At 37.7% G+C, this 276,622-nt stretch overlaps 1 protein-coding gene across 1 annotated transcript; it reads right to left on the bottom strand.

Moving 5' to 3' along the window:
- Nucleotides 1-57,147: 57,147 nt before the first annotated feature.
- On the bottom strand, nt 57,148-232,994 carry PTCHD4 (patched domain containing 4). The gene is made up of 3 exons (XM_047734241.1): nt 232,569-232,994; nt 180,208-180,688; nt 57,148-58,978 (listed from the first exon to the last, which is right to left on the bottom strand). Exons 1-3 carry the CDS (start codon nt 232,992-232,994, stop codon nt 57,345-57,347), a joined length of 2,541 nt encoding a protein of 846 aa, XP_047590197.1. The 3' UTR covers nt 57,148-57,344.
- Between the last annotated feature and the right edge of the window lie 43,628 nt (nt 232,995-276,622).

Here is a 276,622-nt window from a genome sequence, read left to right as displayed (position 1 = left end):
TATTTTAAGTGGGAGATCTTGACAGTTGATTGGATGGGAGGTGGAGGAACCAAGGACGACAGGGAGGCATCTGCTTAGGAAACAGTGAGGTTAGTGGTGTCTGCAAAGGGGCAGTGTGCAGGAGGGGAGAGGGATGGGGGCAGACGACAAATCATATTTGTGTTATTTGTCCACAAGACAGATGAAGAAATTTAAAATAATAGGTAAACATAATCTAAAATTGTACCTGATGTGTGGGGATTAGAATTTGCAAGTTAAGCAGGTAGGAAAAGAATGAACATTAAAGGATAAATTGCTGGTTTCTAAGACCTCAAGAAAATGAAGAATGTTTTGTTCTGTTTTTGAAGGAATAATTATGGAAGTGAATGATGGAGGGAAGTAGAAAAGAACATTCAGATTAGTATCTAGAAAGTACAATTTGACACTGACATTGTACAGAGGTCCCTGAAAGTAGAACACCTCCTGTCATTCATTGACTGTTTAACTAGGGTGTGGTCTTTTACACAGCTGGGAAAAGGATGTACAAGAAAGGATTAGTATAGTCGTGGGGGGCAGAGGGAAGAGTGTAAACACTAGGAGCTTTGGGGGAAGATCTGAAAATTGACTTCTGCTTCCATTTGAAAAATATGATTTAAAAAGTGATTCTACACGCTCTGGTTCTACATCTTTTGAGTGACACTTTGGGAGCTGGGAGACACCAGAATTATTACCAGTATTGATAGGGAAGGAGAAAGGTAGTCCTTAGGGTAGAATGGAGAAGAAAAAGAATGAGCTCTTGAGGGTTGGCTTGAATATACCAGGCTGTTGGTGGATAATTGCCCCTTCCCCTGGGGATTCCAGTGATTTGAGAAAGCTCTATGTAGTCCCCAAACACTTCTACAAATTCAATTTAAGCTTACTTTAGCTTAGAAAAAAGACATATCACATTTTGTGCTGGTGAGGCTGTATGTAAGAAACTCTGAAACCTTGAGCATACACAATGCCTTGTCTCCTTTAGGTCTATAATGATCCGGTGCCTGCCATGGGAAGGGCCCTGGGAAACTGAATGGTGGAAATCAAATCAAAAGAGTAGCTCTCAGGTTTGAATCGGGAGAGATGTGGGAGTATGGAATAGAGTACCTTATCTAGAGTGAAAAATTCTAGATCCTTAATTTATGCTTTATTTTAAATTCACTTGCTTTTTTAGCTTAGAATTGGAATTATTAATGACTCACTAATAAATGAATAAATAAATGATTGTGAAATGGGGATTAAGAATAGAAATGCCCAATTACCTTCAAAGGTTGGATTTCAATAATCATAATTAAATTCAAAAATATTTTGATTCTTTTTCCAAGTAGAGTGAGGGAATAGGAATATATTATACAGCAAAACCCAATTATTTAACTCTCAAGAAATGCAGTTGTTTCAAGAATCAAGACTTATACTTATTTAGAACTGAAATGGTAACTAGAATTTTTGTCTCATTTATGCTATCCTGGAAAAACACAGTATCATCTTTAATGATTTTTAGTAATATGATCCCCAAATCTGCCAATGGGAGTGCTTCTCCATTTAAGTTAGTGCAAATGAGGAAGGAACAAGAAGGGGGAGGGAGAGAAGAAGAGGTGGAGAGTGAATGGGATATTGAAGGGATTGCTGATGCTTGCAGAATAAAATGTCTTAAATTCTGCTGAAATGTCAGAGGATGATTTATCCAGGGTGAGGATATATGCCATTATCGAAAAAAGGTTAGTGAAGGGAGCATGAGCTTTTGATAATAACTAATTTTGTAGAAAGCGAAGCAGGCCTGTTGCCCAGAAGGCCAAAGGATTGACTTTTCTGCACTCCATTTGTGAAAAGGAGCAAATGGCAAGAAATATAAGGGCTGTAAGGGATTTGGTAAGAAAACATTGGCAGGATGCCCAGTGTCAAGCCATAAGCCCACATAGCAAAGCCACCAGTCACCACTGTGACCTTGAATGATTTTTCAAAGATTTTACAACTTTCAATATTCATTAGGTTGTGGAACTCTCAGGAAGATATACTTGAAATAATTTTATCCAAGAGATTTAAATCAGAGTAAGCATTGGCTTTTAAAGTACTTTTCTTGATTGCTTTGAACCTGGTTTTCTTAACCATGCCAGAGAGATGAGATGCTATAGTCATTGTAATTAGGGACCTTTCCAATTTGGTCATAGACTATATATATATATATGTATGTATATATATATATATATATATATATATGCACATGTGCACAAACATGTATGTACACTCTCACATGTACCAAAGGCTCTAGAAAAGACAAACACACATTATATACATTACATGAAACATATTTGAGAGCAAAAATTATTCTAAATTATATATTTGCATTATTATTGCTTTTGCTCTAAATACTGTATTTACTTATTCAGCTTTGAATTCTGGAAGCTTTTATTAAGTGTCTGCAATGTACACAGTCTTGAATGTTTTGAGAGATACAAAAGAAGGGGAGGATGTGTTTTTTAAGAATTTGGAGGTTTGGCAAAGTCTTGACTTCTATTTATATTGCAAATGATTTTAACAGTAATAATTTTTATTTTTATTTATTTTTTCACTATATCATTTTAATCCCAGATCCAGCTTTGCCATGAAAATCTCACTTATTAAAGCAACTAAATTTCAGTTTTTGCTTAAGCTAGTTTGAGTTGTCTCCTGCAACACAGTTTTGACCAACAACTGTACTATATTTGTGGAGGAATAAATATAGATGGGAATCCATAGACACCAATAGGTTTCATTTTGATGGGATACTTTGAGAAACTGTAAAATGTCAGGACAAATCCTGGGAACTGATTTGTATATATGCCTCTGTGCCCTGGTTGAGGAGAGAAATATGGAGCTTCCCAAGTCCTCCAGATACAAATTCATTCATTGCTGGGTCAAGGATCTCCTGTAATCTCTAGGAGTTTGAATGATTGGTTTGAGCAAAGGGAAAGTTCACAAATCTATTTTCTTTCCAGAATACAACAAAATTGGGCTGGCCGGGTGATTTGGTACACAGAGAGTTGTACATTTGCTCTCAAAGACTAGAACATCAGAGAGAGCACATTATGTAGAAGTACAATATAGTCACAGAGTTAGTTAGGCCTGATCTCAAACTCAGGGTCTGTCATTTACCTGCTGTGTGGACATGGGCAAATCCCTTGATCTCTCAGTGTCTTCAATCGCCCAAGCTGTAAAATAAGGACAGTCTTACCCTAATTAGGATTTGTTGTGAGTAAATTGAATAAAGTCTGTAAGATTCTTAGGATAGTTTTGACCCATTGATGGAAACTATTATTATCAGCACCAATAGAAGAACCATATAAGTATTCCTAGTGAGTTCTGTAGTGATAGCCGTAAACTCTTTTCTAAAGGTAATACAAATGTGTTCTTCAACATGTCTGGTCACTGTAGATGTGGGAGATGTTTAAGCTATTTGAGAAAGTGAGAAACATGACACCAAGATTCTGTGGGAGGGGCCACTGGTATCTCTGATACAGGGAGATGCTAATGTTAAGAATTGTCATCTTGGAAAGATGCTGGCCTGTCTGAGCCATGGTTGGGGGCAGCAGGTAGTGGTTTAGACCAAGAGAGTAGAGGTTTGCTCTATTCCAGTGGGAGTCCTCTTGGAATAAGGGAGCCAGAGTACCTCTCATGGAAGGATCAAGATGATTAGACTCTTGTAGACACTTCACTGAGGTGAGAACACTATAATTTTCCACTGTGTTTCTTTGTGGGAAAGAGTCAGGGTCAGAAATTCTGGGGTTTGAGCTAGTTATAGAAATTCTCAAATAGTTACCAGACCCCTGGTTTCTAGCTGGAGAGCGTATTTGAAAGCTTACTTAGGATTTTTAACCTACTAATATCTATGTATTATTTGTATATAGTGTGGTCTAAATCCTTGTTGCCCAGAGTGTAGTTTTCAGACCCAGAGCCTGAGTATTTTTGGGAGGCTGGTTAGATACACAAAACTTAGGCCTAAACCCTAATCTATGGAGTCAGAATCTGCGATTTAACAAGGTGATTTGCATGTCCATTAAAGTTGAAGTCAGTGTTAAGGTTAAGACTAACAATGTAGTTATGAGTCTTTCCCCACTGTACATGGTAACAATTAGAACTTGACAGCCAATGGGCAGCTGGTGTGAGAGCAGGGAACTGGGATCTTGAAAGTATCCCTGGACACTGGGGTTAGGAATCTTCTGTGAGAAGGACATGCTTTAATCTGTGTTCTATCCCCAGAATAAGGGTATAATATAGCACCAGGTGTGTTGGAGGGAGAAATCTAAGACAACAGCCCTCTGTGGAATGCTGAGTACAAGGCTCCCATTCTCCTCCCCAAGAAACCAGGGGAGGGGAATAATAGGCTGTTGTGTGAGTCAGCATATTTCTCACATACAGCAGTATTAGTAGGGATTAGCTACCCAGAGCTAACTTGTTCACAGAGAAGGATATTTTTTTCTTAATACCAGGAGTTACACTTTGGTATTTTCTATTTTGAAAGAGTCATCCACTTGTAACACTCACCCTTCCCACATACACACACACCCAAATGAACAAAATCTAATTTTGTTAGAGGAAAAGAAAAGCATCTGATCCACTTGAAAAATGAGCCAAATTTGGCAGCAAGCATGTGGGATTTATCCAAACTGCCTAGAATTATATTTGAATCTACAAATCTTGACACTCCATCCATGTAGAAGCAAAGCCATGCATGAGCCCAGACTGACAAAAAGCTTTAAAGCATTGGAAGTGAGGAATAATAGTATTAAAGCAGCAAGTCACTCTAAATACTCCCAGTGAGTGGAGAAACTGGCACCCTTCTCTAAATATAGGACCAGGCCTGGAGATTATACAAGTGCAACCAAACTAGTGTTTTGCAGGAACTTTCTGCCAGAGGGGAACTGGCAGGGCAACCATCCAAAAGATAATCCAATTTTGCAGTTAAGTCTGAACGTGGGGGCATATGTGAAGTCCTTGACTCAGGATGGGGATGAAACCAGGCACTCTCCAAAGATGATACCTCTCTGAAGGAGAAGATGGTTCAGTGTAAGAGAAAAGACCCCAGCCACCTCTTTAGCCTTTTAGTGCTATTGTTAGCCAAGGTAGCTGGGCATGCACCAATGAAGAGCCTGCAGTGGAAGTGGGTGGGCTGGTAGCATGACAGTTCTGGAAGTCAGTAGTCAGGTTAGCCTGGAAGCCAGAAGACTTGGTAGGCACCTCAGTAAGAAGCAACTGGCTCAAAGTTGTTTGTGGCAAGACTCAAAGCCCCTGAAGTGTGATGGGTTGAGTGGGAAAGACAGAAATGAGAGGGAGAGAGTGGAGGTACTCTGAGAGAGTGGATCAGAAGGGGAATTTCCTATCTCAGGACTTGTAGGTGGACACAACCCCTTAGAAGATCTAATTAGCTGATGACTATGTGGGCACAGAGCAACAACTTATAGGCAAACTCTACAAAACATTTGCTTGCAAAAGTTGATATAGAAAGGAGGCAGATGTGGCTTCTTTAAATTCATAAATTCATTTTTTAAAAAAGATTTCATTTATTTGACAGAGAGAGATCACAAGTAGACAGAGAGGCAGGCAGAGAGGTGGGGGGGAAGAAGGCTCCCTGCCCAGCAGAGAGCCCGATGCGGGGCTTGATCCCAGGACCCTGAGATCTTGACCTGAGCCGAAGGGACAGGCTTTAACCCATTGAGCCACCCAGGCGCCCCTTTAAATTCATTGTTTTTCTTTTTTCTTTTTTTATTTTTAGCTCCTAAAGAAAATATCAGATGTGTTAAATCACCAGTTAATCACTGTATTCACAATTTAGTTACACAAGCCTCCAACTAGAACATCTCCTGTTGGCCTCACCTTTTGGGTATTCTACATATTCTAGGTAGTGGCATCAATGCCATGGCTTGCTATTTGGAAATAATTGAATAAATCTGAAGGTTAGGGACATGTATATTTTTGGCACTGTAAGTATAAATGTGATACTGGAGTGCAGAAAGGGAGTTATATTTTCCATATTCAATGAGTCTTGATTTAATTTAGTGCAACTATTAATTAAAATAGTTTATCACTCAATATAAGTGATTTCCAAATGAGCAAAATCACTCACATCTGTCAGGCTGCTACTATTGCTGCATGTTTCCTGTTATAGGGTCTTATGAGTTTTTCTCAAATTACGTTCTGTGTTTCAGAATGGTTGAAATTGCAGGGGCAGCTATATTCTTCCAGAAAATACTCTTCTGGTTCTTTTTTTCTTATTGACCAATACAAATGAGTAGTGGTGGGAAATCATCGAGGCTTGTGAGTCTCAGGTGGCATACATTTTGTGTTGATTCCAATTAATACAAATAGATGAAATGTGTATTCATTATAGTGGGAGTTACACAATTAAGGGTCATATAAAAGGTTAAAATTCAAGTTATTTACCAGGAAGTAAATTTCTCCAAAGGAAATAATAACAGCCAAAATATCATTAAGTTTAACATGTCACAAGCATTGCTCTAGTGCAAAGGTCAGCAAACTACAGCCCTCATGTCAAATCTGGCCCACTGCCTATTTTTGTAAATAAAGTTTTATTGGAACTCAACCACTCATTTGTTTACATATTGTTTATAGTTGCTTCCCATTTTGGGGTGTTGAGAGATGTCTTGAAGAGCCTACGATATGAAAAAATCTACTTCACAGAAAAAATCTACCCAAATCTGCTTTACTGTTCTACATGTCTTAAAAACTCCAGGGAATGTTCTTTGTTCCCTATGAGGAAACTGATGTGTAGAGAATTTTAGCAACCTGCTCAAAATCACACAGTCGGTGGAAGAGATGGGATTCCAGCTCTCTCAGGCTGCCTCCAGAACTGTTTCTCTTACTGCTTAGGGGCTGACAGAGATTTTTCTGTGTTTAAAATTTCTCTTTCCGTCTTGCTTGCTTTAAAATCCTACTCTAGGTTTTTTTATAATAATTTTACTTCCTTGCTCAATTTACAAAAGTAATGGGGAATTAAAAAACAATTTCCATTCCATTCCCTCAACCAATTCCTATTCCTTTTCCATTCTATTCCTTTTTATAGAGTCAGGATGTCCCAGAACAAGTGCAAGTCATGACTATGTTTATATTATAAGGGAATCAGTGGTATGTGGGTGCGGTAAGGTGATAACAGGTGAGGACAAACTCAAGGAAACATTATTTGATGAGCATTTACTACCTAGGAAGCTATGCAAAAAGAATGCATGCTCTTTTATGAAAAGAGGTCATGATCTGGGGGAAAAACAGATGAGTAAAGGATGATTGCCTTATAGGGAGTACAGTGAGAGAGGCAGCACAGTGAGCTTAGGAGGGCTCTCCTAATTCAGATTAGTGTGGGAAGGGATGAGACCTGTCCTGGAAGGGGAAAATTCTGACAGGAGTTGGTCAGAAGAAATTGCTGGATTCTGCCAAAACTTGACAGAACTTTGTGAGGAAAAGTACACTCTATGTAAAATTGTGATATATTGCAGCGGCTCTAAGAAATTGGGTAGAGATAGGGAAGGGGTTGTAAAGTCATGACATCAAGGATGATAGCTTCTTTTTTTTCCAGTTGACTGTGGGAAACTTGTGTTTTTAGTACATGACGGTTGTTTTCAGAGTTCCATTTTGGACCATGTACTTTGAGGTCAATGTGGTCTTTGTTCTCTTCAAAACCCAGCAGTTGGAGTACCTGTATCAGAGTTGCCTTGGATGCTTGTTTAAAATGTAAATCACCTGGCCCTACTCCATACCTCCCACACCAGAATCTCTATGGGATGGTACCTATTTAAAACTGTACAATGTTTAGATGGAGTGGTGTTTATTTAAATGCAAATTAAAATAAATTCACCCCCCCGGTGAATTTTATATACTCCACAGTTTGAGAAGCATTGAAGGATGGTTTTAAGAAGGAGTAGGGGGAAAATTAATCTAGTTGAGGGCTGAAGAGGGTCTGAGTAGTTGTACCTGGGTTGCAAAGAAACGGATGGATTTTAGAAGTATTTTGAAATTGAAAAATAGCAAGTGTTGCTAATAAATTGGATGTGGATAATAGGTGGCAAAGGCAAAGGAAATGTCCTTCCTGATTAAAAAATTCTGACTTAAGTAATTAAAATGAGACAGAGAATATTTTTCTCCCACCTAAATTTGCACCTCCTTCTGCCTTTTCTTCCAAGTCAATTCTGATACTTGCTTAGCAGCTTCACTCTTTTTCACTCTGAAAATGAGCCAGAATGTCTGGATATGAGCACTCAGTTTAATTTCCCCAAACACAAAACTATGTCCTGAGTAGTTAGTTGTATGTGTATTTATTAGAATGGAGATTCAATAATTGGGTTATTGGAATAATAATAATCCAATGTTGGATTATTGGAAGTTGGGATGTCTATTTATCGGAATGGAGATCCTGATACATAATATGTTTTATTTTTTGTAGTTGTCATGCTAATGTGAAGGATGTGGAGCCTGACAAGGAGAGCTGTTTAATTAAATTAAGGAGTCTGATCTGTGGGCAGATTGGCCCCAAGAGAACTAGTGAAGGCTTGTTTATAAACTAACATTATACTAGTTTCTTTCTTTTTTTTTTTTTTGAGAAAATTTTGATTGATGGTGTTTATCACCCCACACTTCGATTGATCAGATACTCCAAATGAAATTCTCAAACTTCACAAATCCACAAGCTGATCTCCCATAGATAATCCAGAAGTGATATAAGAAATCTCCCCTATGACTGGAAGAGATTATGCTGAGTGAAATAAGTCAAGCAGAGAGAGTCAATTATCATATGGTTTCACTTATTTGTGGAGCATAACAAATAGCATGGAGGACAAGGGGAGATGGAGAGGAGAAGGGAGTTGAGGGAAATTGGAAGGGGAGGTGAACCATGAGAGACTATGGACTCTGAAAAACGATCTGAGAATTTTGAAGGGGTGGGGGGTGGGAGCTTGGGGGCACCAGGTGGTGGATATTGTAGAGGGCACGGATTGTATGGAGAACTGGGTGTGGTGCAAAAATAATGAATACTGTTATGCTGAAAAAAAAAAAAAAAAAAAAAGAATAGTTATCCTTAAGTTCAAAGGTAACTCTTAGGTAAGGAGGAAAGTCATTATGCCTGACCAGAGGAAGAGCGGAAACAGGAAATTTAGAGGATAGAAACAAATTTAAGCACCTTATAAATTTTGAGTGGACTGTAAACACAGAAGAGATGAATAAAAAGGCCTGCCAGGAGGCTGTGAAATGGTCTAGTTGGGAAATGACTAATGCATGAACACAAATCTTGGTGACAGGTGGGGCAGCTCTCTGTGGACTCTCTAAAGGTTAAATGAACAATAATAGGATTTTGTTAATGCCCCAAAGTGAACTTGAACCATTAACTGCATGATGCAAATATTCAAGTAACTTTAATTGAACATGACTAAAAATAATGGGGTAGGTTTAAAATAATGACATTTAGAACAAGAGAGCAATTAGGGAAAATTTGTCTCAAAAGCCAAAAAAAGTGATAGTTGCTTAGTGGTTTCATTGTTATCAGTAGAGATAATTATCTTAATATAAAAAACTGGGCACTTTGGCAAGTGAAACAGGTGCTAGGCCAACTCTTAGTCCCTTGAAATTCCCTGGCAGCTAAAACCTTGGTATTCCCAAAAGACAGCTTTTGTGAAAATGAGAGATGCTCATGAGTCTATAAGTCAAGCCTATGAATGATTGCACCAGGTCAATTGAATGTTTGACATATTCAATTCTCTGTCATCTGGGGGCTGATTCTAGCACTTCTGGTAGGCATACGAGAGTAAAAATTAAGCTAGCTAGATTCCCCTGACTCCTGTCACCATAGGTGACCTCTCTGAATTGTATCAGGTACATGAAGAGCTTCAACTCCAAGTAAGTGAGAGAAGCAAAGAACTTACTTTTGCTTGAGTGAATCTGTGAACCTCAGAAGATTAACCATTCCTCTTAGACTTTGTGTATGTATATACATATTTTGAAGGGATTGCTTAATAGCTTTTCAAAAATTTTATGGAATTTTTCATACATAGATGGAAGAGAAAGAATAGTATTGATCAACTATGTATCCATCTCCCCCATTTTCAATACTGATCAGTACATGGCTCATCTTGTATCACGTACACCCATATCCACTTCCTTCCCTTCCCCTCTCTGCTTGGAGCAACTAACACCCTGGGATTTCACCACAATTTTATGAGTATCTGATTTGTGAGAACAAAATTTCCCAAGATATGATCTATAAAAATCCTGTCCTGCATACATTAACACAGTAATTGTTCTAAGAAGTTTGCATGTTAGAACTCATTTAAGCCAGTATCTTCCAAACTTGTTTGAGTCTGGAACTCTATTTCCGGCAGATCCTATTTACATCATATGGAAGAAATGTTAAGAGATAATATTTACATTTCTTAGACACTTGCTATGTGCCAAGTTTTCTGTAAAATATTTTTATATGCATTCCCTTATTTAATCTTTATAATAATCCTTTGAAATAAGATTTGTAGCTGAATATATTACCCCATTTTCAGTCAAAGAAATTAAAGCTCAGAAATATAAAATAACTTGACAGTGGTCACACAGTAAGGAAGAGATGGGGCTGAATTTACTCCTAGTTCTGTGTGACCCCTGGAACCTGAGCTCTCAACCCCTGTGTTACATATACACTTGAAGAAGAAGTGTCAGTTACGACTGATGATGGGAACATCCTCTAGTAGCATTGATATGTTCCTGTTCTCTTGTAGTGACAAGGGAAACAAAAGTATGGGAAAATGCATTTGGTCAGAATCACTAGGCTAAGGATGTTATTTAATATTTTCTATTTCCATTGTGCTTTGTACTTTTAGATTATTCACACATCTGTTGTCCTATAAAAACTTCCCAATACCTTGCAAAAAGGGTAGTATTAGTATTATTCCTCTTCAGCCAATGAAGCACAGAGAAGGTCCATGTATTGGCCAATGTTGCAGATTCATTACAGAGTTGGAATTAGATCCTAGATATTATGTCCCGGACATTTTATTTTGACTGCGTCACAAATACTGCATTGACACTTGGAGTATGTATGACCCTGACTCCTGGCTTATTCTAGTTGGTTTAAACTGTGGAGGCAAATGAGTGGGGTACCTGGGGAGACTGCCTCAATCCAGAAATACTTGAGGGAGAAGAGTGAACTAGTGATAATGCTCTTTTCAAAATACTCTACAGGCAAGGTCTGGTGCTTTCCTCAGTATCTAGATCATAGTTTTCATGTTTTAGAGTAGGGAAGGAGGAATCTAAAGATTTAGTTTTCCTAGGAAAACCTATGACTATCAAAACCCTTTGCTCCTTTAGAATGGGGAGAACTCCACCAGTGCTCCTTGTGATACCCTCACTCCTCTGACCCCAGCCTGTTTTGGAAACTCTGGCCAATGTCTTGTCAGTGATGGGAGAGACTCTTTGGAACCATAACATTTCCTTCACAGAGGTGTCCACAATATAGCTGGTAGAGCAGCTACTTATCATTGATCTCACTTTCCTCATCAAGATCAAAGTATTGTCTTCTAGAGTATATGTTTTGTATATTCTTCCCTGAGTACAAAATTATGCAGAGAAATTTAAAAATTATGTGATTGTTTTCAAATGTATCATGGGAAATAGGACAGTTGTGTAATGGTTACACAGAATTAAGCACCAACATTATTTGAGCTTTACTGAGATAAACTAGAACACTCTGATTATCTGGACATTTATTCTGGCTAAGACATACCTATATGGAGGTAGGGAATTTGGATGTGTGGTTGCTAATACTGAACATTATCACTTCATTAAAGTAGGTCGAGCAAATGTGAGAGGTTTTTCTCCCATGCTATAATTACCAAGGATGATTCAGTACATTTTAGTCCTGTCTCTAGACTACAAAATAACAAACAATCATTCATTGCAGGTAATTAAAATATATGTCTCTGGACAGATTAAAAAGGGAGAGATACAGAGTAAAGAACCATGATCTCATTGTCCATTATATTCCCCTCTCATGATTAAGGAAGGTGTAAATTTAAAATATGGAGACATCATGATTTAACAACAACAACAAAAAAGCTTTGGTCCCTGGATTAGACAACCAACGTTAAAGAATCAATTCTTTGACAATAAGGCCTTAGGAAAATCATTTCATTTGTTTGAGTCTTGGTTGCTTATTTGAAAATGAAGATAATAATAAACTCTTAACATGTTTTTCTTGGGACCAAATACTATGATATATAGACCTACAAATTCTGAAACTAATTACTAATAATAATAATGGTTAAAAAATGGAGCAATAAAGCCAGAAGAGAAAGGCAGCAGAAAATGACAACAGAGCCCCCTGTAAAAGGGGTATGCAAGCAGGAGACCCACTCTTCTGAAACCGGAGCCCATTAGGCTGCCTCCAATTTCATCAGTGAAAGGAAGGTCAGCCAGTCCTAGAGCGATAAGCCAGAGACTAACAGAAGATCCAATCACATAGTACCAACCTACAAGAAGTAGTAAGTATTGACTTTGGGATCTGTGATACAAAGACGATAGAAAGCTGCTTTTTTTTTTTTTTTTCCTGTCCTGACTATCTTGTTCCTGGTTCCAAGAATGCGTAGCAGTAGTCAGTGGTTATTGTGATGTGAGAGTATAAATCTTATTTATTTTCTGGTTGGTTTAATTAGGTTGCAATAATCTGGAATGAAAACTCTCCATCCTGTGCTCTTAGGGAGTTCCCTGCTAACACCAAACTTTCAAATCAGTGCATGTTTAAAGCACCCAGTTGCCCTCAAAGTCAGCCATCCATCCATGCTTCACTCCTGGAGCCGCTGAGACTCAGAGAGCCCCAGAGATTACTTTGAAGGCACAGGAAGCTAGTGATAGAGCTAGAAAAGCCTTTGTGAATCAGGGTTCTTCCACCGGCTTTACCTATTGGAAGTTAAATGTGTGTTTTGTACAATATCCTGAGCATGGCGGTTACTTTGCAAAAATAATATTGTTAAAGAAAAGAGACCTTAAAACATCGCAAGCATGTGTACAAGTGTCTGGGATATGCTGAGAGTAACTTTCCAAGGGATTTGTGGAGCTTTGGTAAAAGAAATGAGAAAATCTGTAGGATCTGAATCCTAGATAAGAAGGTCGTGTATATCATCTTTCCAAATTAAAAAGGAGTGGAGTATCGTTGGAAGTCCCAGGGAGCACATGAGGTTAGCAGTGGGAGAGTGCATCTTATCATCTGAGCCTGGAGAGGAATGGCTGCCTCAATTCCAGACATGTAGCTACCTATGCCTAGTGATTTGACACAGGGAAGTGCTGGAATGAAAACTAATTTCTCATGCAGAGATAAATTTTAATCTGAATCCAATGGAGTATAATTCCATTATGCCTGAGTTATTTGGGGCTTTTGACTTACAATGTGCTATCCAAATTGTGAGATGAAAAATACCATTAAAGCTACAAAATGTATCTGTCTACTCCATGGTAGAGTTTGAGGAAACAACCTTTCTCTTCCTCCTCCCTTTTTTCTTTCTTCCTTTCTTCCCTCTCTTTCCTTCCTACCTTCCTTTCTTCCTTCCTCCTTTTCATTCATCTATTTATATAACCCTATGTATGTATATACAACTTTATATACAAATAGGTACACCTGCATCCAATAAGCCTATCTCTCATCCAAATTTTTTTGTAAGGACATTGTGGTGAGCAATAATTGCATTATTTCTGGATTTCTTTGAAATGGAAAAGTTGCATATTTCTTAGAATTGTGACAATTGGTTTTATTTACAGAAAATTTAACAGTCCTTTCTATCTTAAAACTTCTACACATTTGTTAGTGGGACACAATACAATAGGCTATTCTGGCTATAAATTCAATGGGGTTCAGAAATTACCCTTGGAGATGTATTTCTCTCTCCTGTTGGGGTTTCATCCTCAGGACCTACCTAAATTTACCTAGGCAGGCATTAAATGTGCTGGTTTGTAAAATATCAAACAACACACCATCTTTACCCCAGTGTTCATTGCTGAGATGTATGTAAATAAATAGATAAACAAGATTCTGGCCTCAGAAAGTATGGCTCAGGTACTATGGTGTCCATATTGTTCTGTCCTCTGTGAATAGACATGGAAATCTCTTGAATAGATGATAAAATTGATGGATTCATTGCATCTCAAAAATGTTTTCATCCTCTAAACAGAGCAGGTACAAATTTACTAGTACTTGTGATCTTGAGGGAAGGAGTCATGGTAATAATAATGACTGTGACAAGAAACAGGAAGCTATGTTCTGAGACCAAAGTAGCTTACACCTGTTCACCAGAGTTTCAGGAAGAATATCAAGTTCTAATATATGTTTTTTTGAAATTCTAAAAAGTATTTAGTGTGTTATTTGCATTTATTTTAAAGCTTGAGATAATACATGGCACATGCCAACTGAAGTGTTGTTCCAGAAGTTGAATCATCAGTATGTATCGTATATTGTTACATGCTCACTCTTCAATATCCAGAGATGACGAAAAAATAATGACACAAGGGGGAAAGGACATTCTAAGGAATGGGAAGGCAATGGGTAACTTAAGCTTTTCATTCATTGTGACAGCAGTTGAGCTTCTTGATGCATTTATTATTGTAAAGATGTCCTTGAAACCACCAATTATTTCTTCCTTTAGATGGTTAGAAATCTGAATATTATCTGGAATATTCTAGAAGCATAATCTGTCAAGTCAACTTGTACAAAGCATTTGTAAGTGCTCTCTGTGAGAATATTCAGAAGATATTTTAGTTTCTGATTCATTATCTCTAACCCAGTTGTGTGTTGAATTGAAGAGCACTCTTGGCTCCTGCACTAAAAAAAAAAAAAAAAATGGGTTAATTCTTCTCATCTCTGTCATTTTATCTTTATCCATACATTTAAAATAATTTCTCTCTTTTCTTTTTAAGCCACAGCTGTGTTAGTCAAGTGTATTTTTTTCAATAAAGAAAATATATTGCACTGACACTCTGAATCATTTTGGTTTTATTGGTATTGTTTATTTTAAATCTAAAGATTCAGTAGCACAGTAGGTAACAATTGAGAGGCTTTGACAGAACTGAAATAAAGTTACCTCACCTTAAAGGGACCAGCTGAATTGGACTGTTCGGTAACTTTCTATGTGTCCTTTATGGTGATTTGTGTGAACTTTTCTAAAACTACAAAATTTAAGTAAAAATGCTCACTGGTTAGGAATTTTTCTAAACATTTGGTAGCACTGGCAGTTATCTAAGCAACTTAGATTTTTTCTGGGAATTATATCAGTGATTTCCTCACCTAAACAAAAGTAAATCCTCCAAGATCATCCTCTTAAAATTGGAACAATGAATAAATATACTGTTGTAACTTTTCTGCCTTTGTCTTGGGAAGCAGCATTGTCTAGTTTAGAAAAGCTGGTTCTCCCACTGACAAGAAGTAGAGAGGTGATTGCATATTGCAAGAGGGGTCCCTGAAGTTTGGAAAGACATACTATCCAATAAACTCAATACTATAGCAAACATCTCAGTACTATGTTATGGCTATTTAAGAAAGAAACAAAAAACATGGGAAAGAATATTGAAGAAAAGGAAAAAAGAGCAGATGCATGAGAGAGAGAGAGAAAGGGTATAGAGTCTAGGGGACAGAAAGATGTGTACACAAATAAGAGGGATTAACACAGACATTAATCAGCTCTTATGTAGTGACAGCCCCATTTTAAAATCTTCGAAAGTATTGCTGCTAAGTTTTATTAAAACAAAACCTATGCTATGTCCTAGTAATGGCACACATGAACAAACCCAAACAAAGCAAAAAAACCCCCAAACACCCCCCCATCCCACCTCAGTAGTTTAACATAATACACATTCATTTCATGGCACAACTCAGGGCCAATGGGCAGAGGGACCCTGCTCCACACAGTCCTTCAGAGTCAGGCTCCTTCCATTTGGTGACATCTCCATCTTCAGGGGCAGTCTCCAACGTCACTGCAAAAGGAGGAAGTGAGAGTGGAAACTCAAGTGGTGAGATGTTATATGGGTCATGCCAGGAAGTGTTATACATCACTTCCCCCCACTTTCCATTGACCAAAATGGAGTTGTGTGGACTCAGTAGTTTCTGAGAGACCCGACCTTTTCAGTACCACAGCCAGTGAAGGGAATTAGCAGTTGTCACTTCTAGGAATGTTTGAGTTCTCATCAATGTTTATGTCTTTTTAAAAAATCTCTTGTTAGACCGTAAGAGACTCTTAATCTCAGGAAACAAACTGAGGGTTGCTGGAGGGGAGGGGAGTGGGAAGGATGGGTGATGGACATTGGGGAGGGTATGTGTTATGGTGAGCGCTGTGAATTGTGTAAGACTGATGAATCACAGACCTGTACCCCTGAAGCAAATAATACATTATATGTTAATTTAAAAAAATCTCTTGTTCGTTAAAGTAGAAAAGTACATCATCTCTTGCATTTATACTGTATTCCAAAGTAGTTCGTGTCATTTAAGCCTACCCCTACTCTTCACTACAAGCCCCGCCCCCTGACCCCACAATCTAGGAGACAGGGCATTTTCCTCTCCCAACCTGACTTTGAGCTTCATTCCTAAAAATCCTTATCAGATAGGGAACTATAGTGCACTCCCTTCTCTGAAAGGAGGAAATTGTCTCAGTTCCAGGACTAGATGGTCATTAGTCACAGACCCTGAAGCAAAGGTCCCCTGTTGTGTGTAAACATGTGTGTGTGTGGCGGTGGAGGGAGGGGAGTTTTGTGGGGGCATTTGCGTATTTTGAAAAATGTCACCAACACAGTTTCTGACACACTGTTCTAACACTGCCTGGTTTAAACATGATGGATTTTGAAAGAGCTTCCAGGGTGTATCTGATGTTTATTCTTCAAGTCCAAGGTGTCAATCCAACACACACACACACACACACACACACACACACACAGACACTACATATAAAATAGTTTGAAGCCCTGCCACAGACTAAGGAGGTTGCTAAACATTTCCACATAATGGAAACTCAAGCCAAGATGAAAATTTGTTAGAAGACTGAATTAGGTTCCTATTGCTGGTGTAATTAATTACCACAAACCTAGTGCTTTAAAACAGCACAAAGTTATTATTTCATAATTCCAGAGGTTGACAGTCTGAAATGGGTCTCATTGGGCTAAAATCAAGATGTCACCTAGGCTGCATTACTTTCTAGAAGCTGTAGGGGAAAATTTGTTTTCTTGCCTTTTCCAACTTCCAGTACTGACCACAGTCCTTGGCTCTTGGACCTTGTCTTCCATCTTCAAAGCCAGCAATGGATGGTTGAATATTTCTCATGATGCCCTCTCTCTAGTTCTGACCTTTTTGTCTCCCTCTCCTCCATTTAATCTCCATGTTATTATATTGGGGTCATATGGTTCATTTGGGATAATTACCTTAAGGTCTGCTGATTCACAAGCTTAATTCCATCTGTAATATTAGTTCTCCCTTGCTATATAATGTGTCATATGCATAGGTTCCAAGACATGGACATCTTTAGGGGCCATGATTCTGCCTATCACAGATACCAGGAGTTGGGGAGAGAGAACTGGCAGGGGATAGCATTTTTAAGTTAAGTATTAGATATGAAGTTATTTAGTTCATTCACACATTTATTTATTTAGGAAATATATATTGTGAGCCTGTTGTGTATTTGGGGTTGAGCCAGTGTCCAAGGATAAATGTCTGGAAAATAAAACAAACAACCCGGTTTCTTTTTCTTATGGGCCTTCGACTCTACTGGGGGAAACAGTGAGCAAGTCTGCAGCAACACAGGCCAGAATCTACTGCTTCAGGGGCACGAATGAGCAGCCTCAAACCCAGGAGTGTGGAGAGTGCACAGCGAGAGCAGCTGGGTGGGGGATGGGAGTCTGGGGTGGAAAACCCAAGATGTATCAAGGAGAGAGAAGATAAGTGATTTGCTGCTCCATATATGTGAATAATTAAAAATAACATTCAGAATTGTGGGAGATAGGGATAGAATCTGGGAGATGGGAAAATTAGGAGCTGGAGCTGGAACATGAGGAGGCCAGACTAGGTGCTTTGTAAGTGATTTTGAGGCATTGGCCCTTATATTGTTGGTGTTGGGGTACTAGAGGCTCAGAGGGGCAGAGTTGTCTTGTATAAAAGTCATTGTGTAGAGCCACATGAGGAGAAGGGTGATGGTACTGGAAAAGGAAGAGAAGGGTATGTGTGGGACATATTTAAAAACATAGGAGAGATTATCTTTGTGTACGGTGTAAGAGAATGGTCGAGTTTCATTCTTCTACATATAGCTGCCCAGTTTTCCCAGCACCATTTATTGAAGAGACTGTCTTTTTTCCACTGTATTTTTTTTTCCTGTTTTGTCGAAGATTAACTGACCATAGAGTTGAGGGTCCATATCTGGGCTCTCTACTCTGTTCCACTGGTCTATGTGTTTTTATGCCAGTACCATGCTGTCTTGGTGATCACAGCTTTGTAGTAAGGCTTGAAATCAGGTAACATGATGCCCCCAGTTTTATTTTTGTTTTTCAACATTTCCTTAGCGATTTGGGGTCTCTTCTGGTTCCATACAAATTTTTGGATTATTTGCTCCAGCTCTTCAAAGAATACCGGTGGAATTTTGATTCGAATGGCATTAAAAGTATAGATTGCTCTAGGCAGTATAGACATTTTAACAATGTTTATTCTTCCAATCCAAGAGCATGGAATGGTCTTCCATCTTTTTGTGTCTTCTTCAATTTCTTTCATGAGTGTTCTGTAGTTCCTCGAGTACAGATCCTTTACCTCTTTGGTTAGGTTTATTCCCAGGTATCTTATGGTTCTTGATGCTATAGCAACGTGAGACAGGAATCCATCAGAATCCTAGAGGAGAACATAGGCAGTAATCTCTTCGATATCAGCCACAGCAACGTCTTTCAAGATATGTCTCCAAAGGCAAAGGAAACAAAAGCCAAAATAAACTTTTGGGACTTCATCAAAATCGCAAGCTTCTGCACAGCAAAGGAAACAGTCAAGAAAACAAAGAGGCAACGCACGGAATGGGAGAAGATATTTGCAAATGACAGTACAGACAAAAGATTGATATCCAGGATCTATTAAGAACTCCTCAAACTCAACACACACAAAACAGATAATCATATCAAAAAATGGGCAGAAGATATGAACAGACACTTCTCCAATGAAGACATACAAATGCCTATCAGACACATGAAAAAATGTTCATCATCACTAGCCATCAGGGAGATTCAAATTAAAACCACATTGAGATATCACCTTACACCAGTTAGAATGGCCAAAATTAGCAAGACAGGAAACAACATGTGTTGGAGGGGATGTGGAGAAAGGGGAACCCTCTTACACTATTGGTGGGAATGCAAGTTGGTGCAGCCACTTTGGAGAACAGTGTGGAGATTCCTCAAGAAATTAAAAATAGAACTTCTCTATGACCCTGCAATTGCACTCCTGGGTATTTACCTCAAAGATACAGATGTAGTGAAAAGAAGGGCCATCTGTACCCCAATGTTTATAGCAGCAATGGCCACGGTTGCCAAACTGTGGAAAGAACCAAGATGCCCTTCAATGGATGAATGGATAAGGACGATGTGGTCCATATACATGAATAACTTTTGTAGCAACATGGACGGGACTGGAAGAGATTATGCTGAGTGAAATAAGTCAAGCAGAGAGAGTCAATTATCATATGGTTTCACTTATTTGTGGAGCATAACAAATAGCATGGAGGACATGGGGAGTTAGGAGAAGGGAGTTGGGGGAAATTGGAAGGGGAGGTGAACAATGAGAGACTATGGACTCTGAAAAACAGTCTGAAGGGTTTGAAGAAGTGGGGGGGGTGGGAGGTTGGGGGATCCAGGTGGTGGGTATTAGAGAGGGCACGGATTGCATGGAGCACTGGGTGTGGTACAAAAAACAATGAATACTGTTATGCTGAAAACAAATTTAAAAAATGATTAAAAAAAAAAAACATAGGAGAGAGGGTGCCTGGGTGGCTCAGTGGGTTGGGCCTCTGCCTTAGGCTCAGGTAGTGATCTCGGGGTCCTGGGATCAAGTTCCCCGTCGGGCTTTCTGCTCGGCAGGAAGCCTGCTTCCTCCTCTCTCTCTTTCTCCCTGCCTCTCTGCCTACTTGTGATCTCTATCTGTCAAATAAATAAAACCTTAAAAAAAAAAAACAATAAAAACATAGGAGAGGACCAGGGACTGGCTGGAAATGCTGACTAAAGATGACTTTAAACTCAATGACACTGAGATGTTGAACTTGGTGACAAAGCAAAAAGAAGGCGAATTTGAAGTGGGGTTGATATGTGTGAAATGTGGGGGATTCTGAAAGATAATCAGAAACATATAGCTCTCCACAGAGGGAGTTTTGATAGAGTTTGGCAAATATCAAATGAAAATATTGGTTTAAAAATATAGAACTGTCTGTAGTCAATAAAATTGCCACCTCCTTATTTTTTTATTATAAAATGTAGGTAATATGGATTTCACATAATTTGAAGATCAAGTTGAAGGTGAAATATAACAAGCTTCCCTTATAAAAAAGATCCGAGCATTTTCTCTTTTTCTATGTCCAATCTAAAGATTCAGTGATGGGAAATTACTTCATCTCACTAGGAGAAGTGACAGGGGATGTCTTATGAAAATCTATTTACAGTAGTACATCTTCAGCCCCATAACAGTAAAGCAGCAGCACACCTCTGGAGGATTTTACACTTTAGTAATTCATTATGTCACAGGTTTCTCTTGGTGTGAAATTATTCTGATTAAGAAGAGCTGACAGAGGCAGGAGAATGAAGTGATTCTTTTCTCCTCCCCTCTAAACAAGTCATCCTCAATATTTCTTCAAGGTCAAGTTCAACTGAAAATAGGACAGGGTGATAGCTCCTTAGATTTGTACTAATAACTGGGTGTTCTCAGCAGAAGCCTTTTGGCAGGAGAGCAAAGTTAACTTATCAAAATGCTTAAGAAAGCAAAATTGCCTGCCAAGTAGGAGATCCAAAAGTTTCAGGGCCCGTCATGGCTAGATTTCTCTTTCTTTCCCACTAACAAGAATGAGACTGATGCACGAAGAATAATGCCTTGGAGAGTATGATCTCAGAGGCAGAGCAAAATTGTTCTTCCTAGGATTCTGTAATTTTATTTTAGGTGTTACTTTCCAAATGGCTTTAGAATATATTAGCAAAATTATGAGAGAGGCCAGTGCTCTTCAGCTGGTGACAGTTGCTGAGCGACACCTTATAGCATATATTCAAAAGCCCAAGGGGCTCCTCCATCAACTTTCCTCAACTAACCCTTCAATCATCCCAGTCCCCTGTTGTGATCTATTAGTCAAAGCCTGGAAGATCTGGAAAATTGATCTGGACTGCCTTAGTTCCCCAAGCATGTTCATGCATTCACCTTCACTCATAAGTGTCAGGCAGGCACTTGCATTTTCACAACTGGCACTGATTCTCAAACCATACAGTGTGGTTAAGAGGATAGGCTCAGTCATCAGCCCTGGGTTCGAGAATCAGCTCCAAACGTTTCCAGCTGTGTGACCGTGGAAAAGTTACTTAACTTCTGTGAACCTCAATTTCTTGACCAGGAAAATGAGAGTAAGAGTGGTATTTACTTGGTGACTTGTTTGTGGAGATTAAATGAGATGGGATGTGGAAAGCATTTCACCCAGTGCCTGGCACAGGGTGAGATTGAAAGAGAGAGCCAGTTACTTTAATTTAATCATGAGCTCCAAAGAGAGCAAGATGAAAAGAGATTCTCAAGTTTTAGAAAGAAATATTTGCAGATTTTGGGGGGCTTTTATAGCCTCTGATTGTTTTAGAATTTGAAACCAAGTGTCCATCTGTAATAAGTACAGCACCAAACCCTATTAATGCATGAATAGAAAATGTATATCTAAAAAGAAATAAATGAAAAGAGGGGCTATGGATAAAAAGAATGATGTGTGAGAAAGAACTTTCTTGGTAGATGTTCGGATGTTCAAAGAGAGCACAGAGAAAAGCCTTTTTGGTTTTGAAGTGCTGAACTAATTAGATCTGAAGATTAGATGTAGAGAAAAGGTGGAAATCATAAAAGAGAGCATCATCCCAAGGCACTCAGATGAAAGAACAGCATGTAAGAGGGCTCAGAAGTTCATCATTAGTTCTCAAAAAGTGAGTAGCAAAGAGAATAAAGACATTTGCAGATTAGTTTACAGGTAATGTTCTTTCTTCTCTCTCTCTATACTAATCTCTCCCTGTTTTCTGGCCCTGGGTCAGTTTTTACCTCATGTGGGAACCATCACCATCAGAAGACACCAAAGCTCTTCTTGCCTTCTCTTTTCTCTGAAGGTCCTTGGCCCTTGGATAGTGTTGTTGAATTTGAAACTTGATTCTTTTTTTTTTTTTTAAAGATTTATTTATTTATTTATTCGACAGAGAGAGATCACAAGTAGACGGAGAGGCAGGCAGAGAGAGAGAGGGGGGGGAAACAGGCTCCCCGCTGAGCAGAGAGCCCGATGTGGGACTCGATCCCAGGACCCTGAGGTCATGACCTGAGCCAAAGGCAGCGGCTTAACCCACTGAGCCACCCAGGCGCCCTGAAACTTGATTCTATCTTAACATTTGTCTCAAATAGTTTTGATTTGGGTGATTAGGGTGCCCATATTTGCTTCTATGCTACCCCTCATGGAAGTGTCATTTAATTTTCACATCTGCATGTGTAATGGAGTGCATATATACATTCCACTTTCCCTGAGCCTGAATTACAGAAGTAATTCAGGCTCAGGGAGTTTAAGTGGTCTGGGGAGGTCATGCCCTCATGTCTTCTCTGTCATCAGTTATCGACTGGATGCTCATCTCCTGCTACTCTCTTCAGCCCCAAAACTGATCCTACCTTCAGCCTCCTCTCTTCACTGGTCTGTGACTTGCTGATTTCTCTTATATTCAGATTGTTCTCTGAATGCTCCTTCCACATCCCTGCTTTTTCCCTAACCTGGCTTTTCTGTGATCACAGGGTTTCTCCTGTGGCACTCTCAAATAAAGACTCCACTTCTCTCTCACATCCTACCTTAAGGCCAGAAAATGGTGTAGATGTATCCCTGACTGCTGCTTCCAAGCCACATCTCTTCTTTCTTTCCTCAGAAGAAACTAACAATACCCCCCACCCCAAACCAAAAACCTAGTTCCTTTGAAATTGAGTGTATTCAACATTCTATCTCCTTTCTTATCCTTGCTGCTGACTACTGGCTCCCTGTCTCTCCTCTCTTCCCATGTAACCTTCAATTCCTCATTTTTATCTTATCCTGTCAATACTTATGATAACATGAGATCCATATAAATGAACCAGTCACACCCTGAGCTATCACTTCTTTAGTGTCCACACACCCAGTGATCATTTCTTCCATCCTACCTCCCAATCCTTGGCATCAACACTCTTAAAATCCTCACCTCCAGCTGCAGAATAATTCTATGCTTCATGTTGGGAGAAAGTTAGTTAATGATGATCCGGCCATGAAAGAGCTTTTTAGCTAGAGGTCTGGGACAATGTTATAGTGATTTGTGTGAACTCAACACTTAAAAACAGAAATAGAAACATCTTGGTGGATGCCAGAATGGTTTCCATTACTATTCACACCCCTCATGCTCCCTCACTATTTAAATCCCAGCCCATCTGAGAAATTTAATTCACATCCCTCATGCCCCCTCACTATTGAAATCCCAGCCCATCTGAGAAACCAAATGTAAGCATCAGGAAGAGTAAGAACCAGAACTAATAGTGAGGTCCAGTCACCTAGTGGAGTGGGGTCCTAGGTCAGAGATTAAATTCCATTGCAGAAGATTATAGGAAGTTGCATTTCCTCTACAACAGTGCGTTGAGATGAGAGTTGTACCCATGTTATTCACTTCTCCACTTTTTAAAAATGACAGTTTCATATTTTCTTCTCCTCGAACTTTCCATTTCTCCTCTTCTCTTTCTGTACATTCTTCACAGAGGAAATGTGAACCAAAAGAGAAACTTCCTTATATTTCAAGCCAGGTCTACACTTACATATTTCTGTGCACATATTCTTAGTTGTTCCTTCAATTTTACAATGTGTGGAATGCCTCTGTGTCTATTTTCTTCTCAATGATACGTCATTGGAGTTGTACTCACTCTTCTTGAGCATCATCACCTTCTCCCTCTCTACTGGAAATTCCCCACCAGCAAGAAATTTGGCACTTATATGTCCTTCTTCCCAGAATTCACCCCACCTGGAGCTGCTGCCTCGTTTCTCTGCTCTTTGTTACAGTCAAAGATTTTGAAAGGCTTGTCTCCCTTGATTGCTGCCACTTCCTTACTTCCCAGTCACTGGTCAAGTCCAGTGCCGTCTGGTTGCTTCCCCCCAGTCCACTCAAGGAGCTGTTTTCATATCTTCCAGTGACTTTGCTTTTGCCAAATCTTGCAATAAACATGTTTCTGTCTTCATTCCATTCAAGATTTTTGACTGCATTACACCCAAAAAGAAATTCTCTTTCTTCCCTTGGCTTTGTCTTTGGGCACCTTGCTCTTTTCACTTTCCACACATTTCCTGGACTATCCCTTTACATTTTCCTTTTCTGGCAACTCCTCCTTTGCCCAGTTATTTAATATTTTTTAAAAAGGAGTATGTTAATCATCAACATAAAACTTGTCGGTGGATTTCTACAGTATTTAGAAGAATAATATCCACGTTCCTTATGGTATCTGCTTCCCCAACATTCCTGAATTCCTGAGACTCCAGCAACCCTGGTGTCTTTTCTGGCATTTTCCTCCCCCACAGCCTTTGCCTCTGCTCTACTCTTTGCCTGCAACTCTCTTCCCTAATATTTTGTGAGACTGGTTCCCTCAGGGGCCAGGTCAATTGTCATCTTTACAAAGAGGACTTTCCCAGTTCCTAAATTCCTCTCTCACACCACTCAATTTCCATTATGATGATTATGATGATTAATTTTATAAAAATACATTTCCTCACTTATTGTCTCTCTCTCTCTCTCTTTGAGTCTAAGCTTGATGAAGGGAGGGACCTCGTCTACCTTTTCACTGCTACATCCCAAGTGTCTGGCACAGTACCTGACACATAGTAGGTACTCATTAAATGTTTACGAGCAAATGAATGAAGAAGTAGGTGGTATCAGAGCTGACATTAAAACTAGTTTTAAGGATTCCAACCTCCATGCTTGCTTTGAAATACAAAACTATAATAATTTTAATAATGTAATTCTTGGATCCTCTGATCTGACTCTTTCTGATCTGCAGGAGAAGTTGTTAGCATTTTTTGGAGTAGGGATAGTAAAAAATAATTAGATTAGAGGTCTCAAACTTGGTGTTTTTGCTTTCCAGTCCTACCGCTTTCCTACTAATTTGTGGTGGATGCATCAGTGTCTGTGTGAGAGCTACAGAGTTGGGGATTAATGAGCAGCTCTCATCTGTGCAAATGGATGCAGTAGAAGTTTGATAAATCATTTTACCAAATGATTCAAGCTAGTATCTTGAAACACTACAAAATCAAAAGCCTGGGGATTGTGTCTTGTACATCTAACTTATTTGTTTTTTTTTTTCCATACCACAGAAGAGTGTCAGATAGGTCTTGGGAGGGTGTCCCACAAGGATACTTCATCCTTCCCTCTCTCTGTGTTCTTCCCAGTCCTGATGGCTTCCTTACAGTTCTTTCTTTTATCCCTGTTCCCACCTTCCCATTTCTTCCTACCTCCCATAGCCTTCCATCCCACAAGACCAAAAACCTTTCAATCTGGTCTGGGGTCTGCAGACTCAGGTCTTACTGGTTTCAGCTCCAGCTGGCCCCATGCTGGGGGAAAGGAAGCACTAGGCTACTGAAGAATGACTGGGTATGGATGACTAGCTCAACTTTCATTTTTGACCCACTCACAACACCAGCTTGCATTATTTGCTTCTTCAATCCTTAAACTGTCTGGAGTTCCATGGCAAAAATCAGTGTGCTTCCTCTTAGTGGTCTTCCTTACAGTCTTGGTTTCCCATCTTACTGTGTCTCCTAAATCAGCTATCGAATTTCCATCTGTTTTTAAGCTTCCAAAATTTTGTTGACATTCTTATCTGTTATTGTTATCTGTCTGGTCCTACTTGCCCTTATGGATATATGCCTTTTTTATATCTTAAATGTCTTCTTCATTTGCTTTAAGGTTTTTAGGTTTCATGAAGAATAATTTATAAGTCAGTATAAACCAGTATAAACCACATGTTTTGCTTATTCTGAAGTGTGATCTTTCATTGTATCTGATCTTTTTTTTTTTTTTTCTTTTGGAGAGAGTGCATGTGTGTGCTCATGTACAAGGATCATGACCTGTGCTGAAATCAAGAGTTGGATGCTTAACTAACTGAGCCACCCAGCCCATCCCTGATCTTTTTTGAGTTCATGTCTCACTATAAAGCAGAATACATTGACTCAATAAGTCAGCCTTTTATGACTGATGTAGCCTATTGGGGTCAAATGTCTAGTAATTTAAATGTAACTCCTTATCAGTGAGATTTGAAAAATCTCTTTGGGATCATTTGGTTTCTTTTGGTTAAATGTTCAGTGTTGAGTGTTTCTTTCTCTTTCCTGGCAATGTGGCCTCAGAATATATGATGAGAGAGAGGACTGTGGACTCATACAGCAACCTTGGATCTTCTTGAATCCTTGCTAGTTGCAGTTGGTCTGGTTTGGCTCTTGGACTAGTGACTGGTGTGGTGCAAGTTGTCCCATCTGATACCAATTGCTGAAGGCTGTGGTCCTGGCCATTTGCTATAAATAGTGAATTCTCTAGTTATTTGGACCTAGTTGGTTCCATCAGACCATCAGTTTCCATCAGACTACTACTGGTTCTTTCAATGGCTCCTTCCTCCATCCTCAAGATAATCAAGAGCTTCACTGTCTCCACATGCCCTGTGCAGGCTGTGGGAAACAAGGAATATATTTCTCTAGTCATTTCCCTGAGGTGCTCTGTTGTGCTATAGTGCCTCATATTGGCTTTGAGTCAATCATCCCTGCAAACTCTTCCCAACGTTTCAAAGTAGAACAGAAAAAACTCCTCTGCTTTCAGTTTTCCCTAAGCCTATATAAAATGCTTTCCCCAACTGGGATACTGCTACAAAGAAGGGAAGTTGAGATACATATTTCTATGACCTTCCTTAACTTTTGCTTCTCTTCACACTTCAATTAGCCTAGAAATAGCAGGATTTCCCTGCTTCTCACTTTCTGGCAGGGTGTTTTCCCTTTGTCATAATTCTTTCTTGGGAACATTAAGCTTCACGGCTTTGCCTTAAGGATGAAAAAGTATTGACTTGAAACTATGTGAAAATAACTTCTGCCAGTTTTGGCTTTATTATAGGTGGTACAGAACAGGTTGTAGCTTTGGATCACTGAGGTTAAAAAAAGAAAACCCAAATATGTATATAATGAATGTTTTCCCTTTTACAAATGTTTAACTAGAATCAAAACATACCTTGAATTATTTTAGGAAGGAGATATTAAATAAGTGAAAACCATTCCAGAATACCAGAGGGGAAAAGAGTGGAGATAGCCAAAGAAAAGGTCCTAAATCATGGAAAGGAAATAAAAATTGTATGTTCTAATTGAGTAATTTCTATTGTCTTAACAATAGGCAAGTCACTCAATTTCTTTGGGCCTAGTAATTCTATTTCTAAAAAGCAAAAGTCTACCCAGATAGCTTCCAGAGTGTTTTTCAATACTGGTATTCTGCCTTATATGATTTTAGATATTATAGTATAATGGTGTGCTGGTTATTTATTACTGCATAGCAACCAGTCCAAAACTTAGTGGTTTAAAAAACAATAATTTTTTTTTTTCTCCTCAGGAATCTGCCATCTGGGCTTGCATCCATGGAGAAAGCTAATTTTTGGCTCCAGCTGCATTATCTGGGCTGGCTCAATAGGTGTAATGAAAAGATGAAGTTGAAAGAAAGGAAAATTCAGAGTGACCTTTTGGGATTACTTAAATCATTACCCATCACATGAATTGATAAAATATTTTATTTCCTGATAATTAATGGACAATAAAATCAGTCAGTCTGTAGTATAATCAATGAGATACTTCAACTCCCATATCTCCACAACACAGTGATATTTGGATTTTGGCTTATGACTTCAAGGTACTGAAGAAAAATCACTCTATAATTAGTGGAGCATTGATATTAAATGAAGGTCATAATCTCCTAATTCTGAAAATATGAGTTAACAAATTCAAGAAGTCATAAAGTTCAATATACGTGGTTTTCTCAAGATTGAGCCTGGGATGAACAGAAGAGGAAAAACAGAAGGCAAATTGATTGAGTGAATACAAGTTCAAAGATCAACAAGAATGGATTTTCAAAGTAATGGAAATTTTTATAAACCCTATAGTAATAACGACAATGGCTTATTCAACAGTTATATGATAAACTCTGTATTAAAACTTTTGCATTAATTTTGCCAAATAAACTTATGAATATCAGTAAGCATATATGGAATACATTGTTGGTGAGTTAGTGAAAAAACAAATAGTAGATATTAATCTCTTAATATATATTTGTTGAAATAATGCATTTGCATTTTAAGAGACTAGGAAACCAAAGCAGAGGAGGTTAAATATCTCTCCCAAGATTACACTCAAGTAGGTGAGTGGCTGATGCAAGATTTGAAATGAATCCAGATAGAGGTATGTCCACTTTGTGAGTGTTCGTGTTATGCCACTTGCTTTTTTTTTTTTTTCCCTTTATGCCACTTCACTTTTATGAAAGACTTAAAATAGTACCTGTTTTCACTACCTGAAAGAAAAAACAGGACTTTTGTTTCTACAAAAAAGTGCAGAAAGTGAAAATGGTATTCAGCATTGGTTTTGCATTAAGCCTTTGTAGAGGCAGTGTGTACCCCAAGTGGTGGGAATGGCACCACAAAGCTCCTTCTCCAGGAACCACACTCAGCATCTCAGCATCAAGGCACCATAGCTTTGGACTGTGTCTGGGAACGTCCTTGCGTTATTTCCATTTATTTTGTGCAGCCTTTAGCAAGGTGTGTCCTAAAGCATCAGAGAAACCCAAGAGATGTTATTTTTGGGGTCTGAGAATGCTAAAAGAATTTTCCATACACATTAATGGTGATTGCTTCTTTACTTTACACCATTTTGGCTTCTGAAAGCTTTCAAAGGAATGTTCTACTTCCAGATAGCAGGGGAAACCTGTATTTCAAATTCTTAACTTCATATACCTAATCATATGCCTCAGAGAGACATACTGCAGTGGTGTAAGAAGGGTAAATATTGGAAATATGGAAATGAGAAATGCTGAAAAAAGAAACTTCCATCAGACAAATTTTCAGTGTTATTCAGCAGCATACAATAAAGGAAACATATTTCTTGCGAATGTTATTTATAACTAGTAGTTATATTTATTTATAACTACCTCCTTCTGAGGTAGGTAGGCCCAGGTAGCCAAGAGGTTCCTTATGGGTCCATGCTTGAGTGAGAGCAGGTGAATTTGGAGGACATGGCATAGAAATAAATCATTGCTCTCTGAAAAAAGAAGCAAAGGGTTGAAAAGCCCTGAGAGAAGACCACAATTTGGGAGGGGGCTCCTTAGGGAATGGCTGAGGAAAAAACTCCAGGTGAACAGCATAAATATTGCTCAGAGCATCACAGGGTCCTGTGCTATGGTGGTTTGAGTGTAAAAAAATCTTCATCCCCTTTTCTAAATCTCCCCTCGATCCTACTACTCACTAATGTTTTAGATGTGAGCAGATTTTGTTTCTTCTGAGGAATGGAAAGATGTGCCGGTCCTACTTGGGACTTGGTCTGAGAGAGAACAAAGGACACATGCAGGGGCGGCTGACATCCAGGTAGTACTCGGTTCTATGTTGAGTGGCAGATGATGGCCAACTAGATTTTGTCATAACCTGAGGGAAATATCCCTCAGGTCACATAATTTCCTTACCTCTGTATCCAAACTTACCAAAGAAAACTTGTTTTCTGGAGGTATCCCTTGCCAAGGGGCAAGGTGGTGAGGGTTGAGAGTAGGATTGGTGTCAGTAGCTACAGAAGGGTTATTCTAACTAAAGCCTGACATTAGAAAATTTCCCAGATTCTCCTTATGAAAAGATTTGCAAACTCCGTGTCTTCTGGTAAGCCTCTTTTTCTCTTTCCTTAGAACTTTGCCTGGAACTGTAGAAAAAATCTATGTCTCAATCTTCTCAGGTACCTGAAAGTTCTGCTAGGTTCCAGGGAGAAAATAGCAAATGGGACAAATAGATCTCTCTCCTCAGAATATATGGTCTAGTCCAGAATAATTTTCTATGAAGTCCTTGTCATACCCCACTTCCAATCGGGTAGAACTGAACATTTTTTCCTTAGTACTTTTCCATAGTTTTGTGCAGACTTCAACCAAAAAATAAATTATTCCTTTTAGCACATTAGACTCCTCCTGCTAACATGTATGCTACTTAGGGCAGAGTCTTCATATCTTTGGTGCTTATGCCAGAACCTATGATGAAGTAGGTGCTCAATTAATGACTGGTGAGTGTAATGGCTGGATAGAAGATTAAACAAACATTTTGGTATGGTAGCTCCATGGACCAAGGGAAGAAGTTGGCCTACTGATGGTTGTAGGGTTTCTACACACACCCTACAGCCCTGCCATGTTCAGGAGAAGCTGCAGCAGGGTTGTGATGGGAATGTTTGAAAGTGAGATATTGTGTCTTTAGGTTATGAAGCCCATAATGAGGTAGGTACATCACCTGGTTAAACTTCACTGAGAAAGAAAATTCCAGGTAGCAGAAAGGAAGAAAGAAGTCAAAGAATACTGAGTTCTAGGGAGCCTGGGTGGCTCAGTGGGTTAAGCCGCTGCCTTCAGCTCAGGTCATGATCTCAGGGTCCTGGGATCGAGTCCCGCATCGGGTTCTCTGCTCAGCAGAGATCCTGCTTCCCTCTCTCTCTCTGCCTGCCTCTCCATCTACTTGTGATCTCTCTCTGTCAAATAAATAAATAAAATCTTAAAAAAAAAAAAAAGAATACTGAGTTCTAGGTATGTAATTATTAAAAACCAATTTTTATGTGTGAAGTAAAAGAAATTCAGAGAGATTAGGCAACTTGCCATCTATCCCATGACTTGCAAATTATAGAGTTAAGATATGCCCCAAGGTCTGGGGGAATCAGAAGGCCAATACCTTCCAGAAAGCTGACACCATTATGAAAAAAGTCTATAATGAGAAGCTTTTCACATATGAGATAGGAAATGACTTCTTTCAGTATCTCATAACAAATACTTCAGAACCTACCTTTTATGTTTTAGATGCAGCAGGCATGATATGTAATGACTATTCCCATTAACAAGATAGCAAGGGGAACATATAGTCCTGTTTTACAGAGAACTGGTTGGATGTACTGTGATTTTATAAACATACAATAGAAACAGAAGGTGGGACTTTTCTAGTGCTCATTTTCTTCTATATAGAAATTATGAAAGCATTTGTTCAAATCAGGAATTAACACTCCAAATGTGGAACGTGGGTAGGGATGTCCAATAAATGTTGGCTGCCTCAATAAATGAATGACTCACTCCTGATAGAGCTGTGGGCACTGCAACTGCTCTGAGCTGAATCTTTGAAGGACGTTACATAGGCTCTGAGTCAGGGAAGCTGGCAGGGAATAGTTTCTCTCCTGTGGCTGGAGTTGGTTTCTCCAGAAATTAGGAGCTCACCACAGCATGGCCACCCAGGGCTTTCCCTGTCCCATTTCCTAACAGTAAATCACAGAGGAGTGGGTTCCCAGAATCTAATTAGTAAGGAGGTCACTGAAGAGCTTTGAGAAGTAATAGTGCTCTGCTCATATGATAAGGTGCCATGCCTGTGCCAATAGTGTGGTGTGGCTGCTGAGGCAGCTAATGTAACCTTTGGCTGCATGCATGAGGTAATATATGGCCCCTTTTACCGTGTAATAAATGGTCTCTTACACTGCAGCTGAATTCTGTGTCCAGTTACAGATGAGCAAGGACATGTTCAAATAAGGAAGCTACCATGTGGCAAATCATGTCATAAGAGCAGTACTTGAAAGGGCTGGGTATTTCGTCTTATTTTTCTGGAAGGTGAGAGTCCCTAGGGGGAACAAAGACGATCTCTCCAAATATTTGAGGATCTGTTATATGAGAGATTGGCTGGGTTTATTCTGATTGGGCCAAAAGGTGGACACAGATAACAGATCAATGTAAAGAGAAGCTTTCTAATAATTATCTAAAGATAGAAGGTATTGGCTTACAAGGGAGCCATTATAAGAATTGTGTGAACAAAGGCTAGATGTTTGTAGAAAGGATTGTTAAGTTTGTGTAGGAAGTCAAACAATAGAGAGTGTAGAGTGGCTAGTGCAGAGTGCAGGTTGAAGAAAAATGTCTCTGTTTTTGGCATAGTTCAGTCAGTAAGAGTTAAGGTAGAATATGATGATTTCCATTTGCCAAATGTGCAGAGCCCATACCTGTAGGGACATAAAATGGAAGGAGCCCTAGATAACATTAATGTAATGCACCCCCTTTGTAGATGAGGCTAGAGCTCATGACCACATGTTGTCTTGACCACATGAGGCAGAGCTAAAGGAAGGTCTCTGTGTTTTCATCTAGCCATGGCCTTCAAAGTTTTTCCAGTAGACTTGAGGGCTTAGAAGCAGAGTAGAATGTGTGCCAGGCTCCTGGCTTCAGAGCTGCTCTACTCATCTGCTCTAGGAATGTGGTGTTTGCACTGATCTTGAAGAGAGTATTCCACAACTAAAAATTCAGAAACCTTGGTTGTTGCCAAATAGTGTCTTCTTTCTCCCCCAGTTCTCATAGTAGAGATAATAAAATCACTCTCTGCCTTTAGAAACACCATCAGTTGCTTTTTTAAGCAACCGTCACCATGAGAACTGCCCAAGAGTGAACAAGTGGGACATATTTTGGGCTTACTGGCTCAGATCTATTATTTTCCTCCCAATTTCCATCACCACTGTGTGTCACTGCTGTATTTTTCCTGAGCCATAGCTTATTTTGGTAAGTGTTCCTCTAAGTGCTTCCAATCTTTCCTCTTACTACTGATCCTTCCAATTGGTCCTAATCATTTTTGGGATTGAAAATGGCCAATCCTCCCATTTCAGTGGTATATAAAAACTATTTTCATCTCTCAATTTCATACTGTCATTTCAAATAGCACTGGCCTATTTATTTATTTATTTATTTATTTATTTATTTATTTTATAAATACAACACATGTAGTCTCATTTTGCTTTCTCATACCTGTGTTGATTTATCTCTGTTGGTTTCTCTCTCTCTCTCTTTTTAATGTTTCTCCAAACCCACCTCCAAACCCAAGTTTCTGGTGAATTTCCCTGTGTGTTTCTCCACTAAATTCATTTGAGCTCTTTAATGATTGTATCTTTAGCATCTTTATGCCTCTATTTCTTGACTTTCTTCCCTCATGAGATTCAGGAACACTGACTGCTTTATCATCAGTTGCAGATTCGGTTTATCAGTTGTTCTGAATCAATAATGAAGATGTATAACAATGCTTGACTCTAGGGGCTGCAGATGATACCTCCCTTCAGCAAGATTCATTTCTGTTCATTTGTTGACGATGTCAGGCTTCCAACCATGGGAATGTGCCGAGCCCAAGCAATTTGCAAGTAAGATTTGGGGAATGTTATCTAAAATGTTTTCTGCACGTCTGACTATAGGGGCACATTGCTTATACATTCATTTTCTCTTTCATCCTGATTTTAATCATTTTTATCAATGCGTGGTCCCCACAGCTTACCATTTTATTATTAATTAATTAATATTGAAATGTAGTTGGCACACAGTGTTATATTACCTTCAGTTGCACAACATAATGGTTTGACAATCTATGTGTATGCTATGCTCACAAGTGTAGCTCCCATCAGTCACCATACATGCTATTACAATACCATTGACTATATTCCCCATGCTGTGCCTTTTATTCCCATGACTTATGCAATCCATAACTGTAAGCTTGTGCCGCTCACTCTCCCTTACCCCTTTAGACCATCCCCCTGACCCCTCATGGTTCTTTTTTGAGATAGCTTAGATATTCATTAATTTTCTCTTTACTACTAGATTTATATTTCACCAAGCTTTAATAGCTACTTTACCAAATAGCAATTACCAAGATCTTTTTTCACCAATAAGTCCATTTTTCCCCTGTGCTACCAGCTCTCCAAGGAGGAATTCCATTGGTCCTGAATAGAGATTATAGTAAGCCCAGTTTAGCCTAACTAAGCATTCACTGCTGGTGATGCATGGGCTGTTTAGTGTATAAGGGATGATGTATGGACCTAAAGGTTATACACTGAGAATAGAAGTCTGGAAGAACAACTCAGTTTTTATGTAAGGTAGGTAGTAGTCGGCTAATAGCTTGAGTAGTGTTTTCTGTATTCAAATAATTACCTTGTGGACCACTGTGGCATATAATCAAGCAGACCTGGTTATTTGAGACAGATAACTTGTGTTGAAAATATAATTAATTGACTTAAAAAAAAAAAGGAATTCCAGACTTTGGTAAACAAAAGAGAGAGGTGAAATGTAACTCTCCTTAAATTTTCTTTTTCTTCCAGTTAGAACTGTAACACCTCATCCCTCAAATATTAAAAAAAAAAAAAAAAAGGAACTCCCACTTTTGCTGACCCTTGCTAAGGTGCTAATGAGTAAAGGGATAACCAAGCTGTTATTGTAGATCATTACTGAGCTACAATATCACCGTCTCCAGAGACTTTCGCATGGGGAACTCCTAAAGTGGTAAGTTTTCAAGATGAAAGGTCAAAGGTGTGAAATTACAATGGTACCTGGTCCTGAAATTGATAATTTTGGAGACAGTTTTCTTGGTTGTCTGCCCTATGACTTATCTCATACAATTTGCTCCCAACAACTCAGTAAGGCACACTCCTTGGAGAAGAAAGGTTTCAACTGAAAGTTCTATCTGATAATATTTTCCTTTTTAGTTATCTGTTTCATGGGAAGTTTGGCAATGGCAATGCTGATGTGTGTGATGTCATGCTTCTTTTCTTACAGTTTAGTTGCTCTTATTATTTCTTGGACTAACAGGGATTTGAGATGCAGTAATTGTATTTCCAATTACAGTGGATTTCTTCATTTGGGGTTGGGAATGGAATAATTAAGGCTTACAAATGTAGAAATTTGCCCATTTTGTTTGAGGGAAGGGTGATAATGTTTAAGACAACGTGTTAGCTCTTTCTCCAAGCTGGAAGTAGATAGGAAAAAGTGACTTGTAAGTTAATGTGGTCAGGCCTTGGATAGGATTGCCTTTGAATTACATGGACTTCCCGGTTTTAGCTTTTTCTGATGGTATTCGGATATGCATGAGAGTATTTTGGTTTGTTTTTCCCTGTAATGGGAATTTAAAATAGTTTAAGCTGGGTGTGTTGGCTGCATACAGTTTCATTTGCATACCACACCGAGGAGGAGAGAAACCTGGACAATATTTTTGGCATTTTAATAATATGCCTCCAAAGAAGGAAGAGCCATACAATTCATTTTCTTTGACAAAACTTTAATTAGAAAACCAGACTCCTCTGATTATAAAAATTACACAAGCTGATAAATCTTGGTAAGTTATAGAGAGAATAATTTTATGAACATTTTATACCTAATAAAAAAGTTAAAATAATTAACAGCATTCATCTGATTAATTTTGTTTTCACATGGTTTTCTAATATAAAAAAGCATATAGTCATCAACCTTTATATAAATCCATACATGTTTGTAATAGTTTTTTCATAATGAGAAGGGACAATATTCATATTTAAATAATGATCTTAGTAATCAGTGATGAATCAAAACTGCCAAAAGCTGAAGCATGACAAAATTTATGATCAAAGTTGCTTAGGGAAATTTTGAGTCTTCTGGATCCAGCAAAAATGACCTTTTGGAGAAAACCTAGACACAAGAATTTGTATGATTGTAGTATTGTCCCACCTGAAAAAAAATCCCATATGATCAGTGTTATTTCATCTGTTTCCAGAACAATAACTTTTTCTCTTCTTTCAATAGTTTTGTACCAGAGTGGTGCTAACCAGGTGCTGGTGTATTGTGCTGCCTACAGGAAATGGGATGTGATCAACAGGAAACTGTAAATCTTTTTTTCTCCCCCAGACTAGTAAGAACAGAAACACGTTGACAATACAGTTTTACCTGAACGTGAAGTTCCTGTGAGGGCTAACCTGTGTCCTGCAATACTACATCGTTTAAAAATACCTTACTTCTTAAAACTTCTGTCCTTGAGCAAGACAGCATCACATTGACTTCTGATTGCCTTTTGGCAAGATAAAAGAATAGTTCTCGTGTCCAAACAATAAACGAGGAGTCTGGGTAGCGTGAAGTAGTTGCATGTGAAATCTACATTTCTTTATTGCCTTCTAATTTTTTCAATATTGCATGGCAATGTTGATCCAATTTCACACCATCATCAAACCACGTATCAGTGAAATGTGCTTCTGTGTCTCTTCAATAGTGTCCAAATATAAGAGCTGTAAACTGTTAACAAATGACTTAGTTTCATTTAGAGAATGGCAAAGAAAACGTGAAGTAAATCTTCTAGGAAAGATGGCACTGTGTTGAGCACGCAGATATTCAACACACTAATAGTTGTCATTAAGTATTCTTTTACAAGCTGGTACTTTAACACATCCCAAAGTTAATTTAATTATACTAGTTTTGCAGCAAACTGTAATTAGAAACAATTTGGTATCAGTCCCTTGAGGACCGAAGATGATACCTTTAAGAATGCCATTTGTTTCACATCTTGTACTCAAATCCAAGCATGGAGATTTTTGAAACATTTTAGGTCATCTAGCTCGTGAGCTAATGAGAGGCAGAACAGACTGTCTATGGACATTTAAACTTGAGTGTTGTCCATGCACTCTCTCTTTGCTTCCCTAGAAAGTTTTTGCTGGAAGTTATCCTAAGTGAGAGCCCTGAACGAATGCCCCATAAATTATAGGAGAGGAAAGATCTTCAGATAGAAATAGACTCAATTTTGTGGTAGGCATTCCCAATTTTAGATTGAGAGGCAGAAATAAGAAGAAAACCTGATTTTAGTTTCTAATATTCATAACCTTCCTTTGTAAATCATTTCGTCCTGGAGGACAAAGTGTCTTGAAATCAAATTGGGTATATTCAGCTTACCTCAACTTCAAGTTCAAGTGGATAAGAATATAAGTAGCAAGTTCAGCTGAGAACAAGGCAGAGATGAAAGCAGTAATGAAAATAAAAGAGCTATCACATCTCACATGCAACAAGCATTTACAAAACTCAAAGAAAACTTTGCAGATGCTGAAACCTATGTGGTGTAATTAATAAAGCATTTTCTGGCCCAAATACTGAAATGGTGCTTCACCAACATAAAGTATGTTATTTTGGGAAACCCTAATAAGGATAAACTAAGTCACAAAGAAAAAGCAGTAAGAAATGTGGACAAGCAACAAGCCATCTGAGTCAGAATTTCTGTGGTTGGGACGGCACAATAAATCTGCTTATGTTAAAGAAACTAAAACAAGTTCTATACTAACGAAATTCAAGAGGTGAGAGATTTCTACCAGAAAGGAAAACAAAACAGCAAATATCACAATTGTACAGAAAATGCTTCCTATATTCCTTCCTGAATTGATCAGTGTAAACTACAAAATTCCTTCTGAATTCTTTCAGCTATTAGAGGACTAGTTAATGTTCTTACAGAACCTGTGACTTAATGATGAGCATCTGTTTTCAAGACTAATCAATGAATCATTAATGTGAGCTCGGAAACAGCAGGTAGAATACCAATAAATTATTCATTTTGGGAGAAGAATGAAATGTTCTTTTCCAGGCATCAGATGATATATTTTACTTGTGTTCATGTCAGGTTGGCTTTGGGTGCTTGTGTAATCCTAAAGTTCCCACTGAAAATAGCTTGGGGCAATGTCTTTGAGTTTCTTAGCCAGGAAGAAATAGCACAGCAATTGTCCCCACTCAAATTTGTGGTTGCCAGGATGGTCTTTCATGTTTTCAGCTGTATCCTTCCTCCCTTCCTTCTTTCTTCCCTCCCTTCCTTCTTCTGTACCCCTCTTCCTTCCCATCCTTCTCTTCTTTTCCTTTTCCTCCCTCCCTCCCTTCCCTCCTCTCTCTCTTTCTTTCTATTGACAAGTAAGGACAAGCTATGACAGTCTTTGCTGAGTCAAAGGAAATCATGGTTTTTAAACTATTTAAACTACAGGTAAATAATTTTAAAAAAATCAAAAGCTAGATGTTAATATTACCTGGTAAGACATTCACAGGCAGGGAACTTTTAATTTGTAAGTTTACCCTGAATTGCTCACTGGACATGAGATACATCCAATGGCTTCAACTTTACAATTGAAATGCGTGAAGCTTTCAGGATTCTCCTGGAACTGGCCCACACTTTGATCTTATTTCTTCCATTGCTTCCCCAGCATTTACTGAATGCCTAATATGTGCCAGGCACTATTCTAGACTATGGGGTTTTAGTAGTTTAAAGATCAACCATAAAAAAATCTCTGTCCTCACAGAGTTTTCAATCTACCGAGGACGGACAGACAATAAATACCATTGTAAGGAAGGGAGGAGGGTAGGAGGCTTTCTGTACGGTTATAGAAGTATTTCTAATGATCTGACAATTAAGAAGAAATATCATGAAAAGAAGTGAAGAAGAATAATGGCTATTGGTGGGGGGGTTAGGGAGAAGAACTTTCAGGGTGATAAGAGCAGCAAGTGCAGGAGGACAAAGGGGACTGTGGCAGGAGAGGAAATAATAAGGAGACAGGGGGACAGATTTGCTAGGGTTTCCCTTTATCACATGTCTATCACAGAGGTAATGACTGTAGAGAGCTGGATCCTTCACTCGAACAGATCCAATGCATTCTTCAAGGACTATGTGAAGTTGCATTTCCTTCCTGCAGTGTTCCCCTGATATCCAGATTTTCTTAACTCTTAAGTATGAACCATGCAAATTATCATCAACAATTTTCTGCATTTTATCACCTATGATTTTTTCCTCTGTTAGCTTCTTCAAATAGATCCCAAGGAACTAAATGGTAGAAACCACATATTACATTTTCTCCACCCCATACAGTGCATAACGCTGAGTTCTTGGTAATTAAATTAAATAGATAAAATTATGTTACTTAAGAAAAAAACAAAGAAATCCACAACTCAAAAATAAATTCAAGGACTTTTGAGAATGTTGCCATGAAAACAAAAACAACAACAATATGTTAGAACTCAGTGTATAATACACATTATCTTCTGATTTGTCTGTTGATTTATGTCATTGTTCATCTTAATTTAGAGATCATCTCTGTATATTTGTAGACTCCTTCTTCCTGTCCTGCAGAAAATGGGGACTCTATCTATGTAGGCTTCTTTTTTATTTTCTTACGATAGTACTACTACGCACTCCCCTTCATGTCTGCCTTCATTCATGAGCTTTCTCTCTGATTTTATGTCTCCATTTTCCCAGCATATTATTACCTAGTAGGGTCAGGACTATGTGTGAAGTGACAGGTTATAAATATATCAGAGACATAAAATACAAGGTAAACCACTAGGCCACTCATTTATTGGAACCATTTGTTTGAGGTCACCTAGTGAAGAAGTGCTCATGGATGGACCATAGTGATAGAACACTTTCATAAAAATTATTTCTCCTGGGGTAAGATCTTTATAATGTTTAGACTAGAAATAATCTTTACACATTGTTTATTGGTTCTCTGCAGAAGACAGTACAGTCCAACTAAAGAATAAATGTTGATGGGCTCCATGCTAAATGGAACAAACAAGAACAGAAGATGCCACTTGATGCCTCTCCAATTGTTATTTTAGTGAAAGATGTCCATTTCAGGCCATTGGGTGAGATCTCACAATTCCTACAGTGCTATACTTCACACTGGACAAACCCTTGGGACCCTAATGTAAAGAAGGAGCAAGTTTGTATTCTTCCATCCATAGGATGACTCTTTTTCTTTTCCAAATTAGTCATGATTTTTCCTTCCTTTAAGCCAACCTTTTGAATATGCCTTAGTCACTGCCATGCTAAATAAAAGTGAGAGGAGGAGGCAACTGGCAGGAAATGACTGCTTATTAGCATTCTTTACTGACGTTCTTTCATAAAATGATTTTTCCTCCCTCCCACCCCATGATCGGTCTCAATCCTAGCCTGAATGGTTTATTAATCAGTATTTCTTCCCTTGGGTCAAATGATGAGTTTTGGCACTTGCTTATACTTGTAGTCACTAACTTGTTTTAGAGTATTAGTATCAAGCAAAATGATTTCCACCCTTAAGGTTTTATCTTCTGCATTATTAGTAACACTAATCAATTGATCACCTGCTCTTCCTTCCTACCTTACCATTTTGTTCAAAACACACCTAGTACTCATTAGGACCCATTTCCAGCAAACAAAAAAATTAATAGAGTAGCTGTTATTTATTATAACAAAAATATTAATTAAAAACTTAGAACAGTTTTTAGATTAGGTTAAAAGCTGGCAAATAATAACGCTAGTCTTGCCAATGTTTCATAACATAATTGTTTCAGTTAAAGCACATAATTACTTCCATCTTTTTATACAGTTCCTCTGAATTATTTGAACATTGCTGTGTTTCAAGTATAATACTTGGTCCATTACTTGGCACATTATAAGTGCTTAATAAATGGTGGAGTGATGGATTAGGGAAGGAATGATATGGCTGGTTTCTTATGCCATTTTGCCTTCCCAGTTCCTTAGGTAAGTGCCCATATTTTTAGTTGAAAAATTTCTCCCAATCAAAATTATTCTCTACATTGTCAACCTTTAGTTGGGGGTTCTTATTACTGAAAAAAACTGGGTGCTCTAAGTATTTAGATATAACACATAAAGAAAAACAATCGGAATATTTGGTAAGAGATCTGTGACCCCTAGAGGCATTTTGTGTGTGACTCTAATATAAGTTTTAGTAGTCCCTTATTCTTTATAGAACAAGGTGGCCTTTTGGGGATCTGGTGGTGAATTTTATTTTATCAAATTATGGTTTCATCAACCATTGCTTTTGCCAGACTCTGCTTTGCTTTTGTTTTTGTTTTGTTTTGTTTTGTTTTAAACAATGTCTTCAGTCTGGCATACATCACAGTGTGATAGCTGGGATACTGAGAATAGAGATGGCTTACAACCATTTTCAACACATACTACTTTTTTTTTTTTTTTTGGTTGATAACTTTTCCCTTTCTTTACTTTATGCAGTTTTTAAGAAATAACTTTCACATTTTATTTACACCCAAATTTTCCAGTTATGCTAGAATGCTATATTGCAACTTTCAAAAGGCTAAAAAAAATAAAATAACCCATTCTTCTAAGCCATTTTGGTAAAGTTTTTCCTTTATATTTCCCTCTTTTCAGTCTTTTTCAACTTAGTTTCCATATATTTACTTTGACTTCTCTGAATTTCTACTAAAACCGAAGGGTATTGTTTTAACTAAAACCCAGGCTCTGAATACATTGCCCATGTAGATGAGTCATTTTCCTGAAGTATTCTACTCTTCTGTGAGGACATAAATCACTTGATTATCTAGAAAACAGTAATATTATTTAGGAAATAAGAACTGGTTTCTATACAGGCCTATGAATTCTGCTTCTTTTAGAATTTTAATGACTATTCATCTGCACACTGCTAACACATATGAACTTCTCTAACAGGATATTTTCCAAAGTTTGCTCCATGGAACTCAAGTTGTTAACGGTGCTCCATGAGCATAGAGTCACATGGTCAAATATATTTGGGAAATCTCCTGTTGTCTCTACCCCACCGGGAAATTGGTTGCACACATCTGGGTAGTTGAAAAGTAGGCTTCACATTTGCCAGCATTGAAGCCATTTGGACTTTGGCTAGCCCCTTTTGAAAAGATGGAACAAAAACCTCCAAACAGTCTGGACTTTGATTGTACTTGGTATTTTCACCTTAGAGTTAATATTTGCCACCATCCTTCTGTTTTATTTGATATTGTGATAGTCCCACATGCAGAGGCAGATCCATATTTTGCGAGGCCTGAAGTGTATACAGTTTTGGAGTCCTTTGTAAGTAAAAGAATAGAAAATTGTCCTACTTTTCCAAACTTTTTATAAACCTATGACAATGTGAATTCACTGCTGGGGACTGTCCCAGGGACTTGGAAAGTCTTGTGCAAGCAAAGGGCCCTGAAATTTAAGCTTCATTTAGTTATGTGCTAAATCTGCATCATCCCACATGGAAAACAATATTATATTTCATGATATTGTTTCAGCCTTACTCCATTCAGTCCTTCTGACAACCTGACATACATCTTACATTCTCAGATTTGACAGATTTAACAAATAAAAATATGGGATGACCACTTATATTTGAATTTCAGATAAATCATAAATTTTTAAGTATAAATATAGCTCAAATGTTGCATGGGACATACTTATACTAAAAAATTGTTTATTGTTCATCTGAAATTGAAACTTAAATGATATCCTATATTTTTTCTGGCAACCTACGCCTTCTAATCAAAACACTCTATATTAGGACTTTCTGAAAATGATACAGTCTTTCTATGACTATGACTTAGTTCAATGTTTCTTAAAGTTTCTTCATGAGAAGGCCCTCGTGGGGCAACGGTTACAAACATAGATTCCTAAACCCGATTCCTAAAGAGTTTAAAAATCTTCCCAGGTGAGTCTCATCAACAGTCAAACTTGGCAAACATGGCCTTAATTCAGGTATTTTGATTTCCTCAGCCTGGGATGTTCTTGCCCACTCTAATCATCCAGATTTCCAGCCCTGCGGGTAAAATGCTGTCCCTCATCGTTACCCTCTTCCCTGGGCAGACTTAATCCAGCTACTCTCAGAATGCCTACTGTTGTTTACAGACTTCTACTGTAGCACTTTTCAAAGTGAAACCATAGTTCCCCACACCAGTAGCATCAGCATCACCTGGGAACTTGTAAGAAACAAAAATTCAGGCCTCATTCCAAACCTACCAAATCAGAAAACACAATTGGTGGTTTTTTTTGTGTGTGTGTGTGATTAAAAAAAAATTAACATATAATGTATAATTTGCCCCAGGGGTACAGGTCTATGAATCATGAGGCTTACATATTTCACAGCACTCACCACAGCACATACCCTCTCCAATGTCCATAAGCCAGCCACCCTATCCCTACACAATGGGTGTTTTCACAAGCCTTCCAAAGTGACTTTGATGTATCCTTAAGTTTGAGAATAATTACTCTTTGTTAACACCCATCACTTTTGTTATAGGTAACTATAGCTGTCATATCTCTAGTTCGTTGGTCTAAATTCCTTAATGGGTGGTAGCTGCTTGGATTTCTCTTTGTATTCATTCTCAGTGCCTAGTGCATAGAGAGTATTTAAAATTTTTGTTGAATGAAAGATTTGGTGAGTAAATGAGTCAATGGATAATTATGGTTATTTTTCCTGTTTCTTTCCTTTCCTTTCCTTTCCTTCCCTTCCCTCTCTTCTCCTTTCCTTTTTTTCCTTCCTTCCCTCTTCTCTCTTTCTTTCTTTCTTTCTTTCTTTCTTTTTTTCTTCCTTCCTTCCTCCTTCCTTTCTTTCTTTCTTAAATTGATGTTTCCATCTGTAGATTGATCTAGATATTGTTGTGGATTCTTTAGGTATGATGCACACATACTGATAAATATCATATACTTGAACATCCAGCAACCTAACATAAAGAAAAGCACAAAAGATCAGATATACCTATTTATTTTCCTAAAATTTTTGTTTTTTCTTCTTTGACACATCTTTTATTTACTGTACTTAAATTCTGTGAATAAGGTGGACCAATTAAATTTTTTTGCATGCCAGAAATGTGGAGAACAAAATCAACCATTCTGTAAAGACTGATTTCCTGGGGAACCTGGATGGATCAGTGGGTTGAGACTCTGCCTTCCGCTCAGGTCATGATCTCAGCATCCTGGGATCGAGCCCCACGTTGGGTTCTTTGCTCAGTAGGGAGCCTGCTTCCCCCTCTCTCTCTGCCTGCCTCTCTGCCTACTTGTGATCTCTGTCTGTCAAATGAATAAATAAAATCTTTAAAAAAAAGAATGCTTAAAAGACTGATTTCCTGATATTTTGTGGTAACAACGGCTAATTCTGTATATAAAAACCACAGGGATATGATTATTAAAATATGAATTAGAGTGTTAGAATTAATAGATCATGCAAAGAATGAATGACTGGCTACTGCAATATTTTCTCAAACCCACTAAATATAGGGTACCATTTGCTGGTGCTTGGGAAACTCAAAAGTTTCTTGGGTGTCCAGGCTACACTATGGATTCAGATTTGTGTGCTACAGAATTAATTGCATTCATTTAAAAAAATTAAAAATTGAATTCATTTCTTCCTTTTTTGTCTTCAGTGCTACAATCCTATTTTATGTCATTGTTACCTTTATCCGTGGTGACTATATCATCCTCTTAATACTTCTTTTGGTCCAGGTTTCTCATCTCCAATCTATCCTATACTTACATCATTGCAGACTAATATTTCTAAATCCTGACTATAATAATAAGAATAATCCAAAAGTCTATCAAATTAAATATGAATTCTCCAGGATGACATTCGTGGGTTCCTCTACTAAACTTTCTGCTTGTACAAATTCAGATCCTGTCCTGGAAATGTGCACTCAAGCTAAATTGAGTTCATTGATCCAGGAACACAGTCTGTGCTTTTGTTTTTTAATGGCTTTGTTTAGGCTGTTCACACCTCATGGATGCTCAGGCTAAAATCTAACCCCACCTTAAGTGCCATTTTTTTTTAAAGATGTTATTTATTTATTTGACAGAGAGAGAGAGACAGCGAGAGAGGGAACACAGGCAGTGGGAGTGGGAGAGGGAGAAGCAGGCCCCCTGCCGAGCAGGGAGCCCAATGTGGGGCTCAATCCCAGGATCTGGGATCATGACCCGAGCCGAAGGCAGACGCTTAATGACTGAGCCACCCAGGTGCCCTGGTGCTGTCTTAAAAAGAATGTATTTCCACCAGGTTTGGCTCTACTAAAAATAATCTCTCTAAGTATTCTCTGTGGGACTCTATAAAAGTTCTTTCTTATATCCTAGTTATGACTGTCATACATGCCTTTGTCTTGGGACTTTTTTAATCTTCACTCAATTTAAGAGCTCTATCAGCATTTATTTTATTAAATTTGTTGACTTGGTGGTCTAAGCCACTGCCTTTTAAATTTAGCTATACACTGAAATAACCTGAGTCCCACTTGAAGAGATACTGATACAATTTAGCAAGTGGTCTAGGCATTGAAATTTAAAAAAAACCAAACAAACCCAAAAAACCAAAAACAAACAAAAAAACTCTAGGTCACTCTATTATGCAGCAAATTTGAGGACCAATGACTCTGTTAATCCTGGAAATACCCAAAATGTCTTTTGGAATGTGTGTGTGCCACAGTCTCTGATGGCTACTCCGTTGGTAGATTTATGTCCATCTCAACTCTGTGAACAGATGAGTTCTTCAATCAGCTCCAAAATGTGGCTTCCCCAGACCAACACCAACCTTATCTTTAACTCTAAGCAATATTATTAGGAAATGCTTATTTCAGGTTTAAAAGTTAAAATATATTCCTCCAAACTTTCTTATAATCTCACTTACTAATTTGGGGGGGAGTATCAATCATTATTATAATTAAGACAATTAATTTTAATTATTTAAGATAATTTTTTATAATTATCAAAAAGAAAAGGCTAGTATATAAATTGATCAGTTTAAAACTATGTACACATATTTCACTTTACTTTTTACGCCTGATTTAGGATGAAAAGATGATATCTTGTACTGGAGGACATAGTACTTCTTTATCAATTGTTTTTCTTAAAATAATCTAAAAAATCTTAAAATAATCTATAAAATAATCTTAATCTATAAAAATCTATAATCTACAAACAGGGGTAACAATACTTATCTTATTAAGCAACTATTTGAATTGTGAGTAAAACTAATAATTCTGACAGAGATGGTTAGTTTGAGTGTGTTAGTTTGAGTTGTTTTTCTGGAAGGTTTGGATCCCAACTGATCCATGTCCCTCTCACTCTTGCACACTGAAGGACTCCTGAAGTTTCTCAGGTGACCTGGGGGCCAGGGCATCTATGACAGAATATGGATAGTGTTCTACCATCAGGAGAATCAAACTCATGCCCTACACTGACTCTTGCAAGCTCTATATTCTGAGCAACAAAGATGAGAAATGTGCATATTCATGCTGAATTTTTGGATTTGACTTCAATAGGTAAAACACAGAAAAGGGGACTGTGGTGTTCATACTGTGTAAAAGTTTCATTGTTTTCAAACCCGAGGATATATCTCAGGACAAGTTACTCTTCATAAACCCACTTCCAAATGCAATTCTGGTTTCTTGCTTTCTAATAGCCAGCCACTAGATAGAGTAACCACTCTCCTCTGGGTTTCAATGATCTCATCTACAGTAGTCTTCACCCAGACAACCTGCTTTGTGGTCTGTGTGTCCTTGTGTATTCCATATTTGCCCAGATAGACTCTCTATCTCTATCTATTAGAATCGTATCCAAGCTTCAGTGTGGATTTTTGCATGATGCCTTCCTTGAACATCCCAGGCAGAAATTTCTTCAACAGATTATAGATGCCTCAAAGGCAAGGGTATGGACATTGGTATTTTTCTCTGAGCCTAGCACAGAGACTGAGATAGGTGCTCCTAAGTAGTTGCTGAATATGGGAATACAATCCCAGGCAACCTAGAGCCTACTGTGGATAGGCTCCAGAAACCTATCCACAGTAAAGCTTGATCCTGAAACACAAACAATTTTCTGATTCTATTTCTTTAAGGGTTGCAGCCAACAAACTTTTGGACATTTACCTACGTTAACATTTTTCTGGCCTCTTTCAATGTGTTTATTATTAAAAAAATGCAAAATAACTAAACAAACTAACAAAAACCAATAAAACCAAGAACTTTTAGTTCAGTTGTTTATTCTCCTTTGCAAAAATTTTGCATTTGGGGGTGCCTGGGTGGCTTAGTCAGTTAAGTGTCCAACTCTTCATTTCAGGTCAGGTCACAATCTCAGGACTGTGAGATTGAGCCTCATGTCAAGCTCTGCCATCACTGGAGAGTCTCCTTGAGGATTCTCTCTCCCTCTGCCCCTCCCCCCATTCATGCATGCACTGTCTTGCTCTTTCTAAAAAATAAAATCCTTAAAAAAAAAGTTTTGCATTTTTTTTGTTTTGTTTTTCTTACTGACTTTTTTTTCTTTTTAAAGTCATCCCTGCCCTTTGGTATTTTTTCCATGTCAAATCACATTCCTTCTTATTTCACCGTCAAGATGTACGTAGTTCTAGGTTCTAACATTTCAGCTTATTGGAAGGGATATTAGCTTCAATAAAAATTATTATTATTATTATTATTATTATTATTTTGTATATGGGACCTTATTCCTGTGAAACTGGTTATAAAAAAGAACTCCAGAAAATAAGATAAAAGAAAACAACAAAAACATCCAAATATAGGTCTCACTGATTGAGATTGTGAAATGACTAATTTTTCATTAGGTCACAAGCACACAAGTCAGAGGCAGGAGGATTCTTTCATTTATTTCATTGAATAGCTATTTATGAGTGTCTGCTCAGCAAAAGGACCTATACTATATACTGCTTGCCATGTCAGTTGCCATTATTAAAAGCAGTAGGGAATTCCAGCTTGCTGTTCATGTAAATGAGTAATACTTTCCCCAAATTTAAGTGTTGTAAATTTCTTCACCCTTTTAGCTTAATTTTGCCAGGCATTATTTCACCCCTTCCTAGCCATGCTCATTCTTACCTGAAGGAAAAATATGTTTTAGTTACTCTAAAAAATTATTTTAAAAGTGAGGAAGAGTGAACATATTTGAGCAAAGGAATAAAACAAAATAAATTAATGACTCTAAACTTAAATTTAGATAGGAAAATGGCTATCGAGTAAACTCAAACATTTCTATACAAAATTCTGGACACTTTTCTTTTAAAAAAACATAATAAACTATAATAAAATATATTAGAGTTCTTTATTTAGTCATGCAAATAATGTCAATAAAGAAGTCTGAAATGACAGGTTTCTAAAGTAGATTGTGGATTATTAAATTGTTTCTGTATAATTTTGGTATCAGGTGTACTTAAATCTTGTGACTTCTGGTCATCTATGTATTTCTTGTAATCATGCCACATTATTTGTCAGAATAGATAGTGAACTTGGGTATTCAACGATTTAACATTCTTGGTTTTAGTGACTTAGAGTGGTGCTGACAGCTCATGAATAATTTTGCTTGGACTTGAAACTGTATCATGGGCATACAGGGTGAGGGATGTGCTTTGTGAGTGAGCCTGTGGGCTGCTCAAGAGCCACCAACCTATTCTTTATTGTCTTCATCCCTGTAGCTCTCACAGGATTAAAAAAATTTGTTGGTTCAAGCACCTTTACAATTTATGTTCTTACAGTCATACAATGTAATGCAGTGAGAAGTTAAGCAGAAATTTTTTTGAACTGATTATAAATTGCCTTAGACACGAGTTAATACAATTATTAGATGTCCTAAAGGGATACCTACATATTTCAGTTACACAATAATTTGTATGTTATAAATATTTGTGAGCTTAGAGTTTCAAAAAACTATGCCTCAGAAATGCCAAGGTATTTTGTTTGCTTCAGAATGTCTTATCTGAAATAGTTGGTATATATTATCATGGTATTTCTAAAATGCATGTAGTCATGGATTTTAAAGGATAAAATTAATAATTTTTAGAACTTGTGATTCAATGAAGGACTGAAGAAATATAGGTTGTTATGTTACATTGTGATGTCATGAGATATTAGGATTAAGAAGTTTAATTGTAGTTTAGAAGAATCTTTCCCTAAGGAATAGAAAGCCCAAAGATCCCACTGACATTAGATCAAGAAGTCATGTATTATGATATTCCATGGGGCATTTAATATTAATAGGAAACTACAGGGCATCTATGAATAACTTAGCCTACAGCATTTGGGATTGCAATCTAGAAAGAACTAGCAGTCAACTGACCTTAGAAACTAAAGAGTAACCACCAGTGTCACCTCTCACTATTTTAATACGCTGTTCCTTATTATGACTAATGGACATAGATTTTTGTTGTGGTTATTAAAATAAAAGGTCAACATAGCCAGAAATATTTTAAGTAATTTTGACTAGTGGCATTATAGTAAATATAACTGAGATGACATTTCTGCAAACAGCTAAGATTTTATTGTTAGTTTTCTTTAGGTTTTTACCTTTAGGCTTTAGATCATAAATTTCTTTAACAATGTAATCCTGAGGAATTTAACTAAAATTATTATATCTTCATGTATCCAAAGTATGAAAAGAATAATGAAATTAACAAGGAAGTATTTGCAATGTAATTTTCCTTGAATAGGTTATGAGATTAATTATAAAATGTATGTTTACATGGGAAAATCTATGGGAAATAATTTGTTAGGTCTTTATTTTTATTATAGTTAGAAAAGCCTAGTTTTTAATTTTTTTTTTTTTTTTTTACTTACAGAGAAGAGAGTCAAATTTTGATAATGCGCCAAATTTGGGTAATTTGGACATTTCTGAAGGACTCATATAAGAACATTTGCTTCTTAGTAAGATCTGAAAGAGCACTCAGGCAGTTCTCTCCTTTGAAGGTATCTTGGGATGAAAATATTACTTAGGTAAATTTTTTCTTGATATTGACATTTTTGTTCAAAATTCTTTTCCAAGTGTTCCTCAATAAGTAGCTTTAATGTTAGAGCACAAGGTACCAAATCACAGAGCAGAGATTTACATGGTGTATAGTGTATTTGCACTATTTTATGAGTAAGAAATGAGGCTCTTTTCATGAACGAGTTGAGGTAAGAAACTCTCTGTCATAGAATATTAGAAGAAAGAATGTTTTTATGGAGAAAGACAGCTGAAAGTGGTGGTTTGCTATGAGATTTGTATTGATAAGACTCTGGGTCTCATAATATTGTACTTTTCGTCATTCCTCTTTGTTATAGAAATTAGTATTCTGCTTAGCAGGAGAATAAGTGGGCTTTTGTTTTAGGAAAGAAAAGGAAGTAAAGTGCTCAGCTTCTACTTTCATTTCCAACTTGTCTATGCATGGGTGAAGTTTCTTTCCTCCCAGCAGTTTTCTTCTCACTGATTCTAACGTTTCCAAAAGGTGACCTGTGTTTTAGGATCCTAATTTAGGCAAAAATAATAGTGATGGTATCCAGTGGAAAAGAAGACCTAAGTAAAATGCCAAATACCAATAACTTTGTCTCTTTCTCTTTCTATTTGCTTAGGGTAAATGAACAAACAAACAAACTGAATTTTCCTTCCATGGATGAGAAGTGCACTTGAATTTTTACTGAGTTACTCACAGATTATTTGACCGTGTACCTCCCTAGGTAGACCACTGCCTCAAAGTCAGTGTCAGGGTATTCTCTTTCTGAACCAACTTCCATGTTCTGGAATGTCTGTAGAGAAACAACCAAACAATAGCCCTGAGAGATTTCACATTAAGAACATTGTAATAACCAGAATGCACAAGTAGGACTGCACATGGGAATATTCCCTTTACATTTAGAGGGACTAAACTTGGAAAGTGAAAGAGCATCAGGGAGAAGTGATAAGTAATACCGCTTTGTGGCTTTAATATATTGCCATTTAATTAAAGGCTGCATGCCATTTTGTCTTTAAATACCCTTATGAGGTAGCTTGGACAGATCTCTGCCCTTTTCAAACTGTGAGATTTCCTATTTAAGAGCAAGAAAGTCTGTTGCTGGAAAAAAACACATAGTCACCATGAAAGTATAATAAAAGTTGTTGATTAAACTCTGCTAAAACTTTGGGATAATTGCATTGATGAGGTTAAGGTCTAATTTATCAGTACCTAGCACTTGTATGTTTGAGGAGAAAAGATACCAGAATTTCCTGATTCTGCCTCAAAATAGATGTTGCACACTGTGTCAGGGCATGAGGGAATAGGACAGTTTGGTCTTTTTCTAGCTCTCTCACTGTGGCTACCAAATGACCAGTGAATCAACCAAATAGAATGATGGAAGGTATTTCAGTTTCTAGGTGGAGATCCTACTGACTATCTTAAGTTAGATCACTTAAATGCTCCCCACAACATAGTGTAGGCTGTCTCTGCCCAAATCCATGTGAATAGATCTTTATAAGACTGGAAAGCTACACACTCATAGTAAACACCACTTGTCTTTTATCCATGGCAGTCTCTCCTCCTTACTCCTAGAGTTCTTATTTCTCCTCTGGTTTGACAGATCCCTGTGGGTAATGTGGTGGTCTAATAACTATGGAAGCAGAAGGAAAGGAAACCATACCATTCTTCTATATGGCCATGCCATTAGCCATGAGCAAAACCAGAACACAATTACAAATAATTTCTAAAAACCCCAGATTGGATAAGTACAAACATGTGACATGGAGCAGGAACCCACATACCTGGTAGATGTTCTCACTCCTCTGTTTCTAAAGTTTCTTTCTGATTTTTAAGACTTCATAATTAGCATGACCTGTGAACATTTTCTTAAGGAAAATTTCAACTGGGAAAAATAGTAGGGACTGACTTGCTATAATTTATAAAAGTGCAAAATTACAATGATTTTTTAATAAATATTTTATTATATTAAAAAATATCTACCTTATAGAGGTTCTTGGTTTAGGATATAAACCCATTTAACTTTTATAACATCTTTAGAGGTGCAGAAGAGATATGCTTATCCACAGACTAGTCATCCGTACTATTCTAGTATATGATTTTTGACTGTATATATTTCTTTCTTTGAATAGTTTTCCATTTTATAAAAAAAGCAAGTGACTTTTCTGTCAGTAACAGAGAGGTCCTCATTAAATACAGAAAAAACATCAAAAAATTACCTGTGATGTCTCAAAGATGCACACAACAAAAGAATGCTAGCAGCCATCTCTGGGAATGAATAATGCTTTTCTGGGTGCTTATTTGAAGTTTCTTTTGAAGGAGTCTCCCTAGTATCCCACTTTCATCCACAAAATGATCTATGGCTCTGGTTTATGCATGGAAATTCAGGAGCACTTTCCTTGCAAAGATCAGGTTATGAATTTGACATCTGAGAAGACAATCTTCAAGTGAAATATATTTGCATATGATCAATTTTCCTAGCAGTTTAAGAATCTGTAGTTTGAGGCACCATGCAATTCTCTGTCCTGTATCCTAAACTCTAAATATGTGGAATTATCCCACCTAGTCTATCACACCTACTTACAGACAGCTTTATTTCTAAGCATGTGGGCTCGTTTCTCAGGATTCTTTCAAACTTATTTCAAATGTCATCTGAGCCAACTACACAAAGCTTTAAACACAGAATACCACCACTTCCCCTTCTAACTAAAACATGATGGTGGGTCAACCCTTGGCCATTTAGTTTAGAAATCAAAGAAATTTACTGCTATTAAACCTACAGATAGTTCTTCCCATGGTTGACCTGATGCACAGAGGCTTTGTTGTTTCATTTGTGATTTTGCAGCTTTCACTTGGATAAATACATTTGCAGTCATGATTTTGGAGACAACACAGTAAGAAAAAAATTAGCTCATTTCCGCTATACAATGTATTGGCAGATCATTGCTTAAAAGTGTTGGTGTAAATGCCTGCATCGCAGTGATGATGCTGAATTTTATTTTCAGTTCAAGATGGGGAGATTCCAAGGGCATACCAATTCAGCTATAGACAGGTTTTGAGTCAGTGTCATAAAATTTGTCCCAAAATTATTTTGTAACACATGAAAAGCAAGACATATTTTTTGTTCGTTTTTCTTTTAACGGGAATAAGAGTGCTTCTAAATCTCTCTTGGGAAAAAATGACAATTTTCAGGTTCACATTTGAAAGGATTATCAATACCATTGGCAAACACCAACAGAACAGGGATATCTCTCTAGGAAAAGGTTGAGCAAATCATTAAGTTCTCTAATCCACAGGAGACAAGATCCAAATTCCAGTCTCAAGGTATTATATTCTCTTGTTCATTGTGAGACCAGCAAACACAAGACATTAAAGTGTGGGTGATTACTGACTAACACAGAATCTGCTGTCATTTACCTGGAAACCAGATTTAGCCTCTAGGATTTTCCAGAGGACATTCTAGAAGAGGTTGCTGCCATCGACACCCAGGGAAGTCAATTTTTAAATTGTTCCTCTTGGGATGGAACTTTCTGTGGACTTTAGGCCTTTGGGACCAAAACCTACAAGGCATTTATGAATAGTTGATATGAGAATTTTAATAAAAGTTGCAATAACCATGAAAATAGTGTTTTTAAAAAATCTATGTACTATTAGTAACAATGCATGCAGAGTGCCAGGCATTCATAACTATTTGGTTATAAAAATATGTGACTGTAATTATGGTATTTACAGTCAACTTATAAAAATATGTGTAATTCTGAATGGCAATAGTTAATCCCTAGCTCTAACCACAAGCCTGAAAGGATTAGAGGATTATTATGGGAAAGTGCATGGATAATTACAAAATGGACAAAGCTCTCACTGTCTCAAATTCAACATTCAAGAATGGCTATTCTAGCATCATAGGAGCTTCATTTGTCAGAATTCTTCTAACCTCACAAGGTAAAACTGAAATTCCGTGGAAATAAGTAGGGATCAAATGGGAAAGGAACATTTACATGACACAACCTTTGTGAAGAATAATTCTTTCATAGAATAGTCATGCACAACTGTCAGAGAGGTTCACTATCCCTGGAAGAATTCATGGGATGACATTTAAGCACACCTTTCATTAAAAAAAAGTTAGGCATGGTCTGAATTAACCAAATCTTTCCATAATTTAGGTGAATAACTCTTTGGAGCTTATTAACCATCATGGAGAGTGGAGTTCTTATGACACTTTCTACTTCAAATTTGTATTCCGATGGAAGGAAACAAATCCACATTGCAGTTTAAATTCAGAAAAGTTGGTTTTTTGTTTTTTGTTTTTTACAAACTTCTAAAATCTCTCTCTTTAAGGGAAAAACACATTTCAGCAAAATACAATATTCTACATAGATGAGATACTTCCCACAGGTTCTTTTCTTCTAGGAGATGATCAGTCATCTTCCAGCAGTAGGTAGGTTCTCAGTTTGAACCCTATCAGTATTTCACAAAAGGACAAAATGATGGCAGTGAACTTGAAAAACTAGGGTGAGTTGCCCATAAGCTACACAAAAAAGCAGAGGTCGGGCATTACCTGCAAATCATGATCTCATATGTTAAGATGTATCTTGGCATTTAGTAATTGGGTTTTTGGAGATATCTGCTGCACAGTGAGGTTGGGAGGTTAGATGATGCTTAGTTAGATTCCTTTCAGGCTTAAATTACTTCCTAGGACTGAGCTGGGGCATTTTGGATGATAAATTAACTCTTCCAGAACAAGAAATTCCATTTCAATGAATTATTGCTACAATTTACTAGAGTACCATGGTGTCCTGGAAAAGATAACATCCCTTCCAAAATTCCACCCCTCTAGTCACTCAGATAATGGGAAATTCACATTTATTTTTACTCACTTTGATCCTTGAAGTCAGAACCTAACAAAGAACCATTTTCCCTCATCTAAAAAGAGACTGTCTAGTTGGAGGTACGGTATTGGAACTGCTGTGGTGGTTTGGCAATCTATGCCACCATCCTCACATGTATTTGGCAACTGGCATGCTTGATTCTTTCATTATAAATAAGCCTGCCACTCTTCTTTGCATGTGGAATTGTCTAAAGTAATAATGAAAAAAATGACCCAAATAAGCAAGCTTTTTAAAACTTGATAAATGAATGGAGAATGGCATACCTCAGAAAGAAATGGAGCAATAGTTAATGGAATGTCTCAGCTGATTACCACCATCTTTTGAAAGCAATATAAAACAAATCTTCACAAATGGTAAGTAAACTACGAGAGAAGAATCCTCCTCCCTCCCCACAAAACCCAACTCTTCAGAAATTTCTACGTCAGATATGAGATCATGGTCTGCAGGTCTACCAGTGTCAAATACCATTTCATTCTAGCAGAGCCCTTCAGGAGGCAAAAGGCTAGGGTTATCTAATGTATGAACAATATGATAATATTATATTAACAAATAATGAATAAACAATAACTATATGTTTATCACAATTGTATTCCATACTTGATCAACTGATACTCAGTCTACATGAATACAACTGAAAAGACAAGAATCATTTCTAATAGAAACTCAGTAACCTCAAGGTAGGACAAAACAAACTTTATTTGATAAAATAAAATTTGGTTAAATGGTTTTCATTTTAGAGACCATTCTTTCCCTTAATATCGTGGTGAACTCCTTATTTGGAAAAGTACACTTGTCTTGTTGTTTTGTCACTTCATTAATCTATCAATGTCATTTCCAAAAACTCAAGCAGAATGGAATGGTTTGTATCTCTTTTCTGAACTTAACTGAGTCCAGGAGTTTTTGTTCGTTTGTTTTTTATTTTTGTTTGTTTTGTTTTCTTTTCCCCACATTTTAATATTTCAAATTCAATTAAAATATACAACCAAAGTTGGTGGGAAACAGTAGCTCTCTTCCAGGTAAAAGAGCTTACTAAAAGACTTTAGAATCACTGGACATTTGTTCAGTCCTACCTGAAAATTAACTTATTTTACTGCTTGGTGTGGGAAAAGGCATTTTCTAGTAATTTTCTGTGACAGGAAGCACAGCATTAATCCAAGTAAGCACCCAACAGACTAAGTCTATCTGCTGGGGAATGGTTTTAAACGTTAATTCAATGAAAACATTTACCTCAGTACTTTTTCTGAGAGAGAACTCAGCAGCAGTTACAGTTCATATGCCACCTGTGGAGAGCCATGAACACCATAGGCGGTAAGCCAACTGAGGAGCACTTTCCAGGTAACAAGAACAGTGATATTGTAAGAAGCTACAAAACAATATTGCAGTAGTTATAGTGACCACTACTACAGTGATCATGGCCTGGGTCAATGTGCCAAATATTAATGCAAGGAGCACACTAGAATTTATAGGGTTAGAATATTTTCCTTATGCTAAGAACCAGTGGGTGGCGCATGATGAGTGGTTATGATCCTTTTATTCTGTTTCGTACTACAAATGCTCCCTAGTTAGAGCTCCTTTATCCTATGTTAAAGATCTATATTCCATGGCAGTATATTTTCATCATCTCAAATGAGAGCACTATAACTTGTATACCCCAACTCTCTCTCTCTCACACACACACGCACACTCAGACACACACGTGTACCCTTATACACACATGTATGGACAATATGTATAAAATGCTCATTTGCAGTGGGTAAGCTCTCTGAAAACAGCCAAATCAGCCTTTGCAAGTATAGAGAACCATTCAATGCCGATGAAAAGCCTTATCAATTGTTTAGCTCCAACATGAAATTTTAATCCTTGTCCATATAGTAATTGGTTTAAATGCCTTTCGTATTTTTTGCTAAGTCATCCAAAGCAAGAATCTCAGAGACTGATGTGATATGTAGAATCTAATGGACTCACGTCTTTATTTTGCCTTTCACACAGTTGGGTAATACTCTTGCTGCTGAAACACGAGTTAATTTTGGATTGCTACTGATGCATCTGTATTTGGCTAAGGCTGATTTGGCTTTCTAGAGAAAGCCTAGCCCATCGGCAAATGGACACCTTCTTCCACACAAACATCAATGTACACTAAAGAAAAATCTCAGTATATGTATATGTGGCGTATATACATATATATGTACACATAAAATGGATTGGGAAGTCCTTTGGTTTAGATGGGATTAAATATGTACTTCCCAAGTGCATAGGTTTCCTTTAACCAACCTGTTCAAAACAGAAATAAGAAAAGTGCCATGGCAATTTTGACATTTCCTGTCATTTTCCCTATGTAGAGGTTCCCTTTCCTTTTCTTTCTCTCTTTCTTAAGCATTTTATTTTTGAAAGTGTTTAGACCTTTTGGCTGTCTAATACTCCATTGATTCGTCCATTCCTTGGAAGAGCTCTAAGATCACATCCACAAACTTATCTTTAGTGGAGAACAAGGTTGCAAAGAACATTTCCCTCTTCTTTGATTCTCTCTTCCCCCCAAGAAGCGGACACCTTGATGTGTCATGACAATTCACTCTTGATCTGACTTTCCTTGTTACCCCTGGCCAGCCCAAGCAGCTGAGGTCTGAGCTTTACTCTCCCTGCATCGTTGTGCAATACTGGAAAAGAAAAATAATCCATTTGTCTACCCCCTTCAGACTGTGGTGACATGATCAGGGTTCTCTTGAATTTCTATGCATTCAATTTCCTCTCTCTCCTTTCGTTTGGCACGTTTCTTTTTCTTGTGGTGCTTTTTGGAAGGGGGGAAAAAGGTTAGGAACACAGGTAAGATAACAAAACAGTGCAGAAGTGTGCAACCCCCAGTGAGCAGCAAGCATTTGAACAGTGTGAAGGTCAGGTTCGAAGGCACAAATAGGAGGGGGACCAACCCAATAAGAAAAGAAGTAACATTTTGCAAAATGGCTGTCCCATGCTCTTGTAGGGAGCTTTTTATACATTGTGTTCGGGTGTGCTCAGTTGCTAATACAAATGTGTAAAGCAGTGGTGCACAGTGGTCAATGGCAAAATTTAAAGTGTAGATAAGGCACAAGATAGAAATGCAATCCATGTCGACGTTCCATAATGTCATTAAGCCCAGAACGCCCAGCTCAATTGAGGTGACACTGAGAATCAGCCAGAAGTTTCCCAGAGGGTGGATCACTAGGAAAAAAGTCAGGATTAACACCAGGAGAACACCAAAGCCTGCAATCAGAACAGGCACCGTGACAGACAATCCGTAATGATCCATGAACACGAAGGAGGGGTTGAACACAATGAATCGGATGCTCTTTGATAGGGACAAGGGCCTCAACTTTTCCAACACTTCTATGACTTCCTTCTGCTTGTCTCTGCTAGTCCTGGCCACCAGATACAAGCGGGAAGCAATAATGTTGTTTTCATCCCCTGCCTTGGAGAAGATGATATCGTTCCGAAAATGCTGGAATTCTGGCTTTTTTAAAAATGAGCTTTGTAGGACACTGATAAAGTCACTCTTGTTATTGGCACTGATGTTGCTAACTTTCAGGAACTGGTAATACTGCTCCACCCAGGACACGGCCGTGAACCCGCTACAGAGTCTCCGTATATCCTCCTGGACGCTGCTGTTCCAGTACTCCAGGGGCTCGTAGATGTAGAACCCTATCACTGGGCTGTAGTTGCTGAAATATTTCTGCTGAACCATGGCATAGGAAACGCTTGGGGAGTCACTGGCTAGCAGATGGATGATGTTGGCTCTGTCACTGATCTGCAAGCACCCCATGAAGGAGAAGGAGGCGTAGATGAGATAGAGGATGACGACAAATGGCTTCACGTAGATATTGGTAATCCATTCATTGTAATGCTCACGGAGGAAGTGCTGAATGAAATGGTGCTGGTAGGGGTTCGTCTCATGATGGGATGTCTGTTGATGCCCATCACTCATCACTGTCTGGAACCACACAGGTTTGCGGTCCAGGTATTCTGCAGAGGGGATCTTACAGCAAAAGATGCTGTGGTAGCGGTTTTGCTCGAGTTGGCCTGCGAAGACCAGACAGGAGCCAAAGAATGAGAAAATGTAGAAGTAGTTCAACAGAATGGAGACACACATGTTCTGACAGAAGACCTTCACAGCTTCTATGTTTGTGAATGGGCTGGCACCCATGCCAAAGGTAATGAAGTATAAGGAGCTGGTCATGGTGTAGGTGACCATCACATCGGAATAGGCATCTGCCACCCTGTCTTTGAAGGGCAAAGTCTCTCTTGTTCTCCGCCATCCAGACAGAAGCTCAAATACTCCTTTAGTTCCATGACCTAGTTTTTTTAAAAAAGAAAGAGAATAATTGTTTTATTATCTATTATCTATGCTAAGCAGTGCTTTATACTCCAAGCTGCAAAATGCTACGATCCTCCTATCAGGGTCTCAAAATTTGAGTTACACCATGGGATATATTTTGTCTGTGTGTCCACTTTAGCAAGGTCCAAATTAATTAGTATTCTGGGTAAAACCAAACCCGTGTTGTCTGTCTTATTAATTCAACAAGTCATAAATACAATTGACATTATTATGTGATTTTTTTTTCTTCCCCTGCACACATGTTGTCTCCCTTAATGGGTCATCCGTTGTGAATGGCAGGGGCTATTATTCACGCAGCTTCAAATGCCCTTCCACACCAACCGAGTGCTTGATCAACTGAGGCATTGACCGATAGTCCCGAACCTCCATTTCAAGCTGACTTACATGCTGATGTAGGAAATCATAAGATGATTTTAAACACTTAAAAATCACTTTACATTGACTTTACGATGTTAATAATCTGCTTGATGGCCAAATGTCTTAGAATCCTGTTCCTGTAGATTTGATTAATTAACATTAGATGCGAGTTGGAAAACTTTGCCAGGTCACGTAAAAGACAGGGCAAAACCTTCAGGGTGAGAGATCACAGCAAGCATTTCCTTTGGGCTCCTCACAGAGCTTTTATTCACACAGTATGGATGCTGACTAACATTTGCTTCATTAAAGTGGATGGGGAATGGTTCTTTTTAATCAACTTCTGCGCACTCTTTAATAAGGGTAAATAAGCAAAAGCTTCATTCAACAAATATTACTTGAGCACCTGCTATGTACCAGAAACAGTTAGATACTGAATGTTCCTCCCACCCCAGGAACTTAACAGCTCTTAAGATACTACAGCTTGCTTCCTTATCAACAAAAGCAGAAAGCAGCTAGGAAAATAAAGGTATTAGGCCATACCTTTAATTTCCCTTTTTCCGCTTCTCTGATTTAGCTCTGTCAATTACTGTTCACAATGTATCAATTAGTAACTTTCTGACTGAGTGAAAATCTTCATACATCACTCTTGCCCTTGTAGGCAAAGCAATACTACACACAAACATTTTCTATGAATGGATGCAAGCTGTGTTTGGGCTCTTCTCCAAGAGATCCATTAGACACAATGTAGCTTAAAGACACAAAATGACCTAGCTCAAGAAAACTTGGAAAATGGACTTTGTGCAGTACCTAGATATTGGAGGAATTCACTTAGCAATGCTTTAACAAACATATGATAATGCCTGGTGTCCTACAATAATCTCTGATTTTGTGTTGTTGATAGAGTTGCTAATTGGTCTCTATACTTTTCCCTCTTCTCTGTTACTTTTTTTTTTTTTTTTTTTTTTTTTTTTTGGGCGGGGAGGGGGGACTGCAACGGGCACAATTAAAAACTATTTCCCATCCTACCTTTTAAGTAGAGGTGGCTCATGTGACATATTTCTGGGAAGTGTAACTGATAGTCACTTAAAGATGCTTATTAGAAAACCAGAAGGAACTTTGCCCTAACTGGCATCACGGAGCCACCAATAAGAGCCTCAGTCTGCCATCTTCTCTAAGTCTCTTTAAAGAGAGCCAAATCTCCATTTGTCTAAGTCACTGTAAGTAAGGTTATTATATGCAGCTGAACCTATTCCTAACCAACTAAGTTTTGTAGGTGAGTTAATATTACAGAAACCTTTTTTTATGAAGATCTAAGAATTCTTGCTTTATAGTTAACTTGACTATAGTATTTACAGGCCTAAATATATATAATGCTAATATTTTATTTTAAAGTTACATGGGTTCACCTATCTTGGGAATTTTTATTAATTATTAATTGTTACTGTATTGGAGTTCTTCTTATCCTAAATATAAAGCCTATTGAATTTCCAAAGTTCTCTTTTCTGAGTCCCCAGTCAGAAAAGATAAGTTTATCCTAACAAGTAGAAAAGGTTAAGCAAATTGCATTTATGTATAAGGTAAGCTTTTTGTTTTTTTTTGTGATTTTTTGGAGGCAATGATCTATTATTCCTTGCATTTAATTACTAGCTCAGCATATATGGGCACTGAGTTAAGTCTAAAATTTTTTAAAGTCTGATGATTCTTACACATCATTAATTCTTCATTTTTATCTTCTGCAGGACTCCTTGACCAAACAGAATACTTGTTCTTTCACACCCTTGGCAAAAACATAATATTAGGATATTTGCTGAAGTAATTAAAATAATTCTTTAATTAGAGCACTTCTCTTCTGAAATGAGGACTCTTGCTATCTTTGTAGTCATAAGGAGGGAAAAGGCTACATGGGGTTGCAGCTAAATTTGGCTTTCCTTTGCTAATGGTCACTTTTATGGAATAGTAGGTACACTATGTAGGCCGGATTGTTGCTTTATATAGTATAAAGGTCTGTATGTGTGGGAAGATGATGCTAAACCGTATTAGGTTAAATAACTACTCTAAGTGTGATAAAGACTGAACACATAATTTCCAAACTTTGGAGAAGGCATATTTTATCCCATTTATAGGTTTAGATATTTTACAGGCCATTCCTGCTGATACTCACTCCTTTGATTCTCCCCATAATCTAGCTATTTCCTAGAAGTTCAGATCTATTATCTGCACCCTGAATCCAGGGTGGTCTTTCCTCTCTCCGTGAACCTGCCCATGATCAGTATTATCTTCTTAGTTTTATTCATGCTATTTTTCTCTGCCTTATAATACCTTCTCCTCATTGCTGGTCACAAGGAAATTCTGTCCATCTGTCTGGTAAGCATCAGTTCAATTCTCTAATTTGCCGGGAAACCATCTCTGACAATTCCAGACATATTGATTTTTTTCTGTTCCTTAAGGTCTTACTGCACTAATTAGTTACTCATTTTGGCATGCAACCATGTGCTGTTTTGCTCTGGAACAAATGGTTTTCTTAGGATATGTTCTATTTCTTTGGTTAGACTGCAAATTCTTCAAGGTCAGAGAATACATTTTATGTTACTCTTATACTCTGCAGAACATCTGGCAAAGGCTAGATGCCCAGAAGACGCCCACTAACTTCTCGAATTCATTTAATTCTTGATTCTAGAAGGGTTGAAAAAAAATGTATCTTTTAACTACTCTTCCTAAAATGTATTGTGCATCTTTATGTCTCCAGTAGAGCTATATACTTTTAATTCAATTCAATCCAATATGTATTTTTATTTGTTAAAAACAAAGACCTATACTAGTCAACATATAAAACATAAAGGTAAGCAAGAAACACAATATTTTCCAACATCTGTCAGGCCAGAAGGCCATTTTTACTTGGGTAATTCTGAGACAGAGATTAAAACTTCAAATACATATGAATTTTAGAAGCAGTCCCATAGGGTGTTCATAAGGGTTCCTTTCTTCTACTAACTAGATTCTAGTAGCACACTCCACAGTTGTGACTACCAAATATGTCTCCAGACATTGCCTAATGCTGACTGGGGGTAAATTGCCCCCAGTTGAGAATTACTGGTAGTCAAAAGAAAAAAGCGTGCACACACACACACACATTTTTTTTTTTTATTTGACAGAGAGAGATCACAAGTAGATGGAGAGGAAGGCAGAGAGAGAGAGAGAGAGGGAAGCAGGCTTCTTGCTGAGCAGAGAGCCCGATGCGGGACTCGATCCCAGGACCCTGAGATCATGACCTGAGCCGAAGGCAGCGGCTTAACCCACTGAGCCACCCAGGCGCCCCCCCCCCCCCACATTTTAATTACCTTTTTCTGATTATAAAAACAGGACATATTTCCATTAAAAATTTGGGAAAGATGGAAAAAATAATGGTGAAAAATTATTTCATAGTCCTACAACACAGATAATTGCTGTTAATAATTTCATGTATTTCTTCCAGTTTTGTATGTATGTATTAAACTTATCCATCCATCCATCCATCCATCCATTCATCCAGATTTGTAACTATTTAACTATTTCATGAAACAGAGCTCCTGTAAGGAGAAATTAGAATTTGGAATTTCTCTTGCTGCTGTTCAGTTGGTTCCCAACCACCATGGAGAACCTACTTTCAAACCTCTGTGGTATTTTCTTTCTTGGTTTCTTCCTTTTTACTTTGGCTTCCACTCTGAAGCTGATAACGTTTTTTTTTTTTTTTTTTAAATATCTGCCCACTTGAAAGAAGTCCTAATGCTCTACCATACCTTTTTGGAAGGGTTATATGCACTCTTTTTCCACCATTACTGAGGGTCCTATTCCAATTCAGAGAAGGCACCTGAAATCAAGACATTGGTATTCACCCAAAAGAAAGTGATCTACCATCTCAGATGATGATGATGATAGAACACGTATGAGTGTGACTTGCCCTACTGAACAACGACCTGAACCAATTCCAATATATTTTCTCCTGGTACTTTAGTCCTGATTGTTCTTTGCTTCTGTCTCATTCCTACCAAAATCCTTAATCCTTACCTAAGGCATCAGTTTGTCTCATGAACCACTCTGTTCAAGTTGCTGACTGGTGAGAGACATATATGTCAGCAGTTAACTGACATTAAAGAATCATAGTGTTCTTTCCAAGTAAGAGATGAATGGTACACACTGTGAAAAGACACCTGGTTCTTTCCGAAGGATTAGGGAAAGCACTACAAGTTTCTGATAGGCAGGGGATGATGCAGTCTAGACTGATGGGATAACATGAATTAAGACACCAATTTACCTATAAATTAAGAGGAGGTAGTTGTGGCTTTCATACTTATCATTGATTTCTTTTTCTCTGAGCAGAGATTAGCTTGTTTGGTTTAGTAGGTTAAGGCATTGTTGGAAATATGCATTTAATATTCTAGAAGATGACTGCCAAACTTTGATCATGGTTTCCTTTCATTGTATTAGTATATATTTGCAAACTATATTAGAATGTCATAATAAGTGGTTCAACTGGGACATTATTGGATAAACTTTCTCTTGGCAAAATTTCACGAAGGAATAGGGAGAGCATTCTTAGGAGTAAAAATGTTTTGGACAGAGTTGGAACTGGGAGAGAAATTCAAGGTGGGAAATGAGTTGAATTAGAAGATTTGTGTGTGTATGTGTGTGTACTGAATGTTCCAAAAGGCTTCAGGGATATTGTTGGAGACCTCTTTCCAAATGAAAGCAAATGGAAACATTGTTTAATAACAAACAAAACTTACGTGACATCTGACTAATATACTCTATTTAACAATAATTTAACAAATTCTGCTATTTACAATGGATAAATATGAAAAAAATGAAGATTATATGGATTCTTCTTTTGGTTATGGCATTGCAGTTCAGCCAGAGGGAAAATCATGAATAGTTAAAATTTAAAAACATGTACTTTTGTTACCAAACAAAACTGACTTCAGTCCTAAATGAGCCGAATAATATTCAGAATTGGTTACAATTCCATTTGAGCCTGAAGCAATCACTTTACAACAACTGAAGAGGACTTCTAAAGTAAGATAGATCTCTGACAACAGATTCCTTCCCACACTTAACAACATTTCTTTAAAGTTGTGCATCCCAGTGTGAACTTCACACTCTGATTGCACCTATGGAGCTGTAGGAAAATTCTGGCGACATGGCTAGACCTGGAGTGACTTCCTTCAAAGCAATGCTGTTCATCTGTGAATTGAATATAAATTTTTCAGTTGCCATTTTAAGCCCAAAACCAATCTCTTCCAAACCCAGAATTCCAAAGAAAATAGTTGTAACAAGGATTAAATCCAATCAAACCTAATTGCAACTGATTCAATTAGTACTCCCTACTGGGCTTCTCTTGATATATTGCTCTAATAAGCACTATCTGTGGGCTTCTAATTCTTTCTAATCAGCTGAATTAGAATTCTCTTCATTTGCTTTGAGAAGATGTACTAATGGTCCTCCCTTTATACTTGAATATGTCAAGCTTTCTGCAGGTCATGAGAGCTTGACATCTCCCCTTTCAGTGGCATAAGAAACAAAGGTAAAAAATAATGTTCCTCCTTATGACCTGCTCCAGAGAAATCTTTTTCCTTTCTCTGAGCATTTATTTCTGCTTTGATTAGCTATGCTTTCAGTAATTGTGTTTTGGGAAATCATCCTTGAGCTCAGGTGGAAAAAAGTATTTTGATTTTCTATTGAGTTCTTAGGTTACATGACTTTTCCATACCAATCAAATGAATGAAGAATGAAAAAAAATAATAAAATCCAACCAACTGAACCAGTAAATCAGCTAATACCACCGCCACTACCAGAAACAACAAAATCCAGATATTGAATCAACATTTTGAGTTACCATTCACGTGTTCAGCATTATATGGGATCCTTATTCATTGTTCCTTCTGTTTAGTTGGCTGTTCCTACTTCTATTTTAAAGATACCACTCAAACATGATCTCATCTCTGATACCTTCCACTTGCTCTCTTCCTCCCTAACTCAGCTGCTTAGAAGCTTCTCTGCGTTCCAGCACATATGGTAGCACTTGCTACTACACCCAACTAAAATTACCCATTGGTGTGCCTGTTTTTTATGTAAGTCTGAAAGGTCCTCAATGTCTAGGGTAGGCACTGTCATTTCCATTTTTGTATTTCAATTATTTGACACATATCGGTGCTCGGTAAATGTTTGTGCAATTGAATTAATTGGTCATGATCTGTGTCTAGTCTTAAAGGTATTTTTAAATGTTCTTGTAATGATTATTACTAACAGCTTTATGGGATCTTCTATCCTATAAAGAGTAAAATTAGTGACAAATTAGGATTTCTGTAACACTGAGATCTGGAGAATGCTTTAAAATTGTCTGGTTCAATCATTGGGAAACATGTTTGAAATGGAAGTAATCTTACTTAGCAAACTTAAATTATGCATAGTTTTAGTTTCCTAATAAATATTGTTCAAAAGAAATCTTCAAAGTTGTAGCATGAATGCTTGATAATGCCTCAAAGGCAAAGTTTTCTGGGAGCATCCTTGAGTGTTTTGCCCCCCCCCCTTTTTTTAACCAGTGAAGATGAAATAAAAACATCCTATAGACTGGAATTTTTCTCTGAGCAAAATGGCCTAAAGCCAGTGGAAACTCAATTAACCAGAAAGCTCAGGAATTGGATCATTTGAATAGTCATTAAATTAATCAACCAGAACTTCCTTTTTGATTCAACTTTTATTGGTTGATTAACTTTACTGGAGATCTTTCTAAAATTGCATTAGACTTGTATTTCCTTTCTGTGTCCTGTCCAGAAGGAAGAAAGGAAGAAAGAAAGGAAGAAAGAAAAGGCAAAATATGTAGCAATTAAAAGGATGTACTCCAGAGTAACACATGTTGGTTTCAGTTCTGGCTTTATCACTTTGTGATGTGTGATGTGGCAAGAATGAATTATTTTAACCACTATATGCCTCACTTTCTTAGTCTAGAAAACAGGAATAAAAATGGCACCTATTTTAAGGGGTTAATGCATAGGTTAAATGAGATAATAATTACAATGAGCCTACAGTGGTGCCTGGCATACAGGAAGCACTCAATGAATGAGCTATTACTATTTATTGAATAATATTCTTCAGAGTCATTATTACACTATGCACAGATAATCAGGAGTCAATATGGCATATTGGTTAGGTGTTGCATTCTGTGGGTTTATACTTCCTCGTCACCATCAACTGAGTGTATGACCTTGAGCAAAGGAACTCTATGGCTGGATTTGGCAATCTGTAAAACAGAGAATAACAATATTTGCTTCAAGGGATTGCTATGTTAAAGGAAAAACAGATACATGGATCCCTTAATACAAATATCTGGCACACAGTGAGTGCTCCCACAAATGTTAGCTATTCTCGAATAGTACTATATAGTTGTAGAAGTGTGGGAGTTTGGATGAATGCTTACCAGGCCTAGGGAAAAGTGTTCTCTGATTATTATTTTGAAATTTGTCTTTTTTTTTTTTTTTTGGTCCTTGGAAGTTAATTGTGGAAAAATGCTGATTAATAAAGATTTTAGTTAACTGGATTCAGCTAATTGTGACATTCCTTATGTGAGTGTGCTTATTCAGAATAAGCTAATAGAGTTGCTCTCTTTTAGCAGGAGGGAAGTTGAAAGGAAGCTTTCCAGGCACTGTTTGTTTCTGTGACTCACAGAAGAAACCATAGTCCCTTCCAGGAGAACGAGGGAACTGCTAGGCAGACGACTAAGTTTCATCAGTCCAGAGGGACAAGGAGACCATTTCCACAAGGTCCTTGAAGTGACAGAACTGGTGTTATTTGAATGTATCCCTGATGAATACAGCCTTCAGTTGAGGAGGCCTGTTTCTTACCATATTTTCTAGGACTTTATTCACATTTAGTGGTCCACAGCTTAGCTCGGCTTTATCATAGCATACATTTATAAACAAGAGCTATATCTTTTCTGATACTTATCATAACATTTTCTTGTTAGGTGTTAATTCACAAAGGCACGGGAGAGAGGATAGTCGGTAGATGGGTAGTAACCTGGCACAGTGGGCCCTGAGTATAGGTTCTTGTGTTCATGCCCAGGTTCAAACTTCAGCTCTATTCCTCCCTAACTGGATCCCTTCATGGATACTCCCCATGTTGTTTTCCTCACATGCAGAACAGCGAATGCAAGCACCTTCCTGGCAGTATTGCTGAGAATAATAAATGAGATAGACCGTATAAAATGTTTACCATCGTCCCTGGCATATATTAAACACTTGGTAAATGTTAGCCATTACTTTTTATGTATGAGTGCATGTTCATTTGAGGCTTAGGCTATGTGTTTGTAGTATACTACAGCACCTGGCTCTGTTTCATTCTTGAAATTATCAATAGAAATGACAATGAATCATGATATGCCAGGCCACTAAACTCAGCTGCAGTGATCGAAAATTGTAGGAAACTCTTACTGACTTCTTGTGATAAATCATACTCCTTTCCATCATCATAATCCCTATGGACTTTGTCCTGCCCATTTCCATTAGGCAAAGATTCATCAAGAAACAAAAAAACCAAATGAAATCCCTCCCAGTTTGCTATGACTATGAAACAGCTAACTGGACTCTAGGGAAGAATGATTTTTGGTCCTGTGACCAATAGAAAGTTCAGGGAGTTAATCTAAAGGTTTCTGGCATTTGGAGATACATGAAAACTTAAGAGCTATTTTAGCAATTATAAAAATTAAGAAAAACAGGTCCACATTATTTTTTTTACAGAAAACTTTCACTTATAATTAACTGACAACAATTCAGGGCCCAGAGATATTAAGTAAAGAGCTGCTGACAGAATGTCAGCAGGTTGTAAAATTTATTCTCTCTTTTACACATTCTGAAATTTCTCAAGTGGTAGTTCTATTAACACTGGTATGGGAATCTTTAATAAAATAATACATGTTTCAAGGAAATTGACCAACTAGTCAGGAGATATTAATGAAGGACCTACCTATCACATGCTACATGAGATCACACTCAGCTTTCCCCCTGATGTGTATACTCTTTCTACAAGCCCAACAAGTGAATGTCCTGCCCAGATACTTTCCAACATTTGGAAAGTTCTTCCATGTTTAGAGTTGAAATTAGTCACCCTGAAATTTCCAAAATCTGCTCCTAATTGTCTTCTTTGGAATATGTGCCAGTTATTCTGCCACATACCTGTACTTCAAATATTGAAGACAATAGCATGATACCTTCAGTCTTCTCCAGGCCAATCACCTCATTACTTTGTTTCTCTGATGACATCTGCACAGGATTCAATCTGAGGTACTCTACAGCAGTAAAAGTGCCTTGAAATCAATGATCATGTCTTCATTTTTGTTTGTTTGTCCCTCGGTACCTAGCAGTGTCATAGATGCAGTGAGTACTAAAAGAATATTTTTTGAGATTTATGTTGTTAAAATTTATCTAGCTAAACTTGCAAAGCTCAAAGGCAGGTTGAGGCATTACAGGGACCGACAGATGAAAAGTCCAGTGATTATTTCTTAATTACAGTTAGGGAACACAGCAGAGCGGTGGAATTTACATGTTGTTAATTGTGACACTCATTCCATCTTCTGCACTGCAGTGGTTGATGACATTCTAGTAAGTTGATGGTGGGGGTGATTTTTGTGACAGATGTGGTCAAGTCAGGACTGCACAAAGCCTGTTTTCAACAACTATGAAGGTACTCAAAAGTTAGATCTATTTTTGTCTTATGAGGCAGTATATCCTCAGAATGCTTCTTGGGAAGGTTACAAAGACTGTGAATAAACTAATGCATGTAAAAACAAAACAGAAACAAAAAAGACATAGATCCCATACTGGCTTTCCATGCAACAGGGCTGGCCTGATTTGTCAGTGGAGTTGCCTGACACTTTGGATTTATACTAGGAGAAGAAAGTTAAACTATATGAAAATCTACAACTGGAAATTATTTCAGTATTTAACCTGAGGAGTTAGTCTTCCATGCAAATAGAAATACTTCTGGGAAGATTCATCTTGCAAACTTAGTGGTTCTTCATTCTTTTGCTGAACGAGTTTGTCATGTCATTTCCTAAAACAGATGTGTGTTGACAAACTAGGCAGGGTACAAAGGAAAGGTCACTGATGAGCAGATGTGCACAAAGGGGATCCTGAGGAATATCACTGTATATGGATCTCATGCACTGCTCTAGAGGCATGCATATTAAATTTTCGCCCTCATTTAATAATTAAGAAAGAATCCATGACACATAGCATTTATAGAATTCTTTTGGTGGTCAGGACCAGAATCCAAATCTTTAGTCTCTCATCTTAATGTGAGCAGACTGTGATCTTGAGAGTAGTGAGTGTATCCTGCTTTGATTATTATATAATCATTTCCTAGGGCAATGCTTGGCACTTAGTAAATAGTTATTATAAAACTGAAGAGTGAATGGGTACCTCTGAGCTTCCAAGATTTGTGGTGTTCTAGTATGTTGTGGAGGGAATACTTACTTCTCATTTTTCCAAGAAGAGTTGGCTTCCATCCATTCTCATGTGGATAGTACTAGAGAGTCTACTTGTATTAATGAGTGAGTAAGGAAGAGTCAGGATTTGCCCTCAGTTTTCTCGTTTCCTACTTCTCATTTTCCATGAATAGGCGGCTTTCATCTACTATCATTCAGATAGTGGTGATGAGTATACTTCCATTTCTTTTTCTTCCTCTTTAAACACTCTTCCAAGTACTAGGAATAGCTGATCTGGTGGTTGGAGCCTGAGAGCAATGTATCATAAGTTGGCTGTTATTCCTCTAAAACAAGAAATAAGCTGAACCCCCTTTCTCTATCCTGCACTATTTATATTAATGACGAGTAAGGAGGATCAGCGCTTGCCCTCAGATTCCTCATTCCATGCAGAAGCATTTTTGGCCCTTTTGTTCTAAAGGGAAGCATGTTATTCATCTCTTATTGTTGGTCTCCAGCGTGATCTCTTCTGACGGCAACTGGATTTGTGAGGAAAATCATAGTCTTCCATGCAATTGGCTGCTAAGGAAATTTTAAGCCTGATGCCTTAAAGACCTAACTCTTCCTATAGTTAAGGAGAGGGAAAACCTAGAGTTAGGATTTTTTAGGTAGAGCTCCCCACATCAGTCTCTGGTACCATATAAGGTCTCCATTCCAGCTTTACGAGGAACTTTGGGAAATACTGTCCTTCCATGAATAAGGATGCAAATATATATGGCTTTTATTTAGCTCCTTGGGTATATATTCTCCACTGCACAGAACCCAGCAAGGAGAAGGACTGATTGATTGAGATGACTGATTTCCACACATTACCTATGAAATGATCAGTGAAAGAATATATAGTTATAGAGTAGGCATATCATAAATACTCATATCAAAGCTACAGTTTTCTTTTTTTTTCTTTGAAGATTTTAATTTACTTATTTGTCAGAGAGAGAGAGCACAAACAGGGGGAGAGGCAGACAGAGGGAGAAGTAGATGCCTGCTGAGCAAGGAGCCCAATGTGGGACTCGATTCCAGGATCCTGGGATCATGACTCAAGCCAAAGGCAGCTGCTTAACCAATTGAGCCGCCCAGGCATTCCTACAGTTTTCTTTTTTATTTGTTATTATTTGAACCTTTCAAAACAGTTTTTGGTATTTCTAAATTGCATTTTAAACCATTATAACCCTGTATCTAAAATTTTAGGTAATTTACAGAATCTTTTTAGCTAATATTAATTTTAAAATTAAAATTAATTTTTAAATATCTGTAAAGAGTGCCATTCCCATAATTTGACCTGACCCTGTGCTTTCCAATGATTTCCCCTATGCAGTAATTAGGCAAAACTGTGAAATATATACTGTTGTCTAAGGAATTTTCCTCATTGAATAAGAATGGAAGCATGGGATTAGCAAAAGAACTTCTTTTTTTAAAAAATTTTTTTAAAGATTTTATTTATTTATTTGAGAGAGAGACAGTGAAAGAGAGCATGAGCAAAGAGAAGGTCAGAGGAAGAAGTAGACTCCCCATGGAGCTGGGAGCCCGATGCGGAACTCGATCCCAGGACCTCGGGATCATGACCCGAGCCGAAGGCAGTCGTCCAACCAACTGAGCCACCCAGGCGTCCCAAGAACTTCTAACAGTAGTACTGGAGATTCAAGGTCAGTTTAATGTGCACATGCTACCACTCACATTTCCTCTCAAGGGTTATTTTAAAAAGGGGAAAAACAAAGACCAGAGGGAAGCAGCAATGAATTCATCAGCTCACTTATATAAAACTGAATGAGAGGATACTAGAGGCTTCTACCTTTCAACCCAATGTAGATGTCCTTCCAGTTAAAAGCAAAATCACTTCAGGAAGACATCCATCCTTTCAAGTGGAGGAGGACATGTCACTGCGGGAAAATAAAGAAGGGTGAGAACAAGGGAAGGAGGGAAGGAAAGAAGAGAAGAAGGAGGGAAAAGAGAAACAAGTTTGCTTTTTAGGTTAGGTCCCTACTGCTCTTGGGGCCATTGAATGTCAGATTTTCCCTATTTCTCCAAAGAGGTCACTCTTCTCCCTGGAGAAAAATCCAATAAAATGTTTGCATGAATAAATAGAAGGATTTACTCTTAGACATTTTATTTTTCAAAGAGAAGAATAGAAGTATCCATAAGTGGAAGAGTATTTGCTTCTACAAGAGACAAGAGAATAGATATTAAAGCAAAATGTTAGCTACGGTCTAGGAGGGCCTCTCCCCTTTATAGCTGATTATATGATACTATATATGATACAAATCCTGGGATTCTTAGAAGAATTTCTACCATGTAATGCATATAGTTAAATACTTTTTGTTGTTCTTCCATTGTTCTTATGAATTTACATATTTTGCCAACTTCTAAGCAATATCAGACATCACTTGGCTTCTAAGCACTGAGCTCTCACTGTACTTTGACCATTATAGATGCTTAGGAAATATTTTAGACAAATTTAATGAATTATTTTTCCTGACTGCCATCAAATGGGTTGGTATTTGTGAAATGGTTGTGGAAACAGCAATAATTCATCATGCTCCTAAAATGTAACATAGGCATAATAGTGTACAGCTACTAAAGATTTCTGACTTCAAATTCATCTTACTGGGTTTAGAAAATGAGTCTGGAGATCAAACATTTGCTGAAATAACATTGCACATTGTCCTAATGGGCTTTGCAAATTAAATAGAAAAAAAAAAAAAAAAAGAAATGGAAGGTAAACCCTTCCTTTTGTTTCAAACAACCTTATTGAGATTCATAACTTACAATTCACCCATTTAATGTATGCAACTTAATGATTTCTTGGTGTATTAAAGAGTGGAGCCACTACCACCACAATCAATTTGAGAAGTTTCATCACCCCAAAAGAAACCCCATACTCATTAGTAGTCACTCCTCACTCTTCATCTCTATCCCCTAACCTCCCAGTCCTAGGCAACCACTAATCCACTTTCTGTCACTATAGATTTGTCTATTTCACATAAATGAGATGATGTAGTCTTTTGCAACTGGCTTCTTTCATTTACGATAATGTTTTCAAGGTTCGTTTATATTGTAGTATGTGTCAGTCCTTTGTCTCTTTTTATGGCCAAATATTATCGCACTGTATGGCCATCCCACATTTATTTATCTATGCATCAGCTGATGGACATTTGGGTTGATTCTGTTTCTTGGCAATTATGAGTAATATTGCTGTGAACATTTGTTTACAAGTTTTGTGTGGACATTTGTTTTCATTTCTCTTGGTTGTACACCTATAAGTAGAATTTGTGGGTCATATGATAACTCTACATTTAGCATTTTCAGAAATCATCACACTGTTTTCCAAAGGAAATGTATAATTTTATATTTCTGCCAGCAATATATGAATAGTTCTGATCTTTTACAACCTCAGCAACATTTGTTATTTTGTTATTTGTTATTGTCCAACATTTTAATTTAGCCATCCTAACATATATGATGTGCTCATTGTGGTTTTGGTTTGCATTTCTCTAAGGACTAATGAGGTTGAGCATCTTTCAAGCTTTTTGGCCATTTGTTTAACTTCTTGGGATAAATATCCCAATCCTTTGCTCAAGTTTTAACTGGGTTGTCTTTTTATTATTATGTTATAGTTCTTTATGCCTCCAAGATTATATTTATTTATTTGAGAAAGATAGAGTATAAACAGTCGGAGTGGCAGAGGGAGAAGCAGACTCCCCACTGAGCAGGGAGCTTGACATGGGGCTCCATCCCAGGACCCTGAGATCATGACCTGAGCTGAAAGCAGACACTTAACTGACTGAGTCACCCAGGCACCCCTAAGTTATAATATTTCTTTGCATATTCAAATATAAGTCAGACCAGATATGTGATTTGCAAATGTTTTCTCCCACTCTGTTGGTTTTCTTTTCACTTTCTTCATGGTATCTTTTGAAACACAGAAGTTTTTAATTTGGGGAAAGTCCAATTTATCTTTTCTTTTTGTTGCTTTTGGTGCCATTTCTGAGAAGACTTTGCTTCAAGGCCATCAGAAGTAATTCCTATGTTTTCTTTGAAGATATTTACAGTTTTAACTCTTTAATTTATGTCTATGATCTGTGTTAAATTTTACTTATGGTGTAAGGAAGAAGTCCACCTTCTCTCTTTTTCATGTGGATATCCAAGTGTCCTGGTATCACTGATTGAAAAGACCATTCTTCCCCCACTGAATTATCTGAGCAGTTCTGTTAAAACTCAACCCACCACAAACATTAAGAATTATTTCTAGAGTCTCAATTCTATTCCACTGATCAATTTGTCTATCCTCATGCCAACCCCCCTGTGTCTTCACTACTGCAACATTATAGACATTCTTCTTATCTATGAACATGGAATCTCTTTCTATTTACTTAGGTCTTTCAAAGCTTGTTTTCACAGTGTTGTGTAGTTTTCAGAGTACAATTTTGTACTACTTTTGACAAATTTTTCCTAATGAGTTTATTCTTTTTAATGTTATTGTAAATGGTATTATTTTCTTAATTTCATTTTCGGATTATTTATTGATAGTGTATAGAAATATAATTGATTTTTATATATTAATCTCATGTCCTGCAATCTTGCTGAACTTATCTATTAGTCCCAACCATTTTCTGGTGGATTCTTTAGAATTCTCTATGATGAGATCATGTCATCTCCAAATAGAGATAGTTTTGCTTCTTCATCCTTTCAATATGAATGCCTTTTATTTCATTCTCTTGCCAAATTGTTCTGGCTGTAATTTTTAGCACAATGTTGAATAGAAGTGGTGAGAGCAGACATCCTTGTCTTATTCCTGATCTTAAGGACAAAGTATTCACCGTTAAGTATGCTGTTAGCTTTGGGTTTTTCATAAATGCATTTTTTTCTTTAATCCTAAGGAAGTTTCTTTCTATTCTTAATTTGTTGAATGTTTTTATGGTAAAAGAGTTTGTCGAATGCCTTTTCTGTGTGTATTGAGATGATCATGTAGTTTTTGACCTTTTTTTTTGTTAAGGTGTTTTACATCAATTGGTTTTTAGATGTTAAACATCCCTTGCATTTAGGTGATAAATTCCATTTGGTCATTGTTTACAATATTTATTTATTTATTTATTTATTTTTGAGAAAAATAGTTCACATGTGGGTGGTGGGCTGGGGGTAGAGGAAGAGGAGAGGAAGAATCTCATGAAGACTCCATACTCAGCACAGAGCCTGATGCAGAGCTCAATATTCAAGATCTGAGATCATAACCTGAGCTGAAATCAAGAGTCAGATGCTTAACTGACTGAATCACCCAGGTGCCCCTACAATCCTTTTTATATATTATTGGATCTGACTTGTTAGTATCTTGTTGAGAATTTTTGTGTTTCTATTTATAGGAGATACTGATCTGTAGTTTCCTTTCCTTGTGATGTCTTTATCTGGTTTTGGAGTCAGGCTAATACAGGCCTCATTGAATGATTTGGGAAATGTGCCCTTCTCTTCCCTTTCAATTTCTTAAATGCAAAAGTGTTCCTACCTCTTGTATCTTTCCAGGTTAACCTCCTTCAATTTGTTTATAAATTATAGCATATCTAAAATTCCTCATCAGTCAGTATGTAGGAAAGTACCTATGATTTGAGCCAATTTATTCTAATCACCAAACAGTATTTATAATGTTCCCACATGATTTAAACCAATTTAGTTTTCCCATGAGAGAAGTCAGGTGGGAGAGAGAGATGGTGTGTACTGCAGATGTGTAGCATCAAGCACAGGGAGGGAAGAGATGCATAGAGGATACTTACCGTGTAAGAACAGAGAGCTAGGTTTGTAGACGAGAATAAAATGTCAGTATTCCACAAATCTGCTTATTATTAACATTATATTGTTTCCTACCTTTTAGAATCTATGAAAGGAATCTTCATGTTTAATCTTTGAAATTTGTGCTTTTATTCCTACTTTCCAACAGAGGTGCTCCCCCTTCCTTTCCTTTTTTCTTCCTTTCTTTCTATCTTCCTGTCTTTTTTTAGAACTAAATTTCTAAACTCATGTAAACTCAGTGGAGATAACTCACTGCTGCCTTACAAATAATACAAGCAGGTCAGTACAGTTAGAATAAGTGTTATTTTCTTAGCTCAGCTCATATTTCTAACTTAACTATTGTGAAAACACTGAGGAATTAGAGATTTTTAACAACAACAAAAATAAGAACAACAAAACCAGTAACAACACAACAACAGGTCCGATTCTTGATGAATTAACATCTTCTGACTCTCATGATGGCAGGTTTTATGGAAATGCTTATTTTTAAATGCTGTAAAATTATTATCCTTTAATTCCTGAATATCTGCTGTGCATCAAGGTTTTCTTTTTTTAAAAGATTTTATTTATTTGAGAGAGAGAGAGCACAAGTGAGGGGTGGGGCAGAGGGAAAGGGAGAAGCAGACTCCCCACTGAGCAGGGAGCCTGATACAGGACTTGATCCCAGGACCCCTAGATCATGGCCTGAGTTGAACGCGGACACTTAACTGACTGAGCCATCCAGGCATCCTTCAATGTTTCTTTCTTTTTTTTTTTTTAAAGATTTTATTTATTTATTTGACAGAGAGAAATCACAAGTAAGCAGAGAGGCAGGCAGAGAGAGAGGAGGAAGCAGGCTCCCTGCTGAGCAGAAAGCCCGATGTGGGGCTCGAACCCAGGACCTGGGATCATGACCTGAGCCGAAGGCAGCGGCTTAACCCACTGAGCCACCCAGGCGCCCCTCAATGTTTCTTTTTAACAAATCAAGTTTAACAAGTATTTAGTGATAGGAAATGCTGGGGTCCAGGAATGAACAGAAAGTGTGGTTTTATTAAAGTACGGGGACAGGACCTGTGGGCAGAAAGAGCTGCACTGGGGTCATGAGGAGTGGCCCATTATATGTAGTTCAAGTTGGGAAGTGGGTGAGGGATAATGTAAGTCTCTAAGGAATTTGGAAACAAGTTTTCTAGGACCTTGAGGGGTTAGCTGTTGTTAGGAAAATGTTATTTACTACTGTCTGGTAAAACCTTAGTCATGAGACCCTTCAGATCTATATCAGTGGACCATATGCTTGGAGGATGATTGCCAACATATATCTTAGTGGGTAGAGATAAAGGAAGTTTCCAAAGGGATTTTTTATAGGATCCAGGAGGTTGGGCTAATGTCAAGCTAAGGTTGCCTTTTGTCTCTAGCAAAGTAATAATGTGGAGACAGCTAAACATCTTGAGGAAGGTCACTCTGCCTGTCTCAGGTACTTGTCAATGGGCTGTAAGTTATAAGGAAGTTTAATTTTTCTTCTATATTTCTTTTGCCTTTGTTCTTCACATAATTTAACTAGTATGTTCTGGATATTGGGTGATTAGAAAAGAAAGTAGGTTCAGATACATTTTTATTTTAAGGGTTTGCAGTCTCATTGAGAGAAGGCATATATTTAAGAAATACTGCACAAGAATTCAAGTTGCTAAGGAAACAGGCATTTGTTATTTACCTATTGTGTTCAAGGTACTGCATACCATTTAGAAGTGAAACTACAGGAGCTCAGGGAAACAAATACATGGGAAAATTGAAATTAAATAAATGATTTTAGACCTCAGAAAATTATGAGAATATTGACTGACAAAGAAATGGGAGACATTCTTGATGATTTCAGCCTGAATATTAATTAGCAATCGTTTTCCCTTCCATTACAAACAAAGCAGTCAATTTTAAAAAATGTCAACTACTTTGATTTCCTTTCAATCACATATAAATAAATCCAAATTCTAATCTTACTTTGTCTCTTTTGATGGGGTAACTGTCAAATGTGTCTTAACTTAGGCCAATTTCATATGCTCATAAGTAACCCACACACACTTTTGAATCTTAAAAAACTGGATATTTTCCTTTGTTCCAAGTACAAAAGAAACATATATTCACATAGTGCTTTCTGTTTAAAATTACAAAAATGAATTGCTTTTCTTGGAGCTCTGTAAGAAGAGTTTTTCTGACATTTTCATGACCCATGAGAAGGGTTGGTCATATCTTCAATTCACAAATACCCACAGAACTGAAGCAAAACTTCTCAATAACCCAAAACCAATTTCCATGCATTGAGAAAAAACAAACAAACAAACAAACAACCCAAACAAACATACATCTGCTTTTTGAGTTTTGCAACTTAATCTCCCTCCCTCTATTTCCATACTGTCAGTGGAGAGATACAGTTCAGAAGAGAAGAAGTAGATAAAATGAGACTATTAAGCATTCTTAACTTGAGCACAGATGATCACAATACATACAAAGTTTTTCAGCTGGAAATTTGACAGGTTTTCTTAAAAACATTCAAAAGGGAAAGATAAAATTACTCATGATGTGTCTTGGTTTGGCCCAGAAGCACCTATAAGGAAAGAGGGCTTTCTTATTCATTCATTCTTTCAATCAATACATGTTTATTGAGTGTGTACTATGTACTAAGCACTATTATAGGCATTAAGGATACAGCAGTGATCAAGGCAGAGGAAATCCCTGGCCTCATGGAGCTTATATTCTGGGGAAGAAGACAAATAGCAAATAAGATAAATAAACATGACATATATTATATTATGTATTGGTGAATTCGGAAAAGCTTAAGCAGAAAAGAGGGATTACAGGTATCTGGGGTGGGAGATTTTAGATAGGGTGGCTAAGAATGACCTTACCATAAAGATGACTTTTGGAAGATGTCCAGAAAGAAGTGAAGAAGCTGGATGTGTTATCTTCAGAAGAACAGTAGTCTAGGTAGAGGAAACATTGAGTGCAAAGGCACGGAGGCAGGAATCTGCCTGAATTGTTCAAGGAGCAGCCCAAGGCCAGTGTAGCTGCAGTGGACTGAGAGAAGGGAGGATTGATTATCGTTAAGCTCAGAGAGATCATGATGAGGGACAGACAGAGCCTTATAGATCACAGTGTGAATGTTGGCTTTTTAGGTGGAGCAAGATGTGGGAGGGTGGAGGACATTGATAAGATCACTTTGGTTGCTGTGATGAGAATAGAAGGCAAAGGTGTAAGTGAGAAAGCTGGGAGGTTTTTACAATGATCCAGGTGATAAAGATGTATTATCTAAAGCAGTGACTCTGATCACTTAGCACAGGGGTTGGCAAGCTACTGCCTATGGGCCCAAATCAGTTTGCTGCCTATTTTGGAAATATATGTTATTGGAACACAGTCACATCCATTTATTTACATATTGCCTATGGAGTGTTGCACAGTGGAGTGGTTGCAACAGAAACCAAATGGCTAGCAAAGTTAAAAATATTTAGTGTTTGGCCTTTTACAGAAAGTTTGCCTACCTCTGACTTAAAATCTCCTGGGAGGAGGATTATGGCAAGGAAGCTGCCTTTTGGATATGCAAAAGAGCATAGGTGAGAACCATTATTTCTCTTCATTACAATTTTTTAAAAGATTTTTAAAATTTTATCTTTAAAGAGAGAGAGAACGCACAAGCAGGGGGGAGGGGCAGAGGGAAAGGGCAAAGCAGACTCCCCACTGAACAGGGAGCCCAATGCGAGGTGGGGGTCTCGATCTTATGACCTGTGAGATCATGACCTGAGCTGAATGCAGATGGTTAACTGACTGAGCCACCGAGGTGGCCTTTGGCTGAACCTTTGACAGTGATGAAGAAGGGGTCATGGAGTGTGGTTGGAGATAAAGAATGGGTTGGAAAATCCACGGCTTTGTAGATCATGTGAAGGAGTTCTGATTTTATTGTAAGTTCACCGATGGATGTTAGGGCAAAAGAAGTCATGTTAGTTTTACCTTTTACACAGAATTCTGGCCCCATGAGGAATAGGAATTGAAGGGACCAAGAATTCAAGTCTAGCAACCACTTAGGAGCTGGCTTGCAAGTGACTCAGGAGAGAGATAATTATATGGATCACATGAAGTGGGTGTCTATAGTTAAATTCAACAGATATTTATTATATTTTTACCATGAAAAATACTATTTTTGGTTCTATACTGAGGGAGCAAAGATAAATGGTGGACTGTCTCTGCCTTCAATCAACCTATAGCTCTGAAGAGTAGGAAGTGTATACGAATATTTGTTATATGTATTTGACTATGATAATAAGTTCTGTGTGGCGACACCAAAGAGTACTACTGGAGCCTGAGGGAAGGCAAATTTCTACTAGCTTGATTGGTGAAAGAATCTGAGTCACCTCCATATCCCCAGTGCTAAGCAAAATATCTCAGTACCCCACACATGACAGAGACTTGGGGCATATTGAAAGAATGACCTACATCACGTCTCTAGAATCTTGTCATGTTCATTTTCTCCAAACACACTAATTTCAATGACTGGATGTGCCAGTCTCAGCTCCTTCTACATTGCTCTGCTCCTACCTGTCAGCCTCCTCCTTGCCACAGACTTTCCTTATGCCATGATCAGAAAGTCTGCCAAACAACGGTGTTTCTCCCTGTGCTAACAGCTTGCTTGCTTATATTCGGACCATTGCCAATTGTTGTGTTTGGCCTCACAGTGTGAAAGGAAGCCAAGAATAAGAGGCAAATATACCAAATTAAGTTAAAATGCTTTATAGAAGTCTAGGACCTGACAAGCTTATCCTACATTATGACCAAGACCTATTTGATTCAGCTGGGATTCATGGGAGCATTGTGGGGTCCTACCCTTCCAAGAGTGCCTTGCACATACTAGGTGTTTAATGAAGGTTAATTGAATCAAAAATACAAAGGAAGCTGTGATGAAGTTTCAGTTAAGCTAGTTCACAGCAGTCATTCCACACAATGAATGGAGAATATTCCAGGGTCTATTTCTGCTGCTAGGTCTGCCAAGGCCCATGCTTTCCCTCACCCTCCAAACTGGAATCATTTCCACTTGTGGGATCAGTCTCTCCCAGGATGAGCCAACTCAGAGAATATATTATAAACTTTAATCTCACCAAAACATGCAGCCTGAATTAGGGCTTGGATGATGGTTCTCTGAGGGAGAGGATCGAGTACTGATTAAAGCCAAGTACTTGGAGACCAGATTCTCTCTCTTTACACTGCCATATTCAGGATGTTTGACTTTGGGCAAATTTTTTAACTTCTGGGGCACCTGGGTGGCTCAGTGGGTTAAGCCTCCGCCTTTGGCTCAGGTCATGATCTCAGGGTCCTGAGATCGAGCCCCTCATTGGGCTCTCTGCTCAGCAGGGAGCCTGCTTCCCCCCTCTCTCTGCCTGCTTCTCCGCCTACTTGTGATCTCTCTCTGTCAAATAGATAAATAAATAAAATCTTTAAAATTTTTTTTGACTTCCCTGAAACCTAATTTATTCATTTATGGAAGGAAAATAATGAAATATTCCATTGAGCATAAAGCCCTTTGTGTAAATCTCAGTGTGAGATCAGCATTAGGTAAGTGATGGCTGTGGTAAAATCCCTGGGCTGATGTGTCTCATTTTGCAAATTTTGAAGACAGGGAGATTGGTGGTTTCTCATAGTAGGCTCACCCTTGTCATTTCATTACCTTTGTAATAGTGTGACCTTTACTTTTGTGGGTTTCACTTAAGGAATTATGGTGAGTTTTACTGTATTATTATCTATTAAGCTATAATATTATCATTCATGCAGAAACCTGATATTAATCATACATCAGTCTCAGAGACAGAAACTTTCCATTCTGATGTGTTTTCTCCCATCTTTGTTTTCCAAAGCAGGACCATGTTGCACAGCACACATCATTATAATGCCCACATTTTGTTCTTTCCATGTAGAACACCCTTTGGAACAAGCATGTCTCCAAATCTTGGATGCAATTACAGGTCTTAAGCGGCCAAATGGAACTGGTGGGAAGGAATTTTGGAGATGACTGTACTTTGGAATTGAGAAAACTTTTCACAGAAGACTGTTTGCTTCCCCATGGAGACGATAACATCCCTAAGATCCTGCCAGCCAAATGGCCTTGGTCTTAATTTACATTACTTCATGTTCCCAGGAGTACAGCCACAGGCAAGAATCAGTTTTGTTAATGATTGTTAACAACTGATGTTGTTATTGAACTGAGACTACTGGTTTTGGCAAGATGTAAAAGACTCATTTTTTACTATATCTCCTGATAAGTATTAGTATAATAACCTTGGGCATAATACAACGAACATAAAAAGACTTTGAAAGGTGGATGAAAAGGGCATACTAACTAGGGACCTTGGACTCCAACAACATGGGATGAGTTCCCTACACTTTCTCTTTTTACCTCCCCTACATCCCAGGCCAGGTGCTGGGGAAGCCCTTGATTTGGAGTTCCCAAAGGACATAGACGGAGTTTAAAAAAAAAAAAAATCCCCCCCAAAAGTCTGTTCTCTCTAGCTAAAGAGCCAGAAAATTTGTGGTGGTCCTGCAGGATGGCAGTATTTTTGATAATACCCACCCTGCCACAGCCAAACATGATGGAAAAAGACATATCCCTTGTGGTGCTGTTAGAGACTGAGTGGAGAGCCTGCATTTCCAAATACCCCTGGGAAGAGCATTTTGAAGCCAGGGTGGTGTCAGCAGAGACTTGTGGGGAAACCTGACCTCCTTGACTCCTACCCTGCACTGCTCTCCTCCTGCAAATTTACAGAGAGTGGGGTGGATTTTGGAGAAGAAGGAGCTGGAGAAAGGATTTCTTTACCTATATACCTATTTCTTTACCTATATACGGGCAGATCCCTAGGAACCCCAACAAGAAACTGATTAGATTTAACAGAGCAGAAAGTCTGAGATAGAAATACAGTGTAGAATACACGTCTCTGAGCAGTTCACAAAAAAAGCAGACTGTATTAGCACTGCACTGGTTGTGAAAAGTTGTCATTGGAAACTACACCCCACAAAAGTAGGCCAGGACCTTCATGATGAGCCTAAAAAGGAACTCCACTAAAAAAAAAAAAAATGATTAGGATCCAGAACATTATCACATGGTGCCTCCAATGTCCACTTAATGTTATTGGAGTGAGCTCTGGCCACTCGGATGGTCATCAATCAATTCTCAACATTGTCCAAACTCTTCAGCTCATGCTCATTTGATATGATCCAAGAGTTGCAATTTTGTCTTCCTTTCCCTGCCTAGAGCTCAGCCTGATTTTAACTTTTAACCCTAGCTTCTGGGACATTGACATTTCCAGGAGAGGTAGTTGATTTTGTTGCTCATGTCCCCAGCAATAAATAGACTCTTGTGAATGAATCAATTGAATAGAAATACAATACTGCTGTGGTTTTTTTTGGAGAGGAGTAGCTTTTAGACATAATACCCCAAATTACCCTTGAGCTCGATCGGCTTCCCTGATGCCACTCTTTGCCATAGTTTTGGCCAATATTCTCCTGAAGAAATGCCATGTTTTCTATCATAAATGAGAATTTAACCCACCAAATATTTTATTCATATCTAATTATGCCATGATTCTATAAATTCAGCCACTTAGGACTGACAACTTTCCTACTAACTTCAGTTTATAAAATATCCATTTTAATAAACTTTTTCCCTGAGAACAAATGTAAAACTGTAGGCAGCTAATGATCCATTTGAGGAGATTACAATATGTGCATGATGAAATAATAACAATCATGTAAATAGAAAAGACATAATGGTTCCTTTATTTTAAAAGCCTCTCTCTTTCAGGAAAGCTACATGAACTGAATGCCAAACTACCTAATAGGGCACCTGGCATACAGAGGGTATTGATATATATTTACTGAAACTAACACCATAAGTTATGTTTTGAAGAATTTGTTCACCCTAATGGACAGTGCAAATGCTGTTTTAGTCATGCTGGTCAAAGAAAATCTAGAAGTGAGCTATAATCCTGAGATAGAAATCATCATTGTAGTTTAAGGCAGTGATCTTGTGAGGAAGTAATTTAAATATCAGAGAGAATACACATCAGGCAGCTTCAGACCACAGATTTTGCAAAGCTCTCCCAGGTCTGTAATCTGGGGGAAATGTTTACTTAAATATTTTGTTCATATCATCTGAAGCGGATTGGTAAAAAGTACTGCTTACCTAATGGGGAGATTGAAAGGGTACGTTCACATGACACTATTATAAATCACTAAGAATTCATTATGAATTTCCTTAGCATACGTACATTAAGGACAAACATATGCTCAAAATATGAATATGAAATAAAATTTTAAAGACCTTAAGATTTTCTAGTGCTAAAATGCAGTATTCTTTAGTTTGGAGGTCAGGGCTTTAAAACTAAGAAAACAGTTATGACAAGCCAAATGACAAATATTTTTGTTATCCTCGATTGTCTAATAATGATTTACTAGCTTATAGTTCAAACTCAATTACTATGCCATTCTTACTCTTCATTATTTCATCTCTAGGACTCTTTGAAGCGAGTCGGTGATATCATTCTTCCTTTTTACAAATGAATAAACAAGTACCAACAATTGACTGATTGGGCCAAGAGGTTAACGGTGGAGATGTAGATGCGTAATTGGATTCTATAACTCTTATCCCTGCTGGGTTCTCAAGTCTGCTGCCTTGTAGCACTGCAAGCCTAGCCCGGGTCACACCAGAACACAAAACAGAAACTGTTCCTTGGAACATTAGGGATGCACTGTCTCTCCATATGGGAGACATGGCTACTGCAGTGGGACGATCTGGTTCAGCATCTTCCTCAACTGGGAAGAATTGCCCTACCTCTTTCCAGTCACATGGGATGGAAGTATTCATTTTACTTTTTTTGACCTTTGATTTTCACATCTAGAGTTGTGCACTATATGGTTTGTAAGATATCGTCTGGTATTAAATTCTCTAAAATTGCACCAGAAGGCAATGGCTCCCTTCGTTCTGAGGGTCTCTTTCTTTCAATGGAAGTATCTATTGAGAACTTGACAGTGTAGCTAGAAGAGTAGCTGAGATGTCACGGTGAGGTTTTGTGCACTGCACAGGCCAGGATGTACATGCATACACAGGCATGCATACACAGACACACAGACACACAGACACACACACTCATTCTAAATTTGGCTAGGTACTTGGAATTTGGCTAGGAGATAGAGATATGCGTTCTGTTTACTCAAAGAAGTTTGTTTTGCCTTTTATGTTAATCAGGTTTTTATTTATTTGTCAACCACCTCTTTATCTTTCCATCAAAACATGTCTTTAGTTTGATATTAGGTCCTGGAAGCTGAATAAAACAAAAGAAACTGAACAATATCTGGTTTTCTGATCCCAAACATTTGTGACATCTTCCTGTTCAGGGTGGGCTGTTCCATGATCATCTCAGAAAACACCACCATCACCACCATCACCAAACAAACAAATAAAAGCAGAGGCTGGGCTCTCTGACTACTTGTGATCTCTATCAAATAAATAAAATCTTTAAAAAAAAAAAAGCAGAGGCTGGGGACTCATTCCTGGCATTTGGGTTAGGAACAACTGGAGCTATCAGTTCTAAGCTCATTCTGCCATGTAGGATCACCTACAGTCACCGTGTTGGTTTGCAAACTGGCCCTCATACATGGAAGTCAAGTAGACATCAAAGAAAGGCAGTCTAGATTGGCAGGTGGCAGCTTTAATAAGCTAGGGAACTTAGTACATATGAGGCTTATCTTGGATGGCCACAAGACTAACAGATCTCTACACTCGCCCCCGCAGAATCTTAAAAGTTTATATAGAGGGCTTAGCTGAGTTCAGTCACATACACAGTTTAGATGATCTCAACTACACTTTGTTTTCTCAGGGTTATGTCTTTGAAATGATACATATAGAAACATACATTCCAAGGACACAGCAGGGGGGTTTGCTTTCAGTTCAAGTAGCCATCATGTTCCTTAGACGAGTTCCTCCAGTAGGTCTCTCTGCTCGAGGTTAGACAGTCAACTTTTCCCAACCTAGAACAGATCTTCAGACTCAGACTAGCATTTGCACCATCAGCCCTTTAATTCTCAGGCCCTTGGATGTGGATTGAGGTATACCACAAGGACTTTCCTGGTCCTCCAACCATCAGATGGGAGAATGTGAACAGAGACTCTGTATCATGGGAGTCATTTCTATAATAAATCTCATGTATATCCTTTTGATTCTGTATCTGTGGAGAACTTTACTACACATATCATAATCTCTGGCTTTGATCTGGCCAGGGAAAGGCCAGATTCACATTTTAAACTTATGTCTCCACTGTTTTGGGGGCACTCTGAAATAAGTTGCTATTACGATGTAAGTAAATACTTTTGTAATTAGCTGCTTTTAGGAGTGAATTAATAACTAATTGAAATTCATGAAATCTGACCAGAAGCAGTGAGCCCTGAGTGGAGGATAATTAAGATATTGGCACTCCTGCCATTGTTCTTAACTGATTGTGTAAACACTTCCGTTTTCTCTAGACTTTCATGGTTGCCGACTTCGACAGTACGTCATCTTGCTTATTAACTAGTATTTTGCTGTTTGGCTTTTATCATTTGTTTACTTTATGATATTGTGGGCCAGCAGAAGAGATACTGTTCTCCACCTGTCTTACCTGTCCTAGATGTCTGCTGCCATCTGGAGTTACTCAGAGCCCCCTCTACAAGATGATGAACTGAGCAGTTCAGACCTGTATTTGCCAGTCCTCTGAAATGTGGACAACCACAGCGCAGGGGCAGGACATACTGCTTGTGAACATTTATATTCCTAAAAGCAGAGCTTTATTTCTTGTCAGACAGTTTATTTTCTTTCCTAGGTCCCCCTAAATAATCTAAATCAAGCTCTTTACTTGATAAAACCCTTTAGAAAAAGCTTTCCAGTCTAAGTCAATTTTCTCTTCTTCCATGTTTCATATAAATAATAGAGAATGTGTTTGAAAAATACATTCTTTCAGTTGTATTAGAAATTCTTCCAGTTCGCTAAAACAAGATATCTCTTGTGAGCTGCCAACTCATTGCGACTCTATAGCGTTCCTTTTTTCTGGTATGGCTTTATTCATAGTCTTCTCTCCCAACCCCTAGTGTCTTTTCCCTAAATACCCCTATCCTAAGAGACATGTAGCTCTCTCTTGGTCAGAGATAATCATAGGCTTCATGATGTTAAGAGGGCTTGAAGAAAAATAAGACCTTCGTAGAGATTTTGGATGGAAGGTCATGTCCTAAATGTTTTGATTTAAAAATAGCCACTCCCCACTTATGCGTAAGTGTGCATTCATAGTGCAGTATGCCAGAGACCAAAACTGACAAATTACATCTTTTTATGAAGCTTCTGTTCTAATGGGAAAGATAGATATTTAACAAAAATAAGTAACTGAATACACAAATAAAATCAAGTAGTGATTTGTATTTGTGCTGGTCACTTGCTCACTGTTCACTGTTCTTGGATCCATTCCCAGACATTTCCCTGGAAAATACATTTCTGAGGGTCCCTTGTCCTCTGGCCTTCAGCTGGTTTTGGCCAAAAGGAGGGTCTCACAAGAAAGTAGAGAGCAAGTGGCAAGGAAAATCCAGGGCATAACTCCTCACTTTCCTCTGTTTCAGGCAGTTCATCATATAATGGCTGTGTGTGTTCTATATAAGCCTCTTGAGCTCTCTATGTGAGCCACTTTGTGAATTTACCCTTTGCCCGTTTTCCTCCTTTCAAGGGCAGCTCTTGGGCTCTGTGATACCATTTCTTATTTTCTTCTTCTAGCTCTGAGGGTCTAGCAGCCTGTTCTTTCTAATCTTTGTGCTGCCTCTCTCAACAACTTTGTTCCTATTTCCTTATATTATAATTCTTCTTTTGGACCACTTAGTGTGGGCTCCGTTTCCCATGTTGGACCTTGCCTGACTTAGTGTTATGAAATGTAACTGATAAGAGAACTGAGAGGGAGGGGGATACTGTTTTTGGTAAAGTGGCGAGAAAAGGCCTTTTAGGGAAGGTGGGTTTGGGACAGGAACTTGGATGAGATGAGCATATAAGCCATTAGTGGAGAATGTTCTGGGCTGAGGGTATGGCACTTGTATGGGACTCCAGAAAGGAGCATTCTTGGTTGTTGGAGTAACAGCAAAAAGATCAATGTTATTAGAGCATAATATGGGAGAGAGAGAACTATAGGAAAATAAGTCAGAGAATTATCAGGGAACCAGATCATATAGGGCTGTGGCAGTTCTGATAGAGGTGATCAGAATAATTGGAGAGAATAGCTTGAGCTGATGACTCTGGGAAGAGTGTATGTAGGGAGACCAATAAGGAGGCTACAGCAGTAGTCTGTCCAGTAGAATATAATGGTACTTCAGACTAAGATGAGAAAGGCAGAGATGGTGAGACGTGGCAGTTACAGGGTATATTTGAGGGTAAAGCCAACAAAATTTGAGGATGGCTTGGATGTGAAGTTGTGAAAGAAACGTCAAGGTTTTGAGCCTTATTAACCACATGCGTAGTGAGGACAGAGAGTTGGGAAAGACTTACTAAGTCTGGAGGGGGTCATCTGGGTGGACAGGAATTGAGAGTTTGATTTTTGGACATGTTAAATATGAGATGTCTAATAGACTTCTAAGTCCAGTGCCAGGTAGGCATTTGGATTTGTGCATTGAGTTTAGGAGAAAAGACTGGGATAGAAATTAATTAGAGGAATAATTAATATATAAATGGTCAAAGGGTTGGATGAGATCTGGGGAATAAATATAGAGAAATACATATATATACATAAAATATAAATATATATAATATATAATATATAATATATAAATATATATAAAATAGAAAAAAATATATAAATAAATATAGAGAAATATCAAATATCAAATATCAAGAAATATAGAGAAATATAGAGAAATATCAGAAATATAGAGAAATATCAAAGAGATCCTAGGACTGAACTTTGAGGCAATTCAGTATTTAGAAATCAGGCAAGAAATAATTCAATTTCTGAACAACTCATGCAAACCACCTAAGTGTCCATTAATGGATGAAAGGGTAAAATAAATGTGGTGTGTGCATAGATATGGATACGGATATAGATATATAATGGAATATTATAAAAAAAGAAAAAAGAAGAAAGTCCTCCATTTTTTTTTAAGAACATAAAATTATTTAATTCACTCACCAAAGGACATCCTATTTGGTTACTTAAATCCATGATGAATTTAGAGATGTACAAAAAGCACAAAAATACTGAAAAGCTTAAACTATAATATGAGCAAACATTATTAGTAAACTCTCGGAATACAAAAGGAGATCATTAAGTTATGATGGCAGATATAAATTAATTATAAAGACATAGTAAGAAAAAAGGTTTGCATGCATTTAATAACTCACAAGCAAAAAATACATACCGACAAAAAAAAATTGTTACAAAGAAGAGAATTAACAAAAACCACATTGTACTTAGAGGAAAATCCTCCAATCCTCCAGGAAAATCCACAACAACATGGTGGACCTTGAGGCTATTATGCTAAGTCAGAGACAGACGAATAGTATTTGATCTCACTTTTATGTAAAACAAACAAACAAACAAAACTATCCTTATAGAAACAGAGGCACTAGTGAAAGAATAGAAAATAGGAAGAATGGGAGAAGTGGTTTTCTCCTTCCTTGTGGTTTTGGGTGGCTGTTTTCCCAGTAGTAGAGATAATAATACAATAATGGCTCCAGAAATGACAGATATCAGATGGGTTTCATGGCTTCAGCCCTGATCAAGGTGACAATTCTGGTAGATCCAGAATCGACCATGATAGCACCTCCAAAGTGTAAGCTTGCGGCTACAACCCAGAAATAATAGCAGCCTCTAGTCTCTGGATATCATGTCTTCCTATTTTTTGCCCCTCCAAGCCCTTCCTTTTGTTTTTGATCTTCTAGTTTTTCCAGGATCTTTGTACCTAATCCCCTGTATTAAATTCCCCATTGGAGATATTTAGGTAGATTGTATTGGAGGTGATAGGATTGGGAAACATCTCTAATGCAATTTCATTTATTTTCTATTTAGAAATTGTTTCTGTTTAGAAATTGTTACATATATTTAGTGACTAACTGAGAATTTCCAGGCATGACCTTCGGTCATTTTTAAACTCTGATATTTTATCATCAGTTGCTATAATTTGGGATGTCTCTGTTCAGTGAATTTTCCAAAGAGAGGCAAATAGTTTTGCTTAGCAGTGAACTAAACCTCAGACTCAGCAAGCAAAACAATGGCTTCTCCAGTAAGTGATAATTAACTCAGCTCTTGTCTGTTTCAAGGAATTTCCTTTCTTCCAGTTGGCACAAGCAGACTTTTATTATTAGTGGAGGGTCCTGGTGGTATATGCTCCGTGAACTTCATTTGAGGATGCTCCCCACTGGGACACTGTTTCTTATGACTTTCCCCACCAAAAAAAAAATCTTACTCCTTCTTCTAATGAGGACAAGTATTGCACACTATTTAGCTTCTTTTCAATCTGGGTGACCTGTAGTCCCAGTTCTCATTTCCAAAACCTGAAGTGATGCTCTGTTTTTTTTTTTGTTGTTGTTGTTTTTTTTTTTTTTAAGCAATGCTTTTTTTTTTCTTTTTTTTTTTTCCACTCTAGTAAAACAGAAGAATTGAGAGAAAAGATTTTGCACTTTCATGGTGAACTGGTGCTTGATAAGATGAAATCATGACTCATTGTGGGGAAAATATCTTAAATTCTGGACAAGACCGTGAAGATAAAAATAGAGGATATTCTTCTGGAAATCACTTTTACCATCAGTAGTGGGCCCAGAGTTCAAAACCAAAGAGAGCCCAAATTCCTTCCTTCTATACTACTTCCCAGTTTTACACTCCAGTTACTTCAGATCACTTCAGAGAAAGAGTATGTAGGCAGAGATTCAACCTTGAGCATGCTTGAGGAGGCTGATGCTACAGAGGTTGTTAACATGTACCTTCTAATGCCCCTTCCCCAGACATTTTTCTGCAGAATGATTTTTCTATTGATTGAGCTCAGAAACTTGCATTTTAAACAATGCCAGGTAATTCTACTGGAGGCTATCACTGGACCAGATTTCAAACTATTCTGTATCTAGAGAACTCATCTGTGATTATTTCTGAATATCCTGTATTCACAAGTGTTAATACGATACTTCTCTCTTGTTCTTGTCCATTGTCCCAGCTATGCTGTACCAAAAATATGGGTAACAATGGAGAAATTTTGTTAAGTTTTCAAATACATTTTAATGTCTGAATATTTAGTATTATTCATTAGTAGATAGAAAATATCTGTGTGGGTGAAAGATGTTTTTATTTTTCTCCACCAGTATGTTCTGTGTTTATTTCAGAGGGCATTTAAGTATTATCTTAGTGGCATTGTTTCAGTTAATATTATGTGTATTTTACTAGGGCCAGGGATGTCAAGATATTTGGTTAAACATTATTCTGATTCTGTCTGTGAGAGTGTTTCTGGATGAGGTTAACATTTTTGTAAGTAAAGTGAGTAAGGCAGATTGCCCTCCCCAATGTGGCCAGACCTCATCCAATCCACTGGAAATCTGGATAGAACAAAACGCAGGTGAGGGATAATTCACTCTTTCTGCCTGAATGTTTGCAAGCGGGAACATCAGTCTTTTGTACTTGGACAAGAACTTACACCATCAGCTCTCCTAGTTTTCAGGTGTTTGGATTTGAACTAGGACTCTACCATGAGCTCTGCTGGGTTTCCAGCTTATATATGGTGAGACCTCTCAGCATCCATTATGATATTAAACAATTCCATAATGTTTCCTTACAGCTGACTCTTGAACAACATGAATTTGAACTGCATGGGTTCACTTATATGTGGATTTTTTTTTTTCAAGAAATACAGTACTGTAAATGTATTTTCTCTTCCTTATGGCTTTCTTAATTTTTTCCCTCTAGCTTACTTTATTATAAGAGAAGAACTTATAATAAAGTAACATACAAAATATATGTTAATAGACTTTATTTTATTGGTAAGGCTTCCAGTCAACAATAGGCTATTAGTAAAGTTTTGGGGGAGTCTTAAGTTAAACACGGGTTTTTGACTGCATGGGGGTCAGCACCTAAACTCTGCAATGTTCAGGGGTCTACTGTATCTAGATACTGGTTCTGTTTCTTTGGTGAACCCTGACTAATACAGTCATGTAAATCAATAAAGGAAAGGAAGAAGAAAAAAAAAGGAGTGAATATAGCACAAACCAGTCTAAAGAGGAGGGAAACCATATATTTTTTATTATAAGGTATTTTTTCTTTCCTTTCTCATCAAATTTGTCAAAATTCCCCAAAGCTACTTCTTGAATCTTTATTAAAATTCATTTCAGATTTGGGGCAATAAAATATGTCTGCCTAAGGTAGTGATTAAGAGTCCATATTAAAAGGTCTACAGTGGTAATTCCATGGAAAAGGAACTTAATTAAATGTCACAGACTTTTTACTACTTCTCTGCTTAAAAAGTAAAACCATGAAGAGGGTTGCCTCAGGCTCTTCAAAATGCCTTTCAATATAGATTCTAAAAGCTGATGTTAAATTTTAAGCTCTTATTTATTTAAGAAAATGACATATTTAGTCCCTTATCATCATTTAAAAAATTACTAGGTGTATTGATTTGTGTATTAGGCATATACTGTAGTATTTATCATTCCTAAAGTATAGTCAGAATTCAAGTATATGCCAAAATAGAGAAAAATTCCTTATGGAGATCACTTAGAGATGATGACAATGCCCATTCATAATCTGTTGTCATTGAGAGACTTAAACAGCTTTCATAGTGACATACTAGTTACAACATTCCTAAACTAAATTTGTGGAAACTTTCTAGAAGGTTCTGAGTTGGTAGAATAGACTCATAGAAGATACTGGGGAGGTTCTTTTTGCATACATGAAAACAAAAGTCAAAAAAATACTGAAAGCTAAAAAGTGTACATAGGAAGTTGGGCTACTTATAATGCATTCTATTTGTAATGAATCTGATAATAAAATTATAGTGCTTGGCCTTTATAATTATGGTTGACCCTTGAACAAAATGGATTTGAAGTGTGTGAGTCCACTCACATGTGGACTTTTTTGGGATAAAAACAATACAGTACTTTAAATGTGTTTTCTCTCCCTTATGGTTTTCTTACTAACATTTTCTTTTCTCTAATTTACTTTATATGTATACAGTGGTTGATATATATAACATACTAAATATGCATTAATTGACTATGTTATCGGTAAGACTTCTAGTCAATAGAAAGTTATTAGTAGTTAACTTTTGGGGGAGTCAAAAGTTATACGTGCATTTTCAACTGTGTAGGGGGTCAGCACCTCTAACCCCCACATTGTTCAAGGGTCAAAAGTACTATATTTGAAACAAAGATTGGGACTTTTCCCATTGTCTCAGAATTGCCCCATATTGGGACAAAGCAGCACAAAATACGCTGAAAGCCCCATTAACTTGCACAATACTAGTAACACAGTCTGAAAGATAACCATTAAGTTTCTAAGTTCAAGAAAGAAAAGTGGGGAATTTTCAGGGGCCGGGTGTTGGCTGGTGATTATCTAAAGAATTCCTTTACACAGAACATCTGGAAGGTTTCTGAGCTGCAAATCCTGAAGCCCATTCTAGTGCTGTCATCTAGTGCATGGTGAGAGGTTTCTTGGAGAGTGTGATGTATGTGCATATCCTGCAGTTGTAAGTGTAAACAAAGAGCCTGGTGGCTACTTGAAGTCTACCAATTCCAGAAAATGCTAGAAGGCTGCTGGAGTAGTTGACACCAGCAAATGACAAGGGACGAGTGTAGTGTGGCTTCGGAGGAAAAGGTAGTGGCAACTTTCTGTGGGCCCTTGTAGCTCTCTGTGTAGGTGGAGACCTTAGCAATTCCTCTATTTCCACTGAAGACACAGGATGGGTAATGGAGGGGGTGAGATACAGGCAACCCATGTTTAAACTGACCAAGGGAGGCTAGAGCCCCCCTAGTAACCTACATGCTATGGGACTGAGGGTCGACCTCTTTGAGGTGATGCTCAGCAAACCAACTCCTTCATCTATGTAGAGACTCACCCAATGGTGGGTGTCTTCAGTAGCTAGTGGGACCATTTTGAGCCAGAGTAAGAAGTCTTCCTACCACCTACCTGTAATCAGTTGGTTAAGAAGATCTGTCCCTCTTAATTCTTCTCTGTTCCTAATTATAGAAGAGCTAAGCTAGAAGAGGGAGCAGAAGCAGGTAGTTCTGCACCAAACCTTCCCATCCACCCCCCATAAGTACCACCACTACCGCACACACACACACCCCACACACAACATGCACACGTGCGCACACACACACACACACACACACCTAAGGGCCTTCTCACAATTGTTGATGACAGCTAATGGGAAAGGAAATTAGAGACTTACAGTCAAACAAGCTGAGTTTTAATACTTAAAATTGACCCCAAATCATGAATTCGGCCCAAAATGCTATCTCAAGTTGAAGGCAGTAATTGGAGAAAAATATAATCATTTTGTATTTGCATTCTCTAGGGTTGGCATTCCTCAACATATCATTTGAAAGCATTATCTGATTTTAAAAAATTGAGTTTAAATAAAATCCAGTTGTTTGTCTTACAAAGACTCCTTTGAACTGGTACTACAGTATAAAGTAACATGTGGTGAACATCTCTGCATTTAAAGCATGAAATATATTTTTCAGAATTTAGTTTATTCTATTTTTTTTTTCTGCAATACTACTTTGGGTAAAACAGGTACTATGTTTTCAAAGAATTAGAATAAAAGAATTAGTCATTCCTTCCAAAATGTCTATTCCACAAAGAAGTTAACTCGATTGTTCAAGGTCATGGTTTAAGTCTGGTTTAGATTTGAATACATCACCAGTTGTCCTACATAGTACAAATAACAAATGTCAGGCTGATGAAAACGCATAAGTGAAACAGACAAAGATTCTAATGAACACAGCTGATGCATGTGATCAAGTAGACAGATGTGTAGGAACACATATTTCTATAAATTGCAGTGTGCTGGACTCAGAAGGTTTTCTTGTTAATTTCCTTCTATAAGGCTACCATACCCTTTCAGATCATCAACCAGTACTGAAGAAAACACGTGATTTTCTACACATACTCTTTTGTAAATTTTTTCAAACTTAAATAAATTGAGACATTTGCTGGAAAAAAGAGTTTCAGAGGCTTGCAAGTGCCAAATGAATATATAGTATATATGCTTTATTTATTTATTTATTTATTTATTTATAAGTAGGCTCCATGCCCAACTTAAAGCTTGAACTAATAACCCTGAAATCAAGAGTTGGATGCTTTACCAACTTAGCCAGCAGGGCCCCCATTATATATGAGTGTATATAGTGTATATTATATATACTATATAATGTAGTTATTGGAAGTTCCAAAGATTTATCTCCAGGAATCTCATCCTACTTTTTTTTTTTAAGATTTTATTTATTTATTTGAGAGAGAGTGCAAGGGAGAGCATGAATGAAGGGACAGAGGAAGAGGAAGAAGCAGACTTCCTGTTGAGGTGGGAGCTTGATGCAGGACCCTTAAGACCGTGACCTGAGCTAAAGACAGGTGTTAAACCGATTGAACTACCCAAGCATCCCTCATCCTACTTTCTTTGCAGGCAGACATGCTAAAAATTTATTTCTGATAGCGCCAAAGCCAGTCCCGGGGGAAAAAAAAGTAAATCCAAGTAACAAGACGTAATGGAGTTGTAACCATTAATTGTGTACACAAAATAGAAAAATTAAAACCCAGCTTGAGCAGAATTTTATCTCAAGGAGTAGGTTTTAACTTGAGTCACTGCTGTAGTAACAACAAATGGTGAATGGGGATGGGTGGGGCAGTGGAGAGGATCTGGACCAGAGGGAGACAGGGAAAACTGTGTGAGGCAAAAGCTTCACAGTTCACTTTTTGTAGCCTAGACTCAAGCTAGAGTTAGCTTTTCCAACACAAAATCTAAGAACTACCTTTGATAATAGTTGTAGATGGCATCCACAGACATTTGGACCTTAGAAAGTTCACATTTGTAACAGAAAGCCACTCTTTCAAAATTTCAGTTTGCACAAATCAGTGAATCACTAAGGAGGAAAAAAAAAGTAGCTAACACAGTGGAAAGACCATTGAAAAAAATCAACTTAGTAATAAAGACACAATGCTTTTGAATTTTAAAGATTCAACCAGAAATTGAGAGTTCTTTACAACTGTGTATTAGTTCTAAACCAGAAAGAATCCAGATCAGCCTGGGGAAATAACACTGTGTGGGATGTAGGGGTGAGTAAGACACAAGAACCAGGGCAACCAAATGTCACAGAAGTTGAATCAGAACTGGGACAGAGATTGACCTATACTAATTTTGCTAAGATATTACAGATAATTAAGTGAAAAGGGATTTTTATTTAATGTTGGAATATTTATACCACTTTGGCACTTGGCTAGTTATAAATATATTGCAAATACGGTAGAGGTCATTCCCTCCTAAAGGTTTAATTCTTTTTTTTTTTAAAGATTTTATTTATTTATTTATTTATTTATTTGACAGACAGAGATCACAAGTAGGCAGAGAGGCAGGCAGAGAGAGAGGAGGAAGCAGGCTCCCTGCTGAGCAGAGAGCCCGATGCGGGGCCTGATCCCAGGACCCTGGGATCATGACCTGAGCCAAAGGCAGAGGCTTTAACCCACTGAGCCACCCAGGCGCCCCAGGTTTAATTCTTTTCAGTGGAAATATTTCTTTTATGCAATTTTACATGGAAAAAAATTAGTCAACTATTATGGAAGAGATTTTTAGTTTTCTTCCAGTGCATCTCTCCTTTTTCTATAATAACAGAACCCCAGTTTGTCATCCTGGCACATAGCTACTCAAATTAAGTAGGAGTTTTTCATCCACTCTTACAACCGGGTGTGATTACAGCTCTATGTTTTGGGCAATGGGATGTAAAAGGAAATGGTATGTTCAACTTCTGAGTCTGGATATAACAAGTTGGACCCTTTTATTTATTTATTCCCATCTGCTGGCTAGAAGACAGATGAGGTATGTGCCACTTAGTTTAGGGCAAACCCCTAGTACTGGCAGAGCAGCAAGGAAGAAGGGATCTGGGACTTTGAATGGTATATTAAATAATTAAATCTGTGTTGCTTACAACAGAACTATTTACTTGTGAGAGAAATAAGTTTTAATCATATTTAAGCCTCATTATTTTGGTTCTCTTTTAATAAGAGCTACACCCAAACTCATATCTTAGTGAAATACATATCTGTTCATTTGTTCATTCAACAGATTGATATTTTACATATAAAATATGTATAACCTAAATCATTCATTGTTCTGATGATGGATTTGACAGTGAACAAAATATGCCAGGCCCTTGCTTGAAATAGAGTGAAGAGCTTCAAGTAATAAATAAATAAAATAAGATATAGATATAAGGTAATATCTCATAATTATAAATGCCTTAAACAAAATGGCACATAGAAATCTAGTAGGGAGATATTAGGTACCTAGAGGAGGGGTTACTTTTAATGATTTGATTATGGACAGCCTCTGTGAGGTGGCAATTACCCTAAAATCAGAATGGTAAGAACTAGTTAAATATATAGAACTAGTTAAATATATAGAAGAGGAGTGTTCCAACAGAGGTGGTCAACATGTGTCAAAGACCTAAACTAAGAGGGAGCTTAGAGTTGAAGAGGGCTTCAGCAAACTGTAAACAAAAGGAAGTGTTGAAGCATCCAAGGTCAGAAAGACACACAGATGTCTAATTAGATGTGATTTTTGTAACCAAGGTCAAAAGTTTGCATTTTGATGTCATCACAGCATATAGCAATTGAAGGCTTTAAACAAGGCAGTGATATGCTGATTTTCAATCCACTTGAAAAGATGCTGTAACTATTATAGAAGCGGGGAATAGGTGTGACAAAAACATGGTTTATTTTTCCCTTGGCCAGACAGGAAGACATTACCCAGTCACCCTTGCAGTTAGGTTGGGCCATATGACTGGCTTCTAGCCAATGGGATATGAGTAGAAATGATGCAGGCCACTTTAAGGCCCGAACCCTGACACTTCTGAGAATTTCCATGAGATTCTGTGGATCTCTCATGCCTCAACTAATGATTGGATGCCACACCATGAGGATTTATGGTGCAGCCACTACTTGAGAGAAGCTGGTCCTTGAATGACCGTATGGAGCAGAGTCTCACTAGTCAAAGTAATCTTTTATTTATGGTAAGCCACTGACGTTTGGGTCTTGTTTGCTGAAGCATTCAACCTACCTTGACTGATACAGACAGCTAGGGTGGTGGTCTGAACAACAAACAGCAGTGGCTTGGACCAAAGGTACCACTGGAGGTTGTGTGAAGCCATCAGTTTTGGGATATAATTAGAAAGTGGAGTGAACAGGAGTGAACAGGAGTGAACATGGAGGAGATGGAGATAACAAGGATGTAAACAATATAAGAAATGACTCTTTAAGATTTTTATCTGGGCCATTGCGTGGCTTGCAATTTCATTAACTCTGAGGGTTGGGTGGGGGGATAGGGAAGGGGAAGGTGTATGCAGGGTGGGGGGAATCAAGGAATCTATTCTGGCTAAGATACTTTTTAAGATGCCTAACTATACACTGAAATGGGAAATGTTAGATGGATGAATCTATATCCCAGAGGAGAGGGAAGGGCTGAAGATCAATTTTGGAATTGTCCAATGGATGATGTAGACTCAGCCAACATTTGCATTCACAATACTTGTCCACACAGTAGGTTGTTTCTCACAACCATGCCCACTCCTTAACAGTGTCTTCTGTTGGGGTTCACAACACTCATAAAGACCCTCTCCCCCACAATCATGATAGAGAGGAAGGTTAAGAAGATGTGAGCCTGAACAAGCAAGTTAACACAGTGTGAGGAATTAGACCTTGGGTAGACACATAGATTTTGCTAAAATTCTGTTCCTAAGAGAATAATGGCTCCCACCCAAGTTCAAAGAAAAGAACAGGATTGGGACTGGAAGCCTCTGAAGCACAGTTATATAGATTCTGCTGATTGTTGTTGAGATTACAGAAAGAGGAAAGAAAAAAAGATGAGCACCGAGGTATAATTACATTTACCACACTGTTGCTTTAGGTCACTGAGATGAGGACTAAAATAGTCTGTTGCAAAAGTTAAATGAAGAAGAATAGTTTTAAAGAAAAGGCTGGATAAGATTTAAAAGAAAAGATTATCATTGTTGCTACTCTAAATTTCAAACAAGCTGGTCTGAAAAGCAAATTATTTGTAGTTCCACTGTTCCAAGATAACTATTGTTAACTATTATGCTTTTCTATAATTTAGTTACTGAATTTTATTTCTTTTTGGAGGGTTAATTTGATAGGAGAAAGTCATTCCTCTGTTTTAATTTATATTCCTTTAAATTCTAGTACATTACACTTTTGCCCTCCTATTTTTTACCCGGTTATATTTCTCTTTTGTCAATTTGTCACATTCTTGGGCTTTGTTTTCAAGTGTCAGTCTTAGTCTGTGTTAGAGGCTACTGTTTTCCTACCTGAATATCAATTTTTTCTTTCTTCAAACTCCTAGCTTTTATCTGTGCATAACGCTACTTGAAATAAGACATTTCCCGGCCTCTCTTGTAGCTAGGTGGGAGCACATGACTAAATCTAACCAATGGTATGATGGTGGAAATATAGCATAATAGCTTCTGGGAAATTTCCTTCAGAGGCACTGGCATGGACCCTTTACTCACTTCTTCCATCTTGATGCTTAAAACATGGATATGATGGCTGAATTTCTATCTTGGACCATGAGAAGAATGGCATCTTCTGTACCTGGCTCTCTGGAAGAAAAATGGGTTCCAGATGACAGGATAGTAACCACATCAAAACTTTTATCTGAGAGAATAGATTTCTGTTTTTAAGTTGCTATTTGACAGACTTCTTTAACTCAGAGCTAAGCTTAATCTCAACTAATACAAATATTGGATCCAATCTTCATTTTCAAAAGACTGTTAGTTTGAGAAACTCCTTCAATGCAAGATAGTTGCAAGATAGAAATGCAAGCTAGAAACTCTTTCAAAGCAAGAAATTATGAAATAAACTTCTTTAAACATAAATTCTAGATTTAATATCTTGACTTAATTCCTCTCTTCTGACCCCTTTTTTCCCCAATTCTTTTCCATGCTACTCCTGCCCATTCTTCCCTTCTTCACCACCATTTTCTCATTCTGGGTATGTGTACCTACTTTCCTTCTCCAGTGCCTTTACTAGCCTAACTGGTTCCTCTGCAGGAATTAGAAAGAGGCAATCCTCAAGGTGGCTAAAATTCGACTGGTTCGTGACTGTGGGAGCTAGAAAAAGGTACCACTCTCTCTGGCTGGATCCAGCCCCACACAGAGCATATGGTTTGGCAGGCAGAACCCTGGGCTAGATTTCAATCCTTCCTTACTCCCTTGGCTGGGTGCCCTCGTGCAATGAACTATATGCCCATGTTTGCAAGCCAGCCAGTCCTTTGCTAGCAGGCTCAGCTCATCTACAGCAGGATTCTGATGCAAAGAAATATGCAAACATCCCCTAAATTGAGGGCACATTGGACTTAATGTCAAATGTCATTCATGTTACTGGTTTTCCAGCCTAAAAAGGGATTCTTCTGGCTTTTATTCTTGATTATGGTCAAGAGTCATATGGAGATTCATTTTTCACCTGCATATGTCTTCACTGGTGCTGACACCATTTCTGGTAGCTCCTATTACTTCTGCTTTCCTGTCTAGTTATTTGTTTTGTTTTCCTGAACCCTCAGTACATATTTAGTTCTTATTATCTCGATTATCTCAAGCTTCTTCTTGTGTTGAGGTCTTAGTGACTGGTGCTGGTCAAAGATAAAGAGGGGAACAGATATCAATAAAATTAATCAAATTGATTAATTACTGGCTAGTTCATCAGCCACTAATGAAATATTTTCATCACAGAAATGACATTTCAAAACATTCTCCAAATTAGCATTTTAGAAGGGAAATCAAAGTATTTGATAAAGAGATTTCTCTAGGTACTTTAGGCTATATTCAGTCTCATTTTTTTTAAGATTTTATTTATTTATTTGACAGACAGAGATCACAAGTAGGCAGAGAGGCAGGCAGAGAGAGGAGGAAGCAGGCTCCCTGCTGAGCAGAAAGCCCGATGCGGGACTCCATCCTAGGACCCTGGGATCATGACCTGAGCCGAAGGCAGAGGCTTTAACCCACTAAGCCACCCAGGCGCCCCTCAGTCTTATTTTCTTTACAAGCCTTCTTTTCCCTAATTTCAGTGACTTACTACAGTATACACAATATTTTATTAGAAGTTCTAGTTGTTTTACTACTCTTTCTACCAACATAACCTAAGATCTCTTGTCCTTTCCCACATTATAGCATTTATTTATTTATTTATTTTGAGTATATATTTACTTATTTATTTGAGAGAGAGAAAGAGAGTGCATGTGTGTGAGTGGGGGTTGTGGGACAGTTGGGGGGAAGGGGCAGAGGGAGAGGGAGAGAATCTCAAACAGATTCTCTGCTAACTATGGAGCCTCTTGCAGGACTTAATCCCAAGACACTGAGATCATGACCTAAGCCAAAATCAAGAGTTGGACACTTAACTGACTGAGCCACCCAAGTGTCCCAAATTATAGCGATTATATAACAGTTTTTATGTCTTGTTTTCTCTGGGTCATCACATATAAATTTAAGTTGGACAATAAACAGTGTAAAACAAAACTGAACTGGTTAGACCTCTTTGTTATTTCCAATCAGATGCTAATGTAGTAAAGAATGAAACTCATGCTGTTATTATTTTCCCCACATTTCACAACCATAATGATGTGGTTTCTGTGCCCTTCATTTAACTATTTTTCTTGCCCAAAAGCAAAGAGCATAGGTGATGTCAAGTTTAAGATTTATGTGTCATGATAAAAATAATGGTGACTCTAAAACCACTGTAAAACGTGCAAGCTCCTTGTTAAGTTTTTCTTGTCTTAACTTTTATTCTGTAGATGGAAAATATGAGTGTGAGAATGTAAAAATCCTTGTAAAAATAATGGTGACTCTAAAACCACTGTAAAACGTGCAAACTCCTTGTTAAGTTTTTCTTGTCTTAAGTTTTATTCTGTAGATGGAAAAAATGAGTGTGAGAATGTAAAAATGCTTGATTGGAAAAATAAAGAGGCTCCCTGGAATCAGCTCAGGGGAACAAGGTTACCACAGAACTCTTGGCATGTGTTCCTGTAACTGGTATTTTGAGAGAACAGGTTTAAGACCTGGTCATGCGCTTGTAAGGAATTTTCGCTAAGGCTTTATTCAAAGGCAGCTGAGAGCAGATTGTAATACATTTTCAAGTAAAAACCACAAACACAATGCTTTGTCTTTAAGTTTTTCTTTGTTACTCACTTAATCCAAACCTCTGCTCAAATGTTGCCTCCTGAGAGAAAACCCCTCTGCCCATTCCATGTAAAATCGTACTTGTCATCCATTTCTTTCCTCTCATGTTGACTTGTCTTTTTGTATAGCACTTATAACTAGACCTTATATTAAGTATGACTTTTTGTGACTGGTAGTGGTGGTCTCCTTCCCCAGTGTGTAAGCTTCATGAGGGAAAAAGAAAAAACAAACAAAACTTTGTTTTATTCCTGTATCCCTAGCACCCAGAAAAAATGTCAGAGACAAAGATGGAATTTAATGAGTACTTGTTAAATGAACTATGATATATTGTTTTTTTTTCTTGCTTCGTGTTTATTAATATCTTGTTTTTATACTGAATATCAGCAGCCACATTTAGACAGAGGTATAAGTATGATTGACAGGGTATTTTTGTAGTATTCTTAGTTTTCTTGGCCTTAAATTTCTTCTTTAATACAGGGCACCAACTCATGTGATCAAAGCCATCCCAGAGGACTTGAAGTCCCCTTTAGACCTGCCACAGTTCTAAAAGAAAGCTAGAAGCATGACAAATCCTTCACTTTTTACCAGTCTCATCTCTTTCAGCCCCTGGCCTGTGTCACGATCTGCAAAGTTGGGAATTCACTGGAATGTGTGACTTTCCTTGTTGGCTTGCTTTTAGTCATTCTTTCCTTTCCAATAAATTTGCACAGCTTTTCCTTCCTGTCAGATGCAGTACTGTGCTTGTTCAGCTCTCAGTCTCAGGGGCAATCGATCAACGCTGGTTTCCCAACTTGCTCCCCATTTCCAATGCCTTTTTAAGTTCACTGTTCTTCCACTGAGCAAAGAGCAGGTCCTGGGGATTGATTATCAGAACTTCTCACACTAATGAGCAATTTGTTGTGCCGAGGTTCTGGCTATATATATGGGGGGGTGGTGGGAAGGTCATCCAGGAGTTGTACATGTGACTTCTGTTCATTTTCCTTCTTTGGTAAGCCCAACCACCCCCAAATACCACATTGCATTCAAAGGAGCTGGGGCTCACTTCATTTAGGCCATGAAAGGACATGTGAAGGACATCTTCCCCACTAACATTGCCAACTACAACTGTGTGAAATTCTTGATGGGCATTGGGCTGAAGATCACTACTGGAGTTTGGGAGGAATGGTGAGTACTCTAGACTGACAGTGACCAATGAGCATATGCCTCTCCTGATGCTTGGAAACTTCAGTTTTTAGAATGAAGCCTATCAGTTTGTCAAATACAAATACATAAAAGATATATGTATACACATACATATACATACAGATATTAAAAAATATATAAACATAGATATGAAATATATGAAGTATTTTCCTCAAAGAGCTTAATGGTATACAAATATATTGTTCTAAAGGGATCTGCCTGCTTACAAATTATTTATTTGATGAAAATGAGATATAACCATTCTTTATTTCTTATCAATCGTATCTCTAATTTTCTAGAACTTAAATCTCATAGAATGAGAGAGTTAGACTAGGTCATCCACATGACACTTGATACATTTCTGCTCAAAATGTGATCCTTGGAGACACAGCATGGGCTTGACCTGGGATCTTGTGAGATATGCAGAGACTCAGGTCCTGCCCAAGATCCACTGAATTAGAACTTTCATTTGCACTTGCTCCTAGAAGATCCATATGCATGTTACAGGTCACAAGGCACTAATCTTCAGCTCTAATATTTTGAAGTTGTATGATTACATTTCAGTAATCTACTATAATGATCCAAATGCAAACAATAGCATGAAGTGAAAGAACATAGATGTGAATTTGGATTTCAATTCCATCTCTAATAATCTTTAGGAAGATAACTTCAGTTTTCTAATTTTTAACACCGAGAAAATGGCATCTGCCTTCAGGATAGATGAGGGTTAAACGTTACACATGTAAAGTATGGCCCATACAACGTCTGGTACCAAAGTGTGATAACTGTTCTTGGTAGTTCATTAAAATCTATGCAATTAAGGGATTTTTTAAAACTAGGTTCCATGTTCAGTACAGAGCCTGATGTAGGGTTTGAACTCATGACTCTGAGATCAAGACCTGAGCCAAGATAACGAATCGTGTTGTTTAACAGGCCTAAGCCACCCAGGAACCCCGAAATTCTTAAGTCTTTTAATCATTTGAAGTTGTTTTTTTGTTTGTTTGGTTTTGTGTGTGTGTGTGTGTGTGTGACAGCCAGTAGCATTGTCTAATGAATTCCCTCCAGATTGCCTGTTGATGAACACCTTAGGACTAGAGGGACCTTTACGTTCCAGAGGGGAGGCTACACCCAATTTAACTTTTTATGGGATCAGGCATCCCAAGTTCTCCAGGTGTTGGAAGCCATCATTTCCTAAGACTACCTTGGCACCTACACTCAGCCCTTGCATCCTCAGCCCAACATGTTTATGTGCTCTCTATACTCCCCCTATACTTTCCCTATTAAAAAATGAAAACTATGAGGGCTAGGGGCTTTCCATGAAACCAAGTAGTCTCTCTGTGGTGTTTCAGCGAGATGCTTACCAACAGTGTACTCATTCACTGCCGGTTCTTTAGTCTCGAGTTCCAGCCTGTCCCAAGTGATGCCATTCACATTTACCTGAGCCCTTTGCCTTATGTTATTTGGGTAAAGATTGCCCTATATTCTTTTAACCTAAATGGTGTTAGATGTTATAATGTAGGGACCAGAACTAGATCTCTTAGAAAAAGCAAGAGAAAGAACATTCTACTGGGAGCAAAGACTTGGGTCTAATTCCATGTATACAATTAGCTGGGTCATCTCTCCAGTACATTTTATGAATGTAGGTCTTGGATTTTCCATTAAAAAATGGAAATACTGGATTAAATTATCTCTCCCCCTTAAAAGTCAATGATTTCTTTTGTCTTTTTTATCTTGTATGCATTGAGATGAAAAACCCAAAGGTTTTTGTGAAAATTTATAGATTTATCATTTTTCATTTAATAAAATCTTAAACCATTGAGGTTAAAACATCTTTAGTCTCTTGTTTTGTATCATCTGCCATTCTTCACATAAACAATTTGTGACTCATGTGAGGTTCAGGGGAATTCCTTTATTCAGTGGCTCTATTCTTCTAGGATATTGCCTTTCCCAAGTACATAGATACTTGAAGATTTCTAGGTAACTGATTTTGAAGAATCATTCCTAAGGCAGTAAAAAGTCTATCCAAATAATTTTGAAAGAGCATTCCTTATCCAAGATGAACAAAAGATTCATTCCAAGATGAACAAGGAATTGTTTCTGCAACTGGCACAGTTATTTCCATAATAGGAAATTGAGTGAGAAAAAAAACAAATAAATCTAAAGAAATTCTTTAATCAGTGGATCTGAAGGCAGAGGCCTAGACCTGGGGACAAAATTTAAAAAAAAGGTCTTTCTAAACTGAGGGAAAAAGTCTAAAGTAACTTAAAATTTTCTTTAGTCTTCCTTGATTTGGATTAAATTACAGCAATGGATAACAGACCCACCATTTAATGCATACCTTCCCTTTTAAGAATTCATCCTAAACAATGTCCCTGTGGAGGCCAAGAAAAACAAAGCTGTACCCACCTCAAGTCTAGCCCTGACATAAGTACAGCCATCTTGACAAAGCAAAAACTGGCACCTTGCACCCCCTCTCTACCTGCCCCCCTCCCCTTGGTAGTATGTGTGACATTCCTCAGCCACCCTTGGCTGCCCTAAAAGAAAAACAAATAGTTAACTGGCAGAGATCACAATCCTGCAAGACAGGAGTCTCCCTTGGTTTACAAATGTCCTAGAGATTTACAACAAAGAAGCTATCTTAACAATAATGTCGCCCTCCCCACCATAAAACTAAAGGAGGCTGAGGTAGAAGGAAATGTAAATAAAGTTAAATTTCTTCTAAACCTAAATCTCACTAACAAGGACACTTGATAGGAGAAATGTGAAACTTTATCTCTAAACCTCCAAGATAGTGTCAGCAATCATTCCCAAGTACATGACCCACTGATATACATCTAAAGGGTCTCATGAGAAGATTTTTATTACTGGTAATAAACAACCTTTCTCCCAACAATAGGTAGCCCCTCAAGGTCCTGGATACCTTGCTTCCAAAATTTCTTAGAGACTTACATTATCCGTAACCCCTTTTGTCCTCACCCACCGCCAAGTCCACTTCTACTCTGCCTTTAAAAACTCTGACTGTAATCTGGTTCGAGGTCCAAGTCCCTACTCCACTGTGTTGGGTATACTTGGGCCCAAGCTTAAGCTTGTCAAATAAACCCTCGTCTGATTACATTGGTGTTGGCTCCTTGGTCGTCTCTCAGACGCGAAAACTTGGGCATAACATTGGTGTTGGCTCCTTAGTGGTCTCTCAGACGTGAAAACTTGGGCATAACAGTCCCCTCACTGTATACTCCTAAGCATGAAGAATCTGTCCCTTCTGTCTTTGTTAATACACTCCGCTTTGTATATTACTATAGGCTGTTGTACTTATAAAGTTACATATCACATTATAACATCTCTCCTATTGCCTAACAATCCCTATTTCCAGTTCTGCCTACTCTACTTCATTGTGTGTTTCTTGAGGATGGGGACCTCATCCTAATCATTTTTGTCCTCCTGGGGCTAAGGCAATTCTTGGTGTAGTTGATACTCATCAATGTGTTTTTAATGTTGAATGACTGAATTAATATGCGTTGTACAAATATGAGAAACCCATTACAACGGTATTTGAGAGAAGTACTATAAATAATTATGTGCTTTTTTCTTTAGAGTGGATTTTCTAAACAAAAATAAGATGTGATCTGAATCTAGCCACATCTGGGGTAGAAAATCTGTTTTAAAATAATAAGGCTCTAAATGGAGCTCCATTTAGAATGAAGCTCTTATAAATATTATGAATTGGTACCTAACACCTAATTTATATATATATATATATATATATATATATATATATATATATATATTTTAATGTAGATTCCTATTGAATGCTGTGTAAGCACCTTGATATCCAACATCTTTATAAGCAATATTAAATGAAAAAAATTGGCAAAGCAAGTAAAGTAATCCATACATAAAAGACAATTTACATATCAAAATGAAAATGCTCATTTGAACTAAGGATTTGAACTCAGGAAGAAGATTTAGCAGAATTTAAAAAAAAAATCCATTTAAAAAAGACATTCAAATAGGTCACCGAATACCAAGAACCTACCTGCACCCAGGTGGCAAGTTATTATTATTATTATTATTTTTTAAAGATTTTATTTATTTGTCAGAGAGAGAGGGAGAGAGAGCAAGCACAGGCAGACAGAATGGCAGGCAGAGGCAGAGGGAGAAGCAGGCTCCTGCTGAGCAAGGAGCCCGATGCGGGACTCCATCCCAGGACGCTGGAATCATGACCTGAGCCGAAGGCAGCTGCTTAACCAACTGAGCCACCCAGGTGTCCCGCAAGTTATTATTTTTAATCCTAATATTTGTGTTTAATAAAACCATAATAGGGAAGAGTATCTGATAAGCCCAAAGGGACATTTCTGTAGGAATTCATTGTAATTCTTGCTCCCTGAACCTTGCAAGCATTTTGAATTTCTGCCTATTTTGAAGAAAATGTAACTTTTGCTCTTTTTGTCTTGAGGTAGGTAAAAAGTTTGTAAACTCTGACAAATCACCACTGTGCTTTAGTTTATGACACCCTGGTGCCATCTATGTCCATAGATGTGAAATTGTGAATTTCCAGAGAGGAACTTCAGGCTGCTTTGAGGTTTGAATCATTGCCTGGGAAGTGGGGTCTTCCATGCTCGGTGCTGTTTCTTATGTGATTTATGGCCTTTCAGAGTGTACAACTGGATGTAAGCCGCCGGGATAATCCTGCTCACTTCCAGGTATTTGTTTGTAGTTGACTGTGGTCCCTTTCTGGCTTCTTTCCTGTTTCATTTCACGCTGATAGGAGCACCCCAGACTGATGAGTCAGGGGTCACGCCAAAGGAAAGAAAAGCCTCCTGCTTTTTGTTTTATAGCATTTCTACAGCTTCTTAGATTCCTATGACAAAAATGCATAGTTTCAGGTAAGAAACTTGGTTAGACTAGTCCCTCAACCTCTATGCCCTGTAGTTGAAACTGAGTCAGCATCCTTAAATCAGCTGTCAGAAAATAGTGCATCTTTTTTTTTAGTTGAAGTATGGTTGACAGATAATGTTATACTAGTTACAAGTGCCCTGCATAGTGATTCAGTAATTCTATATATTATGAAATGCTTATCTTGATAAGTGTAGTCAACATCTGTCACCATACAAAGTTATTACAATATTATTGACTATATTCCCTATGCTACACATTTCATCCCTTTATTTATTTATTTATTTTTATTTAACAGAGAGAGAGATCACAAGTAGGCAGAGATGCAGGGCGGGGTGGGGGTTTGGGGGAAGCAGACTCCCTGTTGAGCAGAAAGCCTAATGCATGGCTTGATCCCAGGACCCTGAGATCATGATTTTAGCCAACTGCAGAGGCTTTAACCCACTGAGCCACCCAGACGCCCCTGATTTATTTTATAACTGGAAGTTTTTACCTCTCAATCTCCTTCATTGATTTTGTCTATCTCCCCATTTACCTCCCTCCGGCAACCACCAATTCGTTCTCTGCATTTGTGAGTCTGTTTCTGTTTTCTCTTTTTTTATGATTTTTCTAAAGTGGATGGGAGTGAAGGAAAGGAGGAAAAAGAAGTGAGTGGGAGGAGAAGCGGTACATTGGAGTCAGCACAAAAACACACTCTTTTAAAGGGTAAAAGAAGGATAGATGTTTTATAGACATATAACAATATTTTACACCTTCACATTCAACTATATTAAATAAATCCAAAGATCCCTTCCAAGCATATCCAGGTAACTGGATGAAAGTTTTGCTTTGTACCGAGATGTCTTAAATCTGAGAAAAACTATCATAAGGATGTAGATCTTTATGTTTTTATTATTTATTTATTATTTATTTTTTAAAGATTTTATTTATTTATTTGACACAGAGAGAGAGATCACAAGTAGGCAGAGACAGGCGGAGGGGTGGGGGAGCAGACTCCCTGCTGAGCAGAAAGCCCAATGCGGGGCTTGATCCCAGGACCCTGAGATCATGACCTGAGCCAAAAGCAGAGGCTTAACCCACTGAGCCACCCAGACACCCCAGGATGTAGATTTTTAAAAAAAGAATTTCCCCCTAGTAGCTTTTTTTAGTCTCCACAACATCAATCCTTATAGCAGAACCTTGGCTATTAATGTCTACCTAATAATCATATTTCTATGTATTCCCAGGCACATATTCCCAGGGATCCATGACACACAGTAAAGAAAATATTTTTAGGAAATTTCTTCACAGAAAACCCAAAGTGAAACATTCATGAGAGCTATGTATGCTTAGAAGGTACATAGAGTCCCATCAAAATTTATACTTCAAGTGATAAATCTGCACCATTTCCAAATTAGTGTGAGTTAGCAACTTCATATTGCACAGACAAGACCCTGGAACTACTTCTGCTTCCATATATAGGCATACCTCAGAGAGACTATGAGTTTGGTTCCAGACCACCGCAATAAAACAAATATCCAAATAAAGTGAATATCACAATAAAGTGAGTCAAATTAATTTTTCAGTTTCCCAGTATACATAAAAGTTACATTTACACTATATTATTAAGTGTGCAGCAGTATTATGTCTAAAAAATTATGTGCCTTAATTTAAAACTGCTGCTAAAAATGTTAACCATCATCTGAGATTTCAGAGTCATAATCGTTTGTTGGTGGAGGGTCTTGCCTCAGTGTGCGATCCTGATGTCTGCTGACTGACCAGGATGGTGGTTGCTGAAGGTGACAATTTCCCAAAATAGCATAACATGAAATTTGTCACATCAGTTGACTCTTTCTTTCATGAATGATTTCTCTGTAGCATGTGATGCTGTTTGATAACATTTTGACACACAGTGGAACTTCTTTCAAAATTGGAGTCTGTCCTTCCAAAACTTGCTGCTGCTTTCTCAACTAATTTTATATAATATTCTAAATCTTTTGTTGTCATTCCAACTATCTTCATAACATCCTCACCAGGAGTAGTTTCCATTTCAAGAAATCACTTTCTGTGCTCATCCATAAGAAGCAACTTTTCATCTGTTTGATCATGAGATTATCGCAATGCAGTCCCCTCTTCAGGCTCTACTTCAAATTCTAGTTTTCTTGCTGTTTCCACCCCATCTGCTGTTACTTCTTTCACTGGCTTCTTGAACCTCTCGAAGTAATCTATGAGGGTTAGAACCAATTTTTTCCAAACTCCTATGAATATTGATATTTTGACCTCTTCCCAGGAATCATGAAATTTCTATAATGTCATCGAGAATGGTGAATCCTTTCCAGAAGGTTTTCAATTTTCTTTGCCCATATTCATCAGAGAAATTCCCATTGGTGTCAACTATAGCCTTACGAACTGTATTTTTTAAAAGATTTATTATTTGAGAGAAAGAGAGAGAGAGAGAGAAAGCTGTGTGTGCAAGCAGGGGAAAGGGCAGAGGGAGAGAGCATCTCAAGCAGACTCCCCCCACCGATCCTGCTGAGCACAGAGCCCAATGCCGGGCTTGATCTCATGACTCTGAGATCATGACCTGTGCCAAAATCAAGAGTCAGACACTTAACTGATTGAGGCACCCAGGCTCCCTGAAATGTATTTCTTAAATAATAGGACTTGAAAGTTAAGACAATTCCTGGATTCATGGGCCATAGAATGGATGTTGTGTTAGCAGGCATGAAAACAACATGAATCTTGTCGTACATCTTCATCAGAGCTCTTGTGTACTGCATTGTCAATGAGCAGTAGTATTTGAAAGAATTCTTTTTTTTCTGAGCAGTAGTTCTCAACAACGGGCTTAAAATATTCAGTAAACCATGTTGTAAAAAGACATGCTGTCTGACAGACTTCGTTGTTCTCTTTATAGAACAAAGGCAGAATAGATTGAGCATAATTCTCTAGGACCCTAAGGTTTTTGGGATGGTAAATGAGCACTGGCTTCAACCTCACAGAAGTGAAGAGACTTAGGGTCTTGTTCTTGATTAGGCTTTGGTTTAAAGGAATGTCGTTGGTGGTTTGATCTTCTATCCAGAATACATAGAACACTTAATGATTAATTTTACCATCTTGTGTGGGCATAGTTCATGGCTCCCCAAAATAATTATAATAGTAACATGAAAGATCACTGATTACAGTTGACTATACCAAATATAAAATAATGAAGAAATTCCAAAGATTGTGAGAAATAACAAAATGTGACACACAGACACGAGATGAACAAATATTGTTGGAAAAACTGCGCTAATAGACTTGCTCGACACGGAGTTGCCACAAACCTTCCATTTGTAAAAAAATATAATATCTGCAAAGTGCAACAAAATGAGATATGCCTGTATAAACACTGGTATTATAAAGAAGTTAGTGTACTCATGAAATGTAAAATGTTCTGACTTTCCTTTTAGCTACTTGTGGGGGAGTGTGGGGTGTGGAGGCTCCAATTCCTTTTTTTGCCATAAAACATCCCCCACAGAATTGTATCTGAATATGAATTTCTCTATTACTTTTTATCCCAGTTATTTAAAAATGGTTAAACATTCAGAGACCGAGAGCAGCTATTACTTGTTTAACTCAGGACACGCTGCTCTGGTTTGCATCATTCAGAGAATTCAGGCAAAAGCAGACATAATTTGACTTTTTTCCCCCCACTTCCAAATACGATGACACCAGGCTCTTCTTTTTTCTCTTTAATGGAGCATGTCACTGAAGATAATTAGCTAATATTATTTATGAAATGTGTGTCATGTGTGAGCAGTCCTCTTAAAACTCTGAATTCCAGAAGGAGAGGAACCCTGCCTTTTATCTATTTTTGAGCCCATCACAGAGCTGGACACAACTGCTCAATAATATAATAACAAGGGTGTGATTATACTATTCCTATTCAGCAAGAAAAGACTGTTTAGAGAACATTTTTTCTTACCATGAACTTCCTTAAAACAGGTATATATGAAATATGTATAGCATTAGGATGCCTTTCGTATTTTGGAAGTTAATCCTCAGTTGGAGGAGGCTGGGTGGGATTCCTGGGAGGGCTCCATGTCCTTCTCTATATCTAGGCAGATTATAGACTGTGACCTCCAAGCCACCACCTTTGTCATCCACAACCTGTCAGGTCCCTTGGTGGGAACCCTTCAAGTGCATCTCCTTTGACTTCAGATGTATCTACACCTCAATTTCCTAAGACCTCCATCTCTTTGCCGAAACCTAGAAAAATACCTTTAAGAAGATGTGTGAGTTACAGAGAGAGATTCCATAATGGGGTTTAGATTAAAGCTGAGATAACATTGTGGTGTGAATTGATTTTAGTAAAAATTTAATTGGGTCTGTCAATCTGTAAATACCAGGTTACCAGGTTCTTCACAGTGTGGCTATCCAGAAGGGACTTGGGTTTAGTAATTCCCATTACAGAGGAATGTGCACAGGGCCAGAAACAAGATGCTGGGGGTAGTGGAGGAGAAGAGAGACAGTTTAGAATATCTGATGATTTTCCCCTGGAGAGCCCTTGTTTCTCTTAGATTGAACAGGGCAGACAGCTGATGTGCATTACAGGACTTTTGTCAGGCTACTGGAAATGGCAGCATCTTTACTTCCCATGATTTATAAGGAGTATTTTGGTTTATTTGGCATTTACTTTATTTAAGACAGCATCTCTCCCAGAAGGGTCATCAGTCAACTCCTGATGTCCCTGAGTATGAAATCTGACAGTGTCCTGCTTACCACTCCCAGTCCACCACCACCAAGGGGCTGGAACCACATGTAAAAGGGCTGCCAGCCACTCACTCCAGTCAGCTCCCCCTGTTCCCAGCCAGTCAGTCAGCAGCTTTTTGGTCTTAGCTTACTGTGCCTACAAATTTCACCAGAGTCCGGCAAAAGTTATATAGATGCACTTGGTGCTTTCTCTTTGATGAGCTTTTCCATTTTGGAAAGAGAAATGTTTCTAGATGGACCAAATATGGCAATGAAGATGTGCAGGTAAAGCCAGGTGTTTCAAATGGTTGCTGAAAGGCCAGGAATTAAATGCGTGAATAAAGGAACACATTGGTAGTGGCAATTTTAGATGGAGGAGAAAAGGTAATTGTAGAATCATGACTGTTTGACTGAAGAGCAATGAAATGCCTCCTTTACTTGCTATTAAAATGTTATTTGCTTTTAAGCATATTCTCCAAATAGGATATGAAGAAACAATAAGTTCTTATTTTCACTTACGCTGTATACTCTTCGAATGAATTCCTCTCTTGGCCTGAAGCTAATAAAGGGCACCCATAGCATAATAATGACATAACAATAGCAGGGCCAAGAATAATTGTCATCCTCAGGCCCAGGGAATTTTCCTAGGCAGTGCATCACGAGTGCTCCCGAGTTTCCTGTGGGGGAGATAAAAAGCAGCCAGTATCATAGTGATTTTTATGGGTGGGGAAATGGAGGTCCAAAGGTTGAGTGACCCCGGGATTAGGGGGCTTCCTAGGGACATGCTGGATACTCCAGATGTCCATGAAATGCCACAAAATTCAAGGGTAGGCCTCAGTTTCCATGCAGCAAAGGAACCACTCCCATCTAGCTCTCGACACAGATTCCCTTCAAGAAGGATTCTCTTTCCGCCTCTCTTCCACAGAAGCTGGCAGCGTGGTAATTAAGAATATTGACTCTGGAGCCAGGCTGACTGGGTGTGAAGGTCTGTTCTGCTCCTTGCTAGCAGCTAGCAATGAGGTCTCCCACAAGTGACCTTTCCTTTCCTTAAACTCCATTTCCTTATCTGAAGAGGGATTAGAATCCAAGCTACTTCAGGGATTGCTGAAAGCCTTCAGTGTTGATTTGTATAAGGCATTTAGAACACTCCTAGGCCGTGCCAAGCCTTATGTAAGTGTTTGTTAAGAGAATCAAATCACTCATCACTTTCTGCTTTCCCTCGCCTTTTATTCTCCAACAAAAGCAAATTGTTTGTACTTGTTTACCTGCATGCCTTTGTTCCTGATGTTGCCTTTCTGGAAGGCATCTCCCTCTTAGATAAGACCGCCTCCTTCCGTGGCTCCCATAGCTGACTGGTCCCAGTGCCCTACAGGTTTTCCTATTAGACCATCACTTGTATTGTGTCCCAGTTCAGGTAGAATGAAGCCAGGTGGCCGCTGGCACACATTGGTCCTTGACTTCCATTACACCTCTCTCCCAGTTCCCTCCTTTCTTTCTGGCCAATTATCTTAGCTGCCTTTTTGGAAGCCTCTTTTTCCCTACCCTAAGGGCTCTGCTCTAAATTCCTTTCTTTTCTCCCTAAATGTACTTTACTTTTAGATGCTCTCTTTCACTCCCCTGACTGCAAAGCCATTTTACCGACCATTTCTAAATCTATTTACAGATCTTTCTTTCTTTCTTTTTTTTTTTTTTTTGAAAGGTTTTATTTATTAGTAGAGAGAAAGAGCGCAAGCAGGGGAGGAGCCTGCAGAGGGAGAAGCTGCTTCCCCGCTGAGCAGGAAGCCTGATGGGGGACTCGATTAGATCAGGACCTGAGCCAAAGGCAGACGCTTAACTGACTGAGCCACCCAGGCATCCCCAGATCATTCTTCGGAGTTTCTGATCCATATAATCAAATGGTTACCACATTCTCTTTCTTCACAAGTTCCAAAGGCACCAAAACCTCAACATAGTCAGAATTGCACTCCATTTTTCTCCCATATCAAATCCTCTCCCTAAAAATGTCACTTACGCCGGTATTTCTCCGAAGTGCACCATGCTCAAAATTACCCTCATTCCTGGGGTGCCTGGGTGGCTCAGTGGGTTAAAGCCTCTGCCTTCAGTTCAGGTCATGATCCCAGGGTCCTGGGATCGAGCCCCGCATCAGGCTCTCTGCTCAGCAGGGAGCCTGCTCCCCTACCCACCTCTGCCTGCCTCTCTGCCTACTTGTGATCTCTCTCTCTCTGTCAAATAAATAAATAAATAATTTTAAAAAATTACCCTCATTCTTCCTATTCTCTCACTTTCCATCCAAAGTCTGGTCCTCTCAGCCACTCTCAGCAAGGTCCTAGGAAATCTATTATATAGGTTGATAGAATCATGTAATAAGGGCCCATCTCACTTCTCCAAAGGAGTGTTTTCTTTTTAGCACAAATGAATTACAATATTGGGATTTTGGGGGCTGGGAGAGGCATTTCTCTTAAATTATACAGTTCAGTTGACTCCAGTAAGGCCCAGACTGGAAGTTTTGTTCCAGGATTCTTCTGTTTATTATTAGTTATAAATCAGAGACCAGAATTTGATCCTTTTCTTTCATCTCTCTGCTTTCGAGAGTTCCTTGCTACCTCTGTGGTCTTAGGGGCTCTGTTCTATTCCATTCCTTTCCAGGCCAGATAGAGCTTGACCCTCAAATCTCCCCATTTCCCTTCAGCTCTTTTCAGCTCCCTTCAGCTCCTAAATGTCTCTTGGACACCTCCACTGAAGAAGGGGTACGCTGGATGGCTGTGAATGCGGAGATGAAAAGTGTAGTGAGCCGTTACGTACAGCTCACTAATCCTAAAATGCTTGTTGACCGAATACAAGTATTGATAACATTACACACTCACTGAAATAGTGCATATCTTTATAGAGAACCACCAACTCATGCCCTTTCAAATAAATGAACATCTCTACCCATACTAGATTCATTTGATTATTATCCTAAACAACTAGAATGTTGTCTTTAAGAATTCTTTGTAGACTAGCATAGTCATCTGTCCACAACTTAAAACATTCATATGTACATTATGTACATGGGCATCCATGCCACCCAATTCCTTGGAAAACCATTACGCTGAACTACTATTACATATGCAAACCTTCTGGATAGTCAGTCAAGAAAAAAGAAAAATTAATATGGTGCTTGATTTCCAGAACATTTTACAGATCTAAATCTAGTAACTTAATTTAGTATGCGTGACTTCATTTGCTAAAGCACATATGAACAGCTAAACTTGACCAGTGTGACTTTCCGTCCACTTTTAAAAGTCCTTTCTTCTAAAATATCGTCCTTCAACTCCTTCTAAGGCTGCCTCTTCTTCATAAAGCATTTGGGACTGAATTGAAATGAAGTGGCAGCTTTTCACTCTTTCACTCCCTCTGCAGCCCAGATTTATGTATTGACTTTCTTCCGCCCTTACCCACTGTGATTTTGTTATATTTGTCTTTTGGTTGTGGGTATAATTTTTATTCCAATGTAAAACCTATGTCCATTTTGAGAAAGCAGATTTTAAATAAAAATCCTCATACCTCTGATTCTTTTAGACGATTCAAATTTTTGGAGATGCACGGCATTATTTAACTCAGGCTTTAACTACTTCACTCCACCTATGTCTAAAACTAAATATGGTTGTGTTCATGTGGCAGAGTAGATTCTTGAGAAGGATATCATCTAACTGCTTATTTGGTATTATCTGCAGTGAGTATTTCACTTCTAGTAAACGGTTTTGTGTGACAGAGTCACAGAGGTAGAAATCACATCTTTTTAAGGAGTCTCTTGTCAGTGAATTAAAGCCATTTTCCTTTAGTCTTTCTCACAACCTTACTGCGTGAGACTGTTCTTAGGCTAAATACATAAATTAAACTATGAAATTAACTGTGAAGTATATCATCAAGTATATCATCCTTCTGTTTTTCACTTGTATTAAATTGCATTTAGAGATGTGTTCTTATAGCAAGTTTGCATTAGGAAAATAATATGTTGGATTTTTTTTTTTAAAGGAGAATATGCTGTGGGGCACTTCTTATTGTTCAGATGTCCACATGAACTCAAGTGGAGTAATACCAGCTGGCATACTCTGTGCTTTCTGCCACCTCTCATTTGCCTCACCCCCGAAGCTGTCTTAATATTCTCTTCTTTAAGTACGAAACCACATCAAGGGAGGCCCCAAACACCGTGAAAACATTTTGAGAAAAATTCATCAGAACCAATGCACTCCCATGTCTTAGCTTGGCTGTTATTTCTTTAAATAAGTTGACTCATATCCGATTTGCATTTAACTGTACCTTTGACCATTCATTCAACAAATATATAGATTGCTGATTAGGTGTCAGACACTGTTTTAGGTGTAAGGATATAGTGACAGAAAAATAAGTGTTCTCACTCTTATTGATACTACATTCTAGTGAGGGAGATAGACAGTAAGTAAATTTTTTCGAAGTATATAATGTTAGGTCATGATAAATCTGATAGAGTAAAACAAAGCTAATGAAGCAGATAAGGGGGGGTGCCAGTGGCAGTGTGGTTCAGAGGAAAGATTTATCACTTTACATATTTGGGAGACAAAGTGATATTTAAGGAGAGAAGTGGGGGACACTGAGATATGTGAAATGCAGGGGAAGGAAATTTCAGGGAGAGAAAAAAGTACATGAAAAGACCCTGAGGTAAAATCATACTTGGCACGTTAGTGGAAACCCAGTTTTTTTATTTTTGTTTTTGTTTTTGAAGATTTATTATGAGAGAGAGAGAGAGAGAATGCAAGTGGGAGGAGGGGTGTAGGGAGGGAATCTCTAGCAGACTCCAAGCTAAGGGTGGAGCCCAATGCAAGTCTTGATCTCACAATGCTGAGACCATGATTTGAGTGGAAACCAAAAGTCGGTGCTTAACAGATTGAGCCACCCAGCCTCCCAATAGCCACGCGTTTTGATAGAGCTCGTATGGGGTGGGAGTCATAGGGGAAAAGGTCAGAGATAAAATGGATCATGTAGACCATACTGAGTGTTTGAGGTATCGTTGTAGTGAGAGGCAAGGCCCTGGGACATTTGAAGGAGAAATGTGACTTGACCTGATTTACATTTAACAGCACCAGCTAGGGTGAGGTGGGGAGGACATTTTACAGGGGAAAAGGACAAGGCAGGAGGCTACTACAGTGATCAGGTGAAAGAAGATGATGCCTTAGACTAAAATAATGGTGGTGATGATGGTGAGAATAATGATTGCAGATGAATATTTGTATATGCCCAAGTGAAAGGGAGGGAAAGCAAGGGAAGGTGATGAAAGAGAGTTGTCAAGGGTTATTCCAATGCTTGAAGTTTGCTATTAACTTAGGGGAGGCTTCAGGTGAAGCAGGTTTGTGGGGGGAAGATCAGGGACTACCTGCTGAGGTTGTTGGGAGGATAGATGAGCTAATACATGCTTGGCTAATTAGGTCAGAATTGAAAATGGAGCTCACTAAACTCAACACAACTGTGCCTGCGATTTCTTCATTTCCGCACGGTCTTTGTTTGAATGAGATCTCCTGAAATCCCCAATCTTGCTCTGAAACTGATCTTCTACCCCTGGTTTGATGCAGCATTCTGTGTTTTCTTTTCTTTCTTTCTTTCTTTTTTAAGGTTTTATTTATTTATTTGACAGAGAGAGAGAGAGAGAGCATGAACAGGGGAACATCAGGCAGAGGGTGTTGGGGAGGAGAAGACGACTCCCTGCTGAGCAGGGAGCCCGATTCGGGACTCAATCCCAGGACCCTGGAATCATGACCTGAGCTGAAGGCAGATGCTTAATGACTGAGCCACCCAGGCATCCAAGCATTCTATGCTTTTCTTATTATTATTTAGAATTTTAAAATCTGCTTCCCTATAACAGACCCAACTTGAGGTGAGTTAAACATTTGTTCCTGTGAGCTAGGAATGCTGTGAAGGACACTGACACAACAACAAGCTCTGTCATTACGCAGATCTAAACTATAATTATATCATAATTGTTTCATTTTCTGTAAAAGGTCTCTCACTCAGTGTAGAAATGGTTTTTTTTTAAGATTTTTAAAATTTATTTATTTGACAGACAGATCACAGAGAGAGAGGAGGAAGTAGGCTCCCTGCTGAGCAGAGAGCCCGATGCGGGGCTTGATCCCAAGACTCTGGGATCATGACCTGAGCAGAAGGCAGAGGCTTAACCCACTGAGCCACCCAGGCGCCCCTAGAAATGGTTTTGACCATCGCTCTTTTGTGATCTTTTTGTCTTCTATCTCATATGTGACCACAAAGAAAATCATGAGCTGAACAGAAATATATAGAAACATTTCAATTGGATCTTTAGGGTCATTATATAATCTTACTGAACAGTGTGACAACTATAGTATGTATATGAACTTTAAATTGCCCATATCATGTTTCTTGCAATCTGCTCCTTACAGTGGATCAAGAAAGAAGTATTAGGTGGCTGTTCACCAATGCTTGGGTGTGTGTTGTCTATGTATTTTTTCCCTAGTGGATGGCTTTCAAAATAAAATCTGAGAAAGAGAGGAAAGAACGGTGGGGGTGGGAGGAGGGAGAGACAGAGAGAGAGAGAAGAAAGGTAGAGACAGAGACAGAGAGAGGCAATTTAACAAATGGCTTTTTTCATCTCCAAAGGGAGTTACCCACTCAGCTGAATATTTTTCAAACCTTATACCATAAAGCATTAGCCTTTCTAGGTCACTGTACTGCATCTGAGCCTAAAATTAAAACCATAAATACTTAAAGCCTTAACTCTTACACTCTTTGAAAGCTGGTAAAAACAGGCATTCCCTTTGCCACTTTAGTGTGCTTATTTATGTGAGAAGCAGCATTTCGGAAAATAAGGCTTAAAAGCAGAATCACACAGAGAATAAGGGAAGAGAAAAACCAATGTGCATGTTTCTATTTTCTTTTCCTTCTGTTTATTCCCTCCTACTTAGTATCAGGATTCATATCATTTTCTACCCAATTTCAAGAGGGAGAAACTGTCCATCCCAAGCTAATAGCCAAATCAATATTAAAGTATGGAAGGTGGTTTCAAGTCTAATATCTCCCAGAGCACCTGTTCCATTGTTGATTAAAAACACATAACCAGGAACTATGGATTCTCTGATGCTGCATCTGACTTACAGACCTTTCGTGATCTGGTCTACCTCCTGAGCCATAATATCAATTATTTGGGAACAAACCTTCCCTGACTTCCGATGTGCCTGTCTGTTGGCAACCTAATGCCACACTCCCCCTTCTAACCTCTCCCATGTCAGGCGGGAGGCATATCCCTAGGAACTACATTTTCTAGACTCGTGTGTACTTTCGAGACACCTGGAAGGTGGAAGAAAAACAGAAGGCATTCTTATATTCTTCCAGTGAAAGTCAAACCTACCTGTGCTCTGGCAAATGCGAGATGTGCAGGGTGGAAGCCACCATGGCAAGTCCCGACTTCCTCAAAGCTTCCTCTATACTGTCTCTTCTGAAGCTCCTGATTCCTTAAAGTAAGTCTCTTTTGACTTGAAGTGCCCATTTTCCCTGCTCCTGTCTAATCTCTGCAGACTGGGGTGAGGAGATGGACTGGGAGAGAGAGGTCACTATAGGAACCCATGCTGCCTAGGTTCCTATATGGAGAAGCATAGCCATAAAGTAGCAAGACAGATGCCACTTAGAAGCATAACACATACTCCAGAGCTGGGAGCTGACCTGAATGGGAGATAACTCAAACCTATCCCCGGCTGTTTGACTTTGAATAAATTACTTGACCTCAGTTTGCTCATCTGTGAAATGTAGTTAAAACCAGTACCTATCTCAGAGGGGTTTTATATGGATTAGTGAGGTAATATTTGTAAGATTTGCAGGGAAAAGAATGGCACATGGTTAGTGCTATATGATTATTATAGAAGAAAATGTTAATTTAAAAAATATATACATCGAGGGGTGTCTGGATGGCTCAATTAGTTAAGCATCCAACTCTTGATTTCAGCTCAGGTCATGATCTCAGGATGGTGAGATAGTGCTCTGTCTTGGGCTCCAGGCTGGGCGAGGAGCATGCCTAAGATTCTCTCTCTCCCCCTTGCTGTTTGCTCCTCCCTCTCCCTTGTGAGCTCTCTCTCTACAAATAAAAAAATAAAGAATACATACATTGAGATTTCCTTAAAAGTGGTCTCCTTGGGAAGATAGACTCTTACCCCAATGCTCAAAACATTCCTCGAATGTGGACATTTTGAAACTCGTATCGACAAGCTGTCCAGCAGTCACATCAAAAAACTGTTTTTTTTTTTGTTTGTTTTGTTTTTGTTTTTTGACAGTGGTCTGTTCTTCTGCCTGGGGCAGGAGGCTCCCAAGTCCCTGTATTTCTCCCTAACCATCCATCCTGGCTTGGGTGAAAAATTGTATTATGCAACTTGGCCACTTGCCTTGTTCATGTGCTTTAGCTCTGAATGATTTAGGGCTGTTTATACAAAATCAAACACACTCTCAAAAGATGAAGCATGGCTTCCCTCAGAAATGTTCAAAACAGCAGAGCTTCCAAAGGGATTCCAACGGAGCAGCTGCAAATGTGTCCTGGACAATGGCTCTGTGACTGGCATAAGCTTAGAACCTCTCAGAATAACTCTTGAAAAGGAGAGAACTCTTGGGTTGGTAGATTTAAAGAAAAAATAATTTTCCTACCAGTGAATATGTGGCAGTTGTCCTTCATAAATTCTCAGGGATTGCAGTGAGAATGGAGAATAACGTACGACACAACTAAAAAAAAATTACCAAACAGCTTCAAGGACAGAAAATGTTAGCGTAAAGGTCAAGATGATCTTTCTCTGTTTCTCTTGTCACAGCTGGCGGAGTGGGCCAACGTTGCTCTAGCCATCAGGCAGAGGGTTACATCTGAAAGTTCCAGTTGGGGAAAATAGGGTTTCAAAAAGCAAGCAGGGATCCTTATTTTCCAGCAAACCAGTGTTTGCCCTTCAATGCTTTTTCCCACCTACATTACTCAGTTTTGCAAAGTGAGACATACTTTTTGTTACTGGCAGATGCCACCCAGGGGAGAAAGAGGAAAAAAAAAAAAATCTCTGTCTTGTTTTTTCTCTCAGGTATAAAAATTTTCCCTCTGGTTCCTTAGTGTCTCAGTAATCAGTTGGAAAATTCAGCAAGAATATGTCAGATAATCTAAAAAATATTTTTCCAGGGACTTATTTTAACATAGAATGAAAGTATTCTGTGGGAATCCTGAAGCCTGGAACAGCAGTTTGCAACTTGCTTATGAATTAATCTTTTTTATGTAGTTTCATGAGGGAACTGATCCACCTAATTAATCCATTTCCATCCAGCTGAATTTAGATATCAGTAATTTATCAAGATGAGTCCTTAGGGCATGCCTAATTTCCTAATCCTATCCATTTGGGGCAAAATCTCAGATTAAGGATTGCAAAGACTTCATATATTTTAGTATTTAAAAATACTTAGAGATGCAAATCTGAGATTTACAGATACAAACACATATAATGATCTGCATGCTTAATGCAAAATTTATAAAGTCCTACAGATTTTTTTTTTTTAATTCTTTGATGATTGTTCACAAATGTCTTTCTCTTTGTGATTTTTCTGGAACTTTCTTGAGTATACCCTCATTCATTCCTTCACTCAACCAACACTGTGAATGCCTACTGTGATTTCACCTTGTGTCAGGCTCTGGGAAATATGCAGTTCTTAATCTGGAGGAAATCACAATCCAGAGGTGAAAGGTAGGTGGGCTGTTAAGTGTATGAATTATCAAATAACTGTCAATTATAATGTGTAAATTTACGTAAGTTTCTCAAGCTCATGCAACGTGGAAAATGACAGTTCATCAGAGGTCTGAAGACTATAGGCTTTAGGCCAGCTCCATTCCGCTGCTGGGTTTTGTAAATGAAGTTTTGCTGGGACATAGCTAAGCTCATTCGTTTATCTAGATCTATAGGTTACTTTCAGTTAGAAAGACATAGCTAAGTACTTGCTAAAGAGAAGATCGCAAAGCCTAACATATGTACAATCTGACCCTTTGGAGACGAGGTTTGGCTTCTCCTGGTTTAGATTATTAGAGCTGCAGATCAGGTGTTTGAGTACAGTTCCTGCTGGCTGCAAAGCCCCTTCCACCTTATTTCGTCAAACTTTTAGAATCATAAATATCTTAAAGATTTCTCTAGTAAGTTTCTATTTTTTTAAATAAATAGCAAATATTTTCTATACATTTCTTTTAAAAAGTTTGTAAAAAATTTTTTTGATAAGGGAGTATAAATCTCCACTTCTAGAAAAAAAGAATCAGTCTTCAGAAACAGTTTCTACTTTTGCACATATCCGTTCAGAGAGCGAATGGCAAAGCTGGGGAACAAGAGATAAAATAAGAGAGTAGGACTACATTGTCTCAAAAGAGCTTTCAGCTCCAACATCCCATAGCTCTATGTTTCTATAATAATAACTGCACAGGCTAAAATTAAACATAGCGCTGCAGCTGGAAAAAACACACAGCACAGTGTTTTGTGGAAATCAGTTAAAGGTAGAGACCAACCTAACGGTAACTGCACCATCACAACTCCAAATCTTCCACATCTTATTTTGCAAAAATAAGGCTAACCCTTAATCAATAACACATGATTCAGAGAACATTCAGAAAACATCAATGAAAATAAGTTGGCAGCATTCTCAATTCATCTTTGACATACATTAGATTCTAGTAGGAGGCTATGATGTGAAAAAGTGCCCTTGAAGAACAAAAAGACAACAAAAATTAACAAAAATCAGCCTCATGGCAATAATTATTTCTTCAAATTACTGAGTCTGAATGATCCATGAAGACACATAGGTAAAGCTGTAATGTGAGCCTTTTGACCTGAGAATTGGCTGAACAAATCTGTATTTATAAGTCTTCTAGAACACTTACATTTAACTAACAGGTACAATTCGAAGAGGAAACAAGAGGGAGAGGGAAATAAAGGGGACCAGCCCTCAAGTTCTTCACGTTTCTATAATTACATTTGTGCTTGCTAATGAAACTTGGGAACATCTCTCTTGTCCATCATCCATTCAACAAACATTCATTGGAGACCCACTGTTTGCCAAACATTGAGCTAGGCACAGACAGTAAGGGAAACTTGCCCTTGCTTCATGGTGTCTATGGTTTCATGGGCCAAGAAAAGCATTGAACAATTATAATGCAATACAATGTACTAGTGGGTGTAGAGGAATATGAACAAGAATGTGTCCGGTGGGACTAAGCTAAGGTATTAGAGTCCACCCGGCAGGTCACCTCAGACCTCAGCTCTTCTCTGGTCCTTACCCTCCCAATCTTCCTTATTTATAGCTACTCAAAATCCAAAGAAGGAAATTGACCTAGCAGCCATTTCAGAATGTGGATGAATGCAGGGTCATGCATCTAGAAGGAATCATCGGTACAGGTAAATGCTAAACAGATAATAAAAACAAAATGACAAAATTAAAAGTGACACAATCCATTTACTTCTGCAAGGCAATGATATAAAATGGGCAAAAGACAAAGCAGAATGTGTCTTCCATGGAAAGTGAGCAGCAATATTTTGCTATAATTGTTAGGTACAAGACTGCTTAGCTGGAGTGTGCTACACCATTGTAAATGTCTTTAAGTAAAATGAGTGCTCTAAGAATTCACCTTGTTTATTCTGAGAATCCATCCCTCCCAAGACATGATAAGGGTTCAGCCATCCAACTTGAGAAGTATAATTTTCTTTGAAAATGTTACTGGCATGAATAACATATTTGTTTTTTTTTAAAGAAAAAATAAAATAAAACTACCCCTTGTGTACACCCCACCCACCCTAAGAAATACATTACAAATGAGTTTTCCTAATTTTTCCTTTATTCTACCTCTCTACTTTGAATGAATCCTTCAGCGATGTTAATGTCTATAATAAAAAGTCTGAAATTTATTAATATATTTAACTTTCCACCAAACAATTTAAGAACATTTTATATTGATAACACCATTCCACATATATACTGATTTTGTCCGGTTCCTTAGCTCTATCTTGATACCTTTATACACCCTTCCCCTCTCCTGATCTCTTCCCAAAGAAAGTAGTAATTTTCTTTAAAATATTACTAACATACATAACATTTACTATTAGCGTTACTGTTTTATATAAAATTGACCCAAAATTTAAATTTTCTTTTTTTACATTTCTTTGTGTATCTTGCATCTTCTTTTTGGGATCATTTATTTTCTTCTTGAATTGCAAAATTAGCTATTCCTTTACTGTTAACTCACTTTTTAACTAAATTCAGTTGTTTTGTTTCCTTTTGTTTTCATTTGTTTGTTTTTGGTCTGAGAAGTCAGTATTTTACAGTTATTCATAAAAGATACTTTCTGTTGGACATAGAATTCCATGTGAACAGTTACATTTTCTTAGTTATTAAAGATACTTATGTTCCACTTTTCATAGTTGTTGAATTGTCAGTTTAAATTTTGTTCCATTGTGTGTTCTTTTCTCTGCTTTTTTGCTTTTGAAATCTTCTTTGAAAACAAAACAAAACAAACAAACCAAAATCTTCTCTTTGTCTTTAATATAATTTTTTAAAACATTTTATTTATATGAAAGAGAAAGAGCATGAGCAGGGGGAGTGGCAGAGGAAGACAGAGAAGAAGACTCCCTGCTGAGCAGGGAGCCTGATGGAGGACTTGATCCCAAGACCCTAAGATCATGACCCAGTCACCCAGGTGCACTGTCTTCAAAGTTTTATAATTTTAATATGTATTTTGGTTTGAATATCTTTTTATTTGTACTGCTTATGTTAAGTTCTTTCTTTTTATAAATTCCAGAATGTTCTTATTTCTTTGGCTATGAATTTTCTGCTATTCTTTCTGTTCTTTTGTGGGGGGACTATGATTAAATGTCTGTTAAATCTTTTCATTCTATTCTGTATGTTCCTTAACCTTTCTTCATAATTTTTGTCTTTTTGTCTAAGTGCAGTATTCTATAGTTTCTTCAAATCTTTTTTCTAGTTTACCTTCTCTCTAGGTCTCACCCATGGAGTTTTTAATTACTACATATATTTTTAATTTCTAGAAACTTTATTTGGTTCTTTTGCAAATATTTTGCAAATCTGCCTTATCAATTTTTTTTTTCACACATTTAAATTTTATTTTTTTATAAACATATATTTTTATCCCCAGGGGTACAGGTCTGTGAATCGCCAGGTTTACACACTTCACAGCACTCACCATAGCACATATCCTCCCCAATGTCCATAACCCCACCCCCCCAACGCCCCTCCCCCCATCAACCCTGAGTTTGTTTTGTGAGATTAAGAGTCACTTATGGTTGAGTGAAATAAGTCAAGCAGAGAGAGTCAATTATCATATGGTTTCACTCATTTGTGGAGCATAACAAATAGCATGGAGGACAAGGGGAGATGGAGAGGAGAAGGGAGTTGAGGGAAATTGGAAGGGGAGGTGAACCATGAGAGACTATGGACTCTGAAAAACGATCTGAGAATTTTGAAGGGGTGGGGGGTGGGAGGTTGGGGACACCAGGTGGTGGGTATTGTAGAGGGCACGGATTGCATGGAGCACTGGGTGTGGTGCAAAAATAATGAATACTGTTATGCTGAAAAAAAAAATAAAAAATTATAAAAAGAGTCACTTATGGTTTGTCTCCCTCCCAATCCCATCTTGTTTCATTTACTCTTCTCCTACCCCCTTAACCCCCCATGTTGCATCTCCTCTCCCTCATATCAGGGAGATCATATGATAGTTGTCTTTCTTTGATTGACTTATTTCGCTAAGCATGACACCCTCTAGTTCCATCCACGTCGTCGCAAATGGCAAGATTTCATTTCTTTTGATGGCTGCATAGTATTCCATTGTGTATATATACCACCTCTTCTTTATCCATTCGTCTGTTGATGGACATCTAGGTTCTTTCCATAGTTTGGCTATTGTAGACATTGCTGCTATAAGCATTCGGGTGCACGTGCCCCTTCGGATCACTACGTTTGTATCTTTAGGGTAAATACCCAGCAGTGCAATTGCTGGGTCATAGGGTAGTTCTATTTTCAACATTTTGAGGAACCTCTATGCTGTTTTCCAGAGTGGTTGCACCAGCTTGCATTCCCACCAACAGTGTAGGAGGGTTCCCCTTTCTCCGCATCCTCGCCAGCATCTGTCATTTCCTGACTTGTAAATTTTAGCCATTCTGACTGGTGTGAGGTGATATCTCATGGTGGTTTTGATTTGTATTTCCCTGATGCCGAGTGATGTGGAGCACTTTTTCATGTGTCTGTTGGCCATCTGGATGTCTTCTTTGCAGAAATGTCTGTTCATGTCCTCTGCCCATTTCTTGATTGGATTATTTGTTCTTTGGGTGTTGAGTTTGCTAAGTTCTTTATAGATTTTGGACACTAGCCCTTTATCTGGTATGTTGTTTACAAATATCTTCTCCCATTCTGTCAGTTGTCTTTTGGTTTTGTTAACTGTTTCCTTTGCTGTGCAAAAGCTTTTGATCTTGAAGAAATCCCAAAAGTTCATTTTTGCCCTTGCTTCCCTTGCCTTTGGTGATGTTCCTAGGAAGATGTTGCTGCGGCTGAGGTCGAAGAGGTTGCTGCCTGTGTTCTCCTCAAGGATTTTGATGGATTCCTTTCTCACATTGAGATCCTTCATCCATTTTGAGTCTATTTTTGTGTGCGGTGTAAGGAAATGATCCAATTTCATTTTTCTGCATGTGGCTGTCCAATTTTCCCAACACCATTTATTGAAGAGGCTGTCTTTTTTCCATTGGACATTCTTTCCTGCTTTGTCGAAGATGAGTTGACCATAGAGTTGAGGGTCTATTTCTGGGCTCTCTATTCTGTTCCATTGATCTATGTGTCTGTTTTTGTGCCAGTACCATGCTGTCTTGATGATGACAGCTTTGTAATAGAGCTTGAAGTCTGGAATTGTGATGCCACCAACTTTGGCTTTCTTTTTCAATATTCCTTTGGCTATTCGAGGTCTTTTCTGGTTCCATATAAATTTTAGGATTATTTGTTCCATTTCTTTGAAAAAAATGGATGGTACTTTGATAGGAATTGCATTAAATGTGTAGATTGCTTTAGGTAGCATAGACATTTTCACAATATTTATTCTTCCAATCCAGGAGCATGGAACATTTTTCCATTTCTTTGTGTCTTCCTCAATTTCTTTCATGAGTACTTTATAGTTTTCTGAGTATAGATTCTTAGTCTCTTTGGTTAGGTTTATTCCTAGGTATCTTATAGTTTTGGGTGCAATTGTAAATGGGATGGACTCCTTAATTTCTCTTTCTTCTGTCTTGTTGTTGGTGTAGAGAAATGCAACTGATTTCTGTGCATTGATTTTATATCCTGACACTTTACTGAATTCCTGTACAAGTTCTAGCAGTTTTGGAGTGGAGTCTTTTGGGTTTTCCACATATAGTATCATATCATCTGCAAAGAGTGACAGTTTGACTTCTTCTTTGCCGATTTGGATGCCTTTAATTTCCTTTTGTTGTCTGATTGCTGAGGCTAGGACTTCTAGTACTATGTTGAATAGCAGTGGTGATAACGGACATCCCTGCCGTGTTCCTGACCTTAGCGGAAAAGCTTTCAGTTTTTCTCCATTGAGAATGATATTTGCGGTGGGTTTTTCATAGATGGCTTTGATAATATTGAGGTATGTGCCGTCTATCCCTACACTTTGAAGAGTTTTGATCAGGAATGGATGTTGTACTTTGTCAAATGCTTTTTCAGCATCTATGGAGAGCCTTATCAATTTTTAAAAATCTAAGGTGTGAGGGCACCTGAGTAAACCTCCAAATCTTGATTTCAGCTCAGGTCATGATATCAGTGTTTAGGGATTAAGCCCTGCATTGAGTTCCATGCTCAACTTGGAGTCTGCTTGTTGTCCTCCCTCTGCTCCTCCCCTTGCTTACACTTTCTCTCTCTGTCTGTCTATATCTCTAAAATAAATAAATAAATAAAATCTTAGGAAAAAAATAAAACCTTTATCATTCTTTAATTCTCTTATTTGTTTATAACATGTGGACCATACTTGGCTTATGTACTGCCCTGGGTAATTCAAAGATCTGTAATCACTAAGGTCTGATTCTGTAGTTTGTTCTTTCTGTTAACTCTGGTTTATCATTGTTTGAGAGCAGGTACTCTATTTGAAGCTTTATTTTCTGGAATTATTTAAAGATGGCAGTTAAAGCGTATCTTTTCAAAGAGTAGCCATGTTTGCTTCTAAGTATAGAATTCCAGATAGGAATTCTCAATTTCTTTTTCATTTGACCCAGCACCAAAAACAAAAGAGACATGCTCTCCCCACTCTTTGCCTCTACAGAATCAGTTTTTCTCAGTTCAACCAAAAAAGGTGTCACCCTTCGAGGGTTCTGCATATGTGTGAGATCCCAGTTCTGCTTCTCACTTCACTCAGGTGCCAGGATTTTCCTCTTGTCTTGTTAGGCATGACCCAATGAAACCCAAGCCTGAAGCTACAGGGTCACTGGCTCCCCTCAGGGCAAACGCTGGCTTTAGGGCACAGTTAACATTTCTGGATTTGTGCTTCCTTGTCATTGTAACCTCTGTTTCTTTTCATTACTTTACTGGCAGGTCAGCTTCACTATAAAAAATATTACAAAATGTTTTATTTAATATTTTTAGGTGTTGGTGCTAGACAAAATTTTTTTCTGAGCATCTAAACTGCCATCTTTCTGGGAAAAAAAGAAAAAAAAAGCTGATTCTGCAGACCTGATGCCAATTTTCCTAGAGCTAGGATGGAAAAATCTGTTTTGGGGGCCCTAAGAGTGACTTGACATCCTCAGAAGGCAGACAGATCACAAGTCTGTCACCAGAGCAAAGAATGTGAGAATGATTAATACAGCACTGCTTAGAGGTTTGTTTTGTTTTGTTTTGTTTTTCTTTCCAACATTATAAAGACAGAAGACAATACTCATTGGAGAAAATACATATTGGGTTGGAAGACAGGTGGGAAGGGGTTAACAAAGTGTCCTGAAATCAGAAAGGGATTAAGGCTGGAAAAGAGCAAAGGAGAAAAGAAAGATCACAGCATATCATCTTTCAATTGCAAACTGTCTGGAACTCAACAGAATCAGCCTGCGCTTCATAAGAGCAGCTTCTCTCTAGGAAATGACCATGCATGTCTATAAGAGCTAGATTCTCAGGGTTCTCTGCCTTGTGTCTCTGAAATAAAGATTTGGACCAGAGACCTTATGCCCCAGGAACTTGCTGTTGTTCATTCTTCTACTCATCCATAAATATTTTAAAAAGGATGTATTTTTGAGTAACTACTCTCTGTCAGGGTGTGCTAAGCTTGGGTATAAAGTGTGGAACAACAGGTGTGTTCCCACTGTCCCTGGTATTTGGAAACTCAAGGTCTATTTGGGAGCGAGAAGATTCAAGCAAATGTTTTTATTACAATTCTGATAAGTACTAGAAAAGAAATCAAACTCCAAACCCAAGGGTGCAGATACCAGACCCTTGCTAGCCATTTGCAATGACCATGAATAATAGTCTCCTTTACTTACAAGCTTGGGGTAATTGTCTGTTAGCTGTGATTTCCCCACATTCTGCTCATACTTTTGAAAACGGGTTCTTTACCAAAACTCCCTCCAAAAACACAAATTTGGAAAACTATCACTTTCCTCTTTCCTGTCTTTTTCTTTTCATGAATATGGAATGAACTGTTCTTCTTGGCAACTCCTGGAGGGTTTAAAGCAAGGAGGATGCATGATCCAAATGATATCTTAAATATCACCCTACCTCTCATGTGAAGAACAGAAGCTGGGAGAGAACTAAATGCAGAGCAGCAGTCAGAGGACATTGCTAGGATCCAAGTGAGCAGCGATTACAGTCCCACTAGTATGAAGCCGTGGAGATAGGGAGAAGTGTCAGTTTCAGATACATCGTGAAGGTAGGAATGGCAGGGTTTATAGAGAGACTGGATGAGGACAGTGAAGATAGTGGGTTCAAAACTTACTCCTAAATTTTTGGCCAAGGCAGAGGGGTGAGTGGTATAGCTATGACATGAGAAGAGAGGCAGGTTTGCAAGGAAGGGAAAAAAAAAGATTTTGATTTTGGGGAAGTGAATGTTGTGATGTTTAGTAGACATCTAAATGGAATGTCCATTGTGAAGTGATAGCTCGAGGGTTGATGAAGGAATGGGTGGTTGAGGAACAGAGCTGTAAATGTGGCAATGTCAGTGTTTAGGTGGTATTGAAAGCTGTATGTATAGATGAGACCACCTAGCAAGTGAGCAGATAGAAAAAGGTTGCTTTTTGAAGTCAGAAACATGAAGAAAAACCATAAAAAGAGAATGAGAAGTCATAGCTTGGTTAGGAAAACATCCTAAGAGACTGAATCCTAAAAGCCAAACAAAGAAGGGAATGGTCAAGGTGTCAACTGCATGGATTTGAAAAGATGGAGGTCGTTAGTGACCTTGTCAATGTTTGTGGAGTGATGGAAACAGAGGTCTGGCTGGAATGAGTTCAACAGAGAAATCTGCAAGGAGTTCTGCTATAAATGGGAGTAGAAAAATTAGGAGTGGGTACTACAGGGGGAGAGGGTCCCAGGGGAGTTTCTTTTTAAAATGGGAGATACTGTAGCATGATTCCCTTTGCCCACATTTGTATTTAACTCCTCTTGTCCTTTGAAACTAAAGGACCTTTTCTGAAACTAAGTGGAGGCAGGCTACAGAGAAACCATAAAGTCTAATAATAACCGCTCATTACTGCAAGGCTCCTATGTGAGAAGACTTTAATCATCCCTAGACCCAAAGAGGCATCAGGAGGAATGCTTTCTGGATTCTAGGAAGGGTTTGATATCACCCTAGATGACTATGACTTTGCTTGTTTATCATTCCTAGAGCCAGAGCCCACAGGATTAGAGGCTGTATGAACAGCGCTGGGTATGATCTAGGGGATTTAGCCAATATTCGTGAATATGTCATCATAGGATCATAGACAAAAAGGTATCATTGCAGCTGTGTATGTACCAGACTTCTATCTTCTAAGGAGCTTCCTGTGTTATCCTGGCCATCTTCTGGAACTTCTTTTTTACATGAGCTGCTTTTGGATTAAGGAGATAGAGGGCAGAATTAACTGGGGAAGTCAGTGAAAGCTAGATTGATTTTCATTTGTAGTGCCAAGAGCTAGCCCCTTTTCAGGGGGGAAAAAAAAAGACGAGATCCAAAAAGTTATAAAGAGAGCAGAAAAAAAGAAAGAGAAGAAGATCAGTGTGGATGAGTTTGAGGTATCATTTTGCAGAGTTCTGAGATTTGGGGGGACTAAGATGGAAGGTTTAGGCCACTGTCTTATTCTGGTCAGACTGCTGTCACAAAGTACCACTGACAGCGGAGAGTTATTTCCCTTAGTTCCGGAGGCTGGAGGTTTGAGATCAGGGTGGCAGCCTGGCTGTGTTCTGTTGGGCACCCTCCTCCGGGCTATAGGAGCTGACCTCTCCTTGTGTCCTCACATGGCAGAGAGCAGCCAGCCATCTTGTGACTCTTACAAGGACACTAATGCCTTTCCTGAGGGCTCTGTCCTCTTGACCTCCTCTACTCCTAAGTACCTCCCCAAAACCCCACCTCCTAATACCATCATATTGGATGCAAGGGTTTCAACATATGAATTGTGGGGAGACACACATTCAGTCAGAGTTCTCCATTGTGGAACACTGGAAGGAAAATAGAACAAATAAAATTCTTAACTTTTTCTATGTAATTTCTTTTTGGCACTTTAGTGAGAAACTTCAGTAGACATTTAATTTGTTCTTCAGGACTTTTTAGATGCCAGAATAATGGTTCTATTAACTATGAAGCTGTACAGATTTCTTTGTTCTAAATTTCTATTAATGCAATTGTCTGTTTCCTTGTCTGTCTCCTCTGTAAGGCCCTGATCTCTCCCTAATTTTTTTAGCCTGGACACTTAACTGTGACTTACATGTGACATATGTTAAGACAAAGCTGTCTTCTTGGGTGTGTGGCTGTCATGATCACACTGTGCTCTACGTGGAGAGGAGCCCCACTTGGTTTCATGTTCTGCTGCTGTTATCTTAAAATTCTTAATTTTTGAATAAGGGGGCCCAGATTTTTATTTGGCACTGAGCTCTGCAAGTAATGTAGCCGGCACTTTACTCGGTAATTACCAAGTTGAGTAACTGAGGATAACCCTTTCTCCAAACAAGAAAGCTAGATATGGATTTTTTTTTCCATCTCTTTTAGTTCTAAAATGACCCTTCCATTTTTCTAAGAAGCTCTTTCTTTACATCCTAAAAAGAATTGTTAACCAGTTATCAATCTGCTGGGAAAAAAGGAGAATTGAAAGGAATTAAGGAGAGAAAGCTGGACAATGATCTGGACAAAATGAAAACTGATTAATTTGTGTGTGGATATATTACAATAATCTTAAAAAAACTGCCCAAGCCAGAAAAGAAAAAAAAAAGTCAGGGCAGAGATGTTATATACGAAGATAATATACCAATGATTAAAGTTACCAAAACGTTCTAGGTGAGAAGATATACAGCCTGCCTAAGAAAACTGCTTCGAATAGGGACAAGGCAACATTCATTCCCTGATTATGCTTTAACAGAAGATTTTTAATCTTGTTTGTCAGGTATGGGAGGGGGTCTGTCAGGGAGGTGGGATGTGTGCATGGGTTAGAACAAAAATTGGGTAGAAATGGACAAATATACATCTTCTAGAGTAAGGGACAATGGAATGGGTGGTGCTAGTGGTAGAGGCAATTTGAGTTTATTGACAAAGTATTGACATTCCATGTCAACTGGAATGTAAGCTTTGGTGATGGAGTTCCCCCGAGAAGGAATAAGTTGTCTTCTGGGCGGTGCTCCTGCATCATTTACTTCTTCATCTTTGCCACAGCTCTCATGGCTTTGTACTCCAATTACTCTATAATTATTTGCTGTCAGTCTGTCAACACCAAAAAATATGAGCTCCTCCAGGGCAGATTTTAATTTTTATTCTTAGCTTCTAAAAGACTGCCTGGCATGAAGTAGATAGTGAACATTTGCTAAATACACACACACACACACACACACACGCATGCGCACACACGCACCAAATTAGTCTTGAAAATCAAACAGGGTAGATTCAAGTACACTGAAAATCCTAAACTACTTTAGAGACACACTGTAATGATTGTGCTGGTGAGGACGAGCAGGATCATGATGGGAGAGATGATGAGGATGAGGACCATGACAAAGTCAATGACAGCATGCACCCTCTGGAACAAAAGAGTGCGTACCTTAATTTCTGGATAATGAATGCCATCCTAGGAGTCTGTGACAGGTTTGGCAATTGTACGCAGAAAAATTATGACTATATGACTATGTGCATGTGTTTGTTAGTTTTTCTTCTAACGATGAGAACCTCATCTTTCATCAGTATTCCCAATGGTTTGGATTTTTTAAAAAGTTCAGAATTCTGCTTTGAGGGAGAAAGCATGCACTACCTGTATGCTAGTATAGTGACTGATCTCTGAGTTTGGATGAGATTTTAATCAAGAAGTGACCCCGTGCCCTTCAGTATCTTATTTAGCATGTAAGTAAAACCACTCCTACATTATACGTTGCAAAAAAAAAAAAAAATAATTAGGTTAAATGATCTGAGGTATCCTTACAGGAAAGATTCTAGTATGAACACAGAATGGTATTATATTAAATGATATTAGAAAAATTGGAATCAGAGCATAAAGCATAAAGCACATTAAATGTATTAATGGAGAAGCAGAATGAGGTCAAGTATATCTTGTCCAAAGTGCTTTGCATGTAAAAATATTCCATTAAGAAAAAAGAATATTTAGGTGATGTATTGATGTAACTAAAGACTACGAAATAATTTCCCAGGAAAACACCAACTGCCTAAAGGATAACATTACAAAAAACACTCTTTGATCTAAACTGGAACCTTCCTTCAGTTTTGAGTGCTGTCCGCCAAAGTGGACACCAGGAAGGAGCTAAACAACATGGTAACTTCTAAATGTCTAATTTTTCTCCTTAACATTTCCTGTAGGAAAACTTTACATCCTAATTCAGTATTTAAAAATAATTCTACTTTTTTAGACCCTTACATGTTTCCTATTATGACACAATCCTTTCCACTTGGCTGCTGAAGGATAGCTGGTCTTTAGAAGTTTACTAATGAGGGATGCCTGTGTGGCTCAGTTGGCTAAGCATCTGACCCCAGCTCAGGTTATGATCCTGGGGTTCTGGAATCAAGCCCCATGTCAGGCTCCCTGTTTAGCAGGGAGGCTCCTTCTCTTCTTCCCTCTTCCCCTTAACCCTGCTCATGCTTTCCCTCACTTGCTCTCTCACTCTCTCTCAAATAAATAAATAAAATCTTAAAAAAAAAAAAAAGAAGGTTACTAATGAATTACAATTGCCCTCAGCTCAAAATAATCCACATGCCAAAGTGACACATTTTACGGTGGCATATTCTGCTCCCTTTCAATATCTTAAATTATCCTGGCTCTTTTAGTGGTAATGATTCACACTTTTCACTCATATGACAAACATGCATTAAATGCCCATCTTTGTGCTTGGTTTTGAAATAAAAGACGACGAAGGTATAAAGCCTATTCTCTGGGGACCTCTGTCCAGTGAAAGAGATGACCATGAAAAGCAGGAGGTATGCTCAAGTGAGGCAGTCACCGCCAGAAGTATGCTTTAAGTATTGCAGTAGTAGTATTGGTGGTGTAGTTTTACTCAATGCATTACTAGTATTTTGTAGTGTGGCAGACATCCAAATATGGCAAAAGCAGTATTTCTGGTCCTATTTGACTTTCCAGAACCTTGTCATTCCGATAGGTTTAGAACCATCTCCCTCCCTCATACAAATTTTATCTAAATTAAGTCTGTTATTTATGAATAATTTATTTATAAATCATACTTTTTTAAAGAGGGGGTCTTTAATTACAATATAATGGAATTTTTATAACACATTTGTTTCATTATATATCAATTCTTGACATCTGAGAATACATCTAGCTCTTCTCTTTTCTTACTTCCACTTCCATTTATGTTATTTCTAGATGGATAGCGCAGCACTGGGATATGTTCCCTTCATATTATTATATATGAACAGAGAAAAAGCTTGTCAATCTGTGATATAACTATTCCAGAACAAGATTTTGAAGTGATTTGCAACCTACTGTCTGCTTTAGGTTGATCATTAAAGAAAATGTCAATTATTTCTTTAAAAGAATTAACAATCCAAGAAACCAGTTATTTATTGGTACAACCCTTTAGGAAAAAAAATAATATATAGATCCTTTTATACAATAACCCCACTCTGATACATAATTTACCAGAATCAGAGATACATATATGAAGATTTCTTTGTAGCATTATCTATAATGACATTCTTTAGAAGTAACTTGAATAAACATTAGGAATTAATTCAGTAAATCACAAGCATTTAAGATCATAATATGTGGTCATAAAATCAGTATGAAGAATTTATAGAAACATGTAAATATCTATGTAACAATAGCTAATATTAAGTGACCATTTATTCTGTGTCAGCTCCTATTTTAAGTACTTTATAAACATGATTCCATTAGATCCTCAGACATCCTCATGAGGTAGGTAATATTCTCTACATTACACAGATGAGGCACAGAGATATAAATATCATATCCAGGATCAAAGAGCTAGGCAGTGACTGGGCAAGGATCTGAAGCCAGAGAACGTGGTTCATAAATACTATGCCATATACTTTTTGGTTTCAGTTGCACACACACACACAGATAAAGACTAGAAGATAATAAAAATATTTGTAAATGATTGTCTTTGGGTAGTGAGACTATTAAGGCTTTTTACTGTTTTTCTAGATTGCCTATAATATATTAAATGATTTTAAACAGAAAAAAAGAAAGTGAAATTCAAAGAATTTGGTGGTTAAGAGTAAAAAATAAGCACAGTTTCACTCAAAAAAAAAAAAACAAAAAAACAAAAACAAAAAAAAACAAAAAACAAAAACCCTGACGTTGACTGCATAGGATATAAATTCTCAAATCCCATTTTGAGACTTATTACTTAAGCTACATCTGTTATTGCAGGTAAAACTTCCATTATTTGTAAGACCATGCAGAAATACTGTTGCTAAATCTGTGTGTTCTATTCCTGTTATGAATTTTCAGACCAAGTAACATATGGTGCATCTGTTACGAAGTTTAACCTGAATTAGTTACTCTGTGCTTCTATCCCACCCCCTCCAACCCAAGAAATACCGTAATTGTCTTTCTACCATTCAAGTTTAAGACTAGATTCATATATTTTAAAGCTAGGCAAAGCAAGGGGTCTGTGGTGAGCCAAATCCATGTTATTTTTCAAAACTGTATTATGTAGAAATCTCATTATTTAGGACAGTCCTCTCTCAAACTACTAGTAGAATATCTGATGTCTTTCTATAACAAGAAAGTTGAAGTTGTTTCTAATCACCATTATTTAAAAGTTGAAGATGTTCACAGGGTGCCTGGGTAGCTTTGTCGATTAAGTATCTGACTAATGATTTTGGCTCAGGTTATGATCTGAGGGTTGGGAGATGGAGCTCCTCACTGGGCTCTAAGCTGGGTATGGAGACTGCTTCAGATTTTCTCTCTCTCTCACCTTCTGTCCCTCCCTAATCCCCAGCACGTGTGTGTGTGTGCTCTCTCTAAAAAAAAAGAATTTGAAGATATCTTATATCACCATGGATTTTATTTTAATTTAAATCAACAGCTATTTTGCTAATGGTCTAATTTAGGGAGACTACATGTGTATTAGTTGGATAGACGGGATTACTTTATGGTAAGAAATTAATTTCTTAATTGATTTAGATTAAGATTTAGATTATTGATTTAGATTTCCACTTCTTGCCAAGATAGAGTCACAAATACAAGACTTACAATCCCCTACCTCACCAGAAGCTATCAAAACAACTGGACAGATGACAAGAAACAATGGTTTTCAAGTCACTGGACATCAGGCATGTAAAGACAATAATCCCTGAGAGATGGGAAACATATGAGATGAGTCCCATTCTTGCTTCTAGCTTACTGCCTTGAGAGAGTTTCCAGGCCATGGTTCAGAGAGGGGGAATGCGGGCAGAGCCCAGTGGACACCCTGAATTGAGATGGAGTTGAGAGTATGAGCACTCCAAGGTGACTGGGGTTTGTGGAACAGAACACTGGAGAGGATACAGCTGCATGACAAGGAATGCTGCTGATCTCCTAAAGGCCCCCTTCTAGAATTCAGTGCAGGGCTGATCTACACGTATGTGTAAAGAAGCTCCTCTACATTAAGGAAAGACTCAAAGGACAGAACGTGGTGCTCACAGAAAGCCTAGATTAGTGCCTGTTACAACCAACCAGACTGGAAACCCTCTTCTTCAGGAGGCATTGGGTAGAGGCCACAGAAAGAGTCTTGCCTCAGTAGTGGGACGTGATTCTAGATTAACACTGCTCCAGTTTCACCTAACAAAACGTTCAAGCAAGGATCAGAGTTTCCAGGGAAGTATTCCATTTCCATGCTGGAGAGTGTTGTGAAGCTTCAAAAATAGCATATGAGAGGGGCTCTTTTTTGGAATTGAACTACCTTCTGGAGTGTGATAGTATAATATCGGTAACTGTCACTATATAACTGTCTGTTTCTAAAAGAGTCCCTGTCTGTCATTTGTTGAAAAATACCTAGCCTTCATTACGGTTCCTCTACTCATTATCCCTCTCACAGTTTTGTGAATTTTGATGGGAATCTAATGAGAAAATATTCTTATTTTTATTTATTTATTTTTAAAAGATTTTATTTATTTATTTGATGGAGAGAGACACAGCAAGACAGGGAACACAAGCAGGGGGAGTGGGAAAGGGAGAAGCAGGCTTCCCACCCCGCAAGCAGGGAGCCCGATGTGGAGCTTGATCCCAGGACCCTGGGATCATGACTAGAGTCAAAGCAGATACTTAAGGACTGAGCCACCCAGGCACCCCAAGGAAATATTTTTTTTTCCCCAAGGAAATATTTTGTAATAAATGTCCCTTGGTGTAATTTTTCTTCAGTCTGAGTGCTTCAATAAGCAACTTTGAATGCCCTGAACATGTGATGAATTAAGTTGATTTTTAACTGAAACACATTCAAATATATGTGAAGATAGGTAATTATTCATGAAAACTACCTACTAAGGTTAGATATCACTTGTAGGTGTGTAGGCTTAGAACTGCAAGTTAAAGCTCTGTTCTTGAAGACTTAAAAACAGCTTTGTACCTTTAGAGGTAACTGGAGAAAGAAGTATTTCCATATTACTTCCTTAAAAAGATCTTAGACTCAACATATTACATATTTATTATGTAATTACATAACCTGCATACCTCTCTCCCTATTCTGTTCTTATAACAGAAATTCTGTCTTGAAAACAGTGAACATATGAAATATTTTAGTTCTGTCTTTTTGTGGTTGCTTGGTATTATCAACGCTGTTAACTCTTGTTTGCTGTTACCTAAAATATGACCCTAAGGAGTACAAATTGTTATTTATTGCCAACTATAGGTTCTGGTGTTATGGCCCCTATCTACCTCCTCTCACTTTCCCATTCTCTGCCATGCTACTCAACCATTTTTCCCACCGGTGCACTATTTTTGACACACTGGCCTTGCTTTTCTTTAAGCAAATCACATTTCTTCCTGTTCTAAGACTTTGCAACTGCTCTTCTCTTAGAATGCTTTTCTCCTAGGCCTGCATGGCTTGCTCCCTCGCTTAATTGCTCAATACTTCCTTTGGTTTATTGACTTTCACCAATGTTCTTAAAAGATACTTTTTTTTTTTTTTAAGATTTTATTTATTTATTTGACAGACAGAAATCACAAGTAGGCAGAGAGGCAGGCAGAGAGAGAGAAGAAAGCAGGCTCCCTGCTGAGCAGAGAGCCCGATGCGATGCGGGGCTTGATCCCAGGGCCCTGGGACCATGACCTGAGCGGAAGGCAGAGGTTTAACCCACTGAGCCACCCAGGCGCCCTCCCTCCATCTTCTTACTCCTCCCCCTTTTAAAGTCACTTTAAGCCTCTCTACTCCCTTTTCCTTCTCTAATCTGGTTAAATTTCCTAGGTTTTCATAAAAAGCTAGGAAGAGATAATCACCAAAAGCTTTGTTTCTCTTAGAATTGAGATAGCTTGAGTCAATTTCAATGCCTGTAATCAAAAGAAACTGAATATAACGAGTTCAGATCTTTCAGGAGCTTTCTCTGTTTTTCTATTGATACCTCTCTATTTTTTAAGGCAATGTCACTTTGTTCTGTTTACAAATATACTGAATATCTGCCAGAATTATTATTTTGTTATTGCCCTTTTTGAATTTCCATGTCTATTTTGCTTGTTCTTTCAGATAAAATTTATTATTCTGTTAATGTTGCCAAAAATTGTAAGTAAAATAGCAGTTGTAGTAATAAATTTTTTTAAAAAAATACATAACTTATTATGTAGTTACATAATTACAACTCAAAATATTACAGACAGCGAATCCCTTGCTTTAATAGAAGTTTAATAATTTTACTTAAGTACTAAAGAAACTCAAGGGAAAGGAACTAACATTTATTAGGAGCCTGCTATCTGTAAACCACTGTGTGGCTGCCAGTAATAACTTATTTAAAAAGTGAAATCTATTATTTCATGAAGTTTTGGTGTAAGGGAACTCAATATTTTGATAAGAAATTCCATCCTGAAGTAAGTGCATTTTGGAGAATAAAAAATGAAGGAAATGTAAAAATGTAAATGTATATCATGTAACTCAGAAAAAATGATATGTTGCTTCTTGCTTTTTTAAAAAATTTAATTTTTTTTCTAGTGATCCAAAATTCACTGTTTATGCACCACACCCAGTACTCCATGCAATATGTACCCCCTTAATATCCACCACCAGGCTCACCAAACCCCTCCAAACCCTGTTTGCCTGTCAGAGTCCACAGTCTCTCAGCACCTTGAACTTAGTAAAGAGAAATGTCTGGCTTTGTGTGCACAGTGAAAGGTAAAAGATTCAGCTGATCATATTTATAACTACACTGTCCACCACCCTGTTGCCTAGTGAACCAGAAGTTTCCCTGAATCTTCCACTTTTCATACAGCTGCTTTAGTGCTATATGGAAATGGTCTCAAACAGGATATTACTGATATGTGGGAGAAGGCAGGAATGCGAACAGCAAAAGAGGTCTTGTAAACCTGAAGGAAGAAAAGACTCTCCTCTAAATACAAGCTAGACTCTAAGAACTAATCTGGGAAGATATTATAAAGAAAATCCCTGAGAGAGAGGAGAAGAAAGAGAAAGTGACTGATAACACAGGTCATATGAAAGGACCCAGTAGATTCATTCCTAATGAAGGGCTGCACATACTTCACTGATCTCACTAGATCTTTTTCTAAATCTCTTGTGGTTTGACTTATTTGTTTGTTAGATTCCCTCCACTGATTATCTTGCACAGTTCTTATTAGTAAAAAGACAAATACAAAGTCTGGTGTGTGGTATAAGCTTTCTAATACTCCATAGCTATTTATCTCTCACGGTTTGAATTCCACTTGATACTGCTAAGACTCCTTGTTTTATGAAACTTTACTGGATCTTGAGGAAAACAAAACCAAGACAGGACTACCCATTAAATTTAGACAAACTAAAAGACACTAGCCTTCTGATCACCTATTTAGCCCTTAAACTTCAGACTCTCAGGAGTACAGAGGCAACCTGTTTTGTTTTCCCATACTTGTGTTTTCCTTTTGAATACCCCTATTAGTGACCTCCTTATGGTGACAGAAACAAAAGCAGGGCATGAAATCTGACAAGTATGAATGTACTTGATGGGATCCATATTGCAGTCACTGGTGCAGATAATGTCTTTGAGCATCTAATACTATCAGGCATTACACCAGGAAATCTGAAAAATGTATCTTTTATATTATTATTGGTTCCACCTTAAAAAGTTTAGAAAAAATTTACACAATTTACTAACTATCAGAGATATCTTTCTATGTAAAGTCGGCAAATTCTATTTAAACTCAATAATTTATAAACCTAAATGTTAAAGTTACACATTAAACAGTTCAGATTAAATTTTGCTAGGATCCAACTTCTAAAAATAAGGTAAGAAAAGAAATAAAATTGCATAGCTATTAAAAAAAAAAAAAAAGAAAGATTTTTTTTTTTCCTGGAGCTTGAAGAATCATCCAGTGGGTATTTTTCATTTTATTTCAAGCTAGGATACATTAAAATTCAGGGAATTTTAAATTCTCAGAAATGGGAATTTCAATTGAGGACAGCAGCGTGCAATTTTCTAATCCAGTCTCTTTCCTTGAAATTTACTAATATTATGAAAAAATAAAAATTATAGAAAAATATTTATGTTTAGTGGAACAAGAACATATCCACAACTCAAATAATAAACTATGATTCAAATATCATCAAGTACAGACTAAAATAAATGAAGGAGCTGATAAAGTTGACACATAACCCCGTTCAAAAGCTTCAGTAGGTCACCTTAGTCCCTAAAGGTAAAAACACAATCTGGAGCACATGAATAAATCATAAGATATGAGAGAATTGTTCCCATAACAGAGAAACCATATGCCTATGGTTATGTCCATTGACGATGACTTAGTTTTATTCTAGCTTCAGTAAGCCTCTGGGTAAGGGAGGTGGGGGAGGTAAAGAAGGAGGTGGGCATTTCTAATAAAACATAGTAGATTGAATGCATGCATTTATATTTGCTCCCTCCTGGAGCCCCATTAAATGACATAGGTTTTTTAAAAAGGTATATATGCTATAAAAATTGGAATAGACTCAATAATGAATAAAATGTTAACAAATGGGGAAAAGGAAAGCAGGTGGCAGAATGGTAATTAACTAAGCATGGGGAGGATGAAACCTGTGTGCCTGAACAGAAGGATGCCAATAAAGATTTAAGTTGCGGAAACCTTAGAAAGGTTCAGGAATTGCAGACAGTTAGTACCCCAGAAGGTAGGAATGGGTTGCACTGAAAAGATGAGGTCTGGTTGAAACCTTTATAAGGAACAGTGAGACCTTTAGGTAGGATGAGGTTTCTTTCTGATGAAATTATTAGAGGACTGTAACTTGCAAGACACTAGGTACAACAGAGGTCTGGAGTGAGGACTCTCATTCTAAAACAGAAAGTTTTAGAGAAAGCTCAGTATGGAAGAGATTCCCAGTATTGCTCCTTTGCTCTGCTTGTGGTAACAGATACATTCCCAGTAGGCAGGAAACTGGATTGAGTTTTCTCTAGACCAGTGGTTCTTAAACTGTAGCCTGAGATCAGCAAAACCAGTTATCACCTGGAAACTTTACAAATGCAAATTCTCAAGCTCCAGCTACAGAGTAAAAAAAAAAAAAAAAAATCTGAGGGCGGGGCCACACAATTTGTGTTTTAACAAGCCTTCCTGATGATTCTGAGGCACTCATTTGAATCTCAAGCTCAGATTTGGGAACCACCGCTCTGGAGTTTGCTGGTGCCAACCGGGATCAATCCACCAGGAAGCCTGTCAGTTAGCTACACCCAAGCATGCCCAGCACACAGAGCTTTCAACCTGCTTTTTAAGTACCTGACATAGAAGGTCACAAGATACCTGAGGAGGGCCGTGGAGAGGGAATGCAGAACATTAAACAGGGAAACAACAACAACAACAACAAATCACCCCAGAGATGTGTGATATTAAAGAGAGCAGAAGAAACTTCAAAAATTATAAATGATGTCTTTAGAAAATTAAGAAAAAAGAAGATTGAATTCATGAAACCAGATGGGATGATAAAGAAAAAGGAACAATAGGAAAATAAGAAAGAGCTCTTTGGAAATTGAAAGCATGATTGCTGAAATTACCCCCCCACCCCGCAAAAAAAAAAAAATTCTTTGGAAGAGTTACATGTGGAGTTCATCCAGATTGAAATAATCCACTTGTACCCAGCACAATTAAAAAAAAAAAAAAATAGCTGCACCAATTTCTACTTGAAATTTCAAAACAGTAGGGCTTGTTCACAGAAGTGAAAAAGGTTACATATAAAGCCCAGGAGATCAGAATGGCATTTGGTAACTGCAGTGGCCACATTGCTCAGCCAAACCATTAATGTGAAAGTTTGGAATAAAGATATTTTCAGATATACAAGATCTCAAAAATTTACCTCCTAAACTCTCTTACTCAGAATATACTCCACATAAAGAAGACACAAGATTTGGGAAATGGGGCTATCATCACAGGGCATGAAGGAATTTGATCCTGGGGATCAAATCTATGGGAAATGCCAAAGGTGACAACAGTACAGCAAACTTTGAGAGTAATCAGTTGTCTGGTTCAGGAGATAGGAGTCTCCAGAAGCAACATCTCTAAGAGGGGAAAAAGGGACGCAACCAATTACTTAAAGTATTTTGACATGTGGGAATTAATAGTAAATTTGGAAAGAATTAGCAATATTAACAAAGCAAAGCAAAGCAATTACTAATTTGAGGGAAATATGAATAGAAAAGAAATGTAATCATTGCTCAGTTCTGAAAAATATTTATAGTCATTGTAATATAAGCACTGACCATTCATTACTTTACTAAAAATGACTATATAGCCATAATGACAGGATGTAGATAGGGAAGCATGTATTGCTGAGGTGATGTAACTAGGCTACATTCTCACATTCTATAATAAGAAGTCAATAGATAAAGTACAATTGTTAAATCAATCATGAAACAGCAGAATAATCGTGTACTTATTCAGTGAAGAGGCCTGCACTCCATTTAAATGTAGAACTGAAACTAACCAAATGGGAACATAAGGGTAATATTACGAAAAGAGTTATACAATAAAGGTCATACAACAAAGGTCCAGAGCTGGGAGAGAGGGAGCTATAAAAGAAACAAAATATGCTAATTTGAAAGTGTTCCATTACAGGAAAGAAACAAGGGTGGCCTGAAAAAGGGAAACAAATATTTAACAAACTTCAGTTTCTACTGCTTTGCATAATCTTTTTCTCTGATCCACAGAAATTCTAGAAATGCATGTCTCTTTTAGCTTGTTGAACTTCAAATAAAGTTCAGCAAATTTTCAGGTCCACAAATTCTTTTGCTTTCTTTAAAAAATAAAGTAAATAAAATGTAATCACTAGTAATAAAATACAGTATAGTCTCATTTTATTTTTTAATATGTCATCTATCTATAAACACCCATCCATCCATCCATCCTTAAGTCTGCAAAAGTATATAAGCACTCTCTAGACCAAGATCTACCAATTTTAATGATGTCTGTTCTGAGTGGTGAGTCTTGGATTTTTTTTTTTTTACTCTTTTCTTTGTGCTTTTTGCATTGACTGAATTTTTGAAGAAATAATGATATCAGTATTAAGACATCTTAAATTTTGAATTTGAAGGGATCTCTTTTAATGAATTTTAGTGCTTAAAAGGTGAATGAGGTCATTCATTTTTATTATGCTTCTGTATTATAATCTCTCATGTTTTTAGCACCCTTATAATTAAACCATTTGTTTCATGTTGCTCCTTTCCTCATTTGCTATTTTTTTTCTCCGTGTAAAACATCATTATATTATGTTTTTTATCCTTCTGAGTCATAAACTGTGCTTAACTTAAACCATTATTTATAATCCTCTGTATCTTTCACATTTGAAATAGACATAAACAGGACGGTCACATTTTTGTCGCGGATTTTTTTGGGGGGGGAACTCGAAGAAAAATACAGTGAAAGATGAAATTGTAGCTTATATCTGAGGTTTTCTGTTTGTTTTGAAACATTCAAAGACGCATCCAAATATCAAGGAAAGGATGCTTTTTGCCTACCTTTACTTGTTGGCATCTAAGATAAGCACTGCCTCCACCAAGAATAACATTGAGAACAACATAACAAAAGTTGTGACTGGTGATATAATCAAAGCACTATTCAAACTATGTAACAGTGGGAGGTGGGGTGGGGGTGGGTGGGGGAGGGTAGGGTGAGGGGAGGGACAGCTGGTCCGAGCAGAAGCTGCCAGAATTGGAAGGCATCTATGGCAGCATGTTTTAACCCTGCAGTTGCTGGATTGTGGGGAGATGGAAGAGGGTCCACAGTGGCACTGGGCAACTGGAGATGATGGTGGGCATTCAGGAGGCTTAGGGCAGCAGCTATATATATGTCAGTATGCAAATGTTTTAATTTAGTAGTTCAACCACTATTAGTGGTTAGCTACAGGTAGTACCGTAGCCAAGAATGAAGACTAACCTTGATTAAATTCTTATCGTTATACAGTGTTTACACCTAAACTCATTCCTCAAGAACAAAGGCAAAAGTTAAAGACACGCTTTAAAGATCTCTAGTACATCACCGCTTGAAATCTCGCCATTATTGATCAATAACTTTGGGTTAAACAGTGCTATCTTTCTTTTAAATGATAATATAATTTACTAGTAACATCAACACTATTGTGAGCTATTAACACTGAGGTAGAGTTCTCTCAAATGGTTAAGAACAGGACATCAAGAGAAGGGCAGTTTTGGAAGACACAGGGAACAATATAAGTAATGGGACTTTTTATGGGGGAGGTGGTAACACAAAAAGAAAAGACAAAAAGAAGTAGAGGAGGATGTCAATCATAAGAAACAAGTTAGGAGAAATGCCAGAGACAACCATTTTCTACTTGTTAATTTTTCCCAGTCTCCATTCTGGAGAGAAAACAAGAAAAAAATTGGCTCCTATATTTCATCTCATTTTAGCAGCAGGCAAATGGCTAACCCTTCAGTACATACTCTGTTCAGGAGCCTGACTCCACTTTCTCCTCCATGTTTCACACCATGTTTTGTTCTACTCTGGAGCCAAATACATTCATTGTAATAAAAATGTAGATTTTGAGAACTAAAAGAGTTCTAGGGGTTTTAAAGATAAAACTATGTTTTGGTGATTTGTACCAAAGAAGCAGAGACCCTGATTCCAAAAATCCAGGATTTCTTAACCTTATCACTATTCACATTTTGGTTGGACATTTCTTTGTCGTAGGGGCCATCATGTGCAACGTAGTGTTTATTAGCATCGTGGTTTCTACCCATCAGATGTCAGTAGCCTTCCTCCTGACCTAATAAAAAATACCTCAAAACATAGCTGAACTCCCTTGGGGGGACAAAATTGCTCCTAGTTGGGAACAGTGCAATAATCAAAAGAACCACTTGACTTTAGATGACATAGTGTTTTTATTTCTAGAATATTTTCCTAATTGTGTTTAATGTAGGCTAATATTGCCATTGACTTTTGCTGACCACAAATTATTGGAGAGCAGGGAAGCTGGCCAATAAATGTAAAACTATCATCCAGAAATTAGTCTGAGATTGAGAACATTTCATACTAAACCTCATTTTTATAATCAAACTGTGACAACACCATTCACTCATTTCTTTTCCTTCAATAAGGATTTGTTTTGCTCAGCACCATTCTAGATACTGGGGATAAAAAAGAAAGTTGGCCCCCTATGGAACTCACATCTCTATGCCTGGGTATAACTATGACAGCAAAATTCTAAAATGCTAAATATGTACTAGCTGATATATGACTCTTAAGTCCCACTGTACCCACAACAGTTCTAAAATAACATTTAAGCATGTAGGTATTTTAGGGCATGCTACAAAGGACACGATTGGTAGTTGAAATATTCACATTGAAATATATGAGGTTTCCAGGGTGCTTCTAAGCTCTCTCTCTCACTCCATTATTTTGGTGCCTTCCACTGCTCCTTTCAGGAATTTAATCCCCAACTCTCCTCCCTCAGCTCAACTGGTACATTCTGAATTGTCCTTCATCACAATTGTCCCTATTTGTCTCATTTCCTCTGGGAAGCCTTCATCACCTCCAAGGCTGGGTTAGGCTTCCACACTGAAGTTCCTTTAAAATTCTCTCTTTATTCCATTACAGCCTTTATACTCTGTTGTAATTATTTGCTTCTTGAAGTTATAGGATGTACCTTGTTCACCATCCTATACGGAGTGTCATAGTCTGTCACATACTGGGTTATTGATGGAAAATTATTGAATAAACAAATTCATGACTAATCCACTTGCAAAATGCCTCATTATACATTCTAATGTTTATGACCCATCGTGGCTGAGGTAGGTGTTTATCCTAGAAGTAAGATATCCCTTTTTAGTTTTAAATTATTTGTATTCCCAACCATCTTGGTTTCCATTGATTCTTCAATTTCTGACTGTCTAGTTACTAATCTTGCCTTGCCTTTGGTATATCCTTTTTACTTTGTGAGGTTGACCTTAAAAACTCTACCCCACCACTAATCATTACTCTCCTTATCTCCCTTCCTCCAAGTAACTACGCATCACTGTTTTACCTATCTACACCTTTTCCTAACTGTGCTATTACATTCATTCTTCAGGTAAACTAGTAATATTTCTTAAGTACCTATTGTGAATTTGGCACTGTGCTCCTGCTCTTAGAAAGTACATAGTGGGCCATATGCTTCTTCAACTTTACACAGACATCCTGGGCCATTTATACACAAAAGGGAATGCCAGAGGGAATGGGTCATATTTTTGAGATTGATCCTCAAACAATCCCTCTACTCTCCTATTCTCTGATCTCATGCCTGCCTCCTTCCCCCTTCAGCCATCAAATCAGTTCTCAGATGCCTTGTCTGTTCTGTCCTTACAGGTTGGTAATATCATTTTGGGGCTTTTATAGTCCACGTCACTCCCCAGTTTCTTATGTTCTTCACTTGAATGAAGTATTTCTTGAAACTCCTAGCCCATTTGATACACCTCACTCAGCTTGTTACCACAGCCCCCGAAGCCTTGAGAAGCCCTTATTAGGTATGGCTCACTAGGGAATGAATGCTTTCCTTGCTCTCTATCAAGAGTGGGGTTAAAAACACCATTCTACCTTCCCAGTGAAAAAGGGTGACTTCCTCAGGGACTTCTCAGCTCCCTGCTCCCAGATAGGAGGTGAATTCTGTCTGGCTGAAAGTTTGCTACAATCTCACTGCATCAATACCTCCAGAGATATTTACATTATAAAAGGTAGATGGTTATCTATCTTTTAATAGTTCAAGTAATACATCCCACTTAAAAATGGGGAAAACTATGAATTGTCATTCATAAAAGAAGAAATTTGTATTGCCAGTAAGGAGATTTAAGAAAGTTCAGCCTCTGACCTAGCAATTCTCCTTCTGGGTATTTATTCAAAGAAAATAAGAACATGGGGGCGCCTGGGTGGCTCAGTGGGGTAAAGCCTCTGCCTTCCGCTCAGGTCATGATCCCAGGGTCCTGCGATCGAGCCCTGCATCGGGCTCTCTGCTCCTTGGGGAGCCTGCTTCCTCCTCTCTCTCTGCCTGCCTCTCTGCCTACTTGTGGTCTATGTCTGTCAAATAAATAAATAAAATCTTTAAAAAAAAAAAAAAGAAAAGAAAAGAAGGACAGGACTTGAAAAAGACATATGCACCTCCATGTTCACTGCAACGTTATTACAATAGTCAAAATATGGAAATAACCTATATGTCCATCAGCAAATGAACAGATGAGCAGATCAAGAAATATGGCATATATATACAATGGTATATTATTCAGCCATAAAAAAGAATGAAATGTTGTCATTTGCAACAACATTAATGAATCTTGAAGGCATTATGCTAAGTAAATAAGTCAGATGGAGAAAGATAAATATTGCATGATCTGTTATATGTGGGTTCTAAAAACAAAACAAAACCTCCAAGTTCACAGATACAAAGAACAGATTGGTGGTTTCCAGAGGCACAGAGTTGGGGGGGGGATTGGATAAAATAGATGAAGGCGATCAAAAGGTACAAACTTCCATTTGCAAAATAAGGAAGTCATGGGATGTAATGTACAGCATGGTGACTACAGTTAATAATACCGTAATGAATATCTGAAAGTTGCTGAGAGAGTAAATCTTAAAAATTCACATCACAGATATCAAAAATTCTAGAAGCTTGTGTGGTGATCGATGCTAATTAGACTCACTGCAGTGATCATTATACAATATGTACAAATATCGAATCATTATGTTGTACACCTGACACATAACATATGTCAATTATAATTAATTTAAAAAAAAGGAAAGAAGCCTCAGCCTCAGTGATGAAGATATACAAATTAAAATAAAAATGTAATAGCATTTCTTGCTTATCAAGTTATCATCATAAAGATGAAATTATCTAGAATTGATGAGAGTTTGAGGAAACAGACACTGTCATGCCCTGATGAGAAGATAAATTAGCATAATCTTGTTGAAAAGTAATTTGACAATGTTATTAAAAGTGCATATATAGGGGCACCTGGGTGGCTCAGTGGGTTAAAGCCTCTGCCTTCGGCTCGGGTCATGGTCTCAGGGTCCTGGGATCAAACCCCATGTCGGGCTCTCTGCTCAGTGGGGAGCCTGCTTCCCCCTCTCTCTCTCTGCCTGCCTCTCTGCCTACTTGTGATCTGTCAAATAAATAAATAAAATCTTAAAAAAAAAAAGAGTACACATCTATCTTTTGGCCTGGCAATTTTACACTTAGGAATTTATCATAAGGAAATAACTATAGAAGTGAATAAAATTTCATGTCCAATGATGGTCACAGCAGCATCTTAATAATTGAAGTCATAGTGACAATGATGATAATCACAGTAATAGCATTCATTGAGTGCCTACTATGTGCCAGACACTGTTCTCAACTCTATGAAGAAGGTATTATTATTAGCTCCATTTTACAAATGAAGATACTAAATTATAAAGAAGTTAAGTAGCTGTCCAAGGCCCCACAGTAACTAAATGGTGGAATCCAGATCCCACTCAGGCACCCCATCTCTAGACTCGAGGTTCGTAATCACTAAGACTATGCATGTAGTGATGTAGATTAGGATGTATTACCACACACCCATATAATGGAATGTTATACAGTCTTTTAAATAATTTAAAATAATTTGGTTATAATGAAAAATATTCCCACTATATTGATGAGTGAGTAAAACAAGCTAGAAAAACAAATTTTACAGTCTGATATCAGTTTTGTTAAAATATGTGTATATCTAGTGTAGTAGGTAGACTTCTAAGATGACTTCCAAAAATTCCCACCTCCTGCTATTCACACTCTTTTGTACTAGGTTGTCTTTGAGAGTAAGCTAGATATGGTGACTTGCTTTTAATAAACAGAACAAAAGTGACGGACTTGCACTTCTTTAATTCGGTTACAAAAGGCTATGACTTCCATTTTGCTTGTAGACTCTTTTGCAGGCTTCCATGATGGACTCTGTTACTCTGAAGAATTCTGTGAGACAAGGAATTGAGAACTGTCTTTGTCCAGCAACTACTGAGGAACTGAGACTCTCATTCCAACAGTCTTAAAGAACTGAATCTATTGATGATGACTGAGTGAGTTTAGAAGGAATCCTGCCCTGGTTAAAAGTTCATTGCAACCTTATAAAAGAACCTAAAACAGAGGATCCAGCTAAGCCAAATCCTGGTTCCTGACTTCATAAACTATGGATAATAATTGTTGTTATTTTAAGCTGGTAAGTCTTGGGGTGATTTATTAGGAAGCAGATAGTCTTGGGGTGATTTATTATGCAACAGATAACTAAAACACATAGACACACAGACTTTTATAGCATATCTTTGAACAATATGATTATGATAATGAGAATGACATCTTTTCAATTTTGCTTCATTTCATGCTTTGAAGTTTTTTCTATAAATAGTATATTTATGTAATCAGGGAAAAAACCCTTATACTGAAGGAGAAGAAAAGGTAAACATAATTCAACAAAATATGTATCTTTTGGCTGACAATTTTAGAACTCCCATGCTCCTTCAAGTAACATGATGGAGCCTGTAAGGATAAAATTGCTTTCGTGCTATACATCCAGAACAACTATATCATGTGAACTGGGAACTTCCAAAACTGCCCTTTCTTTTAAGTAATTAATTAATCAATAGAACTAGAAATAAGGGTGCCTGGGTGGCTCAGTCACCTTTGGCTCAGATCATGATCTTGGAGTCCTGAGATAGAGCCCCATGTTGGGCTCCCTGCCCAGCAGGGAGCCTGTTTCTCCCTCTCCCTCTGCCTTCTGCTCCCCCTGCTTGTGCTCTCTCTTTCTGCCAAATAAATACATATGTACATACATACATACATACATACATAAAATATCGAGAAAAAGCACTAGAAATAGGAAAATTAGGAAATGATTAAAGTTGGCCTCATTGCTTCTCCCCTTCTCTTCCTTCCTCTTCTTCTTCTTCCTTCTCTTCCTGCTTCCCCTACCCCCTCCTTCTTTGCGTGTGTGTGGGTGTATGTGTGTGTGTTTTGTAGCATCTTCTTTACTAATTCACTCTGAGATTTAGTATCTTTATGCTTCTTTTCATTTCTGCTAATATTAGCCTACCATTACTAGTATTACTACTACTCACAGTTCTTCCTCTACTACACTTCCCTTTCTCTACAGAGCACCGCTAAACTGCCAAGAGGCAGTAGGACTTGATGGTCAAGAGAATTCTGCTTGAGTGAAAGCTTGCTTTACAAACAGTGTATTCTGGGAAAGTAAGTTAAGCTCTCTCTATTGCAATTCCATCATATAAAAATGAGGGTGACAATAATGCCTACTAGAACAGTGGCACATAAAGTCTAAGTAAATGTTAACATTTATTGTGTTTACTAGTTGCTATTCATGACTGATAGATTTCTAATCGTGATGATAACTACCAGTTATTTCATCCTTCCTATTTTCCAGGTATTATGTTAAACACATTACATGTGTTTTCTCATTTATCCCACCCAATAACCCTGTGAGATAGATATTATTATCCCAATGATGGCTAAGTTAATTAGGCCCAAGTAAAGTTAGGTAACTCATTCAGCAATAGGACAATGGAACAATAAAGTCAGGATTCAATACTCAATTTTTCCATGTTTCTTCAAGTATGAGATGTGTACCACTGGTGAAATGATTTTAGGACGTACACAAGCTCATCTGTTTTTATTATTCTGTTATTGTGTCAGTATTCCAATGCACTTAGAAGCAACCAGAATATTCTATTTATTTTTATATTCTCATCAGAATATTAACACTGATCTTATTAATGTCAAAAAATAAACTCTTATATAGATGGTAGTCAAAAATATTATCACCCAGTAAAAGAAGCCTTCTACCAAAAATGACTATATGGGTCTATTTCTTTCTTTCTTTCTTTAAAAGATTTTATTTATTTATTTGAGAGAGAGAGAGCATAAGTGGAAGGAGACCCAGAGAGAAAGAGAGAGAGAGGGACAAGCAGACTCTGTGCTGAGTGGGAAGCCCAACACAGGGGTCAATCCCAGAACCCTAAGATCATGACCTGAGCCAGTTGCAGATGCTTAACTGACTGAGCCACCCAGGTGCTCCATATATGGATCTACTTCTATGAGGTTCTGGGAAAGGAAAAATAAATAAATAGTGCGATATAATTTGACCAGTGTTTACTTTTAAGGGGCTAGTGTGGGGTAAGGGTTACTGGGAGGGTTATGAGGGAATTTGCAACAGAGATAATATGTTCTGTACGTTGGTGGAGATTTAGGTTATACAGATGTATTATTTTCTCTCAAAGTTAATGACTGATATAATTAAGATTTGTGAATTTATTATATAAAAATTTTATCTCAAAAGAAACAATAAACTGTAAACAGCATTGAACTCCAGTGTGCAAATGACATGAACACTGAAGTGTTTGGGGATAAAGTATAAAATGCACCAAAAATAAGATTATTGATCAATGGATAGAGGGTAGGTAGATGAATAGTATGTGATAAGGAAGTGTGATAAAGATCAATTGTAAAATCTAGGTGGTAAGTATGATTTTTTTCACTTTTTATGTATATTTTCAAATGTTTATAATAAAAAGGTAATAAAAATAAGCTCTTAATGACAAAATTTGCAAGGTTTTTATTGCTTAGCAAGCACATTATCTGAGATATTTAAGAACTTCACTCTATTGCCGAATCTGTGTGTTTGTGTGTGTATGTATATCCTTAGGTAAAGCACTACACAAGTCTAAAATCTTCTCAGTTCATATTCCCTACAAGTTTATAAATCAACCACCCATTATCATTTATACAATTCTCATGGCTGTATTTTTGATGTCCAAAGAATAAATGGACTTTTACTTATTAAATCTGCTCTCTCCTAGAAAGTAATACTATTTTTAAAGACAATAGTCTTGTTTCTACTGAGTTTTAAAATACACTATCTTTATCATTCTTCAACATGACACATCAATACACCTGACTCTTCTAGGACTAGACCATTAAGAATATCTATTTATATTCAATATAATCTATGCACAAAATCCAAAATGTTTCCACACAATATCTTTATAGATCACATATGTGTTAAACCATGAAAGGGAAATAATTCTATTTTTATGTACAAGAATATGAAGACATAAAGATGATTTCTAAGGGTACTTACATAGAATAAGGATAAACCCATGATTTTCAGACTATAAAACTACATTTTTTATATTCCTATTATACCAATATTCATATTGGTATCATCTGTGATGTAATATCATCTAGTATGGAATATCATTCCAATATCCCTATATTGGTATGCTACAATTTTTACTTATCACGAAAAAAATCGACTACATGTTGTTGTTGGATAGTTACATTCAAAACTTCATATTCTTTTCTTCTTTCTCTGTGTTCTCAATCTTTTTTTTTTCATTTTTAATATTCATTTCTCCATAACTGCTCATCTTACTTAAAAATTCCCTCTATTCTTCAATGAGTTTTCAAAGAAACGAGATTTGATTATATGAAGGATGACTTAAAATCATGTTTTAAATACCCTTGTCTAATATCAATGACAATTACTGAATTATTTTGGTAATTTAATGCAATGTCCTCACATTTTTTTCTTTAAATAAGTTTCTCAAAATAAATTACTAAACTCCATATGGAATTCTGTTTACAACTATAAAGTTTCTAAATAATTGTTCTAAGTCAAACTGATGAAAAAGCTATGAAAATTAAAATATTAGGTCATTATTTATTTTAATTCCATGTTTCAACAGTAAGCACTATCCGTGTATTTCCCACTGTGAAAGTCAATAGATAGGCACACACAGTTCTTTCCTCCTCCCTAATTTTGTTATTATATATTTTTTTACATTTTTAGGTTTATGATAGTTTCATTCTATTTTATGTCTGCAATTCTTTGAATTGATAACTTTTATTCTGTACTTAATGTTGCTTTATCATGGTTTCTCCTGAGTTTTTATTTTGATTCCTTTTCTTTGACATTTTATAAAGGAGCTTCTTTTTTCAAGAAGGGGACATGTGTATTTTATTCCCTGAGCTGTTACACACAGGAGATCATCTGTCTTTATTCTTAATGCCTGAAGGACAATTGGGGATAATTATGAATATTTTATTTCTGTCCCATATTTCTCTATTTTTCCTCAATCACAGCTTATCATTATGTTGATGCCTTTGTCTCCATTTCAATCATCCTCTCTCTAATTACTTTCCTATTTTTGTTTTTTTTATATCATTTTGTATGATTTATTCAAGTCTGTGCTCTATGCTTCTAAATGTGTTTTCATTCTTTTTTATTTTATATTTTGTTGCTTTCAAAGTAGTTCATCCCTCTAATAATGGCTTGATTTATTTCTTTCAATTTTTTTCCCCCTGAGTTCTGCCAGTTTATTTTTCCTCTTTTTGCTGTCTCTTCAGTTTTTGTTTTCTTTTGTGTCTATTTTCCACATTTTTGTAATCTTTAGAGAAGTTATGCTGTTTGTATCTTCTATGGAGCATTCTTTGAGGTTTCTCTATTTTCTGGGATAAATTGCTTTTCAGGTAGAATTTCATTATTTTCATTTTGCTTATACTCTTTTCTCCTTCATTTTGTGTGATGGTGTCTCTCTAGTTATGGAGAGGCAATTCCATCTGGAGCAGCTATTACTGAACGCTGAGGGGATGGCAGCGGAAGTGAGGTGGGTTTACCTTCAAGTTTCAGTTTCAGTTGGCCATCTTAGAATCTCCCTCACTATATCTCTGTGTCTCTATCCTTGTTGCACATCTCCCATTTATCTTTGACATTCAAGAGGTCAATACGGCATGTGGAGGCCCTCCTGAAAGGATGGGTTCCCTAGGATAAGAAATACTCTATACTGTCCCCCTGTCTAGCCCTTATCCAGCTTTACCTTCATTAATGAAGACAACCATTTCCTTTGTTCCATTTTCCCTAACATCTCACAGTATTAGACTGGGTTCTTATGGATCATTCCTCTGACCTTCTCAGGGTTACTTTAGCTTCTACATCTCATTCTTCTGTCAGAAGGATGGTGTGAGCTCTTTTCAGAATTGTGACATTTAACTCTTAGGAAATATGCAACCTGCCATAAACCAAGGAAATGGACTCATGTTGACTTTTTTCATACTCTCTCATCTGGTCCAATATAGCAGATATTTCTTACAGTTTGTAATTGGGGTTGTGACTATTGTTGCTTTCAGTGGTTTGTAAGAGAGGGAAGCTATTAAAAATGTCTGTAGAAGCATTTCTAATTGGAAGAAATGCCTGCCTGTGAAGGTGACATCAGGTTCCCCCCCCCTTGAATTTTATCCAACAAATCCACAACTTGATCTCTCTCCCTCAGAGAACCTGCATAGTGCTGAGTGGTATTTGTTTTTTGTTTTTTAATTTTTAAAATTTAAATTCAATTAAGTAACATATAATGTATTATTGGTTTCAGAGGCAGAGGTCAGTGGTTCATCAGGCTTATATAGTACCCAGTGTTCATTATATCACATGCCCTCCTTAATGTCTTATCACCCTGTTACCATATCTCCCCATGCCTCTCCTCTCTAGCAACCTTCAGTTTGTTTCCTATGTTTGTCTCCCTCTTTGATTTCATCTTGTTTTGTTTTTCCCTCTCTTCCCCTATGATCCTTTGTTTTGTTTCTTAAATTCCACATGAGTGAGATCATATGATAATTGTCTCTTTCTGATTGACTTATTCCGCTAAGCATGGTGCTTTATCTCTGCCAAATATCTTAGATTATATCCTAAAGCAGTCCTTATTTTTTCATATGTGTAAAAATCAGAACTTAATGTCCATGAAGAAAGGGATGACATCAGTCTGGATTACCTCTTTTTTCCCCATAATAAGTGCTCAATAAAAATTCTGAATGTAATCATGAATTAATTCATGCATGTAGTATAAGTTAAATTCCAAACAAGATTATATTATCTTTGAGGGCACCCAAGGTATATCAAGATACATATATAATTTTTTAAAAAAGACTATAAAATACTACATATTATGTATATAGCAAAGCAGAGAGTAAATGAGCCTTTAATGAGTTGAAAATTGAATAATTAATTTAATTTAATGAAAAATATATACTCAACATCACTCGGCATCATGGAAATACAAATTAAAATCACAATGAGATACCATCTCACACTGGTCAGAATGGGTAAAATTAACAACTCAAGAAAAAACAGATGTTGGTGGGGATGTGAAGAAAGGGGAATCCTCTTACATTGTTGATGGGAATGCAAACTGGTACAGCCACTCTGGATAACAGTATGAAGTTTCCTCAAAAAGTTAAAAATAGAACTACCCTACGACCCAGCAATTGCACTACTAGGTATTTATCCAAATGATACAAATATAGTGACTCAAAAGGGCACATGTACCCCAATGTTTATAGCAACAATGTCCACAATAACCAAAATATGGAAAGAGCCCAGATGTCCACTAACAGAAGAAGGATAAAGGAGATATGGAATACACACACATACTGGAATATTATTAACTCAGCCATCAAAAAGAATGAACTCTTGCCATTTGCACTGACATAGATAGAACTAGACGGTATTATGTTACATGAAACAAGTCAGAGAAAGACAATACCCTATGATTTTACTCATAAGTAGGATTTAAGAAACAAAACAGATAAACATAGGGGAAGGGAAGAAAAAAAAATAAGATGAAAGCAGAGAAAGATGCAAACCATTAGAGGCTCTTAACTATAGGCAGGGTTGCTGGAGGGGAGGTGGGTGGGGTAATTGGGTAACTGGATGATAGGGATTAAGCAGGGCACTTGAAGTGATGAGCATGGGGTGTTATATGTAACTAATGATCACTAAATTCTACCTCTGAAACTAATAATACAGTATATGTTAATTAAATTGAGTTAAATAAAAAAATAAAATGAATAAATAAATGAAAATTTAAAAAATAAAATAAAATTTTAAAAAAGAAATGTAGTTTAATTAAATAAATATAACAAATATGTTAAATTAAATATAAATACATTTGAAAGATTACTAGTATGGATTTCATATTTCTGAAAGTTAACGTAAAATAAAAAAGTAGACATCAAAATGCCCAATAATTGACAAGAGAACAAGAAAACTACATTCCACGTGAAATAGAGGAAGGGAGAAAGTTGTTCAGGTATGAAAATTTGTGTTTTTTTTAAATTTGCTTTTATTTGGTTCTACAGTAGAAAAAAGAGTTTTCAGTATTTAAAAGAATATGATTAAAGTAAGTTTTAATGATGCCTTCTAATGTCAATGTTGGATTTATGCATGATTCATAAGTGCTTCCGAATTTCAAAAGTGAAAGGTTTAGGTTTCAGTGGCTTAAATATTTAGTTTTCCTTAGTTCACACATAAAAACAGGACATTAAAGCAGTTTTAAAACAATACATATTTTTTCTATATAGGGAGGCACATTTAGTATATCCAGATTTGAAGGGCAAGTAACTGAGATTTCCAAGTTTAGTTTTTGATGGTGCAACCATATGACAAAACTCAGTCTTTATGATACAATTGTGGTAAATGTCTAAAGACATACCAACATACTAAGGAAAAACAAAGAAGATAGTACATTTCCAAGAAACTAAGCAACTATGCCAATAGTTTAAAGACTTAGGAAGTTCAATTAAAAAAAAATCTTGGAAATATTATTGTAATCTAGCTAATTTGTCATTTTAATCTTAGAATTTAGGAAAACAAGAGAATTCCAGTTTTGCCTTTACAAAATATTATGAATCACAAATATTAAACATTTGGCAGTAAACCAAATGACAGTTTAACCCAATTCCTATGTAAATTCATTAGAGCCCCACACATGTAAGATTTAAACAAAAAGAATGACCTATTTCTTTCCCCTTGTATTCTGATATATTTAAACAGAAATGGTAATCTTTATTATTTCTAGATATGAATAGTGCTATCTAGATATCTATTCTAGAAGTGAAGAGTGCTATAAATTGTCAATAGTTTTATTGATAATTTAGATATGCTATAGAAATACATAGATAATATAAAAATATATTTGTATTAGTAATGTTTCTAAATAAATATGCTTAGATATTGATAATTACTATTGATTTCATAACTAATGATGACTACAAAAAAATTCAAAGATTCCTTACTTTGCCATATATTAAATTAAATCTTAGATACATTGATTTAAGAGTAATCACACTAAAAATGATTCTTTTAGATAGGAAATTCTCTATTACATATAAAGGTTCAGTGCATTACAATAAATACTTGAAGAAAGTATACATAAGGGTATGGTTTCAGAAGATATTTGCCAATGATTATGCATCAGAAAGAAAAATAAATGTTAATAAATTACAAATATAATTTAGTGAGGAATTTAATGCACAGCCAATTTGTCAAAATTGTAACTATGATCTAAAATAAAATAGATGTGCAATAGAATTTAAGTTGGGGGAATTTGAAAGGTAGGGAAATAATTACATAATTTATAAATCAGGATTTTCTGTAAGCTTGTGACTAAAGGCAAATTTTCATATCTTCTCTTATGTTCAATTTTCCCTATGACGTTAATAAGAGTAGAGGGTTAACTCAATTTTTTGCAATGAAATGTGTAATATGGGAATTTTAAATAAAATTGTGACCATTTCAGTACTTTTTCATTTATTTATGAGAACTGATTTTTTTTTTTTTTTAACCAACTGAGCCACCTGGACGCTGCTGCTTATTGTTTTAAGGATTTTGTTGAACTGATTTTTATTCATAAAACATATCTTTTCATGTGACTCTTTGGAATTATTCTCAGAAACTTATTGACTCTTGCTTTCTTTATGTATAGCTCCCATTTTTACTGCTTTTTCATAGTGACATAGTTTAAAAAAATTATTATGCTGATAGGATTGGCTCTTTATACCTTAAATAAAAATTGCAAAAGGCCACACAGCACAAAACAAAGAACATGTTAAAAACCTATAAATGGCTAAAAGACAGACATCAGGACACATGAAATTTATGAAGTAACTAGCTAGAATAGTCTAATATTTTTGGATAGTAATAAAATGATTTTCAATAACAAAAGAAATGCATAGTTAACAAGGCACTGTATGAAACTGCTTATGTAGTCAAAATATTTTTAGCATTATAAAGTTAGAAATATGTAAAAATAGAGGAAGAATAATTTATGATATAATTATTCCCATTCAACTTTCTTGTCTTAGAAGAAATCTTGTATTTAATGAAGAGTGAAAAAAATTAGTTTTAATTAAATAAAATTCATGCTGATTCAATTACTATTTATATCATATATCCATATTCAAATAACTTTTTATTGCTGTGCTCTATTTTTCACTGTTCGTTTCAAGCATAGAAAGCCTAACATTTCAAAGATTTTTATTCAAATACATTGATATTTTTAGCAATATCCATGGAGTCGACATACTGAAAATAGCCTGTGGTGATGTTATTTTACATTGAGGTGAATTTTTCTTTTTCAAATTTCATTTTCTTTTTTTGGTTGCTTTGTTTTTCAGTATCTAAATTATTTCTGATCAGAGGCCAAATCAGCCATGCCTCATGGTAAATTTCAATCTATACCGAACTGGGTAATTATATACACGTATATGTCTATAATATATTAATACCATATAATATTATCTTACTATTATATATATATTTCCTTTTATCAGATGAGAAATATATCTGAGTTTTGAGAAGATCTGGACCAGTGTTAGTTTTATTTATAAAACTTTAGTTAGTCTATTAGTTAGCTACCCACAAAGACATGGAGAGGCAATAGGCTTAGCAGTGGAGAGCTTAGGTGAATCAGAGCTTCTGTGTTTGTGCTCTAGCACCATCACATATTATCTGCTAAGACCTTGGGCCAATTATTAAAATTCTGTCTCATTGTTCTGATCTATGAAAAAAGATCCTTTAATGGATTATTTTGAACATTAAGTAAATTAATACCTGTAAATTATTATAATTGGGACATTCTAAGTGCCGAATACATTTTAATTATTATTCAAATGACTTTGTTCATTTTCCTGCCTCCCTGACCACAGAATTTGGCTTGTAAAAGTGTCTTACATAGGTAATGCATTTTTAAACATTCCATTTCAATGCTTTTTGGCTGTGTATTTATCTTCTAATGACAAATCCTCACTATTCTCTATTGTCCTGTGTCTATTGCACATACAAGTGTAAAAAGCCTTTCTATGAGGCATTTGAGTTCAGAGCCTTTTGATAAGGATTTATGTGTGTTGCTTTTAGCAGTCTTCATTTGCTTTGTAAGAATTTCTTTATATCCTACTATTTTCAAACCATTGGATCTCTTCTGCCTAATAGAGCTATATTAGCGTTTCTCTCAATCCCATCTAATCAAACTAGAACCCAGAATACTACAAAGAATGGTATTTTGGAACTGTAAGCTCTAAATAACCATAAACATTAGCTCTGTTTTCTTTCATAATGAATGTCAAGTTGCACAGCAGGATGACCAATATAGTTTAGTAATATAGTGGTTAGTATCCTCTCAACATTCTGCACTTGGACATGAGAGTAAGTCCTTATAATGGGAAAGCATTTGTTTAAGTTCATACTCCACATTGGTAATGTGGTGGTGTCACACTCTGGATAAAGTCATTGTATTGCACCTTGTATTTTGAAGAATTTTGCTTCTAGATTCGTATTAAAGTTCTTGCGGTTGCAAACACTTTTTTCTTTCAGAAGGAAATGCCAGTGTTTCAAAGAAAAAGTAATAATTGGTCTGTAGTGAAAGTAAGTTTGAAAATGTTTATATTTAAATATTATCTATTGAATTGGAAACTGAAGATAATGAGCAAATCACTATCTAAGAAATTATGTGAAAGGCAAATTTGAGTTAGAAGGCAGTTAATATTAGATATACAACATATATAAAAGACTCATAAGATGATGGTTTAAAAACAGGGCTCAGAATAATATCTAAGAATTAGAAGTGATACTGCGGTTGCTTCAGATTCCTCATATTATAATATCATTATTTGGATTAACCCATTAGTTGAAAATAAGAAAATAATGTATAAGAAAAAAAGCTCATCATCTGAAAAATCAAGAAATAGCTGCAAATATAATGGAGAACTTTAAGGCCACATTTTGGGGACAAGACTGAATGTAGAGTAATAAGTAGAATTTCATAGGAATTCCGTTTCTTCCTTGAGGGTTTTATTTATTTTATAATACTGTACCTTTGCACTTCAGGTCAGTAACCTGAAGTGATGGGAGGAGACAGAGATTTTATTCCATGGGCTCCACAAAGTGAAATGTTTTACTGAGACACCTTCTCCACTTTGAACTGGGACCTCAAAGGCCACAGATTCAGAACAATGATACACTAGAACAAACCCTCACCTCTCACTTCAAATCACAGAGCATTTTAGAGAGGAATGTATCTGTGCTGAGCATAGCAGGAGAAGAAAAATAAAGAAGAAAAAATGTCTTAAAAATTGTCTTTATATATGGATCTTTGTGTATAATTACAAACTGAGACATCATAGTCTGTGTGGAACAGGGAACCTCAAGCTATGAATTACATTTGAGATTACAACATGGGTGAAACTATAAAGAAAAGCTAAGAGCTCATTACCTTAAAAGTCAGCAGTCAGGATAATGGTTATAACAAGGAGGGTAGGTGTGATAGAAAAAGAAACTCAAGAGGCTTTCAGGCATGCTGGTGATGTTCTATTTCTTAGTCTGAGCAGTAGTCACACCAGTGTTAATGTATAACTATTAGTAAAAAGCATATATACAGGTTTTATACAGTTTCAGCATGTATGGAAATTCTTGACTTATTAAGTGAAAAAGCAGACTGCATAATGACTGCATAATAATATATATTATATATACATATAATTATCATAATATATAATATATAGAGAGTCCTGTTTTGTTGTAAAGATCTACATATTTACCTATCTATAGATACAGAGATAAAGTCAAAGTAAAGCTGAAATTTTTATCAGTTATCTCTGGATGGTAGTTTTATACTTTTTTTCTCTTTCAGTGTTTTCCTATAATATACATTGTTTTTGCAATAAGGAAAAAATGAATTAAAAAAAACTTCTCTACCAGTTAGGAATATAAAATAGGGTTTTAAAGATAGAAGAGAGGTTGGTAGAAGGATATGTGTCAAACTTGAAAATGGAAAATGAATAGCTTTGTGGAAAGTGAGACATAGATACTCAATGAGGAGGAAATACTTGGAAAGCAGCAATGCTTAAAAGGACTTCAGGGTGAATATGGACAGCAAATTAGATGGAAGCTTGCAGTGTAATGTGCCAGGAAAGAGCGCCAATGCTATTTTCAGTTGGAAAATCACAAGCACCATGGCACAAAACAAGGACAGGAAGCCTCTTTTTATATATATTTGGAAAATCTGACTGTAAGGCACCAATTCTATATCAAACTACTTTTAACTTAAACTAGGTACAAGGAAGAAAATAGCCACTGTGACCTAAAAATGATTATGATGAAATGGAATCCTCCGATGAAATAATTTCTCATTCTTGCTTTACAGAGGGCATAGCCTCTATTAATGCCAGCCCCAAGTTTTACCAAGGGTGATGGTAAAAACACGTATGTTTGAAAATTCTTCTTTAGGGTCTTTCTCAAAGTATACATATCAAAATAGCCAAGTAGGATACAAAAATAAACCTGCTTAGGAAGCTTGTATGCTTCAAGACTTCAACTTGTTGGAGAAAGTAAAGAATTGTAAGAATATACAGGAATTATAAAAGTAAGAGAAATGAACCCTGACGCAAGACTTGCCTCGAATTAGAAATATAGTGCACAACGTCCAAAGGACATTGTCAGTTTAGGACGTCCAAAATGGCTGGCCAAATATAGCAGCAGATGTCTACTGATAATCAAGTTTAGGGAGGTGATACAGACTGCTCCTAGGTCTACTGCTGGCCAGGAGTTGGTTGGTAGAGAATAGGATCCAGTGCTTTTGAAGAAAGTTGGTTGGCTTCAGATCCGGCCTTCAAATCCGGCAAGATAGTGGGTGGCTGTATGGTGTCTAGCCAGAGACTTAAAGGCTTGGAAGGACGTAAAAATCCCTCAGGTGGTATAAATATAAGGACCTTAATTGAGAAACTTACAAACATATGGGCAGAGCCAAAAACAAGGGATGTTGAGGTATTTAGAGACAATCAAGACCAGGAAAGTCTTAAAAGTTACCACTTTTAGGTCTAATGAATAAAGGGAGGAAATAGTATAACCAATATCCAGTAACAGTTGTAGATACAGAGTGCCTGCCGGCAGAGGTTAAAGTTGTCAGATAAATAGTGCCAAAGTGGAGAGGGAAGGAAAGACCTTGACCTTCTTCTTTCTACCTTCCTATCTCCTGGTCATGCCTCTTATTGGCCAAACTCAATGCAAAGCCAGAGGATAAGGGAGCCTTGGTGCAGCAGTCCATAGGAGTCAGCCTTCTAGAGCAAAGATCAGAGGAGGGAAGGATAGTGAAGAAAATGTGTTGGTGATGATGGGGGATGGGAGGCAAACAGAGAGTAACCAGAACAAGTGCTATGTGAGGAACCAAGGGCAATGGCCAGTTATGTACAGTGGGCCAATATGGCAGAGCTACGCTTCATTTGGTCAGCCTGAAAATAATTTTAAATTACTTCCTACTTTGTGCTAGACCAACTGCTAGAAAAACAGTAAGTTGATTCTTTTTAAAGAAGGCTTTGCAGCTGAGTACAGAATTGAAGATAGGCATATAAACAAGGGTACAGAGAAAGTAAAAAAGGAAACCAGTCATTCTTGGGATTGAAGTAAGTAAAAAATACCATAGAGCAAGAGACATTTAAGCTTTGAGGATCAGAACAAGATAGATATACAAGGAAATTTCTGGAAAAAGGAATAATATGAGTTTGGTTTGAGCAGTTTGGTTTTGGTCAGAGCAACCAATGTGAAGGAGATTGGAATTAGAAGCTCATAGAGACTAAACACATGAGTTTCCTTTGACAGACATCTATCTCTTCCTTGGCCAGGATGCTACAGAAACACGGCAGTGCTGAGCTGATTAAGTAGATGGTATATTGGTAATGGTGTTTGGGTAGGATTGGTGAAAATAGGAATTCTCACATAATGTGCTACTGCTTTCAGGTTTTCATCTTTCAGGATAGGATTAGAAAGAATTAGCAGACTGGGCAAAGGGATGAACAGTCTGGAATAAATAACACAATACAAAATAAAAATATCATAGGAAGTTCAAAGGGTTCAAAGGGGGAACAGAAGGGATGAACCTCAAACACTTGGAAAACATAAAAAGATGGTGACTCTCTAAGGACTAAACTCATATGATCAATAAATAATCCACAGATTATTTCTAGTCCCAACTGAAACATTATTTACTTAATTCATCTACTAACATATTCAGTGAAATTGAATCATCATATCAATAAAAGCTTATCAACCAAAAGAGGTAGCCAACATAGAATGATAAGGTCTAACAATGTGAGTTTCTGTACTGTGTACACAAAACTTTCCAGGGAAGAATGACACCAAATCTGGAAGGCATGGGTGGGCAATTTGGCAAAAAATTTGTAAGGTACCATTACGTTTTAATTATGTTCATCACAAAGCCTTCTGAGTAAGACTGGTCTTTTTTTATATATCTTGAGAAAAGAAAGCCTTGTTAGGGGATATATGTAGAGCATTTTTTGGGAAAGGTTACCAGAACAGAGGTTTTGACTAATATTATCTCTTGTCAACTTAGTTAATGGGATTCTTTCACTGAGAGTCTACTTTTCCCACTGTGCCTTTGCAATACAATTTCTTTTTTTTAATTTTTAATTTTTAATTTTTTATAAACATATAATATATTTTTATCCCCAGGGGTACAGGTCTGTGAGTCGCCAGGTTTACACACTTCACAGCACTCACCATAGCACATACCCTCCCCAATGTCCATAACCCCAATATAATTTCTTAACCTGTAAGACAGACATTCTAACCCTGGAATACAGTAAAATTACAAATAATTCTACCCTTTGGAGTCTCTTGGCAGTCTCACTCAGTTTCCTCTGGCAACTATACAACCTCATTGCTTCCATCCCTTTGGATTTTCTGAATCTTAAAAATAGGTTAACTTGTCTACAGGAGAGAAAGTTAAAGTCTTAAGTAGAAATCGCACTTCTAGAAATACTTCAATAAGATAACTACAGGAAATGTATGGATATAACAGTTGATCAAAGCAAAGCCACCCAGGCTGCAAAATAAATTTAGTTCATCTCAAGTTTAGTTTTTGCCTTCCATTATGGTATGAAGGAGGCACTATGGAATGGTAGAGAACTGGCAGTTTTCAAACATTTGCTTCTTTGTTTTTTAATCCACGGAAATTTCTCCCCAAACAGAATCATTATGGCAACCTGTCATGTAAAAATATCAGGGTGAAGTGCATGGTCAGAAGCAGGAAGGAATATCTAGGAATTCTGCTGGCTCAGTTCTTCCCAAGGCCCATTGTCCTTACACATCCCAAGTAGTCCCAAGGGCTCAGTTTGAGAATAGTCAACAGAGTCAAGGAATCTGGGAGAAAAAATTGGCTCTGATCTTCGATTCATAACAGATTTGAGAACAGTTCAGGTGTTTCATTTCCTTATTTAAGAGAAACAGCTGCCCATGTATCTCTGGGAAAATAACGAAGCCATTGTCATGATTAAAAAAAAAGCCATGGGAATACTTTTAAGTTTCATAAAACACCAAACAAATGATACAACATTTAGACTAAACTTTTATATTTGGAAATCCCAAATCCCCTCATTATATAACCATTTTCAATGGCTTTGTTTAAAAGTCATTATTGCCAAAATTTTAAAAGAACACATACGATTTCATACAAAGATTTATATCCATTTCTAAAAAGTTAACTTTGCTGTGAGCTAGTGAATTACAACTTATTCATTCAAAAAATAATTACTGATCTCCCTGATATGAGGGAGAGGAGATGCAACATGGGGGGTTGAGGGGGTAGGAGAAGAGTAAATGAAACAAGATGGGATTGGGAGGGAGACAAACCATAAGTGACTCTTAATCTCACAAAACAAACTGAGGGTTGATGGGGGGAGGGGGTTGGGAGAGGGGTGTGGGGTTATGGACATTGGGGAGGGTATGTGCTATGGTGAGTGCTGTGAAATGTGTAAACCTGGCGATTCACAGACCTGTACCCCTGGGGATAAAAATATATTATATGTTTATAAAAAATAAAATTTAAAAAAAAATTACTGAGCACTTATTGTTTCTGAAACATTGTGCTAACACAGTAAAGTATATAAAGTTGCCCTGACCCTTGACCAAGATGCAGGAAAGGGAGGGCAAGGTGACAGATTTATAGAGTGAATCTGTTAATTTGCTGTTAAGTATTATAATGGGTCCTCCTTATCATCATTACAGTTTCACCCAAAAATCTATAAGTCAGGTGCCTTTTAGTGGCCTCTCTGTAAATGTGTGATCTCCATTGGTTTTCATTCAGTGAAATGAGCTAAATAACTCACCTGCTCCCTTTTTCTTTCTTTCTTTCTTTCTTTCTTTCTTTCTTTCTTTCTTTCTTTCTTTCTTTCTTTCTTCTTTCTTTCTTTTCTTTCTTTTTTTTCCTACTAAAAAGTAGCTTAACCTGTGAAAATTAGTAATGGTAAACCTCGCTAATAGGGAGTCAAGAGGTTTTGGCAAGGAGAGCTCTCATATCTTTCTACTCTTAGTCAACTGCAGACAGAACAGGAAGAAGTGGACTTGACCTTGCACTTGGATACTACTTTACTATGCCTGCTAAAGAAAGAAATGCTCTCATCTGCCCCTCCCCCATAGTTCAGCCAGTGAAAAGTCACTATGCTTCCAGTTCCTCGTTTATGCCAATGGACTTTCAGTTTATAACAGCCTCTCCAATTTACACTTTTCTCCTTAAAAAGTGTACCTTTCCTTTGTTTCCAGGACTTGCCTACAGTTTTGCCGTAGGTAGTTTGCCCATGATTGCAATTATCTTTTTTTCCTAAATAAACCTATCTTTTGCTGGTAATAAATGGCTGTTTTTGTTTTCAACATTGACAAATCTATTCTAACACCCACTTCTTTCTGTTAAAATTATCTCCTTTTCTTCATTATTTGGTGTTAGCATTGACTATTATGCTTATAGCCCATATTTTTTATTATGTCATCTCAAATAATACTAGGAAATATTCTTAACTAATACTTTTCTGATTTATATTATGAAATACAGTATTTAATTAGGATGTTCCATTCTCTGTAAACAATCACTGGAAATACCACTTGCCAGGACACAGTCTTATTCCATTTAGATCAGGCCAATGTGAGGAAGTAGTAGGAAAGATAGCAGCATATACTTTATATTAAATTTAAACTCAGGATTATAATTTCTCTAAGGGTACACAATGGGATTTGTAAACTGAAGCTTGAATAATAGTTTTGCCTGGATCTGGATAAAGGCATTTTTCTATCATTACAAAAGAAATCAACCAGTAAGGCACATACATTTGATGCATACATAAACCACATTGTTCCAGGAAGGCAGGTGGGAATCAGTACACAGGAATTCTGCAATTCTTAGAAGGCAAGGGCTTACCACTAGCATCCTCAAATCAACAGAATAATTTTCTCATCTTTCTCTGCTAATTGTCCTTTTTTGTTAGGTGACTGGGTATGAAAATACTGGCTTGAAAAGAATTGAATGTAGAAAGTAAGTGTCCAGTTTTTAAATGATTTTTTTTTTCTGGATAGGAACTTATTTTTCCTCAGAAAAGTGATGGCATAAGCCTGAATGTATTTTCACCATTCAAGTTTCCTGCTTATTTATTTATTTTAATTTTTTAAGTTTGTAGTTTAAATTGCAGCATTTACCTTGGTGCAGCACTGCAGAAAATCTCAAATATGGTTGCCAGCTATAGCTTTCAGGCATTAGGGATATTTTTTCCTTGGAACATTCTGACATGACACATCAAGGCAACTTCAGTTAATGGAGAGAGCTCAGGTTGCTTGTGATGGAGATGTATTTGAGGAAGGCTTAGATGCCCATGCTGGAGAAGTGATAGTACCTGACATAGTAATAGTTCTATTGTATGCTGAATAAATTGAGGCCTTTCACATTTCCCTATCCGCTTTAATACTCCAGACTGATTCACTATCTGATTCAAGAGGGAAAAAAGCAAGAGCAGAGCAAGAGGCATATTTACAAATCTTTTCATTTTAAGTCTAAAGCAGCATCAGCTATCCTCGAGATAAACAGTACCACCAAAATGAGTCCATATGCTTCTCACCCTGAGTAAATTGTGTTATGTAACAGTACTCTTCCTTATTCCAAAACTCTAACTACCACTGGAGGAAGCTTGTTTGTATGAAAAAGTGCAATAGATGGAGGTGGATTCCAAAGAAAGCGCAGAATCTTAAGGAGTTAGGATATAATTACTACTAATGTTGGACAGTGTGTACAATAAAAGTACAAATTATTCAGTGCTACCTGAAATGGTTGGCATAAAATTCAACTTCTTACTTGTTATGCCAAAATCTCTTTCCTTCCCACCTCCTTTAAAAGGTGTATGAAAATCAATTATGAAAACCTGTCTTAACCTATTAGTAACTTCTGTCCCAGGAAGTCCATTTTAAAAGCTACAAAAGAAGAATAGATATTAATATAAGAAATTAGAACTAAAGAATAAGAGAAAAAATACGGACATTAAAAGAGCCAAGCTAAAAACAATCAAAAGTTCAGAATTTTTTTGCTGTATGAATTCTAACAGTCACAAAAACCACCAATAAGTCAATGTTTGCAAAATGCTTACTATGGACACTTCGGACTAGACACTGGAAAAGATGTTAAGTAGACCCATACAAGCTCTCAATGAACCCCAAATCCAGAAAATAAGATGACATTTGCTCTAAGTGTCAAATGAAAGATTCATTAATTAAAGAATAAAGGTAGAAGAGATGTTAAAGACCAATCAGTACAACTTCTTCATCTTATGAAAGAGAAAACATGGGAGCTCAGGGAGAAGTCACCTGACAGAAAAGAGGCAGGGACTGAACTGGACTCCAAGTCTTCTGACTCCAAGCCATAAGCATGGGAATATTTTTATATCATTGGCCAACCTTTTCCCCAAAGGAAGTAATAGTTAATTCCAGAAGCAGGGTGGCTGCAATTAATGTGGCTGAGAAATAGTTCCAATTAAACTTTCTTGATGTCATAATAATAGGTCCTGTCTCTTCCAGGAAAGAGTTACTTTGGGAAGGCTTTTGATGGCTTAATACCCCATGTAAAGTAAGTCTTTTGGTAAAACCAACTTACTGAGAAATATTTCTAATACCATAACATAATCATTGAAAAACTCTAGCCAGCCAAGTCTTATAGGGCCCATTGTGTGCTAAATACACTGGTTCTTATCTAGGGAAATAGCAGTGCCCAGGAAGTGACACCTTAAATCCCTGGCAAAACCTTCCCCTTTGTAAGTTCCAATACCACCTCCTGCAGAACCAACCCAAAGGAGCAGCTACATATGCTTCTGATGAGTTCTCCCAGTTGGCTCCTCATCAATAAATCCCCACCTATCACTATAATCTACTTAAGACATTAGTTCAACACATTTTCTAGAGTGTTTTTCTAAGATTTTTGACTGTGACATATATTAGGGAAAGCATCTTACATTGTGATCTATTATACACACATATATATATTAAACTGATACAAAATATGATGCAATGACACTTTACTATGTGCAACACCTTCTGATATTTCCTATTCCTTTCTATTCTCTTTTCTTCCACTTAAGTGAAATACAAATATGGATCACGATACACTAAATTGATTTAGTGACTCTAATAGATCATAACCCATTTGAGAAAGACGGAGAGACCATTCATTCCTTAATTCCACATATGTTTATTGAATGCCTACCCTAGGCCAAGTATTGTTTTAAGTGCTAGGAAAAAACAGCAAATGGAACAATGAAAATTTACATTCTTTTAGGGCTTACATTCCATTACCCTGAGACAGATAATAAACAAGACCAAAGTTATATTATATTGTATATTAGATAATGATGAGCTCTAAGGGGAAAACTGAACTAGAGAGGGAGACTGGAAGCACTGGTTAGGTGCCTGTGGTTTGGGACACAGTGGCCAGGAGAGTCCCCATGAAGAAGTGACATTTGCATAAAAACCTGCAGGAGGTAAGGAAACAAGTCTGCAAGTATCTGAAGAAGAGCTTTCCAGGTGTAGAGAGAGAGACAGGTTGAATCTGAGGTCAAAGGGGTAACAGATGCTAGCTTTGTTTGGTCTTTGGAGATCACTGAATGTTTCTATCCATTAAATTTGGCTTAGATGGGAAGCTGTTGGAGATTTTGAGCAGGTAAGTGATATGATCTGACTTACAAGCTAACAGAGTTACTTTGCTAGGTGGGGTCATTGGTACTGCTGTCCAGTCATAATACCTCCCCTCACAGAGGAATCACAAAGGCCGACAATTCCCTGGTCTCTGCTGGGGACTTTCATTCCTATATAGTGATGTATACCCCCTGATCTGACCATTTTATCATCCCTCCCATCTTCCTCCTGCCTTCTGGAACTTAGTCTATCATTACCAACATTCCCTACCTCCAAAATCTTTTCCCCAAATATAATCTTTAGCTTCTTGCTCTAATCAAAGCTGGCCATCTGCTGATTACACTGCTTTCCTGGCCCTCTCCAGTGCAGACCACTTTGTTCTCCCATTCCTCCTCAACTACTGGACCTGAAATTTTTTTTTTTTTAAAGGAACTGATTATTATTATTTTTTTAAGATTTTATTTATTTATTTGATAGACAGAGACCACAAGTAGGTAGAGGCAGGCAGAGAGAGAGGAAGAAACAGGCTCCCTGCTGAGCAGAGAGCCCGATGTGGGGCTCGATCCCAGGACCCTGGGATCATGACCCGAGCCGAAAGCAGAGGCTTTAACCCACTGAGCCACCCAGGTGCCCCTGGACCTGAAAGTTTTATAGGTGCTATCTACACCCCACAAGAAGTCAAAGATATTGTTTGTCTTCCTTAAAAGCACCTACTCCTTTGAATGTAGGCCATGTACTATGCAAATTAGTCATTTAAAAAAATACTCATTAACAGAACTCAGGATCGATTTCCCCCATTTAACATGGAACTCTCAGTGTGTCAGTGGCCATCACAACTCTTGTCACAGTTTTTCATGACTTTAAATTCCACAGGGTAAATCCATTCTATACTCAGGTTTTGTGGTCTTAGGAACTCATAATGTTTTAAATTCTACATTTGTTTCCCAGTTCAAAATGATCAAATCATAATCATTTTTATAAGTAATAATTTCTTCTCAAAACCTTTACACCACACATCTCTAGAATCCATCTCTTTCCTTTCCAGCTCACTCACATTAAAACTGGGTCACAGGGCACCTGGGTGGCTCAGTGGGTTAAGCCGCTGCCTTTGGCTCGGGTCATGATCTCAGGGTCCTGGGATCGAGTCCCGAATCAGGCTCTCTGCTCGGCAGGGAGCCTGCTTCTCTCTCTCTCTCTCTCTCTGCCTGCCTCTCTGTCTACTTGTGATCTCTCTCTGTCAAATAAATGAGTAAAATCTTTAAAAATAAATAAATAAACAAAAAATAAAAAATAAAACTGGGTCACAGATTGCATTTTTCGAAGATGGCCAGAACCATAGCTCCCATTCCACCTGTTCTTCAGCAGTGTGACTCTGCTTCCTTCTCAACCCTGCCACTCTTTCGAGAGGTGGAGTCCCAATACCCTGTTCTTGAATCTAGGCTAGGCTTTGTGAGTGGCACATAGTAGAACATGGCCGATAGGATGCTATGCAACCACCAGCCCTGCAGTTTTTGCTTTGGTCTCTTGCAACACTTTTTCTTGGAGCCCTGAGTCTTCACATAAGAAACCTGACTACCTTAAAAATACCACACTGGGGGGCACCTGGGTGGCTCAGTGGGTTAAGCCTCTGCCTTTGGCTCAGGTCATGATCTCAGGGTCCTGGGATCAAGCCCCACACCGGGCTTTCTGCTCAGCGGGGAGCCTGCTCCCCCCTCTCTCTCTGCCTGCCTCTCTGCCTACTTGTGATCTCTCTCTCTCTGAAATAAATAAAAAATCTTTTAAAAAATTAAAAAAAATACCACACTAGACAGGACACATTTACATGCTATGTTCAAATTTCCCAGCTGAGATTCTTCTTCAGAAATCCCAGGCTTGGTACCAGCCATGTGAGCAAAGAAATCATCTTAGAAGTGGCTGTTTTAGCCCCACCTGTTCCAGCCTTTGGACTTCAAGTTACCTTCAGTTCAGGCTCTAGACCTTGTGTGGATAGGAAAAACTGACCTCACTGTGCCCTTTCCAAAATCCTAACCTACAGAAACTGTGAACATAATAAAATAATGCTAAATAAATAATAAATAATAATAAAATAAATGATAAAATAAAATAATAGGAAGTTGTTTTACACTACTAAGTCTTGTGGTATTTGTTATACAGCAATAGATAACCAGAATAGACTTCAACCTAAAACAGTTTTCTGATTTCATAAAAAGTCATAATATTTTGACCCTATCAGTTTTTCATTATGATGACAATGGGAAGAAATCCTCATTACCTTTATTGTTTGGCTTCGTTTATGTGGGACAGAGAGTTGACACCCATTAAATAATCCATTTACTCTCCTACATTTTCTGTATTTCCTTGAGCTGGCTTATGGCCATGTGCATAGCTCTGGCCAATAGAATATGATGAGAAGTAACTGTATAGCTTTGAGTACAAGGTAGTTATAAGTAGGTGTGTTTTCTCTAACTGTTCACTTTTCTGTGTACATAGCTGGGACCATAAACTATGAGAAGACAAGATGTTGTACCACAGAGGCATCATAAATCCCTGAATCTCTGCTGTAAGAGAGTTCCTGAGGAAAGCTTCCTGATTCACATTAAACTGTGGTGTAAGGAAGAAATCAATCTTTGTTGTGTTAATCCAACTAGATTTATAGCATTATTTGTTACTGCAGCATGTTTTAGCTGACCTTAACAAGTAAAATCTTCATAATCTGTCATTATGCATACACTTTTTTGCATACACTATAAGCCCCTCCCACCGCTCCCCAGGAGTTTTTTCCTCCAACTAAATTCATGTCAATGACTACTCAACTCTTCCTCCAAGCGGCTAGGGTTGGGGGCGGTTGGGGGCACTGACTCAGCAACCGTGCTGAATTGATTTCTTTTTTAAATTCATGACCGTAAACTTCAAGTAGGTCCTTGTGTTTCTTAGCTGTTCACCTAACTTCAATTTGTTCTCCAATTTCCAAAGCGACTCTTTTAAACTCTCTTCGCTTTCTTCAAATCAACACCTCCTTCCCCAAATTTATGCTCAGCTGATGACTTGCTTTATATTTTACTGACAAAGTTGAAGCCACAGAAGGGAATTTCCACATGCTCCCACCCCCACATGTACCAATCTATCTGGATCTGTCCATATATTTTGCCTTCTCTTTTCTTAACTGTAGATGAGTTGTCTATACTCTTATATAAAGTCAATGACTCTGGCTGTGCGTTGAATCCAGTCCCATCTCTCCTACTCAATGACAGTGTTTCTGCAATTTCTTCCTATCTCTGCTTTACTATGAAACTTTCTGTGCTGTGCATCCCAATTAGCATGCAATCATTATTTCTCTGTAATGCAAAATTCCTTGGAAAAATTATCATTACTCACTGTCTTTGCTTCTTATCCTCCAAACTCTATTGAACCTCTTTAGATTTTTTTTTTATTTTATTTATTTGACAGAGAGAGATCACAAGTAGACGGAGAGGCAGGCAGAGAGAGAGAGAGGGAAGCAGGCCCCCTGCTGAGCAGAGAGCCTGATGTGGGACTCGATCCCAGGACCCTGAGATCACGACCTGAGCCAAAGGCAGCGGCTTAACCCACTGAGCCACCCAGGCGCCCCTATTGAACCTCTTTAAATTACCCTCAGCACTCCTCCAAAGCAACTCTTGTCAAAGTCACCAATGGCCTTCAAATTACTAAATCAAACAACCAATTCTCAGTTCTCATTGGACACAATTGCTTATCAGCTTTTGGAACAGCTGATCTCTAGCTCTTTAGGAAATGCCTTCTTTACTTGGCTGCTGAGACACTATTCTCTTTTAATTCCCCTACTATCTCACTGCTTCATCCTTCTTAATGTCATTTTCTGAATCATCTTCATCTTTCCAATCTCTAAGCTTTGGAATGCTCTAGGGCTCAGATCTCTGACTTCTATTTTCTATCTATATTTATCTTTCTAGTTGATCTTATCAGATCCCATGGCTTTCATTATCAGCTATGCCATGATAAGTCCCAAATTCATATTTCCAGCTCCACCTTACAGATTTTACTTCTTAGCCTGATCTACATATTGTCTTATATAGCTAACCCCCCATTTTCCCACTTGGATACTTAATAGGTACATCTAACCTACCAGATAGAAAGTAAATTGATATTTTCCTTTCTAACTTATTCCTATCATGATCTCCTTAAGATAATGAAGGGCAATTTCTTTCTATTAAATATTTAGTCCTCAAAGTTTGGGATCATCCTTGACTCTTCTTTATCTTATATACTATATCCAGTCCTGCAGCACATCCTGTCAATTTTATTTTCAAATACATATCCTGAGTCCAATCCCTTTTTACCATTGTTTCTGCTCCCATGGTATTTTACATCACCACCATTATAGCCCACGAATTTTTGCAATAACCTCTTACATATAGTCTTTCCATAACCATTCTTGCTCCATTGTAGAATCATTTCCATGTTGTAGCCAAAGATGTGTTTTAAAAAGTAAGGCAGGGGCACCTGGGAGCCTCAGTCAGTTAAGCGTCTGCCTTTGGCTCAAGTCATGATCCCAGAGTCCTGGGATCAAGCCCCGTGTAGGGCACCCTGCTCAGTAGGGAACCTGCTTCTCCCTTTCCTACTCCCCCTGCTTGTGTTCCCTCTCTCTCTCTCCATCAAATAAATAAATAAAATTTTAAAAACCACATAAAACATAAGGCAGATCATACTCTCCTGTTGCAATGCCTCAGATAGCTTTCCATCTAAAGTATTAAGTTCTTTGAGGTGCCTGTGTGGTTCAGTCAGCTGAGCACTGGACTCTTGATTTTGGCTCATATCATGATCTCAGGGTCATGGGATCAAGCCCCTTTGGGCTCCATGTTCAGTGTGGAGCCTGCTTGAGATTCTCTCCCTCTCCCTCTGTACTTTCACTTTCTCTCTCTCTCTCAAATAAATAAAATCTTAAAAAAAGTATTAAGTTCTCAGTGGCGTCCATGACCTGTCTCTACCATCTCTCTAACTCCATCTCATAATACTCAGACAGTTGTCCACTGTGCTCCAGCCACACTCCTTTTATCGTGCTTCCTCAACTTCACCAAGAGGTCCTTCTAAACGCCTTCGCACATTCTCTTTGTCAGAGATACTCTTTTCTCAGGTTGCCACATGACTACTTCTTCACTTCCTTTAGCTCTCTACTTCAATTTCCTTTTTTTTTCCCCCAGAAAGTCTTTTCTCTTACTGCTTACGTTCTTTATCCCTTATCCTGAATTATTTTTTTACTTTATATCGCTTATCTTGTTTATTGTCAGATGCCTCCCCCTTGCAGGCCTAACAATGTAAGATCCATGCAGGCAACCACTTGATCAGTTCAGTTCAATACCTTTTACTCTCGAATACAAAATACATGGAACATATATGTGCTTAATAAATATTTGATTGAATTAATAAATAAATGAATATGGAGCTCAATTTTAGATGATGAACAAAAGTCTCCTATCTGGAAATGCTGGGTTCACCTGAACAAAATAAGTCATGTGGATGTGTCCCTTATCTTTTTTTTTTTTAAAGGTATTATTTATTTGGGGCGCCTGGGTGGCTCAGTGGGTTAAGCCTCTGCCTTCGGCTCAGGTCATGATCCTAGGGTCCTGGGATCGAGCCCTGCATCGGGCTCTCTGCTCAGAGGGGAGCCTGCTTCCCCCTCCCCCTCTCTCTGCCTGCCTCTCTGCCTACTTGTGATCTCTGCCTGTCAAATAAACAAAATCTTAAAAAAAAAAGATATTATTTATTTATTTGACAGACAGAGATCTCAAGTAGGTGGATGGTGTCAAATAGGATGACATGCCTAGCTTCAGGGATAGGTTATCATGAAGATAACTGATTTTCAGTCTTGGAGCACAACCTCAGATAAATCCTTATAGGAAGATAGGAATAGAAATAAGTTTACTAGAAGAGTTGGACTTCTTTCCCTTACGCCCAACTAACTTTAGATTATGCAGTGTTAGCACCATGCAAACTGTAATCAATCAAGGGACTACTTTCAACCAATGCCATATGTACTACTAGAAGATATATATCTGCCAAACTCAGCTTATTGATGCTCAAAATCACGTTCCACCTCATCACCTTCATAGACTTGTGCTCTGCATGCTCTATGCATGAGCATAGACTTGTGCTCTTCATAGACTTGTGATTTTTCTATTCTAAAGCCCCTCTCCCTGTCTCTGTCTCTCTCTCACACACACATGCACATACACACACACTAAAAGCCAACAAAGGAGAATGGAGATTAGAGGTTGAAGGATAACACATATCTTAAATGACTTTATAAAGAAATGATCAAATTCTAACTTCAATTGAAAATAAGATAATTAATACTGTAGGATCTTCAAAATTTAAGATTGAAAAGTCCAAATCCTTGATTTAATATATAAAGTAATGGGACAACGGGACTATATATTGCAGCCCAATAAAACATACAAAGTTAGGGGGAAAGCTGGGATGAAAACTCAGATTTCCTAGCCCTGTGGGATAATCCTTTCATTTCACTAGTTCTTGATCTTCATATCTTTGTTATTACAGATCATTTTACAAACAAAAGAAAGCACAATAAACTACCCCTTGACGGGCCAGATATCTTAGATAAGTATATATTGATAAATTTGTTGTTGTTACGTTTTCAGAACATACCAGAAAAGTTCATTTCCGAATATTTTAAGGACTGAATTCTAAGAATACTGAAGAGTAACCATTCACCAGGCTTCCTAGAGTCTATACCTACACTGTTTAAGGTTGATTTATGATCTTAAAGATCACTGAGACAGAAGAAAAGTGAGAAACGTGTGTTTCAGAATCTGGGCCTTTTCTTCAGTGTTACTGCTTTCAGTGTTATTATTTATTTAAGGGATAAAAACACCACTTTGATTTTGTAGCATCTACATTATAATTCAGCCTCACTAGAGACAATTTTTCTCCTTATTTGTATGGAATGTGCAATGCTATATATTACAGAACTTTCTTGATAAATATTTCCATTACCCAATTAGATTGCCACAGTTTTAGAAAAAGCCCTAGTAGGGTCTAGGTATTTAATTTGTCATTTTGAACAAGCCATGTTTCATTTGTGAACCACAGTGAATGATTCTTAGAAATTTTATGTTGATATTTCAAGTCAAGAGGCTGAGCTCAAGAAACATAACAAGTATAAATGGTTCAAATCTAGACACATCCTCACCACTTGTGCAAACAAATTTTAATGTAGTTATTTGGGAAAAAGAAAAATACTTGTTGTTAAGAAGATGAAGATGCATTTAAAGGTGATATGCAAAATCCAGGCAGACTTTCAATTTCTTGAAGCCAAGGACTGTTTCCTATTTATCACTAAATCCAGTGCACTTAAATCTTGATGACATTTATAGAACATTTACTATATGCTATATAAGCCTTAGATATATTCTACTACATTCAAAAAGCAATTCTTTGAATGTGATAAAATTATGATCCTTATTTTATGCAAGAGGAACCTGAGGTTTACCAAGATGAACTAACTTACTAGGGCCACAAAGAACTTGGGTTTCCAGGTGAAGAAGTTGGACACCAGCAAACCTACACTATAAATCCATTTTGCAGTGTTCTCAAAGATGTTTGTCAAGGTGAAAACAAAAAGGGCCTGGATCACTTAGAAGACTTTCTGACCACATACGTGTGTCTTTTTAATTTAATAATAAAACTATAATTTATAGCTGATTTTAGCATGGGGAGTGAAAAGCAATTACTTTACAGCTGAAAACGCTCCTGCTCATGTCAGTTCACCACCTACAGGCCATTATTATAGCTCATCCTCCAATTCACTGCATGTAGGGATTTAGGGAATTCTATCATGTCTGACAGAACTCTTTTGTAGAACCACAGATATCACCTTATCATGGCTTTTCTGATACATTCCATCAGTCTTGTTGCTGAGCCATCATTCACATTTCTTCCCAGACTTGATCTTCTCTTTTGCAAGAACACACACACACACACACACACACACTCACACACTCATAGAACATTTTCTAGACATTTATGTACATCTGGAGAAAACGTATAAGAAGGGATAATCTTGGCTGAGGATGCTCATTAATTATTCTCACCAGAGATGAAAGAAATTAGGGGATGTATCTTTAAGTGTAGTAGGAAGGTTTAGTTTATATGGAGGTGGGGAAATGTAATATATTTTCTATAAAAACTTTGAAGTGAATTAATAAACCAAGGTTACTGAAAAAGTTTTTTGAAATTAGAATAAATCAGTGGTTCTTCGAATTTTCATCCTATGCTATTCACTCTTCACTATCATCAACTTGAAGATGTTCATGAATATGAACCACAAAATTTGTTCAAAGTAAGTTTTGGATCTCCATAATCCCTGACTTATAATATTTGAAGAAGCAGAGAAGAAAATTCCAATATTGTATAATTTAAACATAACCAAAAGCATTAAATTCTGCAACATAAACGGGAAGATGACTTGGTCAGCCTAGATTTTCCAAAAGGCCCAATCGGGTGAAACAGACGTTACCCCAGGTAAAATGTTACATAATCACACAAACACATCAGTGAAAAGTTAAAACAGATTTCTGCCTGAGAATTCAAGAAATGTACTACCTTGCCCCACATCGGTAAGAATCCAATTACCACAAGGATGGATAGTTACCCATGGCGAAGAATGGGATTCCCAGCAGGGTGGAGTTGTACTTTCCATCAGTGATGAAGAAGATCCCTGCTGCTGTGATGATGGAGATGCACACTGTGAGCACCCCCAGGAGGCCCAGGAAGGGCTTGCTGCGCAAACAGTCCTTCATGGAGCTGGAGAGGGTGGCTGTGGTCAGGATCAGCACAAGGCTCACCAGGACCTTGCTCCTGGCCAGGATGCTGGTCTTATGAAAGTCTCTCCAGAGGCTAAAGGATGCTAAAGAGTAGAGCTGGAGGTCCTGGTGCTCCTCCTGGAGCTTCCTCATGAGCTTACAGAACTCATTCTCCCACTTCTCCCCTATGAGGTCTTGAGTGGCAGAGCCATAGGTCTGGAGGTAGTAGGTGATTTGAATGGCTCTGGCTGACTTGACCCGCTGGTCCTTGCTGTTTGGCACTTCCACTACCCCGCCTAGTTGGTGTCCAATAAAACTGTTCCTCCCATCCTTGAAAACAGAAAAAGGGGAGACTAAAGTTACCAGAGGGATACGCACTTCAAACAACAGATTCTTATTCTAAATGAAAGAACACAACAAAGGCAGAGGGAGGCTCTTGCAATTGCGATCGGATATGGGTGGAGTGGCATGTGAGGATTTTATATTCAACTTTTTGGAGTGCCATGGGATACCATGCAAGATGATCAGGATTAGAAAGATGCAAAGAGTATCATGAAGCTATAGAAGACTAACCACATGCAGAGGAAAAGGTACATAAATATTACTTTGATCTATCCCATCCATATCCCCATTCCCACCATTTCCTTCTGTAACAGTCTACTATAACTCCTATATGCAGGATCAAGTTTGATGACTCAGTTTCAGCCAAAAGCAAAACATGGCATGAGTTAACAACGTTTCAAAAATTAAAATAATAATTCATTTAATAAATACACACTAAACTTTTCATGGTTAACACACACACCTACACCAAGACATGCAAACACACACAAACATCACAAATATCCATACTCTGGGGATACAACCATATATTGCAGAATAAATAGAAGATACTATTTTTTTTACAATTAATATAATAGGGTTGAGAGGTTTTCTAAATATTATGTGAACACCTGTTCATTCATTACATAATTCCCTCCAAAATTGTGCCTCAGGCATTGGTTGATCTTTTCCCCATAGAACACAGTGGACAAATCCCCCAAACAAAACTCATGAGATTTCAGGTGGGGTGGCCAAAAGTCATTTTGGTTTCAGAATTTCACACAATGTAGAGCAGACAAAGTCATATGAGTAGGATATTTATAAGAGAAGCAATCACTTCTCTCTCTCTTTTTTTAAGATTTTATTTATTTGACAGAGAGAGAGAGAGAGAGATCACAAGTAGGCAGAGAGAGAGGAAGGGAAGCAGGCTCCCCGCCTAGCAGAGAGCCCGATGTGGGGCTCGATCCCAGGACCCTGGGATCATGACCTGAGCCGAAGGCAGAGGCTTTAACCCACTGAGCCACCTAGGCACCCCCAATCACTTCTCTTTAAGGTACATTCAAGGTGGACACTGAGTTTCTTAATTCAGAGCAGTAATTCTCAGCCATTGGTGCCCCCTCAGAAAGAAATCCCTGACAGACATCACCAAATTTTCAACAATTTGGGTATTTTCTTTTTGCCGCAACTGTCATTTACTTCCATGGCAATGATTGTCCGACATGATACTGAGCCTGATAGCAGGCTATAAGACAGAGCATAGCATTGAAAATGGGCCGCAGGTACTGTGCAAAATGCAGGCACAAAGGTAAATTTATGCTATAAGGAGAATTTGCATTTGCTACATCAAGCAAGACTTTTATCTCATGAGGATAGAAAAGTGTAGAGTCAGAGCTGGGAACAGTTCTTTCTGGAAAGGTAGTATGGAAGGGCAACGAACCCAGCAGTCTGATAACTGTGGTGATTGTCACAGAACTGTGAGGCACTGTATACTCAACGAGACAGGTGTGACAGTTGTCCTGAAGGAGAACACTTAGGTCTAAGGTACTTGTTCCCATATGTATTTTTAACATGCACTAAAGTAACTGTAATACTTGAAAGTGTGTTGTAAACACAAACAGTTTGAGAAATTTATAGAAATTACCAGTGGTGTAAGAAGGATCATTAAGAATTGTGAGGAAGAAATTTTATAGTCACCTCACATACCCATTTCCCTCCCATATGTTCAATAAAAGCAATTTTTCTATTTAATACAACCTGACCAATTCCAGTTGAACGATATATATTTTTCAAAGATTTTATTTATTTATTTGACAGACAGAGATCACAAGTAGGCAGAGAGGCAGGCAGAGAGAGAGGAAGGGAAGCAGGCTCCCTGCCAAGCAGAGAGCCTGATGTGGGGCTCAATCCCAGAACCCTAAGATCATGACCTGAGACGAAGGCAGAGGCTTTAACCCACTGAGCCACCCAGGTGCCCCAACAATATATTTTTAAATAAGAATTTAATTTGAGTTATTCCCCTTTGCTTGGTAAATCTCCCACTTCCAAGGCATCTTTGTAAATTTTCCATCTTCTTTTCCATATCTATCTATCATCTATCTATCTATCTATCTATCTATCTATCTATCAATCATCATCTATCTATCTAACATTCCAGCTAGAGGTTCCCAATGCTCTCTTTTGAAACCTGTAGGTTTCTTTGATGAGCTGCAAGTGAAAAGATAGGAAAACTTCAAAGAAGGAGTGGGAATCCTGTCCCAGCAGTGACAGACTGGAATATGGTTTCCACTCTAAATAATCTCCATTCTTGTTCCTCAATCAGTCTTGCTTATTTTTGTTTTAAGCTTGGCATAATTTTTGGCTCCACCCCTGTTTCTACTTCTTTGAAATCCTGTCTGTGATGTTGACTTGTGCTTTTGATTATTTGAAAGAGAAAGTATTTTAAAAGCTATATTTATTCACTTAAGAATGTGCAGTTCCATCTGTCTTTACTCATTCCTGTCATCAAAAAGATTTCCCAGGGATCTTTAGCAGCAGAACAAAGATTTATGCATCCCTCAGGCCTCATTTGGAGATTATAGTGGATCAAAGAGGGCGCTGATAATGTGTCTGGACCAAAGTCAAAACTCTACAGAAGGCAATATATAGATTTTTAAATAACTGATCTTTATTGAGTTTGGCTAACTGCTCACCCTCCTTTTGAAGTTGTCTAATTTCCATTTCTCACAAAGATTACTTTATAAAAGATATGCTTTCATCCCATTATATTTAAATGGATGTTACAAATAGAATGAATTTTTCCTCTCTTAATCTATTCTACTTCATGTACCAGAACAAAATAAACAAGGTCTTTAGAAGTCCTTGAACAGTTACCTCTGCTGAAAGGTCCACATTGTGTATAGCCATTGGCCCAATCATCCTACTCAGTATTGTCTGAGAAATATTTGTAAGGTAAAGTTCTACTATTTTGTAAGGGGTGGTAGAGGAGTTTCCCAACTTAACTGATTCATGAGTGTTTCTATGTAGGAGAAACAAAAAATGAATGGAACATTTTTTTTTAAGATTTTATTTATTTGACAGAGAGAGAGATCACAAGTAGAGAGAGAGAGAGAGGAGGAAGCAGGCTCCCTGCCTAGCAGAGAGCCCGATGTGGGACCTGATCCCAGAACCCCGAGATCAGGACCTGAGCTGAAGGCAGAGGCTTAACCCACTGAGCCACCCAGGCAGCCCATGGAACATGTGTTTTAATTATCTTCTGGGCAGAACTTCCTTGGACCTGTCAGGAATCAGGAAGTCATGTGACCTGGGTTGCAGCATGCACCTCACACTAACGTTTAAGAAAGCTTTAGCTGGTTGATTTCCCATTGCAGGTTTCCATTTTATCATCTCTAAAATGAACAGATATGAATATATGAGTAAATGTTTATATAATATTGAAGATATATTTCAGCTCTATTAGTCTATGAAAATACCACCTATAAAGTTACTCTGGTGAGAGCAGAATGCCAGAAATGATATCATTATTATAGAGCCATAAATTGATTACTTTTATGGCATAAAACAATCTCACCAATTGCCAGGAGGACATTTTTGTTTAACAGATGAGCAAACATAGAGGCTCAGAGAAGGGAAACCTGTTAGTCAAAGGGTTCCAACGCAATTCTAATTCCAAATCCAGAACTTTCTAGAATCCTATAGGAGTGATTTCAGAGAAGCCGCTTTAGGTCCTAGTCCCCATTAACTGCTCTTTATGATTAAAACTTATTTCATGTGTAGATCTCTTATTTTCCGGTATTTTACTCTCCATTAAACCAAATGCCTACCATTTCTATTGATTCAGCTTCCTCTTGTTCCAATAAAACCTCCTACACAAATTCCAAAGTTCCTTTAAGCGCAGAAATCCCATTTATGTCATCACGAAGATAAACCTTAAAAATATGACAAAATGGTAACACATCACTTCCAGTGCTCTCCTATTTCAGTGTTTCATTGAACTGAACAGGCATCATTAACAGGGGATGAACTGAAAGCTCCTAACTCATATCCTTGTGCCCACTTCTGCTTTTCTTCAGTCTATTTCTCCACCTTAAAGCCAGAACTCACTGGCATAATTCTAAATGAGGTTCCACCATTTATACTCTTAAAACCTACTGGCTTCCACTTGCATTCGTAATAAAAGAAGAATTCCTTACCATGTCTGCAAGGCCCTGCATGTCCCACTGCTGGCTGAGACTCTGATCTTGTCTCCCACCCCTCTTCTCCCCATGAATTCTGTACCAGTCTTCCCACCTTTATTCCTACTGCTTGAACACACCAAGCTAATTTTCACCACATGGCCTTTGCAACTAATGCTTTCCTCCATGATTCTAAGGCAAGGGCTGCTTCCTCCTGGACGCCTTATCTACCAGAAGACCATTTGAACCACATGATGATCTAAATTATACCTCCTTCCCACACATCACTTTATCACATACTGCTATGTTATCTTTTTCTTCCAAAAGATTTCTATCTGAAGTGATCTTATTTAATCAATCAATTGCTCCTCCACTGGAATGTGTGCTCCTTGAGAGCAGGCACCTTTCCTATCTTGCTCACTGGTAATTTCCCTGTGCCTAGAACACAGCCAGCTATATAATGAACATTCCCTATCGTTTAACTCAGTTCACCTGAGATGTATATAACTAATCTTACATTATTTTTTAAGAGACCATTTTGCTAAGAACAGGAGAAGTAAGAGACAGCTCGAAGTGTCTGAGGACAATAGGGCCTCAGATGAAGAGAGATATATATAGAAACTAGAGGCTGGTGCAGAAACACACACATACAAGTTTTATCCTTTTTTTCCCCTCCAATCCCTTTACTGTAGTGTAACATTTCCCTAAAATATGTTTCCTCTTCCATTTTCACTGCATACCAAACATGTGGAGAGGTTAGTCAACTGACAGAGGGACTTAGTACTTGGAAAAGGGTTGTAGGCGTTGTGGCCTCAGGGCAAAGGACAGCTCAAGGTTCAAGAAACTGACGGAAAGGAGGAAGTCTGAGGCTAGAGAGGAAAGCAGGGCCTTTTCAGGAAGAACCAGCAAAGCCTTATTAAGGAGTTGGAATTAATTGTTCTGTAGTAAGAAACTACTGTGTTTTAAGCAGGGAATGAATGGCGTGCTTTCCTTTTTGGAGTGCTCTCTCACTGCACTGTGGCAGATGACTTAGCAAGTCAGGGTGACTTGAAAGGAAAGAGCTCCATTAAGAAGTCCCTGCAGCATTTCAGGTTCTTGATGCAGCATGAAAAAAATGTCAGCTGAGGCCGTCTGTGGTAGGTGAATTGTTCCAAGGTGAATCAATGCATTTACAGGTCATGAGGCTACCTCATAGCCAGGAAGCATCACATCATACTCTCTCTCCAGAAGCAGTAATGTTAGGGGAAAAAAAAAAAAAAAAAAAAAATCTTGGGTTCTTCAGGTCTTATTTCATTTACGGTTACTACTTTGTAGCTCTTGAAAACTACCGCCCAGTCTAAAGCTCTACAGTGGAAAAGGAAATTAAAACCCTGAGACAAGATCAAAGAATAAATTCTTCAAGCGCTAGGAGAGGAAAGAGACATTAATGTCATAAACCATTGTGCAAAGAAAAAAAAAATTCAATGAAGCTTTGAAATTATAGGGGAGTAAGTGTCCTATCTGCTCGGTGTATGTACTAGGTTGCCATTAAGATACTTTCTGTGATTGCAAGATAATTTAGCTGCAGAGCTTCTGTCCAAGACAATCGCATTTCAGATTTCATTGATTTTCAACGAGGTCGACACGGCAAGGATATTGGAAACTTTTAGATCGTCAGTCTTTTACTGCTGAAAAGAAAATCTACCTATCTATGTATAATAGACAGGGACATTTCTGAAGGAATGCTAAAGTTTGTTGTTTTGTTTGCTTGTTTGTTTAAAAAAGACTTTCCCTCCTATTTATTTCCTAACTTAGATCCCTTTGTTTTTTTCTCAAACATTGTAGGATAAACTATGATTAAATGAAATCATCGGCTATTTTGAATTTCCTCATCAGAGCTTCATGTTTAGTAGAAACAAGCAAATAATGAGAAAGCAGTTCCTATATGGTATTTAGTTAAAGAAAAAAGAATCGAAACTTATTTTTAAAATGAAGGCTTTAGGGTGTCTCGGTGGCTCAGGTCATGATCTCAGGATCTTGGGATGGAGTCCCACATCAGGCTCTCTGCTTAGCGGGGAATCTGCTTCTTCCTCTCACTCTCACTCTGTGTTCTCCCTCTCTCTCAAATAAATAAATAAATAAATATTTTTAAAATGAAGACTTAAAAGCATTAAAATGCCCTAATAAAGAATAAGTTGAATTTCTTATAAGGACACATTACTCAACTAGGAGAGCGTAGTAGTGTATTTTAATTTTTTTTCAAATAGGAAAAGTTAAAAAAAATAAGCTTTATGTTGTTGAAATGAAATGCAGACTTTAGCCAGCCAGAATATAAAAGAACATTAACAATGCATTCTAGCATATCACTTTCTAACACATGTGACAGACTTAGTTTTAAGATTTAAGAACTTTCTTTGCATCATCCTAGGTAACTCTTCCTGTCATTCTATGAGAAAGTGCTATGCTGTAGTAGTCTCAAGTCACCAAGGAGGACACAGGCACCTCAGGGCAGGGGGAGATAATGTCAGCTTATACAACTACTAAGTGGCATAGCCAATCACTTATTCCTCTTTCTGACTCGAACGTGTATGTTCTTACTACAACTGCACATGTGTTTGAATGATTTATGAATATATTTGAATGAAGGGAAGTATAAGATAGCAATAATGTACACAGACTCAAGAGTTCAGCTGTCTCACTAAGAGTCCCAGTGTCAACATGGGCAAGGTGTGGAGCTGTCTGGACGTCAGTCTTATCACAGGTTAAAATAAAAATCACATGGCATTGTGAGGATCAAGTGTGCTAATGCGTACGAAACATTTAGACTAGTGTTCAGAAAGTGTTGGGTATTATTCTTATTAGTATGTCATAAATTAAATATTTGAATGACACTGTTTATTCACTTAGACACCTAACATTCTTCTACATTTCCCAGCAAATATCTGTAATAAGAGAACACAGGGGACAGAATCCAGTCATCTGGCTCCAAGTTCCAGTTCTGCTACAATTGTAGCAAGGTGACAGGGCATGCTGCTTAATTTCTCTGGATACCAACGCCATCTCAAAAATAAAAGGCTTGGGGCGCCTGAGTGGCTCAGTGGGTTAAGCTGCTGCCTTCGGCTCAGGTCATGATCCCAGGTCCTGGGTTCGAGCCCCGCATCGGGCCTTCTGCTCAGCGGGGAGCCTGCTTCCTCCTCTCTCTCTGCCTGCCTCTCTGCTTACTTGTGATTTCTCTCTGTCAAATAAATAAATAAAATCTTAAAAAAAAATAAATAAAAGGCTTGGTGTATATTATTTCTAAAGGTTTCATTAGCTCTGTATTTAATGATTCATCTGTGGTAAAGTCATTAGACACTGCAAAGTAGACTAATCTACCCTAAGGGAAAAAGCAATAAGAAGGAAGAAGAAACATAAGATGGCCCATGTCCATTTCCATAGAAACAAGAAGCTTTTTAGCTCCTTTAAAATCTGGACCCCACACGTGCACCCGAATGTTTATAGCAGCAATGTCTACAATAGCCAAACTATGGAAAGAACCTAGATGTCCATCTACAGACGAATGGATAAAGAAGATGTGGTATATATACACAATGGAATACTATGCAGCCATCAAAAGAAATGAAATCTTGCCATTTGCGACGACGTGGATGGAACTAGAGGGTATCATGCTTAGCGAAATAAGTCAATCAGAGAAAGACAACTATCATATGATCTCCCTGATATGAGGGAGAGGAGATGCAACATGGGGGGGTTGAGGGGGTAGGAGAAGAGTAAATGAAACAAGATGGGATTGGGAGGGAGACAAACCATAAGTGACTCTTAATCTCACAAAACAAACTGAGGGTTGATGGGGGGAGGGGGTTGGGAGAGGGGGGTGGGGTTATGGATATTGGGGAGGGTATGTGCTATGGTGAGTGCTGTGAAGTGTGTAAACCTGGCGATTCACAGACCTGTACCCCTGGGGATAAAAATATATGTTTATAAAGCTGTAAAAAAAAAAAAAAAAGAAAGAAAAAAGAAAGGATGAATACCCAAGTTTTATAGCAACATGGATGGGACTGGAAGAGATTATGCTGAGTGAAATAAGTCAAGCAGAGAGAGTCAATTATCATATGGTTTCACTTATTTGTGGAGCATAACAAATAGCATGGAGGACAAGGGGAGATGGAGAGGAGAAGGGAGTTGAGGGAAATTGGAAGGGGAGGTGAACCATGAGAGACTATGGACTCTGAAAAACGATCTGAGAATTTTGAAGGGGTGGGGGGTGGGAGGTTGGGGGCACCAGGTGGTGGGTATTGTAGAGGGCACGGATTGCATTGAGCACTGGGTGTGGTGCAAAAATAATGAATACTGTTATGCTGAAAAAAAAAAAATTAAAAAAAAAAAATAAAATCTGGACCCCAGTAGCTTTTTTCTCTCTCTTTGAATAACTTCCAGAGAGAATTCTTCTCAAGTGGAAAAAGATCAAGAATTTGCCCCATTTTACCTAGATGTAAATCATCTCTCAGTGGCCAAATGAATTAATTTCTTATACAGTAAAATTCATTTTCTCTTCAAATATTTATTTCATGAGTATTCTGTCCTCTATATTGGTTTACTTATCACATAATTGAATAAATACATTTAATTTCTCCTTTATCGATGCCAAATCTTTTTTTTAAACATTTTTTAAAACACTTTTAAAAAAGATTTTATTTATTTATTTGACAGATCACAAGTAGGCAGAGAGGCAGGCAGAGAGAGAGAGGGGGGAGGAAGCAGGCTCCCTGCTGAGCAGAGAGCCCGATGCAGGGCTCAATTCCAGGACCTTGAGATTATGACTTGAGCCGAAGGCAGAGGCTTTAACCCACCGAGCCACCCAGGCGCCCCTCAATGCCAAATCTTTACACAAATATCTTTTAAAAGTGTGGAAGTAGAGTTAACATCTACTTTCATGTGAGGTGTATAACAATGAACTTTTCTGTTCTTCTGTAATTCATCTTAGTGACCTATCCCAAAAATTTCAATTGCAAGCAATATCATTATTTTAAAAGAGTCTTTCATAAAAGGATCAATGGAACCACTCACAGCCAAGTGTTCCATATCAAAGAACATTTAGCTTTAATGTTATTCTCCATAAAGGAAGCTGGCCATCATTGGTGTGGGAACATCTGAGGAATGTACAAAGGCCTTAAGTGCAGTGCCCCCTCCAGGAGAGGCATCGAAAGACCTGCCATAACAGTTTTTCCTTTGGGCAAGAAACTCTCCAAAAACCACTCTAGCTTACAGTCACATGCTATATCAAGAGTGTGGCACCTGAGCCATTAATACCTCTGAGTGGAAAAACAGATCAGCCTAACAAGCTACAGAGACAAAAAGTAGAGTTCAATCTTTTGATTGAGAAATCAAAGTGGGAAAGAGGAAGGATCAAAAGCATAGGTATTGTAGGTAACTACATGGGGCCAACCTGTGGTAAAGTCTGGGCATGCTCGAGGACGCGACATAGAGACGGAAACAGTCAAGAAAGACAGAGTCATTCATTCCACTGAAGATGTATTCAGTGAACACATGCTTTGTGTCAGCCAGCTTTTGAGGTTAAAATGGTGAACAGCTATAGTTCCTATATTCAGAAAGCCTATGCTTTGGGGTGAAGTGGAAGATAGGGGGAAATAAGTAAGCAGAAAGGCCCTTAAATATATATATGTAAGTATCAAGGGAGCAATGAGAAATAATCAGCTAGCCAGCAATAACTAAGAAGACCTTCCTAAAAGAGGGGCATCGTAGCTGAGACCTGAAGCATGAGTAACAATTATCCAGGTAAAGACGGGGTGTTAGTTGGTAGTCTTGGGGAAGAATGATCTTCTACGCAGAGGGAACAGCATGTGCGAAGGTCTAGAAAGGAGAATATTCATGTAGTGTTCCCGAGATTTTGAGAATGACTGGAACATACAGTGCAGAAGGGTGATGCCGAGATGAGTACCGTTAGTGAAGATGAATATGGAGATTTGCTTATAAAAAGTTCTCTTTGACTGCAATGTGAAAAATGAACTTTAGGTGTGCCTTGAGAAGGAGATGGACATTAGAGAGGGGGCACTGGATGGTTTTCTTACCTTCCTCATAGCTTTATTTAAGTCAAGACCAACCTGCTTGTAAAAGCATCATTTTTTAAATTTTTTAAAAAATTTTTTTAGATATTATAGAATGCACACTATTCTGGAAAATAAATTTTCCTCACACCCAGGCCTTTTTCCAAAGAACGTCTCTTCTGGAGCTCTAGAGATTCTTGGAGAAAAGCTTCCTTCCTAAAGGTACAGGAGTTGCCAAAGTGATTTAGTTACTCTAATGATTCCCATAAATCTAATAAATCCAAACAATATGTGTGTTGAGTGTCTGGAAAGGCAAATTGTTAGTGTGTGTGTAGAAAACAAAATAAGGACAAATAAACAGAAGAAAAATATCTCTTCCTTGGAAGCATTTGTACTTTCGTTATAGAAACAAAACCTATAAGGTGGTGAGAAAATAAAGCAGCACAGAGTATTAAACTCTGAAGACATTGCTGAAGAATGCAGATAACTGCTGAGGGCTGCAAAATTATAAACATACAGCATGATCTCAACCATGTAAAAATAAATATGCATGTATAAATATTCAAAGGAAATCATCAAAATTTAACATTGGCTCTGATTTGGTATAAAATTATAGGTCACATCTGCTTTCTTGGTTAGTTGGGCTATTTTATATTATTTTTTTTCAAAGCACTATTGACTCATCAACAAAAATAATAAAAATAAATATGTTAAGGGAATGGCATGAAGGGAAGTTAGGAATGGGAATGATAAATTAGTTTGACTGATAATCAAATTTCACTTTAATAAGCAGTGGAAGAGGAGGGAGGGCCAAGAATCAAGACTCCCTTGTTTCTGGGCTCAAGTCCTAAGCAATCTGCCTAGTGGCTTCTAAGTCAACTTGAATTATGATGGTTCATTCTTCTCCATGTAGGACTGTGGTTTTGTCCATTAAAATATAATGAACAACAGTGTTCTACTTAAAGTTACAGGTAAATAACAGCAGATTCCTGACTACGATGGTAAGGTAAAGTGTTAACACTTAACTCTCAAGTTAATCTGAATTTGCACTGGCTAACTGGCGTTGTCTTTTCTTTCTTTCTTTTCTTATTCTTTCTTTCTTTTTTTTTTTAAGATTTTATTTATTTATTTGACAGAGAGAGAGATCACAAGTAGGCAGAGAAGCAGGGGGGATGCAGCCTTCCCACCAAGCAAAGAGCCTGATGTGGGGCTTCATTCCAGGACCCTGAGATCATGACTTCAGCCGAAGGTAGAGGCTTAACCCACTGAGCCACCCAGATGCCCCTGGCGTTGTCTTCTCAAAGAAAAGACTGTGAGAACCCTGGTGGCTTAATATTACTTTGTCTTCTATTGAACTTGAGTTCCAAACCCTCATGGTGTCTTTTTAATTTTTGTCTTTGTATTGTTCCTTCCCATGCATTTTTTTTAACCTGAAAACAGAAGCCAAATTAATTGACCAATAAAACAAAAGTGTTTTGAGTATTTGCTATATATAAAAACATCACTCTAAGCAAAAGCTTTCTTTCTTTCTTGAATTATCCAGATAATTGTAATCACAGAGGTCTAGGTTATGAGGTTGGTTACAACTTCCAGGAAATATGCCATTAATTTCTGCAATGGGGAGATAGCATTGCCATTTATGAGCTCCATTTTTCTAATTTCTTCTACTTTCTATTTTTCTTTGTTTCCAAGATTGAATAAAAGTTTCATGCAATGGATGGGCGCCTGGGTGGCTCAGTGGGTTAAGCTGCTGCCTTTGGCTCAGGTCATGATCTCAGGGTCCTGGGATCGAGTCCTGCATCGGGCTCTCTGCTTAGCAAGGAGCCTGCTTCCCTCTCTCTCTCTCTCTCTCTCTCTGCCTGCCTCTCCGTCTACTTGTGATCTCTCTCTGTCAAATAAATAAATAAAATCTTTAAAAAAAAAAAAAGTTTCATGCAATGGGATGCCTGGGTGGCTCAGTTGGTTAAGCATCTGCCTTCAGCTCAGGTCGTGATCCCAGAGGTCTGGGATCCAGTCTCAAATCCATCTCCTTCCTCAGCAGGGAGCCTGCTTCTCTCTCTGCCTGTCACTCCCACTGCTTGTGCTCTCTCTCTGACAAATACATAAATAAATATCTTTAAAATTAAAAAAAAATTCATTCAAGGGGCCTCTACTGATAATTAATACATGTTCTTTTATCATTGTTATCTATTTTATTGCTCCATTTGGCCTTCCAAGTTCATTGAAGATAGAAAATGAAAAGTGGTATATTTCTCAAGCTAGAGGAAATGAATTTGGGGTACATATTTCAAGGAAAGGTAGAGGAAATGACATATTGGGAAAGAAAGTGAAACTGAGAGTGTAACCTTTATTTGCAGTTGTGGGTTCACCACAGCTGTGTGTTAATCCTTTGATAAAATAAAAGTGACACTTCTGAGTGTCTGCTGAAGTGATCAGATGTGAATATCTCATCATCTTAAATGAACCTCTTCCCTATCTCTTCCTTGCTCCATCTCCTTTCTCCCCTACCTCTCCTGCCTTTTTTCCCTGCCCTTTTCTCCTTCTCTCTCCTTCCCTCTGACCCTTTCAGTTTTCCTTCTCTTCTCTCTCCCATCACTGTCCTTCCTTTATTTGAAAGACAACTACCTCAAAGCCACAGTGAGGGATAATTATTGAACTATGTCAGTAAAATGCTAGATAAAGAATACAATGCTTTCTTAAGTCCATTTTATCTTCACTAAATTACCTTTCCTCTTTAATCCCCCAAAGGACAGACATGCTTTGAAAGTATCATGTGTAATATACATTCTAATGAGGTCCATGAAATTGTTCTTCATGACTACCAAGATATCCAGCCTCAAAGATATTAAAATAATTAAAAGCCTTTTGATAAAGCTCAGAAATTAAGCACTCTCCTATCTTGCAGCTCCACGTGGGTTAAATATTACTTCTCTTGGCATAAGAGATGAGGGTGTAATGGCTCACCTTTGCAAGTGTGTTAACATTTTCTGGGTTGATGTGACATATTTTTCTCAAGTGCATGGGCTAATCTTTGTATTAAGCTCTGTATTCTTGGATATCTAGCAAAGGAGCATTTGGATGCATTTGGGAGGTAAATTTTTTAAGGCTAATAACATTTTTAAGATACCAGAGTAAAAAATTAATTCAAAAGCTAAGTGTGTGTTTTTCCCTTGATAATTTCACTGCAAAAGATTATTCAAAAATCTTTAAAGATTTAAAAATTATTTTCTGCTTGTATTTCTTGAGAGGAGAAGAATCATTTTTCTGGTTGTCTTTGTTTAAGATTAATTTTAAATAAAAATATGTACATACAAATACTTGCCTGATGTAGGAAAGAAGTAACCCACTCAAGTTAAGCAAGAAAATAAGTTGGAAGCATATTAAGTTATGCATAATGACTGTAGACTCTAGTTTTAGTAAGAAAGGTAAAATTTCATGTTATTTTATTACCTAACTCAGAAAAATTCAGGGAATATTCAAATAAGTGTTGTTATTTTATACTCCTATAAGATTTTTCAATTGCTCATATTCACTATTTGATCCCATTTCCCCATTTTTTGGGGATGTATGGTAATCTTAATAAGTTAGATTTGGGATGTATGGTAATCTTAATAAGTTAGGTTTGGGATGTATGGTAATCTTAATAAGTTAGGTGGTAGTAAGTTACAGTGAGTAAAAGCATATATAATGGATTCTCCCAAACTGTTTTGGCAATTGATTTACTTTTTTGCAAAAGGGATTTTTATACAATAGGGGAAAATCCTAAGGTGGACAGTCTCATAATACTGCAAGTCACGATCACTGTAAATTTACTATTCAAAATTAGGCCAATTTTAGTTGGACTGACCTACATTCTAGCCTTTGGGAGTTTAATTGCCTACACTCGATAAACATGATTGCTGCTTCTTCCAGGCACACATAAATATCCCTCAGCTGTGGCAGTTCTAATATCACCTAGCTTTGTTTCATGAAGTTTGGAGAAAATGCTTCTAATCAAAATTGCACTCCTCTTTTAGGTTGGTTTCAATTTACATCTGAGTTTTCTAAAATAGTGCCAAGCTTCAATAGCCCAATTTCTCATAATTTGACAATCAATGTATTTTTCTTCCACAAATCACTACCTTGCTTTCTAAAGCACAAAACTTTAGCATAGAGAATTCTCTTGAACCTGTTCCTACAAAGGGTTAGGAAATAAACTGAGATCTCTTGCCCATTCTTTAGACAAGACATTCTAGATGTATCACAGGCCACATGGCTGGCAAGAGCAGTTTGCCTTTAAGGTTTGGAGAACTTGGGACTAAAACGGTCCTTCTGTAACCGAAAGCATCTGGTGAAGGAGCCTCTCTTAGCTCACCTACTTTATCACCTCTCTTTAAATTTCATATGTAAAAGGATACCACACAAAATCCAGCTGTGATGATTCTTCACCAACATGGTTTCATTTTGTGTTTGCCCGCTGTCTTTTCAACCCATGGGATTGTTCAGAGAAATACAATTTCATCAAAATAATTAACAGCAGACTTTGATTTTAATATGTTTGCTTCAGTATAATATTTCATGCTTGCTATAACTATCCATGTTCTCTCTCCAATATTCTGTAACATCTCACAGGCATCACTGATGTTGATTCAAGAATGCCAAGAACACTGTGTCTATCACAGTGTTAATAGAAAGCCAACGTATTTCCTCTCCCTCATTGATAGCAGATATTTTCATTCAAATGACTTGATTATATTAAAGTGAAAAGAAGGAGAAAAGATACAGAATGAGAAATGCAAATATAACAAGGACACACCAAGATGTGGTTTCCAACTTAACACACCCAACAAAGAACCAGTTTTTTAGAGCACCTGCTACAAATGAAACTCTATTACAGGCCCCAAAATTTGGAAGTCTGGTTCATTGTCCTAAAGACATTCACCATCACTCTATTTTACTGCAACACAGGTTCATTTCCCTATAATTTTGCAAGTAGTCAGAGAATTCTAGGCGACTATGTCACACATTCCTTATGAATAAGGTGAGAGTCTCTCTTTTTTACAAAGCTTATGTAAAGAAAACAGTCTAGCATCTTTCATTTACATAGAGGTGCTTTGTGGAAGCACAATTAACTTGGTAAGTGGGTGTCTGCTTTGACTGAGAGATCAGGGCTATTTGAAGCCACTGCAATCAGTTACATAAGCAGGTATTTAGGGGAGAGTTTTCAAATGCATATTGCTATGTCAAGGCACTGTTAAAAAAAAAAAAAACACAATAACAACACACAGAGCAAAAACAACACTCCCTTAGAATTGGGGCTGGCAGCTGTCTGGACCACATTGGAGCTATTTACAAGGAAATACTGAGCAAGTTTCTAAAGGAATGGAATGGCACTCAGCACTGAACTACTCCCTTTGGAATAATACTGGATTCTTCTTGGTATGGAAGTGCAATGAGGTCCACCACTCCTTCCAATAGCAGGTCCCCCCCCCAATAGCAGTTTATGCAATGATGTTTACTATTTGTTATCCAGAACAAAAAAGAAGATAAGTTCAAGGGAGACCACAGAAGGGTCTTGTGTACCATCTGAAGGAATCTGGAAGGGTCGCTATTGACAATCTTTTAAAACAAGAAGGGACCCGATGAGATAGATGTTAGAAGTTCCCTCTGATAACAGTATGAAGAATGGTCCAAAATGCCTGTGTGCATATGTATGCGTGTTGGGATTTTACAACAGCGTTGATTGACATTGAGTGATGAGGAGGTTCCAATATACTTTCAGGTAAGAGATAAAGAATCCCTAAAATGGCAACAGACAGAAGCAAAAGAGTTAATAAAGGGATATTTAAGAAGTACAGTGGATAGGACTGGGTGACTGCCTACATATGAAAAATAAAGGAAAGAAGGGAGCAGTAAATGAGGACTCCCCACTGTGGCTTAAGAGCCTGGTGTACCACAGTGGCACTCACCAACCCAAAGACTCCTTGTGTGGGATTGGGGGAGCTGGAATTGAGCTCAATATTTTGAAGCTTTAAGTACCTGAAAAACATCAAGTTGGAGATATTTACAAAGGAATACATTGCTTAAGACCAAGGCTAGAGAGGAATACTTCAGAGTTATACACATTAAGAATTTGATCTAAGGCCACACTTGTCCAGAGAATGAATAATGTTGGAAGACAAGAAGCTTGGGCAGAATCCATAAGAATGAGGAAAATAGTGTCAGGAAAATTCATTAAAAGGTGAACAATGCAGAAAAATAGCCAGCTTTTTTTTTTTTTTTTAAAATAGAGACTACATATGTTGATGAAACATTTCACCAACTCTGATGGGAAAATATATTAAAGAAAGGAGGAATTATAATGGATGGCAACCCATTTGCTGACATTTGTTTAATTATCTCAGAATAAATTTTTGTAGGACATGGGCTTACAGTACACTCAAATGTTCCAATTCTTTGAAATGAAAGTGATTCAGATCCAAAGAATCATCTTCAGTTGGAATATTTTTTCAGTGCTTTAATAGGAAATTCCCGCCAGTCAAGTGAAGTTGTATCCTGTTCAACCTTTTGAGATGAAGGATTTGCCTTTTAATGAGAAATTTGCATTTCATTATAAGGATGTACCCTCTGTCCTTGATTTGGTTATTCTCTACAGAAGCAGGTACTTCTTTGGACCATGTGCGAGGCATATAATAATGACAGGTTCCAGAAAATTTATTTCAGACATTTAAAATAAAAAAAGGCATAGTTAAAAGAAGCGAGTACTAAAACACACACACACACACACATACACACACACACACTCTCTCTCTCTCTCTCCTTTGCTCCTTTGGTGGGTGAGATATTAAAAGAATACTTAGAGGTGACCTCACAAATTTCCTGTTTCATGGCCAGGCATCTGTGAAGACAGAACTAGTCATGAAAAGTTGTGTTAGATTAGATCATTGAATATGCCAAGAATTATTTGTAAAAGGGAGCTTGATCATCAAGGCCACCTGAGTTAGCAGTGTATTTTAAGCAAGAAAATAGCTGCATGCATTGGTGTGTGGGGTGTGTGTGTTTGGGGCGGTGGGGAGAGTTCCAAATTCTAACCTAATATGGATAGACAAAAGTTAAATTAAATAATAAAGAAATAGCAAAACGATCTCCTATCTATGAAGCAATAGCACATTGCATTAAGACTAATTTTAGCAGCTAAACACATTTGCTGCTTATAATAAAATAATCACATAGTCAGGTTTTCCAGTTGGATCAATATGATCATTAATGTCATAATATCTCCGAGGGAACATCAGAATTGTCTGAGACATGTCAAATTATGTGCAAGAGAGTTTCTTATATTTGGTAAACAAAAGTTAGAACCAACATCAAAAATTTCAAGAACCTTAAACTGGAAGAAAGCTCTTTCCTCTGAAGTCTTACAGCATTTTCTGGATTCCTCAAATACCATTTTTAATCACTATATGTTAATTTCATTATTTTTGTTTCTCCCTTCTTTATTGGAAATTCCTTGAAGGCAGAATAAAGTGTTCAATATTTTTATTTTGTTTTGTTTTGTAATTGCCTATGATAAAGTATTTTCTTAAAAATCTTCCATCAAACAAAGAGTGGAATGTACTTTATCAACTTAATTTTTTCCTTTCTGAATTGTTTGTCTTTTCTGAATAGGAAAGGAGAGGGTTATGAGTACATAAAGAAAACAAATGGCATAATATACATATGGAATTCCAGAGTTTGAAATGGGCTTCTAGGCAAGATAGTTAATCATCTCTCAGAGGTTATCTAGCTAAACCTCCCACCAGTATCATGGGAAATCTAATTTGCTGGAAACTGTAGATCTAGAATGTTTTAATTAGGAGAACATTTTACATTTACAGTTGTCTCCTTTATCCACAGAGGGCACATACCGAGACCCACAGTGGATGCCTGAAACCATGGATAGCACTGAACACTATTTATACTATGTTTTTTTCCTACACTTAAATACAGCTATGATAAGACTTAATCTGTAAATTAGGTACAGTAAGAAAACAAAAAAAAAAACTAATAATAAAATAGAACAATTACAACAATATACCATAATAAAAGTTATGTGAATGTATTCTGTTCCTCAAAATATATATTTTTTAATATTTTTTTTATTTATTTGACACAGAGAGAGAGAGATCACAAGTAGGCAGAGAGGCAGGCAGAGAGAGGGGGGAAGCAGGCTCCCTGCTGAGCAGAGAGCCCAATGGGGGACTTGATCCCAGGACCCTGAGATTATGGCCTGAGCTAAAGGCAGAGGCTTAACCCACTGAGCCACCCAGGCACCCTCAAAATATCTTACTGTACCCTACTCACCCTTCTTCTCATGATGATGTGACAGGAAAACATGACCTAGTGATGAGATGAAGTGAGAATGATACAGGCATTGTGATGTAACATTAGGCTGTTACTGATTTTTTTAAATTATTTGTTTTAGAGAAAGAGCATGCATGCATGAGAATACAGAATGCAGTGAGTGGGGGGTTGCAGAAAGAGGAGAGAATCTCAAGAAGACTCCCCACTGAGCATGGAGCCCCACGCAGGGCTTGGTCTCATGACCCTGAGATCTGACCTGAGCTGAAATCAAAGAGTCAGATACTCAACTGACTGAGCCATCCAGGTGCTCCTGCTTCTGATGATTTGTCAGAAGGAGGATCATCTGCTTTCAGACTGCTTGACTAGGGGGACCTGAAACTGTAAGACATTGAAACTTCAGAAAGTGAAACCAGGGACGTGAAGTGGAGGGTGGGGAGAGACCGCTGTATGTTTGTGGACATGGCAGGAAGCTGGGAGTGACCCAGAGACTCTGGAAAAAATGTGATGCTTTGTACTGTTTCCATCCTTTTTGTTAATATTTGGAGTCCAGTGTTCTCTTCTGTGATTCTAAAGAAAACTAGGTGACTTTATAACTTAGAAGTCCTGTACCAAAATCTCTCCTCTTCCATCACTGCTCAGCCATGTGACTGTTGGCCTCTATCCAACCTGAGCAACAAACATCTCAAGGAGCATTGTTCTGGTTGTACCTCCTGAGCAGGTGATATAGAACTTCACTTTTTTTCATCTGCAGATTTAGTGTGAAGTTAGTTTGCTCACATTGCAAACAATACTGCAGGCCCTGTGCATGGACTTTCTCAATGCCCAGGCAGCAATGGTAGGCATGAAGAAATAGTATCCTTTGTGGAAACTCTTCCTCCAGATGTGTGGAGACTTATAATGCTAGATCATAATGGTAGAGAAGAACAAGACATTAAATTAGCAGGTAGATGAATGGGATCCTGGTAATGAGGTACCCTTTGAGGAACTGTGGGCCTCCTCAGGGGGCACTACATTTTGTAGAAAATTCTGAGATACTAAATGGAGAAAAAGAAGTCACTTAAGCATACTGTACACTTCTGACTAAAATTAGTTTCTTTTGTGTGGCAGATACAATAGTCATTGTCATTTTATTAAGAAACACAAATAAAACAAAACAAAAACCCCACAGGTGCATATGACCTAAAATGCCAAGTGTTTAGTAGGTAGGTTTTAACCTCAGTGTTGTTACCTTTGGAAAAAGAGAGATGTGGAAGGACAGTCATTACTAGGCGACGGCCTGTGGTTGTGAATGCAGAACCTGGGATATGGGCCTCACCAAAAGGGAGCAGAATTAAGGTCTGGACATAAGGATCAGCAGTTGGCTGCACTGTGTTCTTTTAAGCTCCTTGAAAAAAATGAAGATGAATCAGTGATGTTTTGGCTAATATCTTACATAACAAAGCTGAGGGTGGGAAAGCATTACATTTTTAATATATTTTTATGGTTTCAGAGAATTTTAGTATCATTCATATTTGAATGGAGGTTCACAGCATTAAAACTACTTGAAAAGTGTAACAGGGAGGGTATTGGAGTAGGAGAAAAGGGTCTTTGGGTGGACTGTTCTTCACTCTTTTGCTGTTTCTTTCACTCCTGAAGGTTGGCACACAGTGCACTTGTCCTGATCTGTCAGCAGATCCATCACTCAAGCCCTCATTACTGTCGGCACCAACTCTTACCAGAATAAACTCCCTTTGCAGTCAATGAAAATTTTACTTTTCACTGATTCATCTCACTCCCTAAACAATGACTAGAAGACAAAATGTTGTGAAGAACTGAGTAATAATAAGATGTAGTTAAAGGTATCTGGGCAGTGAGCTACCTTATCAGAGATAGCAAAGTACCTTCTTTTCCAGAAGAATTATTACACACTCTCTACATTCACCCTCCCCTCCAAAACTGGAAAGACATATTTCTCAGAATCAAACACTTCTTCCTGGATGCTATACTACTCTTGTGCTCTACAGTGTGTACCAAATGCAAAATGTAACTGCCATTTCTTCTTCGAATAATCATTTTTTTCTTATTATCTGTGTGGTGAATAAATAATCCCTTCATTTTGCAGAGAAATGTGTTGAAATACCACGATTTCTTCCTCATACAAATAATATACCATTGAAACACTTACTTGGAAGAGGGCAACATATGAGTCTACATGAACAGCTCAAACTCTACCACTTATAACAACAAGGTATGGGGTTGGGTTACTCTGAGTTGGGAAATCAATCCTTCAGAAGATTCTAGTATTTCATTTAATTACAGTGGTTTTCAAAGTGTGTTCTCTGAACCAGCAATGTCAACATCACCTGAAAACTTGGGAGAATTGCAAATTCTGTGAATCAAAAACTTAGGGAGTAGGGCCCAGCAATGTGTGTTTTTAATAATAAGCCTTTAGATGAGTCCGATGTACACTTAAGCTTGAGAAGCACTGCCCTAGAAGAACTTCTTTCTCCTGAGCTTGCAGTGTCAACTTGATGGCAATGAGTCAAATTTGTCCCGGAAACATGGCAGGAAGTTGAATTTTTTTTTCTTTTTTTTATTCCCAAGAAATTAAATATGTGTATGCTAGTAGAGAGATGGCTAAAAGAAGGGGATCAAGGTAGATTAAAATGTAAGGAGAAAGAGGTTATGCTAACAAGACAGACCGAGGTTCATAGGCACCCAGGAGAAAACATCAAAGCACAAAGATGAGGAAGTAGGAAAGCACTTAAACATGTCACACTGAAGAAATGTAGAGACACACATACTCTATAAGCCAAGGATCCTTTTATCATCAAGGAAGTGTACATAAATTTGTGTCTTTTTTTTTCCTTTTCTTCTTTTTTTAAAGAAAAAATCTCATTCTGATCAAGCTTGGGCTTAGTCAGACAAGCACTATGAACTTCAGAAAGGAGACTTCAGGAGTTTCAAAGAAAAAGTTGACAGAAGCTATGACATCTAACTCCATTACAGAAAAAGAAATCTCAAATGTTGGAGAAGTCTTAAAAATATCATGCAGGTTATGCTAATAGAAATAATTGCACTGAGGAAGGAAAAGGGGAGAATCCTACAGGAAGTGAGGTGGCAAGGAATGGTCTCCAACAAGCTTACCTTTTACAAAGAGATGTCAAAAAATGTAAATAAGGAGACAGTTTAAAAGAACACCATGGATCTATGAGAATAATGTTCAGAAGGCTAAATTTAAAATAAGGTGCCAAATGCTAAGGGTAAGAAAAAAGTTCTTTTGGTTTGCTGTGAATATTTGACTTGTCTTGTTTTCTTTGTTTGGACCAAGAAGATCAGAGGAGAAACAGGCTCCCTGCATCGGGCTAGTAATTTAACTCTTGGTGGCTGACCAAAAAGAAAAAAAAAAAAAAATGGAGAATAAAGCCACTGCTAAATTTCTGTCTTCTCTATGAGAATGAAGGGGTGGAAGGATATAGGGAAAAAAGGAAATGGGGCTGAGTAAGGAATAGATGATAAAACATATTATTGAATGATGCTTCTAATAGTCTGCTGACCTGGGTGAATTACCACTCACTGTTTCAAGAACATGAGAACATGAGAGGAAGACCCAGAGCTGTCAACAGTGATGTTGATGGAGCCACAGTGAACACAGAGGAATCATTAGCTTGGCAATGGGCAAATGGAATTTTGGTTGAAAAAAGAAAATGTGTATTTCTTATATACCTCTATAAAGATTGATGTTGATTTGAGGCCTGATATTTGGGTAAGCCGTTAAGATAAGATGTAAGGGATAACATGGCGCTGATTTGAGGCACCCCCCCTTTTTTTAACAGAGTCACAGATAGATGTATCAGAGAATGGCAGAGGACTTAGTGTGCTTCACTCCATCAAGGCAGCCTCTGAAAAAGCCCTGATGGGCAGTGTCAGAATTCTCACTTATTCTTTCAAAATGTAAATTGCTCAAACTACTTTGGAAGACTTTTTGGCATTATTAAGTAAAGTCGATGATGTACAGACTCCATGACTCTGGTATTCCTCTCCTAGCTAGGGAACCTGTACAAATTTTGCACACATACACCAGGAGACATGTATGCAGGTATAATATTATAATGGCTCAAAAGAGCGAACAAAACCAAATGTTTATGAATATTAGAATAAAGAGTGACTTGAATGCTCAATGTGGCAATGAAAAGGAACTAATCAAAGCTAAACATGTCAACATGGATAAATCACACAAATAAAACTTTGAGTGAGATTAGCAAGGAATATATCCCATTGAAATCCTCTTATATAACGCTCAAAACAGGTGAAATAATTTTATTATTCAAGAATGTATACTTAAGTGTAAAAACTGTAAAGCAAAACAAGGGAAAGAAGTTATCAGAGAAGTCATGCTCTTAGTGGTTATTACTACTCAAGGTAAGGGAATATGGTTGGAAATAGCTGCTACAGGAATCCTGAGCTGCTGGAGGTGATTTATGTTTTAACCCTGGTGCTGTTTCATGGTGTTTGCTTGATAATTATGCTTTAAACTATACATATCTCCCATATATTCTTCTGTATGTATGATATATTACCCAATTAAAATGCTAGAGAAAATGTCTCTCATGGTATTACTGCAAAAAAAGATGAAGAAAACATTTTGGAGGATGATAGTTAATAATTCCATGAATTTGTATTACTGAGCAAGACGCTGATCTAATTACTGTATCAGATATCAGATGAGAGAATTTTTCAGAGAGAATTTTTCAGAGGCATATTGAAAGGTTCTGTCTTCAACCTTGTTCATTGTTTTATCAGGGATTCAGATGGAAATATAAAATATGCATATCAGATCTGAAGCTTGCATTGAAAATAGGATGGGTACAGACCTCGTCATTATTTCTTGGACTTTTGTGTACATATGAATCACCCGGGAATCTTGTGGAAATGTAGATCCTGATTCAGTCAGTCTGACCGAGGCTCTGCATTTCTAACATGTTCCAGGTGATGAAGATGAAACTGTGGGTTAGTGGATGTCATTCTGAGTAGCGAGAGAACAGGCAATCTTTAAGGTCCTCACCAATCCTAAAATTTAATGATGCTATGATTTTAATTCTTAATTTAGAAACATGCATGGGTCAGTTTCATTCAACTGAGGCCATGCCACTCAGAGGACAATCAGGATGGCTTATCCATCTAAGCAATCTAATTTCCTTTTTCCAAATTTTTCTCACTTTTTAATTTTCTTTCTTCCATTTTAATTTATAATTTATTTTCATTTGTTCAGGAGATGCAGTAATGGATCCCTGATAAATACTTATCCTAACTTTGTCCTTACAATATATGGAGTAGCAGAAAGCATGGTCCCTAGGCAATTCCTTCCCTCCATCCCTCAATGGCACCCAGACTGGGAGTAAGTCTTTTTTGTCTCATGGGAGTTGGGAATGAAAGGAAAAATATCAAATGTGCCCTGCTTTGTAGCTTTCATCAAGAGCAAGTTAGGGGCACCTGGTGGCTCAGTCATCAGGCATCTGCCTTCAGCTCAGGTCAGGATTCCAGAGACCTGGGATCGAGCCCCACATCGGGCTCCCTGTTCATCAGGAGCCCTGCTTGTTCCTCTCCCACACACCCTGCCTGTGTTCCCTCTCCCTGTATCTCTCTCTGTCAAATAAATAAATAAAATCTTAAAAGAAAAAAGAGCAAGTTTTAATGATCAGGTATAAATGTGAGGGTCAACAGGATGGTTCTAAATTATGAACAATAACTGTTTTATGAATAACTTTATATCTTGGAAAAGAGTGGGTTTACAATAAGGAAGAAAAAATAAGGTGTGTTTATTGTTTGTACTCTATGCCAGATGAGTTGGCAGGTGCTTTCTTATGTTTTAATTCCTTCCACCACTCCATGAAACAGATACAATTCTTATTCACATTTTATAGAGAGAAGTCAAATGGCCTGGCCAAAGTTACACATCTCCTAAGAGATAGCGTCAAGATTCAAATCCAATCTTCTACCTTCAGAGACAGTGTCCCTTTTGGCCCACCATCCTCCTTCACTGCTGCTCCAAGAAAGAAGCAAAATCTCATTTTGGTGAAGTATGGATGAGAGGTACCATTATTTTTAAATATCCTGAAAATTGCATCTTTAATATATATAAAAACCCATGGTGATGATCATGGCAGGTATCCATTCTGAATATCATTTTTTAATGAAAATTCAAATGTCAACTCATTACAAGTAAATGACTATTTTTGCTGGATAACAGTGAAAACGAGCTTTGTTTTATAAACTAGTTTCTAGGGAACTTAGCAGTTACAAGTTCAATTTTGTGAGTAAAGGCGTATCTCAGAGATAGTGAGCTTTTGCTTCTAGATCACTACAATAAAGAGAATATCATAATACAGTGAGTCAAATAAACTTTTTGGTTTCCCAGCCCAATAAAAGTTATGTTAGCACTATCCTGTGGTCTATTAAGTGTGCATTACTGTTATGTCTAAAAAACAATGGACATACTTTAATTAAAAATATTTTATTGCTGAAAAATGTTATCATCTGACCTTTCAATAAGCCACAATCACCGATCGCAGATCACTATAACAAATACAATAATAATAGGAAAGTTTGAAATATGGTGAGAATTACCAAATTGTGACCCAAAGACATCAAGCAAGCAAATGTTGTTGGAAAAAATGGTGACAACAGACTTGCTCAACAAGGGTGGCTAGAAACTTTCAATTTATTAAAAACTGCAGTATCTATAACATGCAATAAAGCAAGGCATAATAAAATGAGTTAAGCCAGTAAACTGAGAGGAAATGTGTCTCTTCCAGGGGGTGATTTAGTCAGAATATCAGTTTTCAGAATAGAGTATCAGTCCTGTTACTATCACCTCTGGTTTCCCAAAGTGCTCACCCTCCCACACTTAGTAATATAGGACATCAGCTCTTTAGTTCCCTATCAAAGCATGCAACTTCAAACACTCTGAAATCCAACTCTCACCAAATGTTTAGCTAAATAAAGTAACACTTGGTGAAGACTACATAAGGGATACACTGCCCACTGACTGTTGGATTTGTTAAAATCTCTCATTGCTACCAGTTAGAACACAACAGGTCTACATGCCTGGCCCTCCATGGGTTAGCAGTCCCATAGAACTTCCACCATTAAAATGTTTTCATGTTATGTTCTCATTTTTTAACATAAGTTGCTGATAGCCACAGCTACATACACTTTCTCTCTGTGCTTGCCCAAATTGTTCAGTCTATCAATCCTTTAAGAGTCAGTGATAGAGAAGACTGGTAAAATCATATCTTTCCTGCTGTGAGGGTCAAGCTTTTTTTAGTTGTATCTTTTGGGATCCAGATAACTGATCTGGATTTGAAGTTTAAGCTTTATCAGCTATTCGAACACAACCACAAGCATATCTTTATTTTCTTCTTTTATTCTGTTCCTTTGATCTTTTTGAAAGCCATTTGAAATTATTTGTGATTTCTTTTTTTTTTTAACAAGTAAAAATTCTCAGAGGGTTTAGAGAGGTGGGGGAAAAAAGCAATCCACTGTAAAAATACCTTTGCTGATTGGTATAGTTTACGACATGTACAGAAATATTGATGGATTGATTAGAATCTTGGTGGGCAAGGTCATAACTGTAGGAACCAAACAAACTGGTCTCTTTTGAAGTTCACATGCCAAATGGTCGGATATTAACAAGAGGCCACTGATGTGTTGTTCGGTATAAGCACTTTCTTCTCTTCTTGTGGATTAACTCCAAGAAAGGACAAAGAACAGCTGTCACTCCTACGACCACCACTCATGCCAACCAGTTTTAAACTCAAATCCAGGCCCATAAACAGGAGTTTCCCAAATGGGAGTAAGTATGGCTCTGCATATAGCTTCCTGTTGGGCAGAATGCAGAAAGACAACCACCATGAACAAGGAGCCAGAAGGTTTATTTATTTATTTATTTATTTATTCATTTATTTATTTTTGAGTTCACTCTTTTTAGCTTTGTGTCTTTGGAGAAATCACTTACTTCCAGGAATCTTAGTTATTTGATATTGAAATGAGGACGACTAATGCAAATGCAATTCAATACAATAGAAATATCAGCTCCAAACTAAGTCTGGGCTAGTTGGCCCCAGCTCGCTGTAAAACAAGTCCTTCAATGGGGCTGAAAGGTGTGATGGAAATATCAGTTTAGCACTCTGGACTGAGAAATGGAAATTGATTAGCATGAACACGGCTGCCCTTTCCAACCAAATCACTGACCTAATCATGTTTTTCTGATGCTGTTTGCTGGACTGCTCTTTCAGGCAACTCCCCCCAGACCACTGCATTGCAGTTTCTTCCTTCCTATTTTTCTACCCTGCAGTTCTGTTTTGCAGTTTCTAGATCTTGCCTTTGTCCAAACACTAGGCAGACATCTGACACTGTAGACACTTAATAAATATGACATCAATCAATAAAGTAATTAATCAGAAACAGCTGCCAGTTAGATCCAGCGCCACAAACAGTTGCTTGTATTTTCTCATTTGCTGAATTTTTATCCAAGGAATAGTGGCCAGGAAGGAAGACTGCCAAATTGTTGTCTGCTCTGATTTCTGACAAATGTCAGTGGCGTTTGGTCTAGTTCCTTGGCTAATGTATCAAATATACTTGTTGAGTTTCTACCACTGTGTACTGAACTGAGGGATGGTATTAGTGAATAAGTTGAAAATATGAGGGAAACGGATACTACAGTTGGGACAAATTAGGAAAACACCAGTACATTTATCAAAAAAGTCTGAAGGTGTAAGCAAATCCACGTATTAAAGGTATTCACTGCTAGGGAAGCATGTACATATCTTTAATATAGATAAATATCCACAGACACTTTTCGTCTTTAAAGGTATTTTTCATTTCAATAAATTTCCATATCAATCCCAAGCCTTCCCAGAGTGGTTTATAATTTTCTGATCCAAGCTGTTCTTTTCAGCATCTATAACAATATTAGTAATGCCCAGATGCCAATCTCAGGCATACACCTCACAGAATCACTAGGGGAATATTATTCATTCCCTCTGATAGTATTTAATAATTCTTTTTATGCTGAGAGGCAGCATTTTCTGATGTCCAAAATCAGAAGACTAGAACTGAGAATGTCAAGATTTTATTTCCTTACCATGTTCATCTTAGTTCTAAAACTTTTACCTCAAACCCTCTTGCACTTTCTGTACATTTCTTCATTATTAGTTTAAGTCATTAGAGTGATACCTTGTATCACAGGTTTGCCATAACGCATGCTTTATCATGTATGCCATGGATATGATCTCAAATCCAAAGTGTTACCCCTCCTTGAATTCAAATAAATGCTTGTGTTTGCTTTTCTCACTATGTAAAATGTCTCAAAGAAATGCCACCAAAAATAGGTGCCAAGCTCATAACAATATTCAAAAATGAAAAACGTGCTTCCAGATGCCAAGTATTTATAAAAGTGAGGCTGTCTGCCCCCCTGAGGGGATATAGCTTCTCAGATGCACTGTAACACTTATATTGAGTGCTTTGGGATAGAAAGGAGAGATGTTATTTAACCCCAGGGGGGACAGAGCAGATATTTGGGGCTTAGACCTTTATCCCAAATCTAAAGTAAAATTTAGTCTTCAATGTAGGAGAATTAGAACACAAAACTCATGGGTTTGAAGGAAAGAAGAGGGAAAGGAACAAGAAGGGTAAGCTCATTATTCCTGATTGAGCCTGATTGCAAGACCCAGTATTAGTCCTATTTTATGAGGCCTTCCTGAAGGGGAGTTTAATGCTGCTGTTTTATGTATTTTCATTAATATTTTAATTTTTGCGTTTGCATCCTGAGGCATTTTCATGAAGGCAGCAATTTTAGATATGGAAGAAGAAGAATATAACATTTTTTTCTCCTTGCTGCCATAATATTTTAACATACCATAAAGATAACCTCATCTCTTTGGGAGCTAGGCTCTTTTCCTCTGTTCTTACAGTGTGGGGATCCTTTCTAAACTGAATCTAAGTTTGTAATACAAATCTGTAAATATTTGTCTAGTTTTCTTTATAGATTTGATTCTTCCTATTCTAAGTGACATTCTAGATGTTATATTCTTTTCTTGTTTTTTTTTTAGATGTTCCACTCTGAAGAGTGAATGAAAACACAGATATATAACCCAAATTTGAGGTGAGGGTATCTGATACTCAGCAGAAGAAAAATGTTATTAATTATTTTGAAAAAAAAAAGAAAGACTTAAAAATTGCTAAACTAAGGGTTGGCAAACTAAAGCTCACCAACCAAATCTGGACCTTGCTGGTTTTTTAAAATAAAGTTTTATTGGTACACAGTAGTATGCATTTGTGTATGAATTGTCTGGAGTCTCACAGAAAAGTTTACTGACACCTTGGCTAGAACATATCTGTATGTTCCAATTTTATTTCCTATTATGTTTTATTGCATTTAGAATTTTTTTATTGAAATGAGTAACTTATAAATTTTGAAAATGAACTTAGGAATTTTCAGGTTTAAATTTCCAAATATTTTTGGCATGCATTCCAAATGACAAAGTCCTTAAAATCCTATCAAACAAACAAACAAACAAACAAAAAATCCTGTCAAACAACATTTTATTAACTAAAATGCTGTCAAGTTTCAATGTAATAGCAGTATAAGATTTAGAGGCTGCAATTCTAGGCAGAATTTGGAAACAGAATTCATATGTTGATATTTCTGCATCGAAACTTGAAAAGAGTATATGATTCCATAATTGCAGAATATGCCCCTTTCCTTATTTAAAAAAAAAAATAAATAACTGCTACCTACTTCTCCTGACCCTTTACTATAGCCTTTCCATCTCCATCACAATAGTTTATTATATGCTGTCACCTCTGCATATCAATCAGATATATATATCAATCATAGGAGGAGAGGAATATCCTAAAGATTTCACACCTCTGGTTCCAGTCAGCCCTGCATCCAAACCATCTGGAGAAGAAAGCTGCATGTCATCTTTCTAAAAATACATTTTTGGGGTGATAAATTCTACTAACAACCTTTAGAATTTGAAAGTTTTCTTGAAGCCTAATAATTTACTGTAGCTTTATTCTGTTCCCTCTTCTCAGAAGAGATAAGAGCATTCTCTTGATCTCACTTAAAAATATTTGTAATAGTTATAATATTTCTAAAATTGCAGGTTTTGATTATTCCCACAATAGCTTAACCCACATAAGATGGTCCATTTTCATTCTTTTTGTTCTTGAGATGATAAGACATCTTAGGTGCCCCCACTTTAGAGACCACTATAATTGAATTGTGTTTATTTATTTTTTTTTAATGTATTCATTCCCTTTGGAGCATAAGCACTAACATTTACTCGTTGCTTATTTTAGTAAAGTTACTGAAAAGTATATCTCATTTCAATCCTTCCAGGGACCTCAGGATAGTTCCTGAGAGAGAAAACGTCATTTATCCCAATATCACACAGCTAGTAAGTAACAAGGCTAGAATGACATCTTAGATCTCCTGATGCCAGAGATGGAGTTTTTGCCCCCTGAATTCTGCAGCTTGGAAGGCAGGGGTTGAGTATAACGTGCCTTTGTTTTCCAGAGTTCAGCACAGATTTTGGCATATGGGATTAACCTCACTAAAATGTATGTTGAATAAATGACTGGCCAAACAAAATTGAACAAACTGTTCAAAGCCTATGCAGAAACATTAGCTATATCTTCAGCAGTTGCCATGTCTTGGTTTAGCTGTGACTGAGCCAGTTTGACTACCTCAGAATTTGCTTGAACACCATTCAGACATTTAAGAAAAATGGAAAATTGGAGAGAAAATACTCACAATTTACGGATTAAATAATATCAAGGAACAAATAAATGTAAGTTACTTGGGAGAACACATCAGAGCATCACTCTAAAACTTGCCATCTCTAAACTAATTTACTTTAGCTAATTTCTAAATTTCTTCCCTCAGGATTGTTGGGTCAATGGTTCCCAGATATTCACCCACATATAAATTTGTGTGTCTTATTCATTCCTATTGGAGCTGCGCCTTTATAGAAATAAAAGAATTCCAGATGCAAGTGGCTCTGTTGGAAAGCCCTAATCCTTTAGAGTTTTGAGTGAACTCTCCCAGTCTCTCTTGAATGAAATACAGGCAGATGAAAAGTTTTAGTCATATTCCCAGTACCTTGATTTCATGTTAAATTAAGAAAATATACATTACATGATAAGATGGGTTGATTATTTTCTATTTTCTTTTAATATTCGTTATAAACTAGTATTTTAACTGGGTTAATGATACAATCTTTAGGGATCCTTTTTTTAAGAGTCTCCAGGAATTTCCCCTCTCCTTCCGCTGTGTACTTCTGAACTTACTGATATTTATATGGGCATAGCTGTCTCAATTGTTCTGACTTTTATTTATCTTGTTTAAAAGATTACCTGCTTATTTGAGAGAGAGAGAGAGTGGGCACAAGCGGTGGGGAGGAGCAGAGGGAGAGGGAGAAGCAGACTGTCTGCTGAACAGGGAGCCAGAAGCCAGGGTTTGATCCCAGGACCCTGAGATCATGACCTGAACCAAAGGCAGACGCTTAAGTGACTGAGCCACCCAACACACCTGTTCTGACTTTTAAAAGGTCCTTTCATTTATTGAAATAATACATATTTTATCATGCAACATCATATCTGATTTATGATACAAGTTGTCAAATTTTGAACCCAATAAAATGCACATAAAATGAGGTTTCCCAAGAAAGACATTGTCGAAAAATAATAGAATGGAGGCTTGTTTGAATTAAGTGCTCCTGTTTAGGGTACATTAAAGCAAGCTGTGTTATTAGGAAGTTAGAGTAGCTCAGGTTATATTTCTAACTTCTGGAGAAAACATCATGAAGGGAAAAAAATAACATGGATGCTCATAAAAGCTCCCTTGGCACCACTGCTATAAGCCAAATATTGCCTGGGAAGTCTTGGATTCATTCAGAGCTTGATTATTGGGTTGTCTGGCCCATGGTCCAATCACCAAAATGGCTTTTTCCCCTTTGTTCCCATGAGATGAGGAAAGACTTTAATAAGTGAACCCAAATTGAGATTTTGTTTGATAGAACTCACCCTTCCTTTCTGTCTTCCTTGTTCTAATGACTACAACATCTTTTTCAAAAGAACAAAGCTGTTAAAAAGCACATCTGGCCAATTTCCAGTTGGAAAATTCAATTTTTGTCTGTCTATGTACCCTGAGAAAATTCCCTTAGATAAAGGACTGAATGATCTTTAGAAATTTGTGTTGCCTTGATAACTGCAATGGTTGCATGCAGACTTCTTTGATTGTCTTTTACCTTTGTCTGTATTTACTCTCAGTGAAACTAATACAAAACTACTGAGCCTGATCTATGGAAAAATTTGGATTTTGGTAGCTTTGATTGCTTATATCATATGCAGTCAACCACTCAAGCAGCATAGATTAAAACATAAAAATTGCTGCAATCACGGGGTATTATAGATTCTCATTAGAGTCCCACAATCAAGAAACTTGGATGAGAGGAGCATACAGGCATAGTAGCACAGATATGTACCCTATCATATATGAAGAAAAACTGTGTCTCATTAAGATGTAAAATAGGTTTTCTTCTAAGAATGTTACCTCTTTCAGGGCATAGAAATAAAAATACTAAGATTACTAGTTACCTGAAAAACGTGTTAGTATTACTATGGAACACTGACTGTTCTAGAAGCTGTGCATTCTGGAGATTTAGTGCAGCTTTGAAACTATTACAAAAATACAAGATGCGTCTGGGACAGGTATTAGGACAACTTGGACTAAAATAGATTATGCAATAAATAGCCAAGTGTGAGAACAGACCCACTAATGAGAAATATTTAACAACGAGCAGTTGCTCAAATGTCATCTATTTTCTACAAACTGGAACACAGCAATTAGTCCCCCAGTTCCATGATTACCTTTTGATTTCCGGGGGAAATACGTTTTAGAAGGGTCAAAATACTGCACTTGAAAAATGAACTACAGGCATGAGTGAAACTGGCATGACTATATAAAATGTAGAAAGGTTGATTTTTCTTAACTGAGTTTCATAAAATTCTCTTAGGGCAACCTGTCTTCTCTGTGTTAGCAAAATGGGGAAAAATCAGGTGAGCAAACAGCATATTCTTTATAGTTCTCCTAAAGCTGTGGAGGGTGGCTTCTGCGATTTAACAGGCCTTTTCCCTCTTTTGTGCCAGGAACTAGGTTTTGTAATATTACCTTGAGGATTTAGCATCTCGGCTTGGCTGTTTCTGACTCTCCAAAATGAGGAAGATGAATTATTTAACATCCAGGAAGCACCAGCTGTGTTCTCTCCTAAAACTGAGCTTCCCCCACCAATGGGATTTACAATTGAAATAGGTTTCTAATCTAAATAGGACTACAGTTTTGACAAGTGAACAAGACTAGGGAGTTTTTCCTAAGTGGAGGAAAGACATTAGTGAGCATTTCTTAGTGGTATTCCCTGGGTACTTAGAAATCTTCAGAGGTTATAGCCTCATGTCTTGCCGAGTGGACAAAGTACTCCTGATACGGAGGCACAACTCTGAGGCCACTTCAGAAGAGGATTTATAACATGCAATAGGAGAGAATCTAGGTTAAGTACAAAGACAATTTTCCTGATGGCTGGTATTGCAGAAGGAGAAGAGAATCTGAGAGAGCTCTTTCCCTCAGTGTTCAGAGAACCAGAGCAGTGGCTCTTGATGGGAAACAATTTCGCATCCCAGGGACATTTGGCAATGTCTGGACACATTTGTTTTTGGTTGTCAAAACCGGGGAGAGGAGCAGGATACTACTATGTCTCGTGGGTAGGGGCCAGGGATACTGTTAAACATTGTATAATGTGCAGGGCAGCCCCTCCCAGCAAAGAATTATCAGCCCCAAAGTGTCAACAGTGCCAAGGTTAAGAAACCCTGACCTAGAGAACTTATGCAGTTTTGGAGTTCTCTTAAATGTTAGCATACTATAATTAACTGTTAAAGAGTGCTTTCTGTGACTCTAATTAGACTACCTGGGCCAGTTCTAGGAAATAAGATAATTCTCCCTGTTCATTTACTGAGAATAAAAATGCCGGTTTACCACCCAAATGGATGCACTCTAAAGATGGGTTCTTCTTCCACCCCAGGTGCTCTCCCTGTACTCCTCCAGCTGATTCCAACCTTTGTTCTTGGAACTAGCTCAAATCCCACTTCATCCCAAAAGCCTGAGGGAAAGACAGAGGTGATCCATTGTTCCTCTGGACTCCTTTCTATAGCAAGTGATGTCTGCATACCCCACTGGACATTGACTGGCTCATTTACTTACCATACGTATGTGACAAGGCAACTGCATTGTGAACTTATTCAGTCAAGTCAACTAAATTGTAAATTCCTTACTGGCAGGGATACTGCTTCCGAGACACAGAATCTATTACCAGCTTGCACATAGTGAGAACTCCGTAATCCTTTATTCATTATGTGATGATGAATATTCAGTATCTTCATATATTCTGAGTACCCTCAGAGTGGTAGTTATTAAATAAAATTAGAAGGACTTTGGTTGCTGGTTTTCCCCAGTCTAAATTGGGGCAGGAAGAGATCATATAAAAATTATATCAAGGGCACATATTGTATAGAGCACTGGGTGTTTTATGCAAACAATGAATCGTGGAACACTACATCAAAAACTAATGATGTACTGTATGGTGACTAACATAACACAATAAAAAATAAAAATAATAATAATACTAAAAAAATTATATCAAATATGTTTCTATTTACAATGGTTCCTAGTCTGCAAAGCTGGGATGTGGACTTTGATATCTTGTCTTTGTAAGAACAAGGTATCAGCATGACTTATTAGAAAAAGAAGAATTATTTAGGGTCATTCTATGTTGTTAATAGAAAAAGGAATAATGGAATATCATAATAAAGAGAAATAGTTTTATAATGGAGAAGTGTCATGATATTAGTCAGGTTTATTAAGGCTTCAGAAGAGTATTCCAAGAAAAGTGGCAGAAATTCGATCAATTAAGTGAAATGCACATAAATTGAACTTAATAAAACTGCCTAAATTGCTTGGGAAAAAATGCTGTAGGGAATACACTTTTATTAGTTCTGGGTAAGGATGAATTTGATGATACAGTGAATCCTTTTCCACTTTCAATCTTGAGTTTCATGAAAACCATCAGGAATAACTTTAGAAATATTATGTGCAAGAAACTGACGACTGAAAGACCTATGTGGTCAATGTGTGGTCAGTGGTGTAGTAGTAAGAATGTAGGCACTGCAGTAAGAATCCTGGCTGCACTCCAGTCTGAGTGGACTTCGACAACTACTCAGTCTCTGTCGGTGCACAACCCCATTGTGTGCGAGGACTGCTCCCAGGGACCTACAACACACAGGCCATGTGCTAGCCTGGCCTCCAAAATATTCAGTTCTCCAGAGATCAAAGAGACTTCTTAAACCTGTGGTCTTCCAATCTCCGAATTAAAGCGAACAATAGCAATTAAAACCAAGAGAACGGAAATAATTACTGAGATAAGTAAAGCAAAATAAAGGTGTTGCTATAGGAGAGTCAGATAAATATATCTAGATTTTCTATTTATGAAGATTGAATTCACTGGGCAATTATTTAATGCTGTACTTCACTTTGCTAATACAAAGAATCCTCATGAAAAAGGCAGAAGGCACAGTTCTATTTTATGTTTCTCAACAAGGAGACCTAGAATCCTACAATTTCTACATAAACATTAACTCTCAGAACCACACATCGAACATCCTGCGATCAGTTGAAAGTGTGAGATATCTCTGCAGATTGTATTTACCGATTTTGTTATGGAAAGATTTAGCGTGACCTTTTGCTAATGATATAAAAGTGACTACTTTGTTTAATAGAGATAAAAACGCTGATTTAGCACCCATGTCTAAGAGACGTTTATCAAACCAGATATCACCCAAAACAAAAATAGGAATTAATTCCTTATTTTTTGTAATTATTAAAAATACTCAGCATTTTCACTGTGATTGTTTAACATTTTCAACACCATTGCTTCATGATTTCTACAGGGTGTCTTGTCCTTGTATATATTGTTCGTTTTTGCTGGTTAAATAATCTCCCAACTGAAAAAAGTTATTATACCTCAGGGAGGAAAGACCTGAAGGTGGGATGATTTTTTGGGGTCATGGAAAGTTCCACTCTTCAACAATCTTCTGGCTAGGTCTTGTTTGTGATTAATAACCCTCATGCTTTTTCATCTTGATATTTCTTGGTCCATACCCATAAAATTTTCCTGCTTTGTATTCATTTTTTAAGTCTATAACATTATTGGGATTTTATGCTGACTTCATAACCTTCAGAGTAACTGATCATAGCAAAATATTTCCTTCCTTATGGAGAGCAGTTTTCCATTGACCTCAATTTTAATGAATACATTTTGAAAAGAAAACATATATTACCAATTGAAATAAGCATCTCTGAAAGACTTCTCCCACCGGTAAAGAGTAATTTTTGTATTGTTTTGTTTTTCATACCTGAGGAGGCTGAATCTGATATAAAGCCAATGCTGGATTATTCAAAGCTCTGGATCATTTGACTCACTTTTAAGATTTAAGTTACCACACTGTACTGATTACTACTCATTTAGTTGTCTTCCTTCTTCACTAGACTAGGTTTCTAGAAAATAGGATCTGCAACTTATCTCTGTAACACCCTGGCCTCGTGCAGTTTCTGAAGCAATGTAAGCATGGAATACATCACTATTGAGAAAGTCTATTTATTGAGATAAGGCAGATACAGAGAGAAGGAAGTTTGGAGCACAGAAGAGACTTGCATATCTTTATAAAGAATAGAACATATGTGTTTAAGACTGAGGAGACACATCAATTTCCCAAACTTTAAAGTCTGCTGAAAACAAAAAGGCTGTGAGGTGGAGAATGTGGTCTACATATAAGAAATTATGCAGCTGGAGAGGAAAAGGCCAAGAGAATATAATGACCATTTCCAAGGTCACAGGTAGAAGATGGATTAAAAACAAACAAAAAAAACAAAAACTAAAAAAACAATGAACAAAAGATCATAACTTTTTCTCCTTCTTCACTGAAGGAAGAACAAATATAAATACCTGTTTTACATAATCTCATAAAACAAACTGAGGGTTGCTGGCGGGAGGGGGGTCGAGAGGGGGTGGGGTTATGGACATTGGGGAGGGTATGTGCTATGGTGAGTGCTGTGAAGTGTGTAAACCTGGAGATTCACAGACCTGTACCCCTGGGGATAAAAATACATTATATGTTTATTAAAAAAAAAAAAAGAAAGAAATACCTGTTTTAAAGAGACGAGGAATAATTTTCTTCGAGAGGGACATTAAATAGTGAATAGGTTACTGAAAGTATTTATACACAACAAGGCTTTCTGAAATGTGCAGATTAGATAACCTTCCAAAATTTCTTTTAATGAAGCCTTATGAATATATAAGCACAAAATATGATGCTTATGTCTGATCCCTTTAGAAATGCATGCCATAATTACTGAATATTCTTTAGAACAGTAAATAAAAGAGAAATCAATTCCCTATCTTATATGTCTCTGCAAAATATGAGCATAGATTCGACTTTCTCAAAAGCTTTTGCTTTTTGCCAAAGATAAAGTATTTAATATAGAACAGGAGTGGGGTACCAAATGTTTAATTTCTTTTTGTGATATATAATTTCAACTTTTCAGTGCCCAGTGGCACATATCACATCATTCATATGGATTAGGAAAACATCCCTTTTTACCTCATTCTATCAAGTGATTTATAATTGCCACTTAAAAATAATAAGTGAGGGAGTATATGATTTGTGAATCCACTAGGCTGCTAATGGAACAGCTCTCTACTGACCCAAGAAAGGCGCTTAAATTGTTATGGCTCCTATGTAGTTGGAACTACTTTAAATATTCATTGCACTTTAATGAACATACTTTTCCTTTAATTAGACATGGTGTTAATACTGTTTTAATCTGAATTGATTTGCCACACTGATCTGGGGAAATCTGAATCTGTTTATGAATGAGTTCGAAGTCTCAAGCTTGCTAAAACTAGTAGTTAACGTTCCCAAAACTCTTATGTCTAGAAAAGAAGTATAATATTATTTTCACAGGTGAAAAGATACAAGCTATGGCATTTAGCTAAAGATTAAATAAATTTGGGGTAAGCTAAGATTGGGAATATTTTGAAATTCTTTAATATCATGCTTTTAATACTCAAAATATGACAATTAAAAAGATCATTAAGTCACTTGATCTTTCATTCATTCAACACATATTTATTGTTACTATGCACTTACCAAAAGGATGGGCTAACAATGGAGAGCGTTAATGAATTATTTGCAAGGTAGCAAAAATGACCACCTCACGATATGAAGGAATTTGGTTTATCTTGGGGAAAATCAAGGAGCTAATAAAAACTTAAAAAGAAGTGGAAATCTATTTTAAGTCCTAGTATTATACTTTTTTGAACTCTCAAGATTTATTATCTTTGCCTCTATCACCATAATAATATTTATCATGTGCCTACAGGTTTTTTCATTAATATTTATCATGTGCCTACAGGTTTTCTTCATTAATCTCCTTACAAAAATGTATTAAGTAAGCATGCCTTTTCAAGTGTCAAGGGATATATTTTCCCAATACATTTAGCGATCCAGGATTTAGCAATATATTTAGCAATCCAGGATATCTCCGGAGCATCACAGATTGATTAAGACATCATATTTCTGGCCAGTCAGTACCAGGTTATGGAATTATAGGTGAGGATGAAGTTGTTTATTTGCCTAGAGAGCTCATGAAGGCAGTTTACCTGGTGGGAATCTGGTACTGTGAGTGTTGGTATCAAAGCAAATGCTCTCTCCCTTGAGACCACAAACAGGGCCTGCGGCTAGTGTTCAGGACAAAGAGCATTTCCCCCCTATCCTCTCCTCTGCAAAGTTGCTCAGTAGGATGGTGGGATCTTTCTGGTCTAAGGTCCTTCAGTGTTTCTCAATCTGGTTATCCACTGCCATCATATAAAGATTTTGAAAACACCAATGCTCAGGCCCTTCCCCAGAGATTCTAATTCAACGGTCTGGGGAGGAGCTCCAGGGCCTGCTAAAATTGGGAAGTTCGTCAATTGTTTCTTTTGAGAATCACTGAGCTATAACAAGTGAAAAGCAGTAAAAATTACTTTATGATAGGAGAAGCCACAAGCTACTCTTAGAAGCTTAATGTTGGATGTGGTCCTTAAGTAAATTATAGCATTTTGGAGTTGGTCTATAAATAAATCAGGTCCTTCTAATTTGTATACAGGGTTTTTCTCGGAGCACCTGCTCCCCTGGAACTTGTTGACCTATATTTGTATCTTGCATTCATAAGTGCCTATACTTACCAAAGAAACACTTAAATCTCATAAGAAAATGCTCTTTTCCTACAGCTTCTGTTGACAAGCCAGAATATATTGTTTTCTTCCTTATGCCTATTAAAGATAGTGAAAATCAGTTCCAAGAAACACTGCCCCAGAAACACTCTAAAGATAACAATAAATGAACAATTAAGTAAATTATGTCATAGTTACTTGCCAAACTTTTGAGAAATTTTCTCAAATTCTTATGAAAAAATGAAAATAAACAGGACCAAAAAAGATATATACCATATACGACAACTACGTATTTTATAGTTAAAGACTAGAAATACATCGTTTATAGAATTGGTGAGTGGAACTGTGAAAGATTTTTCACTCTGTTTCCTAATCTTTCCTTGGTATTGTTATACTGTTGGAATGGTTTAAGAAATAGCTAACATTTATTAAGAAACTACCAAGCACCAGAAATTTTGAGAATCTATAGAATGGATATTAATAATATTATTTTTAACAGAAAAACTGAAGTTGACAAAGACATTAAGTAACATGTCTGAGTCATAGAGCTAGTAAATGACGAAATTAGATTCAAAGATTTGTCTGTTTCTTTTTTATTATCCTCTTCATCATTATTTAAAAAAATTGAAGGAGGTACTCAATCAATAAGAGCCCTGCCTCTCATCTCAATCCATTAAGAAATAGGACCCGCCTCAATAAAAACATTAGTTGTTTCAGGCTGTACGTTTAACATCCCGGTATGCTTTCCAGATACTAAACTGAGGGACATAGGGATTAGAAGTAAGGATCTCTTATCAATTTAGTTATCAACTAACAAAACATCCTTCTATCAGGAAAAAGTCTAGTAGGATAATATCAGTTTATAAACAACTTTTTGAGGTAAGTTAACTAAAAATATAAAGTTGGGCATTGTTTGACAAGAGACATACTGATAAGATGTGATTAGTTGATAAAACAGAAGTCTGAAGTTTCTCAGCCTAGAAAGATTCAAGTCCTTAAAAATAATCCCCAAGGTAAAAAAATGGCTGGAAAGAATGAAATGATAATAAAAGTCAATTTGCTAATACCAGTTTTATGTGCCATTCCCTTCGAGAGATACGCTCTATCTATGAAAAGGGGTCATTAAACTAGTTCAGACCCTGAACTTCTCAGCCCCCTGGGAGCTCTAGCAGGGTGTGTGTCTGTCTTGGGGGGCACTTACTGGTGCCCCACCACTCCTGTCCTCATGCTCCATTACTCAGGCTCTGCCTCTTCCACCCAGGAATTGGCCCTAAAGAGATCATCCCGCAAAATGCACTAAGCAAGGAGACCTGGTTCCTGGGAAGAGAGAAATGAAAAACTAGAATTCTCTCGCATTTTTTTTTAAAGCTAGAAATCTGAACCAGATATGATCACTGCCCTTAAAAGTCTTATACTCTTGAAGGAAAATAAGACAGATCTAAATAACACATACACTCCTTCGTGCTGTTATACACATGTTTAATACCTTGTTTCATCTTTGTTTCTAATGCAACATTTCATGCGTGGAATGGGTAACCTATCCTGTCTAGTGTTCAAATTTTGCTTTGCTAATATTCCCATGCTACAGATTTTTCACTAATCTATACCCATCATCTACATTCTTTAATTAAATTTTTTTCTTGTGTATAAATATTCTTAATCTTCTCATAGATAAAATATAAAACAAAAGACATTTCTGCTAAATGGAATCTTTTCCCAGTGTAGTCTTTGGGTAAGTTTTTTATTCATTAAATTTTCATTTCACTAGCAAATAAACACTTGGAACTACTAAAACAATAAATGTAACTTGGGTTTCCTGTGGGCACAATGTAGAGATAAGGTCATAGTAAGAAGAACTTGTTTCACTTTCTTGTATCCTCACTCCGAAACAGGAAGTCTGCCCCTGAAAACTTTTACCCATGCATCTCTGGGAGTCCTTCTGCTATCTTTACTACATCCCAAATAGACTTTTCCTGGTCTTCTCCATCTCCTTGGTTGATTGCCACTACTGTGAGTCAGCACTGATGTTGGTCCCTGGGACTTTCTGAAGTCAATGCTGTGGCTTTCAGAGGTGAGTCTGTGAATTTTCATACCACTGGGCTCCTAGATAAAATATTGGACACCCAGTTAAATCTGAGTATCTGATAAGTAAAGAGAGCAATATATAGGGGACATACTTATATTAAAAAAATTATCCTTTGTTCATCCAACATTCAAATTTAACTTGGTGTCTTGTATTTTTATTTGCTATACCTAGCAACGCTATCAGGTACCCATGCCATGTTATGCTCCCTGCAGTCTCTCCTGAGCTAAAGTCACATGTGTGCTGTGTACATGTGGGGAAAATCTCTCTCTCTCTCTCTCTCTCTCCTTCTTCTGATAGTTTTTTTGGCTCTTTAGCCCAAAGCTAGCTTGCTTGTGCCTCATATATCTCAGGACCCTTCATAGAAACAACTTTCAGTGTCTTTCTGTGGCCATCTATCTTGAGGGTTTAGACACAACCTAAGAATGTCAGGCTCACTGGCATGGGCTTTTTCCCTTGTCCTTTTAGAATTTTCCCCAAGGGCTTGCCCTACAGATCTCCTTATTGGCTAGCTCCTCCCAGGCAAATCAATTTTTATAATGAAGGCTCCCAGGTCTATCAGCTTATGAGGTACATACAATTTTATTTCAGCAAAGACTTAGAACAAATCTGTATTCACTGTTAGACTGTGATTAAGGGAACTGCCTTCAAAGTACCTCTAAAGTGCATGGAAGTGTTCTCTACCTTTGGAAGCACTTAGAGAAACTCCAGGGAAAAAGTGGATTTGGGGCCTCAGCTTTTCAGAAATGTGGGTGAGTTTGACAGTGAAAGAAATTCCAAGCAAAAGGAACAGTATAAATGGAGGCAAGAAAACAGGGAAGTTCAGGGTAGGGTTACTTTGGTTTGGTGACAGTATATGATATAGTGTAACCTGAATCTGTAAGGAAAGTTGGGGACCTGGCCAAGGAAAGTTCTCCATGGCCATGGTCAGGAGCTTGTAACTTCTTCTCCAAGCAATGGGAAGTACTTACAGGATTTCTTTAGAAGAAAATAAAATCAACAAAATATAATCAAGTCCTATTACACAGATTATGTTTCAAGTGTGAGAAATTACAGGAGAGAGATTAGATTATCAGACAAATAAAAAAAGGTAATGGGTAATGAAGGCCCGAGGGGGAGAGAAGAGAAAGAAAAGGAAAAAATAATTGAAAAGGAGACTTGGTATGAAACCTTTATAATCCATTTAATCAGCAGAGGAGGGTTTTTGTTTGTTTGTTTGTTTGTTTGTTTATTAATTCCAGGCACCCAGGCTCTTCCAGACTAATTAAGTCAGAATCTTTGGGGATGAGACCTACACATCAGTATTTTGAAGGCCTCCCTCATGATTCCTGTACTCAGGCAAGATTGAGCACCATTACTGTAGAACAAGGGTTCCTGCACTTCAATAGGAATCAATCACCTACAGACCTTGTTGTGTACCTCTCTTAAAGTTTCAGCAGATACGGAATGAGGTCTGAGGATTCATATTTCTAACAAGTTCCTAGCTGGTTTTGATGCTGTTGGTTCAAGGACCATGTTAGGAGAACTCCTGGCGTCAGGACCAGTAGTTAATTAGCTATTACTGTGTATGCATGTCTTGGGTGGTTGCGGGTAGGGGAAAAAAGTTAATTATAGGTGATGGACATCCTGAGCCTGAGTAAATGACACAATAGAGATGCCATTCAAAGAGTCATAGATGTAGAAGAAAATAGAAGTTTGGCTTGAATGAGAATATTGAGAGAAAAGACAATGAAAAAGAGTGTTCTATGAGGGCCATTATAAATACAGAGTAGTAGGAAGAGGGAGCCAGTAAGAAGTAGAGAACCATCAGAGACAGAAGAGGAGAACCAGAATGACACAAATGCCTCTAGGGGAGAGAGTGGTCAAGGCTACTGTACTAAGAACAACAATATACTTCCAAACTCACTGAACACAGAAACCGAGGTCCCACACTTTCCTTATCTTCTTTTTACTATCCTTAGCAAAGAGAGGTCACATTCAGAATGATAACCCTGGAGGCAGCTTAAGGTCTTCAGTGCAAAAAACAGAGGGATCTGTGTCCCTCATACTGTACTTACTAAGGAAATGAGGATACTACCATATGACACAAAGCTTTTTCAGCTTTGAGGGTTGAAACAAAAAGAGCTTTTCACTTAATCGGGATAAGGACAAAGTATCAGCATGCAAGCAGTTAAGCCACCAGCAGTTGTAAAGAATTTACAATGAACTGGGTGCTGTTGTAATGCTGCATGTCGTTCCTGCTCACAATATGGTTCGTGGACTAGTGGCATCAGCATCGCTTGCTAGAAATGCAGACTGTCACCCACACCAGACCTACTGAAACAGAATCTGTTTTTTTAACAAGATCCCTTGGTAACAATTAGAGCTCGAGAAGCACTGTTTTTAGGTATCATGAACTCATTTAACCTACTCAATGCTAACCTACTCAATAGTAGGGACTATGAGAAGGGAGCTGAATTACAAAGAGGTGAAAAAATATTTGTAGAGAGTCAGAGAGCTCATGGGGCAATGATCTAAACCAAGATAGTCTAGTCTAAACCGAGACCTGGATCTAACTTGTGTTACACCAACCCTCAAGAAAGTCTCCAATGGCCCTCAACACCATCGTTGCTGAAAACTTCCATCCACGGTGGCTCTTGTCCAATGCTTCTAAGGTTCATGTCCTCCCTTTTGTGCACTGTGTCTACCATCCAACTTATGCATGTTAACCTCCTCAGCTTAGATCTCAACTCACAGTCACTTCCTCAAGAAAACAATTTCTAATACCTCAAGAATTGGTATTCCACTCTTTCTACTCTCACGGCATCATTTATTTTTCCTACTATGATAAAAATTTATGTGATTTTTGTCTTTTTTATGAGACTCAAGCTCCTGGAGGGCAAATGCACATGTGTTTTGTACCTCACAGGATCTCCAATCTGCCCAATACAGAGCCTGGTACATAGTTGACACAGTTGTTACCTGGATGAGTGTGTGCAGGAATGGCTTTTGAACCAAACGTGCATCTTGTCCATATTAGCATGACCTGCAGTGACACTCACAACCGAACATTCTCTCCCTCCACGGAATTAAGAAAACTGGTGAGGTGAAAGTACAGACCTGAACAGTCAAAGGGAAGTATAAACTTTGAGGCTGAACCCTAACCCTCCAGGCAAGTCTGCATCTGCCATGAACCTTCAGGATCTCCTGAAGCCATGAGAACTCTTTGAACATATTTCTGCTTTCCAGAATCCAGAGCCTATACTCTGCCTTCAGGCTTTGAGACAGCAGAGGAAAGTCAGAGTGGCCCAGGTGAGGCCTCTCCATGTTGGAAGGGTAGATCTGGAGGGAAAACATTGGCTGTTCTAACACAAATCCTATAACTAAACAGAGTCCATTCATTCTGAGTGCTGCTCATCAGGTACCTTTCAGAGGCCCTGAATTCCCTTGAATGACTGAGAATAAGCCTTGATTTCAGTGAATGGCTCTACCATAATAATCCTATTTGAGAAAATTGGATTGCAAGGCCACTTTAAAAATATACTCCACTGTAATTTTGTGTTTCATCTTCCCAAACACTCTTGCTCCTATGGATAGTTCCTATACCTTGTGTTATCATATTATATTAACATAATTAGGCTAACTAGGCCTTAATGTTGCTACTCTTGTAAAATAACTGCAAAGGGGCTTGAGAAAAATGCTGCTGACGTTTTTTCTTAAAGAGATGGTTAGATTTAATTTCAACATTTTTGGAAAATATTGAATGACAGTAATCAGCTTTAAGCTTAACCAGGTGACGGTCCCAACGACAGATGACAGGGATGAGGGTTTCTCAGTGTAGAATAGCTGCTTGCTAATTCTCCAGGCATTTCTTCAATGTCTCTACCACATGACTCAATCATATGGATACAGGCTCAACTACTTGATTTTCTTTCTTATGGGTGTTTTTGGTCTGAATTGACATGTGCTACTTCAAGCTCAGTCACGAATGAAGAATACTTAGGTCAACCTTGTGTCTTAGACCTGAATTTCTCAAACTCTTAAATGCATACGAGTCATCCAGTGGCCTTGTGAAAATGCAGATCCCAGTCAGGTATGACTTGGGGAGTTTTCATTTCTAATAAGCTCCCAGGTGATACTACTGCTATGGGTCCATACACAACACTTTGGGGAGCAAGGTCTTAGAAAACAAAATGACATTGATTTTGTGGTATACAATGCAACTTGGCACCCTTATAAGCCATATGCATTGCCTAAATGTTGCTGTGTGCCAAGGCTGTGATGAATGTAACCCTATCCACCAGCACTCGGGCAGAAATAATCCAGAGAAATGAGTCACTTCCAGGATTCCACCCTGGGGAGGGGGCCCCTGGGGTGATCTGTTTGACTCAGGGAAGAAATAGACCTTCTGTCCAGTCTAGAGCTGTCTTGGGCAAATATAGAATCTTGGAATTTCCAGGTTTCCTCTTTAAAAATATTTATACTGAGCACATAGAGAAGTGTTTGGATGTATCTTGAATAGGTTCGAGCATATGCTGATCACTCTAAAATTGAATTAAAAGCAATGTGGTCCAATAATTGTGTAATAGCTACCAGGTTAAAATGGAAAATACTCTCCAAACACAATATAAAAACAAAATAAATTAGCTTGTTTCAGTTAAATAATGTGTATCATAGAAAAGATTAGGAAAACAACTGTTAGAGCTAATTATTGCTTAAAGTGGCAGGAGAGACAAGGGAGTGGTTCATTTTATTCCTCCTATGCTTCCACCATGTTGGATGTGTCAAAGAGGAAAAAATAACTTTTCCTTGCCCTTACCCCAAGCTCCTGGTAGTCTTGTACCACTGAGGGAAGTACCAGCAGATCAACTGAGAGTAAGAAAATGAGAAGAATGGAGAGAATCATTTCTGTTCCTTTAAAAAAAAATCCCTTAAACCTTGATTTTCAAAAATGAAAAGAGTACAAACAAAATTACAAAAAATATTTAGTTCAGTTAAAAATAGGTCTTTGTTAAAGTCAAGTAGAAGGAGATAGACCCCCACACCAAGGAAGTCTTTTGCCCACTTGGATGCTCAGTGTTGGAGGAGGTCATCAAGAGGACGTAACCACCGGTTGACCCATGAGCTGGACCTGGACCTCAGGCTCCTCACCGCCCCACCCCTGGCCTTGGAATGTATGTTCTGTCCACTATTCTTATAGTGGGAGACGTTTTCAAGGATGCAGCCCTGAGAGAGCAATGTGTTGTTGAGACTATCTGGACAGTGTATGTGACTGAACCCAGATAGGTCTCTATATTGGCTTTTAAGATTCTTGTGGGCAGGTATAGAGGTCTACTCATCTTGGGGCTGCCCAAGACAAGCCTCGTAGGTAAGTTCTCTTGCTTATTAAACCTGCCACCTTCCAGTCCAGAGCAACCTGCTTCTTCCTTTGGTCTCTCCTTGCCCTCTTTGTGTAGGGACCAATTTTTAAACCAGGACTCAGAGAGACTTAATTAACTAATCCTGACATGATGGCTAGGAAATAGATGTTACAATAATTTCACTAGGAGACTATGATTAACATCATTCAATAGCATAGTTCACATCTAACCAAATACATCTACTTTATTCCACAGGAAAAAATATTCCAGTATATATTCCCAAATCCACTGTGATGACACTCATTTACTACATAGTGGAATGTTACAGAAGAATATTAGGACTTGAGGCCCAGACTGGTGATGGGACTTGTCCATTGTCACACAAATCTTTAAAGAACTAGGTTTAGAACTTAGATGCTCTGAACATTTCTCAGTTTAGTCTGCATTGTTTTATCTCATGCTATCTAATCAATCTTTTTTTTCCTGATGCCAATTTAAGACAAAAACATCCAAGCTTGTCTGACACAAAATCCTCTGTCTGAGAACCTGGGGCCATATTATAGTCTTCCCACTTACAGTTGATCCTGAACCCTGACCAGGGTTTGTTCTGAGTTGATGTGAAATGATATTAAAGATGAAATCATGTGTCAGTGAGAAATTTGCTGAACAATTTGTAGCAGGTTCCATGATACGCAGAGGGTAGGAGTTTGTCTAGACTGGAAGTTTCATTCCCTTATGGGTGAATAAGAGAATTGAGGCTTCATTTCACCAACTTGTGGACTGGTGATAGGCATTAGATTGTCTTAGTAAAAAGATCTCTTGTTACAAAGAATGGTACATGGTATGATAGGACTAATATAGCATTGGGATTAAGAATATGAACTTTGGTACAGACAGACCTAGATTTAAATCCCAGCTCCAACCTGTACTACCCTGGAGAGTCTTGTAGAAGTCATTCAACCTCATGATCTTTAGTTTCCTTACCTATCAAATGACAATAAAAATATTCCTCTGACTTATAAACTTGTAAAAATAGCATAGTGTGTCTAAAACACCAGTATCACATAGTACACAATGTGAACATTCAATAAGGTAATAATGTTTTCCCTTATTAAAAGATAGAATCAGGAAGGTAAGCTTAAATCAAAATATCCCAAGGTAAGATCCTGAAATGGATGTCTAATAAGATTTTAGGATAAACTAGGGAAAAAGGTCTAGAGAATGACCTTTCTTGGAAGTTTCTCAAAATAATGTTGGTCCTCATTCTCCATGTTGGCTTATGTTGTCCTTCCACTCAGACTGGAACTAAGTAATCAATGGCAACATCTTCCAAACCTGGAAGTGTACCCGAAGAAACACTGTCCCTCATGAAGAAACAGGAAAGTTTTTTTTGCTCCTGTTCTTAAGTGCAGTGTATTGAAGCACGGATGCTTCAGTTAAACATCTGTTCATAGGTATGATATTAATGAAATTTAACAGGGAGGACAGGCTGCAGGGGAATCAAATCTGCTTCATTTCCTCCTTGCCATTTGCTATGGACCACATTTGTCTATTTCTTCTTTACCTGTGCTTTTACTGTGGTAAAAATAAAGAACTGGAGACATGGAAATTGTTACTTTCTTAGAATTAGCCAGATGGAAAAGTGAGGTCATGATGGCCTACAAGGAGAAATACCACCTGCAAACACCTGGGCCACTTGAATAATCATGGAAACATTTCTTTGAGTCCAGAGCAGTCCTTGCTTAAGGATTTTGATGCCTGATTCATTTTATTCAAGAGTCTGGTCCAGCAAAATGTGAAGTATTTGATTTAAAAATTCGGTCTGGCCACATTGTATTAACCTATAGAATACGTAGCTTTCCTAAGTTGGGGGCAGGGGGGAAGGCCTCTAAACCAAAACACCTTATAGAGATCTGGAGAATGTAGAGAATACCTTTAAAAATAAAAGCATGCCACAGAGGTTTGAAAAGTGGTGATAATTTTGTGATACCACAGTACAAATGTCCAAATTAATAGGCTAATCAATGATGTGAATACTATCTACAAAGAATCAGATTAGGTTGGAGTGGGGGAACACAAAGAGCATGCTTAGAAGGAATATAAGACTTGAACTTTGTACTTAATTGGGGATATAATAATGGATATGATAATATAATGATTTTAATAACAGGTACACTCATAGAGTTCGTATTTCATAGGTGTGGACATTGTATATTTTGGCATATTTTCTACATAGTCTTTGAAAATGTGTGTATGTTTTATATCTTCTGTAACATCTTTTCTCGTACCAGCTTTATTTGAGCCTCTCTTTGGAATTCGATGCCAGCCAACTTTCTATGTCCCTGCTTCTCTGGATCACCTTGTCAAGATAATCATGTTTATCAGAAGTTCTAAATCCTTCTGTGCTCAGGACTACTTGGGTGTCTTCATAATATTTGGGAGATGCCTTTCCAATTGTCAGAGCTGTTTCTGGCCACTTCTTTCTGTCAAACAGTGTTTACACATCTACAGAGGATCTCCAAGAACTGACCTACTGCTTCTTTCATGTCAAGAGATTGCCAGTTATCCAACCAGTGCTATTTATTATCCAACCAGTGCTTTTTATTTAGCCACAACTCCCTGGCCCACTGATAGCATCTTCCCTCGTGAAAATTTTCCATATTGAGTTGGGAAGGGCAGTGACCCAAGTATGACAAAGGAAAGCAAAATGAATTAGAGAGCTATAAAATGTAGTATAAAATTTTCCCTCAAATAGCATACACCAGAAGTTCTCAAACTTTACCATGTATCAACATCACAGGGACAACCCTTTGAGAATCACTGCCACATGTGAATCAAAATCATTTCCAAATAACATGCAATCCAAACAAAAGACCCCCTCATTTTGCTCTGTGACAAGGCGTTCTTAACCTAGAAGTTCTTGGAGACACTTTGATAAGATTCTAGGCATTTGTGGTACTGTACAAATTATATATTATATTACGTTGGCATGGGTGCAGTTACCACTGGATGCTTGAGAAAGCCCACTGCTCTCCACAGAGAATCCAGGGATTCATTTTCTCAAACAGCTTCTACAAGTCCCACTGAGGCCATGCACAGAGAGTCAAGCCAGCACACTGGAGGAGGCACTGATATTAGAATGTAGCAGAATAAGGTCTACAGAGCCTATGTGTATAGAGCCAATGTGTAATTCTCCTGTTCTTTTTATGGTAAATAGAACAATTTTACTACCACTACACTGACCTTTGTAATCAATTACTCCATTCTTCTATGGTTACCCACTGACTCTTACTAAGATGTAGATCTACCAACCAGTCAGCCAGAAAGTTTAGATGGAGCACCAGTTATAGGCCTAGTATGGTGTTGGTTCAATGAGGAACCCCAGAAATTGCAGAGCCCCTGCTTGCAGATAATTCTGGGTGAAGATACTGACATATATTACTTTTAAGCCCCATGAGAATAAAACCTTGCTTTTCTTACCTCAAATCCTGTCTTGTGGGCCTAGAAGAGCCCCTAGTAAATCAGAGGAGCACAACCAATCATTAAGTGAGTGCATCTAAGACCTCAGGGGTTTATACTGTAAATCATAATGATATTGCCAGGTAAACAAAATATTCACAGTGGCTGATTGGACAAAGCTCTTACACCTGGAGAGTACTGCCGAATAAAGGAAATAAGGGACCCAACTAATAATGCATATGAATAATCAGTAAACTTGCCTCAATAGGTAAAACAAATTGATGCTTAAATATGAAACATTTCCAAACCTTTCTTAAACCAGATGTCTGGCAAAGCTAAGAACTCAGGTAAAAGACTGTGGACTAGAAAGATCACCTCTCCACTGCATTCTTTTCTATAGCAAGTGATAATGTTGATGGCAAAAGATTCAGGTAACAAAAAAGCATGCTGCCCAACCATATATTCACGCTTCCTTCAATAAGTATGAAGCCAGCAAGCCCTTACCTAGATTTCAAGCTGATGAATCATCTGTCTAGTTTCAGTAAACCCCAAGGGATTGCTCAGCTTTGTAAAGCTGAAACTGTGTCAGCCTCTGGATGCATTTAAACAGGACAACATGCTAAAAGGAGGCAGGTTATGAGGTTTCCTGAGGCATCCCTGGTTTCTAAGTGCATTAAGTTCTCCCTCATTGCACAAAAAAAAAGAAAAAAGAAAAAAAAAGCTTTTTAACTAAACAAAACCTGGAGAAAGTTCTTTTTAAATCATGTATGGATGACTGACTCTATCTGACTCTATCAAATCCATAAACAGAAGTATTAATGATTTCTTATGTGAGGCCATTCATTTATCCAAACTGGTATCCTTCCTATTCCATTATCTCCATGGAAGCACACACATAGCCTTATATATACATCAGAAGAAAGAAAATTCCTCCTTCTTGGGAAACACCTGTCTTGGGAGTTCTTGGTTCTTGAGCATGCACAGGGTTGAGCATACAAATGGTGCAGTGACTCTTTTAGAAGTCACATTTGTCCCTGAAACTTCAGTCACCTGGAGACTGCATGCCTCATTGCCTGCAGCAGCTCAACCCTGACAGTGTAGAATGAATTTAGAAATCTCATTTGAGGACCAAAATTTGACTTGAGAGTTTAAACAACACAATACATCTAGTGCTGAAATCTTTTTTTTTTTTTTTTTTTTGCAATTTTTGCTGACTGTAGAATCAATCTTTTTTTCTTTCTCTTTCTTGCTATTGGGCTGTTATAATAATAATTTTGGTTTAGTTTGGATTTTGTCATGGAAAAGGAAGATGACAGGACTCAGTAAACTAGTACATCAGTGAGCTGCATATCTCCATTTTTACACACAGAAAATTTCTGCTTCTTTTGCTATGCTAACACACTTACACATAATTCCTGGAATCCCTACTACATTCATATCCACTGCTCTCAGACACACACTCACAAGGCACCAAAACACAAAATCTCTGCATGTCAAAATCAAGCCAGGCTGAAGATGTAGATAGGTGGATATGGCACCAGGTGGATGTGTAATCAGTAATAAGAAATACATCGAACCCCATAATGAAAAGAAATCCCCCAAATTGTTCAGGATTCCCCCTCCCCCTTCCATTCACTGATTTATTAACCCTGAACAAAGATGTAATTGCAGGGTCTCAGAAACAACTTTTTTCATTTTTTTTTTCATTTTTGGCATTTGTTTTGTTTGGCTTTGAATTTCTTAATATCTAGTCATACCATTCATTGCCTGTTTTCTTCACTCAGTTGCCCATCTTCCCCTCCCCCAAGAAATGAAAGAAGCATTAGCTTCTGAGTCTTAAGGATGAGACCTCTGCATTTTCTTTGCTTGTTTAGGGCAAGAAATGAAGTGCTGCCTCTTTAATTGGCAGAAGCATGCAGGAGGAGCATACCTTTAATTTAGTGTTGGGATACCTCACTTGCACCCTGGCTGTTGTCTTATTGGAGACGGCAGCCTGCCTGAGATCCTCTAGCACTGAAATAATATCATCCAGCACGCATTTCTTATCCTGATTTTTCAACACACATAGATGGGAAAAAGTATAATTATAGCCCTTGTGGTTCACCTTCATTTCCAGCACGGCTCGGTGGGTCTGCAGGATCCCCTCAGCCTGGAGCAAAATATTGTCCCCGGGTGGGGAGAGGAGGATCACCCTGCCATACCTCCCAGGGGTGTGTAAGTCCGAATAGAGCTGGCTTTTGGACTGGTCCAGGGGGAAAAGGCTGCTGGCCAGGCTGCGCTCGATCTTGGCCAGGCTGTGGCTGGGAGCGACCAGGCGCTCCAGGTCGCCCTCGGGCTGGAAGCGGTTGAGCGCGCTGAGGCCGAAGGTGATGGTCAGGACTGCGGGTACGGTGAGGAAAAAGACCGGGTGCCGGCTCACGCACAAGCCCAGCCTGTGGCAGAACGACTGGAGCCCTCTGCGAAGCACCTGCCGCAGCATCCTCCACCAGATCCAGCTCGCAGGCGCTCCCGGCCGTCTTAAAAAGCACATGTGACATGTGTAAGCGCCGGGCTTCCCCTCACTCCCCCATCCCACCCCCTCCCGGCCAGCCCCCTTCCCCACACCGCCGCGTCCCCACCCCCGCCGCTTCACCCCCAGCCACTCCGCCTGGTCTTTCCCCGGCCCCACCTCCATGCGCTCTTACTACTCTTTCAAACACTGCAGCAAGTTGCAGCAAGGCGGGCAAATATCGACAGCGCGCGTGGGGGCCCGCGGCGGGAGCTGCGGGGGCACCGCGGGGCCCACACCTCCCCGGCCTCCCGCGCCCTCGCCGCCTTCTGGCCCCTCTCACCGCATGAGCAGCGTTCCCGCGGTCTAGCCCTTCATCTCGGTGCTGCAGTCCCCCGGCCTCCCTCGCTGGAGGTGGTTCCGTGCGGAGCGTCCCACAGATGTGGATTTCCTCTCGGTCCTGATGGGGTTCGGTGCCTAACTGGAACCATGTGCCTCGGTGTTGTAAGAAGCAGACATGTGCCCCATAAGGGGCGGGGGGGGGGCGGGGAGGAGAGAGACTAGAAGGGAGGGAGCTGTTGGGGGGGCAGCTAAGCTTTTCTTTTTTTAAGATGCTGGCAGTTATTTTTAGAGTTTTGTTTTCCCTCTTCCCTCCTTGCTGGAGTGAATGGAAGAGGAAACGGGTGAAGGTGCTGCTGGCCCATTGGAGCACTGGCAATTAGAGCCTGAGGGGGGGGGGGGGCGTGGAGGGAGGGAGCTCGAGGGCTCCTGGAGGCAAGCGGCGTTTTTGACCCTCCAGTTTCCCTGTGCCCTCGAATTCTGTTTTTCTGCTGAAGAAAAGGGAGCAGAGAGGATGATGCTGCATTTTTAACATACCACAAAGCATGCAAGGAATTTCCTTGCAACACCTTCCACGCTGTCATTCCACAGACTAGAAGGCTGCAGCACAGGGCTGCCAGAGACCCCATCTGTTGGTGGTGCGTTAGGAATTTGGGAACCCTTCCTAGCTGTGGTGATTGGAGGTGAGGCATTTGCCAATAGCAGTCGCCTATGGCTTGGTGTGTGTGTGTGTGTGTGTGTGTGTGTGTGTGTGTGTGTGTGTGTGTGTGTGTGTGTATCCCGCCCGTTGCTAGTGAAGATCCACAGGCAATGTGTGGTTTCCCATAAAATATTACATTCACTTTCTGTGCTTTTGAAGTTTAGACAAAAAGTTCTTAAAGCTGGTTTCAGTTCCCTTCCCCCATTCTCCCTTCCATCAGGTTTACTCTGATAGGAAGTGGACCAAGAGGTTATCTAATTTTCTCTTGTGAGTGGAATTCCAGAAACAAACATTTTGGGACACCCATCACACAGTTTTTGCCTGAATAAAGAGTACTAGTAGGCTAGGGGGAAACACATTGGAGTCATTTGATGTGTAAAAGAGTGAAGTCTACTTCACCACAGAGGAAAGAAAACTGCCACCAGGTACAATTCATCCCTCAGTACCTACCACTGCAAAGGTGAGAAACTCTCATCAGCAGATCCCATGATCTTCAAAAGCTTTAATATTAATAAATGTGTGTGTGTTTTATTTTTTATTGATGGGACCTTTCACAAGGCCCAATGTTCTGGAAAGGATATGAAGAAGTCTTGAAGACAAGTTCTAAATTTGGTTGTGAACTGGAGACCTGCCTTCCAAAGCTTCTGTTCTTTTTGCATGGACTTCATAGAGAAGATTGAGTTTCAAGAGATGATTTATTCACACTTTCTTAATCATAGTGAAAGGACCTCTTCTTCATCACATACTTAGAGACGTGCCCATCTATGCATACAAACAAGCTGAAGTACTCATCCTCTTAATAGACGCCTTTTATTTTTGCTAGTGGGATAAATTTTTCAGTTAGGACACCAGTGAGACTGCAGACAGCTCAAAAACAGGGGCAACGTTTAAGGGTAATAGTTTAAATGTAGTGTTATATGTAAGATTAAGGAAAAATTCCAGTCTTTTAAACTGAAAGTGACCTTGGAGACCGTTGAGTTTGCATCCCCACTGTGGGCAAGAATGGCTTCTATAATACTCCTGACGGCTCTCCACCCAATCCATGCTGCTATATATCATTTCTATTCTATTCTATTCTATTCTATTCTATTCTATTCTATTCTATTCTATTCTATTCTATTCCGTTCTACTCTATTTATTCGATGCTTCTTTTTTAAAGATTTTATTTATTTGAGAGAGAGAGAGAGAACATGAGTAGGGGGAGAGGCAAAAGGAGAGGGAGAAGCAGACTCCCCACTGGCCAGGGAGTCTGACAACATGGGGCTCAATCCTAGGACCCCGAGATCATGACCTGAGGTGAAGGCAGATGCTTAACTGACTGGTTCACCGAGGTGCCCCTCAATGATTTTATATCAGTATGAACACATGGATATTTATACATATTTCTATTGTGTTTAGGTTATAATTCAATACCACTTCAATTACTTTATTGCTCAAATTGTTCCAACTCTGTTCATTGGCTTCTGTCTCCCTTTGACATATCCCATTATTATTATTGAGTCTTTAAAAAAAAAAAAGTATTTCATACTTTCTTACTCTGTAATATATTCCAGGCTTGTCTTGTATCTTTCCTGCCCCAGTATCAGCCATTTCTCTAAGAAGCTCTGGTTTGTTTTATTAAACAATGGTATTAGAAATAAAAATCTGGTGCTAAATGTGCTACTTGCTGTTGTGGTGCTATCACTTCTAAGCCTTCTCAACTGATAACAAGGAAATACACGGTTGTACAGATCTTCCTTAACTTATGTTGGGATTATGTCTTAATAAACCTGCAGTAAGTTGAAAATATTGAAAGTTCAAAATGTATTTAATACCCCTACCTACCAAAATTATAGCTTAGTCTAGTCTGCCTTAACATGTTGAGAACACTTACATGGCCTACAGTTGGGCAAAATCATTTAGCATAAAGCCTATTATCATTATGATTTTTAAGACAGAGTGAGTGCACATGTGTACGGAGGATAGGGGCACAGAATGAGGGGGTGAGAGAGAATCTTAAGTAGGCTCTATATGGAGCCTGACCACAGGGCTTGATCTCAGAACCCCGAGGTCATGACCTGAGTCGAAGTCAAGAGTCGGGCTCTCAGCTGACTGAGCTACCCAGGCACCCAAACATAAAGCTTATTTTATAATACAACGTTGAATATCTCATGTAAATTGATTGACTATGGTACTGAAAGTGAACAACAGAATGTTTGTAAGTACATTGGTTGTTTACCCTGCTGATTGCATGGCTGATTGGGAGCTGTGGCTCACAGCCATTGTCCAGCATCATCAGAGATTGTCTTACTGCATGTGGCTAGCAAAATTCAAAGTCTGGTGTCTACAGGATCATGAAGTTGAAAAATCATACGTTGAGCCATTGTAAATTGGGGACTCTCTGTATACCAATCTGTGCATGTGTGTATCTATGAATAAGTTCTCTATGGTTCTCTAGATCTACAATAAGCTAACAAGGGTTTATACTTATGTCCTCTGACTCTAATCTGTTCCCACGTGGATCACTGAAGCCTCTTTCCCATGCTTGCCTGGAACCCCCACTTCAATAGTGACAAACGGGCATAGTAGGTGATCTTTAAAGTGCTTTTCTATAATGAAAACATATTTTTATTGGAAAAAAATAAGGGAAAAAAGGAAAACATGGTTCCTTAATTTTAATACTGTAAAAAGCTAATGTCAAATACTATCATAGCTTCATTAGAAAGAAGAAGTATATGCTCAGAAGAAGAGAAATGTTAGCAATATTTCAGATTAACCTATAGGAAGTTAATTTGCACTAAAATATCACTGGATATCAATCACATGATAATTCTAGCAAACCTCATTTAAAATCAAGCTTACTATAAACCTGAAAGCAGTACATTTAGATGCCAATCAGTAACAATACCAAAAAAATCTTTGCTGTTCAGTACATATAGGTAGTGTCTTTTCTGATATATGTTGGTCAGTATCAGTTTTTAAGACTTGGAACCAAGTTGGACTCAATCCAGTTGGTCTTTTGTAGCATAGGACACCAAAAGAACATGAATTTGCACAGAATGGCCGAGTTCTAGGCCAGTTTCACAAGTTACTTCCTGGGTGTTTTGGGCAAGACTCCTGACTCTCTGATCCTGTTTCCTTATTTATGAACTTGGATTATGTTCTTTTTTTTTTTTTTTAAGATTTTATTTATTTATTTGACAGAGAGAGAAATCACAAGTAGGCAGAGGCAGGCAGAGAGGGGGTGGAAGCAGGCTCCCCTCTGAGCAGGGAGCCCGATGTGGGGCTCAATCCTAGGACCCCCAAAATCATGACCTGAGCTGAAGGCGGAGGCTTAATCCACTGAGCCACCCAGGCGCCCCTTAGATTATGTTCTTTACCCACTTTTCAATTCATTCATATCCCCATTCACCAAAACACTGTAATTCTTGTTGTATAACTAATGCTGTAATGCTAGTGATTGCAACAAATAAACCTCTAAATGTTAGCAGTATAACACAATACAAGTTTCTCTCTCGTTCAAGGGAAATAGTTCATTAAGAATCTTCCTGCTTAGCGGGCAAAGGTAGACCTCGGTTCCACAAGTCATTCATCCTCCTTTAACTCCTGGCTTCCAAGGACATTCCTGAGGTCATTTCGTAGCTAGTCAGCTGCAAGAGGGAACCAGCCTAGAGGAGCCCACTGGGGAGGTGTTATTGGCTCAGTGTGGAATAGCATACATCACTTTCTCTTGCATCCTAGGATTAGAATTTCATTGCAACAGAGGTTGAATTATGCAGTTTCACACAGAACTCATTCTACCACAGCCATCTCAAGCAATGCTGGCTTTGGGGCTTCAAGAAAATATTCTTTGAGCTTCTTCTGTGGTAGCTTTAAGGAGTTTGCGTTGCACCACCATCTTTGTCAGGCCTATTGTATCTAGGAAGGACACATTCTTTTTTTTTTTTTTATTTTTTAAAGACTTTATTATTTAGTTGACAGAAAGACAATGAGAGAGGGAACACAAGCAGGGGGAGTGGGAGAGGGAGAAGCAGGCCTCCCGCTGAGCAGGGAGTCCAATAAGGGGCTCGATCCCAGGAGAGTTGTAAAGGCAATTTTGGTCTTGATCATTTGGGATCTTCCTGGCTGCAACTGGTTTAAACAGTAAGGACATTTCTTATCTAACACAACACAGTGTTCGGAAGAATGGTAGTTATGGAGCTTGTGAATTTAGAGGTTCAGGGGTGTCATTAAGAACCTAAGTCCTCTTCCTCATTCTGCTTTGCCTATCCCCAGAGCATGAACTTTGTGCTCGTTCTTGCCCACGGACCACACAACAAGCAAAATGAGATCCTGGGGAAGAAGCAGCTGCCTCTTTCTGTGCATCTCTTCTAAGAGTGAAGAAGTCTTCCCCAGAAGACCCCCCAATGGATTTCCTCTTAAATCTTATTCCTCATGCCCATGTCTAAATCAATCACTGGTGAGAGGAATGGTAACACAGTAATTGGCTTAGACCAATCTGGACTCAGATTGTGGGGCTGGGAATGGAGCCAGCCTCCTCTCTGAGAACATTGTCATGTGGGAATTTATGTGGGGTTTACTTTGTTAGTTCGTTTTGTTTTAAACGAAAGTTTCTTTAGGAAGAAGCATAATGTGATGGCAAGGATGTTTGGATGTTGGGCAGCTGACATTAACCTTGGGTATTGAGTTTTTCTGCTTGGAGCAAATTAGTTTCTGGAGACCGGACTTTCTGAATGGAAAATAGACTCATTATCTGACAAAGGAATTGTTTTTCTGATCTGTAATCCATTTATGTTAATAGTTTTATAATATGGCACAGAGGAAGTCCAATGATATTTGATAATTTAAAAATTACCTTATTTCCATAGGGTACAAAAAATCCACTATCTCCCATCACCATTTCTGCATGGGTAGGAAATGATGGACGGGTAATGACTGAAGAGTTTATGCAAGCATCTTGATTTAATAAAAGTAATAGAAGTTTGATAGGATTTGCATTAATCGATAACCAAAAATTCATCATAGATAAGACTTTGCATCAAATGTGGCTTAGACGTTCAGTCTCCTTGTCATGTTGTTGCACCCTGTGCGTTTAAAACATAGAATAAACACCATTCTCATTCCAATCATAAAATACCCACACTGCGTATCCAAAAAAGGAACAAACAAGTGTAAGCATCCATTATTCTACCATTCATAAGTAAATCTTCAGTGCCAAATTTTTGCCGGAATTCGTATTTTTCTATGGTAGAATTTAAAGTTAAGTTCTGGAGAAGATTTCAAACAATCAAGGTTCTCCTTTCACTTAACTTTCAGTTAGGGTCTCCTCTGGCTTCACCTCTGTATCACTTTGGTTCAATCATTCTGTGTCAGTATGCCTTAGATCTACATCTGTAAACTCATGCAAAGTTGCAGAATTGGACTAAGTGATCATTAATTACCTTGACCTTCTGCTATGATTCCATAATCTTCTGGAAGTTAAGTTCATGGGGCTCACTTGCTAGGTTTGCTACATTTTAACAAGGGCAAACTCCCATTCCTTGCTGGAGTCCCTACCTTGTTTTCCTGTTTACTCTTTGCACAATATCAAACAGAGAGTCACTGAGGGTTGGAGTGGCCCAACACACAGGAGTATGTGAGCTTTGGTTATGGTCTGGGAAAAGATAGAGAGGCTGGAAAAATACTTGGATTATTGTAGTCATGGGAGAGTGGTTAGACTGAAGATAAAAGACTGCCTGCCAAGATACAGTTTGGTGCAGAGACTTACTGGATAATACGCAGAGATGACATGTTACTTTGTACACATTCCATTTTCGATCATTTAAATAAAAATTTTCTAATTTGGCAAGAAGTAGATCATACTTTTTTTTTTTTTAAGATTTTATTTACTTATTTGTCAGAGAGAGAGAGAGAACACAGCAGGGGGAGCAGGAGGCAGAGGAAGAAGGAAGTTCCCTGCTGAGCAGGGAACCTGAAGCAGGACTCAATCCCAGGACCCTGGTATCATGACCTGAACCAAAGGCAGGCACTTAACCAACTGAGCCACCCAGGCATCCCTAAATCATACTTATTTTTTTTTTTAAATCATCTTTTCGTTTTTTTCTTAAATCCAAATGTAATACAGATCAATCAGTTGGCTCCACAAAAAAACCTAAACGATTCCCCCCCCCCAGTTTTGTTCCTTCCTTTTTGTCTTCCCTTCTTGCCTTCCTTCCAGTAGTAATCTCTCTCTCTTTTTTTTTTCTGAAATGTTCCTAGCAAGGCCTCCTTGAAATTACTCTGAAAAACCTATCTCTCTCTTCTGGTTGAACTCAGTAGTATACATCTCTCATATTGTTTGTTATAACATTACACGTCTTCCAAAAAGTGCGGTACTCATAATCAAATCGAGTGGGTGATTATCAACCTGGGACTTTAGTGGTATTACTGCACCCAAAAGGAGCTTCTAAAGGAAAAATTGCTCATTAATTTCAGGTCTGACCATGAAAATGCATCCTATTTCCTGACAAGGCAGTTGTCTCATCAGATCCTGGAAAATAAAGAATTTTATGAAGCCAGTCATTGAGTGGAAGTAAGCATCCAATTCACTCTGGAAGAACTGCTCTAGTGGGAAAGCACTAGGGGTGTCGCTCTGTGTTACAACTCCACATTTATTGCTGTATCATCAAATACCAAGATTGATATCATTACAGATAGCAACAGAAGATAACACTCCCTAGCTCTGGTAACAGCAGTCTTCGCCCCTCGTAGGGTCTGAGAGAAAGAGATATATGAGTCCCAAGAGGAGGACTTGGAGAGGAGGCAGAAGGGTCACATAAAGCATGGTCTATCCTGGCGGGGAGGAGAATTACACCACTGACATTGTTAAAATGACAATGAAGGGTGATAATAAAAAAGCAGACCAGATTCTAGTCAGTTTTAACATTTCTTTAAATTTTCTACAGTCAGTGCCATTACTGGCTACACAGGAAACAGAGTGCTCCTACTGCCTTGCCCTCCCCCACACTTGGTGCACCACTGGTCTCAGTGCTTGCAACCGTGATTTCTCAGTAACTTCATGCCCTGCATATCCAGTGCTACATATTGCTGAAAAGATTGGAATAAGTTTGCAGTCAATATGGAATCACAATACAAAAGATTGAGTTGTTCCGCTCCTATGATTATAATGCATGCCCCTGTAATGACCCTCCCACCCCCACACAGAATGGTATCAAAATTGAGGGGAGAGAAATGGAAGGGCCTGACCCCTGATGTAACAGGACCTGCATACGACTTAATTCCAAATACAGTTCTCTCGCTGAGGAAAACAGGTTTCTTCAGAAAAAATGGAAGTGAAATGGCATTAGACAACAGACAAACTCAGACTACTTATAAGCGTGTTTGACATTCAGAAATTTGGTCTTCAGCCTGTCAAACAAGGTAAGGATTTCCACTGTGAACTTTTGGAAATTTTCAGCCTTTTGGCCAGGAAAATCGGTATAAACAAAATGAGTTAATATTCAAATGGAAAAAAAAAAAAAGCTTCCTATGACCATTCACATATATATGTAAACAACCCATCTTTAGAATAATGTGGACTAAACTTCTGGAGATTTAATTATCTTGTTGACATAGGCAAAATCAATAGGCATTTATAGAAATCATGGTGAAACCTTTCTGTGGGCCTTTGTCTTTGGTAAAGTGGCCCTTCTTTGCGAGCAGCTGTGAAGCTTAGGGAAGTCTTTATTCTGTTGTATTGGGATAATCTATGTCTGCCTCCTACACAGACCATAAATCTTCATGAGGGCAATGCCTGTTACCCCCTGGTCTCGTACCTTCAGTTTCTAGCAGAAACCTCACATACAGTGAACACACAATAGCATAATAGCTACTTACCTAATCCCAGAATGGCTCTCCCAATGGGAGCGATGTATTTAAAAAAACAAATAAAAACTAAGGAAGAATAGAAGTATAAAGGTCGCTGAGGATAAGACACAACAAATTACTTTCGAGCCAGAGGTTTAGTCCTTGCGGTTGATGACATGGGTCTGTACTTCTGTTTGCCTTGTGTCCACTGTCCTTTTGTTGTTGTTGTTGTTGTTCCTGAGTATCTCCTTGGCTCTTCTAGCTGCCCTGTCACCAGCCTCAGCCTTCCTCGTATTATCAGATTGTCTGCACCCTGGAGTTTACCTTTCTCACTCTTGCTGCTGTTTGTTTCTGAGAACTGTTTCTCTCTTTGATGACTTTCAAAGTCTAAACAAGTTCTGTTATAGCTGGAGAGTAAATTCAAGGGCAGGAATAGTAAAAGGTGAGACTGGGAGATAAACAGGTACATGAATTAAAGAAGCCTGGAAACTGGGTTCCTTCAGCATGCTGACTAAACAGAGACTTCCTGAATAACCAAAATGTGCAGACCCCTCCTATGCTGGGGTTGCTACTTTCATGGAGCTTATATAGTAGTGGGCCTTAAAGAGTTGGAGAATTTTCCTCAGAGGGATATGGAGTTACTGAAATGTTGCAAGAATAGATCGGGTTTTAGAGTACAGCTGGGCCGCCAGGTAGAGAATGAACTGGAAGGTGTAAGAGTGAAGACTGGTTGATCCTGCAGGAAGCTGAAACAGTTGTTTGAGCCATGACAAGAGCAGCCTGCACTGGGGTCCTATGGACAGGGATGGTGGAAAATGAAAGTATTCGTGAGTTATTTACAAGTGAAAAGAGAAATGATGGTGATGGAGTCAATGCGGATGTGTATGCTAAAAACAGGTAGGGTATCCCCTGAAGTCACTTTCAAAGATAAGCAAGAAAGCAAGGACGACAACATTTCTGCTCTCTTTGGGGTGATGGCAATACAGCATACAGATATCTGACTCTGGACACAGACACATCCATGTTCAAGTCCCTCAAATCCCTACACTGTCATCTTTGAGTGATATTAGGTTGGCCAACTTACTTAACCACTGTACGCTTTAGCCTTCTCACCTGTAACTGTGGGAGAAGAAAAGCTCACACCTTGCAGACGATTTTGTGGATTAAGTGGGATACTGAATGTAAATATTCAAATACATTAGTAGAAGCAGGATACATATTATATGGGGTTATACAAGAATTATTAGATGTGCTTCTTGCTTTCAAAATAGCTAAAATGAAAGGAAGTACATAATTACTTGGAAGCAAAACATAGATAATTAACTTAAATTAATTTGCATATATTTAAAAGCTGTACCTAAGTCTATATACATATATTTAGATGTCATTCATCTGATTATAGACACTACAAGGGATATAGTTTGGGGGGAGATATTTATAATAATAGGCAGAGAAACATCTTTGTTGAATGTTTACTGTAAGCTAAGTACTGTGCTTGTTATTTTATATTCATTAATTGATTAATTACTAAGGAATCCTTGACATAAATATCTCTTACTCACTATTACAGATACTAGAACTGAGGTTCAGAGGAGTAAGCACTACTGGAGTTTGGAAGCAGGCTTGCTTACTTCAAAGCCTCTCTTCATTCTGATATTCAGGCTGCTCTGCATTTCTGTGTTCTTAGCCTATCTTGGATATTTCCTTGCTATAAAAAATTGTCTATCTATTGAGTTTTCTGACTTTGCCTATTCATGTACCCAGGGAAAATATTCCACCTACCTATGTCAGATGTGCCCCAGGAGAAAAAGGGGCTTTGCTTAAAGATTTCCTTTCTATTAGTGGGAAGGGAAAGCTTTCTATAACCAGCAGAATTCAAAGGTCTTCTCTTCAGGGAGTGACTGTAAAAGGAAGACATTAGAACAGGAGACTTAAAAGGAAAAACATGATATACAAAATATTGTTTTCAGGTCCTGTGAGATTTCATTCAATTTATATTTCATTCACCTGAGCTCTGGCCTGTTTGGTCAAAGGGAGCAAATTGAAGAATTAGTTCTCTCAATTTCTCAGTCATTTCTTGTTTTATGTAGTATCATGCTTTCCTGAAGAAAAGACAGCCTCCAGCATATATTTCTTTAAAAAAATAAACCACAAACACATATACACGTGTGCAAATTTCGTATTTTTCCACTTCTATCAAAGTAAAATCCAGGGCACCTGGGTGGCTCATTTGGTTTAAGCCTTCAACTCTTGGTTTTGGCTCAGGTAAGGATCTCAGGGTCAGGGGATTGAGCCCCCACATGGGGCTCCCTGCTGAGCTGGGAGGTTTGCTTGTCTCCCTCTCCTTCTCTTCCCCCCACCCCCATGCTCACTCTCTCTCTGTGAAGTAAATAAATAACACTTTAAAAAAATAAAATGAACCACATACAAATACACAATTCCATATTTTTACACTTTAATCAAAGTAAAATCAAATAGTGCACAGACCCTGTTCGATGAAAAGCGCGAATCTTTGTTCCACATCTTCCGGCTCTCAAGCCCACTCCTTAGGGACAAACCCCATCATTTCTTCTTGAAGATTTCTCTGTATTTCTAAGCCATATTTGTAGAGCTCTATTTCAGGATTAACCACATTAGACCAAAGTCTCTTTTTATTGCTTCTTTAATGGTCCCACAAAATTAAGTCAATTTGTTTTATAAAACTTTTAATTATAGTTACATCTTTATAATACAATAAATGTACTTATTAAAATATTAAAATGTAAATAATCAATGGCAATAAAATAGTTACCATTTACATTTATCATAATATAATTTTAGTGCTAATTTACTTGAGCTTATTTAACCATCCCCCTATTGGTACATACTTGGCTTTACTATAAACTTCTCTCTTTGTAAAGGATACTGAGTAAACAAAACTGTTGTTAAATATGAGCACACTTTATTTCCTAGACATACTTTATTTCCGAGACAAAGTTTCTAGACAAAATTTCTAGTAATATAATTCCTGGCACAGTTTTTTAAAATGTGTTTTCCTTATTCATTTTCATTTTAGTTTGTGAAACATTTTGTTAAACTTCCTTCCAGAAAGTCTATACCAATTTATTTTTCTACCACAACATAAATCAACAAATTTTTCTTTAATGGGCCAGGTAGCAAATTTTTTTAGGCTTATGGGCCAAAAGGCAAAGTTGAGATTATTAGACAAGTATTTGTATAACAAGAGACAAATACACATTTCCGTACATTTTCAATTAACATAATTCAAAATAATGATAATATATACAATTTTTATAACATGAAAATTACTAATGAAAAGAATGAATTTATTTTTTGGGTAATAATATTTTGCTCAATTGGATATGGTAGGCAGAATAATGAATGACCCATGAAGATGTCCACACCCTAATCCACATGTTCTTTAACTATGCTATAGAGCAAAAGGGAAGTTGCAGATATAATTGAGGTCACGGAGGTTAATATGAGATAGCTGCTTGGTTTATCCAGGTGGGCCTATTCTAATTAAACAAGCTCTTAAAAACAGAGAGAATGCTCTTAGGCTGAAGTGAGGGAGGTGCAGGGGAAGGAGAAATAGAGATTGGAATCATGAGAGAGAGCAAACCTGTGGTTGGTGGGAGGGCCACATGGAAAGCATGAGAAAGAATGCGCGAAGTATCAAGGAGCCCCAAACTGGCCCCTGGCTGACAGTTCATAAAGGAATTGAAGGCCCCAGCTCCATAACCATAGGAACTGCGATTGTCCTACAGGTTGAATAAGCTCAGAAGTGGAATCATTTCCAGAGCTTCCAGAAAGGAACATAGCTTTGCTGACACCTTGATTTTGGCCTTGTGAGATTTTCAGCTGTGAATCCAAGTGAGCTGTGCTGTAACTCAGACTTCTGACTCACAAGGCTGTAAGGTAACAAGCGGGTCTTTTTTTAAGCCAGTTTTTAACTTTTTAAGCTTGTTGGGGTCATTTGTTATAGCAGTGATGGAAGTTCATACTTTGGGGTTTCAAATTTAGTGTTCTCGATCATCAAAATTAATTGCAAATGTCCATCTGTTAATGTTGATCTATAATGAAATTTTGTGTCTTTTCCCAGACAGAGATACTGATACTGATAATCTTCCACAAAAATATTATTTTAATCGAATATATTCAATCTCTTGGAAGGAATTTATGGATTCTACTTGGTTCTCATCTTGATAATTGCTTTTTAACATATTCTTACATTGCAGAGGAATCACGTCCATTTGAAGGTACGACAGAAGCTTCTTGGTTGCACCATTCAATGGATTATAAAATATGTACAATTCCTCTGCACATTCATTAAGGTAAGAAAAATGCTGCTGTAACTATAGTTTTAGCTCAGAACTGTGGTTTAGCCCACTTTACAATTTGTGTAAAAGTGGAAATCCAGCTTATTGTTTTAACATTTGACAACATTGGTCTTATAAAGTACTTTGATATTACTTGTGATTCGACCAATATCAGTATTATGGAAATGATTACACTGAAGTATACATTTCAAAGGTAAGCACTCTGCCTATTCCTTAAGGAACATTATCAAGTTCCTAGCAAATGTGAATTTCAAAGCTGCTCGATGTTTGGTAATAGTGGCTGAAAAAAAATTAAATGCTTGGTCGTAAGTTCAAAATCATCCAAATGACAATGGTTAAATCCACAAAAGTAAATGAAGTTCATTATTGACACAACTGGTTCAACAATAGAGCTTCAAATACTTTCTGCATATGACCTTGGATGAATGACACAATGAAACCCATAGGCTTTAAACACCTTAACCTCTTCATAAGCTTTGTGAATTCATGGGGAGCTGGGGTAGGGCGTTTCTGCTCCACGACTATTTTTACCACCATCAGTTGTAACACATCTTAGCTGATTCCACTTCAGGTTGTTGTGTATGAGTGTTTTCTCAACTTATTTGAAACTATTTCCACCTGTATTTGCTCCACACAGATTATTCACAAAGGTCACTTTTCAGTCCCTCCAAATGCATCATTGACTTCATTAATAAGCAACAACCAACCAGTATTGTCAATGTCTTTTGACTAAGGCAGAGCCAAGGAAAACCACTCAAGTAATTTGCCTTGTTTTTAATTGACTATTGATGTTGTTTCCAACGTTTTTAACTCTTTGAGCAACTGTTCTTGCCAAATAGTTGACAATCTTAACTACTTTCTGTGGCCACACTTCTTTAATTGATGTTAACATCAGTAAAAGCATTCTCTGGCTAATAAATGAGCTGCTTAGAAAATTAGTTGCAGCCTCATTTTTTTTTTTTAATTTTTGTGAAGAAATTCTATTGTAAGGAGACATTTTATTAAATGGTTCTACTTTTTTCCGATTGTTGTTTTCCCATGAGTTGGGAGATGTAAGGGCATCATATGGAAATACCAACGCTTATTTAACATTGCGATAGAGTCCTTGCTTAATTCAAAGATATTTTGCCATCAAATTTGATAATGAAATAACCCACACTCCACTGTACCTTAAGACTGAATTATTCAAAGTCCACTTTTTTCTTTCCTTTTTACATCACATACAAAAGTAACAAAACAAATGTCATGGTACAGTGATAGGCATAACAGCAGAAATGTTGTAGAATTATAACAGTAATTTGTAGCGAACAAACTGCTGAGCAAAAGCAGTGAGCATGCAGCTTATCCTTTGTGTCACAACTACTCAGTTCCACTGTTGGAGCACAAAAGCAGCCCCAGGCAATGTGTACATGAACAAGCATGGCTATGTTCTAATAAAACTTTAACTGGGGACACTAGCATTTAAGTCTCCTATAATTTTTACATGCCATAGATTACCACTTTTTTGATTTTACTTCAATAATTTAAAAAGGAAACTCATTCTTAGTTCATAATCTATATAAAAACAGAGAGAAGTCAGAATTTGGCCTTTGGGCTGGAGTTTGCAGACTCCTGTACTAGAAGAATATGTTTTAATAAATCAAAATTTCCACATAAGCTGAAATCATGAAAATATTCACCATCTCTGTCTTTTTGTGATTTACTTCAGTGGGAAAGAGTAGGGAAGAATGGGGACTATGGAGGTGAAAGGAAAAGACATGTTCACTTCTTTCTCAGGGCAAATCTACTTAGAAATAAACTAATTAACCAAATTCTGTGTCTAGTATGAGTAGGGGGCACTAGAATAATGTAAATGAAAAGTGACATTTGGATGTTTTCCTCTTATGTTTTCTTACTTTAGTCGGGGGGAAAAGCTTCAAATCAAGAATGTGAGAATGTCTGTGAAGAAAAACATCACACATCTAGAAATAAAGGGAACATTTCCACCATGACTCTCTGTGGTTCCTAGGTGTCCTTTGTTTTTTATCATTTGCACAAATGACAAAATTTGTCCTATCATTTTTTTAAAGATTTATTTATTTATTTATCTGAGAGCGAGAGAGAGAGAGAGAAAGAGAGAGAGCATGAGAGAGGAGAAGGTCAGAGGGAGAAACTGACTCCCCACGTAGCTGGGAGCCCGATGCAGGACTCAATCCAGGGACTCTGGGATCATGACCTGAGCTGAAGGCAGTTGCTTAACCAACTGAGCCACCTTGGTGCCCCTGTACTATCATTTTTGTTATTCATATTCTTTTCTAAAAGTGGAAACAGGAAAAATTTATTTACATTAATATCTAAGTCTTTATTTTGATACCATTTACAAAATGACATCATAAAAACAAAAGAGCTATTTGTTCCAAAGTGGGACTTTACGCAGAGATGGAGCAACTTAGCATTTAAAGCATTGGCATGGGAGACATGGTAGCCACTGCCAATTCCACTTCCGTCATTGACCTACCTAGTCCTATGGCTCTCCCTGTTCCCCTCCAGGTCTGTCTTTATGTAGTAATGTAATACTTCATTTGTTAATGATGTTAATCATAAGTAACATTTATGGGACCCTTACTAAGAGCCAGGACCTTTGCATGTATTGTTTTAATTAATCCTCACAAAAGTTCTGGGTGGGCAGTATCTATTGTTATGCCTTTCCAGAAGAATTGAGGCTTTAAGAGGATACATTACTTATTCTTAAGTTCCCATAGCCACTAGATGGCAGAGCCTGGATTCAAACTCAGGTCTATCTTGCCTCAAAGTCTGTGATAGTGATTTTAAAGAGAAAGCAGATAAGGCAAATGAAAAAGTCACAACTATCTAAAAAGAATTAGCCTGCCATTAGGTGATCTATCATTTCCTTCAGTTCTCAATTATTAATAAGTTTAGCACAGCACAAGTGTCAATTACAATGTCTATGTATTTTTACTGTCAATGGAAACCGTTATTTGGTAGCCTCTTTTGAAGTTAAATCTCAGGTAAAATGTATAATAGAACATATTGATGTAACTTCTTGGTTAAAATATAAATATTATTTTATAATATGCAACCCAGTTGGCTGCAATAAATTGAGTGTTTAATAATTGTTTCAGAATCAAAATGATCTTTTGAGTAGACATGTTGGGTTGCAAGACCGTCAACAGAAAACTCAGGATCTTAGATGCCTTGTCATTTCTTCTAAGAAATTTTACAGGGTGGTGTTCAGTGTTTGAAACAGTACTTTGTATTTTTCAGAGGTCTCCATTGATAGCATTTCCGTGTCCCCTGGTTGGAAGGGTGGGCCTCTTTTCAATACTGATGGATTGCCTCATTTAGCATAGGTTAGCTCCTCAACAAATATGTTGATTTGACTTAAGAAGAACTATTTTATGAAAACCCTATGTTCTATAATGGGTGATTTATAGTTTACAATGCTTCCTTTCTTCATAAAAGCAATTGACCTTTGGCCCTCTGTTTAATGACTATCATTTGATTGTGTTAAAGATGACCACAGACTGGATCAGACAGAATCAGTGCATGAAATGAAGAGTCATGAGTCTGAATGATTGTGTAAATGTGAATATGAGTTGTTGAAGGTGACTTATTTCAAAGCTGTGACAAAAATTCAGTGAAGTCCGACATACCTGTAAGAATATCATTAAGTTTTTGCAGGACTAAAAGACTATAGTTTTACTGTAGTGAAACTGTACATATTTCACTAAGTCAAGTCTTTCCTTCTAGTACATAGGCTTTGCCCAAATCTCTGGCTTAAGAAAACGTGGGTGGCTGTCACTCTGGTGCACGCTTGCCCATGTCAGAAATGGAAGTATACCGACACTGTAATGGGAGGAAATCAGTAGTAGCAAGGCCAGATAAGGTGGAAATTCCCAGAAGACTCATATTAACTAAAAGGATAATGAAAGCAAAACAACTTACAATGTACTTATTTTTGGATAGATGTGGTTTTATGAATATTCTAAATATTATTTAATACTTTCCATAATACTGGACTCTGAAACTCTAGAAAGTTATTGTCACTAATTAAGTGGTGGATTGGGTATATAAAGCCTATCAGTCAGTCTCCATTAAAAAAGAAGAATGACTGCTAGCTATACCCAAGTAGAATTTACTGTTTTACCGGAATCTAATGATTTGTATTAGACACAAAATATTAACACATTTTAATGTATTTAATCAATCATAGTAAAGACAGTTAATAATCATATTTATATAAGACACGATTGGAGTTCAGTGAGAATGAACATAGAGATTATTGGTATAATTTTGATACTCACTGTTATGGCCCCTATTGTTGAACTGTACTGAGATTTTGTAATTTCTTTTTGTTTTTAAAATTGAATTCCCTTCATCAGCACTGCAAATAGAGTAGATATTTCTCATTCAGCAGGTTGAGAAAAATCTTTTCATCATGATAGCACTCAATGCATTTATCAATTGCATTAGAAATTCTTATTCCCCATGTATAAATTGAAATTTTATGTCTCACATGCGTTCCATTTTATGTCTCCCATGTTGGTTATAGCTTGTTAATTGTTCACATTCTGCACTACCAAATGATTACTTTGCTTTTCATTTTTATCTGTTTCTTTTTTTAAATATTATTCATCTGCCTTTTTTGATACAGAAATTGTTTTGGTTGAAGGGTCAATTTTAGATATCCCTTAATGTTTCATCACTATTTTTCTATAGTTTCTCTGAGCTATTTCATAAATTTTAGTATATTTACTACTTGATGGTATATTGAACTTTGATTTAGTTAATAAATATTCAGAAAATTTCTTGTTATTATAAAAAATAATTATTGTCTGTTTAAAGTTGAAATAGGTAATTTAATGTTAGAAATTACAAACTTATTTATGAATGATGTGCATTCAGAAATGCATACAAGTCTTATAAAAAGTTATTACCCATCTATTACCTTTCCTGCCATTATTTGTAAATTAACAAGATTGTTTTTGGATGATCATCGGATATTTGATAGGAGGGTAAATCATTCCCAGGGAAGCTTATGAAAATATTGTTCCTTCACAGAAAATAGCTGCTATCTTCAAAGGTTACTTAACTTATATTGTCTTTAATCCTCATGGCAACCCCACCAAGCAAGTATTTTTTAGTGCCATTTGGTAGCAGCCTCAGAGTGGTGATCCTATAATGATTATTTGTACTTGGATTGGAACCGAGATCTGCCTGATGTGAAAACCTGCTATTTTTCTACAGTAGGCTGCAAAGGAAACCAAAATCTCAGAAGGGGAAAAAATAACAATTCTATGAGAAAATCAAGTTGCCAGGGGTGGCAGAATCCCTATCCCACATCATCCCTCCATGCATGAGGCCAACACACAATTATGCAGAAGATAAATCAGAATGTAGAATGGGCATCCGTACGTAACTGGAATCCCGTAACAGTTTGAATTATTAGAAGAACTCATATGGAATATTCTTCACCTGTCCCACTTCAGTCTTGGCTTTGATTGCTTTATTCTTGACAGAAATGTCCACAACATGTGTTCAACCATCCTTTAAAAGAGCATTCTCCCATAGTATTTAAAAGAGTCAATTTTCCACAGCTTAATTCACACCAAGTTTTCAGTTGCAAACTTACTATATAAACAAGTATCTAGGATAACCACTTTTCTATTAAAATTTTCTTGAAAATTCTGCAGTAAGCAATTTCTGATAGTGCCTGTATTAGGAAAGCTTACCATCTCCTTTTGGGTTGATGGTATCCAACAGCAGGAGTCTGGGTAAACTTATCATAATTTAGGACAACTGGTGAAGGAAAATGTGGACAGATGGCATTTATATATTTTAACACACTTCACTTCCTCACTTCAATCTTCTAAAATCTTGGTAGCTTTTAATCTCCTTTACCTAAAACAAAAGCGTTATTTTTTTCATTATTCAACATCTGGTGATGGCACTACCAATGAAACTGTGCAAGACATGCTTCAGAGTATAGAGCAGTGGTACTCAAAATATGGACCTCAGTTATTCAGCCAAGCATTACCTGGGAGCTTGTGAAATGTGCAAATTCTCAGGCTCCACACTAGACCTTTTGAATCAGAATCTCTGCATAGGGTCTGGGGCAGGGCCCTGGAATCTGTGTTTAATCAAGCATCCTGATGCATGCTAGAGTTTGAAGAGCATTGTTGTGGAACACTGCTGCATGAGGTCCTCAGACTGGCTTGAGTGCAGAATCCTGGACCACACTGAAGCATCTTGAAGCAAAAATTATATTTTATAACCTCACTGTGTTATCAATCACACACTAAATAAAGACCTAAATCATATCTCATGAGTGGGATGCCTGTGTGGCTAAGTTGGTTAAGCAACTGACTCTTGGTTTTGGCTCAGGTCATGAGCTCAGGATCCTGAGGTCAAGCTCCTCATCAGGCTCAAGCTGAGCATGGAGTCTGTTTGTCCCTCCCCTCTGCTCCTCCCCACTGCTCACTCTCTCATAAATGACAAATTAAAAAAAATATGTATCTCTCTAGACAACTAACTGCAATATATTCCACACATATCTCCTGTCCTAAAATCGCAGATGTTCACCTACTGAGAACAAAAATGACTCTCTGAACTTGATGATTTTAGGTCTAATCTTGACATTCCATATATATGGAAAATGAAATGTAGAGAGGAATTAAAATAATTCACTGATGGGTTAATTCTATGGACTACCAGTCCTTTATCTTCTCTAGATGGTGTGGTGGAGCCCGTGCCAGCTCTTCCAGTGTTGGTGTACAATATCTCCTTTGCAGGCCTTGCCAAGTGCTAGATTACCCACTTCTCTTAATCTTTTGGAGTAAAACACTAACGGCTTCATCAACATGCAGTCAGGGAATTCATTACACCTCCATCGACGTGTATTGAGACTATAATTAATTTGTAAGATAATAAGCTGTGATGAAAGTAGCATTGATTAGGAGTCATAAATCTGCTACTCAATCCTGGTATAACTATGTATAAATAGTGGCTTTTGATAGTCCACTGACTACTCTGAGGTATAGCTCATTGATAAAAGAAATATGAAAAACAATGAATTAGTAAGTTTAAGTTGTCTTGAATTCTTTTTTTTTTATTTTTTTTTAAAGATTTTATTTATTTATTTGACAGAGAGAGATCACAAGTAGACAGAGAGGCAGGCAGAGAGAGAGAGGGAAGCAGGCTCCCCGCTGAGCAGAGAGCCCGATGCGGGACTCGATCCCAGGACCCTGAGATCATGACCCGACCCGAAGGCAGCGGCCCAACCCACTGAGCCACCCAGGCGCCCCAGTTGTCTTGAATTCTAATGCAATGATTCAGTAACCCCATCTGTTACTTGGGTGGTTGGAATGACATCATCAAACAGGTTGCTTTGATGGGCAGAAGGAGTCAGGCAAGAAAAGGTTCATCATGGTATATCACTGGAGATATACCATGCAGGTGATGTCCAGAGATAGCACCAGTCCTTGTCCATAGCTTGTGCATATGCTCTAATAAGGACACCAAGGCAAAATCCTTTCATGGACTCTTTTCTGTAAGCATTAATGTTTACGTGCCTGTTACACTTCCTTGTTTGAATTTCAGGAATATATATACTATGGATTCACCATGATTTCTGGCTCTATTAGTGGGATTTTTGTCCCCCTTTCCCCTTCCTAAGATGTGTTGGGCATAGGCAGTGCTGGGACACTGGCAGCAGCTATCCTCAGGCGTAACAGACTTCCCTGACATGCTTCATTTAATAAAAATAGTTCTGAAACTACCATAAAACCTTTCATCCTTGAGTCTTAAATTATTTCACAAACATTTATTCTTATAGAATTCCTGCAGGGCAAACATTACAGAATCACAGATTCATGAAGACTTGGAGATGAAGGGAACTTCAGAGATCATTCACTTAAATCGCTTCATTTTTCAGGTGAAAAAATTAAAATCCCAGAAGGTGAAGTGACTTATCCAAGCAGTTCTCTTCTTTAAAATGTGAAAGTAGGAGTTAGGTGGATAACTTTAATCCATAGAATGCATTTTAAATTATTGTATGAATTGGGGTGTCTGGGTGGCTCAGTGGGTTAAAGCCTCTGCCTTTGGCTTGGGTCATGATCCCAGGGTCCTGGGATAGAGCCCCGCATTGGGCTCTCTGCTCAGCAGGAAGCCTGCTTTCCTCTCTCTCTCTGCCTGCCTCTCTGCCTACTTGTGATCTCTGTCTGTCAAATAAATAAATAAAAAGCTTACAAAAAATTATTGTATGAATTAAACTTTAAATTTTATTTACTCTAGCTTTGGGAAGAAATTCAGTCCATCTTTTTAAAGGCAGCCCTAAGGGGTGGAGAAGTGGGTAGAGATGGGTTAATAAAATGTCTCTCAGTAATGAGTGATAATTTAAAGTAGTATAGAAGTGAGCAGAAGAAACAAAGTTATTTCTACTAATTTAATTTGTTGGTGTAGAATGAGAAAAATTGTTAGAAATGAATCTCTGTTGAATCTGACAACCTCTCCTCCTATCTTTAATCCTAACCCAAACCCACCACTTGAAACTTTTTCACTGCCCCTTTCCCACCTCCACATATTAATAATCATCTGCCACTTTAAAGAATAAAGGAATTTCAGGGTGTTTGGCTGACTCAGTTGGTAGAGCATGCAACTCTTGATCTTGGGGTTTGAAGTTTAAGCCCCACATTGGGTGTAGAGATTACTTAAAAAAAAAAAAAAAAAAAAAAACTTTAGAAAGTAAAGGATGAAGGAATTTGGAAGAAAAGAAAGGAAATTTACCCAGAAAGAGACCTACTGACCCACAGGGAGGAGTGGTAGGAAGATCACCATGGAACCTTCTGCATCCGCTCAGAGAAGGGAAAATGACACAAAACTACTGAGACAATATTTATTGCATGGGTGCAAGGCATTTTCAAAGATTCAAAGCTGTCATTTGAGAGTTCACAGGCAACAGGAAGATCTCTTATGTATACTTGACTCAACCACAAAGTTAATGAAACTAAATGCACAATAGTTGTGCAAACGAAATGGTATGGGAGCATATGAAAAACATTAGACTTTGAAATGGGTGGGTTTGGGAAGATTTGGGAAAGAATTCAAAGTGAGGCTAGAAAAACATTGTTGGTAAAAATGAGATTGATAAGGAGGGGACATTCCCGAAAAAAACGAATATATTTTACCAGAAGCATTGTGTTCTTTCTTTCCTAAAAGACAAGGACAAAGAGAAGAGAGTCTCAGGGATGAATAGCAGTATTAGGGTACAGCTGAAGGATTGATTTGTGGAAAGGAGTGCAAACAAATGAAGATATGAATCATAACTATTGACAATGAGAAAGTTCCACTGGAGGGGACTTATTTGGAAAATTTGTGGAGAATTTACTTCTGGAAGGATGGATAAAATGAAGAAAGGGGAAATAGGTTTACATTACAGGAAAAATGGAGAAATATTGAGATCAGGTAGTATTTATTTGGAAATACTGAGACAGAGAGTCTGCAAAGGCTCTGCTTCATGTTGTGTAATACAATCAACTAAGGACAGCATTGACAGAACATTAGAAGACATGGATCTGACTGGACCATAAAATGACTATACCTCTCTAAATTCTTGGGGCTAGCTTTTTAAAGCCTCTTTTTCCAAGAGAGATGATTAAATCTAGAACTATATATCTCAAAGGATAACACAGTAGAAGAGATCTGATTGATGGCCTAAGAAAATGAGAAAGAGGATGATATGATAAATCTGAGTCAAAGATAGTAATAGTTTAATAAGATAAATGTGATATTTCCCCCTTGAAATCATAGCAGGTTAGAGGCACTAGTGACTTTAGGGATTGTTATTGAAATGCATAACAGCATGGATGAGTCTCAACATAATTATATTGGGTGAAAGAAGCCAAACCTCCCTTCCCCTGCCACAAAAGAGTACATTTATGTAAAGCTCTAGAAAACACAAACTAATCTATAGGGACAGAAAACAGATATGCTTGAGGTTGCTTGGGGATAGGGGCAGTATAGGATAGATTATAAAGGGCATAATGAAACTTTTGGATGTTATGAATATGTTCACTATCTTGATGTATAGTTTAATAAGAGTGTGCTTTGTGTCATAACTTATCAAATTGTCCACTTTGTACATGTGCATTTTCTTGTATGGCAATTACCCCTCAATAAAGTAGTTTAAAAAAAGAGATAACATGAATGACAGAAAATCTATTTGCACCCAGAATATATAGTAATGTGGCAAAACCTTCCTTGGATAGCACCTAAGAACATATGCCTATCTGACACAGGATATTTCTTCTTCCTGTGGAACAGGGGAAATTACTAGCGATTTTTAAAAACAGAAATATGACTTTTATATCTCTATAAAAATAGAGAATTTTTGCAATTCATTTGTAGAGCAGGAAGGCTCTGGACCTCTTTTTCAGAATGCCTGTTCTCTGATGCCAGCTATGGCTCTGACTTACTCAGTGATTTTGGAACTTAATCTCATTTTATGACATGCAAAATGGAAATTAAAATATATATGCCACACTTGACAGACTTAAAAAAAAAGATGAAATTATTTAGAAATATTTAGAATATTTTTGGTGGTACTAAGCAAGCTTGTGGGGATACAAAATAAATGGGATGCATTCCTTTCTCTCTAGATGCTTGTATTTTTCTTTCTCCCTATAGACAGACAGACAGATACATAGGTAAGTAGATAGAGAGATAGAGATGCAAATCAAGTGTAAGATATATTCTAAATTTTTATAATTTTGTTGTGAATAGACTACAGTGGAAGTATAGTAGAGGAGGAAGGATCTAAATATCTAAGGGTCAAGCAAGTAACATCTCAGTTGTTTTTGAAGGAATAGTTCAACAGAGAAAGGAGCATAAAGATTCCATGGAAAAATATATGCAAAACCTACAGACATAAGGGGACATAGTACTTGGGAGATATCTTAAATTCATTGTTCTTAAATTCATGGTTCTTGATGGAGAGGTTAAGCGTGGGAGGATTGCAAATGATGAATCTGAGGACAGTTTAGGGCAATATTGAGATGGATCTTCCATGCTACCTGGGAGAATGTAGACCAAAAGGACTAGACAGGAAAAAAGTAAGTGAACATAATTTTAAAAAATCATGAAAACAATTTATTGATTAAATATTTGACTTTTATAATGGATACTTTTGTAGTTACATAAAAAAGAATTGATATGGGAATCTCACAAAAATATTCAAAATTTTATTTCCTATTAAAATGGTTTTGTCATGTAAGTCCACATTCATTTTTAACAACTAGTTAAGTCATTATTATACTTCTTTGTTTTTTAATTTAAAAGTTGAATAGTAGTGACTTGCCATAAATCAAAGATTGTTTTCTTAGAAAAATATTGATCAAATTTAGTTTCCTCTTAGGAAATAAACCCTTGTAAAATTTAAATGTGATTGAGAAATGCAAGCACAGTTTAAAAAAGGAATGGTATTAATGGCTTTTTAATCAAGAAAGTGGCTTACTAAAACAAAGCAAAGTAATTAATAGATTTTTTTCAATTGCATACAATTGGAAACTTGTAACTGGATGAATGATGACCCTGACTAAAGTCAGTATCTTTGTTTGGCCTCAAAATTTTCAAAGATTACTTATGGAACCAATATTTATATTTATTTTCTTAGTTTCCTAAGTACAATGTTGTTGTTTCCGTGTGGAGTTTGGTGTTGGAAAGGACTGAGTTTACCACAGATCATGGGAGATTCTTACTGGGTAACTTTCAGCAAATTATTGGACCTCTCTAATACTCAAATTCTCCATCATCAAATGGGGATAATGATATTCAAATCATAGGGTTGCTGTAATGCTTAGATGAAACAGTGATTCTGAAATATATAGCATAGTGTTTGATATACAGTAAATCATCAGTAAAAATAAGATGTTGTTTTTCTTGCTACCTGGACTTGTTGGGACTGGCAGATCAACATGGGACCAATTTTCCTGTTTGTACTGAATACATGTGTAGCTCTATGTTGAGTGGAATAAAGGACCAGATTGAAAATCAGGGGATCTAGCTCTTGCCACACTCTAACATTAGTGAGCTATGTGTTTTTGAAGGTGTAATGGGATGTCTCCCATTCTTTTCATCAATAAGATGAGGGTGCTGGACCATCCACTAGATTTGAAAAGTGCATTTGAAGAATCTTGGAATATCAGGATTTCCTTCCTTTGAATTGAGAGAAAAGGAAGGTGACAAGATGTGACTCAACTATCTCCACCATTGCTTCAACATCTGAATTAACTGATTTTTGGTTTTGGATTATCTAGAAGGATTTTGCTTGAACAGAGCATTTCATAGCTATGAAAGTTTGCAAACCACTGGATTTCCCAATTTCTAAGTCTCCATTAGCTCTACAGTTTTGTTAATGTGTTTAATCATTAACCAAAGTCTGAAACCTTCCCTGAATGCAATCGTACTAAAGATGGAAATAATTGTATTTTCTTGTTAGGATAGAGAAATTAAGATGATATGTGACAAATATAATGATTAATAATTTTATGTCAATTTGATCCCTATAAGAATCTTATAAAAAAGCATCATTATCCCTTTAAAAGACAGGACAAGGAAACCAACACCCAAGAATTTATTTATTTTTAATATTTATTTATTAGAGAGCACAAGCAGGCAGAGGAAAAAGCAGGCTCCCCACTGAGCAGGGACCACCCCCTCCCCCCAGTGCAGGACTCGATCCCAGGAACTTGGAATAATGACCTGAGCTGAAGGCAGACACTTAATGGACTGAACCACCCAGGTATCCCACTCAAGAAGTTTAAATCATACCATATATAGATAAATGATCAATTTGTAATTTAAACTCAAACTGATAAATCACTAATGAAAAAGTCAATAATACAGTAAGAAATAACTCAAGGTATCATTTAATCCACTTTTAAAAAGTCTGGGGGCGCCTGGGTGGCTCAGTGGGTTAAGCCGCTGCCTTCGGCTCAGGTCATGATCTCAGGGTCCTGGGATCGAGTCCCGCATCGGGCTTTCTGCTCAGCAGGGAGCCTGCTCCCTCCTCTCTCTCTGCCTGCCTCTCTACTTGTGATCTCTCTCTGTCAAATAAATAAATAAAAAAAAATCTTTAAAAAGTCTGCCTTAGGTCTTTGAATTATTTAATTGAGTAAGTTTTCTCTGAACACTTACTCTGTGTCTAATACCTTAGAGGATAGGAAGATGAGTAGTATAGAGTTCCTGACTTCTAAAGGCTTATAAACTAGTCAGGAAGATAGGCCCTTAATAGGAAGCAATTATAAGAGTGAACATAGGTATATGGCCTGTTTAGGTTTGCTGGGGGAAAGAAAAACCAAAGGGACCATAAATATATAAGTTAAGTGTAATTCATCTGCAATTAGTAAATGTTCATCTTTCTAGATATATGTGAATAAGGTGAGTCTGGCCAAGTCCTGATACAGGTTGGGAGAGGGGCAGGTAACTCTTAACACCAATTTCAGAAGGAAAAGTAGTGGTGAGCAGAGAAAAGGCTATGTTAAAAATTTAAGTCCTTGGTTAGTAGCTTGCCCATAATCTGTCACACCAGAGCAACCAGGTCTTAGGGCATCTGTAATCATGACCTGTATTTCTTTTTAAGGCTGCCAACTGCAATCACCCAAACTGGAATTCATAGACATCAGGAAAAGACCAGGAGCAAACAAGCACTGAGGATATCTTTAAGTCTCATTAAAGTCATGGTTTCACACTGTAATACAATTGCAGCAGGAAGTACTGATTTTTTTTTTTTTTTTTTTGACAGAGAGAGAGAGAGGGAGAGAGAGCACAAGTGAGGGGAGGGGAGAAGTAGGCTCCCTGCTGAGAGGGGGGATTCCAGGACCCAGCTGCTTAACTAACTGAGCCACCCAGGCATTCCAAGAAGTACTGAAATTTTGATGTAAGGTACGAAATAGCAAACGAAAGAGTTGCTTTTTCTTCAAAGGAAAAAAAAAAAGTGAAAAAAGTGCAGACTAAAGAATAAGGCGAAGTAACTGGAATTTTAAGATGATGAAATTAATGTTTCCCCTGGCCAAATTACACTTAATGTTCGATGCTATTTATTGCTACCTGATGCTGGCACAGAGTGATCTTTACAACACAAATCCTTTCTTGGTTTTGAGAAACTCTAGTAATTGTCCTTATTCTATTTGAGTAGATATGGGAAAAAGAAGATTCAAATGATGGAAATACGAATTGCCATCGGCTCTAAAGATTTTATTTATTTATTTGATAGAGATTACAAGTAGTCAGAGAGGCAGGCAGAAAGAGAGAGAGAGGAGGAAGCAGGCTCCCCGCTGAGCAGAGAGCCTGGTGCAGGGCTCGATCCCAGGACCCTGAGACCATGACCTGAGCCAAAGGCAGAGGCTTTAACACACTGAGCCACCCAGGCACCCCTGCCATCAGCTCTAAAATATAAAAAAAGATTGGAAGTAAAATTAAGTATTATACCAGAAAAAAAAATGAAATCCTTTAAGATGCTCAATGAAGAGCATATTTTATCATGTGTTCTTTTTGAAGACTTAAGTACCTAGATGCAGATTCCTTAAAATGAGAGCAAGCTCTGTACCTCTACAGCAATTTGCTTCATATTAAGTAGCATTTCAGCTACTTTGTCTGGAATTGGTATGACAAAGAAGCTTATTTAGCTTCTTTTCATTTGAGAAGCTGCTTCCTTCCTGGCAGTAATAAGGTTGGCATGGCTGATGCAGACCAGATCCCAGATTTCTAATGCACACTTGGAGAAGCCTTCTCAAGCTGTAGGAACCCTGGCTATGTTCGTTGGTTGGCACCATTCCGTTCCTTAATGGGGTACCTGCTTCCAGCATCAGGAGTCACTAGTGTGACTGGCCTTGTGGTAAGGGGCCTCCAACAGAAGCAGGTCTTCTAGACATCATGGAGTTTCTATTCTTCTGGAACTTGGCATCATGACTGTTCCTACTTCCTGTGTCATGGAAGTAACCCAACCTTGTCTCCTTTTCTGCTCCATGTCCTGGATACCAGGCTACAACTGCATAGGCTACACAAACATGATACCCATATGAGAATAAGGTTAGCTAAAAAGGAGAACCATGGCCATGGAGACATAAAAAACAAATAGCAAGTACAGTCTTGACCAGTTATCCCACGACCCAAGAGCAAAAAACCTCCTTTCAGTCATGTTTTCCTCACTATAATTCAAGCAATGCATCTGTGGATTCACAACAAAGGAAAAATAATTATGACAGGACGTTTAGGACAGAGTTTCTGAGTCCCAGAGTCTTTGAACCACCTCACTGGATGTCTGAGGCAAATCCCTTAAAGTCTCTGAACTTCATTCTCCTCGATGTTCAAGTGCAGACCAGGGAATTTCAAGGTCCTATAATCTTCTAAAGTCCTAGGGTATTATGGTTTTACTAATATAGAGCCTAAGAGATGTTTTAATAATCACAGAAATAATGAATACAAAAGAGTTTACTCCTCAGAAAAAGACATTTCATATGTAGGGAATATCAATATATAGATAACTGTAATAATACCTAGAGCACAAGTTAGTTTCTCTATATCAGGGTTTTACTGTTCACTGATAAATGATAAAATTTAAGACTGTCATTTAAATACAAATGAAAGTTTTGGTTTGTGATCTGTGTTAATTCCAATGGATTTTTTTCAGTGCTGAAACAACACAGGTATTCTGAGCAATTATTCTCCATTGATGACTTACAGTTAGGAGTTCATTTGGGAAATTGTCTAAAACTGCCCAAAAGTCCAGATCCTAAATTCCTGAGTTAAAGCTGACTAGTGGTTGTATGGCACCATCATGTTTTTTTTTTTCCTTGATCTAATGCATTGGATTGATAAATGAAAGAAATTTATAGTTAAACATAATAGCATAACATCATAGGATTTCAGGTATACAAAGTATCTCAAAGATACTTTATATTTCCCAAAATATGTTAAGATTCTATGGTACAGGGTGGAGCCTTCAATAAAACGATTGCTCCTGGAGTTGGGTCTGAAGCTGAGTTTTCAACCTTTCACCTGGTAAAGCTTGTGTTATATTTGTATATTTATACACCTTAAATCTTATTAAGCTTGATGTATATTAGCCCACCACTTAAACTCTTTATATCACTACATCTTCTAGATGTATTTCTAACCCAAAGTTCAGGAAAAGAACAACTGAGATAATAAGTTCCCATGATAAATTAATACCATAAAATAATTTACTGTATTTAAATTTCATTATACTGAAATGAGTAAATAAAAATACATCAGAAGTGCTCAAAATAAAGACAAAGGGTTACATTTTCTTATGAGACAGATACCATTGGACTGGGTAACAAAAGTTAAAGAGAGAAACCCGGAATAAAAGCAAATAGATAAGGCAAACAACATTACTTAAATGTTATTTTCAAGAAGCACATCCCAAACAAAATGACAGTTTGAAAATGCAGGATGGAAAAACATACCAAGAAAAAACTTATTTTAAAAACTACTGTGACAATATTAATCTAGAAAAAAATAGAACTCAATATGAATATTTTTTTTGGATTAAAAGTCCTATTTTATTATGACATAAGGTATATTTTAAGAACTTTCAGCCATCAGGAGTCTTTATTTTTCTAGTCACTAAGTTTAAAATATGCAAGCAAACCGGAGGAAACACGTAAGGACTAGTATATAAAGACATAGCCAAAATGGGAGATGTTAACACTTCCTTTCAAAAATCACCAGATCAGGCAATGTAACCACAATGTGAGCAAACATGATTCAGGGGATGTAGTCATAAAAGGACTCCGTTTTGCATCTCATCGGGCTTTTATAGGTCTTCAGTGGGCCTATTTTTCCCCTCTTCCTGGCTCAGGTTAACTGGGCAGCCCTATGATTTTCCCTAAATAAATAATTCCTGTCAATTTCATCAAACACAGTCTCAGTTCAGCCATTAAAGTGTTCAGTCCTATGTAATCGTTAAAAACTCTAACCTTGATTTATGACATCTCTCCCTCGCCATGCCAAAAGCTATTGCAGGCAAATATCTAAGCAAAGGAAGCTTGTTGGTCTTTTTCCTTCTGGTATTTCTTCTACTCCTTCTCTTTTCCTGACTAATTGATGCCTCTAATTAGCTGGGATGGGTGGATGACAACTTTGAGAGGGGCCAAGCTTCCTTTTTATAGATGTCTGGTTCATGGAATTTGCAAGTCTTTCCTGCAAGACTTTGAAAGAGCACTTTCCTACCAAACTTCAAATTACTACTTTGTTCCCATTGAGGTCACTTTAGTCAGTATGTCGTACTCAAGCTTCCCAGGCTTAACTCAGACCCCATTGTACTGCTTCATCTTCAAACTGAAGGGTCCACAGGTTAAACTTTTGAGTAGCCACCTCCAACTCCCCTCCTTTGAGTAGCCACCTCCAACTCCCCTCCTAGTGATGGGGGGCTGAGGAGTAGCACACTCTCCCTTCTTCTTTCCTGTGGGAATCAGAGGGATTGTGACTCCAAGCAGAGTTTGATCTAGAGAAGTCCTCCTCAACAGTTTTTTTCCAAATTCAACTCTGACTCATTATATCCTATGTATGTGTGAGGAACTTAAGAGTTTTCTAAAGTTTCATAAAAAATTTGCTTGAAAATTCTGCATTGTGGTTCTGCCACCTAAACTGGGGATGATGTTTATAGTGCTCATGAGTGTCAGCCCAAACTTCCATTTCAATATCTTCTGAGATAAGCAGGGGTGAAAAGCATTTGAATAATAACTTATTCTCACTCTCCCTCTCAATTCTTAGAGGAACAGTTATAGCCTTAAGATCATTTATTAGAAAATGAAATAAAAAATAAATATACTAAACCTTTAATTTGAGATATCAGAAAACAATTCCAAGAAGAACATAGAGAGATGGAATGAACAATGATAAATTCAGCCTTCATAATACAGATAATTTTTTAAAGTATATGTGATTTTAAGTACCAAAAAGTAAATTTTAAAACAATTAACAAATAAAATATTAAGAAGTCTAGCAAATCTGATTAACAGGAAAGAGAATTTACTAAAAATCAATGTTGGAAAAAAGAAACAGGATATAAGTACAGATGTGGAGGAATGAAAAATAAGAAAACACTATGTACACATTTATAGCAACTTATCTGAAAATTTAGATGAATTAATCATTTTTTAAGAAGATACGAGTGTCAAAAAAAAAAATGAAGAACAAGCAACATACCTTAAGAAACCACCACCACCACCACCAACAACAACAAAAAAACAGAAAAAGAAAAATTAAATAAAGCAGCACTACTTTGAATTACATCTGTTTAGCTTGTGAGTTCAATCAAATCCTACCAGGCACTTAAAAGTTGTCTCTAATTCATGTTATTTAGGTTGTTTCAAAGTGGAGAAAAAGATTAAAGCTTTCTTACTTATCACAAGGCTACTATAGCACTAGTCTAATAAGGCAAGACGATCACATAACCTTTCAGCCATCAGGAGCTCAGCATCACATATGAACACAAGTATAATTTTTTAAATCAAAAAATTAAGTCCATTACTGTGTTAAAAGAATAACATAACCAAGTATATATATCTCAGAACTGCAAATATGATTCATCATTAAGAAATTATATTTCGTTTATAATAGAAATGGTATTTCAAATAATTTGGGGGAGGGAAAAGAATTGTTATTTAGTAAATAGTACCTAGCAATTGGATAGCCATGTGGGAAAGATTAATTTTATAATCTTACCGCTCATCATATGTAAAGGGAAACTCCATATAAATCAAACACCTATATTTAGAAGTTCACAGAGTTGTTAGGAAAAAAAAGAGAGAATATGTCTTTATTCCCTTGGGATAGCAAAAGTCCTCCTAATACATTATAAGCTCAAAGACCATGAAAGAAAAGATTAAGAAATGTAACTTAATGAACATTCATGTGTACTGTAGAATGCAAGATACTTTAAATGAAGTGACAAGAAAAGCACCACATTGGAAGAAAACATTTGTTTAAAAAAATATAAAAGTTTATTTTTATTTTTTTATATTTTTATTTATATTTTATATTATACTAATTAGTATATTTTTAAATGTTAACAATTTCTAAAAAGGCAAGCAATCCAACTATGATGAATAATTCATGAAATTCATACTAATAGCTAGTAAATATGAAAAGACATGCTCAACATCACAGGTCATCAGGGGAACACCTATTAAAACAACAGTGGTGTCCCATTTCCTGCTTCGATGATTGGGAGGGTGAGATAACAGTGAGGTTTTGCAAAGGAGAAAGTGGCACTCCCATGGGTGATTATGTGAATTGGTGCAGTATTCTGGAGAATCATTTGATTGGGTCTATTAAGTTAAAAAAAATTGCATTTCCTTTGACTCAGCAATTTTATGTCTAGATGTCTTTTCCACAGAATTACTTATCTGTGTGCACAAAGATGGATGCTCAGGAAAATTTATTTCATCATTGTTGGTTCGAGGAAAAAGAAGAGAAAATTGGATACAACCTATCATGTTCCATCATTGTAGAATGGTTATCGAGTTTATGCTATTGATTTATTTAATGAGGCAATATACATAAAGCACTTCGAACAACATCTGGCACCTGATAAGCACCAGATATGTGTTAGCTTTATTATTCTCCCACTCTGGAATTATAAGCTCATTGAAAACAGCACATTTGTCTGTTTCACTCATTATTGCAACTCCTTGGCCAAAAACAATGCCTGTCATGTAGCAGGGTAGCAGGTCATCAATCAACGTATCTAAAATGATTCCTAAATATATATAATGCTCTTTTTCTGTAATTGCCCCTCTATATCCATTTTTTTTGCCCTATTCTGATTTCTAGGAAGCCGACTTGGGTTTCATTATCCTCTGGCATTCAGTTTGTCACAGTCCATAGCGTCACCAACAGGATTAGAGAGTGGAAGGGCATTGCGGTATTTCTCCTCTGCTACTTCTCTGCCATACCAGTAATTGCATCCTTTAACTATAGCCAGACCTCATTGGTTAAGTCTGGACAAGCAACCCCCACTCCATCCTACCCACCTCCTCCACCCATGGCCACAGATCTCTCTAGGTTCCAATAACAAAAAAAATTATCTTCCTGTTTCTTCAGGCTTCAAGTCAAGGTGATGACTCCTTTCTTCTGCTGTTAAAACCTGGATGCTTTACCATACCTCGCTCCTTCCCTTGAGCCTGCTCCCACACATTTCCCATTCAGTCCACAACTGATCTACAAGCTAAGCATTATCATGCAGCTATTAAATAGCATGAGGGAGAATTGGATGTACTGACACAAAAACAGTTCCACAGTGGATATGTTAGCTTTAAAAAGGCCAAAAAAATTGATACCCGTATATGTATCATTTATCCACAGTCAACATTTGCCACGTTTTGGTTTAATGCTATTTTTGACATTTAGATATTTCAAATCCATGGTGCACTATAATAGAAGAAAGATTTGAATATATAACACATACTTAGACAATTCAGTGGTTTAAAAACAGCTTTAACTCTCTCAATATATAAATGACTGTAAATCCTAGACAATTATGCCATGCCAGCAACAAAGCTGGAACAGTAATGCAACTCCTTCCTTAGGTTCCACACCCCCTGGCTTTGTCACAGAGAACAAGGATTCCCTGGCAATACCTACAGGTAATTTGTAGCATCATTACCAAATGTAATGCATGATATAGCACAATAGCATTGTGGACTGTCATTCCTTGAGATATTATGGTACTTTGATTTATAAAGTGATGATCAAAGAGCAGACCGTTAAGTCTTAAAAACTTTGGGTATTTAAACATCCAGTGCCATATTTAAATGCGATTGGCTCAAAACCTCAGGAGTTTCCCTGGTGACATTCAAGGCTGCGCCCAAACCTGAAGGTCAAGGAGAGGCTGAGGAAAGAGGCAGACAGACCACCCCAGACTGGAAGGTGGCAGGTTCAGCAAGCAAGGGGACTTACATACAAGGCTTGTTTTGGGTGGCTGGAAGATGAGTAGATCTCTACACTAGTCCCCCTGAATCTCAAAAGTTTATATGAAGGCCTTAACTGGGCTTAGAACATACTCAGTCTAGATGGTCTCAACAACACCTTACTTTCAAGGCTGTGTTCTTGAAACAGCCCCCACCTTGGGAATGGTGGGTAGAATGTATGTTTCAAGGACTGTGGGTATTGAGAAGACTCCAATTGCCCTGGTCAGCTTGCAGGTTAACTAGTGGTCATATCCTCTCAATGGCTTTCCCAATAAATGCCTAGAACATGATATTGAAACATCAAAGTATGAATGACAGCTACCTCTGGGTATAGAATTGAAATAGGTATGGGCACAGGGGAAATTAACCTTTATTTTTCCTTCTAAACTTCTGCATTATTGAAAAACAATTTTACAGTGAGCCTACATTAATTTTCTAATTATATAAACAAATTAAAATAAAATTTGATATAAAAGAATGATGGGATCTTCTAGAGTGAAATTCTGACAAAATTTTGGTAATTGTATGCAAGAGTTAAAAGAACAGAGAACAGGGCACCTGGGTGGCTCAGTGGGTTAAGCCTCTGCCTTTGGCTCAGGTCATGATCTCCCGGTCCTGGGATCAAGCCCCGCATCAGGCTCTCTGCTCAGAGGGAGACTGCTTCCCCTCACCCAGCCTATCTCTCTGCCTACCTGTGATCTCTCTCTCTGTCAAATAAATAAAATCTTAAAAAAAAAAAAAAGAACAGAGAACAAATTAACTATACACAGAACACTCTGGTATCAGCATTGAAAAGAACAAATAAAACAGGAGGAATTGACACAGAGAGGTCACCAAGATCATTAACCTGAGAGTTGGAAGTCCTAAAACAGTAGACAGGTCTGAAGCAATATGGTCAGGATAGCCCAAGCCCAGATTGTCCTGAGATCTATGAGGGGGAAAAAAAAACCGAACAAAACAAAAAAAACCCAAAACAACAACAACAACAACAACAACAACAACAAAAAACAAACTTAAGACAATAAAAATATATATGTTTTTGGTAAGAATAGACAAGAACAAGCTGAACAAGGGAAGGAACTGTTTAGGGAAGATGCACACTTTTATTAACCTGACAGAAACACCACACACACTCAACTATTCCTTTCTTTTGTTTTCTTTAACAAAAAGATGTAAAGAAAGGGTGTCAGGAGGAATTGAATCTCAGTACAAGAGAGAAGATAGAAAGTAAACGCTTAGACCCTTAAATGGTATTGAGTTTTCAGACACAAAAAGATTATATTCTAGTGTAATAAAAGAATTAACAAATGTGTTCAAGCACATTCTGAATAGGAAGGGTTTAAGGAGGTGAACCAATGTTCCAATGTTTCAAAATTCTGAAGACTACTCAAACTCAATTCCTGTGTGGTGTGTGCGTGTGTTTTGGGTGTGTGTGGTGTGTGTGTGAAGTGATCTTTTACTCTTCTTTAATTCTATCAGTATCTTACCTGTGCAGAGATGCTTAGTTTGCTGGGCTGTCATAACAAATTTACCACAGAAATGTATTCCGTTCTGGGTCTCAGTTTGAAATGGGATAATGGTAGTTAGTGAAATGCAAAAGCAGGACAACAACCACAGGCTCTTTCTAGATTTCCAAATTCAGAAATACAAGCTTAACTTTCTAAATTTTTTTTTAATTTTTTATTTTTTTCAGCATAACAGTATTCATTATTTTTGCACCACACCCAGTGCTCAATGCAATCCGTGCCCTCTACAATACCCACCACCTGGTGCCCCCAACCTCCCACCCCCCACCCCTTCAAAATTCTCAGATCGTTTTTCAGAGTCCATAGTCTCTCATGGTTCACCTGCCCTTCCAATTTCCCTCAACTCCCTTCTCCTCTCCATCTCCCCTTGTCGTCCATGCTATTTGTTATGCTCCACAAATAAGTGAAACCATATGATAATTGACTCTCTCTGCTTGACTTATTTCACTCAGCATAATCTCTTCCAGTCCCGTCCATGTTGCTACAAAACTTGGGTATTCATCCTTTCTTTTTTTTTTTTTTTTTACAGCTTTATAAACATATATTTTTATCCCCAGGGGTACAGGTCTGTGAATCGCCAGGTTTACACACTTCACAGCACTCACCATAGCACATACCCTCCCCAATATCCATAACCCCACCCCCCTCTCCCAACCCCCTCCCCCCAATGGAAAAAAGACAGCCTCTTCAATAAATGGTGTTGGGAAAATTGGACAGCCACATGCAGAAAAATGAAATTGGATCATTTCCTTACACCACACACGAAAATAGACTCAAAATGGATGAAGGATCTCAATGTGAGAAAGGAATCCATCAAAATCCTCGAGGAGAACACAGGCAGCAACCTCTTCGACCTCAGCCGCAGCAACATCTTCCTAGGAACATCACCAAAGGCAAGGGAAGCAAGGGCAAAAATGAACTTTTGGGATTTCATCAAGATCAAAAGCTTTTGCACAGCAAAGGAAACAGTGAACAAAACCAAAAGACAACTGACAGAATGGGAGAAGATATTTGCAAATGACATATCAGATAAAGGGCTAGTGTCCAAAATCTATAAAGAACTTAGCAAACTCAACACCCAAAGAACAAAGAATCCAATCAAGAAATGGGCAGAGGACATGAACAGACATTTCTGCAAAGAAGACATCCAGATGGCCAACAGACACATGAAAAAGTGCTCCATATCACTCGGCATCAGGGAAATAGAAATCAAAACCACCATGAGATATCACCTCACACCAGTCAGAATGGCTAAAAGTAACAAGTCAGGAAATGACAGATGCTAGCGAGGATGCGGAGAAAGGGGAACCCTCCTACACTGTTGGTGGGAATGCAAGCTGGTGCAACCACTCTGGAAAACAGCATGGAGGTTCCTCAAAATGTTGAAAATAGAACTACCCTATGACCCTGCAATTGCACTGCTGGGTATTTACCCTAAAGATACAAACATAGTGATCCAAAGGGGCACGTGCACCCGAATGTTTATAGCAGCAATGTCTACAATAGCCAAACTATGGAAAGAACCTAGATGTCCATCTACAGACGAATGGATAAAGAAGATGTGGTATATATACACAATGGAATACTATGCAGCCATCAAAAGAAATGAAATCTTGCCATTTGCGACGACGTGGATGGAACTAAAGGGTATCATGCTTAGCGAAATAAGTCAATCGGAGAAAGACAACTATCATATGATCTCCCTGATATGAGGGAGAGGAGATGCAACATGGGGGGTTGAGGGGGTAGGAGAAGAGTAAATGAAACAAGATGGGATTGGGAGGGAGACAAACCATAAGTGACTCTTAATCTCACAAAACAAATTTTCTAAATTTTTAAAAATAAGTACCAATAGATCAATCTTGGCAGTATTTATGATCCTTCTAATACGAAATAATTGTGAAACAGTAATGTTTATTAAAGAATCAGTGCATCCATAACTTATCTAAACTGATGAATGCAATTTGACGGACAAAATGAAATCAGTTGGTCAACTGTTAATTAATTATAAACTTATTTTTTTTAAATTAGGGTAATGTATATAAATAGTGCACTGCTTCATATGTAAGACTGGCAACTCTTATTGAAGCATGTTTTTTAAATCCCTTTCTGGTGTGGCACCCACGGTTTCTTCAAACATGAAAGGAAACAGAGCATAGTGATTATGAGGATGTACTTTGAAGTCACATAAACCAGAATTTTAATCTTAGCTCCTCTACTGACTAGAAGTGCGAGCTTGGGCCTAAGTTTCTTTATCTTCTTGAGGTGTTAGTGAGATCTATCCTATTGGGATGAAATGGACTCATGTATTTCAGAAAGTCCAATATAGAGCCAGTTACTTAGAAGAGCCTTATCTATGGTACTTATTATTAGTATTGTGCAGCCTTAACTAAATTTCTGTAAATACTAAATGGATACGGAAGAGACAGTAAGTATGAGTACTGTATTATTACCAGCATAAAAAGACAAATAATTGCAGTGCCTACAGTACATTTTTCTGACTCATGTTTTCTCAATAGATGTCATTTTCCTTACACTGACTTCCTGTGCCCTCTGCTTTTCCTTCAAGTGTATGGATGACCAAGGGCTTTCTTTGGTAAAGTACTCTTTACTTAACCAAAATAAAATAAAACAATCACAATGAGAAATTTTACATACATTGTAAGTAAAAATATACTTTGAGAATATAGTTTGAGAAATCCTTTTTGGTTGAAGACCCTTGAAGCAAGCCACTTCTGAGTGGAAAAATAACATATTCTGTAGCTGTCTCTCTCTCCTTCTCTCTGATTACTGCTGTTAATAAGGATTCGAAAAGGAGCCATGACAGCTCTTGGAGTTTGTAATGTAATCATTTCTATACATTCTATAGAAATTCATTTCTTTTAAAAATATTTTATTTAAATTCAATCAATTAACATATAGTGTATTATTAGTTTCAGAGGTTGAGTTCAGTGGTTCATCAGTGTCATATAACACCCAGGGCTCATTCCATCACGTGCCTCCTTGATGCCCATCACCCAGTCATCCCATCCCCCAACTCTCTCCTCTCTGAAACCCTCAGTTTGTTTCCTTGAGTTAAGAGTCTCTTCTATATTCATTTTTTATTTGCTTTGCTGATCCTTACAGACGTCTTCTGGTAAACAAAATGTAAATCAAAAGACTATGGTGAGTTGATTTTAGTTATTGCATTTGTATTTGTCATCCTCAAGGATCTCCTTAGCATCTTTTCAAAGTCATGGTGACAGTTCTTATACTTTCCTATTTCTTGCAGATATTTTAACCTTTTTATGTTAGTTCATTAAGTATAGTAGTGTAAGGAAGACTTTATTCAAGAATAGTGCAATAGGGGTATTACAATAGGGGAGCGACAACAGTCTTAACTCTGAATGTAGCAAAAAACACCGGGGGATTTTTAGCCAACAAACAGAGTGAAGGGGGTCCGTGGATGGAAAAGTACTTAAAGGAGTCATCAAGGGTAGGGACATTCTTAATAAACTGACCTAACATGATTCTTGCTACCAGCAGTTTAAGAGCTTATCCATTAAAAGTAGGAGATGAGGAGCTAGATCAGGTAATAAGAGTGTGGAAGTCTCATAGAGACTCTTAACTCTAGGGAAAAAACTGAGGGTTGTTGGATGGGAAGGGGGTGGGAGGATGGAGTAACTGGGTAATGGGCATTAAGGAGAGCACATGATGTGATGAACACTGGGTGTTATATAAGATTGATGAATCACTGACCTCTAACTTTGAAACCAATAATATGTTAAATGTTAATTAATTGAAATAAATTTTAAAAATGGAAAAATAATCATACACACACACGCACAAAGAGTGTGGGACTGTCTGAATCAGCAGGATTCTTGCTAATGGTCATTAGGCCAAAGACAAGGTGAGGAATAAGGCTGAGGCCTAGTCAGAAACAAGGTTCGGCAGAACCTGACTGTGGTTTGGTCAAGGAGAATCGTGGTCAGTAACACTGTCTTTGTCAGTAACACCTGAAGACTGCAGTTCTGTTCTGTGGACCATTGTTTCCTCTGGTTATCGCATCTCTTCCCATGATTGTCTTGGAATGGGCGCTGTCCATAGGACCTGAGGCCCAGCATGAATGTACCTTCCCCCAGAGATGTGTGTTAACTTCCCCCAAATGCCCAGGGGTTTTGCCTGTCTGAAGCTACCAAAGTGGGTTGAGTGACTCCTGCAGAAGGAGCTAGAACCTACACAGCGGTTTGAAGGCTGATTCATATCAGATCCACGTTTACGTTGAGGATATAGCCCTTTTATGCTTCAGATTATTTTGAAAAGTAGTTCTGCTAGAATCCCTGTCACTGTGGATCCTCAGTTTTGATTTTTGTCCCCTTTGCTCTGGTTGGCCATCAACATCAAAATTCAAATGTGACAATACTTGCAAATACCCTCAAGGCAAAAGCAACTTCCTTACTCGTGGACCTTTCTGTATGATTTCACTTCATTTACACTGTGGACTGGTAATTCCTTATTACTGTATACCTTTCATGAAGATAATTTTTATGTTTTAATCTTACATAAGAATTTTCAGAAAACTTTCAGTTTTTGTTTTTGTCTTTTTTTTTTTTTTAAATTGGATAAAGATGAAGAAATCCATAAAAGCAAAGAGTGAGAATGGAACTTATTTGGACAACAAATATTTAGTAACAAGATAGAAATGAAGACAATGTTTGGGGATTTTTTTCTTTGCTTCCTTGAACTGTCGTATTGTTATTTTGTTGAGTCCTTGTGTATATATTAATTATTGATTACGTGCTTCAGAACTGTTAGTCTCTGAGTCACACTTTTAACATAAGACTCTCTCTATTCTTTGAAAACTCTGGACCAGGGAGATTGTCCCCATGAATTAAGTTGCACCAGCCTTGCCCATGTTTTTAGTTCCTAATCTTGATGTTTGATGGTAACTTTGACTTTGATATTTGTTTCCCCACCTGCCTTGATACCTGAAAGCTTGATGGTTTCATTATCATTTAACTCTGCCTTCAACACTCTGGGCTTTTTTTTTTTTTTTTTTTAAACCTTGGTTAATTAATCAATTAAGTCCAAACCACAGGAGCTGAATAATCTAATCCTCAGACTGAGTTCCCTGGAAGGAGTCTCTGAGACATGAAGTTGCATGCAGAAGCTCTTTGGCAAATATGCTCTGGACATATTTTTAAAGAAGTAAGGAAGACAGAACAGAGCAAAGACAGAAGCTGGTCTTGCATGGGGATATAACTGAAGGCTTCAAACCTATCAGCTCTCCAACTGGGATGCCTTTCAGCAGTTTCCCAAACCCAGGCACAAAGGCTTAGCTCTTGTATTCCCCCATCAGCCAGTCATATGCCCTGTTTCCTGCAGCCTGCAGAGGGCAGTTCCTAGTGAGGACACAACTTGACCCATCAGGCTCTGACATGGATATTTTGGTCCTGGTGACCTTGATACAATTTCCAGGCATCCCCTATAGCAATTCAAGGTCTAAGAGGAAATAAGGTAATAGGAAATGGAAAAATATATTAGAATCATGACACTGTTTTGCAGTTAACATTAAGAAGTCCCAGATATAACCCAGGAATGCATTATTATCATCAACTGGTATTGCTTAACTCCTTAATGAGCTGTTCACTTGTGTAATCCATGGAGTTATTGTCCTTACCCATCAATATATGCCCCTAATGGGGATATAGCTGTCTGTTTTATACCTGAGAATTATTGGAAATTTCATGATTTGTCATAAAAATTTTGTGAATTTTGTTTTATTCTCTAAAAATATTTGTCATTATTTTAGTATAAAATAATGTTTTATAAAAATTATCAGTTTAATTACTTGATTTTTGTTCCTCAAATATCCTAAAAAATTGCTTCTGGCTTATGTTAAGGCTTAGAGTACATGCCTGACACACCATTGTAGACCTTCAATCTGTTACTTTCTCAGTTCCAGAAGAACAAATGAAACAAGAAGTAATGATAATAATGATAATGATAATAGTAGAAGTAGTAACAATAATAATAATAGTAACCAACATTCGTACAATATGTCTGAGTTTTCAAAGTGAGAATGGCATAAGACAGGCAAAACAGGAATGGAATCCAGAATCCAGACTGATTGTGTTAAAATCTTAGTTTAGCCACTGATAAGCTGTTAAAGGTTGGATAAGTTGCTTAACCTTTCTGAGTTTCAGTTTTCTCATTGATAGATTGGGGATAATAATAGGCCAACTCACCAGTTGTTTTGAAAACTAAAGGAGTTGATGTTTATAAAACATTTCAAATTATGTTCTCATAACGTGAACATCATTTAAAGGCTTGGGTGGGACACTATTTGCTTTATAAATAACATCATTTTAAACATGATTCCATACTGTTTAAAAGTAAACACTATTTAAAGTTGGCTAAATAAATATTTCATTTGATCTTTAAAGCAAGGCTGCTAGTAAAATAGAAAAACTTAGTCATAACTAATGGATGGAGATTTTGGGGGATGGTAATTAAGGTCATTGCCCCAACTCATACAGCTAGTCAGTGGAATATTTAAGTAGAAACTCTGTTTCTTAAATCTGAATTCCTCTCAGTTCTTTGAAATCTTGTCTTTGGAATAGCCACTGCATACCTACTCTGATAAACCTCATGGAAAGAAGGGGCTCTACTTTTTAAAAATTATGGCAACAATATATTTTATCATGTAATTGTCAAAGCAATACTCTAGACACTGAAAACATTTGGCTAAACATAATAAATGTTTTACTGAGTTTAATTAAGTTCATGGGAGTAGGAAGATGAGAGATTAAAAAAAGTGTCCTTTTTTCTCTACAAAAAGAAACATAGAAATCAAAATGTTTCTGTATAAACCCCCCCAAAAACCCTTTGTGGCTGAAAATAATAGACCTTTTTTTTCTTTTTTAGAACTAGAGGGAATGCCAGGCATCCAATATCTTAGTTTGATAGAATATGAAATTGGAGCTCAGAAATGTAAAATAAGTTTACAGAATTATGGTACTAATTAGACACAGGCCTGACATCAGGATATATGTATTTTGTTTTCCCCTGGGGTATATTGTTCCTTTGTTATAAGAATATTAACTATTTTATCTCCAGTTTTTCCCTTTAGGGAGACTCTTAAATCAGTTTCTATTTAAGACCAGAATACTCCTACATCTGGAGATGAAGCAGATAAGGGCCTTAAAAAGGGGTCAGTGCACTTTGCTGTTTCATTTATAAAGCCAGATTAAAATATAGGTATAGCTGTTTAAAAAGACTTCTTTATTCCTAATTCACACAATGAGACAAAGTTGGATCATTTACTGTGTCCTCCTTTTACTTAGTTACATGGGCTGACCATAGTAATTGTGTTTAAGGAAAGCAATTACTGAAAAGTTCCTTTAGACATGCAAATTTAATGGCCTATTTCTATAGTGCATGAAAGAAAATTCTTTGTGGAATTATAATGCTAGTGTATTTGAAGTTATCTTAAAAGGGTTTACAATCCGCCTTCTTCTTAAAAAAAAATGTGGAACAGGGAATTTGGGCTAGTTGCTGCTGAAATAAACAATAATTTTCCCTTCTAAATATTACCACTGACATACTGCCTACTCCCATTCCCAACATAAATGTACACCTAGCCAGATTTATTTGGTTGTATGCATTGATGTTTTGGTTTAGTGACTGAAAACTAGAAACAGAATTTGTCTTAGGTGGTTTATAGAGACTCAGGGGATTAAAAAAGGAGGAGAGAGGGATGGAGAAGAAGGATGAAGGGGATGTGCAGTCTATTCCCAGTTGGCTTGGCTTTAAACAGATAGAGACTGAGTGACAGAGACAGAGGCTGATGTTATTAAATTGGGATTTTGAGAGATTCTGGGCCTGGGCAGAGCTGCTACAGGACCCAAGAGACAAAGGAGGGCCTTGAATTGTGGAAACTGGCCTTGTTTCTGGATGGAAGCCAGAG

This window comes from Lutra lutra, chromosome 6 (genome assembly GCF_902655055.1).
Source record: "Lutra lutra chromosome 6, mLutLut1.2, whole genome shotgun sequence".
NCBI classification, from domain to species: domain Eukaryota; kingdom Metazoa; phylum Chordata; class Mammalia; order Carnivora; family Mustelidae; genus Lutra; species Lutra lutra.
The sequence above is the reverse complement of the archived record's forward strand: the minus strand, read 5'-3'. Positions and strand labels throughout refer to the sequence as shown.

Bases quoted from the DNA above. Each gene is read 5' to 3' on its own strand.
- PTCHD4 (XM_047734241.1), bottom strand. From the start codon at position 232,994: ATGTGCTTTTTAAGACGGCCGGGAGCGCCTGCGAGCTGGATCTGGTGG. The intron at 180,689-232,568 runs GTGAACCACAAG...TCTGTTTTCAAG, and splicing joins GAGCCGTGCTGGAAATGAAG to GATGGGAGGAACAGTTTTAT. The intron at 58,979-180,207 runs GTAACTATCCAT...TAAAAAAACTAG, and splicing joins AATCCCATTCTTCGCCATGG to GTCATGGAACTAAAGGAGTA.